At 37.2% G+C, this 257,947-nt stretch overlaps 30 protein-coding genes across 58 annotated transcripts; 12 read left to right on the top strand and 18 right to left on the bottom strand.

The window, feature by feature from the left end:
* Positions 1-13,361: 13,361 nt before the first annotated feature.
* On the bottom strand, positions 13,362-18,248 carry LOC141898520 (fizzy-related protein homolog). The gene is made up of 13 exons (XM_074784451.1): positions 18,140-18,248; positions 17,077-17,170; positions 16,613-16,720; positions 16,385-16,519; positions 16,243-16,302; positions 16,055-16,156; positions 15,800-15,955; positions 15,648-15,713; positions 15,449-15,551; positions 14,438-14,856; positions 13,944-14,048; positions 13,761-13,853; positions 13,362-13,502 (listed from the first exon to the last, which is right to left on the bottom strand). Exons 2-13 carry the CDS (start codon positions 17,137-17,139, stop codon positions 13,461-13,463), a joined length of 1,452 nt encoding a protein of 483 aa, XP_074640552.1. The 5' UTR covers positions 17,140-17,170; positions 18,140-18,248; the 3' UTR covers positions 13,362-13,460.
* A 192-nt stretch (positions 18,249-18,440) lies between these two features.
* Positions 18,441-19,995, top strand: LOC141898519 (cilia- and flagella-associated protein 144-like). The gene is made up of 4 exons (XM_074784450.1): positions 18,441-18,596; positions 19,308-19,367; positions 19,483-19,586; positions 19,667-19,995. The coding sequence occupies exons 1-4, from the start codon at positions 18,470-18,472 to the stop codon at positions 19,778-19,780; spliced, it is 405 nt and encodes a 134-aa protein (XP_074640551.1). The 5' UTR covers positions 18,441-18,469; the 3' UTR covers positions 19,781-19,995.
* Positions 19,996-22,077: 2,082 nt separating this feature from the next.
* On the bottom strand, positions 22,078-26,272 carry LOC141900133 (sulfotransferase 1C4-like). 3 transcript variants are annotated; one of them, XM_074786893.1, is made up of 3 exons: positions 26,137-26,272; positions 24,469-24,691; positions 22,078-22,978 (listed from the first exon to the last, which is right to left on the bottom strand). In XM_074786893.1, the coding sequence occupies exons 2-3, from the start codon at positions 24,689-24,691 to the stop codon at positions 22,224-22,226; spliced, it is 978 nt and encodes a 325-aa protein (XP_074642994.1). In that variant the 5' UTR covers positions 26,137-26,272; the 3' UTR covers positions 22,078-22,223. The 3 variants fall into 3 exon arrangements, with proteins under 3 accessions (XP_074642994.1, XP_074642992.1, XP_074642993.1); XM_074786891.1 differs by lacking the exon at positions 26,137-26,272 and adding an exon at positions 25,907-26,069; XM_074786892.1 differs by lacking the exon at positions 26,137-26,272 and adding an exon at positions 25,750-25,799.
* A 19,537-nt stretch (positions 26,273-45,809) lies between these two features.
* Positions 45,810-47,159, top strand: LOC141899154 (G-protein coupled receptor 83-like). Its single transcript, XM_074785310.1, has one exon. It carries the CDS (start codon positions 45,810-45,812, stop codon positions 47,157-47,159), a length of 1,350 nt encoding a protein of 449 aa, XP_074641411.1.
* A 2,562-nt stretch (positions 47,160-49,721) lies between these two features.
* LOC141899153 (uncharacterized) lies at positions 49,722-53,599 on the bottom strand. The gene is made up of 9 exons (XM_074785309.1): positions 53,419-53,599; positions 52,177-53,239; positions 51,847-52,033; positions 51,656-51,761; positions 51,413-51,514; positions 51,222-51,320; positions 51,008-51,099; positions 50,055-50,167; positions 49,722-49,935 (listed from the first exon to the last, which is right to left on the bottom strand). The coding sequence occupies exons 1-9, from the start codon at positions 53,597-53,599 to the stop codon at positions 49,932-49,934; spliced, it is 1,947 nt and encodes a 648-aa protein (XP_074641410.1). The 3' UTR covers positions 49,722-49,931.
* Positions 53,600-55,485: 1,886 nt separating this feature from the next.
* Positions 55,486-58,831, bottom strand: LOC141899152 (uncharacterized). The gene is made up of 9 exons (XM_074785308.1): positions 58,657-58,831; positions 57,393-58,455; positions 57,136-57,322; positions 56,951-57,056; positions 56,735-56,872; positions 56,298-56,396; positions 56,128-56,219; positions 55,846-55,963; positions 55,486-55,607 (listed from the first exon to the last, which is right to left on the bottom strand). The coding sequence occupies exons 1-9, from the start codon at positions 58,829-58,831 to the stop codon at positions 55,486-55,488; spliced, it is 2,100 nt and encodes a 699-aa protein (XP_074641409.1).
* Positions 58,832-62,467: 3,636 nt separating this feature from the next.
* On the bottom strand, positions 62,468-63,825 carry LOC141899149 (neuropeptide F receptor-like). The gene has a single exon (XM_074785305.1). It carries the CDS (start codon positions 63,823-63,825, stop codon positions 62,566-62,568), a length of 1,260 nt encoding a protein of 419 aa, XP_074641406.1. The 3' UTR covers positions 62,468-62,565.
* A 21,648-nt stretch (positions 63,826-85,473) lies between these two features.
* Positions 85,474-90,323, bottom strand: LOC141899657 (coiled-coil domain-containing protein 149-like). 2 transcript variants are annotated; one of them, XM_074786086.1, is made up of 11 exons: positions 90,188-90,323; positions 89,906-90,064; positions 89,635-89,706; positions 89,446-89,550; positions 89,222-89,344; positions 88,412-88,584; positions 87,926-88,083; positions 87,718-87,856; positions 87,560-87,636; positions 87,235-87,480; positions 85,474-86,935 (listed from the first exon to the last, which is right to left on the bottom strand). In XM_074786086.1, the coding sequence occupies exons 1-11, from the start codon at positions 90,233-90,235 to the stop codon at positions 86,493-86,495; spliced, it is 1,743 nt and encodes a 580-aa protein (XP_074642187.1). In that variant the 5' UTR covers positions 90,236-90,323; the 3' UTR covers positions 85,474-86,492. The 2 variants fall into 2 exon arrangements, with proteins under 2 accessions (XP_074642187.1, XP_074642186.1); XM_074786085.1 differs by having other exon boundaries at positions 87,718-88,083.
* Positions 90,324-90,674: 351 nt separating this feature from the next.
* Positions 90,675-92,788, top strand: LOC141900067 (uncharacterized). The gene is made up of 3 exons (XM_074786780.1): positions 90,675-90,787; positions 91,184-91,576; positions 91,658-92,788. Exons 2-3 carry the CDS (start codon positions 91,189-91,191, stop codon positions 91,672-91,674), a joined length of 405 nt encoding a protein of 134 aa, XP_074642881.1. The 5' UTR covers positions 90,675-90,787; positions 91,184-91,188; the 3' UTR covers positions 91,675-92,788.
* Positions 92,173-93,724, bottom strand: LOC141900066 (ATP synthase F(1) complex subunit delta, mitochondrial-like). Its single transcript, XM_074786779.1, has 4 exons — positions 93,566-93,724; positions 93,303-93,456; positions 92,699-92,787; positions 92,173-92,312 (listed from the first exon to the last, which is right to left on the bottom strand). Exons 1-4 carry the CDS (start codon positions 93,695-93,697, stop codon positions 92,184-92,186), a joined length of 504 nt encoding a protein of 167 aa, XP_074642880.1. The 5' UTR covers positions 93,698-93,724; the 3' UTR covers positions 92,173-92,183.
* Positions 93,725-93,801: 77 nt separating this feature from the next.
* Positions 93,802-94,918, top strand: LOC141900065 (cholesin-like). Its single transcript, XM_074786778.1, has 4 exons — positions 93,802-93,870; positions 94,105-94,540; positions 94,613-94,742; positions 94,817-94,918. The coding sequence occupies exons 2-4, from the start codon at positions 94,118-94,120 to the stop codon at positions 94,876-94,878; spliced, it is 615 nt and encodes a 204-aa protein (XP_074642879.1). The 5' UTR covers positions 93,802-93,870; positions 94,105-94,117; the 3' UTR covers positions 94,879-94,918.
* A 732-nt stretch (positions 94,919-95,650) lies between these two features.
* LOC141898453 (poly [ADP-ribose] polymerase tankyrase-1-like) lies at positions 95,651-102,180 on the bottom strand. The gene is made up of 26 exons (XM_074784341.1): positions 101,999-102,180; positions 101,619-101,843; positions 101,443-101,538; positions 101,252-101,364; positions 100,895-100,989; positions 100,744-100,810; positions 100,469-100,655; positions 100,267-100,388; positions 100,089-100,180; positions 99,936-100,014; positions 99,672-99,843; positions 99,354-99,433; positions 99,116-99,267; positions 98,971-99,037; positions 98,785-98,883; positions 98,440-98,659; positions 98,168-98,277; positions 97,925-98,047; positions 97,644-97,843; positions 97,227-97,564; positions 97,037-97,140; positions 96,892-96,960; positions 96,624-96,807; positions 96,438-96,546; positions 96,199-96,355; positions 95,651-96,031 (listed from the first exon to the last, which is right to left on the bottom strand). The coding sequence occupies exons 1-26, from the start codon at positions 102,177-102,179 to the stop codon at positions 95,960-95,962; spliced, it is 3,513 nt and encodes a 1,170-aa protein (XP_074640442.1). The 5' UTR covers position 102,180; the 3' UTR covers positions 95,651-95,959.
* A 338-nt stretch (positions 102,181-102,518) lies between these two features.
* On the top strand, positions 102,519-104,804 carry LOC141898454 (DNA replication complex GINS protein SLD5-like). The gene is made up of 7 exons (XM_074784342.1): positions 102,519-102,682; positions 103,171-103,317; positions 103,423-103,476; positions 103,575-103,672; positions 103,869-103,957; positions 104,305-104,395; positions 104,708-104,804. The coding sequence occupies exons 1-7, from the start codon at positions 102,596-102,598 to the stop codon at positions 104,802-104,804; spliced, it is 663 nt and encodes a 220-aa protein (XP_074640443.1). The 5' UTR covers positions 102,519-102,595.
* Positions 104,805-105,150: 346 nt separating this feature from the next.
* On the top strand, positions 105,151-108,142 carry LOC141900464 (protein phosphatase 1 regulatory subunit 3B-like). Its single transcript, XM_074787384.1, has 3 exons — positions 105,151-105,451; positions 105,644-107,029; positions 107,118-108,142. Exon 2 carries the CDS (start codon positions 105,680-105,682, stop codon positions 106,709-106,711), a length of 1,032 nt encoding a protein of 343 aa, XP_074643485.1. The 5' UTR covers positions 105,151-105,451; positions 105,644-105,679; the 3' UTR covers positions 106,712-107,029; positions 107,118-108,142.
* Positions 108,143-109,046: 904 nt separating this feature from the next.
* Positions 109,047-117,166, top strand: LOC141899658 (uncharacterized). Its single transcript, XM_074786087.1, has 14 exons — positions 109,047-109,264; positions 109,792-109,905; positions 110,472-110,968; positions 111,335-111,467; positions 111,548-111,630; positions 111,712-114,336; positions 114,411-114,642; positions 114,730-114,944; positions 115,041-115,319; positions 115,398-115,514; positions 115,597-115,713; positions 115,791-115,936; positions 116,053-116,166; positions 116,250-117,166. The coding sequence occupies exons 1-14, from the start codon at positions 109,090-109,092 to the stop codon at positions 116,410-116,412; spliced, it is 5,010 nt and encodes a 1,669-aa protein (XP_074642188.1). The 5' UTR covers positions 109,047-109,089; the 3' UTR covers positions 116,413-117,166.
* Positions 117,167-117,441: 275 nt separating this feature from the next.
* LOC141900155 (dual specificity protein phosphatase 23-like) lies at positions 117,442-118,926 on the bottom strand. Of its 2 annotated transcripts, none has more exons than XM_074786924.1 (4): positions 118,910-118,926; positions 118,519-118,688; positions 118,332-118,435; positions 117,442-118,202 (listed from the first exon to the last, which is right to left on the bottom strand). In XM_074786924.1, the coding sequence occupies exons 2-4, from the start codon at positions 118,682-118,684 to the stop codon at positions 117,924-117,926; spliced, it is 549 nt and encodes a 182-aa protein (XP_074643025.1). In that variant the 5' UTR covers positions 118,685-118,688; positions 118,910-118,926; the 3' UTR covers positions 117,442-117,923. The 2 variants fall into 2 exon arrangements, with proteins under 2 accessions (XP_074643025.1, XP_074643024.1); XM_074786923.1 differs by lacking the exon at positions 118,910-118,926 and adding an exon at positions 118,827-118,905.
* A 1,658-nt stretch (positions 118,927-120,584) lies between these two features.
* Positions 120,585-122,247, bottom strand: LOC141900725 (A disintegrin and metalloproteinase with thrombospondin motifs 9-like). Its single transcript, XM_074787744.1, has 5 exons — positions 122,115-122,247; positions 121,923-122,025; positions 121,302-121,534; positions 121,066-121,221; positions 120,585-120,790 (listed from the first exon to the last, which is right to left on the bottom strand). Exons 1-5 carry the CDS (start codon positions 122,193-122,195, stop codon positions 120,656-120,658), a joined length of 708 nt encoding a protein of 235 aa, XP_074643845.1. The 5' UTR covers positions 122,196-122,247; the 3' UTR covers positions 120,585-120,655.
* A 1,739-nt stretch (positions 122,248-123,986) lies between these two features.
* On the bottom strand, positions 123,987-128,577 carry LOC141899304 (leucine-zipper-like transcriptional regulator 1). Its single transcript, XM_074785525.1, has 18 exons — positions 128,306-128,577; positions 128,153-128,215; positions 128,024-128,080; positions 127,858-127,937; positions 127,670-127,778; positions 127,449-127,587; positions 127,006-127,145; positions 126,782-126,928; positions 126,435-126,600; positions 126,262-126,354; positions 126,090-126,176; positions 125,845-126,016; positions 125,587-125,768; positions 125,342-125,504; positions 125,082-125,263; positions 124,553-124,756; positions 124,353-124,433; positions 123,987-124,272 (listed from the first exon to the last, which is right to left on the bottom strand). The coding sequence occupies exons 1-18, from the start codon at positions 128,446-128,448 to the stop codon at positions 124,132-124,134; spliced, it is 2,349 nt and encodes a 782-aa protein (XP_074641626.1). The 5' UTR covers positions 128,449-128,577; the 3' UTR covers positions 123,987-124,131.
* Positions 128,578-131,549: 2,972 nt separating this feature from the next.
* Positions 131,550-132,792, top strand: LOC141900549 (uncharacterized). Its single transcript, XM_074787502.1, has 5 exons — positions 131,550-131,663; positions 131,796-131,882; positions 131,966-132,179; positions 132,257-132,354; positions 132,431-132,792. The coding sequence occupies exons 1-5, from the start codon at positions 131,555-131,557 to the stop codon at positions 132,685-132,687; spliced, it is 765 nt and encodes a 254-aa protein (XP_074643603.1). The 5' UTR covers positions 131,550-131,554; the 3' UTR covers positions 132,688-132,792.
* A 941-nt stretch (positions 132,793-133,733) lies between these two features.
* Positions 133,734-138,607, bottom strand: LOC141899738 (ornithine decarboxylase-like). Its single transcript, XM_074786218.1, has 12 exons — positions 138,422-138,607; positions 137,877-138,007; positions 137,507-137,678; positions 136,916-137,012; positions 136,760-136,836; positions 136,413-136,585; positions 135,946-136,080; positions 135,701-135,866; positions 135,458-135,614; positions 134,883-135,022; positions 134,582-134,793; positions 133,734-134,327 (listed from the first exon to the last, which is right to left on the bottom strand). Exons 3-12 carry the CDS (start codon positions 137,609-137,611, stop codon positions 134,153-134,155), a joined length of 1,437 nt encoding a protein of 478 aa, XP_074642319.1. The 5' UTR covers positions 137,612-137,678; positions 137,877-138,007; positions 138,422-138,607; the 3' UTR covers positions 133,734-134,152.
* A 272-nt stretch (positions 138,608-138,879) lies between these two features.
* On the bottom strand, positions 138,880-142,034 carry LOC141899747 (chloride channel CLIC-like protein 1). Its single transcript, XM_074786244.1, has 8 exons — positions 141,914-142,034; positions 141,589-141,769; positions 141,324-141,512; positions 140,810-141,043; positions 140,596-140,736; positions 140,180-140,368; positions 139,533-139,808; positions 138,880-139,453 (listed from the first exon to the last, which is right to left on the bottom strand). The coding sequence occupies exons 2-8, from the start codon at positions 141,760-141,762 to the stop codon at positions 139,103-139,105; spliced, it is 1,554 nt and encodes a 517-aa protein (XP_074642345.1). The 5' UTR covers positions 141,763-141,769; positions 141,914-142,034; the 3' UTR covers positions 138,880-139,102.
* A 199-nt stretch (positions 142,035-142,233) lies between these two features.
* Positions 142,234-146,371, top strand: LOC141899557 (protein KRI1 homolog). The gene is made up of 18 exons (XM_074785931.1): positions 142,234-142,389; positions 142,505-142,587; positions 142,688-142,793; positions 142,873-142,969; positions 143,047-143,124; positions 143,209-143,287; positions 143,380-143,460; positions 143,730-143,833; positions 143,915-144,038; positions 144,111-144,206; positions 144,297-144,467; positions 144,557-144,644; positions 144,958-145,055; positions 145,135-145,246; positions 145,332-145,462; positions 145,542-145,606; positions 145,685-145,780; positions 145,857-146,371. Exons 1-18 carry the CDS (start codon positions 142,275-142,277, stop codon positions 146,344-146,346), a joined length of 2,214 nt encoding a protein of 737 aa, XP_074642032.1. The 5' UTR covers positions 142,234-142,274; the 3' UTR covers positions 146,347-146,371.
* A 4,366-nt stretch (positions 146,372-150,737) lies between these two features.
* LOC141899452 (polypyrimidine tract-binding protein 1-like) lies at positions 150,738-217,685 on the bottom strand. 24 transcript variants are annotated; one of them, XM_074785773.1, is made up of 24 exons: positions 217,609-217,685; positions 214,877-214,930; positions 212,983-213,006; positions 212,258-212,282; positions 210,330-210,415; positions 209,831-209,903; positions 167,576-167,677; positions 165,329-165,475; positions 164,611-164,784; positions 162,872-162,997; positions 162,715-162,766; positions 162,566-162,624; positions 161,906-162,074; positions 161,209-161,238; positions 159,528-159,620; positions 158,239-158,313; positions 157,454-157,507; positions 157,055-157,176; positions 156,181-156,214; positions 155,545-155,637; positions 155,356-155,453; positions 155,076-155,272; positions 154,501-154,597; positions 150,738-154,407 (listed from the first exon to the last, which is right to left on the bottom strand). In XM_074785773.1, the coding sequence occupies exons 4-24, from the start codon at positions 212,261-212,263 to the stop codon at positions 154,339-154,341; spliced, it is 1,956 nt and encodes a 651-aa protein (XP_074641874.1). In that variant the 5' UTR covers positions 212,264-212,282; positions 212,983-213,006; positions 214,877-214,930; positions 217,609-217,685; the 3' UTR covers positions 150,738-154,338. The 24 variants fall into 24 exon arrangements, 23 of the variants coding, with proteins under 23 accessions (XP_074641874.1, XP_074641866.1, XP_074641869.1 ...); XM_074785765.1 differs by lacking the exon at positions 212,983-213,006 and having other exon boundaries at positions 217,609-217,680; XM_074785768.1 differs by lacking the exon at positions 212,983-213,006 and having other exon boundaries at positions 154,501-154,564; positions 217,609-217,680.
* Positions 217,686-218,301: 616 nt separating this feature from the next.
* LOC141899364 (uncharacterized) lies at positions 218,302-221,768 on the top strand. Its single transcript, XM_074785619.1, has 3 exons — positions 218,302-218,602; positions 220,032-220,161; positions 220,242-221,768. The coding sequence occupies exons 1-3, from the start codon at positions 218,442-218,444 to the stop codon at positions 221,379-221,381; spliced, it is 1,431 nt and encodes a 476-aa protein (XP_074641720.1). The 5' UTR covers positions 218,302-218,441; the 3' UTR covers positions 221,382-221,768.
* A 9-nt stretch (positions 221,769-221,777) lies between these two features.
* Positions 221,778-222,807, bottom strand: LOC141899148 (uncharacterized). Its single transcript, XM_074785304.1, has one exon. The coding sequence runs from the start codon at positions 222,711-222,713 to the stop codon at positions 221,913-221,915; it is 801 nt and encodes a 266-aa protein (XP_074641405.1). The 5' UTR covers positions 222,714-222,807; the 3' UTR covers positions 221,778-221,912.
* Positions 222,808-224,123: 1,316 nt separating this feature from the next.
* On the bottom strand, positions 224,124-229,044 carry LOC141898647 (E3 ubiquitin-protein ligase UHRF1-like). The gene is made up of 14 exons (XM_074784668.1): positions 228,797-229,044; positions 228,141-228,359; positions 227,736-228,058; positions 227,391-227,606; positions 227,142-227,272; positions 226,875-227,061; positions 226,672-226,795; positions 226,455-226,562; positions 226,161-226,372; positions 225,905-226,067; positions 225,585-225,810; positions 225,339-225,496; positions 225,166-225,264; positions 224,124-225,072 (listed from the first exon to the last, which is right to left on the bottom strand). Exons 1-14 carry the CDS (start codon positions 228,947-228,949, stop codon positions 224,926-224,928), a joined length of 2,466 nt encoding a protein of 821 aa, XP_074640769.1. The 5' UTR covers positions 228,950-229,044; the 3' UTR covers positions 224,124-224,925.
* Positions 229,045-229,199: 155 nt separating this feature from the next.
* LOC141898648 (delta(24)-sterol reductase-like) lies at positions 229,200-232,498 on the top strand. The gene is made up of 8 exons (XM_074784669.1): positions 229,200-229,444; positions 229,584-229,845; positions 229,935-230,053; positions 230,337-230,603; positions 230,807-230,947; positions 231,284-231,481; positions 231,801-231,982; positions 232,086-232,498. The coding sequence occupies exons 1-8, from the start codon at positions 229,250-229,252 to the stop codon at positions 232,237-232,239; spliced, it is 1,518 nt and encodes a 505-aa protein (XP_074640770.1). The 5' UTR covers positions 229,200-229,249; the 3' UTR covers positions 232,240-232,498.
* A 9,331-nt stretch (positions 232,499-241,829) lies between these two features.
* Positions 241,830-245,498, top strand: LOC141900352 (E3 ubiquitin-protein ligase RNF103-like). The gene is made up of 4 exons (XM_074787210.1): positions 241,830-241,960; positions 242,174-242,451; positions 242,708-242,963; positions 243,405-245,498. The coding sequence occupies exons 2-4, from the start codon at positions 242,226-242,228 to the stop codon at positions 244,993-244,995; spliced, it is 2,073 nt and encodes a 690-aa protein (XP_074643311.1). The 5' UTR covers positions 241,830-241,960; positions 242,174-242,225; the 3' UTR covers positions 244,996-245,498.
* Positions 245,499-245,745: 247 nt separating this feature from the next.
* LOC141898716 (uncharacterized) lies at positions 245,746-248,092 on the bottom strand. 2 transcript variants are annotated; one of them, XM_074784775.1, is made up of 3 exons: positions 248,034-248,092; positions 247,647-247,731; positions 245,746-247,560 (listed from the first exon to the last, which is right to left on the bottom strand). In XM_074784775.1, exons 1-3 carry the CDS (start codon positions 248,052-248,054, stop codon positions 246,869-246,871), a joined length of 798 nt encoding a protein of 265 aa, XP_074640876.1. In that variant the 5' UTR covers positions 248,055-248,092; the 3' UTR covers positions 245,746-246,868. The 2 variants fall into 2 exon arrangements, with proteins under 2 accessions (XP_074640876.1, XP_074640877.1); XM_074784776.1 differs by having other exon boundaries at positions 245,746-247,549.
* A 1,232-nt stretch (positions 248,093-249,324) lies between these two features.
* LOC141898717 (uncharacterized) lies at positions 249,325-253,058 on the bottom strand. The gene is made up of 6 exons (XM_074784778.1): positions 253,043-253,058; positions 251,852-251,968; positions 251,473-251,605; positions 250,160-250,321; positions 249,863-249,988; positions 249,325-249,773 (listed from the first exon to the last, which is right to left on the bottom strand). Exons 2-6 carry the CDS (start codon positions 251,966-251,968, stop codon positions 249,484-249,486), a joined length of 828 nt encoding a protein of 275 aa, XP_074640879.1. The 5' UTR covers positions 253,043-253,058; the 3' UTR covers positions 249,325-249,483.
* Between the last annotated feature and the right edge of the window lie 4,889 nt (positions 253,059-257,947).

Below are 257,947 nucleotides of genomic sequence, written 5' to 3'. Positions count from 1 at the left end.
CACCAAATTGTTGTCGGTCCTGATGGAGAAACAGAAGTTGTCAAAAAGAAGAAACAACATAAAAAGAAGGGCAGCGCGTGCTCACCATGTTGCATTCCGTCTAGTTCGAAAAAGGTAATTGTTGTGGGACCAGATGGAAAATCACAGGTCGTTAAAGATAGGACACACGGTGGTTCATGTAGCCTATGTTGTACTTGTTGCACACACTCTGATTCTGATGAAGAGCACCAAATTGTTGTCGGACCTGATGGGGAGACAAAAGTTGTTAAAAAGGAAAAAAAGAAGAATAAGCGCGGCCTGTGTTCATCATGTTGTAAATCACCTCGTTCCAAAAAGGTTATTGTTGTGGGACCAGATGGAAAATCACAGGTCGTTAATGAAAACAAACACGGCAGTCCATGCAGCCCATGTTGTGCACATTCGGACTCGGATGATGATGAACATCACATTGTTGTTGGTCCTGATGGACAAACAAAAGTGGTCAGAAAAGAGGCAAAACAGAATGATAAGGGTTCCTCGTGTTGCAAGTCATCTAGTTCTAAAAGAGTTATCGTAATTGGACCAGATGGAAAATCACAGGTCATGAAACAACAGAAACATGGTGGTACATGTAGCCCATGCTGTCCTTGTTCGGCACATGCAGATTCTGATGATGAACATATAGTTATCGGTCCTGATGGTCAAACACAAGCTGTCAAAAAAGAAAGAAAATATAAGACAAATGGGTCTTGCAGCCCTTGTTCACCGTGTGCCGAAGACAACTCTGAAGTTATAGTCATTGGTCCTGATGGAAAAACACAGGTCATCAAACAGGAAAACCATTGCGGGTCGTCCCGATGTTGTCTATGTTGCGGTTCGGTCTCGTCCGATGATGACGTTACAGTAGCTGTTGGGGCAGATGGCAAGGCAATGACGTCAACCAAAAGAAAAAAAAAGAAACCATGCAGTCCATGCTGCATGAAAGGTAAACTCAAAAAGCGAGCAAGCATTGGTGGATTTACCTTTCAACAAGAAGTAAAAATAGATAGTGGAGATGAAGATGAAAAAATTGAGAAGGGTCAAATGTCTGTCGTTGCTGCTCTTCCAGATTATCGAAGCGATTTCGACGAGAAAAAGAAACCCAAGAAACATAAGAACAAAAAGAAACCAGACAAAATTGAGCTTAATACTTGGTCACCAGACGTCTCTGATAATGATCGAAAGGGTAGGATAGATATGAATATTCCATCTATTGAAATGCAAGGGAATATATCCGACGATGACAAGATTCCCGAGGTTAAAGTAGAAAAGGAGATAAAGATTAAGCATCATAAACCAAAAGCACCTACACTCGATGTTGAAGCCGATATCGGGCTTCCGTCGAGTGGTGATGAAAAGAAACATAAAAAAGGTTTTAACCTTAGAGTCCCATCACCACGGCTCAAGATGCGAAGCAAAAAATCTGGAAGCGAGGATGAAAATAGTGAAGATGAACCAGACAAGAAGAAGAAGAAGAAGAAGCCATCAAAAGAGAATGGTAGTTCCGGTAATAGTAGTGATGACGAAGATAAGCTAAAAACAAAACGCAAAGGTCGAATTCATTTTCCTAGTCCAAAATTAGGCAAGAAAAAGAAGCAACATGAAATAGATGCAGATGTACCAGATGTCGGCTTCAAAGTTGACGTCTCTGATGATAGAAAGTCAAGCAGTGAAAGTGATGGTGAAAAGCAGCCTAAACAGTCTAAGGTGAAAGGTGGTTTCCGCTTCCCTAGTCCAAATCTTGGTCGAAAGAAAAAGCCAAAGGCAAATGTTGATGTTGAAACTAAAACACCGGAAATAACTGTTGACAAAGAAGACAGTAGTGATAGCAGTGACGAAAAGCATAAGGCTAAACTTTCTGGTGGAATATGCATACCAAGTCCTAGGATTACGAAGAAGGCCGAATCATCTAATGAAAGTAGTGATGGCAAAAAGAAGAAAAAGAATAAATTGAATATTTCTGTACCTAGTCCAAGTATTGGGAAGAAAAAAGATTATGATATGACACCGGATTTAAGTATAGAAAAGAGTCCTCCCGAAATACATGTGAAGCATCCCGAATCTTCTTCGAGTGAAAGTGGTGATAAACGTAAGGATAAACCAAAAACCAAGAAAATAAGGGTCCCAAGTCCGAGAATAAAGAAGAAAGACAATTACACGCTCAATGTAGAACCAAATATTGAAGTCAAAGTTGATTCTGATGATGATACAAAACGAAAGAAAAAGCAGCCTAAGGCACATCTAGGTATCTTGACACCTAAGATGCATCATGTTTCACCAAAAATTAAAAGTAAAGAGAAACACTCTAGTGACGAAGACGACGATGATCATAAAAAGAAACACAAGGGGAAGTTCAATGTTGGAAAAGGAGGAATACATTTACCAAAAAAGAAAAGTAAATCGAAAAAATCAAAAAGTGATGAATCAGAAAGCGATCACGATAAGAAACAGAAGCGACTTGACGTTACACCTCCAGAGTGGCATGCAATTACAACTTCGGATGTAGATGTTGTTGTACCAGATATAGAAGTTCAGGCTCATGCACAGCCAGAGCTATTTACCGCGGGAACAAAAATTGAACCTAAGAAAAAGATGAAACATCACAAGAAAAAGAAGCATCTTACTACTGATGAAGATATCAAAATTAAACCTACTGCCGACTTGCCTGAGATAAAAGTAGAGTCTGATAAACATTCAACCACGTCTTCATCGAGCGAGGAAGACATCAAGAAAGACGATGATAGGAAGAAGAAGGTAAGAAGACCTGAGCTTAGTACACGCGTCACTCCGAAGAAAGCACAGGACGGAATAAAACCGTACAAGGTACATAACACATTGCACTATTCTAATAATATGTACCTTGGGATCAAAGATATCTTAACCAGCTCGTAACAGATTTAACTATGTTACTTCTATATATCTAACAAAACTATTCTAATTTTAAAAGAAAACTTGAAGCAAATGAAATGAAACTGAAGCTCGTAACCTCCTATCTCATATTTAACCACTGTACATCTAACAAAATGAGTCTGATTTTATTTCTCATAAACAATCGCTGTAACGATTTGATTCATATTCTTATAGATGAGTGTTGATACAGGTGGATTGAAGATGACAGGTTTTCGAGCAAAAGGGGACCAGAGCCCTGACAATTCACAGTTAAACGCCGGATTTCAAGGTTCATTGCGAAGAGGTTCTAGTTCATCCGATTCTAGTTCTTCAGATAGTAGCAGTGGTAGACACGGGTCCCATTTACTACGTGTACCGTCCACTGGTCAGTACGATGCTGGATTGGTATCTGATGAAGATGCTATAACTCATTTATAATTTACGATGATGTAATAGACGTTTTACAACTTTATATAAATATTTATTTTATAACTTATTATTTGATCGGTTCAAAATATTAACATAGATTATTAGACTCAGATCGAAACATAATTGTACAAAGCAAACTGAGTTGAATTAGATATTAGTTAGATTTTTCAAATGTACTCGTGTTGCAAAGACAACTTCAATTATTCTAAAATTGCCTAACGATCCGATTATTGGCCGGTTATTGCTCTAAAAAAAATCTTCAACTTCGTGGTATGTATCAACATTTTTGAGTGAAATTCTGATAAAATATCAAAACAGGGTGAATTGTTTATATGCCATTTAGTATTAGAAATAAATAATGCTGAATATTTATCGATATTCAAACTGATACGCAGTATGACTACTTCATATCTTATATGATAATTATATGAATACGCGTATCACAATATAGAGTATTTTATGATAATATATATTTACGAATCATATACCTTTTTAACCCTTCTACTCAACACGATATAATAGTAGACGAAATGTCTTCCAGTTCTTAAGAATGAATATGTGAAGAGAATATGTCGTAGTAAAACTTCAGAATATAAAAATATCAGTAGAAAAGCAGTACATAACTAAATTGGAAAAAACACAAAAATCGTTGCTATTCTAGTCTTCATTTATGAAAATAGATTTAGATTCTCTCTCTGTCTCTAGTCTGGTTTTACACATCTTAGTATTGACGTTGTCCCCGGTTATACATTGGATTCTTAGTCGATAAAACAAAAACAGTCATTGTCCAATTTAAACGTTGTCTCTTTTTCTTCGTAGGTATTTATTTGTGCATTCTTTCTCGCGCTTTCATAATAAATGTATCGATATTAAATAAAGAAATTAGTTTTAGTTGATTTGTTGTTTTATCACGTGAGGGATTAAACTGTAGAACTAAACAAGTTTGTGAAAAGTGAATGTAAAAGGAAAGTGGATGCATTGACTTAGAAGATTTCTATTTCCTTTTATTCATTCGATTACTTTAAATATACAGAAACCATCGTCCTATTTCAGGGGCACCGAGCGACATGAATCGGTTGTATTGAACGTTAGGTTGAGCGCTGCTGTGTGATAAAAAGTGAACGCGATTGTCCTATTGTATTCGCTGTCGTCGTGTTTAATGGTTCGGAAAATCCTGTAAAAATGTCGCCATAAAAAGACTCATATTCTCAATGAAATGTTCATAAAGAGATTGTTGGTCATTAAATTATACTAATTTTACTAGTGCATATAGCAACCGTAGGAACTATCAAATATCCACGGATTAGAGGCATCATACGTGTGAAGCAGAGCAGATAAATTAGTCGTCGTTGGCCAGCTATTTCCCACACCTTAAACAGTTGCATGGCCGTTAATTTTCTCACTAATCCCCGCCAAACAGATAAAAAACTGTCAATGAATAGCTGCGACCATCGTGTGTCAAAGCTATAAAATAATTCTTAAGTGTCGGGAACAAGCGCGATGATAGCGATGTTGAATGCGGTGACCCGGAAAGTCCGAATCATCTCAATATAATGAGACAATGAAACATCATCACTCTGTCCGGCTGAAAGAAACAACGGCGCAACAATTCCATATTGACAATTTTCATCTTTCCCTGAAAAATACTCAACTAATCTTCATGGATATCAATTCTTTTTTGTGATATTTTATTCATGATTTTTAAAGAAATGTACAACAAAACTGATTCACATAATGGGCATATTTCACATGCATTCTGTAGTCCTTCTACTCTCAAATGGAAAAGTTTACAAATTTTTAACACAGTTATTAGCACCGGCGTTTTAACACTTTGTTCCGCATTCGTCAATCAAATTTACACATTTTGGCACAATTTACAATTTCTCGTGTTTTCAACGTATTGGAAGTCGGCGAGATATCAACTAATTTCTACGGTTATATACGAACTATATTTCAAATATGTATTCACCGTTGACTGTCCTCTGCACTGATTTTATGATGTGATATTTTATCTCTGCTCCACTGTTTTGGGCAGCACATCACCAACGAGAAGAAAACGCCACGATTTTATCTCACAGTCTCCAAATATACTTGTTCTATCTCGCAATCTATGACCAATAAAACGTGATGATCTACGCTTGAAATGATCGCTTTCAAAACAACACAATTTCTAGATCGTTTTTCCATCGAGGTAATGTCACGGACTTGACTCATCCCCGCTGCTATCGGGATAATAGTTTGATACAGGTGAATCAACTATTGATCCGCGACCAGTTTCATCTGGCGATCCCGTGTCATCGTTCATGTGTATTATACTCCTTGACGATGTATCGTTTTCGCCGTCATTTTTCTGATAGTCGATAACTTTGCTCAGAAGCCTGATATACCGAATAGTCAATCTAAGAATTTCGTTTTTGCTGAGTTTTTTATCGGGTGGGTGAGTGGGCACGAGTTTACGTAGCTCGGCGAATGCCCCATTCACATTCTGTTGTCTCCATCTTTCTCGGCTATTTGTGAACATCCTGCGGGCAACTTTTCTCACTGGAACAAACTCATCAACGACGTTTGCTGGACCAGGCGTTATTAATCGTGGCTCCGAGAATAGGCGAGTATCCACACCAGCCCTATATGGAAGATAAAAAGGCGGCCTATCATCAGTTGGGTATATATAAAGTTGTTGGCAATGAGTCTGCATTAGAAGGTTTTTCTCATCGTTGCCGTTACGATCAGATTCGGTTAGTTCATGATCACTTTCCTCCTCAGAAGAGAAATTATCATATTCTGACTTACTAACCTCCATGTTAAGCCTAGAAATAAAAAATTATGATTTCGGTAAAATGGTTATCTAGGCTATGCTACTACTGTTACACTGTTTACTAACACGGACAGTTTTTAGTTGAGGTTGGAATTTACTTTTTGAATATTTCAAACAACATCCACCGTTAAGGGAATATTTTTAGCATTGAGTCATTTGTACTCTGTAAATATTTTGAACATTTGATACATCTATACAGTTGAAAGGGGTTACATAAAATAAATAAAGTAATTAGAGTATTTATGATAATGGCAAATAAACGTAAACATGTTGGGCATTTCTATCGGACTGAATATTGAAGTTTAAAAGCAGCATTTAGATAACGTGCGGTTTTACGAAAAAAAAATCACTATACGAGTAAGAAAGAGTTTCAATAGATTCCCAAATATTCCTGTAAAATGCGTTTAGGTTTGATTTCAAAAATGCAAAATTTCAAAAAATGTAATATTTACGTATGAAATAAAGTAAAGGTAGACCCGTACAAATCTGTATATTTCATTGTATTGCTTATTAGAACTATGTTGAAATAATTCGTATAAATACGTACTACACAGGTTTAGCTTTTTTTTGTTCAGAAGTATTAGTTGATAAACAAAAAACATAACAAACAAGCGTAACCTTTATTTGTGCTGTCGTTGTTTAATAAATACGTGCTTAGAGAAATGAGTAAAAATGATGAAATCGTGTTTCAAATGAGTATGAATTAAATTACCTTTGAATTATGACGTATCCCAATTAGAAACTGCGTAAAATAAAAACGTGTCGATTCGTTGCTGATATCGAGTATAAGTCGAGAATCCGACGACGTTTCCTTTTCGATGTTATGGTTGTTTCCGACCAGAAGAGATTTCGAAACAGGATTGAATACCGTCGACACATTTCCGTCTTCATATTGCAACCGAGAGTCATTTTATTTTCCAGCTCCTCCCCTCTACTGCGTCACATTTCCGGTGCACTGTGTCACGTGACTGATTGATGGTTATTATCATAAAACTTTCAGGATTTGTCGTATATCATCGGCTCAAAGGTTTTACTTTATTGCGGGATGATCGTCTTTTGTCGATGATTGGGTACTTAGTGTTAAAGAGTGGTCAAAAGATATAATTATTCCTGCCATAATCTTTTCCCTTTATTCAGCAAGCAATCTTAACGTGCGAAAACATAATTTCTTAATACGTTTTCACTACGAGAAAATATGAAATACTGTCCGTAGAAAAAAGCTTCATATAAACCACTTTTACACTATTTCAAACTCCGTGGATGAATGGAAACCTTCGAGCGCATACAGTAGAATTAAACGCGTTGAATAGGAAGAGCTATTATGTAGAATTACACGTGCATAACATGAAACGGCACCCACCCACGTCACCAATAGATACATATCAGAATTGTGGCAGTATGGATGACCAAAATTTCAGGGTTTATGTTTCGCTTGATTACATCTTCATAACTCCACATTAATAGAAATAATCTTGCGTTATTGCCTGAGAGCCTTTCTTTTGGAAAATGCAGCCGTTTGCTTCTGAACGACACCGGGTCTGAGCGTTCATTTGGAAGAGACAGTGTTATGAATAGACTAAATGAATTAGCGAAGATTGTCACTTCGTAACGACTGGCTGAACGAAGTTAATATGAACTGTTTAGAATAGTAATGAAGCAAGAAGCATCAGTTGTAAATACAGGCGTTTATTGTCATTTCAGTATAACGTATCACATGAATGATATGAATTTGATTTGAATTTAATTTCTCTTTTGACCTCTTCACAGAAATATTCAAACCGTTAAAATTCATTTAAACGGTAATTATGATTAGTTCAGATTTCTGAAATATCTATTCGACATAAATTTTTCAGCTCGTTAAGCTACAGGAAAAAAAATTCTAAAAAGCCAACATTTTGATTAATAGCTTCGATGGATTTTTTAAAAGACATTTGCTGAATTAAGCCACCATAAACCAACTTGTTATTCGAATTGAAGTATGTATCATATTGTTTAAGCCACACGTGGTTGTTATTATATGGTACAAACATAAGCGCGTGGCTCTATTATGAAACACTTGACCAAATCTGATTTAATTAGGAAACCCAAGTCTTCGTAAATACTTATAATCAAATATCCCGGAAATCGGAAATTGTAGAGACAATATCAAACAGGAAAATTGCACTTGTAAACTGGGACATTGCCTGGAAATGGTTATTTTGATGATGATGATGTTGGGACTATACGTACTGGACAAATTTAGGGTTGGGATCAACGGGCTGTAGCCTATCTTTTCTGAAAGATCATCGGACGACTATTTCTGAAATATGAACAGTTTGTTTAAACACGGGTAAACCTCCGATGAAAAGTTCAGTTTTATAAAAATCGCCGAAATCATGTCATACGATATCAACGTTTTGTTAACTACAATTAAATCGTTACAAAGTATCAAGAAATCATCAACGGAAGGTAATTTGATCGGCCTATGAAAGCGTCCTTGATGTTGACTCGTGTACTGACACTTTGAACTAGAAAATACCACGAAACTGGATATTAAAGCAAAAAATCAAGTGGTACTTGTATTATTCATTCTTATCTGTTGCATCAGTTCATAAATGTGATGAAACTGACGTTGTTTTTGTTCAGTTATTCTATTCGTTCGAGTGGCGCGTGTTCGACTCTATAATTTAACATCGTTTCTGCCGGCTGCCCCTTCAGAATGAGAGGAGTCACTTTATATCAGAGTTCATAACTTCACTATGAAAACAGTCGCCATAAAAATGCCAGTGTTCGCGCGACGCTTTTGTTCCCTTTCTCCAGTTCTTTTTCTATAAATGGATGTCGGTCGCGCGTTGCAAGAAATATGCCAATTAGAATTAAATGACTACAAAAACAGCGCGTATTGAATTTCATTTAGTCACGCTGAATTAATATTTTAATTTTCTGAAAAATAAGGTGCCGAATAAACCATTAATTTCCGCTCAATGATTGCAATATGCTTCTGGATATGATAATATAGCACTTATCATACAAATGAACTAATAATCATCATCGTTCAATTAATAAAGAGTAGTTTGTTTTATAGGTTGCGTTTGTATAATTCAATCAAATATATCGTGTTTTATTTTAGGTATAGAATACGCTACATGTTTTCTGTAATATTGTCTTCGTGGGATGTTCAAATGTCTCAGCGATTGAAAACCACTCATTTCCTGCAGGATTAATACCCGAGACAGACGTGGAGACGATACATCTGATAGTATCTACCTTTAGAAAAAGATACTTTCTTTCCAAATGAAGCACGCGCAAAGGAAATCTGACGTGGAGATTATATTTTAATAACTTCGCCATAAAAATTCAACACCTAGTAGTGTGATGGGCGTACGTTCGGGGACAATGGGGCCTTTTCTGTGGACGTGAGTGCCAATAAATTTGAAGAGTTTGGCGTCCTCGTCTGAAAACATCAGATTAACAAGTAAAATCATTGAAAGGATTGTTTATAAAATTTCTATTCATTGCAATAAATGCGGACTACTGTTTGGCCAGGAAAATGACAGATCGCAAGACAAGATAGCGCGCGCTACTGATGCTCGAAAATAAATTAATGCGATGTTTACATGAAGATAATTCGCTAACGGACATGAATTTGACAGTGGTAAGATTTATTAGACGTTAAACCAAGGAATCTGGAAACAATTTGGCCACTGGACGCAAACATTTGAATATTCAAAAAATAGCGTTGTCTCTTTTTCTTCTCTTGTGAGAAAATCGACGTAGCTCTGAAAATGCCACGCGCTGCCGTTTCTGCTCAAATGGTCAGATATAAGTAAGTTAATCAATTTACATTTTTTTTCAAATCGACCCATGCACGCAGTGTTTGCTGAAAGACGCCTTTTGTCACGAAGCATCGGATAAAAAGGCCACATCTTCGGTAGAAGGACTCACCGCTACTCGAGACTCGTTGTCATCAGACAATGGATTAAGACAGCAATGAAGAGCCCGCGTCAGTCAGGGTTACGGCAATTCTTTCGGGTCAATAGATTCATTTTTGAGCTTATGCCGATTAAGAATCGAGAAAAATTGGTTTGAGGTTTGCCTTTTGTGAGGTGAAATATAAGTCACTTGAAGAATAAAAAGGAGACAGAGAATAGCAGGCGCAAACCCTCAATATAACTACTGATAAACGAGCGAGATATTTCAAAGCACGTTTCACTGTGTTTTCTGAATCTAGATCAAATAGATTTAGTACTTTCTTACTTTAATTCATTCTTCTGTCGCACGAAGGCAATAATATCAAAATCTAACTTTGAGATTTGAGAAATCTCCAGATTGCATTAAAATGATTACATAAATTTTGTGCTGGTAATAGAGTTTACAATAAAAATTCTATTAGAGCAATTGGCACCTCGTTAAAGCTATCTATTGTCGAATGACGCAGTGCTCGAGAATTGAGTATGTGGCAAATTGTGTTATCTCTGTTTGCCAGCCTCATCTCATCTGAATTCAGTAAACTTATCTTCGCTATGCACGCCACCACTGGGTCCATCATTCCTTTCCGCTACGTTGCTCTTCCGACAGCCGGATTTTTGTTGTGTATACGTACTTTCTGTTTTATTGTCGACATTGATGGTCACGAAGGTGCGGTATGATTTAGTCATGTAAAAAAGGTGACATTTTTTAATCGATTCGAAATTTATAATTGATTATCTATTTTTGGATGAGATGTATAGAACTATAGAATTGTGTGTTTGAAATCGATTTGACTATGTATAATAATCTCACAGGGATCTAGACAAATGAAGTGGTCTGATCAAGGACGAATAATTGTCCTCGTCATTTTTCAAATGAATTTCATGATGAAAGAACTATCGAGGACTAATGGACAATAAACCAGCATGAAAACCACTTTGTTCAATTACGCGAATGAATTTTCGTCTTGGAAACAGTTCTTTATACGAAAAGCAACCGCCTGGTACGCCGTTCCCTGCCAGTCGAATTAATGACACGATTTCAATAGGTAACCGGACAAAAAAATAGCAAATGAATTAAACATTCATGCGAAAAGATGAAAAAATATTGGTAAAAGATGGCAGTCATTGGCCTTAGCCGCTGGGCAGGCAGTCACACGAGGCAAACCCACAATTAAGGCCCAGACTGATGCGTGCCTCCGCTTCATCGCTTTATTGTCATTAAATACTAATTTAGGCTATCACAATGTGTAACCGAATATTGCCGACTCCCGACTCAGGTGCGAGTTTCTTTTGTTGTTCCGACGAGTAAATCGTAAAAAATTAGTTCAAAGAATTAATGGGCATCCAATATTACTGTAGATTTTTTTGTCATCCAATAGAATATTGTCCTAAATGTATCGTTGATATTCCAAGAATGAAACACAAATGAAATGCTGTACTCGGGCCAGAGGTGATTATATAATGGGGATTTTCAGCGATCAATTGATTGTTCAATTTACTGGAGTTTATCACCAATTCGCAGGATATGTCTGCAATAGGCAGATTATTGAGTTTACGACCGACTAGCAAATTCTCTCATTTCCGTCGCTGGACCTTCGAGATAAGACTCGCAACATTCGACTCGTCACCAAATAGATCACAGACGACGATAGACATCAATAGACCGACTGCTGATTGGATCACGTTAACACGCAGCAAAGTTCCTTCCACTCAATTTCTCCGAGCGGTGGCCCATACGTTGGTTCCCAGGGGCACTTTTAGAAAGCTATAATTGAAGCGCAGCCACTCGAGAAAACACATTCTTAATTTAATCCAATGACACATAGGGTTATGATAACGTATTGAGTGAAAGATTGCCCGTAATGAATACCCAAACAATACAAGTAGAGGTTTATCCTTTTTTTCTGAAATTGTTGATGTGTAGCAAGCGGTCATTTTGTTAGAACAAGGCACACCTTCTAGTAATAAAATTCATTTAATGAAAGTTTAATTGGTATGTGAGCGAGAGTAGTAGCCTAGAGCGGTCTCGAAATTTAACTCTCCTGCAATTATGATTTAAATTGGCCACTTCCAATTTATTTCTAAGTTTGTCCGGTTGTTCTAAAAATATGATAGAAATTATCTTTATATTGTATTAAATTTCTTACCTATCCCAAATTTGAGGCATTGAAAAATGTATCTAGACTATTAATAGCAATTAAGCTGATTTTCATTGATGTCGAATTGTCGTGTTCGAATATGAAATAACAATAAGCATAAGCGCAACTTAAATCTTAAGCGTGCTTTTGTCGTTCATCAGTTTGGAGTAGACTGAAGGCTTGATCCTCGAAATTCTATCCGTATACGAATCTCCTCTCAATTCCGTACTTCGTTGAATCATCGCTCGAAAAGGAAGAAATTCTGAATTTTAAACACAATATTTTTTATTTACTCGTTTTTTTTATTTACAATCATGATACAATAGGAAAAATTAAGCCTTATTTTTCCAGACAAAATGAATAAATAAAAATTTGAAATACACGTTATAATAATAATAGATTACTGTACACGGAGTGTTACTACAATCTATTTACACTTATGAAAACTATCACAAGTGATGTATTTCAAGATACTCTTCTAAATAAAAACCATTTTCATACATTTGTACTTATATTACTATTTTATCATCTTTGCTGAGACTAGTTTACACACACAACATTAAAAGCAGCAGAAACTGAAACAAATATCAAATTATGAGTCTAATAATTAATACTCATTGCCTGCTCTTAGCTGAGAGTAATTACACTTGGAAACCCAATGATCTCCATATCAAAATCTTTAATCTTTTGATTAAAATTCTGAAGAATTAAAGGGTTAATTACATTTCATAATCAAATAACTGATTTATCTAACTCATAATTTTTCTTGAAGGCGAAGCAAACAACAAACTTGACATGACATGCATATAGATAGCATACTGAATGCCCAGAGATGCATCAACAATTTCATAAACTTGTGATATCATACGAAATGATAAATTTTAATTCCATAATTTAGTATAATTCTTAACAACAGATGCTAAAATTAATGAGAATGGCCCTGAAGATCATTCAGCAATTCGACTAGAGAAGGCCTCGAAATTAAAACATATCGTCATGTTATACGTATATAGAAACAGTCGTTACCAAAAACGTATCAAAACTCAACTCTGAATGTTGAAAATATAAATAAATAAAAAGACATAATAATAATAATTATTATATATCTATATATATATATATATTATAATATTATGAGGGTAATGAGTATATTCTGCTATTCTGCAGCTTTCTTCACATTCATTCAATCAATCATGCACCAACTTCTGTTTAACACAGCAATCATCGGATTCTAGTGAACAGATTCAATACAGACTTCGATTCCTGAAATGAGATATAAATACAATACACATCGATATAAATTCAATAGTTTCTCTCTATTTGGAATCTGATGAACGATCCAGCGATTAACGAGATCTATCTTACACCACTTTACTACTGTTTCTCTGACACGCGATAAAATTCAAATTTCATCTCAAAACTGCTAGAATAATAAACTTAAGATATCATCAATTGTGGGATCGTTCATTATTTTTCTAAACTGAGAAAACATAGGAAATTCAAACGGAATTCTGATTTTACCTTGGTAGATCTAGTTTTGCTGAAGACATTCCAAAACCGCAGTGTCTCATCACCAGCACCGGTAACGATTGCTTCGCCATCTGGTGACATTGCCTGTAAATAACCACACACACACATCGTTCACATCATATTCCCACAACGCACTAATACAAGTGATTCGATTTGAGATATATCGGTACTCACCAAATAAAGCACTCGATAGGAATGTCCAGTAAGTTTAGCTATTTGCACTAACGATGGATATTTCCACACTAGGATCTGATTCTGTGAATATCCGTGAGTACTAACCTGAAACAGTAAACAATAACTCATACAAAATGACCTTTAATTTTGCGAGTAAGTAACAACTCAATTTCGACCCCATTCATAAAAGTTGTACGCATCCATGAGCGACGGGGGGGGGGGGGGGGGTTGGGGGGAAATTGACCACTTCTGCCTACGTCAGGGTTCTTACGGACGGACCTGCCAGGGATCCTATAATTCCCTGACCCTTGACCAAAAATTCATCGGTTAAATCATAAGATATATAAGTGGGGGATGTTTCTTAGCCCTGATCTTCCTTGCAGGGATTGATAAACCTGAAATCCCTGACCCTGCTTTGTACACAATGGAAAGATATTAAAATTTTAAAATTTTGCATAAAAACCCCCAGAACTTATTTATGAAGATACACTTACCAATTCATTAGCATGTTTGGACCACGCTAGATTACATACTTGAGACCCGGTATCGACGCATTGTAGAGGTTGCCCCGTTAATGTATTCCAGAATCGAATACACCTATCAGCTGTACCTCCACCGCTAGCTAACAGTCCGTGTTGATGAGGAGACCACGCTATAGCTTTAACCGCCGCTAAATGTTCCGTGTAAGTTTGAACGGGACTCAAACTCGTCATGTTCCACACGAATAGTTTATTATCGTTTCCACCCGAAGCTAAATGCTGATGGTCCGGCGACCATTTTAATCCGCACACTTCCTGCCGATGTCCGGTGAGTTTACGTTCGGGAACTATAGATGGCGATCGTATATCTCTTTGTAATATCAACCGATCTCGGCTTCCCGACGATAAAATATCGGCATTCCACGCCAGTGCACCTACAAATAAATAAACACATACCCATGTTTTACTACAGGATAATCAATATCCAGGGTGCAGATTCATAGACCGGGTATCTCTAAGAAAGTTACCCCTAGAAGGAAATCCTCAGTGACAACCACTAAATTATTACCGGTAATGGTGATAAATGACAAATCTCAAAATGTTCCCTGGGATTATCTAGTCTCACATCTATGAAACTCAGTCCAGATATTTTATGTCAAAACAAATTGTTCATTTGACTTTATATCCTATCTCTGCTGGTTGTTCATTATGGAGTGGTGTGGGTGGTTGGAGCGTTCAATTCTAGGATGCCAGGCTGTAGACTCAAACCTTTTTCATATACTGTCCCGACGGACAAGACGCTTTAATATCCTCATTGCCTCTCTCCTCGACCCAGGACCGAAAGGGTACCTAACCTAGACTAATCAGGAGCTCTGGCATTACATCTCCCCAGGGATATATGACTGAATCAGTGATACCGGCAAGGGGTAATTAACAATACCGACAAGAATGAGTGCATTAAAACTGTATTTCATAGGATTCTTGTTCTTAATAAATATCGATTGATATCATTATCATTTAACTTACCAACTCGAGCAGAATGTCCTTCCAGAAGTGAAATACGTTTTGAGGCAGCAACGTCCCAGATCTGAACATCACCTTTGTGAGTTCCAACTGCGACTAAATTACCCTGAATTACAATAAAGAATACCGTGATAAAAAGATGAAGAACTTTGAAATCACGAAGTTTTGTCGCGAGAAAAACGATGTAAAACGGGAGACATACCCTTTCAGACCAGGATACAGATGTTACAGAATCTCCATCTACTGATAGATCACACAATCGCGTAACCTGAAATAAAACATCGAAATAGCAATAACTGGAACGCCTGACATAATCATTGGTGAACGGCATAAAAACTAGGGATAAATGCCTACCTGACTAGTACAAGCACTCCATAAATAAACACACGTTCCTAAACCAACACTGAGCACATTCGTGGACGACCAATCAACAAGATTCAAATAGAAATCATCTTGTAACTCGGGAGCATCTAGCACTTTAAATGGAATCTTTGAGATTTTTCGGACAGCCTGGATGAGAATAAACGCATTAATCAAATAAACGTAAAGAAAACATTTCAAAAAATCATTTTCAGCAGTTGTTCAAAAATCAATCTAACTATTATTTACCTTACGCGGCGAACGGAGAAGTTTTTGACTTTTACTTCCAACTGGAGACAATGAATATGGCGAGGAATCTGCGGCATCCGGACTTCGTCTTGGCACACGATACTGAAAAATAGTATTAAAACATTTAACATGTGTCCGCGTTATACATCTCATTGTTTAAAACATAAAAACCACAATTATTTACTTACGGTGAACATATTTTTACTTTCTTTTGGCACGAGTATTCTTCTATCATCGGGCTGTTGATCCTTTACAAACAGAAACAATAAAATTCAAAATACCGCAGCAAATAGACATCATTTCAATATGTCATAGGTCATTGACAAATACCTTTAGATCTTCAATCCCAGCTCCAAGTAATTCATTCTTTAACAAACAATTATAAGCTAAACCATCTTTGTTTGAATCCGTATTGATATCCTTAGCTTTTCGTGTCATTGTTGGTGACAGCGAATTTACATTATCCTGCAGTTAAATAACACAAACGAATTCTAACTTATCTAATCAGTTATAAAAAAATCATTTATCCGTACAACATAATTAGAATGAGGTACAAACCTGTGGCATATTGAAATGTATTTTCCAGTTTGCACCGGCTCGACTTGGAATGAATCTGTCGCCATATTTGTCTTTACCGGGTGATGAAGCAGGACTAACTTGCATGGGCTGTAACAATAATTCAGATATTAACCAATGTTATCAATTTCAAATTGTCTTAACTGCGATTTTTATTGATCTAAAACCAAAATCTCGTCATTGTCCCCGACAAAGGGCTTTTGAGGGACAACAACCTCAGTCCCTACTCAGTACTGTATGCAGCTATCTTCAATGGCAATTACCTATCGATCAATTGCTATAATCAGATAGCTCCAAAATTGATTTGAAATGTTTTTGAGAAGAACCAAACAAACTTCAGCATTGACAATGTGACACTGAAGAATGAATGCAGCCGCTCTAGAATCACAGCATTGAAGCTGTATGAATGTCTTCTATCAATAGATAGACTATCCAATAATACTTACGGAACTGAAGGGCGATTGACCGTTCTGTTGTCTGAGAAGTCGTCGTTCATATTCTGGATCCATTTTCAGTTTCGATATTTTGAAAGTTTTAAACCTGGAAAAAATAAAAATTAACATTAAACAATTGTAGGATGAACAGTAGGCTAGCACTTAGTCACATGCACTCTCCTAAGAAAGGTTATAACTGATACACTAACTACCGACCTCTCTCTAAGCTGCAGATCAACTGATTTACAATGCGCAGTGCTGCTATATTTATATCCTTCTTACTAATGATCCAAATCTTTTACTAATCTAGTCCTATTAGATTCAATTCAGTTTAAACTGATTAGGACAGGTTAAGCTGATCGTAGTCAGCGTTGCCTGACATACTGAAAGGAGAGTAGGTGGCTTATTATCCTACAGACAGGTTAGTTACAAGATCCTGTAATCAGGGCAAGCGTGAACGGGGTTCGTGTCTGGGTACCCGATTACAATATCATCGATCAACTGTAACTCCTGCCACCGAGTTCATCAAAAATTTCACTGCCTGTCGACAGATTTCACTCACAGCAGTTGAACGATATCGTTTTAGCTTTGCCTTTGTCTGGCTGAAAATAACACACATTTTGTGCGAACAATTACTACATCTAGGAATTCAGTGAACGGAATAGAAGAAATAAGTCAGAAAGGTAAGTCTGCACTGAAATCTTAATTCAAGAAAACAACTCAAAGCAACAACAAAGAAGAAGATAGCAAATCTCGAGACCCCCCAACCGCCAAGCCAGGGTCTCTCCTCTGACTTGTAATCTCTCTGTTGGGCAAGATGTTTTTAGTGAACCAAATATTCAATTAGTTATAAACTGAAATAGGGTAGCAAATCCCCAATCTCAAGAAGCGTAAGCATCAGGGTCCCAACGAACCAACCAGCCCAAAACATCATCCCAACAAAAAACAAACCAACTGCTGACTGACACTCATCGGATCGGAGTCCGTCCGTCCGTCGAACAAACACAAAAAAGCCCCTTATATTTTACTCCACCTGCAACGAGTCTAAATAAATCAGATATCAAAATAAACTTACTTATTAGTTCCAAATGCACGAGATATTTTGAGCCGCAAACGATATCGCCAAGCAGCTTTATAAAGTGATTTACGCGAACACAAACAACAACAGAAACTGAACGAGACAATAGTTTAAATCCAAGATGGCGTCACAGGGAATCCTGGGAATTGTTTAACGTATTTTCTTACTTATTATTTCAAACATTTAGCTTTTCATTGGAATGTCTGAAATGAAATATTTCATTTTTGGTAGATAATATGAATGCTGAACATTAATTATAGGCTGACGATTGAATTATTTTGTTTAATTTTAGGTATCGGCCCTAGCAACAAGGAAACAATAAACAACATGGCGGCCAAGGAGAAAGATCCGCTGAATTTTGTTCATCAAAATGCTATTCTTTGTGAAACGATTGATAAAGAGACTAAACATCAGAAGATCTACACAAACTACAGTATCAATCCTTTCGGAAAAAGTAAGTAATATAGAATTATGATGTTTCTTTCGTGTAGTATGACTTATCTTATTCCAAACGCGAAGGCTGGGTTACTGAAACTGTCCGTCCGTGTGTATTTTTTTAGTCTTACGGCAAAGTGAGACACCGAAACGGATAAAAATAGGCTGAAAAGCCTTCTAAAGATCCGTCAAATGATGATGATGATGCTGTGAGTGACCCACATGGCATGGACACATGTCACAAGTTAGCCTTGATAGAGGGCAGAGCCCAGGCTCGTACCAAAAAGGGATGTATCGCCGGCTAAATGAAACCCCGCTAATTAATATAATCAGCCAGTCTGAGTTGTGTGTAGCCTAGTAGGATTTAGGATGTAAAAATGATTTTATGTTAATCCTGTTTCTAAAGATAACGACACAGGATTAACATATCGTTTTTACAGGAGCTACCTCTGAGCCTGAGGGACGAGACCCTCTGACTTTGTGACCAAAATGTTCCAAACCCAATTTTTAGTTAGGCTAATCCTTTTTTGCTTTGTATCCAGCTTCGCAAAAAGGATTAATTCTTAGATCGATTGAGGCCTTAAAACTAAATCAATAAAGAAATGAAATGGACTCTTAAATTACACTTCTTCGTGAAATTGATCCCGGAGATTATCGAGTTGGCAGGCCCTGGCAGAATATAACACGCCATCATTGCACACACTTATAAATTTAAATTTGATATTTTCAGTGCACACCATAACTGGCAAACCAAATTCAAAGCATGATTCAGAAGAAGGAGAAGAAGATGGTAAGCATTCAATTAATTGTTATTTCATGAAATTCAACATTCAAGGTTATGGCTATTCCCCGATAGCACACGAACATGCTCTGTCATCCACTTCCTTGCTCCGCTGTATTTGTAGATCACTTTTTAAAAGTCATTCGAAGAGCGCGTCAAGAACCTGTTAAGAAGTTTACGATGCCCCAGACTGAAGCTCAGGTTTGTGGTTGGATCTCAACTCCTCTGGTGAGTTTCATTCGTTAATTCATCAATTTTCTCAATCATTGTTAGATCCTCGTAGTGAAATTTAATGTCTCTTTTTTCAGCTGCCAGTCGACAGATCCGATCGGCGTTTATATTTTCATAGACATAATACACAAATAACCAAGTTTATGAGCGAAGCTTGGAAATACAAGGAACAAACCGAAAACTTGAACTAGTTTCGGATATTCTTTTCTATCTGTGATATATGATATGGAGAAGTTTTATTTTGCTCAGTGAATCGGTCCAAATAGGCGAGAGTGGATCACAACATGTTTTTACATTCACCGAGTTCGTTTCCTATCTGTCCATTTCAATTATTGATTCACTTTTAATTTTCATGTATATTATGTGTATAACTGTCGCGTGTAGTGTCGATTGAATAAATTATTACAATGCAGAATGTCTTACTGTCGTTATTTTGTGTCTCACCCATGCGATGCCTAAATCCAACACACGTCGAAGATTCTAGAAAAAAGTCTGAATAGAATATTCATCACCCTCTTACCATTGACCGGAACATTTCGAACTCGAATAACATCCTCGTCCGCTTTCAACTGGTCATAAATCTGCTGAACTTCAGAAATACCTTTTGCATGTACATAAATCTTTATTAGCTAAATAAAAGTAGGGAATGTAAAACATTTTTATAAAATATCAAATATAGTATAGAACGTTCATGCTTATTCCATACCCTGAGATGTTTCTTAATAGGGCATGTAATGTGCCGTTAATCGGCAGATGCACAGGTGCAGTGATGACAGACCAGCACACACAACATCACACACACCGCGCGCAAAGTATTAACATTCAACAGATTAGATTGACCCAGTTTTGTGGGACATGTATATATATATTTATATGTTATATTAAAGATACGTTATATAAAATATGAGGTCTTTAAATCAAAATGTAGCTTATTCTTTATGAAAAATCGAAATTAATTTTCCATAGCTGATAATCATAAGGATCGGCTGCCGTCAATTCTAAAACGTGATCTAAACTTTCCAGATGTGTAACGCACTGCTCGCCTATCCTTTCTTGCCAGCGCTGTTAAATTTGGAATGATATATTTCTTTCAGAGACGCGACCTTTTTTGTCTTACAGTACGAGGTAGTGTGAGCCTCATCCCCTAGAAAATTAAATTAGCAAAATATATACATAGAACTAACTGGTACTTGAAATACAATATATCTTTCGAACGTTAAGAATTTTGTCAACAGTTATGAGGATTTAGGGGTGGTCTCGGGGTCCACACCCTTACTTTCCCTTTTCATCAAGACAGAGATCGGTAAAACTTATACGTTTGACATTCATCCTCTCAGAAATTGTTGCCAGGATGTTTCTTCGAAAATATCTGAGGACGGGACCACGCTGTCAACGCATTGGCAGTCTTTGACTTGGCTGCTTTATCGGAGAAATGCCTCCTTTGTTCTTCCAGGATCCCAGTCTTCCAAATTACCTAGATCCGCCCCTGGTCAGTTGAAGATATACGCTTCTTCATTTACCATTATTAAAAGGGCCAAACTTACGCAGATTTGTGCATAATTCCAAACGAACCTGTTAATTTACATAAAGGACAGACGTATTTTCTCAAGATAGGACACGTGCAATTGCCATTCCAATCCTTCAAATTATGTGACTTCCACACAGACTCTAATTCACCATTATTACGGCAAAATCGGCAACCCGTGAAATTTCCCTTAAACTGAAATGAGGGAGAAAATAACTGTCATTTCACTCTCGGCAATTTAATAGTCGGCCTTCATTGGCTATATCTTATGTACCTTCTTTTTCTGGACTGCAATTACATCTGGTACTTTTAAGGGGCACGTTTTCTTTGCGTGACCTTTTATGGTTGGTGGTGGCGACGCCGAATCAGAACAACGTGTATGAATCTCTTCCTCCCCTTCGCTCCATAAAGTTTTATATTTCTTTGATTTTGAAGGCAGTGAAGTCGAAAGTGGATCCAATATTTGCCAGCCACTTCGTTGACATTCATGTGCTCGCATTCGCCTTTTTACAAGTAGCCAATCCATCCGATCAAGATCCGATGTTATTCCATTTTTGTGAAAATCATCCCAATTTGGAGTCGGTAATTCCATCGTTAGCGACCGATAAGATCTGCTCTGATACTGGATCTTGTATCTCCATGCGCTGCGCGTTTTCCATCAAGGGGCGGAGCTAAAGACGGGACCTGTCGACAGACATGCGAAACATGCCAGACCTCAGAGGTCATTTGTATGTATTTTGGAGATGGGAGCGTTTCTCCGATCACAGCCGACAAGACGAGTATCGATAAAAGGTTACGCAATCATGAAATTCCACGGTCAAGATTTTGAAATTCGATTCGATTGCTGTAAGTCTCAGATATGAAGAAAAAAGTAATGTCTCAATATGGAATATATATGCAGGGTCCCGAAAAAACTGAACAGTCGAGTACATAAGTATATATAGTATATATTGTATATTGGGTATACATAAGCACATTAGTTTCACATACATTCTTAAAGCCGCGAAATCAAATGGTATAAATTAACTCTTAATACAATACACGATGCAGATACATACATTTAAGTAACCACGAAACCTAAAAAGTAAGATATTCATTTTGATAAAGCATTAGTTGTTCGTGGAATCGTACTCAAAAGTGAGCCCTGTCCCGGCTAATTTCTTATTAATGATCATATCCATCAGTTCATTCTGCGCTACTGTAAAATGATTCTTCCAATCTCCGACTTGGCCTTTTCTCATAAATGGTACAATGCTTGTATCTATATCTTCGGGTATACTGGTGTAGTTCGTCATCGGATTCTTGCTCATTTTCTTGAATGTAGTGAAATTTCTGATTGTTTCTACTGTATCGTCAGATAGATCATACCCAAGAAATTTTCCGATATGCCGAATCTGCCCGGCATGGTCTTTCAGGATATCTTCATATTTCAACAGGAGAATATTCGGATTATCGCGCATCGCCCACCAGCCAACGTAGTGATCTAAAATGTTCCCATAACACAATTTGTCCATCAAGAACAACTCGAAAAAGTCGCTCCAGGTTCCTGGGAACTGACCGAATGAAGCGCACGAACAGTAGAAATAGTAATAAGACACCAGAGCATCCTTCGGATTTCTCATTACATAAATGGCCTTCGTATGCTTGCCATCTATAATGGACTTCTGAGGACACAGATGCCACGGTAAATGGGTTTTAAGATGTCTAGGAGGCGTGAGCTGTTCCAGTAGAAGGATACCATCACTTTCTGGTGGAAAACAGTTTTCCAGATAGGGTACTCTGACGTAGTTGTAACTCTTGCTCGCTGCTTCAGTATCGGCATTGTTTCGAATCAACCACGTGATCTCTTGCGTCAATGTGGTACCTACAAAATAAAAGAAATACGTCAGGGGCTGTCCATAAAAGACGTCCACACAAAATTGCTAACATTTTGACCCACCTCCCCCACGTCCACATTGGAAAGGTGTAATTTAAGACATCGGATATCAAGTCATGCGAAATAATGTTTTTTTTTTCATTCACTTGATCTGTTATTCCATGCATTATCTTGAAATGTGAATTATTTCAGGAATTAAGCAGGAAGAAGAAGCATGTCCACACACCCAAACTACCCCAAACTTCACAAACCCCTCCACTAGACCTTGGACACCTTTTGGGGACAGCCATAACCGCGCAGAACTGTTCATTCAGGTAGTAACGACTATAAGACATTTTCCACTGGTTGCGCCTCAACATATCAATATCACAGGACTAAGTTGATAGATTGCCTGTAATCATGATTACAACCGGTATATATTGTAATATATCAATATATCTCACTTTTAGAACTGAGCGACTATCTGTGTCATTATGATTACTTGACAATCTCGTGACTACTCGTGACCAATAACGATGATTAAGCGCTTTAACTGCGCGAGGCCTATTTTATGTATACCATGGACATGTAATAGGAAGTTTTAGTGAACTAATCTGATATCGGGGTTTTTATAAAACACGTCCGATGGTGGAAATAATCGCTTCACCGACTCGTGTAGTTAAATCGCATGATGCTTCTCATACAAAATAACCTTTAAAAACGTTTGGATGTATGGGATTCTTTACAGGCTGAAAATTGCCAAGATGTGAAGGTGTATTCGATACGGTAACATGTGGAATTGGATGCGACGTGATTCTCATTCTATTTGCACTGGTTTGTCAATACGATGTTCCCCGTAGGCTTCCAGAAGACTTGTCACACTGACAGCTATCTGTAATTGCCTTGATATGCGGCGTATCGAGAAGAATATCGAAGAGATGCGCGAGAATCGAGGAGATACACGAGGAGCATCATCACCATCTAACAATACATATATGCATATGGCAAATTATGACTCTTTAATCTCAGATCTTGTCACGAATTGAAATTCCATTTCACACAGACCCACCAGGATCGAATAGTGAAAGTACGATCGGAACCAAAACAAGGATCGAATCCCGATCCCAAAACCCCATCCCGACTCAGTGACGTACATTGTATAAATCCACTACAGATTTGTTAGTCTACGTTTGATTTACGTAAATTGTCTTTTCCAGGGCCGCTATTCTTACATCACCCTTTAATCCGCGATGATGGATGGAATTCGTGAGCGTGCGTACAGGGATCAATGTTTTTTAGTTGGGCACGGTTAAGTGATAGCGCTGATGGGGGATTACCAACGCAATCAACTGAGGATAACGCCAACATCTACACATACAGCAACCACTATTATCATAATGGAGAAAAAAAAATAAAACTGGCATTTTCTGAAAAATTGACTATGATAAATCAAAATGTCATTTAACCGAACATTCTTTGAAAAACTCGGGAAAAATTACCTGTTTTTGGATACGAAGCAACGATTACATCATCTTCTCTAAGATGAAGGTTTCTGATTTTCTCGATGTGTTCCACCTTAGTGAAATATGCTAATGGCACACCCTCATAAGTGTAAGCTCCTGGAAGCTCATAGGAAGATACATCAACGCTTTTGTTACGTTTCAGTGGGTCGGGAAGGTCGCATTTCGGACAACTTTTAGCGATTGGAACTTCACTCGCCATCTAAAAACACGAAACACATATATGAAACCGGTGAAATAATATTCTTAACTGACTGTCGTGATGATGATGGTGCTCTGACCGCTATCGATTGCGGGAAACTAGCTCTTCAAACTGCTTTAATTCATTCGATTGTTTATGTATCACAGTCTCTTTATTAATGTTTCGCTTACAATTTACATAAAATATGCTACATATCTGCACACATCTGTTACGTACTACTACCTGCACTGTGGTCTTTTGATACCTTGGGCCGAAGGTTATACCAAAATCAGATGTAAGGCTAAACAAAAATGATACCTTGTTTCTCCGCAGCGGCCGGGTCATTTTTGTCAAATATGATAAAATTTATAAACAGTTCATTTCTATACCGGCCGGGTCTGTTATGGTAAAATTGATCACGATTTAAAAAAAAGTTATGTATAGGGTAGATAGGCGGCCGGCCGGGTCAACATTTAAGCTCACCAGAGCGGGGAAACAAGGTATCAATTTTTTTTAGCCTAATTTGATATAATTTATTCAGAAATCAGTTGCACCGAAACACCGTATTGTTCTTATTCTTGGGATAATGAATACCATATAATAGATTACTGATAAATTAATTTGACCTATATTGGTGATGTGGAATTATAATAACGACACAATTCACGTAGAACTGAAAACTTAATTTGATTACATTAGTTAACATGCGAGATCTTCCTCACGATTAGACGAAGTCATATGAGTGCGCATTCTCAGTGAATCCTATGAGCGGGGATTATCCGAACGATTGAAGAGAAACAAAGAAAAATGTATTTCCTTAACCTCAAACCATGCATCTACGATTGGTTCGTTTGTCTAAATTCGTCTTATTCGACAAAATATTCCAACATCGAAAATCGAACACAAAAAACCACAACCACAGAACGAAAGTGCTCTTCTTAAAAGAAATCTATCAACCCTTTTCTCACAAATTCATAGAAATTTTCTTTATATTCGAAGAAAGATTCTTTGTAATATAATCATCATATTTATTCTTCAGAACCGTCCAGGTTGCAATAAATCTTATGAGGATTACTTACCACTGAGCTTACCGCGCCGGTATCGTGTACAAATTTGAGTTACTCTATTACATTTATACGACTGGTTTTTACACTTTTATTGATTTATCTATAATATTATCAATCGCTTATAGATTTCAAGTTCATCTTTATTTACACTAACATATCTACTATTTACCTTGTTACAAATTCGATATATGAAATCCACAAGTGATCAGTCTACTTGCTGTACATCTACCAAGACAGTTTCTGAACAATTGAATGTCACAGCGGTACGGCCTTCGAAGAGCAAATTACTGTTAGCACAGCGCACTGAGAGTAACGATTCCCTTCCGTTATAAACAAGGTTCGGATTAACCCATTCAATTGCCGTTTGGATAACGACGACTACAGCAGCTGTTAACTTACCAATAATTCTCAATGCGGTAGACGAAATAGTAGCCACCAAGAATCCTCGAAATTTGGGCTAGTACAATAATGAATGTCCCGGTGTTATTGGAAAGTTGGATCCTATGTTATACACGCACTAACACTCGTTGTTGATACCGCGCTATAGTCAGCTGCGAAGTACCCTACAATAACTCAATACAACATATGCTGGCAGTTATGTTTTATTTTAGTATAAGAGTACGCAATACTGAACCAAGAACTTGAAATGGATTTTGGACAAGATCCTAAGTCAGTTTTCCCTCATAATAAACAACATTGTTATTATTATCATTAAGGTTAAGATTTTTATTAGAAAACTGTCGAATCGGTCTATGATGGTAGGCAGATGGCCACACACTAAACGCGAGGCACGTGTTCACATCTCGCGGAGCCCGAATTTCATTTCTATTCATAGTAGAATATAAACGCAATTCTGTTCCAATTGTTCACTCCAAAAACATTTACAGCTTGGTGAATATTGTTCCTACTGTTTGACCGCAGTTCTCAGGTTAGCTATGAAAAAGGGAGAAAGGCTAAGCGGAAAAGTATTTTTTCGCGAAGTGGACGTTGCTGCCATCAGGGGAGTATTCGCCATCTATAGGAATAGATAGGCATTATTCAAAATCTGAAACGGTAGTTAGTATCAGTATTTACGTTATCCGCAGTAACATAATCACGATCTATCCTGTATTTCATGAACTTAGGTCTCTTGAGATGTTCATCCAATCATTTCCGGACATAGTTTCCATTCTGTTTACCATTACACGCGGAATAAATGAGAAGGTAATAGTTTTCATTCCTCCCAGGACTTTATATATACATATCATATCGATCCGACCATCGCGGCTTTATTTCTTTTTTGGAAAGATATCCGAGATCGAGAAGAATTCGTAGACTTAGAGTAATTCATTGAATAGTTGGAAAGTGTGATGTGTAGATATACTATATAAATTTCGGTCAGATAATACGAAGGCATTGATCATAAAATAATTTAAAAAATGAAGACCGTTATTAAAGTCAATTTTGTAAGAAAATTGCGGACCACAAACCGATCGTTTTTAACCGATAGCCGAGCTGTTGCCGATCTTCAAATCTTGAACTAACGCTCTGCTTGAACAGAAAGATACATTTAAAATACGCCGCAAAGCGGTATGCCTTCCCCAGTAACCCTGAATATACCACCTGACTCGTACCTCCGTCTTATATAGGAGATGATTGAATGACTTATTGGACTTCCAGAATCAAGGCGTATTACTCCGCGTAGTGAGCCGAACAACTACCGACGAAAACAACTTGCGTCGATGAACTACGATCGCAACCACTAAAACACCGGGTCTCACTCAATTTCTCTTCTCTGATGATGGATATACACCACCAGTTGTTAAAAGTTCTCATATCGTAAGTCATTTTTAGGTTACACTTATTAATTTTTCTTCAATTTTGTACTTTCTTCCGTATCTTCGTCAACTATTGAAAAAGTTGCGATTTTCACGAATGTTTATTTCATAATCGCGGGAAAGACTGATTCCTCGATCCTAACGCATAAATCACGCGGACGTCCATTTGTTGTTGATGACAATCATTCCTTGTCGTTTATCCGACGATAAAATTGTTGAGGTGGATAATTCGCTATCCGCAGTGCAGTCGTTATCAATAGACGTGGGGTTTTTTCGATTAATTTCACGGTTCTCTCGATTCGTATCGGCATATACTTGATATACCAATGACTGATGTTTGCGCTTAATTTGCGCTGATTCAGAAGAATAATCAGTTCAATAGTTTTCTGACGTCTTTTGGTCATTCCTTGTCAGCACACATTTACAAGTCGAAGATATATATATATATAACCATATATACTGTGCATTAAGAAAGAAGGCCCCGTCTCCTCATACGCACATTTGGCCAACTGCATATTCAAGTTGGGTTTTTTTCTGATCCTTATGGTGGCTGATAAGGGCCATAGCGTAAAATTCCTGGTATGTAAATGAGGGCGCCAGAACGCCAGAACGCCAAAACGAAAAAAAACGTCCAATTTTCTCTAAAAGTTCGTTTTGGCGCGCCAAAACAACGAATATTCCGTTTTGGCGCCCCCGCCAAAACGAACTTTCATTTTGGCGCCCCCGCCAAAACGAACTTTCGTTTTGGCGCCCCCGCCAAAACAACGAAAAACGTCCAATTTTCTCTAAAAGTTCGTTTTGGCGCGCCAAAACAACGAATATTCCGTTTTGGCGCCCCCGCCAAAACGAACTTTCATTTTGGCGCCCCCGCCAAAACGAACTTTCGTTTTGGCGCCCCCGCCAAAACAACGAAAAACGTCCAATTTTCTCTAAAAGTTCGTTTTGGCGCGCCAAAACAAAGAAAATTCCGTTTTGGCGCCCCCGCCAAAACGAACTTTCATTTTGGCGCCCCCGCCAAAACGAACTTTCGTTTTGGCGCCCCCGCCAAAACAACGAAAAACGTCCAATTTTCTCTAAAAGTTCGTTTTGGCGCGCCAAAACAAAGAAAATTCCGTTTTGGCGCCCCCGCCAAAACGAACTTTCATTTTGGCGCCCCCGCCAAAACGAACTTTCGTTTTGGCGCCCCCGCCAAAACAACGAAAAACGTCCAATTTTCTCTAAAAGTTCGTTTTGGCGCGCCAAAACAAAGAAAAATCCGTTTTGGCGCCCCCGCCAAAACGAACTTTCATTTTGGCGCCCCCGCCAAAACGAACTTTCGTTTTGGCGCCCCCGCCAAAACAACGAAAAACGTCGAAATTTCTCTGAAAGTTCGTTTTGGCGCGCCAAAACAAAGAAAAGTTCGTTTTGGCGCGGTTATTTCCGTTTTGGCGCCCCCGCCAAAACAAGCATTCAACCACAGTAAAATTATTTTTCAAATTGGCGCGTTGATCTTGTGTGTAATTTGCATAAATTTGCATAAATGAAAATATTTTACGTATATATAGAATTATTTTACGTGGTTTAAAGTTCGTATTGGCGGGGGCGCCAAAACGAAAGTTCGTTTTGGCGGGGGCGCCAAAACGGGATATTCGTTGTTTTGGCGCGCCAAAACGAACTTTCAGAGAAAATTGGACGTTTTTCGTTGTTTTGGCGGGGGCGCCAAAACGAAAGTTCGTTTTGGCGGGGGCGCCAAAATGAAAGTTCGTTTTGGCGGGGGCGCCAAAACGGAATATTCGTTGTTTTGGCGCGCCAAAACGAACTTTTAGAGAAATTTCGACGTTTTTCGTTGTTTTGGCGGGGGCGCCAAAACGAAAGTTCGTTTTGGCGGGGGCGCCAAAATGAAAGTTCGTTTTGGCGGGGGCGCCAAAACGGAATATTCGTTGTTTTGGCGCGCCAAAACGAACTTTTAGAGAAATTTCGACGTTTTTCGTTGTTTTGGCGGGGGCGCCAAAACGAAAGTTCGTTTTGGCGGGGGCGCCAAAATGAAAGTTCGTTTTGGCGGGGGCGCCAAAACGGAATTTTCTTTGTTTTGGCGCGCCAAAACGAACTTTTAGAGAAAATTGGACGTTTTTCGTTGTTTTGGCGGGGGCGCCAAAACGAAAGTTCGTTTTGGCGGGGGCGCCAAAATGAAAGTTCGTTTTGGCGGGGGCGCCAAAACGGAATTTTCTTTGTTTTGGCGCGCCAAAACGAACTTTTAGAGAAAATTGGACGGTTTTTTTCGTTTTGGCGTTCTGGCGTTCTGGCGCCCTCATTTACATACCAGGAATTTTACGCTATGGCCCTTATCAGCCACCATAGATCCTCGATGGAGACTGATAACCAACTTGGTCTTTCTTTCGTAGACAAGTCCATTAGCTATATTTGATCCGTGCCAATATCGACAGTCCACATTACCACCAAAGTCACGGGGGAATGCACAGTTTCAAATGGATCAATGACTTTTTTATCAAAAAGAAACTAATCTCATGGCCATCGTTAATTATCCAAATTGAATGGAAAGTTGTTGCGGGGGATGGGCCGTATGGGGGTAGTTTTTATATTTTCATGATGCCAGTCTCTCTTAGAGGAGGGGTGTTAGTGTAGGTTATAAGGTTATAAAAGTTAAGTACGCCAAATCAAGAAATGGACTGAGAATCAAACGAGGACTCCGTTGTCTAAAAAAGTTTCTTTCACAGAAAACATCGGAACTCGTAACGCACTTGTCGCTCGTATATGTATTTCCCGATTAGCACGGACAGTGGCTACTTGAATAAAGGCCGGTAACGTTTTTCGAAAAACTGTAAGGTCCTATTTTTGCTAGCCCACTGTTAAGACGTGACGTTTTAGCGTCACTGTATCATGCTGTATCGGGGGGAATTAAGTGACGCACAAATCACTGAAAATGTTTTGCTGAACGAATTGAGCGCTGATCAGAGTAAATACGGCACTGTCAGAGGAAACACGTAGTGGCTAAAATTGTTTCCTGTTTGTCCACGACCTCCGTCATGAGTTAGAGCTATGTCGCCTAAACGTTTCATATTTATTTTTTGATTATGCGATGTAACACAGGTTGTACAGCGCGAACTATGATTAATGTTACTTCTTTATGTCTTGGTGACACTCTTCTTTCGGCACCAGCAATGTTCTTATGCTGACACACACGTAAACTGCCTGTATTTCATTCATCAATCTTCGTGCTAATTGATAGAATGATAGATATGTTTTCGATATATCTATATATACATGTATATCAGAATGTCTGGCAGAATGATAGTTATTGGTGAGAGTATCTGAGAAATTATCAACAGTGTCTGGTTTTTTTTTCTTCTGCGTCTGGAAGAGGTATTTTCTTGCCCGGCTTTTGATGAAATTCTGAGAATGAAAACTCAATGCTCGTCTTACGTAAAACATAAATTGTATCGCACCGAACCTAATAACTTTTGAAACTTTTTGTTCATAATCGAGATCGCAGAAAGAGCGCAGAGAGAGAGAGAGAGAGAGCGCGTGCAAAGAGAGCGCGGAAAGGTACTCGCTATAATACACGCCAGTTTGAAATATATGAACAGAGTTAGTGGTTAAAATCTGCCGTGGTTAGACTTCGTGTTTTAAAATAAAACACATTTGTAAAACCTGTTGCTCATGGAGTCTATTTCAGTCAGTAATCTTCATACGTGAATTGTTGCGTAGCATTTTCTTCCCCGTCGTGGGTGAAGGTAATTTTAACTTGTTTTTTTCGGTCCAGGGCGATACCTCGGCACCTGAATACGCCTCTTCACTTTTCACTTCTCAATTCTAAAATACCTTACCCGAGTTATTAATTCAGATATGTATAACACTCGTCATGCAGTGACCGAAATCAGAATTTTGCGCCACGAATCGCCTCCGCATTAGGTTCATGTGTAACAACTAGTTCAAGGCTTGTGAATAATTTTTCGATATTCTCCGACGATATGTACAGTTGATATGACCAAACACAGCAAAGCCACCAACATTTCAACTAATAAATCATAAAAACATCGACTCGACCAAACCAAATAGTGATGATAAATCTGTGATCTTTCGACGCCAGTGATTGGACTCATTTGAAATTCATGAGTACGTACTAAATCACAGAGCAGTCGATGCATTACATTTCCCCGACACGAAAACGCATTTCCAAGCGAATATATACAAAATAATACTTAATGCTGCCCCTTTTTGTCCAAATACATTAATTGAATTCCATTAGTTCTAGTAATGCGCTACGTAATGATATAATTTGTGTTGGTCGAGTCAGTTGACCGTGTCTCTATATTTCCGAAGAACAACTGAAGTGATAAATTGATATTGAGATCCACTTTATACATCCGATACATCTAATACGGGAGTCGATTTCTGTGCTTGTGGAGTAAGATCTATCAAATTACTGGGCTACGTTGTTTTTATTCAATATCCGGGTTCTTCATGTCGCCCGAACGATTCGATTAGTTATTCATGCGACGTATCTCTGAATCACGTGACTGTTTACTTGTATTAAGTATGATACAATTGTGATGTTGATTTAATCAAGGCCCTTGCATTCCCTCGTCTCTTGCAAGATTTTGAAACAAGAGTACATAACTATTGTACGTATGCTCGAGAGGAAATCCTGGCCTTCAAATTGAGATTCTTGAAATCTCGTTCGTGCCACAGTTTATCTTCCAACCGCCACGACACTCGACGCAGTTTTGTAACGGTTAAAAGCGATAGATTAAATCAATCTAGAAGACCGAATTCCTATGAGTCTTTAACTAATTCTTTCTATCTCGAACCCGTGGGAAAAATGCTTTCAACGGATTAGATCCTATTTCTTCAAATGATCACAACGGAGAATATTAAACTTCATTAACTCTCTCGGCAGTTCTATTAATAATCATTTTTATAGCTTAGATAAAATAGAGACGACATAATGCTTTGGATTTGCGTTACAAAATTCAGTAGATAAGCGTCAAAATCTGCCTGACATCCAAATTGATTCAGAAATGGTTTAGTGCCGATATAATGTTTTTTCTTGTTTTTTTTACCGACTGATTGTTGTTATAGTCAGTCAAAATCAATTCGCTTTTCCATTTTCTGCTCTGATCTTCTAATTTCCGGATTCGTTTATAGATGACATGTTTTTGTTTTTATGTTCTTTGCTTCATCCGGACAAGATGGGCACCGCAATTGGATTTTTACCGCATTCTCTAAGCCATAATAAACTGCGCCTGCTGAACGTCCGTGTTTTGTTGCTGTTTCGCTTCATTTTTCAATGCCTGTGAGTGTGAAAAATAAGAGACATTAATATAATGATTCTTTTCGCAGAACAGCGAAAACTAAATGGACGTCTGAGTTTCACAACGAAATTACTCGAATACCCTCTCATGAGATATCGTTACACAAATTAGTGAAATTTGTCACGCAGGGATTTAAATAGTAGTGATTGAGGTATTTTCGCAAAAAGCGAGACGTCGGGAATATTTGTCTAGTGCACATAGGCCATGCATTATTTTGTTTAGTTGCGCCAGTTGCAATTCCCTTGATATGAAACAATAAGATACACAGATTTATTGAGCGCTGGGTGATAAATTACTAGACGTTTTTCACAAAAATAACATTTATATGTTCTTTGAGTAGCGTCTGAAGATTTATCCTCTTTCTCATACGCTGAGAGATCATCCTATTTGACAGTAGCCTCGTGTGGTTCCTTAATTGGAAGCGTGTTTATGGCGCTTTACGAAATCCATAGCGATGGTTTGTAGGATAGTTGAATTTCAGTGATGTCTTATCCTGCCATTGAGTAATGTAGATCTATTTCAAAGTTTCAATTAATTATTAATTCCCTCGCGATTTCGCGGAGAGCGTGTTAAAGTCATGATACTTAATCACGAGTCGTTACATCGATCCACTGGATAGGGTCTAGAAACGAATCTACAACATCCACATTGTATATTTTTCATTAGAGAATCAACTAGTAGCCAAATGTTTAGAAAATGGAATAAATAAACGATGATAAAAAATCAAACGGGGATGATATTTCGTGTGAGAGATATATTAAGAGAAGAGTGACGAGACACCTGACCAGGTCACCTCACCTTAGGATATAAGCTTCGTAATATTAGTGATGGGTTTGTGAATGGCCAGGCATGAACCGATACTCGAGAGAGAGAGAGTGAGTCAAGAACATCGTGCAGGTTCTATATATTAGCTAATTTGTCAGGATTCTTCAGATAGTTCGGGTAAACACACGTTCGTATAAATGATAGATTCTTACAGTTTCCTAGCGGCGATGATGTACATGCATATATACTGCAATTTGTGATATGGCCACCAGTAGGTAACGCACGAACCCAGGTGTTGTAGGTAAATATCAAACATCATTAACTAGCGGTCATGTTCGTGGCATTCTTCTGATGTGTATGTAATTATATTGGCTAACCTGTCAACTATATGAGTTAGAAACAACCTGTTGCGGTTAATTCTCCTCAAGAGCAAGCCGACCTTCTCTTTATAGGCTTATGGGGAGTAATTGATATTAAATTGATTGAGAAGTTCTTCTATGGTCTCTTTCCAATTGGTGATCGAACCCGCTAATAATGCCCTGCGTGGCGCTCAGCAGGTTGTTGGAAAAAGAGAAAAAAGAGAGATTTAAATTGATAGTTTGTACGTACGTTTGTATGCATTGACTACCGGGGAAAATATCGATGGAAATTCATATAATCTGAATGAAAGTACAAAACAATGATGACTGAAGTCTAATCCTCATATAAACAACCTTTGTACGCGAGGAGAAAATGAGCCATATTAAATTCTGATCCGCGAGATCATTTTCTTCTCTCCTTTATCTGTCAAAATTTGATGCCTAACGCTCTAGGCTAAGATTATCATCAGTAGACCAATGGTAGTCAACCCACGTTCATATCTGGACGCATATAAGTATATTGGAATGTCTTAAACTAATAAACCCATTGCGAAAAGCCTTAGGTTAAATCTGTCTATATCTGACAATACTTGTGAAGATCGAAATAAAGGCATCGATTATTTGAATCAAATCCATCTTATGAGATGAGATAATGGTCCAATCCGAGATCATCTCAGTTCATATGTGGCATGATCGGCCAGATCACACAGATCAACAACAGAACTGGTGACTTGAAATTCACACATTTACAAGTATTTATTCATTTTTTTCGTACTATTCAAACCTCCTTCAAATTTCCTTTCAATAGTTTACAGGAAATTACGTATTGAGCTTTCAGCTGAGAAATGACGCCTGGTAATTCTATTTTTCACCGCGCGAGTTTATTATATTGTCTGAGAGATTTAACTCTTCTACCTCTGAGTAAGACTGAGTAAATTCAGGCTACCGATCGATGGAACTGTGCACAGATAACGCGATCGTCGATCACCTACTAGAACATTTTTCCTCGGTTTGATGTCGAATGTAATTATCCAGAGATTTGCAAGCGCTCGATTCAACCGTGAAATATTTTCAATTTGCTAATTGTTTCACCGAATATTACATTATTTCTATCCATATGCCTCGCGAAAAACATAAACGTCGATAATATTGATATAAGGCCGTCGATAATTCGAGGTATATCAGATATTTTATTTGTTAATGAGGAAATAAAAATAACTGATTCGCTATGATGAATTCCTGTGCCGCGTATTGTATAAGATTGAGGAGAGACGGACCTCATTGCTGTTTACTACTGGAGACACGTCATGATTGTTCATTCGAGATGATCTACATTTTATCTTATATTCCTCATCTGCCGAAAATAGCGTAAATCATGTATAAACAGAAATAATTGCAAACAAGAAGAGACCTTAAAAGAAGTGCTTAAAAATCGTACGTCACTGATTTTCGTAGAATTAAAGCGATCTTTGTAAGTCATCATCTACTTCAACGCGGTGCTCTAATTGGCACATAATGTTAGGTTTCCGTTCTAACAGAATTCTGCAGATAACAAGCATCGCAAAATAACGCATAAAATGGCGGCGTTTTTCACGTATAATGATACTGTTTACTGAATTTGTTTTCAGAGTGATATTAAATTTCTCGCTGACGCGTTATATTTGCACTCGAGTAATTAGTTACCATGAGATGTTGTTGGTGCCCGAAAGTGATTCCCTATTTTCATTTTCGGATCATTAGGATTTCGACGGTTATTTTTACTAGTACAAAAACGTTCAGAAAATTACATCTATTTGTCGTGGGGGATCTGATTCCATTAACGTCATTTAAATAGTTGTAGGTTTTGGCGGCGCAGCAAGATGTTTTCAAGCAGAGCATTGAAATAGTTTTTCTTACTGCGCTATTAGATAATGAGTTTAGATAGCCTTTAGATGAACTCAGATTGTGGGTCCTTATTTGTGGCATTAGCTTTGAAGTCAACAAAAACAGGTGCCAGTGACAAAGCGACAACGAATCTACATCTGAAAATTAACTCGCGACAATCTTTTTCCATTGACTCAAATGTTTGACTGTGATACAACCTTTACGATTCATTTTCCTATGGGCCCCACTGGTAAATGCCCAAAGCACATACCCAAGCGTAGGATGAACATATCAAAGAACCAATTCGACCTATAGTTTTCGACTACAGGATAAGACCATCTGAATTCCAGACTTTTTAAAGGGCAAAGGGTTTGAACAGGGGCGAAGTTCTACTCGTTAGACGGTTTCTAACGTGGCGTTAACTGAGATGTGCGTAACACAGCAGTTGAAATGTCGAAGGAGGCAGCTATCATAACGAAGCAAGTAGGTACTGATAATACGAGATAATTGTTATCACGGTTGTCGTTAGTTTTAAATGTTATTCTGATAGTTTACTTGTACGATTGGGTATACACGAGCAAACTGAAGAATCGTGTTGGCAGATATCCACGCTGGCTGAACCAGACCTGTCTTGAATCGTTGTAGTTTTCGAATCGCCAACACGTAACTTGTAACAAACGATTTCCGCGTTAGGAGTCTTGAGAGTCTAACTTAGTTTAATTGGTATATCAAGTACTCACTGATGCCTGCTTATTGAAATGGGTTAACAGTTCGAAGATGCTGAATATCCTCGTTACGTCGATTTAGGTAAATGCCATTTCAATTCTTAAACTACAGAAAAGTTTATTTAGCTGCGATCTCAAAGATAAAGCAACTGATTGGTCTCTGTTGTCACGTAAAACTCATCATTTATACGCACAGCGAATTCCCCGGCAACTGGTTCTAAAATCCACTGCCAGATGTGACGTGTTGCACTTTGAGCATTTCATCTAGAACTCTGAAACTAACACAACTTATACTTGACATGGCGATCCATACAGCGATGAGGATGACAGCTCATTTTGACTAATAGTAAGTACCAATCGATGTGGATCTATTCGTATATCAAGCTTAGTTTAACATTATGTTATACTATGTAAAACGTAGTTCTCAGAATTGCAAACATTTTGAATTCTAATGAATTCCATCACCGGGATGAATTAAGATGCGAAATCAGCTTGGGTAGAAAGTTATACAGTTTGCACAATAATATATACACGTATGTGAATTTGTCAATTCGTACCTATTCTTTTTTTGGACAAATGGTGACAAATTCTTAAAAATCTGAAAACGAAAAATTGAATTATTACTATATTGACAAATATTCTAGGAGCTCAGGGTGTGTCAGTTGTTACTGTCCTCCCAATTAACGCAGTGGGATATTTTGTAGCTCGGGTCTTGTTCGGCTTCTTAGTTGAGGGGATGATACAATTCAAAATCACCGTGGTTGCAAACTGTTCCAACAGACTCCCCGAGTCTTTCGTCCATTATTCCGATATCTAACATCTCTTCGGAACCTAACATTTGTGCACCTGTCTTTTTCCCGGTTCTGATTGCGGTAGAATAATTCTTTCACCCGCTGCCGATCCTACTTCGTTATTCCTTGTCGTAAATTGTCCGCTGAATAAGTTGTTGGGTGATTAGGTGAGCCTTATTTTATCGGAGAGAGAAACAACTGATTTGAAGTTTCGGGGTCACGCAATTTTTCACGGTGGCAAGACAAACATCAACACTCAATTCGTCATTCTTTACCGAGTAGGAAACAATTCCTAAATCAGTTTCATCAATCGAGTGCGGCTCGATGTAAATATGGAATACGTCTGTATGCTTGGGGACAAAAAGAAGTAATCATTCGATCGTTTTATTTCAGAACATCACAGTTTCTGACAATGAATGGCTTTATTTCCACATTCGATAGATTCGCTTTGATCCCACTGGATCTGTTGAATATCGCTTTTCTATTTAGTCATCTTTCTAGAAACGGCCTATGAAAGATAAATGGCAAAAGCGTATTGACATGACGCGATATTGAAGCCGGTACGAATCACTGTGAATCAACTAACATTCATCGCAACGTCGTGATCTTCTTAAAAATGAAATATCATTCATCTTCGAGGAGATGAGCCCCTAAATGATGAGGATACTGATTAATTGTGCCTTAGCAAAACAGATTTGACACATAATTTTATTAGTTCTGAGATGTCAGGAAAAAGAACTTTTGTCTTTCTGTTGATAACCTAAAAAATGTGTGACGTGGGCCGTAACTAATACTACGATGATATTGGTGTATTCTGAGCAACTACCAGAAGAGATTTTATGCTGATCTTCTCTAAGGGTAATTGACATTTTAAAGACAGACTGAGGTTTTGACTGCACGGTGTCCAATAGGTTTACGGGTAGCAGGTGTTGAAATGATATTGATCCGAAATGACACTTTCAGCGAGGTTCTCACTTCTGATCTACACCTCAAAGCAATGATCGTGCTTTAAAAAGTAATATCTTCCAATATATCATCGCACGATACATACAATATTGTATTTCGAAATGTCAAATCGATGAATGACGACGTTAAAACTTTTAAATGAAAATCACAAAAAATTTAATTGGAGATCTTTATCGTGCGTAGATCGTTAACTAATTAAAGACTACTTACATTTCACGGCAATGAATTGAATATGATGATTAGTAATTTAACCAATTATGTACATTTCGAAACTTTACTACACAAATTCTAGTGAAAATGATCCGATGACGTAACTTCGCTATTTCCTATCACTAATAATCACTTTGTTTTAAAGGTTTTCCTGGTGTGAGACTGTTGAGATGGATCAAGTGGTATTTTTTTCTGAAATTCCACGCATATTTTGATTGGAAAGATGAGATCTTGTGTACAAACATCGAGCTTTTATTCGCATCATAAATGCGTTCCGGTCGAGCGCAATATTAACAGCACTCCCAAATTAAATATTTAGATATTTTATATAATCACCAGGATTTCGAACTGAATGAACTTTCTCGAACAGTTCTCAACCTGCAGCTGCAGCTGCAGATTACCAGTAAAACAGAGCTGTATCTTCTCTGTGCGGATTAGAAGTCTATCTTCATACTTCTTTTCATTCATCTTTTACTTCATGCACAGCCGTAATAAGCTCAAAACCTCGACCAACTTCTGTCGGGTTTTTCTTTCACATCTCTGTGATAAACCAGAGCGTTTTAGGGATGTATCAAGAACAAGAAATCTCTTATTCATCATCTTTAGTAGTTTATAGTTTGTTAGTTAGTGCTGGTGGCCTCGGGTAGCCATTTACTAGAACTCTCACTGAATTTATGTAATAACTGTTCCTTTATATTTACGACGTAGACGACGAAGAAAAATACCTCGCGGGATAGCGTTGGTGCTCATATTCCAACAAGGTAGTCACGGAAATAATTTAAGCTAAATTAATTATCCGCAGTTACACATAAGATATATTGCCTTCAGTTATGATCTAAAAGCTTGGTTCATTGAATGAAAACATGGATCGCTGGCTGCAATCTAATTATTGTGGTGCCTTTCTTAAAATACCGGATAACATGTACCAAATTTTAATCGTTTGAATACTTAAATACTCAGAATTGATATTGTCATATTTTCTCTTTTGCAAGCAGAAAACAAGTAGATCTAGAATGAATTTTTTCTTATAACATTTTTATAATAATTTTTAGCGATGGGAAATGTATCAAATGGTGTTCATACGATCTACGTTACCATCGGCAGGATTAACCGTAATGACCAAAAAGCCCGTTGGCCACCTCTTAGTCAGAGAACCTCTTACTGTCTTATTCTACTATCTATTTCCCCTCAGGAAAACTCCGGTTGCGTAAGTTGCGTTTGCCGTTAATTGGGAAGCACTTTTCGGTAACCTAGACCACGGACTCTAAAACGCGTTAGTGTCCTCGCTTAGACTACCAAGAAAATGAAAAATGTCCTTGGTGGTTGGTGTAATGCAAATTTTATCAGAACGGGCTTCCATGGGAGGTCAGATCGGTTGAAAGAGTCGAATCTCATAAATGAATGCCATTTAATTCCTTAGCACAAAAAGCTGATGCGAATTTCGTGACTGATAGTCTATAATCACATTGGGGTCTATTTATACTCACACAGTTTCAGAGGATGTTAACTAATCATGGTTTCGGCATCGTGTGAAACAAGTCGCATTAAACAAGTCTAACGGGACATGTACACCACCTTATCTACTGTATGTCTAATTGGAAATTGAACCCTGTATACATACCGGGTACACATTAGCGCTGTCCTGAAGACAGATTTCAATTTGTCCGGATATTTTGACCATGTTATCCTTATTGATCAAAGTGCAAGATCCCATCAAGATGGTTTCGCGTTGTATATATCGCGATCAGTGTTTGGTATTAATTGTAACCAGTTATACGTGAAACATTTAGGCAATTAAACCGGACCCTTGAAGCTATACTGGTTATGTTCCAGACCGCATAAACACGGAACAAGCTAAATGTAATTCATCAACTGTATTCATTCACTTGCGCAAGTACAGCCGCAGCTAATCTAATGTTCCACCGAACGTTATTTATTAATCACTATCTGATCACCTTCATATCTTCCGTTCATTAGGATTCGATAGGAACATATTTAGATAACGGAACTCAACTATCATCACGTCCTTTACCCGCTGAATAAAACTACGCGTGATTCATTATAGGTTATCAGATAAACTCTGATACTTAAGGCTCATTTCATATGGTTAAATTGTTACAATTTGCCCCTTGTTATTTGACGGATGATACGCATCGGTCCCACCAGTCGTTCTTTGGAGACATTTTAAATGAGAAATGATGTTTAATTTAGGTAATCTCGATGGGCCTCCAGTGGAAATGATCGTGGTTATCAGCATAAACAACATTAATACCAAGTTAAGAGCCTGAGAGCTTTTGCCATTTGTTCTGACCATTTCACGATGGCCTAACTTGTACGAGGAGAGGATAAAGTCTTCGACGACGAGAAAATTGCCCGAGGTCGAAGCGACAGAAAACACGCTTAGATACGACGTGTAGGGATGTGTAGGAATGTATCGTCTTCTGTCAAATCAGAACCTGATATGAGACAATCTTCTTTAAGTTGACAGAATAGACTGGTAATTAGTATTGCCATCAACAGGTGTTTGCGAGGTATTAACAAGTCCTTTGAATTTAAAAATGGGTACTCGGAAAGAAACACGAGATGTGCCAGGCAACACAAAACCGTCATCGCAAAATATTTTTTTGTTCCGGCGCTGTTGTTCCATTTTCTTGTCGTAAGATATCATAAGACGACTATAGCCATTCGATATGGAACATACTTTTTGATATATGAGATGTAATAATAACCTAATAGAAACATATTCACTAATTAGACTGCCACTTTTGACGCCGTAAAAACCGGTACAAAAATGTTATTATGTATTCCTAGCTATGCGTTATTCAAGGGGTAGATGTACGAGTCAATGTGCTCTACGTCACCAATGTTATTGTCTCAAAACGACAATTAAAATTGTGTTTTTGGCGTTTATTTTTTGATAGATTAAATTTCATGAATCTTATTTTCTATCTAATGAATATCAATAGCAATTGTAGTACATGAGTGGGTGTGCCCTACGTCATCAGTTTTGGGGCTAGACCGGTTGAATTGTCGATATTACTTACCATCAAAATGTGAGCAGTAAGGCCAGTTTACAGTGTACTGACTGTATTGTCGTTGGGTTATCCATTGTCGCAAAATACCGCGTAATGTATATGTCGTTTTTCAAAGCGTCGATTAACCTGTAAATTAGTTTTTCTTCTTATACCTACTACTACTTTAGAAGATCCCCGATCCCCCAATACCCCGTATATACCAGACTGTCCACTCTTCAAGATTTTGTCTCACGGTATTTAGTCGAATCTTTCAGATATCGATGATTTGATTTATCAGAAATTCGTCCAAGGCATCATCAATATTTCATCAATTTTCATACATCTTATATTTGGTTTATTGATGCAACTCTCAAAGATCGAATGAGATGAAACTAGTTACAGAAAAAAATAGGATCACTTAAATTCAAGTTAATCATTTAGACAATAATATGACTTGAATACAGGCGTATTTAGGCCGAAAAGCAGAAAACGATGAAATGACGATTAAAGGTTTTCTTTTGCTTGCACAGAATTGCATGAAACGATGAAACGTCATAGTAGCGATGACGTAATCGATGGTTACTGAAACTAATTACGGAAAACATTGCGGATATTGAATGCTTGACTGAATGTTAATTAAAGAACCCTTTAAGTCAGATCCTTCAAACATAATGTTTTCTGTATGTTTGTATTTTGAAGACATAGTCTGATTTAACCGGATCGAACTGATGAAATCTTCATGTAGATCTGCCAAATCCGTTAGTGCAGTGAGCGAGTTTTCGGAATAGCGCTTTACAAAATACTTGTATTATTATTATCATTAAATAGATTAGACTGAATCACTCCGCGAATCGACACACGTGAACATTGACACGCATATCCAGCGTTTATCAATACGTCACATCAAAATACGACTTACTCACGCCAATGAAAATCCTTTTTTCGAATCGATCTAGAATGGAATATATACTCCCAATATATACTGGTGGCTGATTCAGGCCACAAAATATCAAATTTATTGGAAAAGAATTTGTGAAAAAGTTGTTTTCAGCATGTGCTGTATCAACTAATAATTGTGGTAGTGCCTGAAAATAACTAACAGTGGTTTTCAGGACCTAAATGTTATTTTCAGCGGGTGCTTGAAACATACGGTGAAAAGAGATTTTTTTTCATTTTAATCAGTTTGTGGCCCAGATCAGCCGCTATATTCACACCAGTATCGCTGCCTTATTTTGTTTCCTGCACGCTAACATTTGATTGCTTTATTGCTCTACATGTTCAATGCATCACCTCATATCCCAAGCCTTGCCGACGACAATTTAAAGATAGCAAAAGCGTCATCTCGGCACAATTGCTTTTCTATTTTTCTGACGTCAATGTTGAGCAAAGCTTATTTCTTTTTTACGTGCAAAAGGTGCTTATCTTATTCGTGTTTCATGTTCAACCGAACAAGATGGATGAATCGAGCAAGTCGCCAAAAACAAGCGGAGACAAAGACTGATCGTCTTAAATGACAATGATTGAAAACCAAATGAGTCGCGACAAATTTCCAATTCAAACATTGCCGCTATGCCTTTCCACTCCCTTTAACAAATCGAAACTATCACATCCACTATTTGGATATTTGTTTATCAAATATCGATCTGACTTACCATGGACTCTAAAACGTTTTAGAGTCCATGGACTTATAAAGAATACGTCGCCTATTTCCTGCTGCGAAAATTTCCACCTTTGTTCATAATCTACGTTTGATCAGAATCAAACGACGGATTAGAACGTAAGCTTTTAAACTGATTAATCGTTGTTTGATTCAAAAGATTAATGTATTTTAATCCCCTTTGTGTTACAGGTAAAACAATGATTGACGTAAACTCCGTGTGGAATGCTTGATATACTGTATCCCACCTCCCTGATCAAACTATGTTCCCAGTAACAATACTAATTCGCACATATTCTATTTACTATACTCGAGCAGTTTCTATCAGTCAATCAGACTAAGATAAACGGCGAAACTCTGCGAGCCACCGCACTATATCATTTTATTGTGGAAACCTGCTTTATCGTGGATATTCTTAGCGCACTCTTTTCTTTGCCGTGTGTGCAGTTCGGTTGTAGCTTATTATATCAATACACGCTCGAGATGTAGCCACGTTGTTTCGGGCACGTATGCAAATAAAGAAGGGGTATATTTAATGACCGATCTCTTTTCGTCAAGTTCTTCAGACTCCGCGTAGAAAGTATCAACTTTCATTTGACAAGTTGTGGAGTCGGTAGCTGGTAGTAGCTTTCGCATCAGTAGACGCCGTGACGTGTTACTCATTTTACTAAAAAAAAACAATGATTTATTTTGTCTCGGAATAATTCATTATGAATATAAAGCCAGGTTTCAGGGGTTGTCTATTATCTGACGCGAATATTGATCAACAATTGTGAATCGAATATTTGTTTGTTTGTGTTCGGATTAAGCTGTTACAGGGATTTAGATATTTGCCCCGTTACAGTGCGGAATATGTTGAGAATCCGGGACCAAAGAAGACAAGGTAAAAGGCAAACATTAACTATGCTTATATTCTATATTTTTGTCTCCGCTGTAACTGTTGAATTTTATCTGTCTTTTTTACAATGACGCTTTATTATGACTTGAAACTTGCCTTACATGAACGATTGATTCGCATACTTTGAGAAAACGTGTATCTCACATGTTTATGTTGTACATTTTGCTAAAGAGAATTTACAGATTCGCCTTTCGTCAACATAGATTTATAGTTTCATCTTGATAGATTCATTTCTTTTCTCTCATATTAAACCCTCGGTTAGATGTCTAGTGTTCATCACGTCATCTCTGAAAATCCACAGACGAATGCCTTGCTTCATTAAAGCTCATTAGAATCGACGGGGCGGTAAGATCTACCAGCAGAATCGACGGGGTGGTAAGATCTACCAGTAATGGCAATTTTCTGGTGGATCGGGAAAAGAAGGTGCCGTAAATCATGCAACAAAAGATCGAATTCCGATTAGTTCGGATTGCGCCTTAATTCGCTTTCGTGAAAGTGAATTCATCAAAACGAGATGTTGATATGATATACCAACTCACGTATACGTAGATGTTATACTTTCTAAATGGCCGCGGTATTTTGCGAGTACTGGTCTAAACATACACCAAATGGCCAATAACTCTGGCATTTAAGTGCCGCAGCGATTTGTCTAAATTGCGGAATGTTATCTTCGAAATGTATTTTCCAATGATCTATAACCGACATTAATCCTGGGAGAGTCAGCTTGCGGACATGGCGCGAACCTTTCCACCGTTTAATGTATCCGGACAAAAGAAATGAATATGGAGATAATACGAACACTACTGAGGCACAGAAATAAATCGGCAATATTTCATCTCATAGCGTTTGAAACCAAATGAATAGGAACCAGCGAAGGCGTCCTTGGGACATAATACATTTTTTTAAATAGAAAAAAAAACATTGTCTCCAGAAAGCCATCGGAGAAACCCGACAGTTTTTGACATTCTTGATTTGTGTTGCATTTTTACAGCCGTTGAATAATAGTGACAACATTATTCAGTGAATCATTTTATCATGAATGATTTTCTTTTATTCGTTGAATGAAGCTCATCGAATTAATGATTTCATCGAAAAACAACCATGAATATTCACGTTTTACTTTGTCGGATTGATAGCAAACTGAATGTAACTGTTTGAAATATCAGCACTAATGAATATGGTGCCAACAAAAAGCATGTACGTAGCTGTGATCAGATATAATCACTAATGAAGCGTTCATTATATCATTCATATACTGAGTGATTTCTAGCGCGTTTTCCGATGTCAAAGCAAAACCACTTCAATTTATTTATGTATTTTAGGCAAAAGGTCATTATTACCGGAAAGACATTGATTCCATAAATCTTGCATATCCAATAAGGAGGAGTCACTTAATTGTTAACAAAGATAGCACGGGTAGCGATATAACGGACTTTTATGTGGAAATGTCGACGCCGAGAATTGGTCGATTTCACTTCAATGAAAAACTGTAATATCAATTCAGTCAATTTTCCGCCTAGAATGTGATAAATCTGCAACGGTTAACGCATCGTCAGAAAATTGTCACCTTCGAAAATATTTCTTTCACACAGGACGAATCCAGCTGAAATATCCGTTTATGTCGTTTCAGATCAATATACCGAATGGAACAGATAACGGCGTGACGTCACAACATTCCAATTCCGCGGCGAAAAGATGGATCTATCTCTTTTGAATTTCACGCTGAATCGTGTCAACGGTTCGATTGGTACTTTTAGAAATGGAAACTTATCAGAGTTCCTCAGCGGCGTAATGCAACGCATGTCGAAACAAAATAATCCGGAAAATTCGGCTTTGGCGATTGTGTTTAGCCTGATTGTTCTTGTGTCCATATTCGGTAATTCACTTGTAATATACGTGATCGTGCGGAATAGACAAATGCACACTGTCACTAATATGTTCATTACTAATTTAGCGTGTTCCGATTTATTGATAACACTCCTTAATATTCCATTCAACATTGCGCGGTACATCCTCGATGATTGGCCATTCGGCGATGGCATGTGTCACGTGATGAATTTTGTCCAATCATTGAGCGTGTACGTGTCGACTTTTACGTTGACCAGTATCGCTATCGATCGATACCAAGTGATCATTTATCCGTTGAGACCAAAAATATCCATCCGATGGGCGATCACAATCACTATAATTATGTGGTTGCTCGCCGGTGCTATGGCTTTGCCCCATGGTATTTGGCACGGTCAGGTCCAAGCCGGTGTTTGGCTCGTTGGAAAGCAAAAGCGTTGCACGAGAACATTTCCGAACGCCGAATTCGAAAGATATATTTTCCTGGGAACATTCCTCACACAGTTTTGTATCCCTCTTGCTGTTATAACCCTGGCGTACGGACGAATTGCGCAGAAACTGTGGATGCGAGTGACGTTAGGCCACGTTACGCAAGATCAACAGATCATACATTTAAGGACGAAGAAAAAGACGATTAAAATGTTGATGGTTGTTGTGGCGGTATTTGCGATGTGTTGGGCACCGCTACATATTTACTATTTGCTGGTCAGGTTTCCACCAACGACTGATTTCCGACACGGACCGAAAGCTCTGTTTTCCTGTTATTGGATCGCGATGACGAGCGTCTGTTTCAACCCGTTCATCTACTGCTGGATGAACGAAACGTTTCGCGGAGAAGTGATGAAATGTTTACGATGTATGACGAAAAAGAAGAAACGTCGCGTACACCCGGGCCACGAGGCGTTACGCTCCGATCGCAGTGGCCGACGACATCGCTGGAGCACTACTAGATCTACATCGTCCCTAAGACGCATGTGTAATGGTGACAGGTTGCACATGCATCAAGTGAATTTACCGATGTTAAATTCACATCGCAGCAACAACAATGCAAATAAACAGCCGAGTCCACCACCAGATCCAACGAGGAGGTCTGAGGATAACGGGACTCCAGATACGATGCAAACAAATCCGGACAAAGATGACGATAAGTTAGAATCTTTATCTTATCCGGATATTCATCAACACAGTTGTCAAATCTAGATTCACCGAACACAGGAATGACAGCAGCTTTTTGAAAAATAGATTTCATCCGCGAGCCATCGGATCGAAGAGAAATGTGAACATGAGCAGGTTAGATAGATTCACCATCGACTCCCGTAGATTATACTTATAAGTAATTGGTAATATCGTCCGACATTTTGAGTTGACGAGTTCAAAATGAAGAGCAATTGAAAACCTAATAACGATTGAAATGAATGTTAAACGTTAATTGTAATATAAACTCTGAAAAAAATGGTGGAAAGGAAAGCGCACCGTGACGTCAGCATTGCCTCGAACAGTTTCGTTTCGTCAGATGTTTTCCTGCGGTTTATAATTAAAGTGATTTTCAAGCTCCTAATTATTTCATAGCGGGTATTTTGTTCCATCGTTCAGCATGGACGACGAGGGAAGGAGGGCACTGATTAAAGATTGATGATCATCGCCCCTATCGTCGTTCCTCATAAAATCAATATAAAACCTTCTCCATCCACCGAGATATTTTTTTTTTGAACGGTTGGCAGTCTTTCCGATGATGACGTGCAAATCAATTCCCCGTGGCAAAATCCATCACAATATTGAAACTGAGTAGAATTAACTCTTGATGGATATTAAAATTGATTTTTCTCCCCAGATCGCATACATAAAAATGACAGCGCTTGAAATTTTCGTGAAAACACATTCCTAGAAAATCCCTTTCGTTGCAAATATTCGCGAGTCCTGTGTAATGAGAGGCTAGCATATTATATATATCATATCCTTGAATTACTATAACAATATAGATATATTTGTATCGTCCACTATGTAAGGCCGCTTGCTAATTTGATTTATTTTAAATCAATATTAGTTTGATATTGTTATTTTTTAATTAGATGGCGAGGAAGAGAGAGAGGGAGAGAGCGCGCTATCCTGTCCTGTGTATCCACAATATTGTCCGTAGCCGGATCGCCTCCTTAACATTAAAATGAACTAGTCCTTCGTTGAAGTAGAGACAAACTCATCAGGAAGGTCGTAAATCAACCATGAATTGGATCACTCGATTCCACTATATTCAAGGCTGAATAAATGACACATAGAACCCTTAATGACCTTATTTAACACATTAAGGAGATTTCGGTATAATTATCGATGTAAAAAAGCATCCTAAAATTGGAGCCGTAGTGTGTGACTATATTTTAATGGGAAGTTCAAGTCGAGGTCAGATAATTTGCCCCTGGTCTCCTCTCCCCTAATTCACATTCATGAGTTTTCAGCAATAGTGCGCGTCTCACTGCGCGCTCTGTCATTATTCATGCAGCTTCAGAGATTCCCACAGCGATTTTTATCGTGGTGCCTTTATAGTTCGGAAAAACAAACGTAAATCTCAAATTCAAATGATGTAGAATATGTCATAGTATCTTCGGGTTAAACGATTGCATGTAAACTTTATATTGTACACAATGATCCTTGAAATCACTTTTCGGTGTATGACGCAATCGACAACATTACTCCGATTTTACGAGAATTAATGCGGGCTTTAACTTGACTTCCTTGTATTTACTTTATGTCCGTTTATCAAAAAATAACAAATAACACAAACAAATACAAACAAAGTAAGTAGATGAAATAGGAAATGAGAAGGGAGGAATTAGAAATGAGAGCGAAACAAATAAGGCTACAAAATTACTACTTACAGCACTCGTGAGATATACCTTTATCTAACCAAGGAGGGGCAGTGGAAGCCACGAACATAGAAATACTGCAAACCATGTAAACTTGTAATCTTAAGCGTGGACCGGAAGATAACAGATATCATCTGGTAGAAAGACTAACTAAATATCAACAACAATAGCTAGGAACTGGAATGACAGTACAGAATATGAGGCGCTGAGAAAGCTATAATAACACATTTTCGTAATACACAAGCAGACGACCTTGACATTTTCTCCAAAATGTATCAACTTTTCATTTCGTCTTAGTTAACGACCATCCAGGTTATGTTTTATATAATTAAGCATTACTAGTTCTCTCGTTATACTGAGGTTAATCAGTGCTATGAGTTGAAGTTCTGTTCATATACTACATGACTGTCTAATGTATTTTCATTGTGCGAGTGAATTTATGTTGTTTTATTATTTTTACACGGAACTCGGAGAAAGATTTATGCTATAAAGGAAATAACGTGTAGGGAGCACTCAAGTAGATCGAGTGTACTATTCTTGTTAAATATTTGTAACGTGTGTGATATCAGAAATTATCCTCTGTATATATCAAATTCACTGTAGTTTATTTACCTTAAAGTGTTTACAATTGACAATAAAAAGCTATTCAAAGTTATTGTTTTGAATTATATTTTATTCTATTGTTTAAATCTTTGGAATGCAAGTTTCTAACTATAAAGGAGATTGATCATCATATATCAACAGACAATAATTTTCAGAAAATGTGCATGAACTTTATTATGGTGAAATAATCAACCTGATATTGGAAACATCGCTTACGAAGAAGGTAACCACATAAAGAAAACTAATGAAAGCGATAGTAACATCAATGACAAAAAAGGTTTACAATATTTCTGGTGACGTCGAAATCATTAATATTCTGAAACCCTAAGAGTCTGAGCCGAGTGTGGATTTATCATCACCAGTTATGTGCAAAACCTTACACTAGTTTATTTCTAAATATTTGGATTTTAACCCATAACAATTTTGGTGTCCGACTTTTTTATCGTCGTTAACATCTTTTCGCGCACGATCAGCCCATTCAGCATCTTTTTAAGGACTCGCTACAGTATGACTAACTGAAAATTAAATTGTAAAACATGTATTTGAGTTAAAATGATACCGATATTTATCACGTTGTGGGTCTTGGCAGCACTTAGAATGTTCTTCAATCATATATTATGAACTGAATATTTACATTTGACGATCCTCAGTACCGAGTGGAACTGGTTTAGAAACCCATACCATTCCGGCCATATCTTCTAACCAGTAAGTTTTACTAACAGCTCCCATTGCATCAGATATATCTTTCTAAAAACAAATCCATCTTTATCTGAATATTTTGTAATTTTTTCTGCAAATCAAATCGTCAATTTCATTGCTTTTGAAACATTTTCTTCTCAAGTTTGATTAATCAACGAGTGAAGCATTAAAGTCGTGTGCTGAACTGTATGAAGTATCAGGGGACCCGTGCGGTTTGTATCATGCTCCCTCTGCAGGGACTCGAACCTGATGGCATCGCTACACTCAGCCACGGCACGAACCCCTGCATCAGTAGACCGGGTGCGCAGGTACATGCGCAGCTTTCCGAACGAAAACTGGCGGCACCAATCAGAATGCTCGTTGTATAATCGTTGAGGCAAATTTCAAGGAAGAACTATAAATGGGAAAACCCGGGCTAAAATAAAACTGGATTTCTGATTGGCTAAAAATCCCATCATCTGAACTGCGCATGTATCTGCGCACACGGTTGATTATGGCAGGGTTTCGTGCCGTGGCAATCTCGATGCCATCAGGTTCGAATCCCTGCCGGGGGAGGATGGGTTTGTATTTGCTTACTGCGTAACTAAGGAGATGTAAATAAGACTACGGCGAGTGTTACGGTCTATGGATGATGAAATTTGCGTGCACACGAGCGGCGGTGGTTACTTCATTTACAAATCACTTAAATTATTCACCATGAAACTTACCGGCGGAAAACGAAGAAATTGACTTGTATAAAAAAAATCATTGAAGTTGGACACAACACGGACAAAATAAACAGAATGACGTGATCAATGCTCCTCCGTATATTGTGACTAAAAGCTTGTAAAGATTTTTTATATCATTTTTTGCTATCCGATTTGATTAGTGGTTCGAACAATTACTTACTGCTGAAATCATATCCGTGCGTTGTGTAAGTTTGAAAGAACCATGAAGCGACAACGACTCGTAGCAGCTTTGACTCACGTGTATTCGACAAGCTGGAATAAAAAAAATTAAAGCGCTGCTGAAATGTCCCTTTCTAGATTATCTAATATCTAATGACGGAGACTCGTCAACTATAAGGAGAAAACAACTCCGGTATAGATTATGTTTGACGTACGCATTCCGAGTGCTTCCATTTTTGAGGCGATTGTCACTGTTTCTCCAAACAAACAGTATCGAGGCATTTTCTTACCAACTACTCCAGTCACCACAGGCCCTAATAATATAATGTAATGAGTCATCTTAGTATTGCGAATCCATTACACCAGATCTAATTACGGTACGTATGGAGAAAATGCACGTTATTACCTGTATGGCAACCGATTCTCAGACGGAAAATCTTCCCCGGTAAATGAGGTATTTCTAGAACGTTGATGTGATCGAGAAGTACTAATGCCAAGGAACCAATTTCTTTAGAATGCTCGTGAGATTTAGTTCGATTTGGAAGTCCTATATATATATATATATAGAGAGAGAGAGAGAGAGAGTGAGAGAAATAATGCGTAGACTTATTAATAACCCACAGCAAAACTACAAAATCGGACGACTTACCCGAGACAACCATATACGCATCACCAATCGTTTCTACTTTATAAACGTTGTATTTAGCTATATGTTCGTCAAAGCAGGTGTAAAGATTATTCAGCATATTGACAACCTAAAAATGCGTAAGAAGATGAGTAAAGAAACAAAATAGAAATGAAATAATAATGTGACAATATATAAGACGGGGTTATTCATACCTGTATCGGTGAACTTTTAGAAGATATTTTTGTAAAACCTTCGATATCTGAGAAAAATATAGTGACTTCATTAAAGGTTTCAGGATCTACGATCTCACTCCGTTTCAACTGTTCAGCTACTTGTTGGGGCAACATCTGATAAAGCAAAGTATCAGTGCGTTTCTTTTCAGTGCGAAGTCCTTTTGTCCTGTATCATAATAATCAGAATATTGTTATGATATACTATCAAAAAAAAACAAACTATAAAAACAGTTATCGTAACCCTGCAATTAAATGAAACATATATTTTCTTAATTGTCTATATTAAAAGAGTAGGAATAGAGATTATACCTTGTGGCCAGACTCAATGAATATTTTTGAATTGCGGTTGTCAACGTATAAACTGCATTGAGAATTATCGGGCACATACTGATAACCAATGCAAATATCGTCGCTATGATTGCCATCTTTATCGTGTCTTCTCGCAGTTCCGCGTCCAGTAAACTCAAAATGATGTTACCAAGTTGCATTTGTGTTTCTTGAAGATGTTGCAGATACAAAGACATTAGCTTATGCCAGTATTTCCCACGCTCTATAGAGCCTGGTTCCGATGCGTTATTGCTACGCACTTCTGCTCTCATTTTCTGGATGATTTGGTTGAAAGTTTCATTATTTTCGATAACGTGTTCGAACAACTGATCGACGAGCGGTGAAAAATATCTCGCTGAACCAAACGTTACATTGGCTTGATCTTGATTTTCAAGGAAATTCAAATAGTCGTCGATACGATCGAAGTATCCCTGAGAGAAAAAAATTGTGCCCAGTCCACGCTCCATTCCGAAGTTGTCCTTCGATTGAATTATCTCAAAGTAAGCGACGACGTGTTGCCATAGTTTTCCGGCTGGGACCTCGGTGACAGATTTGATAAGCCATTCGAGAAAGACGTTGACAATTTCCGAATAGAACGACAATTCGTCTGTCAGTGTTGTATTCGAAGTGTCCAAACTATACCTATGAAGATTAATATAATTCTGAAACATGTCACCCGTTTCAAATTCTCTTTTCCGATTTATCAAAACCTCGTCCGCGGGCCAATATGATAGATTAACAACGGCCGAATCTGTAACAGAATACTGTTTCATCAATAGAGCCTTAGATTCGGCCCCTCCGTCCTGTCCTATAACGCTAACGTATAACGCGCTCAAATCTCTTTCCCTTTGAACCTGATCCAATACAGTTCCGACTTCTGTACTGAAATAAACCACTTCTCGTAAACTGGATAGTTGATTATGAGTTTCAATCATATCGGAGAAAACATTCGCCGTTAACGCTAGTAGAATGGCTAACGGAACCATAGCTATCATAAACATTTTTGTTAGTTGATATCTTTTGCCTGTCTTGGTTAGGGGATTTCCTATTCAAAATTTAAAAAAAAGATAATTGGTGAGAATGAGTTCAGTGTTTTTGGCCTGGTAATTTCACGACATGCAAAGGAAATACATCAACGCAAAGTATTATTCTGAGATTTCAATTTACGAAGCGAAATGAATTTTCGTCAAATTCTATACAGAGCTATTCATGATTAGAATTTACCTTCGCATGATATGAGCAGTCTGTTTGAATTCGACGGTGAAACCTGGTATAGTTCAACTACGGCTGCGTCCAACTCAGACGGTGATAATGAATCAACCGAAGACATAACATAGTGCTTCGATTCGTTTAGCCCCTTTTGTCCCGGGGCGATCTTAACGTTTTTATTTATCAACCAAGACATCGTGGTACTTCGAAGCTTGAGCACGATCTAAAATTATTGAGATGAAATCAGCGTACGAAACTCAAATCAGCTTGTAATTATTTCGTTAACTTATTAATCGATCATGTTGAAATAATTCGTATCTATTTCATCGGTATTTTGGTAGTAATAATTACAATCGAGTAAGCATGTATGATATCTTTATAATTCTATCTTGTTTTATGCTTAAAACTATTACGATGATAAACTGATTTCTCTTCTAGGTTACAACGTGCAATATTTAAGTGGTAGCTTACCCTATTACGCAAAGAGTATCACCAAATTGTTGAAATATCTGTTAGTTTAAAATATTGCAGTCTTCCCGATAGAAAATCCATGTTTGATGTTCACCGAATGATTTTGATATAACATGGCTTTGTTTCGGAAACCGTAACCAAGACAATGTAACACGATATTCTCTGTGAGACTAATTAAATATCCTGTAATGACACCATTTAGTCGCCCTAGGAGGTCCACTAATACCCTTCACCTGAACTAAACTGAAAATGAATCTAAGAATTTTGTAATCTAATCATTAGACCAGGCAACTAGAATGTTACACACAATCAATAAGCTCTGTCAAAAATGCTCTAGTTGAAAGGAATTTTGGATTTGATTTCAAATTTTAGATTTGAACATTGACTACCATAGTATATTCGTATAGTATATTTCATAGTACAATTTTTACTTCTTATCCACCCTAACTATTCAAGGCTAGCTACATCTCACTCCAGTATCGTTTTGATTGTTCATGTTTAATCAGATAATCATGTTTACTTTGCTTTTAGTAGGAAATGATTTGAAATAGTCGTTTCATCCGACAGTCGTTTCATCCACCAAACATCCATCCTACGCTAATCGCTACTATAACGGATGAAGACGAAGTCCAGAAAGTTTTCCTGTAAGCTCCAAATTTTGAAACCTTTTGGTCTTCATCCGTTATTAGTGTGGGATTTTCTATATATCGTTACAACGCGGAATAGAATTTCTCCAATGGTCATCCACATCTCATTATGAAGCACTAGTTTTACGAAGCGAAAATTATGATTAGTGACTTATAATAACTTTCTCATTTTTAATGACTTCGTGTCATTTGATCATAATCACCTCTTCCCTGGTAATAAGAACGAATTGGCCAAATGGTGGATGGTACGCAGGCACGGTTACTTGTCGCTGTGTTCCAAATTCCATCTTACCAGTTACCTGTCGCATCAAAGGTTAACCATTTTTAGCATCAAAAGTGGAGAGCGGGCTCATCTTTTTGGTGGATTGTTCCCATTCTGTGTGATCTTTTCAATTACGAAATTAACTTGATTTTATAGATGAAATTGTCCTCCGAGCAATCCTTGATTCAACTACAATTCCCCGAAAAAATTAACCGATGACGTAAAGAACACTCCATTTAATAACATAAATCGGGTTTTTTATTTTTTGAAATGTGTACAATATCTAAAAGCACGATGCAACACTTTGATCCTTGACAATAGTGCCAAGTGGTTATGATATTTTCTGGCCATATTACATTTTTTACAGGTATCAATACACCAAGAGTGTCAGGTACGTGCGTTTACGTTCAACAAACAAAGTATAGTATATAATGTAACATATGAATCAAATTATATCTCAATATGTCGTGAAACAATCCTCTTGTGTTCGAGCATAAAACGAGCCCAATTATAGGCTTGGATAAATAACATACAAACCAATCAATCACAAAAAAATCAAAGAATAGACATCGGATTTAATAATTCGCATTAATTCATAGATAAATGAAAGAAACATCAGATCATCCAGTATCTGTATGGGTGAAGGATAGTCTATACTGCGAGCAAGTTGTTTTTGTAGATTGATTGGTTTGGTGTTTGACGTCATTCGATAGCACTGACAGAACTTCCCGTGCACGACAAAGGCCTCGATGTCGTAGATATCGTGTCTTTAGCATATCCCAGTAAGGATGCGTATTTGGTGCCAGGGCCTCCGATACTTCCATCTAAATCGAAAGAAATGAATAAACAAAGATGAATAAGCTATGGTGGTTGATTCGGGACATGTCATTATTATTCTCATCCCCCACGAAAACGTGCAAAAATAAATATTACCGCGCAAAAACAAACTTTTTAAAGTTTGCTTTTGGTTGAAAAAAAATATTGACACGTCCCGAATCAGCCACCGTGATAAGCTATACCTATTGAAAACATAATATCCGACACCGAGATTAAGAAATTTACTTTCAAAGTCCTCATCGTCGCTGTAAGAAGGTACATGTTTGCGTGCCATTCCCTGTCTATCCATCAACCAGTACGTCACTTGTTCACCTCTCCACGCATCTTCCAATACCGGGTCACCCTTAAAACAAACAATATGTAAATCTGTGAATATCTTAGCATAAAATCACTCAATGCGCAGCTACTACGCATAAGAAGCGAAAGGTGTTACGCTAACTTAATAACTACGTATTCGTCTTGTTTTTCAAAAAACTCTTTAATTTAATCATTAATCATCAAGATTACCTTCACTACGTTTTCTTCACGTTTGACCATCACGAATCCTCCAACAGCATTGAGCGCCAGGTAACTACTTTCACTTAGATGGACCTGACACGCTGCAACAAAATAAAAGCGTAGAATTATATCTATTACCTGGAGTCAGAGTGGATTTTGAGGTTTCACATCGAACTTACGTTTTCCGAGCGCTTCCATTTTTGAGGCAATACTGACAGTTTCACCAAACAGACAATATCTGGGCATCTTTTTACCAACCACTCCCGTGATAACTGGTCCTGCAATATCATACAGTTATCAGTTCAATACGTAACGAAACGACAGTGTGACACCAAAAACATTTTTAACCAATCCTCCGTCATAATGCTTTCAAAAAGATTTTTCTTGTATATCGTTCTTATAATTTGCAAACGTTTACTTTTCTTCTGCAGTCCTTCCACAATTTCTTCCGAAAATAATCGAATACTAGTAAAAACTTTAATCCTATTTTCCCCTGTTCTCTTGCATTAAATGACTATAAAACCATTTTTTATTTTTTCCGCTTCGCCCTTCCATTTTTTATTCAAAAGACCCATACTCCAAGTAATTAAGAATAGGTTCAACAAAGAACATCTACCCATATGACAGCCGATTCTTAAACGGAAGATCGTCCCCGGTAAATGCGGTATTTCGAGCAGGTTGATATGATCTAAAAGATCAAGCGCCATAGTAGCAATTTCCGTTGAATGTTGCTGGCCATTTCTGTTCGGTAAACCTGAAATCAGAAGAGCAATACAGTCAATGAAGGATGAATAGCGACTTAATTCAAATGCCACAAGATCAACGGTTTTACCTGAAACAACCATGTATGCGTCACCAATTGTTTCTACCTTATAAACATCATATAAAGCGATTCTTCGATCAAAACACGTGTATAAACTGTTGAGCATATTAACCACCTGTAAACATGTAGATTATCATCACTAACGATTCAATGTAAGCAATCTATAACCATTTATATTTCTTTGTGTTTAGCACCTGAATTGGAGAACATCGCGCGGAGATTTCTGTAAAGCCGACAATATCAGAAAAGAAGATCGTTACTTCCGAATAGATTTCGGCGTCGACGATTTCATTCCGTTTCAACTGATCCGCCACTTGTTTCGGTAACATCTGATAAAGAAGTGTATCTGTGCGCCTTTTTTCTCGATTCAAAGCTTTGGTCCTTAAAAGACGTTGTTCAGAAATGAATTAACTGATCAAATATATAAACGAAGATATAATCTGTTACTTACCTGGCCGCCAATGTTAGAGAATAACTCTGAATGGCGCTAGTCAGTGCGTACACTGCATTTAGAATGATGGGACACATGATAATCACAAGGGCGAAAATCGACGCTATAATGGCCATCTTGATTTCATCTTCTTGCAGTTCTGCATCTAGTAAACTCAGAATACTATTACCAAGCTGCATTTGGGTCTCTTGCAGATGTTGCAAGTACAAAGACATAAGCTCGTGCCAAAACTTCCCTCTTTCGATGGATCCGACCTCCGACGCGTTATTGCTTCGCACTTCTGCTCTCATTGTTTGAATCAATAAGTTGAAAGTTGCATTGTTTGCGATGACATGCTCGTAGAATTTATCAACGAGTGGCGAGAAATAACGAGCTGATCCGAAAGTTGTATTTGCTTGATCTTGATTTTCTAAGAAGCTGAGATAGTCCTCTAAACGATCAAAGTAGCCTTGTGTGAAAAAGATAGTACCCAGCCCACGCTCCATTCCGAAGTTGTCCTTTGACTGGAGAATCTCAAAGTAAGCGACGACGTGTTGCCATAGTTTTCCGGCTGGGACCTCGGTGACAGATTTGATAAGCCATTCGAGAAAGACGTTGACAATTTCCGAATAAAACGACAATTCGTCTGTCAGTGTTGAATTTGATGAATCTAAACTATATCTATGCAAGTTGATATAGTTTTGAAACATTTCCCTTGTTTGAAATTCAGATTTTCGTTTAATCAGGACAGCGTCCGCGGGCCAGTATGATAAATTAACTACAGCTATATCGGTAGTTGGATACTGTTTCATCAATAGAGCCTTAGATTCAGCCCCTCCCTCTTGTCCTATAACGCTAACGTATAAGGCGCTCATATCACGCTCTCTTTGAACCTGATTGAGCACGTGTCCAACCTCCGTACTGAAATATACAACATTTCGTAGCCCTTGAATCTGATTGTGATTCAGAATCATTTCGGCAAATACATTAGCTGTCAGACCCAGCAATATAGCAAGTGGAACCATAGCAATCATTATCATTTTCATTAGCTGGATCCTTTTTCCTTTACTTGTCAGGGGATTACCTACAAAGTCAACACGAATTAATTCAGATTAAGAACCAAGTTTTTCTCCAGCCAAAGCATTCTAGAACATCTTGGCCCATACAACTTAATGTCTGTGCCTGACGGTACGGTTCAAGCGTTTTGAATTATCTTTTACTCACATGTAAAATTAGGTTATGTGACTTACAAGATTCAATGAGTATTAACGCAAAAAGAACATACCTTCGCAAATGTTAACAAATCTGCCGGTGTCATGGGATACATTGAGCATGTCTAATATAGTTGCATCAAGTTGTGATGGAGTCATAGAACTGGCCGATGATAGTATACTTGCACCACTGCCGTTAGAGCTAGGGCAAACTTGGTTTGCCTTTCGGCTCCGTATCAGCCACGACATGATTAAAGATCCTATACAGAATAGTTTTGATATTGATAAACGAATTTGTAAGATGATCGGATTGCTGCGAGGTTTGATATAGGGAGAAGTGTTTAATGACAAATATCTACTGTAACCCAGCTCTTAAGTGGCATATTCTACTACGACATCGTAATAAACGATATTCTCATTGAAACAAATTACAGCGAAAAATAATTGAAGGTTTGTTAAACCATACATAAACGTTAGAATATTCAGTTGAACCTCAGACACATACTACTTTACGGAAAATATCATCCCTTTATCAATTTGATATACTTACTTACCGTTCTAGGTATTGCTAAGACCAACGTTCCATAGCTTTTAGAAATAGCCGAATGATGTCCCTAGAGCACGCCACAAGTTTACAGAGACGAGATATCAAATTTCAAGAAAGTATTAATTTCATTTCCTCAGGGCTGATGAGCCACGGTAATTAATTTCCGGCAGAATCAACATAAGCCGATCAGATCGTAGACTGACTGTGTTCTATAGAATAATTAGTACTCCTTTATTTTTCCTTTATTTTCTTTAGACATATATTGTTCAAAAGGACACAGATAAATCTTAAGTCCATGTTAAGTCTCGTTGAATATCACAGGCCTAACGAAGTAACAAAATGCTTTGTGCAAACTTATCTAGGTTCCGTGGTGTTTAAGAAGTGAAATCTTACGATAAGGACATCATATATATATCTTAAGCACTACATGGCCAACATCTAATAATGTAGTATACAGTAATTTTGGTTCTTCGGCAAAAGACTTTTAGTTATACGTAATTCTCCATCGTCCAATTATTGACCGAGTCTACTCAGGTGACATCTATCTGATTCAATAGTTCCACTCCCTAACCCCGCACACTCGAGCTCTCGCATTAAACCTCGAAGAAATATTTACATTAACGCAAGATCTATTAGCTTCAAAAGAAGCGTTTTTAATTCGATTCTAAATCATTTGGGAAATCGCATTTAAAAACGTTGATCTTAAGCTTAAAATGATGAATTGAATGCGTGGAATGTGCACACATTTGATACCAATTTATCATGTTAAATCAAATATGAACGTGGGGAATTTTTAAAGTAAAGCCGGAAATCCTCTTATGTTCATAGTGTAACTGGTATACTATCGATTAATCATTGACGATGACGAAGGATAAGTCAATACTTCAGTACAAGAGGTTCTTCTGGCTGATTTATTAAGGATTAGTATCCGATATTTTTTCAAAGAACTCTTCGTTATAAGAACTCCACCTTTTCCAGTTAATCTCCGTGATCAAATTTGGAACACGCAAACACAAATCGCTCGTGATTGTCAAAGGCTAATGATAGCTTTACGTTGTAACTAGTTTTCAGTTGAAATTCACAGGTCGAAAAGATTTATTTTGTTCTTTTAGTTCTGGTTCCTAAGCCGCGATCTATCACACAGGCGTTTTTCACTCGTGCCAGATTAGGCACGTACCAACCGTTCACACCTGGTGTATTTGGCTCAATTTGAACCGGGCCAAATCCTCTTCGTGAGATCGCGGCTTTAGATTACCACTTTTACCAAGTGCGATAGAAATGACCACTCTGGCCATAAGTGGAAATTACATATTAAGTAGAAGCCATAAGTAGAAGTTACATATTCAAAGACCGAATTTTTAAGATAATCTTGAGATTGCTAAATGTCTTCGGAAATACGCGTACCCGGAAGCGCTAAAAGGTAGTAGTTAAGCCGTTCATATTTCCGCACCTAGGAGCTTAATAGGAGAAAGTGCGAGCAGATTATGATAAAACGCACTCAGGTACATGAATAACGCTGCTCATCGAATAGAAAAAGTGCTTGTTTGGTTGGTACGTGTATGCTTTCCTCTTCTATAAATCTCCTAGAAGTAATTCTCTTTTTTTTCATCCTCGAAGAGGCTTCCCTGCCTGCCTCCCTCCCTCCCTGCCTCTATCAACGTCATGAAGTATTTCCAGTCACTGGAACGGCACTACCGATTCATATAATACTCTCTCATTAGAATGGGCTTGCACGAGGCAGCCCATCATGTTACCTGTCCACTGTATTGCCATTTGCAGCATCACTTACGAAAGATTCGTGACATATGCTACGAAGTGAGTGGTTAGTACGCGGCTGTCCATTGTCCGTGTATACGCGTATAGCAATGGACGATTTTTAAGATTTAATGAGAAATTGGGAAGACGATGTGGCCATATCGAAAGCAATATTTCATTGCTGATGGCATCGCATCGTTCATTTTTCCAAACTTGGAACATCGCGTGCCCATACTGGGAATTCACTGCTGTCAAGGCTCATCAACTAAATTAATGATACATATTAATGCCAAATCGATGAAATTTATTCTTCAAGAAACTTTAACAATATTCGTTCATCCATCATCATAACAATAAATCAAGTACATTATTCATCCATATAGCATTTGATGTATTAATAGTCAATCTAAGTCTATATCAGTCCTATCACGTACGAATTCTTGATATATAACAATTGTTCATAATGATGACAAACCCCTATTCGCCAAACCCAGACACAAGTCACATACGTATTTAGGCCGACCGCACATATTCAGCACTCAAGATCTCGACGAGACACCGGTATGTTTGAATTAAGGTTTCTAATCGGATCAGGTATAACACTAAAAATTTTGTTTCAAATATTCATGATGAACGAGTCTGTAACTGGGGAATGACCCATTGAAGCCAAGTTCAAACAAGCCGATGCATATGTATATAGGTTAGATTACACTGAATCCCACTTAAATTAATGAAGTAGATCTAAACAAGCCATGCGTGATGAGGAAATTTAATGAATATTCCAGGTCGAGATCAAACGAATTTACGAATAATCCATAAATCTTTTTTCCTGTTTGAAGCTACGTATTCGTCAGTTACACAGCATTATAGGGAGCGAGCATGACTTGAAGGACCAGCGGGAGTTGGGCTATAAATTGGCTAATTCTATGATAAATACGTTAGATACTCGGTACTCTCAATCTTCGATAAATTTTGAATAGCTTCGAATCTGTCCAGCTGCGATTAACAACTCACAGCGCGTTGATCAAGATGATAATTCAATTTCAAGGTTCATCTAAAGGTTAAGCCGGAGTTCTATTGATTTTTGATATCTGCAATCGTTCGATCAGTATGAATAATTCTATCATTTTCACCTTCTATGAACTTATGTTTACTCTTGGCTCCTGCGCATTCTACATAAATTGATATTTACACATCTTCGATGCAATCGAAACCTATAAACAAATCACTTTCTTATGAATATGTTTTGTTTCTTCGCTTTTGCTCTTACAAAGACTAACCTCACGTATTGGCACGTAAAAATAGACATTTGCCAAAGAGAGACTATTATCTATTTCTTTAAAGATTTGAAATAAAAATTCATATTAAACGATTACAGATTTCTAAAAACGATTTCAAAATCCATTCGTTTCCAACTGTGCCTAACTGATAGAGACTTGAAGTAGATTCGATTCTACAGTTTATTTACGTAACGCAAAATTTCATCGCAAAAATGAAATGCTTTGGAATTTCTCGAATCGTATCGTTTGCTATTTTGAAGCTTGGTACTGAAAGAGAAATTGTAACTATCGAATATCCCGCATGTAGTCAGACAAAACATCATCATGCTGTTAACTTTTCCATCGGAATACGCTTACGAATCACGTGTAAGAATGATGTTAATTTTCAGTTCTCCGGGGCGTTATTCAGGCTGACAGATTTCTGATTGAGTTTCGAGGGGAGCTGGTTTATCTAGTACAACGACCAAAGATGCACCGTTGGTGTTTGCCGAAGTATAAGCTACATCAGTCATACGAGGTCCCGGGTTGTTACACGTACGTTGTGGTTCCTGTTGTCGATTTTCTCGACGATCGGGCGAATCGCGCGATTTAAGCATCCTTTGAAGCCTCCGGCAACATGAACAACATAATACGCTGACAAATTCCTTCCTGAAGTTTTCATTCAACCATCCGTAAACGACAGGGTTTGTACACGCCGAGCTTAAAACGAGAAGATGGCAGATAGCGAACATAAGTTTAGAATCCAAGTAGCGATAAGTATCGGGCTTGTATTCCAATAAGATGTTCAATATGTTAATTGGCAGCCAGCTCAATACAAACACGAGTGCTATCGTTAAAAGAAGAATATTCGTTCTTCTTTTGCGTCTTGCTTCGCGTTCTTTTTTTCGAATGGCATTCGGTGACGTCAACGATCCGGACATCTGCGAACTAACCATTCTGTATTTGAGTTTATTGCAAATTTTTGCATGCGCGATCGAAACTATGAGGATCGGGACGATGTATTGAACGATCATTGAAGCGATCGAATACGATCCTTTTGCGTACGATAAGTCTAGATTCTCGATACAAACATCGTAGAGCTTTATTTGACCAGTGTTTGGTGGAAATGGTACTACTTGGCTGAATATCAGTAATGGGCTGGCCATCAGGAGGGAAATCCACCATATGCAAATTAACGCAACCGCGGCGCCGACTTTCTTCATGTTATCCTTAGTCGGGTAAACGATTACTTGGAAGCGATCTAAGGCAATGGCTGTGATGCTAATCGTCGAAACGAAAACATTTGTCCCCTGCGCCATGGACACAAACTTGCACATAAATACACCTAGTGCCCATTCTTTGAAAAGCAGTTTTACCAAATTAAAAGGCTGTGTAAACAAACAAAGTGTCAGATCAGATATTGCAAGATTTATGATGAATATATTTCTCGGTGTCCGCATATGAGGATTTCTGGCCACCACAAAACACACTAATCCATTACCGGAGGCTCCAAATACTATCAAAAGAGTATAAGCAAGAATTAGCAATATTTCTGTGGTTCTATCAAACCAGTGTCGGTGCTGGTCCATTTCTAGAAATATTCCTATCGCTGTTTCATCGCTGAAGTTAAACCTTAATCCTCCGGAACTATTTTGTTTTAAAAGATCAGCAAGTGACGTCATATTCTCTGCGTCAAGGTCGCACGACGTATCAATCTATTCAATTAGGTGGTTGTATATACCTGTATTCCCGGACGCACAAAGGCTCAATTACTTTCCGGAACAAACGCCAACAACCTGCAGCCATATATTGGATAAAACGTCACTATCCACTGCATCTGTAAATAAAAAAGCAAAACAAAAATTGAGACATGCTATCCATCTGAGCTATTGTATTTACAGTCCATGCCCTGATTTCCATGTCGTTATATTACTAATTATACCATCAGTCCATGATGATACATATCATTCTCAGAATACAGAGGAATTGGACACAAGTGAATTAATGAGTAACTATATTTCGACAGGTTTACAGCATAACAAGGGCAACTATCTGGCCTCGTAGGTCATTAATGATCACTCGATTAGTTATCTTGCCACCATTAGCGACTTGTGGATCATCATCGTTAATCATCTCAAAGTGTGGAATACGTCTTTTCTAAACGCGTGTCGGTGTCCATAGATAGCCGACATCTTTTCGTCTTCGTGCGATAAAATCGGAACCGTTTTCACGATCTGTAACCCTCGCCGTCCCAATGGCTATTAATCATCTCAGGTTTCTATCGCGAGCAATCTAGCATTACTATTTTCCTCGACATTAAACACAAACTGGAAGATCTAAGAACATGAGTCTTTTTACCCCTCAGGTAGCGGTTATCGCGATTACCATCTTTCAGGAATTAGCACCGAAACCAATGCCATAATAATCCACGCAATAAATTCCACCGTTCACACCACATCAACTTTTATTTGAGAAAAAAGACGCAAAAATGCTGTATCATTCAATAGACTCATTTGATTTTGTTCAAATAGTGATCAAGCTGGGCATGATATAAAAATGATTGCTGCGTTGATTTGTGTGCGGAGAAACCGATATGTAAATAGATGAAAAAGAATCGAGTATAGTGTAGATATGACTAATTGTGAAATGGAGCAAAGTCCAGACCTCAGGGAGCACTAAACATGGTGATACGTATTCTAACAGTGGCAGCGACGCGAATAAAACCTACAGGTGACAATAAGCTAAATACGCGAATAAATCATACTAAACAAGACAACATTCGACTCAATTGAGTGTACTGAACCATGCGATGATAAACTACACAAATTTTATTTTCCGTCTCATATTTCTTCATCCTTCACATAGCACCGCAGACTCTAGATGGGCTTTTGTCAGCAAGATTGAATTTATGCTTAGAGCAATTCATAATTCTATTGCGGTTGAATTGTACAGGCGATGTCACAACCTGTAACAGAGTGTGACACTTAATATTGTCCACACCCTGCAACAGAGTGTTACATAATCTGATAATTTACGCGACAAACCATCTAATAATCCATCCATCAGTTGAAGACATCTCTATTCCTTGAAGGTTATATTTTTCTCGCGTTCACCAGGCTCTTCAATTGTAAATGGGGCAAAGTTCTTCGCCCGTGCACGAGGAGCACGACCTTCACCCTGCAATGCTGTCTCTATGGCAACTTTGCCGAAGTTCGAACTTCCACGCCATTCTCTTTTGGAACCCGCGGAGTACCCTTCTCATTAATCAGAGTTACATGTTTTTTCGCATGAATTTTCCTAAGATGCACTATTCCCAGTGCAAAAGGAGCATTTTTAAAGTTAATGAGAATGTAACGTAATTCTTCCTTTATTCCAATGTATTCATTAGCATTTCACACATGCGTTGCATTAAGCCGATTGATATCTTCTTTGATGTCAGCAATAAAGACGAGAGATTTTCAGGACTGGAGCAGGCAGACTTCAAACTGAACATCCTAAAACGTGATGCCCTATTGATGAATCCTCTCATAGAACTTCCTCGGGATGTAATAAATGTAGTAAAGCAAAAACAACGAAACACGTCTAGAATGTGTCTGCCCACATTCTTCCACAATTTCTGGTAGCGTATTTTTATTCATATTACAATCCATGAGTTGTAATTTACGTAAAACAAAGACCATGGAATCTCATGTTTATTGTCAGGTTTCACGGAACACGATGGTTTCGACAATGTTGCTATGCATTTTCTAGGAATTTCCTATGAAAAGGCAAAAAGAAACAAACAATTGTATTTACACGAAATGTCACTTCATTTACATTGCTGATAGGGAACATGGTAGATATATACATATACACACAGTAGAACATTGATGTTACCTTTGACAACGGACGAAATATTAGAAGGCGTTGCTGCTGTGTTTAGCTTGAGTGATATTCAGTGTTTTCTATTACAAAAGAGGACAATCCTGAAGCTGTGTTGTAATGGTGGTTTATGCAAGACGAAGCGAGGTGAGAGAATTGGAATTATCATTAGATAGAGGAGTTTTCATTTATGTACATATCAAGGACAGCGAGGCAGCGCTTTTAGAATGATAATAAAATCTGATACCTCAACCATCCATTTACATAAAGAATACTGACTTGCGTTTGAGTCAATATTGACAAAGATACTTTACAGCTTCTTCAAATATTTCGAAATTAAGTCACGTATCTCTACGATTAAATCACTTTCGTTTGCATTTCATTTGCTTAAGAATTCCCAGAGGATTCGATTGTTAATATGATGATATGTGCCCCGCTTCGCATTTAACATCAAATCAATGTCTTAATTATGGATTGATTCTTTAGAGAAAACTGAAAAATTTTAATTTCCATTTTCTATATCAGCGATTCGAGTTTTTTTCCAAACAACTTCCTCCAGTCGGTGTTACGCCATATTTCACATGTGAATCGATTGGGCTGAAGATTACGAGAAATAAATCAAAGGCATGATTATACACAACGATGTTGTTTGTGGCTGTGATGTAAACCTGTATTCCTACGTTTCCAGGAATCAGGTTTCCGCCGATGGCCGTTACCGTTTTAATCGGGGCAGAGATTGATCGAGTATTATTTTCCGTAATAACAATTTATTGATCAAAGAAATCACTTTTTACTAGTTAACGGTATTTCGTGCGTCTTTCTTCCTTTTTAATCGGCATTTGCATCTAGCTCGGGATCAATATTCATGAAATTGTTCACTTTTTCATTCAAAGTTAATGTATATAAGTAATTGAAAAGTAATACACCTGAAATATAGACGATACGCACGATAAACACATCAATTACTTGAATCGACTTGTGACGACCCAGCTATTGACATCTTTAATTATGTGTTAAACACCGCGGTGCTATATTTCTTAGAATGAAGTATAGATAGCAAGTGAAATTTCAAGAAAGAAAATGTCGATTAATTTCAATTTCAAATATTATTGGATGTACTACAAAAGCAACAGTTGCAAATTATTTGGAAATGTTTTAGAAATATTGCCGTCACGGCAAGTCACTCCTGACGTTTCACACTTAATGACGTTTCTTCGTTAATTACATCGACAACGAACGCGATTTCGTCACGCAGAATACGAAGGAAATTCGTTTGATTGCGCCAGCGCACTGTGTTCGTGACTATAACATCACAACAACATCGAATTCGACGTATCTTTACATACTTAAACAATGCTTTTTTACACAAATTGAGAAGTATATGTATTTAGATACACAATTCTGGAGCGAAATGTACAAAATGGACGATTCTATAGGAGATGCACGGACATTACTCATACGTCATATTGAACGTTGAAATGGCTGTCGACCTTGGCTTCTTACTTCAGTGAGCAGCTTGTAAATGACATCCAATATGTGTTGACATTCGTACGGCCTGACTTTCAAAAGATGTAAATTTCTAATTCTTACAACTTGACAGAAGACACAAATATAGCGAGTTTGTAATAATTACTAATCCCGACAGATGATGTTCGGTTACTGCCAGTAAATCATTTACTAATACGATTTACGTTGTCTGTCTGCGAAAAATGAGACAACCTTGACCTGATCTGCTGACAACATGTTTTTTCTTACTGTCCAAATAATTGGATTACTATCATATAAAACGTCGTAGAACCTCGTTTTATAGAACATTCCAACTGCTTAATTGACTTACCCAGGCTATAACTTTATTCCCTTGTCCTTAATGAAATTCTGTAAAGAGTTCCCTACAGGCCGGCGTCCGATCAACGTACGGTATTGCGTGCATATCTTTAATCTTTGAAGAACAAGGATCCTTTCAAATTCTATCGCATCATTGGCGTTTGTCGAAGAATATTCGTTCTCTTCATCTCGCTGTTATTGATCATTTATCCATTACGATGTTACTTATAGTGCCACAGTAGCCGCCGCAGTCTGGAGCGACACACAGTAACCACGTGATTCTATCGCTACGCAACTTTCCATCGCAGACCTTTTAACTTCATTATTAAAAATCCACGGCGGAAATTTAGGAGCCTGTTGAAAAAAGTAATTATTTTCAACACTCGCATACGCCGATGTAAATTGCTAGTTTTATGCGATGCAAGAAAATTAGAATTGTTCCCAAATTAAATTTCCAACCACGATTAGATATCCAGTGAATTGCAAACAGCAGTCTATTTTTCCACAATTCACTTGCTTTATATCGTCGTCTAGGTAAAAGTAGCGAACTTCATTAGATTAAAAGTGCTGTTTCCATTTGACGAAGATTGATTAATCCGATGGTGAATGGGTTACCTATATATGACCACGAGTTTAAACAAAACGTATCCAGAGTTTGGCCATAAATCACACTGGAATCAATTGAATCGCGAGGATTAGATCGAGAGATGCGATCGTCTGTACGAACCGCTAGTCACGCGTTAAACGCGTTATTCTTTTCCTCGTAACTAGAAATTCGTACACACCACGGTAAACTCAAGTTTCAGAAAGCTCGGCATCGTTGAGCTATATCAGTGCTCACCCCTATTTTCTTATTTTTGAATGTCTTTTTTTCTTCATGCAGGTTAGGTTCTTGCGGACCGGCTAGTGGCTTTGATATTGATAGCTAGGAAAATTCGTAATAAAAGTAAATGACGTCCCGCTGCTGCGTAATACAGATCCCGATGCATCCAAGATGTCAGTATTTTCACGATTTTTCCCACTCATGACATATGGGCAATGTCCAGCAACTAATATTGATGAACTTTGTGTGTTTGTATCCCCCAGGGCCACTGGAAATACGAGTCGGTTAAGTCGACGACCACGTCCCTCATAAGCGAAACTGTAAAGTAAATACCCTGACGAGTGAGGGATGTTGTTGTATAAGCCTCAGCGCTGCTGTAAGAGTCGCCTGGTTTATGCGAACATTGTTCATGCATATGAAATCCAGTAGCTGACGTTTGATCGTTTGATCAAATATAAATTTCTGCGGAAAGAAATGTGACTACGCGTTAGAGACACGTTGACGACACGTAAAGAAACTCGGCCTGATATTTCTTGTCTCGTGTTGAAGTCATCAAATCGAGTTTCACCGAACGTGCAACTTCAAGCGACGTATTTTTATTGAATCAATCTATCATTGTATTTGGACACGGAACGAGCGAAAACATGCAAAACATACCCCGCCGTTTTTTCACCGGAATCCCGGTCGTCACTTATAGACGTTCTGCAAACTGTACCTAGTAAATTTACCTGCGTATTACGGGAAACTGATTAAACATTGCAAAATGAATTACGTAACGTATGATTCAAATTGGAAATTAACTATTTCTATTTACAGAGTCACAACGTCGTAACGATTCTGTTACACTAGACTGTATTGATTACAACGAAATAAGATTTTTAAATCCTGATAATAAAACCGAAACATCTCAACGCGGCGTTATCTGCAATTCCACTAATCGTGAGTTGTAAATCACTGGTGACTAGTGACATAACCTTGTAAAAATATTCCAATGCGTTATGATATTAAGCGTCCAGATTTCCCATGTGTGTCGTCTTACAATACTGAACGACGGTCCAGCTTCCATTTTGTCCACATCTCACAAGCGCATAAGCTTCGTAATGGTCCGTAGATATAAATGACCTCTAATATAGCCAATAATTAGTTTGGTGCCACCATCACTCTTTGGACGCTTTTTCGCATGCTTGCAGATTCAAGCAGTATCTTATCTCATTTATAACTCGTCTATTTTGTCACATCATTGTTGTACCGGTTGATCGTCTTCACATTGTTTAAGCAAACTTTATCAAAGTACGTACTGAGTTCAACAAGTACAATTCGTTATTAGCTATTCCGTAAACATCATTTCAATGTGTTGTTCTTCAAAATTCCCAGCATACAATAAATATAGCGTGTTTACTCTCACTGAAATTCCCTCATTCGGCTATGAAGAAATACTGCCGTGGCACGCAAAACAGCATGTATCTGGACACTAAATGATGTTATTCGATTAATACAATGTACTGGTTATAGTTGATAGTAAAGCTGTTTACTCGGTGTTGTAACATTAATTTATCTATCAAATCCGCATAAAACCTGGCTAAATAGTGGTGTAGTACATGATATAATGGCTACTATCTCATTTCGATCATTGGTTCAGTTCTCCGCTGACTATATCGTAGATTAAAGCTGCTGTGTGCTGTCGTTTCCTTTTTTACATCACAATTACCGGTATCCACGACCAAAAGAACTGCGTGCACACGGTTATAGGCTATGGAAAAAGCATAGAGATTTTTGCTAAAAGTTTCTTGGTTTGATCTTATGTTCATAGATTCGACAAACGATTTTGGCGCTAGTCCAGTATACGACATTATAGTGCGCGTTTAGAGTTACACTGCGTTATTCGGTCAGTGTTCACAGCAGTTGACCGTTGACAGTCGACACCTAAAGTTAACTATGAGAACAGGTGGCCACCTGTCAACCCGTCAACCAGAACTGAAGTATGACAGTTTTTCCACCCCTTTAACTGCTATTTGTGTTCATAAGATAAAATTATCATTATCATTATTATAAGTTTCATTGTCTCTCATAAATCCATTGCGTATTATGAAGTTGCGGATGATTTGGATGATATTGGCATTTCGAAACACAAAAAAGGCACACATGTATATATAACATTCAAATATAATATTCCTTATATTCAAATTGGTCGAAGGGTGGATTTTTTTTATGTTGATGTGACAAATCTTTGGTCCTAAATAACCTTAGGAAGGTTTTTAGCATAGTTTAAAATGTGAATGATTGTGGCTAAGGTTAGGTTTTTAGAGATAGAGGTTAGGGGAACCAATTTGAATATTAATTTCTCTGTTAAGGAACATGAATATATCATTTGATATTAAAAACATGTGACGCTGCTGTATGTGTCTCCACTGATGTGTATGTCTCCACATCAACCAACCTGAGTTTCCTGCTAGTATATAATGAAATGATATGAAATATTATATTAATTGATTTTTTGGAATAATTAATTAGGTGAAAGATGTCCTCGAAACAGAAGACAAGACGATTGGTATACGAGTCCACACGGAACCTAAGTGGCGTGAGGGGCCTATCGTCAACCGTCCGGTACAGTTTTCACCTTACTGAGGGTGTCTACCTGTCAACCGTCTTGTGGAGTCGTCACCCTAGTATGTAAGATGCCGCGTGTCATCAGCTGTAGAATATGGATCCCCAATCAACCATCTATTTTCATGGAACTTCTTTTAGTTCCATATTATCTACGCGTTTATGTTTCAGCTTGCGCATTAATTCCCCGATTTACTCCAAAAGTATCTCTACACGTTGCACTATAATGTCGTATATCGGACTTGGGCCACGATTTTGAATATTATCTGGAAGATTATTTTAAGACATCGAGACTTCAGCGAATCATTGAAAGCTTGTACAAAGAACTCAAAATCGGATTATCACACCTTTAATATGCTACTGCTATTTCATTAGACCTGGATGGAAAATGTTAGATATCCTATGACAATGTAAGTCGAGATGCCCGATTAGAATTCTATACGGTTTATTTACTCCTCTAGTGACGAAATGACATTGTAAAAACTATACCCATATCGCATTGTCTGCTTAATTTTTTGCAACATGACTCTTTCCATTTGATATTCACGAGGGGAACAGTAGATGAGATTCTGCGTTTGGAATTACTGGACCACGCAACTTCCACATTTCACCTCCTACTGCAAACAATACGAATCAGCAATCTCTCAAATTACGTGCTATACATTTCTTTTACCATTCCGATATTTTTCTAAGCATCTTGATGTCGTATCACCATAAAGCAACTTGCTGCGATCATCTTATCTTAAACCTTCTTCTTTCTTTCGTTTTTTCTGTTTTGTTGTTTTTCGGATAGAATTTCGAAAAATCATCAGTAACCGAAATGTGGTGGCGTTTAGAACCTATTTTGCGTCTCAAAACAATTTAAAGCCCGGTAAGAATCGAGCGAATTTTTCTATGTCAAATTAGATCTGCACGATTTAACTGGCAACAGATTGAAAGTTTCTCCTCCGAAAAGAATTTTAGATATTTTAGAATGTCTCATTGGCCCTATAAATCCCTCGGGCACGGCGATCACCTGGCAGTACGATTCTACCGAATATTTAAATTCGTCGGTAGATTTCACTGATCAATCGTAAACCGAATCCGCAGCAATAACGTGCCAATAACGCATTCGGTTTATCCGTTTACAACGCGGTATTTAAAAATCAACGGCTCCATAAAATCGTCGGTTGGGAAGAGTTTTGTCATCCCCTGGCTGCGACTGGAGGATATTTATTTCATCTGCGAGATAATCTATGTTTGGCAGAATATCTCAGCGTGCATTTTACGATTTCCGGTGTTATTGAGCAAAACACTCGGTTTATGTTCGCATTGACGATCATCTAAGACAGTAAAGATCGTCTGGACTAAGCGTCACATCCACCGTTCTAACTATTTAAGGTACTTTTTATCGAGTAATTTCAGGATATGCCAATGCGTCAATGCAAGACGGTAACAGCCCGTTTGATTCCCATTTATCAACGCCATGCAGTGATTTAGGAAGTGACGTCGGCGTGAATGTGAACTCATTTGACCTTGAACTCGGCCATTGTCGGAACTGTATTCCGGTGATGATATGCCCAGTCTAAACTGATAAGCCTTGAATAACATGAACCATCTTGAATAAATAAGAACGACACCGAGAAAAATCACACTAAGTTCTCAGAAAATCTGATACATGCATATTATGACAACACATATTGTTAAAGCGTCCACACCGTCGGGAATATGATATATGACAATGGTCTCTAGAGATATTCCAAAACGTCTTGTATTTCAGCGTTCTTTTTTTCATTTTAATTCTTGCTAAATCGTTTTTAATCTTTTGAATTTGTATGTAATGGATTTCAATCTTATCTAATCCCTACGTGTATTCAGGCTACTCTTCCATTCTACTAAGTTCATCGCCATCTTATTTCGAAAACAGAACAGATCTATCAGAAAAAAATGATCGAGGTAAACCCGATATCTGACTGCGTGATTCCAAACTACACAAAATTTAATTAAATTTCCCATTCGATTGTCGGCGGCGAAAATATCTACCGCGAATCTAATTTCGATTCATTCGAAAGATATTTTCAATGAAATATTGATAGCATTTTATGTCGCCAGTTCAGTCTGGATACTAAAATAACGAAGAATAGAGCGGGTTGTTTTTTCCTGAACACGATGTATAATCGAATGCCACTAGAATTCTAATAATTAGTGTGACGGGCGAACGGTGCGGACGTTCTGTAACGTGATATTTCATCTGAATTGAATTCAGTGTCGAGAAGAGACGTCATTTTCAAAAATAGATATCCACATCTCTTATGTTAATGAAAATAAGCTATGAAAAAAATGGAAATTTAGCGGGACATGATACGTAGCTACTTCGGCTCTAAAATGTACGGAAGCGATAAAGGGCCTCGAGATGTCGCGTTGCAACTCGACAAGTCGCCATATTTATGTCGACATATCGCGATATATCGCGTCAAGTCGACATGAATATGTCGACATATCGTGACGTTTTGACGACATATTTCGTTTTCTCGACCACTTTCTTCGCGACAAGTCAAAATATTCATGACGACTTGAAACTCAGTCGTCATATCACTGGTGTCCTCATCTTACATTTAGACGTGTCTTCAAATGACGGCTTGATCCGTGGAAAATGGGCGAAAAAGAGATATTTGTCGTAAAAACTTCACGATATGTCGACATATTCATGTCGACTTGACGCGATATATCGCGATATGTCGACATAAATATGGCGACTTGTCGAGTTGGAACGCGACATCTCGAGGCCCCTTATCGCTTCCGTAAAAATGTATTCATTTGAAAATTAAAAGATGCGTCTGATTCATACTTTATAGTTTATATACATTGATACTCTGTGGTAATACTGTATGGTCATTCTATGATGGGGATTTTATTTTATTTTTTTTTGGCTCAAACGATAGAAATTGTAGTAGGCTGCTGATAGGATCCATTCATCTCATTCTAGGGGAAATGGATTTATTTACTTAACTTCCGCATCACGAAAAACAAGTGAGAGCATTACAAACAATAATCAATGGCCCATTCACCTCGTTCCGTAAACACAACTTATAAATCACACAAACCATCCTCAACCTTCGATTTACAATATTTTGCCGATTGGGAATGATGTTTAATAAAGACGACATTTGAGCATTTTATCAAAACGATGTAATCGCGAGGCGAGGCTGTGTTCGGTGATTTTCTGTATTCCGCGCGCAAACATCTTCCTACTCATCGGACTGACGAATTTCCTCGCTATCAACATTCAATATCATTTGTTGGAAATGATGAGGCGGGGAATCACTGCCCTTCCAAGCAAAGATGATTGAATTGATAAAATACGTCAAAGTCTGTCGATTGGAAACCATTTACCGCGGAACTGACTTCGCACGAAATCAGTAATACGTGCGTTATCGAAGGGGAAATAGGAATCTGATAGGACTGTGTACGATATATCGATGTCTAGTAACTAATAATTGTTTTGTTTCGTGTGTGTCTTCAGCAAATATCTGTACGGCTACCAGTACGACATGTATCGAGAAATCGAAGATTTTGTTGCTGCGACATATTCAGTAAATCAGTCACTAATAAATAGTCAGGGACTGGAGCAGGTGCGCTATTATACTGTATCATAATAATGTAATATCAAACACTATGCTTGTATTTGTAACTAATAAACATAATTAATTGAGGGCAGAGTCGATGTTCTAAGTTCAGTCAGAAGCATTTTGATGACTGTACACGCGTTGTGAAAGCGTCAAATTCAGAAGACTACCCACTGTTATACCAGTTTATCAAATCTCCAGGGGATATCAAACTATTCCGACTAAGACGTACTCATTCAAACCCGTTCTTAATTCATCCGTAGTAATGTTTACAGATATTGATCAATGTAGTCAGATGATGTTTGATCGACTGCCCAGTCCAACATTTCGTGTACATTGCAAAAACACAGCGACAGAATGGACATCAAAAGAAACAATTCATTTTGAATACCTATCACGGCAGAATTTTTACAAATTGTATGGTCGCTTGATGAATTTATAGATATACTGCCTGCATGAGTAATTTAGAAGTTTCGTGTTTGACTGTCATATTCTGCTGTAAAATTATTAATAATTCATCCGAATAGCACATGGCGTTAAAACAATCTCGGAAAATTACATATCTCATTCACGGGAGAAACCACTTTGGGACTATTTCAGAACGCCGCAAACTGCATTATTTAACATCGTTTGAACGTAGGACTAAACGATTCAGGTATTAGTCAATTCAATTCCTCTTGAGGCCCGGTCTTTTTTCTGACAATTTCTGCCGGCTGTGATACTCATAAGTATATATTATGTATACGGTACTGTTTTCAGAACTTCAGACGGAAAAATAAATCTAGCCTAAATGAACTTTATTCTACGTCCTTTGTGAGATCCAGCGGAAACCTTTAGTCAGCACGTGTCGATTGTATCGCTGATCGATAGATATCACGCGCCCCTGTTGTTAACGTGAATCTATGAACCCGAGCTAATGCCGCGGGATACGCGATTAGATTCAATCAAAAATTTTCTTATAAAAATTTTCTACGTCGATAAACAATCTTTCGTAATCTTCGAAAAACAAATGAAAAATCATTTCAGGTTGCATTTTCGTGAGAAAGTGATTTTCGGTGACGCAAAAGCATTTCCAATGGCTTCGCGTGGCTAATAGAATTCTTTAGTTGGAAAGAGGCTCATTTCGAGAGGTTTCCAACCTAATGACACAATGCAAAGTGAATGATATTCCTTTTGATCGTATTTCCAACGTAGAAACCGATCAATCAATGAATAGATATGTGGATGCGCAATAACACCTACAGTCGGAGTCCTCCTTGTCTTATGTTGTATAACAACCAACACGTCTACAAGACGTATAAGAATATCTCCTCGAGGGATGGACGTGTTCGTTCCATGAACTAACCGATAAGACGATTTGCATGGAAAATATCTCGAGAAAAATCATCGACAGGTAGGTACGTGCGATATGATGGAAATAAGGAGAATACGTGGCAGCCTGCAGAATGACTGATAAAAGACTGTTGATTTACAACTCAGCAGTTAATGACAGCGTGTGGACTTGAATCGTACCCGAAAATAATGTCTTCATCATAAACTAATACATGTACCAATGAATGATATCAAGGGAAAAACCACGGAATATTGTCTGTCGGCTCGAGGGGCGCTCCTTCTTACTCGGTTATAATGCGCTTATAGCAGGTTAAGAGTTGTTAAAAATCCTACTGCATCCGTTTACGCTTAATTCACATCTGTAATACCCATCAAGTACGATCCTTTACACGAAGGTGCGGAGTACTGAATTTCTAAATCATATATCAATCAATTTCTGTTCCTGTTCGTATGTTTGAGAATCTGCCTGCCTAGAAACTGTATTTACATACGTGTTCATAAATAGCGATTTAAATCCATTTTCTGCGGGGGAATTTTGTTCATTCGACTATTCACAAATTAATTCGCAATGACAAGCGTTGCCGCAACGACCCTGTGTTTCATTACCGATATCAAATAATTGGAGTCCGTGACATCGAGCTCCCCTGTTTCAAATGTAGATTTATAGTATTTTGCCTATTGTGGTAATTCTTTATATAGAACGAAAAGCAATTTGATATATATTGCCCAATTGAAAGCTCACGTAGAAGAACGTTCATTTTTGATGAATGATTACTCTTTCATCAGTACTGCGGTTGGGTAAACAATTTCAACTAAGCTGGAACTGAAAGCTCAGTGTATTAGTCGAAGCGTAAAATTCGTGATAGTTACATGCGATGAATAAAAGCCGAATGAAGGAAACGACTAGTGGCGCATCTACCATTTCAGCCACCAAGTCGCCGAGCAAACATGACAGGATGATTAAAGGTCAATCGGTCAGCCGTCACATTCTAACGAGAATCGTAGCCACAAGCTATCGAATGTCACTTGTATCGTTCTTGACAATCATATTCCAAATCCTATGCCGAACAGTATTCACTAATTGGTTTCTAAATTATCCATAACCCAAAGCGACAGGTTGGGCACAGGTTGAAAAAAGTCATCTCGCGCTACAGAGCTCACAGCCAATAGCATTTTAGCCTATTACAAGTTCATCTGAATCGTACATTTGAAAAACATTCGGATGATTTCACTTCATTCATAAGAAAAATAAAAACATGATTTGAAGGAGGTTTACAGCTAGTGCCCTGACTACTGACTACCCTCTATTTCCCTCTGATAAAAATAATAGAACAATTAGTTGTTATCTGTGACATGGAAACCTTTGCAGTGTGTGACATTTCGAAGACAACTTAGGTTTTCTGTATTTTGATCCTTCGACAATATGAATAACATGAAAAACTAATCATCCGTTTATACGTGAGACTGGTGCGGAAAATGTTACCCCTTTCTAAAAAGGCCAATTCTCCGAACGGATTTTGCGTCATATTGTGACGAATGTGACCGAAAAATGTCATCGAATATGCAAAATGAAATTCCATTCAATATCGTTATCTGAACCTTTTTGTTTTAGAGATATGTTTTTGTGGCTTCTTATTCATAATTCTCGAACGTTGTAACGATAGCAGTTTAACCTTCTCCATAATTAGCGCTACATGCATGTTTAATGTGTTTCCATGTTATTATAGATGGATCTTACGTAATTGTTTATAAGCCGAGTTACCAATTATCGACCATATGGCACAGATTTAGATCTGTAACAAGAACAATTATGATGAGACTTAGAAATGAAATATCATTTTAAGTTTTATCACGGAGAATATGGTCCATTTACCAAACACGGGTCATCGTACGTATGGTGAAGGTGCCGCGTGTATTTCATGATTTCATCCCCTTTCCGGAGAGGTTGTAATTCAAGTGTTACTTCTTTCAATTGAATTACTACTGGCTCAAATAAAGAGTTCATCGAGTTGCTTTTGTATTTAATCTCGCTCTCTAGTAGATCTCCCTGGATTAACGATAGATGCGCGTGAATTCCAATCAAAATTCTGTAAGTAATCAAGCCTGTGTAATCTTGTCCGATATCTGGATTAAACAGCTGGTGGAATTCCGTTAGAGTATTAAGTTTTATACAGAGATAAAACGAAGGATTCAGTGAAGTTTACTCTATAAACAGAATTTATACACATATTCAGAATCGATGGAACATCGACAAAACGAAAATAAGACAGCGTTAAATTGGATTTGAAACAAGAAACCAACGCAACAAGGATAACTTTTTTAGGAATAGAATAAGACTGATATTAACTCAAAACTATCCCATAATATGAGAAATATGAGAAATAAAGAAAAACGTTTATCGTATTGCAGACGTTATTTTAGTTGTGTTTATGCAACGTGATCTGATGGTGTGGTGTGATCTGATCTCCTCGTAATAGTCTATTTACAAAAACATGTTTAAATATTGAATCAGACAGATACTCGACTACTAAATTCAAACTCATCTTCGTCACGCAAAAGATACATTACATCTAAATAAGATATAAAGAACCACTTGTGCCCTGCCATAAAGTTGCGGCGCGAGATGAGGAAAATATCTCGTTTGGGCTCATTTCTGTAGTTAACCTCAGTTAGTACACAGTTCTATTTAATTATTCATTCAATGGAGGATGTCATACATTATGAGATACCAAAAATATATAGTATTTTTGATTTTACCAGAAGGCGTAAAGATTGGTAGAATCATTAACCGAAAAAACCTGTGACTGTACCTGCGTAAATATGATTACAGTAAACCGATTTACGTTATCGGTCTATCAACGCACAAACCTTGATTTATTGCTTCAAAATCTATCGCAATTACAAGTACATAAAATTACGAGGTCTGACGCAAGAAATACTCGGGTATTGTGTCATTGTTTCACAGTACTGCATAAACACACAACTCACACCATCGGATAGATTTTATCTAATAAGAAAATTGAAGTAATATCCATTTATACAGATTGGTATCATATGTTCTCGACTGCGGTAAAAAAACCGGATACGTAAATGGAATGAAGTAACGATGTACATATCATATTACTATTATGATAGGCAATGCACCGTCATGAAATCCATAATCATATTTACATCCTCAAAATGTATCTATAATTTTTTCATGATTGACTTTACTGTCCTAATGATTGGAAACTGAACTCAAAAAGATTAACGAAGACTTAAACATCGGCTTGCGGTGAATTACTTACCGTCATAGATGTAAATCCGATTTTTCATTTTCTTACGTTTACAAGAGCGAGAATGTCTGCTGCTGGGAATCTGTTGATTTTGATCTCGATTATGAGACGCTGGTGTTGCGTACGTACCTACGGGCGGAAGGCGGCTCTGATACGCGAATAAGAATTAGCTTCGCAGAGACTCCTACGTATAGTTTATCAAGCACGAGTCTCTCATCCAATTCCATTTGGTACACCTGAAACTCATCACAGTCCCATATACCATTATTGTTAGAAATTACTTATGCCTGATTGATACATAAGAAGTGTAGTTTTAAGCTTACGTACATACATCCAAAACCGAATGATAATTATGTGTTTTCTCATGAAAACTAGAACCATCAAAATTTCATAACAAGAATCATCTAACAGTTCGTCAGATGAAATGCGGCGGTTGGCAGATAATAGAGACACTTGTAAAAAAAAGTTGTAACCTAGAAAATCATCTGTCAATGATCTGCTTCTGAATGCTTGAACCGCTTCATGGGAAATTAAAGTTAAGAAATACTAGTTGTACCTATTTTCATCGTAAAGCTTTTTGTAGTATTTAACGTTACATCTTTTTTTCTGATGGTTTTTAACTTTGATGTGCGCTCAAAGAGGAAGTTCTAAATCCCTGAGACAGAACATGCTAAAAAATTGATGGCGCGTTGATCCAAAAAGAATTAAAGCTGACCTGTCGAGAATGAGGTCTTGGATGCCATTACCACAGTAATCCTTACCTTTCAAAAGGAATGGAATTCTAACGTTTTTGTGCGGTTTTACATCACACAAGAAACAGGGGATAAAGAATAGGGCGCGTGGTTCTTCTAGCATTGATAAAAAGCAAACGAACCATCGCCAAGGTTCATGAGTGTAAAATGATAGTCGAAAAGAAAAATCTCATTTTGTCAATCACATTTCTTTCTTATTAACCTGAAAAACGTATCCAGCTACGTGTGTCACGACCATCACGCATCGTGACTCGTGGCGATTTTTCCCTTCCGCTGGAAAAATCACCTCCTATCATCAAATCGTGTTGATAATACGCCACCGTGTAAGAAATCGGATAATACGTATCCAATTTAGAACACTGTACCATAGTAAGCCTTCGAGCAACAGGTTTTAATTGACCAGACAGATATGAAGAAAATGACGATATTGGCGCCAATGATTAATACATTTTCAACTCTATCTTAATCAGATTTTGTGGTCAGTCTTTCGTTTAAGGTGCATTAATCTTATCAAATTCTAAGCAAAGTTCATTATAAAGGACCAGTTGTTTCGTGGGAATGTGTCCTATTTGTCCTTTCTACCTGCCGTACTTTGTTCTTGATTAATTCCCATCAAATTTGAACTTTGGAATAAAACTTTGTGGCTTAAGAAAAATAAACAGTTCACAATTATCAGCAATCTGGTCAATGTTTAATTTATAAAACCGCAGTAACACTGGCGACTAATGACATCCCATTGACTATTTATTCTATAAAGTGTACGTATGTCCAGTAATACTAGCAATACGGAAATCGTTAGTCCAATGCGGATTGATGGGGATATTGGGATATGTCACCAAATGTATCCAGGAATTAATGCGATGTGATGGTCGATTTATCTGTAAACTGGCCTCGGTAAACGCATTCGTTTCACTTCAGACGTCTTAAAGGCTAATGCGACATTTCATTTCCTAAGTACGTCATTCGTCAGTTATCCACAGTCGTCAGACAGATTTGTTTCCATTTTCTTACTTATCGCCATGACAGGTTCATGAATTCGTTTAATTCACACACTTTTCAACAAAAACAAGTCGCTCTGACCTATCGCTAGGTTACATGCAACGAAAAGCAACGGTTTTCTTTAAGAGTCAAGGGAATTGCAAAAAAATGTAAGAAAAATTAAGAAAATGAAAATCAACGTGCTCATCTTGGTTAATGTTGTAATTCTACCAAATATTATTGCTTTGTCGGACATAATGAACAAGGCAAAGGTAGGTGTAATCAACTTATACACAACTTACAGGCTCTAACGGAGTTTTAGCCTAATTGAGCGTAGGCCGGGTCAGGCCGGGCCTTATTTGAATATTCAAACTACTTCTCGGACTTCCTCAATTAAAGGCTATGATAATTTGGACGACATTCTTCTGATTGCATATCGGTACTAATTATCCATGCAGGATTACATCAAATCGAACACAGGTGAAATTGAGGCGTCCCTGTCAACCACGGCGGAAGATCCTAATTTGGTTATTCAACATCTTTCAAAGCAGGACTTTGCTGAGGCGATATTGCGAGTTGCATGGTTTCTCGGTAATCACAAGTACAATGGAGTGGATCAACGATATCACGAAATTGACAAATACTTTCTCACGAAGGAAGAAGCCCAGAAAAATGGCGTTGATATAAAACCTCCCCCGCAACCTTCAGCGAAATATGGGGTACGTAGGTAGGGCTGCTAATAGTAGAGGTGCAGTTAGCAATCTAAACGTTCACGCGTTACACATCCCTTCAGGTGTTAGTGATTTGAAAAGATAATCCGGGATGATTAAAATGTGATTATAGAAAATTTATTGCTTCGAGTAATAACATCAAATCCACACCACACATTTTCTCATCGCAATGTCAACCCCAAGCAATGACATTCGAAATTGCAGAACCTTCAAAAGTGCATTGGCTTCCAGCACTGTGTAATACGGGGTAGGTCCCGGTAAACTGGGTAGAAATATAACAAATTATCCAAAAAAATACGTACATAGCCATCACAACAACACGTAATGGAAATTTCTTGCAAAAACCACATACACATATATACATATATATGATATAGATCCATTATTACGATCTAAATCATTTCTGTGCGATAATGTAACGGTCACATTCCATATGAAGAAACAATTCTTATAAATCAGAAAATGATACCCGTCGTTTTATTGCCAGTTTCTACAAAATATATGCCGCGTTATAGTGGAGAGCAAGCGATGACGTGTTTGAACTGGGGTATGACCGTTACCGTGGTGAAATACTAGAATAATACTCATTCTCAAGATCCATTGATTTTATAGAAAATCGCAATCAGCACAAGAACAATCTGAAATCTTACGAAGAAAATATTATTCGATATAACTGAAAATATTCGATTGAACAGAGTTCATTAATGCCGAGTCCATGTGTTTCTCACGTGTCATAGAAGAACAAAAATGTTGTTAATTGTATTCCCATCTCGTTTTTAATTAGTATTCTAGCGATGATTTCCCCCCGATAAAAGCCACGAGTGAGTTTATGCGGTAAATTCTCAATTCCCCGAAGGGATGCTACGATCATAGTGTAATTAAATTCCTATTCTGAGATGTGTCTGATTGGTATGATTACTGTATTTCTGCAAATCGCGATGCAACTTTCTGTGTACCAGAAAGAGATAGGCCTGACGCAAAAAAATTTAGTGATTCTCAATCATGAAGTAGTCTTTCCTCACCAGGTGGATCTAGGAAAATTGGTAGGCCGGGGTCCAAGGCCAATCGGAATCCCTCCATTTAGGGTTAGCCAGATATTTTTGAAGAAACCCACCCTAAAAGATGTAATTTCCGAGACGACCAGCGTCAAATTTGCAGGTTTTTACAATTTCTAAATTGACAAAAAGGGCAGCCTTGATGGGATGGAGGTCCTGACCTCCGAGACCACCCCTAAATCCACTCCTGTTCGCTGGTTTCATTACGGAATGGAATATCTATGCTTTTAATGACTTAAAGTAAATAATTTCCAGGAATTTGCAAACCACTTTCCATCGCCATCCCTGAAAGTTATGGAATCGAAGGTGAAAAGAGCGTGTGAGAAAGGTCTGTACTCGTGCGTATTGGAAATCGAAAAGAAGGCGAAAAACGCTCCGACATTCAAAAAGTACTACAAATCGACAGGAACGCCAAATTTGGCTTACATATATAATCCACGGGCGCTAGTTTCAGCTAAAGGCAAGCTCAGGACCAACTTCTATAATCCGTTCAATTCGTTTATAGAACGATTTCATTTCCGGGTGAGTGAAAATTCCTACGATCATCCCCGTAATGCGACACTATCAACACTGCAGCCAACATTCTATATACTTTGACAGTTTCGTGATGTTCTCTGACATCTCCATTAAGATCTAATTCCATTATCCTTGACGACTTTTTCCCCATGAACTTTAATCGACTTGAGAAAAAAATTGAGGTAATTAGAACGCGCAGAAACTGCGTGAAAATGTCTGTTTCTTGCTCCACCGGTATTAAGACAAACGACTTAAAATGACTATCGTACGTCAACTCCCCATGAACCCAATAATTAGAAGAGAAATAAAGTACGCTTATAAATTGAATCCGATTTACGACATGCAACAACAACCTGTTGAAATTGATCGCTTCTCACGACGCAAGAAAATGGAAATTAGAAATATCTCAGCGATAAGACACCGGCATACTCGAAAATGTGTCGATGAATATTTCTGAATATTGTTGACAAGAAAATTTGTTAGCAGCTTAAATTCACAGCGGCCATATTTACGCCTCAATCATCTTCGGCTGTAGACATTTATCACACCGGGGATCTTACCCCTCCCCTCCCGTCACCCTGGATCACATCACCAGTTACCCGTAATGCGAATTCAACACGTTTCCCAATTCCTATGTGGTAGCGACGAGTATCATCCATCTATAATGTCGGCAAATACACTCGACGTGACATTTGATAAATAAAATAGTACATTATTCTGACAAGTTTATTATGATGGGAATATCATATTGTGTTTGTTTTTAGGCAACTGCGTCGTATTATATGTGTTGGTACACGTTAGCCAGACATAAAGAACTGAAACATTTTGCAGACGGTTGTAAGACTTGTGGAAGGCGATTCCGACATCTCGACAAATGGCTTCATTTTGATAAATTCAAACAGCCTTATATGGCTGCTTACCATGTCTTTTGTCCAGGTTTGAAATAGAAATAGAAATCAAAATGACGTTAGTCGTCAGAAATCTGCAGAACTGTGCCGTTTTGATCGAATTCTACCGAAACAAATATTTGTGAGAATTTCGTATTTGGGGAACAAAAAAAATGACTGATATAATCTGCGCTTTCTCATGGAATGCTCTCAGAATAAAAGTTTTGTATCCATTTTCAGATCCGTGTTTCGGCAAGAAATTTGAGCGGAAAGCGGCAGTAACACTCAACTCTTTAGAGGATAGAGAACGTCTACCAGACGAATATAAAGCAACCTGTTTTTCCGATAACCACTGCGAGAATCCGTGCCATGGAATTGGATCTGCATCATCGTGTGAAGTGAAATTCCAAGAAAATACTAGTTTTGATGATTTAGTGAAGAATAGAATGAACTATACATGCGATTGTGAAGCGGACAATGCTGGTTTCAAATGGGACATGCGTTATGAGTTATGTATTGGTACGTCCTTTCTGGGCATTCCTCAAGAAAATATTATAAACATGTATTGACTATCTGGTAATTGATATCTGTTACAGATATTGACGAATGCGCCGAAAACCTGAATAACTGCACGAAAGGTTATGAGTTTTGCAGGAATTCAGTAGGAGGTCATTATTGCGCGTGCGTTGTCGGGTATACTCGCAATGCCACCACTGGCAAGTGTGGAAGTGATTTATCAGCAGCTCTTTGGAATGATAAACTGGACCCAACGGACGAGAGCCAAGAAGGTCCGATATCATACACGTAACCAGTCACTGATACGGTGGATGCCATTCCTTCATGCTGTTTTACTCTTTCCAGAGAGGGCCGTGCAAGAAAACGTAATGAACAGAGTTCTACGAATGACCAGTAGCCAGGGAACGAGAATCCTTTATTCGTCATATTTCACTGCGTTATCAACTTTAGTTGGAACGAGTTACGGCGTAAAATGAAATCAAAAGACGTCTTTTGTGGACCAGAATTAATCAAACGAGAGTGCATTTATGTTGCTTTTTTTAGAAAATAGTATTTTATTTACCATGTCACTGAACAAATACGATGTGTTTGGTTTGGAAATTTACTCGTAATATGTCACATTATCGTACATAATCTAGAGCGATTAAACCTTTGTAATAACGGAATTAACAATCGACACAAACATGTATAATAACCTCAGATCACGCGTCTAAATAACTTACACTATCTATTATAGGTCTATATAGACCTACTAAACTAGGCTATATTATCAATCAGTAATAACATGGTCTGAACGATGAAGTCTCCCAAATAACAAAACCTTTCTAATAATTCATAAATAAACAATATTCGCACAATTATATATTTATGTTACGTAATAATAACGTTAAATGGAACGATGAATAAATATTCAATCGTTATCAACTGTGATGTCTCTGACTAGAAATGCATTCAAATGATAAAAGTTCAAACTTGTTCGTAACAGCTCTCACACTGACAATAGTCCAGTCGGTAACACATGACTCCCAAGACTCCTGGGTGACAGGATTCAATGATATGGAAATATCAACACATCACTGCGGTAGCATATCATATAACAATAACAAACATGCATACATACACATACATAAACATACATAAACATACATATACATACATATACATACAAATCCCTAATTCATTTAAGATCGATCAACTCAGTTTGCCGATTTAGTTCGTCAAGATATGACTGAGTGAACCAGCTCAGTGCTTACATCAATTCGATATGGTATCATCCACCACGTAAGACCAGTCACGGGTGGGAGCAGCCATTTTCATTTCAACCGTTTCTATCAGGGCCTTTTCAATTGCGCTCTTCCAGGAGACGGAATATTCTTCTCTATAGAAGATTTCTGCCGGTAGAATTGACAAATACTTCCAAACGCGATTGTCGTAAGAGAAGAACAGATAATTGCTCTTCTGTAAGACCACAATTGAAAAGGACCGTAGATTGATAGACGGAATGAATGTTCCATTATTCCATACAAAAAAATATGTCAACAATGTTTGTTGCGTTACATAATACTTTGACTAGATACAGCACTGACTACCCTATACCATCTCCGGTAATTCTGCTGATTCATCTAAAGACGATTCTTTAGAGTTTAATCCACTAGTTTGTTTCATCGAACCCGACGCGGCTCGAGATTCCGATAGTTGTAAACGCGCCATTAAACTGGGCACATTACTGTCTTTACACTGACGTTGAGGAGAAGACGTTTCATTGTTCGATGTTAGTTTCGACGTAGCCTTACCGAGCAGTGACTGCAGTTGTTCATCCCCGCTGTCATAATTTTCCTCGTCATCCTCATCATTATCAGTTATAAGTTCCTCATTCTTCTGAGGAATAACCTCCTCGTCGTGTGAGCGCGGATGATTGTCGTGTGGATTCGTCGTATCGTCTTTAGACGAATTATAATCTCGTTCACAGATTATCGGTAGTTTATCATTACATGGATTGATCAGAGGTGACAGAACGGAGTCCAAATCTGCATCTAAAATAAACGGAATAAATAGTTCTTCAATGAAATCGTTTAGAAATTTTTCACGTGACAATCACACGACTGCCAACCCCTGGAAAGTGCAGTAACGAGTTGATTTTTCTTCCAGGAAAATTTCATTGAAATATGAAAGAAAATTTTCAAATTAATCAGTACTCAATATAAGCGAGATGATCAGTAACATATTTCACATTTCTGTACAGATTAAACAAATCAGTATTTATCAGGACAATGAAAATAGTGACAAAATACTGAAAGTTGGCAGATCTACATTCAAAACAAGTTTCTCTTACCTTGAACATCTTGACATGTTTCCTCTTTCGTCGGTAATAGATCTAAATCTTCCAGGCAGATGCCAGCGTTATGGTTTTTTGTAAGTCTGTGTTCAGGCGTTGATTCAGAGCTGCTCAACTCTAAATCACTACCGATTTCCGTACTAACATCTGAACGTTCACCGGTGATCACTAAAGCAGCGTTTGGTATCAATGTCTTAATTTCATCGCATTCTAATCTCATTTTCTCCAGACTCGGCGCTCTGCCTGCAAATCAGAGAATAATTCAGTTACTCATAATCTCTTCCCAAATAGAAATTTCAGATAATTCATGATCGTAATTTACCCGGAATATTCCAAAGTCCTGAAACTTCTAAAGTTTTTAACTTTTTCTCTAATTCAGCCACGCGAGTTCCCAAAATTCTGAAAATATTGCAACGATATGAGTGTTGGTCAAGAAGTATCATTAGTACCGGTATACAGTAAATATCAATTTACACTTACTTGTTAGTTTTCCGTTGGTGAGACAATGCCAATGTTTTATCGTTGAGAGATTCTAATAAAGCTCGCGCCAGACCTTGTAAATCAGACAACGCTTGAGCAGTAACCTGAACACTAGTAGTACTATCCAACAGCTGCTGTACTAGAAACCATATATACACCATAAATATCCAATAACATTGTGAAATATAATAGCCAGTATAACACTCACCTTGTTTCTGTGATATTACAACTCCCCCACTTCGGTTCTGACCAATTTTCATACCGCTACGATTTTTCTTTTTCTCCAAAATACTTTTATACTTCGTCACGGTGGCCATTGCCATTGATTTCTCCTCTTCCATTTGATTGAGTCTTTCTTTAAGGTATCTGGAAGAAAGCACATATCAAATCTCAAATGAAAGACTTCCTATTTTCCAGGGACCAGTTTCATAGATTGGGTATCTAAGTTACCCCTACGAGTATATCCATCAACCTGGGTGACATCTATCATAGTAAAAACCATGGTAATAACTGACAAATTCCAAATCTATTCCCTGTTTTGTCTCAAAAAATCAATGAAACGCCCTGTTATTAGTTTATGGCCAAAACTCTAAATATACTGTCATATTTAATCAAGAACTTTCCGTCTTTCACTGAAATTATCGTGTGATTTCTAACGAACTCAGTCGTGATTATCTGTGTTTGTTTAACATACCTATTTTCCATTGACATAGCATCGATATCTACGATACGTTTTTCGTCTCCTTTCAACACATAGTTCAGTTCTATATTCAACCGATCGTATTTATTCTTGTACGTATCACGTTCTGTCACTAGTTCCTCTTTTTCGTCGAGAACTTGCTGTAAATCGCGTTCCAATTGTAGAAACTAGAAATTAGAAATGAAGCATTTTTTATGATAAGCCACAAATATAAAAGCTTGTAATGAAAAACTATTATACTACAAAATAAATGATAAATAGGCAGTGTCCATATTTACACTTCTAACTCCAATGATATCCAATAGGCTAACTATTGTGGCATAAATTTGGTGGAGCCCAACTTGACGTTAAACCCTTACAGTTAAATCCTTCACAGTCTTTTTATGCCCGCATAAGCCACTGTGAAATGAAAAATAATGTGATGTGATCCAATTCCCACAGTACAGAGGTTATCTCTTGAATAATTCAGATAGATAAACCAACTCAGGAGTCCTAGCAGACAATAATCAAATACATCTCAAAAACTTACTAGTATGTGACAATAATAATAATAATGATAATGATGAGGCTTATACAGTGCTAAATCCATCCAGAGTTGGTATCATTACCCCCAGCCTATCTCTATGTATCATACATCTCTACCGAGGGAGAACATCTGAACAACTCTAATCGACGCTTAGGAATCATCTATCAGGCCTGGTATCTATTTACTACTGGGTAGAGAGAGGCGATGAGGATAAATATCTCCCCAGGGGACAGCGCTAACCAATAACCCGCACTGATTTTAGAACAAGCAGATTTTACCTTTTCCTGTTTAGCCTCTAATTGTTTCACCAGATCTTCTCTCTCATAAGCAGGAAAATGTCGAGTATTCATTCCTTCATCTGTTGTACCGACTCTCTGTCGAGCTATTTGCTCACGTAATAGCTGTAAATACAAACATGTGGTGTTGCAATTACTCTTAGAGATGTTTTAGAATCAACAGCTTCCATTACTAGACTAATGACCATTTGTTTAATTGAACTAACCTTGATATCACCCTGGGCATCGTTTAATTTCTGTTTCAAATCATCCACTTCAAATTGAAGGCATTTATTTGCGTCTTTACATTGATACAACCTCAACGATAGATTCTACAAACAGAACAGGTCAATTCTTAACGTCAACAAATTTTCATTCCATCGAATGTAAAAATGAAGCATTTAGTTTTCATTTACCTCATTCTTTCCACCATAGCGATCGACTTCATTAGATTCTGGTTCCGAGTAATTATTGCCTCCTCCAGGACTCTTTATTATGTAAATACCAAAACATTCAACTCATTAATCAATACAATAAAGAGGATATCGAAAAACTGTTTAGTGATATTTCTACTGTGTCCAACATGTCATAGGGCCAGGTCAGTTTGATAGTGGATGGATAAAACCAGTATCAATGATAAAAACTCCATTAGGATATTTTTTTGGGGATATAGGACAGTACACCTACCTTTCCTGTAACTTGTCTTTTCAGATCTTGATATCGCTCACGTAGTTGTTCTGCCATCAATTTGAACTGATCCCGTTCACTGCGACATTGGTCCAGTTCTCCGCTAAGTATCAGCAAAGCTTCACATTTGCTGTCTAACTTCCTCTGGCAAATTGAAAGCTACATAAAGAAATAACACAACTATTTTCAATCAAATCCGTCCATTGCGGTACATAGTGCAATCGGACAAAACATGATCTCGTTTTCACACCAATTAACCCACAATTTCACTTTATTACTAACCTCAGTTTTAAGGCCTTCATTTTCCCTTTGAATTGGAAAAAGATTCATAACTCTGTGCACGATAATTAGTTAGTAACGGCGACAAAACATGACAAATGACATGTATAAACGTCAACAGAACTTGTCAAACTGTTGCTATTAGTTTCTCTCCACCAGAGGATCATCACTTCACTGCTTTAGGCTCGAATCCTGCCGATAAACTGCACAGCTGCGGCGATGATTCGTCTTAGTGCGAAAACCTCATTTAAATAGCCTTTCCATATTTCAATGAGTGACCAGAACCTTTTTCAGATAATGGAAAATTATCGATGATCTATTATTTCATTTTTATGCGTGATCGAAAAGTGTGCACTTTAAGGCAGTTTTTTTCACCCCATAATATTTTCACGAGTCTCGAGTCGAATTACCGAATTCCGGCCTGACTAGCTATCAAGAGGCATATAAATATTAGGTCAACTCTTTGGCAAAATGTTTTATGACCGAATGATTACAATTATCATTATCGGGTCAGTATATAATAAATCGTATCATATCATTTCGATCCAGTACGGGTTAGAGAAGTAGAAAAGTGCACAAGCTACGAGAAGTGCCAAACTGAAGGTGAGTCTAGATTTTCGAAAAAAATTCAAATTTTTGTAATAAGATTTTCCTTTTCTAATGCAGTTATAAAGCATTTGTTCGATCGAAATTTAATTAACTGGGCAATTTGTGTTATGTATCAGTGATTTTAAACCCTTCGTCGGTTTTTCAACAAAATTTATTTCATAAAAATGCTAGTTTCGGTGAATACCGGTATATGCAAACGGGGCCTTAGATATATCCTTGAATATATACTGGTTACTCCAGTTTTCCAACTGTCTGTAGAATCTGAATCAGAAAAAAATATACGCGTCAGCTTGGGCGTGGGGGGCGTCATTAGGTAATATTTTACGCTTTGTAGGCGTTTATCGCATCAAAAAATTATCAAACAGTGTGATATTGAAATTGTTCTTTCAGGAAAAATGTTGAAATTTGTTGTATTCTCTGCGCTGATTGTGAGCATCACATGTCGGGTAGTTCCTGCTGTACCGCGACCAATAGGCGGTCACAACAATGAACTGACTGGAACGCCGAAAGGAATCTGCCACGGTCCCGAAGACAGCGGTAAACACTTCAAACACGACTGTAATTATTGCACTTGTTCCAATGCGCCGGGACTAGCTGCCTGTACTAGAATAGGATGTCCACCGATATACGGAACACCGAAAGAAGTGTGTAACGGTGAAAAAGATATCGGACTCGTATTCAAGAACGATTGCAACTCGTGTTTCTGTAGCGCCCATCCAGGAGTCGCCGGTTGTACACTAATGGCATGTCCGCAATTTGAAAGACAAAACGAAATTGTTGAAAGTAAGTAAAAAGACCGATGAATATCTAATCCGATAACATTCGAGTTCGTCCAGTCGTTTCAAAATTGTTTTGTATTTTCAGTTCCTGCTAAAATGTGAAATAATCAAAGTCACAGGCCAATTTACTCCATCAACCGAAATAATGGCAGAGATTGAAAACTATGGCTGAAAAACGGCATCGTATTACAGTACTGTGTATATATTAACTGTTATGATATGTTCTTATAAAAAAAATTCATTATTCTAAAATATGTTTGAATAAAGTAAATTCAAAGTTCTGCAACCATCTGTTACGTAGTGATCATCGGTTATAGCTTACCTTAGTTTCATCAGCAAATACACTTTGGAAAAAAATTGCCACTGGAAGACCCGAGATGAAAGAAAAAAAATCCCATCTCACAGAGGACAAGATATTTTAGATATCATTTGAAAACCTATTTTTATTAACAAGTAAACTGCCTGGTATTATTCTGCAGTGTTATTTGTACAAACTACCATTTTTCAAGACATATCATTGGAATATTCAAATCAGGCCGGGAAAACCTTCATTTTAATTCTATAAATAATTCGTAATTTTCACACAACACGCGCTAAGAGTTTAGTTAGTATTAATGAGTGTCCATGGCTTTCAATAGAGAATCGTAACATTCAATGGCTATTTCGGCTTCTGCCTTGGCTACGTCGGTTGATGCAGATGTGAGATCCTGCGATGCCTTCGTCATACCATCGCGAATCATCTATAAAATAAGAAATAAAACATCTAACACTCATACACAAAAATAGTACGGATAATGATGAAAGGAGCAGATCTAGCGAAATTGGAAGACAGAAGAAGAAAAGATATTTTTTCCGATAAAGCACATTTTGTCAGGCCATAAGCGGGGTTCCACCCTCAGTGTTAGATATTTTGAAGGAATAAATCTGAAAATATGCAATTTCCACGAGGACGAGTCAAATTTTCAGGTTTTAGCAATATTTTGTCTTGATGAATGGCAACCTGAATGGGAAGACAGGGGAACTGCCCATCAATTCTGGTCATTTTGAGACCTAAATCAAGTAACAAAACTGAACATTCAAATTTGAAAAATATGTATTAATAGCCAGGAACAATAGTAGTTTTTACCTGGGCATCGAGTTGATCAACTGGAACAGCTTCTTCGGCCAATACCTGTACTGATGAATCATCATTGATTGTAACAGAACCACTGCTTACTGTATGAATAAATAACATCAAAAATAAATCAACACTTCACTTTATTAAATCTACAGATTTTCTGGTCAAATTCGGATATACAGCACGGTAGCGCCATCTAACACTTTCAGCATATCCTAACTCATAAATGAGCCGTATTAATGCAGTTTAACCCTCTCAACAATCAATATTTAATCGCCATTCTTCCCATTTTGATCACTTAAGACTACAGTAGTGTTCAGGATTTTTAATGAATTGCTAACAAATGAACTGTAACAAGGACAGTTTTTATCAGCATGCTTTAAAAAAGTGCCCACTTATTTCACTGGGGCCAGATGCAACATGTTTTTGACCCCAGTATCCTAGGTACTGTAAAAAAATATATATCTCAAAGAATTTTGATACAGTACCTAGGATACCGGTGTCAGGCCCCTGTGACTATTTGTATCAGAACTAAGGGCTACAGATTAATACTCAAAGAAATATGCATACACTGCTGCTGCTGCCTCTGAAAAATTAAATGCCTTGTGCATACCAAAATATTTATTTTGTGAACCATCTTCCTCATAAACGGTAACCACTCCTGGTTTAAGAACGGCTAATGATGGTACATGCTCGGGTAGAATACCAAAACTACCACTCATCGAGGGAACGTCGACTTGTTTCACGGCCGCCTTGTTGTACAATACCTAAATCAAGAAAAAGGGCAATAAAATCATTTTAATTGAATTAAACTTTGACTGAGAAATTCTCCCAATAAAATTCTATTTTTCGACAATAATTCCGTTGAATACGAACCTCGCTGGGACTGGCGAATGTGAAAGCCATGTCGGCATAATTTCTAGTTCGTTGTTGGGCTACAAAAAGCCGTGATGAAAGCTTAAAAGCGGTTCCTAAACGGGATGCAGCGGGCCGTAACATAGTCGCCATTTTGATCTTGCTGGTGATAGAGGTGAAGGTCAAAGTGATTGCGGCAAGCGAGGAATTATGAAATATTACAGCCACAACACAACAACTTTGCTTTATTTCCCATCTCAATACAATTCAATACACACGTGTTCGACCGTACATTTGTTGAAATTATTTGTTTCACATCTTGAATTGTAAGTCTCTTGATTAATTTATTGTTGTTTAATCGATTTAATGAGCTTATTGTTAGAAATATAATGAGATTGCTGTGACGCTGTAGTGTTTCACTGACAGACACTGACTCTCAGTAGTAGTATATGGGTAACTTAATATTTTTGTCTGATATAACATTAACAATATTACTCTGTCTGATTTACGCTGATTTAAGACAAAGAAAATTTTTCACATTTTTTGCTTTTTTCACATAGGTTGTTATTAAAAATGGTGCATTCTAATGTCAAAACCCCTGCCAAAAAATTGAAACAGAATGAGACCGAGTGCCCTGACAGTTCTAAAAAGAAAAAGATAAAAACCAAAAAAGTAAAAAAGATTGAGGAACCTACAGAGGTTGTTACAGAAATAGAATCAGTTGACACAGAACAAGAGTCTCCTAAGAAGCTTGAAAAAAAGAAGAGTAAGAAACGATCACACGAAGAGACTAAAGATCCTGAACAAAACGACACAGAACCAGGTTCCACTGAAACCCCTGCAAAAAAATCTAAAAAGGCGAAACGGAAGGAAAAAGCAACTCAAGCTGAATTCAGTTTAGATTATCTAAAGCTGTGGAAATCAGATCGTAAAAATTGGCATTTCAAAAAAACACGACAAGTCTGGTTATTAAGAAATCTCTATGACAGTGATAAGGTTTGTTTTTGTATGATTATAAAGATTTTATTGTTTGTTAGAATGAATAAAAAAGATAACGACTCATTTCAGATATCAGATAAGCATTTCCAATCATTGTTAGAGTATATGGTCGATATGAAAGGTAAAGCTAGAGAAAGTACAATAGAACAAGCGGAGAAAATGATAGAAACTGATCCACCCAGTGATTCTGAGGCCGAGGGTAAGCGCTCAACATCTACTTTATGACTATTAACCAAGAACGTTTAACATAAACTTCACTTTTTGCTCTTTCAGGTAGCGACAAATTGAAAGAAAAGAGTGACCGTGCCAAACAAATCTTACAAATGCTTTCGTAATCATGTTCACTGTAATAAATAAAATGAAATGTTTATCAGTCTTAGTTCTTGTGAGGTCATTCGGTATAAAATAGCCCATGCAGTGTTGAAGTCAGTCTTGGGATGTTGACAACTTATCCACCCGTCGCCCTCGATCTCGCAAACATAATGGAAATTATCTGATACAAATTAACTCGGGGTAGTTTCAGTTCAGTGCTGTTCTTTTTTAGATTTTTTTCAGAAACCAGCCCGCAAATCGGTAAATAGTTTGTCCACTAAGACCACTCTAGGACTCTGGCAAGCGAATATCATATTAGTTCACGTTTCCTTCGCTTTCATTATACAAAGGGGCAGCACTAGACGGTCGAGATCTGACCACTATTTCTCTGTACCCAGCTGAATCTGGGCAATTCGAATACCTCATTCAATGAAATTGTTCTCTAAATAACTAAGCATTGGAAGCTACTTGTAAAAGAAATATGTCCCAATATTTTTCATATATTTCTTTTTTATTTTGGTTAAAAAGATAAGAATTTAATCATGTGTACAGGGTCAGTTGGTCTAGTTGGTAATTTGCTATGGTTTGCAATGGGCGGATACGGATATAATGTCTGTCATGGGCACGACTCAACAAAAAGAAAGTGCTACTTTTTCCTCAACAAAAGTGCTTATTTTTGCTTAATCCTTCTTTCTACAAACCATGTATGCTAAATGAATAAGATTGATTCAACAGATTTAACAAATAAGCCAAACATTTATTTTCAACAGGTTGATTACAAGTGATAATGTTCTACTACATATAATAATAATAATAATAATATATTAAAACTAAAGATTCAATTTTACATGAAAGGTACTATTCATTTGTTCAGTTACAAAAATTATTGTCGGCATGATTTGTACAATTTGTATTTTTGATGACTAGATATTAGCAATAGATATAACTATCCAAGAGTTACAAACAAAATCCATCCAGGAACAAAAGAATCTAATGGTCGATTTCCACGTAAAAAAGTATGAAATTCATGTACAGAAATGATAATGATATTATATCCGACAAGTCTTGTATCAAACGATTAAAATGTTTTCGTCAGTATTCTAATCAATCCGGTTTTTTCATATCGGTAACTTCACCTTTAACCAATTGATAGGTTATCAAGTATTCCGGATATCCCTGAAATAGAAATAAAACAATTGGCAATGCTTTGCTTTATTTACAAAAACCAACTTAACAGTTATCATTGTATTCTGGATGAAGAGTCATAACTGATAGCTTTATGTGTGTTACCTAGTGCATATCGGACAAATTTCATAGTAAACATGATATGACACAACACTAACCTGTTCTCCTCTATAAATAACATACTCGGCATAGTTCAGGCCACCTACGCTAGGTCGACCAATAACTGAATGATGTCCGGGAGGAGCATGCGCCATTTTCATTGCACTAAATTGTAGAAATGATTTTCCAAGGGTCACTCGACACAGTAAAAGCTGCCTGAAAAACGAACAATACAAATACCTTTCATAGTTGAATGAACCAAACATATCGTGTAAAACGATTAAGAATGAGTTCTTACTTATGACATATATAGCAAGATCTATCTTTATGAACAGGGCAACCAGTTCCACCTCCAATACCGTAAACATATTGATTACTTTTACTTGAGTTCTCGGCAAAATAGATTCCTAATAATTCAAACAGCACAGTTCAATAATAATTCAAATCGAATATAAACAGGGTATTTAAGAAGTACAATTCTTACCGGCTCCAAACATTCCACCGATATAAGCATGCCGTTCATCAAACCCTTTATGTACAATTGCATTTATAAATGGTGAGCCATGGAATAAAAGGCGTTCATTATCATGTCCATGGTTCTCTTCGCTGACTTCTTTTCGTCTGTGGCAATAACGCTCCCACAATCTCTTATTTCGCACCTTTTGGATCTACGGAAATTTAAATTAGCATCGACATGATACTGAAAATTCATGTCACGCATTAAAAACATTCAAATCAGCCAAATTATCTACCTTAATCACATTGTATCTACTGAAGTATCCTCCAATATTGTCCTTGTGCTCTCTGATTGTACTCTGCATCTAAAACGACAAGTAAAATGGTCAGTATTTCTCACATCATACTATAAAGGTTTATCACGCATATCCGACGACCGACCTGATCTTCTACAGTGATGAACTCTGCATCATCGCGAGGAAGATCAATCAATAGAGTTCCGTGTCCCGATTGAGCTCCGAATAAATTTCCACCCAGAACTGGATCTGTAATATATTCAAATAATCATGAAAAGTAAACGCGTGTGAATGAAAACGTTCTTCATAAAATAGACAAAAGAAATTAATCGTACCATTACTGTGTTTAGCTATTAGTTTTTCCATTCCTTTCAGTATTTTATGCCGATGCCCATACGCGTGAATACCGATATCCTTCAGTTCTTCGTGACCCATTTCGATTAAAATGTCCATCGATATTTGTTCTTTTTCAAAAATATCTTTTAAATGATCGAGTCCTATTTGATTGAGGAAGGTTCCGATACTCATAACACCGTTCGATGATGTGGAGTTCGTTTCACTTTCAGATTCGGAATTATTATCCATACATCCGTCTCCGGGTTGAGGAGTTATACCCACGCCTCCGACAGCACCCGATGGAGGTTCCATTGGTCCGATACTCGATAAAATATTTCTGAAAACATCAGCCAAATCAGTAAATTTTCAGTTTGATAATTCAATAGAAGCAAGGTTTCAATAGAAACCACACTTACATATTCGATGAAGTCGATCCAGCCGGTAAATTTGACATATTGAATTGAGACAAGGGTAACGGAATAGGAAGAGTTTGCGAGGTATCAGAAGACAACGGCATAGCGTCCTGTAATAACGCGCGTACATCATCAGCTTGCGCTAAATCTAATGGGGTTTGTCCTTCTTGATTCTTCATCGTCGGATCAGCTCCATGAGCCAGCTGAAAAAAATTCAAAATTTCAAATGTGAAAGCTTTTTTTTCTTCTTAGGAATATATTCCAACAGAAGAGCAACAGTTTACCAATAAGGCGCAGAGTTGAGTTCTTCCTTTTTGGGCGGCTTCATGCAGAGGAGTGAAGCCCCATCGGTCAACAGCGTTGACACATGTATCATATTTGATAAGTAGAGCAGCGATATCGACATGCTAAAATGAAGCAAAAGAAGAACTTTAAGATGCATATCGTTAGATAGGTAGTAGTAAGTATAAGAGAGGGATTAAGCAAATATCTACTATATCAGAATAGAAAGTATTGAACTAACGTACCCCATAAGAGGAAGCGTTATGAAGTGGTATGAGTCCACCTTTATCTTGGGCATTTACATCGGCGCCGTTTTCAAGTAGAAATTCTGACACTTCGACGTTGTTGTATCCAGCTTTTAAAGAGAAAATAAACAAGTGAAAATATCAGTTCACACTCTAATTCCTCCGCGTCCAGACCAGATTACAGAGACTGGTTGCCCACATGAGCCAACTTAACAACTTGCGGGTTAAACCGTCTTTTGAACAATCAGTTGCAGGGATGTAGTGTGGCCTACCAGCAAGATGTAGAGGAGTAGAATTTCTGCCTTGTGAATCTCGACAGTTTATATTTTCGGGTGTCGCTAATTTTTGAACGCGAGCTAAATTTCCTTTCTTCGCAGCCTCCAAAAGAGCGGCGTCTCCGCGTAACAGATCCTGTACATCGGTATCGCCTTCTTTGACCAAATCGAGAGGAGTGTTACCATCACGGTTCTTCTTATGAGGGTCAGCACCGTGCTGAAACATAACCATTATTGGAGAGTTACCAGTTGTATCGTTTCATACATGAAACCAAAATTTCCAAACTTTAAAGCAACTCATATCAGCTCAAAGTCTGCAGATATTGCGAATGAAAAACTAACCTTGAGAAGTAATTTACATATTTCAAATTTTCCTTTAGCCGCAGCCTCGTGCAGTGGGGTAAATTTCCATAAATCAGCAACGTTTACGCAAGCTCCGTGCTGAAAGTACGAGAGAAGACAATGAAGTCTTTAATCCCTTCCAGTAATTGTACAATATTGACTAATGATATTAAGGTAGATTCTTACCTTCACTAAGAGTTCGGCTACATGGCTATGACCATATGAACATGCATTGTGTAGTGGAACCAATCCGCTGTTAATAGAATAACGATACATCACTAGTTTATAGACCTTTGTGATATCGAAGCAACTGCATAAAATGTGTATTTACCCCTTATCTTTAGCATGAACATCAGCTGCATGTTGTAACAAATATTCTACAACTGCCACCCTATTATAACCAGCAGCAAAGTGTAGAGGAGTTGAATGACGACCATCTAAATCACGACAGTTTACAGCATGCGGGTGCACGGATACTAACTTCTGTAAAACGTAATGTTTAAATAAAGGGTTACTGGTATGCAAAGATTGTCTTATATCCGATTCATATTGAATATCTTCAATCTTACCTTGACCACCTCTAAGTCACCAGCTTTAGCCGCTTCTAATAGTTGTAAGTCGATATCTGTACCGCCTGTTGGAGGATCCTCTGTTAAAAAAATATCAAATATCCTCAATAATTCTGAATAATGAATAATCGGTGAAGACAGAGATCTCGAAAGACCAATAAATTTTTCTCCATGTTAATTTCGGGGCTCTCAAGAGCAATGAAGGTTCTTCATTACATGATCTGGAGTAGGATTATTCTAAACATTTTGCCTGGGGCTCTCCATAATCTAGGCCAAATGGAAATGGGAGTCTTCTGTAGTATAATGAGGTTCACTTACCCCGTAGTAATTTCTGTACGTTATCAGTAGCTAATTGAGCTGCTGTGTAACCTTGCAATGAGACAATACTGCGATCTGCACCATACGACAACAGCAGGCGACAAGCTTGAACATTACCTTGTTGAGCACATCGATGCAGTGCTGTCTGACCCTGACCATCCAACGCATTCACCTGAAAACAGTGTCACAAATGACTGTGATAACTCAATGTGATAACAATACTGGGTATACATCAGCAGTAAAATGAGATTGGGAATTAAGAACCTTTGCGCCGTGTTTAAGGAGAACATCCATCACATCCAAATGACCTTTTTCTGCCGCAACATGAAGTGGATTTAGAAAGCTGAAATTGTAAACACATGCATTTATTGTATCTCATACCGATAGCTACTGATTAATGATTACGGCATGACTTACTCTTTATTCTTATCATTCATATTTCCACCTTTTCTAATCAGGCCTTCGGTTACTTGTTTCCTTTTAGGATAAGGAGATGCAACTGCACAATGCTGAAAAAGTTTTTTTTTTGAGGTGATAGTCAAATGAGAATCTATCACCCTTAGATGTGATAACAGAGAAAGAGACCCTCACTTACCAGGGCTGTATCACCATTTAATGGATGCTGAAATCCAACCATTTCTGAAGATAGATACTTTTTAACTCGAGCTAAATCTGCCTGACGAGCGCCTTCTAATAGACAATGTCCTTTATATTCATCTGAAAATTCAAGAACATTTTTAAGTAACAATTGCTTCTCCGTATTCTAGTCAGCATAACCCAAGAAAAAGCCAACTTACATTGTATTTTTTCTGCTAGTTCTCGGCTCGGTGCGACGTCAAATATGGTTTTAGAATGACAATTAGACAATGTAGGATCAGCACCATGGGCAAGCAGTAATGAACAAACTTCTACTCTTGATTTCGATGTAGCCTCGTGTAGCGGAGTGAACTGCCACAAGTCCATAGCATTCACGCTGGCGCCATGCTAAAAACATTCAACATCTCGATTTCACAATAGTTCAGTTTTAACTAATCAGAAAAGCATTTGCTTACAATACAAAGAACGAACGAACCTGTAGAAGTAACTCGGTGACTTCAAAATGACCATAAGAACAGGCATTGTGGAGAGGGACTAATCCACTGAAATAAATAGCAACACGTAGGAGTAGTTAACATCCTGAGACAATTAATAGTAGAACTCATAGCAGTTTTAATGAAACCGACCCTTTATCTTTAGCATGAACATCAGCTCCATGTTGAAGTAACAGTTGAACGATACGAGTTCTATTATAACCAGCTGCAAGATGTAACGGTGTAGACTGAAATATAAATATATTTCTCATATGAACGATATATCTTATCAGATCCCGACTGTATTCGCCCATATGGAAAATTCTAAACGTCTAAACATTATCTCATGATGAGTATAGATAAGATCGCCCATTTTTTATATTTCGACAATATTCACTGGTTATATTATGGGAAAATTCGAAGTGTGTGTTCAAAAGATGAAGTATCCCAAAAATTCGATCACGGACAAAAATAAATAGACTTCACCACATAATTCAATTAAACATTTACCTTTCTGCCATCATTAGCGTGACAGTTGACATTAAGAGGTGTTATCAATGACACCATTTTCTCTTCATTTCCACTACGAGCAGATTCTAGAAGTTCATCTTTTTTATATTCTCCTACAAAATTAAACATTGATTGAAATAAAGATTACACCGCAAAGGACTCATTCTTATAGTTACACGAAATCATTTTACCGGTTAGAACAGCTTTAGCGGATGTATCAGCCAGATCTACAGCTGTCTTTCCATCTGTATTACGAATATTAGGATCGGCATTATGTTGTAATAAAACTATACAAAAGAAATGATTAAATGATAGAATGGATAAAAACATTATATCGGGAGCCATTAGCAAATGAACGAGAACCCACCGATGCAAACATCAATTTTTCCCTTGATAGCTGCTTCGTGTAAAGGCGTATAGTTCCAATTATCTCTGGAATTAGCGTCAGCTCCGTGTTTCAGCAGTAATTGTACAACTTCTGCATGTCCGAATGAACAAGCGTTATGAAGTGGAATCAAACCTCCATCATCTCTGGCGTGTACATTAGCACCGCACTGAAGTAAATGCTCAACTACATCTTTTCTACCAAAACCTGTGTGGGAAGAGCAAAAGAATGTGAATGGGAAACTTGCGGACCAAATAAGCGTTAAATCACCATCAGAAGAAATTAATAGAAACAGAAAGGGTGTAAAATGTTGATTGTAGATTTGTTGGATGGAGATGGATTTGTTGATTTAGGACTTTTACCAGCAGCAAAATGAAGAGGGGATGATTTGCGGCCCGCCGTATCCTTTGCATTCACGTTCTGAGTGTTCACGAGCTTTTTAACTTTATTCAGATCTCCATTTCGACAAGCCTCAAACAGTTCTCTGCCCGGATCAGTAGAAGATGGAATGTCATTAACTAAACATCTCCGAGCGGACGCCATGTTTACATTCTCACTCTCCTCTCCGCTCTCGCCCAGACGTGCTGTACGCCTACGCCACACGGATACGAATGAAATTAATCCAACTTTCACTACAATTTACAATACGAAAAAGTTTTCTAGTATTATTTTCTATACGTTTACGAATAAATAATTCTGATTTGATAATGTTGTAAATTATGGACAGTATCGGGATTCGAATCTGCAATAAGGGTTAGGGTTAGTGGCCGAGATTCGAACTCTCTAATATCTGATTAAGTCTACTCTTCTCAAGTGGTTTGGTTCGAATCCCAAAATTATGCCAAAAATTAATACACCTGCAGTTAAACAATTTTATGTAGCGGTAAATACAACAATTACCGATCCCTCGGACCAAAATTATTTGCAAAAACTACGCTGCTAAGTCCACTAATTCACTGATGGATGAGCTGGACGGTAATCCACATACCCAGGATGAAGAGGCAGAAACGATGACAGCTTCGGAAGTTCTCGTAAAGTTGGAAGAAGTATGGACACATTTTCAAATTCAGTCCGGATCATCGAAAATCAATTGACATTCGACTTCCTCCATCCATTATAGATCCAGTTCCTTTTCCCTGCTGCTTCTCGGGTTTCCTTCGTTCATTCAAGTTCCTTCTCCAGTCCAAGCTTTATCCGCATCATCAATTAAAATCTGATTGTTTCGATATGATCGTTCTTCCCTTATTTTTTTTTTACCTATTTTTTGTTGATAAATTATAATCTTTTTGCAAATTCGAATAAGTGATATTTTGATTTAGCCTATAGTTGCTCCTTTTGCAAGGCCCAGGTTTTATAACTTTTTTAACCCAGGCTGGGATCCTGTTTCACAAAAAGAAATTTGGGCCAGAAAATGAATTCAAAACTCCACAAAGTTGAATTTATACAAGGACATTGGTTTTGCTTTTAGTACTTTTGTTATTGTCGTAAATTCTGTCTGCAGTTGCATTATTGCTGGTGATTCATTTATTTTTAGGCATGGATGAATGAGAAGTTTTCCCCGGAACTGCTTGAAATAAAATCTGATCTTGTTGATTGTATGTTAGAACAAGTAAAAGAGATGGAAGAAAATATACAACGTGCAAAGAAAAATGATTTTAGAGTTTTTATTCATAAAATGGAGGTATGTATATTCAGAGATTATGGTCGACTCTAGTGCAGAAATGCACAGCCTCGTACTGAAATATAAAGCAATGAAAGTATATTTTGCTTGAACATTTAATTTAAGATTGATCGAATAAGATATGTAATAAGCAGTTATCTGAGGACACGATTAAAAAAGGTAGCTATCTCCAACAGCTCAGATATGTTCCAATATATCTTAAAACTTATGAGAATGAATTGATATTTGGATACATATGTTTATTTTATATTCCATAGATAGAACAATATACCTCTTATATATTGGATAAAGAAGCTGAAAGAAGTGAAAGTGATATTCCACATTTATCGCCTGAAGAGTACGCATTTGCTAAAGAGTGAGTTTACAAAATTAATGCAATCAAACGATTAATTGTGTGATTATTGATAGTTTATTGCATAGCGATTTGCTGAAGTAGTTTTACTATAATTATATCATATTCTTTTATGTACAGCATATTCACTGATTTGTCATAACTATGTTATCCATATGTATTATTGTTTTGTATACTTTAGTTTGATTTGTTTTCATAGGTATTTAGAAAACATAGAAAGCCATTTCAAGGTATTAGGTTTGCGACATATGCCCCCTAACCTTCAAACTATAGATTCTAAACAGACTGGTGAGTGTGGCAATTACTTTGCATTGTGTCGAACTAAATATTTGAAATCAGATATATTTGAAAATGTTTACAGGTTTCTTGCATAATATTAGATGATATGTCAAGAAAGGATTTTAAGAAGTGCAAAATCAATAAACTGACATAATCACAGTACATGTACTCAAAAACAGGGTGACCACTTACCGGGATATCAGAGAATTTTCTTTTCCTTTTTAAAAAGTCATGAAATTTTGTACGAAAGCTAAAAATCAGGGAAATTTGTTGTGATTGCTGGGAAAATTGCAAGTTAGATAAAAGTAGCCACCCTGAAATAAATGATGATTTCTATTTGTATAATCTATTTGTAGCGATCAAGCCAAATCTAAATAGTTATGTATTCCTGAAGGTATTAGAAGATACTGAAGGTGTAATTGTTGAAGAAGAAACTGCTGATACTGGGTAAATTGATTTAATCATGAATGCTTAATTTGTTTTTGAGGTACATTATAAATATCCACTTGCATTTAAGTTTTTCATCTAAACAAAAGTTTACTCAGAGGTAACGGCTATCTTGAGTTGTGACCTTGGCCTGTTATTCATGCCTTCACTGACCTTGAAGTGGTGAATCTACATTTAGATTCGCCTCTTTCAGTAGTGACCGGTTTAGAGTTATTTTTAACAAAACCGACACGCACCAGGAACTATGAAAAATTTCCATGATCCCGCAATAAATAGAAAATTAAAGAGATTGTTTTTTATATGCCATTTCAGGGAAGAAGTGATGAATCTTGTGAAAGGTGACCAGCACGTTATCAGATATCGTCCAGTTGCTTCGTTAGTTCAATCTGGTGCTATTTGTCTCATTTAATAATTGTAGAATAAAAATTGTTTATACTCAAAAATCAGATAGCCTTTTTTCTGGAATTAAAATGTGATCTACAAGTCTCGGAAAGTTGGTTCCTTTTTCGTAATCAAGATCTTAGAATTATGTAGGTTTCTGATTAACCTTTCAAGTTGAATCATTGATTCACAGACACGGAGGTTATTTCATCGGGAATATCGTGTAGTGATTCAATACAATCAGCTGTTCATTCGGCTAACCCGCTTTATCGATTGGTTTGTAATTGTAGCGCAGCGCTGTGATTGGCTGAATTCGTATATTCACGTGAAGGAAATGACGTAATTTTAACCTTGGGTTTTCCTTCGTCCCGGACGCGGCTGAAACATCGAAACGTCGAGAGCTGAAGTCCAACTCGGTACTTCAAAATGTGCATGCTCTACCTGTGATAAAGGTCGTAGTAGTGGGTTAATGTGGCAGTAGAGTCGGCGTAATCTAATATCACGAATTTACTATTGAACGAGCATTTTTTGGTGCATGAACGATCATTCATTTAGCACCACATCATCACACGAACACTGACTGACAGCTCCACAGGCAACACCATCTCCAGGCCGCTGAGATCACGATCGCCACGAAACAGTACACTAGACCACATCATCCGCAGCGACGATAAGGTGAGCGATCAGATATCATTTTTCTTATGCTTAAGTCAAGATTTGATACTTGTAATAAAGTTAAAGCCGTCCTTTTATGTGATTACTCAATGATTGCTCAACACACATGCAGTCGTCATGGATGGTTGATTTTAAACAAGGGAATTTCGTCATCCACCCGGCTAATATATAGATTTATTGTAATATTTTCAGTTGTTGAAGTTCCCGTAGTAGCTGCTTGATGAATAGATGAAAATGCTTCAAGTGGAATCATTTCCTATCATCGGTGGCGTAAACAACAACAAAAGCAGTTTTTATCGTTATTCGAATAACGAAAAAGCAGGAAAGCACGCAACAAAAATGCCAGTCGATTTCGCGGCGTACTTGATGTCGTCCAGCCCGCCTCTCGGTTTCAGCGGGTTTAACATCACCGATCATTTTTGCGATGTCGGGCGAAACAGCTTCGAGTATTCGTCGTTCTGTGAAACGGTGTCCGAGTCGGCCCTTCGACCGATCATCGCGAAGGCAAATAACGAATGGAACTCGTACATTTATGACGACGACGAAAACGAGGAGAAAGTCGAAAGTATCAGCAAAAAAACCGGCTTGCCGAAGAAAACCGTTTCGTTCGCTGATTGCAAAGGATTTTCGTTGACAAAGGTTCGATACATGACGGAACAATCGGATACTCCGCCTAAACTAGAGAACTGTCCACACATGGCGTTAATCATTCAACGCGCTGAAGATCAGTCATTCGTACCTCCAGCGATTGTTCTCGATTTCCCGCAGCCGGCGTCTGATTATCTTTCGTTTCGACAGAAACTCGACACTAATTGCGTTTGTCTGGAGAATGTGATCGCTAAGGAGTACAATCTAGCCGGTACTGTTAAAGTGAAGAATATCGCTTTCGAGAAAAGCGTTTTCGTTCGATGGACCTGCGATGGGTGGCAAAGTTTTGCCGATATTCAAACTGATTTCCTGACGACCGGCGATTCTAGTCCGACCGTTTACGACACGTTCGGTTTCGAACTGATCGTACCCGAAAATCTAACGTCCGACGACGCGGTGGAATTCGCTGTCTGTTACGAGTGTAACGGGAATCAGTACTGGGATAACAGAGGTGGAACTAATTATCGCGTTTCGATCAAGAAACAAGAAGAAAAGAAAGCGGCGACGATTCCGCAGTATACGTCATCGTTTAAACCCAATTATGACGGTATAAGTACATGGACTGAATACGCATGTTGGACTCACATGGACAGTGGAGTCCCGTACTACTGACAGAGAACCGATTTCTCATTCGATAGATTACTGATATCACCATAGTCTTTCACCCAAGATTCATTTATATGTACAAAGCTCATTAGACATCATTGAAACTGAGATAAATATCTTCTGTGTATTGTTATGACTGGTAAACCTCAGCAGAGTTAGTGTATTTTAGTACTAGCATATCTACACTCTACATACCACCGACCGGACATGTAAAATATGATACGAGTGGACAATGAGTCCAAAAACCGATTGATCTCTATCCCACTTCAAACTCGCACGTTTATTATTGACCGGATGTATAGACGCACTAAAGAAGTATTTTTGGTATGAATTCGTTTTCATCATTTCGCAGGAATAATTCAGTTTCATGAAGTGAATTCTAAGACCTAATTCTCGTCTATTTGTTTTTCAGTATGAAAAAAGTTTGTATGTCCGAGTTGATGCCGATGGTGTACAGGATGGAGTGTTGGATACTGATAAAACTGAAAATGATTGACGTACATTGACATTGATGATGAAATTTTTTGTGACATTATTTATTCAGCACGTGTTTTTAATGTGGATCATCTTAACTCGCTGTACATGAATCTTGCCCATGTATAAATTTCTTCTATAAGATGGAAATGTGTATAGAATATTCTCATGTTGTATATAAGGATACCTCATTGATTATACATGTGAAACCACTTTATTTTGAATCTATGGACAATGTTGTTTTAAACTTTGTATTCATGGTTTCGGGAGGGTTGATCGATAAAATAATTCAAATTTCTTCTCAAATTTGTATTTGTTAAAATAAAACCTTAGTATTAAACGTTATAGTTAATATAAAATGTAATTGCTATTTAATTTTACTGTTTGAGTAGATGTAGGTGCTTTGATGTATTATTGTGAATGATGAGTTTGCACTTTGTGTCCTATTCGGTAATTAATTCAACAAAAATGATAATAGTTTGGCGCTGAAAAAGTCACCAGTTTCGAAAAAAATGTGCATAGGTTTGTGATACAAAATTGATGTGTATTGAACATAAGGGGATATAAGTGTATGATACCTTGTGTTGTATAGGAATTTACTCAGTGTGTATGTTGTATAAACAATCTAATTGTGTAAGATAATCTAATTCATTGGGTTACAAACTCTTGTGATATCTCTGTAATTAAACATTTCTCAAATTTGTGGAAAAAAAATAATATCCTAGTGCCAAGTTACTTAGCCTTTATGATAATATGAGACAGTTTCACTGACCGTAAGATTCCTTCAAAAGTAGATTTCTAATGATTAAGTTTTGGGTCAGGATATGATTAAATTTTTACAAATTTCATTTTATATAATGCAAAAGCTATTAAAATTGTTTTTCTACCAGTTATTGCATTGGTGTGTTGCCTATCTGTTAGATGCTGTAAGTATCCTATGAAAATATATTTCAGTTGTCCGAAGAGTGAGATTTCTTTGTTTTCGTTCTTGTTTTTGACCAAAATACTCTATTTAAAAAGGAACCCGGATGAAATGTCAGACAGGAAATAAACAAGTCTTATTTTTAAATGCAAGTGGCGTTAGGCCTAGATAAGCTAGAATGGCATGACAGATGTAGTTCAATAGTGATGAATAGCTACGATAGCCTGGTGTGACCTTGAAACTTTTAATATCGGTAGGTGACAAAGACATTATAGACGACAAAAAAATTAAGGATTCGTTTATTATATTATTGGCCTAGTAGCGGTCAAATGACTCGTTTAACTAGTTAACAAAATTAGTATACGTGATGGGGTTCGAACATAGCTACGAGAACAAACCATGCTGTATTGAATTTAATCGCAAGCAGTTTCTGATGACGTTTCACTCAGTGCTGTCAGAAATTTTATGAAAAAGCAATATTTTTCGCGTTTTAACGCGAAATTATTAATAACTGCGGTAAATGAAATCAATTATACTTATCTATCAGGTATGAATATTTAAATTGCAGAAAATCAAAAGGGTTTAGTTTCTTACCTCTCAAAGTGAAAAGGATTTTTTAAGTAATAGAGCTGCTGGGTCAGCCCGATCTGTGGGCTGGTGCCGGTCCGGTGGAGATTGCCGTCCCCCGATTACTTCATGTATTACCCCTTATGCCCATCCATCCTAGTTACAAACAGTATCAATCTAACTAATGTATTTGACAATGAGCCTTAAAGTAAAATTGTCCACATAGAGGTTCAGAGACAGTGCTGAATGAATTGCCACCACACACCACAGAGATGGACCCTCAGTCTTACGTCTACTCAGTCATGAATTTTTATCATGCGAACTGGTATTCAGACTACAACAATGATTGTTTTTCTCTCTCATATAGAATCTCATCCAGCAAGTTCAAGGGATACTAATATAATAACAGAGATGCTGTTCAATGGAGTCATATCAAATAACCTTGGAGCAGGTGAATTTTGAAGAGTATGACTTGTCAACTTATAACAGCACTGAACTAGATTCATTCAGTAACGTTGTATCATACGATTCGGAATTAATATCAGAAAATATCAACGACAGCATTCCTACTTCACCTGAGTTATCATTCACTGTCGGTTAGTATCTGTTACCAAATTGACATTATCTTTCTAAACGCTTTTTGCCTGCTGGTCATTCTGATTGGTAGCTGATGCTGTAATGCGTAATACTGAGGTGCAGGAAAGCATAAAAAGGAATTAGTTAGAATTTGGGATTCTAACCAGTACTTGCAACATTCTACCACTAATCCCATAGGGACTTTTGACACAAAAGGATTTTGACCCCAGTATCCTAGGTACTATATATAAAAAGTCTTTTTATATATAGTACCTAGGATACTGGGGTCAAAATCCTTTTGTGTCAAGTCCCTGTGACTAAACCATTTAGATACTGAAACTTGTAAGTTTTAACTACTTTAGGACTCAACTTGACCATTAAATCTGACCCTTTCCTTATCAAATCTAAACCTTAAAATTTCTCTCGGACCCTTTTTCTAATTCTCATTGTATAAATGAATCTTTTAATGATAGGTATTGGTGAAATAGCATTTACTAGAATAATGACATATTGGCAAAACATCCACTGTTTCAATGTTTCATTGTAGGCACTAATAACGTGAAGAAGAAATACATTCAGGGAAAGGCTGTGTCACCAGTGAAAACAATAATAAACAACAGTTGTGAGTTAACCTCAGAGGATTGTGAGGGTCAAGTGACAGGTATAAGACTGGAATGTTGTAGCTAGAGTAGATAGACCATTAACATACAGAAATACATGCTTATTAACAATGTAATTAGTTTTTTTTTCTTACCCTTTTTGAGAACCTCTCCGATAGGAGCATTACACAGGACTAAAAGAGGTTTATCTGTTTGACGAATGATTGGGTTCTATTTTGGTGATAGTTATGTTTGGGTTCACAGGGCCGTACCTAGCGGGGCAGGAGCAGTGACCCCTCCTAAAATTTAGGAAAAGTACCAATTTTGCAAATTTTTGCAAATATTATTCTTATGTCCAATAGAACTGCCCTCCTTCAGGTTTCTCTACCCCCCAAAATTCAAATGCTAGGTACAGCCCTAGTTCACTGTCTTTGGTTTCTTTTTATGTTTCCTTTAAATCTATCCGGATGAATCATAATATTAGACATTGCATGTTGGATGCAGAGTTTGACTAAATTCACATTGAGCATGATTGATAATGTAATACGGTAGTTATGAATTTGCATTTCTTGTTATCATTTCTTTCATACTAAGTTTGATTTAGAATCATCTATCTTCAATATTTCAGAATCGAACCTCGACAAAGCATCAGAACAAAACGAGGAGGATAATCTAGAAGAATATTGTCGCGTTCACTCCTCGAATCGAAGACTTCAAAAAACTAGTGAGAGTGAATTCGTATCGGATAGAGCTGATAGTTTAGATCAATACCGAGAACAATACGATATAACACCGCCGTTGTATCGAGGGCAACCGGTTTCATCTAGTTTATTCATCGACGCTGATCTAAGCGAAGAACTTTCTCATCAGGTCATCGAAGACGATTTGCTATTAAACGAACGCAATCTATCGCCAGGGTTGAACAATAGCAGTTTAAGATTTCAGTCGACAGTTTTCATCGAGAATTGCGACACGGGTTGTTTTATATCCGAGGAAGAAGAAGAAGAAGAAGATCGTCATTCGGAGCACGCAGAATCCAAACAAACAGCACATCGTTCTGATACTTGGATTGAGTTTCAGAAAACTGGAGGAGTTTTGGATATTAATATAGTAGAGACTATACTAGTAAGTGCTCATAGCTGCGTTCACACTTCGTCATTAGGAACACTCTAAAATTAAGCCTATTCCAATTTAGAATGAACTAAGTTATTTACTAAGCATTCACTCTATCAAAAAGTTTGTTCTAAATTGGTCCGTTCTAGGTTAGGGCAAAATTGCTAAAACAACTAGTGCTAGGGTAATTCTATAGGCTATGAAAATTATTTCATGTTATGAATGAATGAATGAATGAATGAATGAATGAATGAATGAATGAATGAATGAATGAATGAATGAATGAATGAATGAATGAATGAATGAATGAATGAATGAATGAATGAATGAATGAATGAATGAATGAATAACTCATGGATGTGCATTTAATCAATTTAGGCAAAGCTGAAAATGTCATCACCAGAAACTAATAAAACTACTGTCGGTATCGATGAAATCGAAGATGAACAAGCAACTTTTACTGCTTTTACATCAACAACAGAAGCTTTAGCTCTGCAAAAATCTGTTATAGGTTTGTTTCAATTCTGCTCATGAGTTTGATGACCGGAAGCTTGAATTTTCTTAAATCTTTTAATCGTACTTTCTTTCTAGGTCATCATGATTTGACCCCGGCAAGTGCGGATGAGATCGCTAGTTATCTGGCTCAAGCTGAATTATTGTTGAAGCAGAAAAAGGTAGATACCCAGCACAATATTAATTTGCTAATGACCTGACAAAGAATGAATTGTTGAATCGTCTATTATTTTATTCTACAGAATTCAGAAGCAATTAACGATTACTCATTACCTCAAACATCAGCTGAACACGCTTCAGCTTCGCCTATCTTATCTATGCATACACAAGAGAGCAGCAACCTTATTAGAATCAAACCTGGTGAAATGGAAGTGACAATTGACAAAGATCCGACTACTAAGAAATCCTATACTGCACCAAGTGATGAACTGAAACAAAGACTTAAAGCGAAAGCTAAAGCAAATAGTAAATCAAAAAATAAGAAATCGTTAGTTAAGAATAACCAAGGTAGTTCTCATCCTGATTTGAAACAAGATTCTGCTTCACCAAAACAAAATAGTGCATTTAGTCAACCAGAGCCGTTTGAAGGCTCATCATTCGATTCACCTAGAAATGAAGTTAAAATCCGTAAGTTTGATACTCCAACTGTCAGAGACACTGGTTTTGAACCAATTAAATCGCTGACTCCTGAAGACGCTGTCAATCCTGCAACTGATTTAGAAATAAAAGATTCAGGGATAGATATTGAGAAAATTGAAGAAACAAGTTTCACTGATATACCGGTTAATTGTTCAACGCCTTTAAAATCTGATAATAGTGGAAATGCAAACCAAAGTTTTGGATTTGTACCAAGTAGCAGTCATTCTTTTAGTAACATGGATACATTACCTAGTTTTAAACAGATAACTATGAGTTCACGTATGAATGAAGATACTGAGAAGTTGTTAAGAGAAAATGCAAACCTAAAGGGACAGATAGAAATGTTTCAACTTGAAGCTCGTAATGCCGTCCGCGAAAGAAGTGAACTTCAAACACATCTGGCAGCACTTCGTTCGCAGCTGAAATCTCAATCTCAGGTCTCGAGTGGAAGTTTAAAAGATCAGGAAGCTTTGTTAACAGAAATGAAGGTGTTGAAATCGAGGCACGACGAGTTGGACAGAACTGTTAAATTATCGCAAAATGCTTTGTACGAAAAATCGCATGAAACAACCAAATTGATGACCGACTTAGAGGCGTCAAAGTCTGCCAACTCTAAACTTCAGGATAAACTCGTGGAAATGCAACGACACATCGATCAAAAAGAAGGATCTTTTCAAAGTCTAAAACTAAAAATGACGGAAATTCAGCAAGATTTGAATGTTGTACATCAAGAAAAAAGGCAGTGTATAAATGAAATGCGTACGGTTCAAAATGATATGGCAGCATTATCAAAAACTAAAGAATGGTATCAACAACAACTTATGACTGCTCAAGAACTTAGAAACGAACTACAGAAAGAACTCAGTAATGTACAAACTGTTACTATGCAGCAAAACGGCTTTATAGAAAAACTGAAGTCAGATAATTCTGTGATGAAAAACCAACTCGCAGAAACTCAACAAAGAGCGTTACATGAAAAAGAATTACTGGTACGTCACTTGGAAACAATCGAAACGGACATGCTGGAACGCGAAGCCTCATTCCGTCAGATTCAAAATGAAAGTTCGAGCACGGAAGAAAATTTGAATCAGAAAATTTTGTTCGTGGAAGACGAGAAATTGCGACTCGCGAGTTTGATATCTACGACGTCAGACTTGGAAGAAAAACTACGAAAAACTACCGAGGAATTACAAGAGAAACAGGGACTAGTTGAATCATTGCAGAGAGAACACGCGGAAATGCTCAAGTCACTGACTTTATCGCAAGAAAAACTTTTTCAAAAGGAAAATGACTTTGAAATACTTGAGGCTAGATTTGTTGATGTTGAAGCTAGACTGGTAGATTTTCAGGATAATTTTACCGGCAGTGGTAGTGACATCCTTAAACTAACCGAAGAAAAGATTGCCCTTGAAGTAGCATTAGCGTCGGTTAATGAAGAGAAAAGAGCTATTGACTACGCGCTTGAGATGTTAAAAGAAGATATGAAAAAAGTTGAAGTTTCATTCAAGCAAATGAGGCAAGATCTGGACTCAAAGAATTTGCATTTAGAGAAAGTTGAATCAGAGAAATTTAGTGTTGAGAAATCACTGGCAGAAGCCCGAGCTCAGATTGAAAAGCAGAAAACTGCATTTGAGGAGTTTAATAACAGTGTCTCAGATAGATTTGTTAAAGTAAACGAATTGAACGAAGGAAAAGCTAATTTAGAAACTGAAGTCATCAATTTGAGAAATGAAATAAGTCAACTACATGAAACATTACAGGAGGTATCGCAAGAAAAGCTGAATGTTTTGGAAAAACTGAATTCAGCGGAAAGAAAAGTGATTGAATATGAGTCACATCAGAATTCTAATGTGGAGGAAAAAGTTGCATTACAAGCTCGCATCCAGGGTTTAGAAGGGGATGGACTCGAACGCGATAAAATCAAGCAAGAAAATGATGATTTGAAAGTTTACATCACTGAAATGAAAAATCAACTTGGTAATGAAATCACTCGGTATCAGCAAGAAATCGAGAAACTTATGCAAGATTTACAGACGTCTCGTCACGAATTAGAAACTAGAAAATCCGAATACAGCGATGATTTAACATCGTATTCAAATAAACTGTCGCAAGTCGAAAATGACAGAAAGACCATTCTCAGTGAAATGACAGAATTACAGAGAAAGATAGCGGAAGGAGAAATAACTACTGGTGCTAAACAACAGGAGCATCTGACAGAACAGCTCGAGGTTGGTTACAATTACACAGACTGAAATAGTCAATAGTTACCCCTAGATATCACGTGTTTTCTGTGTATTTTCAGTTGCTGACAAACAAAGTTGAAGCGTTGGAACATAAGAAAACTGTGTTAGAAACAGAAATCGATATCCAACGAGATTCGGCTCGCAATGAAATACAAGGTTATAAAGATCGAATATCAGAACTAGAACATCATCAGTGGGACTTGCAGCAGTTACTAGAGCTACAAAAACAATCTCAAGATGAAAGTCGATTGCTGGCTTTAGATTTAGAAAGAGAAAAAGGTCGCCTTGCAGGTAAAATAAGAATAAATGATAATGACTATTTTCCCCAAAAAATGTTGTAGTAATGATAGATCAGTTTAATGGCGTATATATTTTCAGGAGTTCTACAAAGCCATGGAACATTGAAACAACATACCAGTGAATTAGAGGGTGCGCTCGCTGAGAAAGAGTCGTCCATTGTGGAAATATCAGCTATGACTCAACATCAGTTAAACGAAATGAGTAAAATAGCCAACGAACATAAGTCAACAATTCAGGCTCTCGAGTCTGCGCTGAATCAAGAGAGAGAAGAAATAGAAAGACTAAAAAAACAGGTAAAAGATGTTTATCTATTGCTCTCGCCCCTTTTTAATTCATTTTACTTCAAATTCCTAAATACCTTAAGTTTTAAATGCCTTTGCATTTTGCAGTTGGCATCGGAAAGGTTGAATAGCAGCAAACTACAGTCACATGAATTAGAAGTCAAATCAGACGTCAAACTGCTGCAAAAAGACACCGAACATCTAACGAGTGAATGTAATAAACTGAAAAATCAGCTGGAAATAAGTTTATCAGCCGAACAAAGTTACAGAGCTGAGTTAGAAGCCTTGAAAACTGCTTCACGCTTGTCGCAATTAGAAGTTGAGAGTCTACAAAGACAACTTCAACAGTGTTCGGAGAAGGATCCAGTTGTAGACGCCCAAATTAAGGTACTTAGATTTGTTATAATCGATTGATTTCAGTTTTGTATCGAGTTTTCATTTGTAGGTTTCTCATTCGTATTACAGCAACTGCTTTGGCAAATTGATCAGAAGAATCTAGGTGTGGAAGGTTTGAAAAATCAACTACAGCTCGCTGAACAAAGACAACAGGCCGAATTAGAAAATATACAGAAAATATTGCAGGTAAATAAGAGAAACAACAGTAAAACCGGTTATAGAACTTACATTGTTTCTCTGTTTTCAATTTGTGTCTTGTTTGTTTCAGACGACTAAAGAAGATTCCGATAAACTGAGAAATGAACTCAACCAAACTCGAAGGGAGAAATTTGCTCATCAATCGAAATTATCCGAACTTAAGGGTGCTGTGAAAGCCAGTTTAAAGGTATCTATTGAACGATGATATGAGATGATACATTTTTCATGTTATTCTCAATATAAATCAAGGTTTGTCAATTATAGAACAAAAATTCTGAGGACTCGGCCACAATGGGTATGAACGGTCAGCTGAAGTCTGATGATGATTCGTCAGATGAAATGTATCAATCAGCATTGTCAATTATAGAGAAAATACTGCACACTGAGTCAACCCCTTCCTTCAATAGCAAGTGAGTAACTAGTGAGATCTCATTTGAATCAATTAGATGTACTCCACAGTACTTGTGCGCTGATTTTATGATATTATACAATGATTCGTCAAGAATTGGATTGAAATATGTTTCAGGCCACTGACGGCAGTTCAAGATTGCTTACAAAGCCTCCAGTCAGAGATGAGTAACCTTCAAAGACAGATCGATGACCACACAATGGCAGTTATCAATTCAAATCAATCATGGAAGTAAGTCTGCACTTCTCAATTTTACAATGCTCTCAAGCTGTTACCTTCAGTTTGTTACGAGGTATTGAATTAAATTTTCGCAGGAAAGTTGAAACGCAGATGCAAGAATTAAAAGAAATTTGCAACTCAGACGATGCAGCAAGTACGACGGGAAGCAGTGCAGAGGAAACAGTCGAGCGTCTATTAGCCGAGGAAATTCAAACCAAGAAACAGAAAATAGCACTCGCGAATATGGTCACTATTTAACGATTGAATATTCTGCACCATCTGTTCGATATGATTCACATATAGGATAACAGGATATAACACTTCACTAGTCTAGACCTGTGTGTCTTACTAAACTACCTATTGCCTAACTGTTTGAGACATTCCAAGGATTGCTACTTATGTGTATCGGGTTAATTTCGGTTGACAGCTGGTGTTTATATTGGACGGTAATATAAATGATATCAAGGGTTTGGTTTAATATGTATGTCATGGCATAGACATTAGGTGCAGGGCTTGATGCGTTAAAATATTATACGAATATAAACAGGTGACATGTGTTCGTGTTAACCAGGGTCGGATTCAGGTCCCTGGAGGTGTAGGTGAAAGGGCGCTTTCTTCCAGCAAAAGAAAAACGCTTGCCTAATTGTATTTCTTAAGAGGTATTTTACCTCACTGACATCAGAATAAGACATTTGATATGCACTCTTAACTTATGCATGTGTCAATTAAAGGTCGATAATCTGTGAACGGAAAAAACAATTATGAAACCATCAGTCATTTATTAGTAGTTCAATGTTTGGTAGCATTTTGTTCAAGTTATGTTTGTATATTTTATTTATTTCGTGTTAAATGGTTTAATGACTAGAAAACGGCTTTAAAGTTATGTAATAGATTATTTATACTGCAAGCTGTGTTTTACCAAGATATCAATCATGTGCGCCATGCATGAGTGTTCTGTATTTGTAAGTATGAATGAAAATCATTTTATATTAAGCTTCGGATTCTGTAAATTAAGGGAAATAAATATTTATTTTATGAGTTAATCCTATGTGTCATGTGTCTTGAAAATGAAATTCGATCAGTTTTGAAATGACATTCCCTCTGATGATTGGAAAGATACCAGCTCAAGCATCCTCAATAGGATTCCACTTGGAGATGCAACCCTAGCTGAAATCAGATTTCTAGGAGCAGTAGGTTCGAGTTACAGAAGAAACACCGCAGAAATAAATGGAAATCAGTTCATAGCTTCCAGGTCAAAATTTATTTCAAAAATATAAATTTGAAGCTTTCCATGCAGTTGAGCAAAATAATTAGAAAGTTAAGACCAATAAACCTCGTGGAGAAAATGAGGTAATTTATCATATATGAACGTGTGTAAAACGTATACATATAAACTTTTTGTATAGCACCTTAAAAATACAGAAATAACAAACATACTACAAACTATAGTGTCAGAAAGCCCTATTTAGTCTGGTCCCAGCTAATAAACAGTTGAGATTCAATAGTTTAGGATGAGAAATAATAATGAGAAAATCGATCAATCGCTTAAATGAAGAGCGAAGAAATCATGAGATCTTTTTCGCTAAAAAGGATTTCTAAAAACCAGACTGAGCTTGTCATGGTAAAGCGAAACTAATCCGCAAGTAAAACATAGTTTTCAACTGCTTTGGTACCGATACATTAAATATAGCCTAGCTTTATGTTATGTACATAAATCTATATCACATGGAATTTCATATGACACAATATGAAACAATATGAACCTTACGTCAAGACTGACAATTTCCTGAAGCCAAATGACCTTCATGCAACGAGAGGTCAAAACTATAACTATCTGATTCTACATTCTGTGAATTTGAACATGTTTTTATATGATCATAATAAGTATGAACTAATTTCTCTTGATCTTTAGTTTCTATTGATCCAGGGCGTAGACTACGAGTTTTAGTGATGGCTTCTTCAGCTGGTAATCCATACTCTTTAATCAGATAGCTAGCAATCATCGTCCCAGTTCTACCACGACCAGCAGCACAGTGAACGGCAACAGCCTACAAAACATAATATTTCTGATTTGGACCAACTGAATAATCTGATGAATCTACTTCTAACCGGATGGATTCAGATGTATATGTTTCTTTTTTTAACATGAAGTCTAATTAGTAGTATGCGTAGCTTACTTCGTTTTCCTTTTTTGCATAGTCTAGTAATTTGACAAATTCATCTACTTGTGGCAGCGTTGGGGCTGTGAAATCTTTTATTGGTATATGTGTCCAATTTATATCTGTGTTTTTAGAAATAAAACCAGGCACCAATTTATTGGTTCAAATTAGCAATTAAAACAAACTGATATGCCGATAAACTTACCAGGGAATCCATCAACTTTAGGAATTCGTTCAGCAGTAAGAGATACGAGATGCTTGATATTATTATCTTTTAGATATTCGATGTGTTCTGGTTGAGATGGAAAGGCCAATGCTGCCAATAAGCCCTCGATCACCCAGGAGAAATATGGAGGAAATTTTCCCATCATTAATCTGAAAATGAATTTAGTAATAGTATGGTACAAAAAACAGTTAATTTTGATCATCACACTCTAGCAAGAAGGCCACTCTTCTTATCACAAACCGTAATGTATTTGTATTTGTAAGCTTACATATGGCCAATATACTCACCAACTAGGTGAGAACAGGGTTTCGGCTGTCATGCAGAAAATTGTTATTTGCAATCAATAGTTATATATTCTCTTTAAACTTACCATAACTATGAATTTATTGAATTGAATTGAATTGGTTAAACTGCAGCAGTGCAGCATGTCCCGTGAGAGGACCTGGGGATGGGACATCCCTGTCCCGTCACAGGTCTCGATGAAAACTTTGCATTTTGTAGACGAAATATCGAAGGTAAATGAACTCGATTGTTTACTATATACACTGAAAATATTGTTAAGAACATGTTAATAATCTAAATTTATTCGTAATTTGATTATTTCAGATCAATGATATCATCAAATCAAAACATTAAATGTAATGAAGATCGGATCAAGAGAACTGAGACAAGAAACAGCTAACGTTAGCTATCGATCGAAAATAAAGTGATTGAATGTATCTTTTGGTGCAAATGGTTATTCACTAAGTTTGTTAAGCGTTCACTGCAAAAAAGTCAAATCGAAGAAGGCAACTTTAGCAAAGTGAGAGGACCCGGATTCACGGTACTGTGTCCCGTGAGGTCGGGCCACCCGTGTCCCGTGTGAGCTAGGACCTCTAGTTTTGATACGTCCCGTGAGACTGAGGTCGGACTCGATTTTAAATAGGCCTACTGTCCCGTGAGAGTCACCCGGTTTCAACTGTCCCGTTGACTCTGTGAAAATAGTCATGCACTTGAGGGAGACTTAATAGTCATACCGATACCATATTACGAAATATTCCAAGCTCTGTAGAGCCAAATTAAAAAAAAAGTTGTAAATGGTAAAGATGATCATGTCTGAGCAAAGGTGGCAAAACTCTAGTTATCTTGTAAAATAAAGTTGATGAAAATTAAATCAATGACTGTTTAGTTAATCATAAGCTTTCCAGTTTGACTTTGTGTTTTTATCTCTGGTTTTAATGTTTTTATATTGGAGACTTTTTTTGAGATACAGGTCATGTTTTTGTAAATGACTGATGCACTTCCTCAAGGACATAAATACCTGTCATTAAGGTATAATTATTGTTGTGGGGATAAAACGACATGTTCATGTCAATCGTTCATAAAACACTGATTTATTAAGGCCCTAATCGAATATAGTTCAGCTTTGTCTTGATAATTGAGTTGTCACTTGAAAAGTTGACATCATGGATAACAATTATATACGCGAAGCAAAAGTTAAGATATCAGATCTAGTTAATCTAGGTTTAATATTAAAAATATCGTCGTTGCACTGACTAGTTTGACATCAGGAGCGAGAACGGGGTGTAAGATTTGTTATAACGGGTCGCAACTATAGATACTGCACCAAAGCCGACGCCATGCGAGCACTGTGGGTGGCTGCGATAGGTGTATCGGGGTATGGGTTCCTCACCTAGAAAATTGACACGCAAACCACTTAATCGATATTAAACAATGTTCAAAGCGAAGTGAACCATTTCTGGAACCAGTTACAATTCAAAGACAGTCATTCGTCCCGTGCTAGCATCTGGCTCGGGTTTTTGGTCGGGCCAACCAGGCACGGGCCCATTTCAAACCTGTGTGAACATTTTCCCGGGCCAATAACGCCCGTGTGATCGTGGCTATGGACTCATGCTTGTAGCAAGAACGCGTTCTAGTTACAAACAGAGCATGTTTTAGCTTTGGTTTTCTATCTAAACCCTCCGTTTTTGACATATTGAAAATGAACAAGAATTCATCTTTCAGTGTTTCTGATTAGAATGATTTATTCGGACATTTTTGCCATTACATTGATTTGAACAATATACATGATATATGTTTTATACATGTATAGAACATCAATTTTGTTGGCTTCCCTTTATATACTCAGAGTAATGTTTCCAATCGGTTGGCAATATCCGCAGTCACCTCCGCATTGTCCTTCTGCTGTGAGCCCATCACCCGCAACTGAGGCCACACTCTTTGGGAAATATCCAGCTGCCTCCCATTTGGTCTGCAAAACGAAAGTATTTCGAACATATATATACGGTACTCAAAAAATTATTTAGTCACTTTACCGGGATACGACACCGTCGCTAATTTCGCAATGAGTGCACCCGAGTCGATAAGACCAAAAGTCTGATTATAAGGCGCATGCAGCAGAAAAACGCGATGAACTTGTATTTACCCATTTTCGTTAGTTTTTAACTTTTTACTTAAAGCTCTGGCCGGCGCCATCTTGGGTATCCTGGAATCTTCGAATTTATAAAATCTTGGGTTGAAACTTACGTTCTTAGTATCGAAAGTGAAACCAGTCCCAGTCAAATCTAATCTGAATCCTCCAGATGTGGCGCTGCTTCCGGGACAGCCACCGCCCTGACCATATGGAACTGCTACTTTGTCAGATGTAGCAAATGTATAATCGTTTCCTATTACATTCAAATTCTTTTAAACAAAAAATGAAGAAATGTTAGGAATAATTGAAAGATGCTGCAGAATTCAGCTGAGATCCCCTGCATACGAACCCTTGGGTCTAAACGGATCTTTTGCCAGTCTGTTCGACCACACTGAGGCCAGTTCTTATCACATCTGTTGTCACCGTAGTTGCTCGCTAGTAGGGTGACGTATTCTTTACATTTATCGCAGTAGATGTCAACTGGTGTATCGTTCGGTCCTAGATACAGTGTGTAAGTACCCGGAGTGGCCGCTTCATGGGCTCCGGCTTCGATACATGTTTTAGGAAGAGAGCAACACCATGCTAAAACAAGGAAGTTTGATTCTCTTATTAAAAGAAAAAAATATATTTGCAAATTACCGCAAAGTATAAGAACTAGCAGAAGTACGGAAGCGTCTGGGGACTGTATCTAGGATACGATCACTAAAATGTTTTTTGTTAGATCTAAAAAAATATGAAATTTTCATCTCTCGTACATGTAACCCGGCATAAATTATTTTACATTAAATGAAAAGGTTTTCTGAATATTCGGGGCATCAGAATAAAATATTCAACATTCAAGAAAAATCTTTTCCGGTTCAATTTCGAGATTATAACATAATTAATTCCGAAAGTATTTTCTTATCTATCCCGAAGGCGCTTCCGTAGAACACGAAATTAATTAGTTTTGAATTTAAATACTTGATTTTACCTCCGCTAGTAGCGAAAACCAGGAGCGTCACAAATATTAGATTCATTTTCATTAAATTGCAATGAAATGAGCAACGGGATGAATGGGTCAAAAACAAGGCGGCCTGCGAATCAAGTAACACGAAAAATAATTTACATCATTCACACACAGCAATGAATTACTTAGAAGTCATCCCGAAAATGCATTACCTACCTTAATCACGTTAACTACGTTCTTCAGTTCCCGCAGGAATGTGTGAATTCTACTAGCAGTCTTAGATTTTATACATTCCATACAGGGTTCTTGAAAATAACACCATATGCGAGGCGTGCATCACCAGATGTGATTTTCGGTTTGTGGAGTGTCTCTCGAAAAGGGAAAATGTTTTAAAAAACAGCTCGTGATGTCCATTTAATACCTAATTGGCATAATTTCAGCGCCTGTCTTTTTTTGTAGAACCCTTCTATCAGAAATTAAGTATCCTAGAATATTCATTGACTACCGAATTGTGAATATTGATGGAAATATTGCTTTAATTTATCAACTCAAAAAACATGATTGATTTATGGATAACAATTATACACGTGAGGCAAAATTGAAGATTTAAGTTTGATATTAAACACATCGTCTTTGCACTGACCAGTTCGACATCAGGAGAGGGAACGGGGTGTAAGATTTGTTATAACGGGTCGCAACTATAGATACTGCACCAAAGCCGACGCCATGCGAGCACCGTGGGTGGAATAGGCGTATCGGGGGTCTGGGTTCCTCACCTAGAAAATTGCCGCGATCACACAGAGACGATGTGGCCCGGCTCAAATTGGCATGGATCAGGCCCTTGATCCGTGCCTAATTAGAGAGCGCGTTCACACGAAAACCACTTACCTGATACTTAACGTTTTTTGGTCGGGCCAACCAGACACGGGCCCATTTGACAACTGTGTGAACAATTTCCCGGGCCAATAACGCCCGTGTGGTCGTGGCTATGGACTCATGCTTGAAGCAAGAACGCGTTTATTCTGGTTACAAACAGAGCATGTTTTAGCTTTGGTTTTCCATTTAGACCCTCCGTTTTTGACATATTGAAAATGACTAAGAATTCATCTTTCAGTGTTTATGATTAGAATAATTTATTCAGACATATTTTTGCCATTACATTAATTTGAACAACATTACATACATATGTTTGATATCGAACAATGTCGTTGGCTTGCTTCCCTTTATGTTTAAGTTAAATACTCAGAGTTATGTTTCCGATCGGTTGGCAATATCCGCAGTCACCTCCGCATTGTCCTTCAGCTGTGAATCCATCATCATCAACTGAAGCGATACTCTTTCGATATACCCCGAGTGCCTCCCATTTGGTCTGCAAAACGAAAGTATTAATAGACCGAACTCAAAAATGATCTGATTCACTAACGCAGGTTTTCGACTGCTACACCCCGTCAAACCATCGCGGAGTGACTCGGATTACATACTAAGAGCGCCTAATGTTCCCCTGACCCAATAATTCATTCGACGTTTCAATTATTCATATCTTAAAAAGTCATCTTATAATATTATATTTTAACAACTGTTAGGGATTATATCATCATCCATGTTGCGTATACCGTTCATCACGAAGTGGTTCCAGACTAGTATTTTAGACTAGTTACCGGCCTCTATAATGGGACAGGCAACTAGTCTAGCTATTATTTTAGTGCAAAGAAATTCCGCTATTGTGATTCATAGGGGCAGCACTGAACGGCTGATGCCTCGCTATTTTACTGCGGCATGCGAGGGATAGAGATTAAATTTTCTTTAGTTCGTTTTAAATAGATCATTATAAACACGAGTGCAAAAGCCTTATTTAAGGGAAATCTGATTTTCAAGTGGTTTTCCAGCCCTTTTTGATAGAAATAATATATTTTTCGTTGCAGACTTACAGTCGGACACTCTGCCACCAAGCTCACATAGGATAATATACACGAATATTGAAATCAATTAACACTTCAATTCGCTATATATTGATTTATTTACATTATTTGAGTTTACAATTAAAGAAACAAAGTAACAAATGAATTGTTTTTTCATAAAGTAATTGAGTGTCCCAGAGAGAAATATACATATAGACAAGGAATGACACTTAAGATACAAACATAAATTATACAAATTATATTGCACGTCTATCAGAAAATAGAATACCGGGTATAATTTCCATTAAAATGGAGCATCGCATGATAGACATTCATTAGCTACTGTCCATCAGATTAAGAGAAACAGAAGAAATATCCTGACATAAGCGAGATTCACTCATCTCCTCAGCAATAGCCATCAATACATCCAACAATAAATCTCGATTTAATCTTTTGATCTGGGGTAATCTTGCAATCTGAAAATAGTATAATAAAATGATTTTTCCATTTATGATAGAGAATGTGATTTTTGTAAAATCAATTAAATAGGAATTACCTTTGGAAAGTGATGGACGATAATGTTGAGAGCATGTTTCTTCATATCTAAAGCTTGGATCTTATCTGCTGCTTCTAAAATCTATAATAATACAAAAAATATCGAATGTTAACTTCGAGTAGAACATGAAGACTTCCATGTTCAAATCTCAGTCAAATATCATCAACATCTTATCCTAGATAAAAAATTGGAAAACTCACATGAATGACATTATCAGTCGATACATTCATCTCCAGATTGTGTTTACAGTAGGCCTGCAGTCTGTTGTTCGTAAAAGCGTAGAAATAAGGTGCTGGGAACAAATACAGCGAATCTTCCGGAGGCATCGTAATATCGCCGTAATAAATATAGCGCAATAAACTATCAAATGCTTGCTGACTGGGAACCATTTCACCAATTGCAATCTATAAAAACAACCACAAAATCATTAGTTCATACAGCACATAGAGATGAATGCAGGGTCAGACAGTATCAGAAGAAGAATTGAGGGCACTCTCCATTATCCTAGCTAAGAATAAAACATGTGAAGCCAAAACGAAGGCTTTAAGATGACAGGACCATTTTAGAGCATTAGAGGGCTCCTCTGGAAGCTATCAAGAGTCAATAAGAATGAACCACTATTTCAAAGGCAAAATTCTCTAGATGGTATTGGGTAAACGGTTCATACATGTACCCTTGGAAACACATCTGGAATTCACTTAAAGAAATTCATCTGATTTGGCCAAATACCTTGCAGACGATGTTATCCTCAGGCATGAAAGAACGGAACATAGCTTCAAAATAACTACTACGAGCCGCTAACACTGCTTTATGGGCCATTATCGGCGTATTATCTAACATTAAAGTTATATCACAGAACTCCTGTCCAACTCCTTTCAGAAATGCTTCCATATCTTTCTCTAACGAATTACCTGAAAAATATATGAATATATTCAGAACATTGTAATACAAGAATGATACTTGTTGCATTGAATAAGCAGTGAACGTACATGAAATGTAATCAGTATGGGGTTCCGGTAATGGTCTCACTGTGAGCAGTTGTTTTCGTCGGATTATTTCTACCATTAACGGCTGATCAAGAGTCTCGAAATCCTTACTCATCACAATCTGACTATAATTACTCTCTTTCACAATAAACCTCAAGCAATAATCCTACAAAATACGAATATATCCATCTAATTTTTTACGAAAATGTCATAAACTAAGATCAGACAGTTCACGCAAGATTTCAAACCTTTAAATATTCCAGTTGCAGTTGAGCAGCGTTCTGTAACGCTACTAAAACATTTTTATGTCCGATACAAGCCTGAAGATACTGAATACAGAGCTGTTCTAATCGAGACATTTGGAATTGTAACGACAATCTATAAACGTCCATCATTAGTAAAATTACTTCATTGCTGTACGGCTCTTGACCTGTTGAAACAGAGAAAATCATTCAATAAATACTGTAAATCAATAGGTCTTACACTGAACTGAAATGCAAAAATACCTTTCTGACAAGGATTTATTCGATCTGTATATATATAAGACAGCACCATTTCGAAAGCTTTTGGACAAGCGTCAGGAAGATAAACTTCTAGATTAGAGTTTTGAAGAGTTACACGAGCATTATTATCACCTTGTCTTTCGTCTTCAAATTTCTGTTCTAATATGTACGCCAGCTGAATGATATGAAATAAACTTTACCTTAAAATGAAAGGTTAGCAAAACATCACAACGCCCAGTAATAATTACCTGTTCTTTAGCTTGTCTTATTTTACATCTCAACCAAGTAGATCTAGCAGCAACTAATGCAGTATGAGCAGGTACTTGCACACGATTCTGAAATACAAACATAAATACAAGTAAATATTACGCGATGGCTGTATTAACATAATTTCAGTTGATTGGTAACAGTAGTACATACCGGGCCAACGATAAAAGCTATGTCACAGAACAGTCGACTTTCCAAAAGTCTTCCATAATCATCGTGTAGAGTACATTTAGGATAACTAGAAAACTGTAATGAAAAGGACACATTATGTCAAACTCATTAAAATAAACTGGCTTTAGAAATACTCAATGTAGAAAATACTAAACCTGAAATCGAAACATTTCTCCACTGCGAACTATATTATCAACAGTGCCACCAAATATAAACATAGCATCACCAACAACAGCAGCAGCGTGGAATAATCTACCATTAGCGATCTGACTATCATTAGACGCCTCAATTACAGACCACGTTTGAGAATCCAAATCATAACTGAATATCAACAAGAAAATTATTAGTTAAAATTCCATAACATCAAACTAGACATCATCATCGCGACCCAGTTGCTTAAAAGTTGGTTAGAGTTAACCTGTGGATGGTTGACAATTAAAACTTCAGTGTTACTATAGTATTTATCTTTTTAAGCAACTGGCTCTAAACCGTTTGAACGTACCAGTGTAGATCATTTGGTAAAGTTTGCCCTGTAGCACCACCGAATACATAAAGATGTCTGTCATGTGATACCATAGTGTGACCGTATCTTTTTTCTGGTGGTAAAGGAGCCCCTCGTAATATGTGTTCAGTTGAGATTCTAGTCCACCTGAAATTAAACAATTCAATTCATCAATGACAAGTATATTCGATATGCAGCTGATAACTGTTGAGAGAGAAACTTACACTTTTTCATTGAAGCTGAATTGGAAGAGATCATTGGTGATTTTCGCGCCACTTTGCCCTGAAAACACGAACATACTATCCCTCGCTACGCACAGAGCGAAATTACATGACGACGGTGGAATATCTCCTCTTTGATTTACCTGAAAATTTCATTGATTACTTATTATTTTGAGAATGATCTCTGGTGATTCAAAACAGGATATGTCAACAGTCAACCCCTGTGACAAACACCAACACCCACCTAACGCAAGGGCAAGAAAAAATCATAGGTATCTCAGCGCCATACCTAGCATTCGAATGGGGGGGCAGAGGAACTCGAAACAGGGGGGGGCAACTGGCGCCGCTGTATAGCCCAGTACGTACATTGTCTTGGAACAAATTAACCCTCAGTATAACGGCAGAATTCTAAATCACTGCAGTATATCAAGGTTGACTTTATATACCTCTTCCCAATGCCTCGAGCCTCCGATCAATGAAATAGTCCATAGATCATTGAGTCTAGCATTTCCATCATAGCCAGCAAATATCCAGAGTTTCCCATCATAAACAGCAGCACCATGAGCTGAACGAGCAACTGGCATCCTACAATTTTAAAGCCTCATTTTTCAGGATCAATAAATATTCTTGCTCTTTGCCTTTTATTACAGCGCAGCACTTTACTCACCTCCCTTCAAATTTCCATTCGACCCACTGACCAGTAGCGAATTTATATTCATACAAATCATTTTTATTCGTTAGATTTGAATTTGAGTGAATGTCACCGGTATAACCACCTGTAATACGATATTCAACTGATGTATGAAGTATTTTCATCGAATCAATCATTACTCAAAAAATCAATCACATTCGTACCAAAAACAAACATGCTTCCTTCATGTACAACTGCGGAATGGTGATATCTAGGAGCTGGCGGGGGTCCAGTAGTAAATGCTCTAACAATATAACGAATAGATGTAATAAAGAAGTAGTACCGCAGTTAAAGTACAGTAGCGCACCAGTATTTAATCTTTTTACTCACCGACCCCACGATTTATCTTTGACATCAAATCGTAATAAATCATTCAACATTTGTTTACTGAAAGTAAAAATCAGATTTTAAAAGAAATGCCGCATATAGTCATTCAATCTAAGCCTTTTAATACTTTACCCATTGTCGCCTCCGAAAACATAAATAGCTTCTTTATAAGCTACAACTGTGTGTTTACTTCGTCTGAAATTAATCAAATGCCGTCAATCATTATTAAACAGACAATAAAATACTTATCAAATACCATCCATGAGATAATCAAAGTACATTCACCTGGCACCAACAAATTCATCACATTCTGGCATTCGTTTCCATCGATGGACAGTTTCAAATGGTCCAAAATCCAAAGTAAGACATTCAGCACTCTCCGGCCAATTATGATCAATGTCTAAGCCCGGTGGCCTCGCGATAGCCATCCTCGTTATCTCTCCTTATACGATGAACGTCTTGGAAAACACCATAGGGGGATACACAGGACTAATTGGTAGTTAAATCAGCTATAATTACGATGAAGTTGTTACTTTTCTAATCAGACTGCTAGCGCCATTCATCGTGTGGAGCCGTAACTAATTCTAAGGTACACCTGAACTCTGTAATGACGTCATGAAAGTTTTGATCACGTAGTTGATGATGCAACAGTGGCTCTCGTCACCAGGCAATATCTACTGTAGCGCGAACAGTGCTTATGGTGCAACACTGATAAGACGTCCGCGGATGGGGTTCGAATCCGCAGTTTTCCTTTGGTTGCCCAGCTAAATGTAATAACAACCAACTGCATGCCACTCAACTAAATAAAATTTAGAAGATGAGGAAAATCTCCGGCCCCTTACCTCCGACCCGCGAGCAGTTTTTTTAAATAAATGTTTATGATTCGGCTTCAATAAAACGTACCCGGGTGGGACCGGAAGTGGCGCCAATTTCCAAATGCTCGGCATTTAATTCGGGTGGATTACTTCTCTTCATCCCAAATAAAATCAGTATGACATCTGTATCTATCGACTACGTTGTATCATTTTCATCAGAGGTAAACATCTAATCAATTACAATAAATGTCACATAATCTTAAGACTGCAACACAGGGACTTGTCACGACTGATAATGGATGAGACCAATGTCGGGGGTACCAGGCAGTAGGCAGTATCCCTGCAACTGTATAATAAAATAATTAATATTAATTTATATTATACAGGGATAGTGGACCTGGTCATTGATATTGGTTTTATTCATTCACTATCAATTGTGACAAGTCCCTGTGGACTGCAATGCCCGACTAAAATCAACATTAACAAACCATGAACAACAGAACGAACATCTCAATTCTCATCATTGATAATGTCAATGATTGATAGTCAACTCAATTAATTGTGTAATACTGCTGTAATACGTTAGGCATATCGATTTTTTTCAGGACCCTAAATTGAAAGCAGAAAATCTCCTTACATCAGTAATTGACAAGAGAAAACCGTGGTTGTGTTCCGCAAGTGAAAAATCACTGGGATCCCATGAAATAATCCTTCAGTTACAGCGAGTCTGTAAAATTTGTTACTTGGATATAGGTTTGTAGATTGGGCTAATTTTTGTTATCTGGTCTAGATTTCATGAAAGATTTATATTTAAGATGTTTCAGTTTTAAATGTTGTAGTCAGTGACAGTGAAAATATTCATTTTTCATGTAAGACATATGAAAACTGTCAACTGCCAACTGTCCCTGAAAATGCCTCACTGTCCCTGGAGGGTGTTTTTTTGATGCTATTGAAATTCTGTCTCTGCTTAAACAATTTCTACTGTCCCTCTAAAAATTGTTTTTAATTGTTCATTTTGTCACCCTGAAAATTTACTTTTTGTCCCTGATGTGGTAATTGATAGGTTCGACGGTCTGAATAAGCGTCAATTCTTATATACCCCGGTAATTCTTTTCACAGGAAACCACGGTTGTGCTTTCATAGAGGTTTCAGTTGGCAGATCCTCGTGGCCTCAGAATAGACCTTATGTTTGTCTATTGCCGGCAAATACATTCATGACGCTGATGGATTCAAAATCATGGAAGAATACGAACAGCATTCGAATGTTTAATGAAAGTCAGTTGATCGTACTTAAGCTTTTTGACATAATATCAATTTATGTTTTAGTGTTTTCATGTATTCATCAATTATAGGTGATTTTGATGCCGATAGTAAAGGTCAACAATGGGATCGTTTGAAAATAGTTTGTAAACAACCATTTACTAAAGATAAACAGTTTGGTTTATCAATGATTGCTGTGAAAACACTACGTCTTACAGAACAGGAGGTAATCTCTATAAACAGCATTCTAAACAAAAAATAAACACTTTAAGCAGACTTCTGATTTTAAATGCTTCTTTTTCAGAAAAAGTCTCTCACGCCCGAGGCTGCTAAACAAAAATTTCCCCTGTCGTCGACATTATCAAACTCAAAAAATGATATCTTAAAGTTCAAAAATAAATTGTAAGTAAAGTTTGAAACTGTCGAAAGTAAGGCTAAAAAAAATTGATACCTTGTTTCTCCACTCTGCTGAGCTTAAATGTTGACCCGGCCGGCCGCCTATCTACCCTATACATTACTTTTTTTTAAATCGTGATCAATTTTACCACAACAGACCCGGCCGCTATAGAAATGAACTGTTTGCAAATTTTATCAAATTTTACAAAAATGACCGCAAAACATGCCATGAATCTAGCTAGTTCAGTTTCTGTATTCAGGTTGAACAAGAAAAATGAATTTTCTGAGCAAAATGCACCGGAACCAAATGAAAGAACTGCATCGGAATCGGAAGTACGTGGGCTATACATGAAATGCTCTCTTAATCATTAATATAGAATTGCAATCATTGTTGGATTAATGAATTTTGAAATTATTCATTACAGTTTGAGGATAGAATTACAAACTTCTTTAAGAAATTGGATCCTTCTATGCTAGATCTGAATACGATAACAATGGCCGACCTGAGACACAAACTGGAAAAACAAATAAAACGAAAGTTGACAAAAGAAGAAAAGAAATATTTCTTCGCTGCGGGGCAAGGATTTCTTGAAAATTCATTTGATGATAATGGTGAATTCATATCAAAACCGAAAGGTTAGTTAAGTAGAATGCTTATAAATTCAAATTATCTTCAGATTTGAATGTAATTACTTAAAATGATATTTCAGAATCTTCAGAGAAAGGTGAACCATTGAATTCAGTTACTGAGGATTTACCAGGTATTCTCAGTAAAAGAGACAAACAACCTAAACCGCTAGGTCGATCTTTTCTCGGAACGAAACCGGCTAGAAAGCAAAGTGAAGACTATGTTACGCCAAAATCGGATAAAAACAGTGAAAACATTTCGAACTCGAAGAAATCTATATCTCCAAATCTATCGGAAAAATCTAAAAATATCGTTGAACAATTACGGAAATTTTCTATGACGTCTCCAGGTGCTAATGCAGTGAATAAGACAAGCGGTATTGTGATAAAACAATCACCACAAACTTTTCATTCGTTGAAGAAACCTTCAATCACAATGAACAAATCGCCACAGAGTTCTTATTCGTGTAAGAATACTGCTATCGATGGAAAATTGGTTTATTCTGCAATCAAAACTCAGGTTCTAACTCCAAACAGGAATAATGGTAGGATTGAATTCTTTTTTGTTAAACATAAATTCTATGAATTATTCATAGAATTCAATTTAACCCATTTATTATCGACAGCTTGTAAAAACATCAGTGAGTGATGAATGTTCTAGTTTTATTTATTTTAAGTAAAAGTAGTTCAACGAAAGCAATCGGTGTGCAGTTTATCAGATCAGGCCGTGTCACGACAAACCGATAATGTATGGCTTAGAACAAGTATGTGCCAAAAATAATGAATATTCTATTATCTACTGATGACATCCGATTCATGGCATGATATTATTACCTGGTACTTTCAGGTGCATCTGCACAAAAACGAAAAAACAATCAAGTCAGTCCTAGTCCTCCAACCCCATATAATCATCATTCAGCACCAACTACTCCGGATAATACTCCGACCACATCACAGAATACAAGCGCAACCAAGAAACGAAGAACCTTGCCAAAAACTCTCACGACTCCAGGTTCGGCGCGTGGATCTAACTCGAAATCGCAGTTCCTCGAGTCTCTCAAGTGAGGATATCATGATTACGAGTATCGCTGGTGCATTGCCTTTTTGTCTCATTAGAGATAACTATGTTTGTTTATAGTTCTTCACCTTCGACGCAGAAAACATCGCCTAATGAAAATAACAAATCATCAAACCAAAAAACTCCACCAAATATGTCAAGATGTCCGATATGCAATGGTAGGATATATTAAATATTCAGTCATCAAATCCTGGATATGGATTTATTTATTACTAGTCGTGTATATATTTTAAGGAATGTTTCCTCTGTATGCGGTCGAGGTTCATGCCGCAAGTTGCAATGTTCGTCGCAATGAAATCAAGAATACGCCTTCACAAAATACAGCTGGTGCTCATCCTGCCGGCGGATTCATACGACCGTTCGAAGCGCAACGAAGGCCACGAACATTGAACTCGTCTGTAGATTTAGTGCCGTGTCCGTTATGTGGGAGACAATTTTCCGCATTAGAAATTGAATCACACGCAGATGAATGTGCACAATTCTGTTATTAAAACCATATTGTTCACATTCATTTATTTTGTATGATGTTGTATAAAAAAATGTATGTATTTTGGATATTACAGTCAATGCTGAATATGTTGAGCCCTAAAACATGTGGTGCAAGTTATTAAATGACAATCTAAGCGTTTATATTTTATGTATTGCATATTATCTACTTGGAGACTGCTAATTATTTTAAGCCATTAAAATCGATCATGATTTTCAAGTTATATTTATTTTTTCTACGTTTTCGATGGTTAGGATCACTTGCTACCATCATCTATCGTGATTGAGGAATAAGGTTTCAGGGTTTTGTACATAGCCAGCCATTCCAATTCGAAAATTGATGAATTCCCACCTTTTTTCCCAATGACTATGACCAACAATGACTATTTATTACTCGTATAACAACCATCTAGTTGTTCTGGTTAGATTTTCTCCTACTCTCGAGGTTGTCACTCTTGTCGGATACATTTATAAGTGTAAGGAATTGGAGCGAAACTGCCAGTACAGAGGAGCTAGGGACAAGAAAATATGCGCATTTTAATGATAGTTCATTTCTGGCATGATATCATCCGAAGTTGAAGATTCTCTATATTCAGAATTTCAGTGATGAGTTAGTTTTTCAGGGCCTGGTTTTATAGACATATTATCTTTAACCCAGGGGTTAACTCAATTGAAAATGAATTGAGTTAGCCCATGAGTTTAAGTTAATACCAGTCTAGGGCTCAAAGCTCTCCTACTTGAAAATCGATGGCTTACTCGCCGACTAGTTTCCCTGAAGACTATGGACATTTACGCTCATAATGAATTCCCATGATTTGGAGACGATCAAACTATTGTAGGTTCGATTTGTAAGCGAAGGAACTGGAGAGGAGGGGATCAGAATATATTATTGAAATTATCAAAATTTTCCTATTTTAGATGAAATTCTAGATTTCTAATACCAGTAGGAAACTGATAAATTGTAAGATCCAAGGTCGTATAGCAAGATTCCACTTGTACGGCAGACAACTTTCCCTCGGTAAAAACACAAGATGAGAACATATTATTTCACTACTTCAATTGGCCTTTATTGATCTTATATACTACGATTTCAAAGCAAATTTGATTAGAATATATGAATTACAATCATAAATTAATACATATCGTGTCGAGACACTGGCTGCTCACGAATTTCCCAATAAAGCTTAAACAAAACAACAGTGCTCAAGCAGAAATGACGAACTAAAAACTATAACATCTTTGCCGGAATGGACATACAATGTGACTTGATGAAATTGGTAATTAAAATACCCACACCACAATTCATGATATACGTGAGGATTCCAATATCTTTCTTAGTGAGTGATTCGATAAAGATATGTTTTTCGACAACCACCGGATGATTTAATGTGCTGTTAATGCAACGCGTACAAATTAGACAAAACTTATATTATGATCAGATATATCTGTGTAACTAAGCAAGATAGATTTTCAAAACTCAATAGTTGTCAATGGTAACATGACTTGATCCAGGTTGTTGCGCAAACTTTGCTCTTTTTCATCGAGAATACAATTCAGCAAACCTTCGGCGATAATTTGGTCGACATCGGTTACTTTCATCACGTTGTCGCAGCGCTGTGTTTTGCATTTCGATTTCATCAGCTCCCTATAATAACAAATTCAGAGATATTGAGGCGATATTCAAGTATTCAATAACTGGAATATTGTCATTTTTGTCCGAAATGATTCAGAATATATACTGATAAACTTTCGACCACGACACTTGAATTCTTGGAAATCACGACACACAACCACTTCATCTTATCATGTTAATAACGAAGTGTCAAAGTGCGTTTCACTCATCAGGTGGAATTGAAGTCATATGAATGAAGTTTCAATAAACGATAAGGCAATGCTTACTTGTATTTCTCGTCAATGACATAGAATCCCGATGGTTTGGGCATGCCGTTGAATGTGCTGCCACCTGCCATCGTATAGGCTCCCATGTTTTCGAAGAATACCCAGTCACCGACGTCCAATTCGGGCAGAAGAACGTAATTGGTTATGCAATCCAAACCATCGCATGTTGGTCCCCAAATACTACTGGCATAATGCTGTTCAGCTGAACGATCCTGAAATAGACGTCAAAGGAAAACGTATTTAGACTAGTCGTTGAAATGTGTCGCGCAATGATTCAAAGTTCTTTAAAGGACGGACTTACGTTATAAAGAACTGGCGGACATTCTGGCACGTGGTCGTACAGAAGACAATTGAAGGAACCATAAACACCGTCATTGATGTAATACATGAATGCCGGTGCTTTACGATTCTTCCCCGGAGCAGGAGTGTTGTGAATACCATCTACACATAAACAAAATCGTCCATTAAATGAGATAGATTTTTTCAAATGGTGGATTTGTTGGGTGATGATGCAGATGTCAATCAGCACCCACCCAATCGGACGTTTAACAGGCTTTTGCCATCCGTACACAAAAAATAATTCTCAAGCTGATAGCCGAGACTCAAATCCAAAAGTGGTCTCAAATCTTAAGACAGGTATTAAGGTTTAGATTGGCTATAGAACTGAAATGGTTTTGGGTCTCCTGGGCACTGCCCTATCGGTGGTCTCCTCCTGCCCGGATGAACCGACAGCATTTTTATTTAAAAATCAATTAATCTTTTCATCAGACCCACAAACAATGCAAGAATCGAATCATCCAGACTACACCGATCACTGACAAGAGGCAGATTGACACCTGGATAAAAACTATGTCCATAATGAATTAATAAACCTACCATCCAATTCCTCAGAGGAAACGGTGCGCCTGGCAATCACGTTAGTAACCAACGTGAAAGCGGTAGTCACGAAATAGCGGCCTGGTTCAGCAATTACACTAACTCCACAATCAGCCGGGAAATTCTTCTCCAACGATCCATTGATAGACTCGCTAAACTGTTCATTATATACAAACAATAATCAGCACAATCTAAACTAATATACATCGTGTAATTTCAAGATTTCATCGCAGGAATCAATACCTGTTCGAAGCTAATTGGTCCTCCATCTTGTCCCGGAAATCCACCGCCGATGTCGAGCAAGTAAGGTTTGAAACCGAGCAATTCGGCACGATCGAACACGTTGCGAGCGAGAGTTATCGCCGTCGGATACGCTTCGATTTCATGACAACCGCTTCCGACATGAAAACTATAAACAAATGAAACATACATCAACGCAATTCATCGCTAAAACAACAATCTAGTATTTCAAACGCAGTATCTATTACCTCACTCCGATCACGTTCAACTCCAATTCCTTCGCTTTCTCCAAGAGACGAGTCGTATCTTTGACGTGGCAGCCAAATTTAATTCCCAAGTCGACTTGAGCCTTGAAATTACCGGGCAAAATACGGAGTACCAACCTGATAAAATTGACATAAGATTATCATATCACATCCGGGTCTATCAATGAGATTGAATAGAATCAGGTGCTCAAGTCAACCATTAAATAATACCAAAAATTCATAAAGACTATATGAATTTTTGATAATACCACATAGTAACTAGTTTTAATTGTATCTAATGAAGTTTAACCACCACTTTATTCATCCACTGGTTAACCAAAACTGCAGGAACTGGCCCCACAGTTTAAGAGGTGCAGTTTACACCAGGATCCTGATGGCAGATCAGATTCCTGGAGATACTAATAATGCCCTCAATAGCAATCAACTGTTTGAACGTGTTAAACACTTACTTAGCATTGGGGTAAACTCTTTTGACTTTGTGCAACTCTTCCATGTTATCGAAGGTCATCATCTCGACCCCGTTGTCTCGAGCGTAAACAATATGCGACGACTGTTTACAAGGGTTCGCCAGGATGATTCGTTTCGGGGACACGCCCAAACTCAAAACAGTTTTCATCTCAACCTGGACGAGAAAAAAATAACAAATATTCCTCCGACTTCATCCAAATAGAAATTACCCAATTATTCCTTTAATGAGAGACTGGCGTCAAACCAGATTACCCAACAATACACTCAGTTTTAGTGGTTATAGCTCAATAGTGTTAGTAAATAAGCTCATTCAGCCTACGTTACTTACTTTGCTTGCGCAATCAAAGTTTGCGCCGAGACCGGCCATAGTCTGTAGAACGATGGGATCAGGATTACACTTCACAGCTACAACAAACAATACATCGATGAAACTCAAAAATCAGAATCAAAACCGATATTTGTCATCTTGGGAAAGCCTACATACCGTAAAATGGTTGAACAGTCGGTAAATTGGCGTTCCATCTACTCCACCTGTCGATGATTTCAGTCAAATCACAACCGAAAAACGCATTTTCACTCTCCTACAAATATAATACACTACGATGATTTTTCAAGATTCATCAAGGTTCCTACAATTCCTGGTATCCAGAATTCAAGGACTTTTCAAGGAATTTTCAAGGAGTAATTTTCAAAATTCAAGGAGGTTTTCGCGGTCATATACAAAATCCATGTTTTTCTCAAATTTTGATCAGTTGTTGTGTTTAAATCTCAAAGTGAAACAACTTTCACTCACAAGTCACACAATGAAGAATAATAGAATACACTGTCTTCTGAAAAGGACCTTTTGAAAATTTTTAATAGGACTTTCCCAGAATTTAAGGAGTTTCAAGGAGTTTATGGATATTTCTGAAAATTAAAGGATTTTCAAGGACCTTGAAAAATATATTCCAAAATCAAGGAGTTTTCAAGGATTCAAGGAGTTGTAGGGACCCTGTTCATACAACTTTAGCGAGTAGTTTTTAGGCAGGGAAAATTGCGATAAGAAAGGCTGCTTCACCGACGGTCTGCGACTTACATCATTTTTCATGGTATTTGTCTTCTGGTCGCAGATATCTCTCATCGTTTGATTGGCTGGAAGAACTTCCACGTTACCATTCTCAACAACATTGATTAATTTCATGATGGATGAATGTATTTTGTACAACAATTGAATACTGTATAAGCAATATTAGGAAATCCGGAGCAGTCTGAAAAAACCATTGGAACGTATGTCACTGTAGGTGAATTCAAGCGATATCAAACTACGTTTAGTAGATTCCACGGCCTGATTTGAACAAACTGATTTTCAGTAGTGAATAAACAGGTACAACATCTGTCACACTCTTATAATTTGAATTTTCAATGCTTTTAATACCATTGCAAAGCAATACGACTAGGTTACTTACATGGCCAGTTGAAATGTTTGTTGTTTCAGTAAATATCAGCTGGGATCCCACGGGGGTTCTGCGTTGAAATCAAGCGCTTGCTTGTGTAGGCAACTACCTTCTGGGCTTGATTTGTATTGAGACGCAGGAACCTTCAAAATTAGAAACAATATTTCAGCAACTTGCGATGAAATAGATATAGGCCTAGCCGACCGATATTTCATTCTTGAAATGTACAGCAGGATTTTGTAAATCCAGCGCTTTGGAAGCAATTTTTGATTGCCGCGGCCACTTGTCAATTTTTGACAGGTTCTGCTTAGCTTAAAATTCTGCCGAGGCGAATTTACTACAATTCCGTCAGAAAAGTTTAGAAAAACAGTAAATTATTAATATTGCTGCAGCTTTCACCGCTGTAGTCACTGCAGTTCGAACGCCAATATTTTCGATCCAAGAAACAAAATGAAAGAATATAAGAACTAATTTAGTTTAACGTATGGTAAATAAAATCTAATTGATCGAGCTTAGAGAGAACCGCCGAATCATGATTTAAGAATTAGTTTACTCACCTGATCCCAACTGCAGAACTGTGTGTTCTTATTCGGCGGAATGCTGAAGGGTTAAAAGGGAAACTTTAAAACAAAAAGAGCCCAGGGTTGTAACTTGCAACCCTCAGGCTGTGTGGTAGTTTCAATAGTGGACTGAGTTCGATCTTTTTCGTTCCTAGGAACGATTACAAAATGGTCGACGAGCCGTCACGCGGCGGAGTGATATCATACATTATCAGCTCATTAGTCAATAAGCATTTTTATCAACTTGACATTAATAAAAAGGGTGCCCGACTTGATTAAAAATGTCGTAGACAGAGCGTGTATTGTTCCTGTTTATCAAGAGTCTAAGGGTCAATTAATCGTTTTTATACGGAACTATTTCGCACACTGTTTGTCTGTCCATGTACACTATGCTAACTACCGCAATAAACAAATATACCAATAAATACACCGACCTCAGACTAATTTCGATATATGTTGCAATGATTTGTACATCATATTCAATTGTTTTCATATACAAAATATTTTCATTCCGTGAAATAAACGAACGAATTATATTCATCTAATGTCTTCATATATATTTTCATCGAACAAAAAACCATAGAAGTGTAAACCGTTCAGTTTACAATTCTATGAAAAAACATACACATCATATACACTTTATTTTCAGAAATTTCATATACATAATGACTACTTCAATCAGTTCGTTAAAGAATCACCAGCACCAATTACATCGATACATTCCTCATTACTATCTTCATCACAAATAGTGTCCCGTTTATTATCAGCATCGTCTGCATTTTCTACGAGACCGGAGGACGGCTTGTCGATAGCACAATAGTTTGGTTCATTCAAACTGCTTTTATCAACTGAGTACAATTGCTGCTGTTTTTTAACAGTATCTAGTGAATGTTTCAGTTCGGCTACAACTTTAACTAATGGTCCAATATCCTCCACACCTGGCCTACTTTCAATAGCTGCTGGTTGAGTTGGGGCTGGTGCTGGCAGCTTATTCTGTGAAGACATGCTATGCTGCACTGATTCAATAATCTGCAAGAAAAAATTCCAAATAATGAATTTAAGCAGTAAAGAATTAAATATTTCAGTCCTTGACGGAACAAGTTATTACCTCAGTTTTCATGCTTTCAATTGCTTTCACGAATTCTTTCGATGATGTCTGTTCTTGTTTTGTCGGTTCAATCGCCCCCATAAAGAACGGCAGGCGTATACGATAACCGAACGTCAGTATTAACAGAAAGAACAGACACACTAATGTACATCCGATCACTACAGGATACATAACCGGAGGAACGTGTAACAGAATACTGCGGAAAAATTTACTGATCGATTCCCCGATATGCGTCACAGGTTCCAGAATGAATTTCGTTATACTGACAGCAACTGCCTTAAAAAAACAAAAACATCAGAATAAAATGTCAACTACTTATCAAGTAACAGGTTTTTTGAATAAGAATTTTTTTGTAAAGTAAGTCATTATTACACTGGAACTTCATTATAAACAACTCGAATTATCACATTTCATTGTATCAAAGCATACTCCTCTTAATTTGAATCATTTGAGACCATTTTTGTTCGAGTGAGGCCACAATTTGATTAAGACAATGGAATTTAATTCTCTGTTGCAATGGTTTTAAGATTTGTATTCGAGTTAAATGATAATTTGGCTTGAAAGCATTTGAGGAGTCCTATATCACAATGAGCAACAGTCCAAGGTATCATTAATTTCCTAAATGGATGTATATAACTATTAATTACCTGCGGTGGTGAAACTTCCCAAAATGGGTCGACCTGAAGCTTCTCATGATATTCCGCACAAGTTCCTTTCTTCACCGTGATAAAACTATCGAAGTATCCGAGAATAGATTTCTGCCAGGACATATCACTAGGACGACATTCCTCCGGTATCCCCTTTATCACTTCTGACTGTCTCTTCGCAACAGCCACCTGGAAATCAAAATCATACGCGGATTTCAGATTTATTTGATGTTAATTGCTATGAGCTTTATTCAGGTTCGGATCCACGATGCCTCACTCAAAACTAATTTTAAATGCACTTCCTGAAGAATTACAGGAAAATTTGAAAACAACCCTCAATTCGCCCCTGATATTACAAATGGTGTGTTGCGGTACCAGTTTAGACTATCTCTTCTTAGAATTTTTGATGCGTTTACCTTATAGAGATGAAACCAATTCCATGGTATGCTAATTATGAAACACACCATGACAATGTGTCCAAAAAGCCTTCTCCAAGACACTTGAACTCTTGTTCCGATACAGATAGTTGTAATTACCAAAATCATTATCATCATTATCTGAAAATAACAACATTTGCTCCAGATTTCCTTTCAGTCTTATGAAAGCGGTGATGATTATTTCTGTACTTACTTCCTTAGCTAATTTATATTGGATACCGAAAAAAATATCTTCAAAAGTCCATCTACTAACGAAAACTTCTTCGAGTGGCTTTGATCGACGAATCATCTGACCCAATACTGAATTCACATCTTGGATGCTAACCGACTCCTTATTGACAAAACTTTGCAGAATGTTGAAATCACTTTTTGAAAGTGTAACAATCAGTTCGTAAGACATTTCCTCTTGTGAATTTTCAGAATCAAGCTACGAGGCAGAATGAGAGAGACATTTCATCAACGTGGGCAAAGTTTGCACTTTTCCAAAACATTTTCCTGATAGATACAGTGATTCATCGGGTATTACAAATATAAAATTATGTCCCAAGTAAGACAATTTAATTATTTCAATACTGGACATAACTAACTATCGGTTATTATGAACTTATTTTCTGGTCCGTAAAGTTCATTGTAACGAGGTTTCACTGTAATTACTTGCTTTCACATAAAACTCTTCTTCTAGCGCTTATCAAAATGATTATAATCACCTTTTTTGTAAAATGAGTCAGTAATGATCTGATATGCTGTTTATAAAATGGACGGTCAGATACAACAGCAGGACAAACTTTCTCAACTTTTTCAGTCGCGCTGATTTGTTCCGATGGAAGTTTTGCCGAATCTTTCCTATATTTCTTATTCATGTCTTCTGAGTTCGTCTCATCAATCTTCACAAATTCCTTACAATACAAAATTCATAAGCAATCAATATCACAGAAGTTTAATTCTGGAATCGTGCAGAAAACTGATACAAACCTTATCATTGATTTTTTTCAGCCCATTCGGTTCATAATTAAACATATCATTTGGATCGACAAAATCATCTTTTTTCACTCTTTTTATATCGTCTAAAGTCGGTATCCTTTCAGCGGTAACTAAAACCATCATCAACCAGCAGGTTAAAACAAAGCTTATCGAAGGTAACATCATTTCAGGGCTGAAAAAAGAATATCAGAAACGATTAAAAACTGACCTCTTTCGGTAATTATTGTGTCTATCTCTTTCATTCGAAATAAACATGATTCTAGAATCTTTTCATTGCTTCAAACTTTTCGAAGTCATCTTGAAATATCAAACCAACCTATATTCAACAGCTTTTACTTCAACAACTTGTCGTTAAACATGGTAATTAACATTTCTATTAATTGTTGGCTTTATAATGAATTTTGGACTTCCCCGCCATGTTGCATGGCTTGTCACACACCAGTGGCCACATTGTGTAAACAAAATTTTCTGCTCATCTCGAATTAGTTGAAACATTATAACCGATTCAAAAATTAGAAAATTTTATTTACGTTATATCGTGTGCCTGATTGATGATAAAAGTTAATCAAAGTACCGGATTTCTGACGGAATCCCCGATAACAATTAACGCAACATCAATTATTGGGAAATCCCTTATCAGCATGGCACTTTACTAGCATCATATATTTATCGATAAAATGACCGATCTGGGCTTAGATAATTCCTCGGATGAAAGTGATTCTGGTTTTCATGTAAATAAAAATTATGCTGAGCGTTACAATAAGTGGCGACGAGGAGAAGAACTGCAGAAATGTAAGTCTTAAAACGGACTGTAGCCCGGAGTGTAGGGCCTACCTGTTTTTTGGGGTTGTAATAATTACCGAACTACAACGTTTAAAACTTCGATGATGTCAACTTACATTTTTAGTCAAAGATAAATATGGAGAAGAAGCCCTTGATGATGGAGAAATTTCATCCTCTTCTTCAGAAAGTGAAGATGATGATGCTGAGGTATAAATTGTTTACGTTTACATTTACAGCCGGACAAATAGTCGATGTATGTCCAGACCTATACATGTACACTAATATATTTAATCATTTTGATTGATAGGCGCTGACTCCTGACATTGAAAAGGCTTGGATGAAAGCCTATGCAGCTGTAAAAACTAAAGATCCAAAGATATATTCGAAAGAAGTGACTTTTTTCAATGAAAAATGTAAGTTTGGCCGAAGTTTTCTCTTATAGTTTTTTCCAGCAATTAAGGATTTTTCTTGTACATATATTTTGTATCACAGTCAACTCAGAGAATGACGTCAAAGGCAAGAAATCTAATAAACAGAAACCGATGTACCTTAAAGATTACGAAAGAAAAGTAATACTCGAGCGTGGAGGGTGAGTAACAATATGCTAATCAATTTGAGACTGCTAACAACTGTTCCGGTACTTGTATCTTTGTTTTTTTTTTTTAGGGTTATAGATGAAGATGCTGAAGTTCGCAATAATCAACAATTTGGTTATTACGAAGAACAAGAACATTTAAAGAAAAAGTAGGTGTATCAAATTCATTGGTTTTGAGTTGAATCAATGTACCCAGTATTTGAATAAAGCTCGTGCTAATTGGCTAATTTCAGTTTGAAAGCGGTTGTTGATAGTGATTCTGATTCCGACGATGAACTGTTTGTCAAAAAAGAAAAATCCAAGGTTGAACAGGTACATAATTTAAACAATTCTTCAGTTTGATAGGGATAGTTGTAAATAGATATTTTACATTCAGTTCACTATTTTTTTTTGCTTATTACCAGGATGAAGAAGATGCTGATTATGAAGAGTGGTCTAAAACTCATATCATTGAAGACAGTGAAAATAAAGCAGGAATTGATCTGGTAATTAACACATGAGCGGCACGAACCTCTTTTAGATTGGGAGGCATGACCTGAAATTTGACCAATCTATTTTTAGCCTTAGTCCTCATGGAACCTCTTATATTACGTTTTAGGCAATTATATGTATCATATTGGCATTATGTATTCATAATTTCAGTAGGAATCAAAAGGATTATGAAAAACTGACACCGCCCCTGTGTACTTCAACTTCTGTCTCTGCTTCTTTTGAAAGTATCGGTATATTATGATTTATAAATCTTCATCTATAGGGAAATTTAAAAGATTATTGGAGCAATCCAAATTTAGGCGATGGTGAAAAATTTCTTCGTGATTACATAATGAATAAAAGATATTTAGATGAAGGGGATGAAAGGTAATTCTGAAACTAAAGATCTTTTCAGAGTGTTGAGCATTTGGAACAATATATTTACGGTATTTCATTTGACGGTTTAAGGATTCCAACTTATGATGAAATAGTGGCTGATGAAGATATATCTGGAGATGAAGAGGCGCTTGAGAAACAAGAAGATTTCGAACGCAAATTCAATTTCAGATTTGAAGAGCCAGATCCTGAATTTGTAAGTTTATTTATAATACTGCAGATTTTGTATTTTTGTGATTCAAATTATCAAATATTGTTCGTGTTTTAGATTAAAAGTTATCCGAGGACGATTGATGATTCGCTTCGAAGAAAAGATGATCGACGTGTAAAGAAAAGACAAGAGGTCAAAGATAGGAAGGAAAAGGTATCTAAATCACTGACTGAATATTCTCTCTCTCTCTCAGTATTTCTTTACCTGCGTGAATTCAAATGTTGCTTTTTCGCTTGTTTCCAGGAAAAACTAAAGAAACGAGAAGAATTAAAACAATTGAAAAACATGAAGAGAAAGGAAATAACTGATAAACTGGAGGCGTTGAAAGAAATAACTGGAAATGCTGATGTCGGGTTTAATATGGATGATCTCGAGGGTGATTTCGATCCTGAAGCATACGACAAGAAAATGCAGGTAAGTTATGAACTGTTTAGTGGTTAAACTACCGTTCTATGATGTGACAGTGTGTGTTATCACTGCATAGTGTTTAAATCTGTTTATAGGAAGTGTTTAATGAAGGTTATTATGAAGAAGGTGCAGATGATGAGAAACCAGTGTTTACTGATTATGATAATGATGATGAATATACCGGTATGTGCGTGGAATTCAGAATCTGTAACGACATACAGTTGACCCTGTTTACTCTGTAGTCGATAACTTAGGACTATCATCGGCCCCAGGACATTCAATTACAAATTCCTCTATTCCACTTCATCGTGATAACATCAACTCAACCTTACTCAGATTGTCCAAGAATTTGCGTACCTCTGAGAGAATATCATATCATATCATATCATTATTTACCATCAAAGAAGGCCACAGAATTTATTGGTCCCACAAAATCCAGCAGAATATCTGTATATTGTTATATGATATAAAATGTTTTGTTTCGATGTGAATTCAGAGAATTGGGATGAATGGACTGGAGAAACAAATGATGTAGGAGGATACGAAGACGAAAATTATGAAGAAACAGCGCATGCAGATGATCCAAACTTTATTGTTAGTATTCTATACATTCATTCAATCCTAATGAATCATTGATGTATATTGAATTCATATGATTTGGTGTTGTTTACAGATGGATTGCGATTATGATCCAGAACAAGATGTTGCTCGTGGGGGCAAGAAAAAACGGAAACGATCAAAATTTGCGCAAGCTTTAGCCAAACAAAAGCCTCAGTTTAATCCAGGTGAATGTAAATGCGTGAACTACAAGTTAAAAAGTTTCACATGTTAAGCACATCGTTTTCATGAATATATTGCATGATTTTCTAGAGGAGAAAAACTTTGAAGAATATTTCGACGAATATTATAAACTCGAGTATGAAGATATGATTGGTGATATTCCATGTCGTTTCAAGTACAGACAAGTTGTACCGAATGACTTTGGTCTAACAACTGAAGAGGTGAGAACTTTGCTAAATTCTTTACATGCAGCAACCATTATTTGACTACAGTTGAATGATTTTGTTGTGCTGTTTAAAGGTATTAAAGTGCAAAGATAAAGAATTGAATTCCTGGGTTTCTGTAAAGAAGGCTAGTCAGTATAGGTAAGTTGATATCACCTGAGGCCGATGCACAATCGTATAGAATGTATTTATTTCGCAATAAGTGTGTTTCTTTTACAGAACTGAGCAAGAAGAGATGTTTGATAAAAGAACCTACTCGAAGAAGGGTAGAAATCAACAAAAGAAGTTAAACATTCTGACAACTTTGAAAGATGAGTAAGTAGTAAATCATATGGACCTAATCAGCTCTACTTTCAGAAATGGATGCTTTAATCGATTTGATTTATTGCAGATTGGAAGGAAAGACAAAACCATTGGTTAATCTACCCTCGACTTCAGAAGCTCACAGTAATCATACAGTTGGAAGTCCTAGTAAGAAGCAAAAGAAGAGAAAATCTATTGAGATTGAGGACCAGGCGCCTATTGCTAGCACGAGTAAACAGGATTTAAACGTTGTTGAAGACTCTTCAAAAAAGCGAAAGAAATTACAGGAGGACAAAAATGTTACTGAATCGGAATTATCATCATCAGGGCAAACAGCTGAACTGAAGAAGAAAAAGAATAAAGCTAAAAAGTCAGAGAAAGCCTCGATCGCAAATGAACATTCTTTGGATAAATCAAACATTAAAAAGGGAAAGAAACATAAGAAAAAGGAATCTAAAATGCCTTTGTTATCAGATGAGAGACTTAAAGCGTACGGAATTAATCCTAAGAAATTTAAATATATGGAAATAAAGCAACACGATGAATTGCTTAAGAGTAAAAATAAGAAAGCAACCTGATGAATGGTGTATTATTTTGTAAATACTGTGTATAGAATAAAACTTTTTAAATATACATGTGAACATGTTGTAGAGTTGTATTTTAACCTGGTCTCAAATCTGTAAACATGAAAGACAGAAAGTACCAGTAATAGAAGGACAAGGAACTTTCCTAAATTTACATGATGATGTACCGTTTAATACAGTATCAAAATTAAAGAAAAAATCAGTTTTTTCCAATTATGAGTGGTAAGGCCATCCCAAAATAATGGTCTGTTTGCCGTAACCCGACCGACCTGACTTCAAAGGTACCGAGTGAGAACATTTTTTTGGATTCATTGAAATAAATTTAATTTTTGATAAAAATGGCTGACCGACCGACCCACTACCCAGGGGCGGATACAGGATTTTATAAAGAGGGGTGGCTGTTTTAGTTTTAGTAATGTACGAGCGGGGGATGGGCCCCCGCTCGTAAAAATGAAAAAAACATTTGGGCGGCCAGAAAAATAAGATAACACTCGTTCTGGGCCATTCTCAAACCCACAATGGAACAACGTTCAGGAACAACGGCTAGGTACTAGACTACTCGGGGTGCATGAACTGTCCGTGACTAATAAACTAATTTCATTAGTAAATGTTTACGCGGTTTCTATGATAGGAAGACCTGTGTTGGTGTGAATCTGAACTGGAAGTGCTATCGGTCGGTATAATTTATAAATTATTCTAGAATTTAAGGAAAAAAAAACAGGCGGATGCCTATAAATTCGGAAGTAGCTGTTGGGAATCAAGTAATTTATTTCATGGCCTTATTAAAGTTCCTCCACTATATTGTTCAGCTGACTACTGGCGCGTATTCAACCCGGCGGTTGAACCTCATAATGTAAATCCATTCAACAATAGAGACACAATTGCGGGTTTTCAGAGTTGTTGATATCATTCTGACACGCGCTATTGAATACGTCACCGGCTGACCACGGTGTACACAAGCATAGACCAATCACCTCAGCTTACTCACACTGTGAACATGCTACCGTGGATTCTCCTCCTGGCGATTTTCGCTGCGCTCCCGCTCCTGCTCCTGTTCCTGCTTCCTGAGGAACGACGTCTTTATGTTTTATATGTTACTGTTTGTCTCTGTGCTGTCCTGTACTGTTCCGTGTTAATTAATCCGTTCTATTTTTCAGCAATTAACCCGTTTTGTTTTTCAGGGCCGATTTCTCTGTCGAATTTCAACGTTTGCTGGAACAAAACTAATGTCCGAAAGCGTCAGCTCTCCTTCGCCGCCGTGTCGAGGATAACAGACAAAGAGTCGGTCAGGAAATTCTGCCCTCTACACGCCCTCAATGTTTTGTTTCGATGTTTTGTTTGATGCTGAATAGAGGATGTACAGGGGTGTCCCGGGTTCAAACCCAGTAATTACTGATACTGATTCAGAGTGGTTCTGATGCTGAATAGAGGATGTACAGGGGTATCCCGGGTTCAAACCTATTAATTGCTGTGATTCAGAGTGGTCCTGATGGATAAAGGATGAACAGGGCTGTCCCGCGTTCAAACCCAGTAATTGCTGATACTGATTCAGAGTGGTCCTGATGCTGAATAGAGAATGTACAGGGGTGTCCCAGGTTCAAACTCAGTAATTACTGATACTGATTCAGAGTGGTCCTGATGCTGAATGGAGGATGTACAGGGGTGTCCCAGGTTCAAACCCAGTAATTACTGATACTGATTCAAAGTGGTCCTGATGCTGAATAGAGGATGTACAGGGATGTCCCGGGTTCAAACCCATCAATTACTGTGATTCAGAGTGGTCGTGATGGATAAAGAATGAACAGGGGTGTCCCAGGTTCGAACACAGTAATTACTGATACTGGTTCAGAGTGGTACTGATGCTGAATAGAGGATGTACAGGGCGTCCTGGGTTCAAACCCAGTAATTACTGATACTGATTCAGAGTTGTCCAGATGTTGAATAAAGGATGTACAGGGGTGTCCAGACCGTACAGTGCTGCCGCTATGCTCATCGTTAGCGGGATTTTCATACACTAACTAAAGTCAACTCTGGCAATCGACGTGCTGTCCAGTTATACTCCGTGACCTTAGCTTGCCAGAGTTGACTAACGTTAGTGTATAAAAATCCCGCTAACGATGAGCGTAGAGACAGCACCGTACGGTAAAATGTTGATACCTTAACAAAAGTAATTACTGATAACTGGACACCCCTGTACATCCTCTATATATTCAGCATCAGGACCACTCTGAATCAGCATCAGTAATTACTGGGTTCGAACCTGGGACACCCCTGTACATCCTCCATTCAGCATCAGGACCACTCTGAATCAGTATCAGTAATTACTGGGTTTGAACCTGGGACACCCCTGTACATTCTCTATTCAGCATCAGGACCACTCTGAATCAGTATCAGCAATTACTGGGTTTGAACGAGTGGCCCTGATGCTTAATGGAGGATGTACCGGGGTGCCCCGGGTTCGAACCCAGTAATTACTGATGCTTATTCAGAGTGGTCCTGATGCTGAATATATAGAGGATGTACAGGGGTGTCCTGATGGCGAATCCTTTCTAGTTTGACACCGTAACGTGGTACATGTATATCGTTCTCATATTCGAAAAGCATGAATTGGTCAGTGGTGGTCAGTGATGGTCAATTTATGAATTCTCAATATTTATGGCGAATCCTTTCTAGTTTGACACCATAACGCGGTATATAGTTTTCAAATTCAAGGAGTTTGAATTTGTCAGTGGTGGTCAGTGATGGTCAGTTTATGAATTTGCAATGATTTTTCAGTAGTTTGAAAACAAACATGACTTGAAAAATTTCCGAAATTCGAAGTCAAGTGGTCAGACTCGGGGATATCTCAATTGGTCAGTTTCTGACCATCATGGTGTCACCATTGTGGTCTATAGCTCAAATGAAACATGTGGAACCGACGAATGGGCCCAAAAACGTAAGTCACTTCCTGAGTTATGTGATCCAAAAATGCACTAACTGGAAAAGGCAGTCTCTCAATTGGACGAAACCAAATCGGACAGGACAATTAAAATTTGGGAAGGCCACAGGCAGTGGTCTTTCTACGAAGCCCACGCGGTGAGCGTATTATTATGAAATCTTTTTTTTAAACCACCATGTACCACGAAGTAATAAGCATCGTTGTAAGCACTTGAAACAGCCATTAACCACTTGAAACTGTCAGATCAAACATCATACCGCATCCCCGCAAAGAGGGGTAGTTCAGCGAACCGGGGTTTTCATTGGCCTCTCTAGACTACCCCGCCAGTACGGGTAGCCGAGCAAACCGGAAAACTCATAATGGAAAATCTCCAAAAGTCACCAAGGTTATGTTATCAGCTTCCGTAATGTTGATGCTGTCGACGATCACGGTTGAGTCCATGCCCAAGAACGTATGGGTGTTACTAAAACTGGTCTTCGTTTTAGTAGTGCATAGTTTTAGTCTCGCAGAGTGCATAGGTCTTCGGTCTTTCGTTTTAGTAGTGCATAATTTTAGTAACACCCAGTGAATCTTGGAAATTGTTCAATTTACAAAAATAAATAACCAAAAACCGTCTCAACCAACAGGATTTGAAACTCGGTCAATTTTTTATCCCGAATGAGTTTAAATAGCTTGCATTCTAACGGAAGTTTCTTAATCTATTTCAATCTGTTTATGAGTCTCTGAGTAAATCGGAGCAGCGACCGCATTTCTCCTACACTGAGACATCACGGAGATTCCCCATTGGTTTCAGTCAAGCACGATGTTGGTTAATAGATAGATAGAAAGAATCTCCAGTTGGACAGTTTCAGTAGTGGTTCGCATAATTTATCCGAGTCCGGACACAGTGATAAGATTCTGGTAAGGGATTATCGAGTTAATTCCCATTTTTCCCGCTTTCGTTGTTTTTAGGGGTGGCGCTTGGCAGTTGGGATCTGATACTTGCTGATCCACTGTGGCATGTGAGTAAAGATACGCGTCATTCAACACTTTCTTGTTCCAAACTGTAAATAATCTTTCGAGTGTTTGTAATTATGAAGTAAGATTTATATCGATGTAGTTCCATAATTGATATATTTTCAATCCGCACAACGAGGACTCTTAGACTTCCACGATTCCTCCATCTTCACCCGTCAAGGGATTCGAACCCACTACGCTAAAGCTGTTCGCCGAACTGGTGGAAGCGAGTTCGGGAGTGATACCGGACCCCTGGCAAGCGAGGATGCGATTCCTCTGTCTTTTTTGATATCGGCACGAAGCAAAAACAAAGCACTCATCGAAATCCTCTCCAGTTCTATATCTCACATACGTAGACTCAAAGTACAATGAAAGTGAAGTTATTGAGAAAAGAAAACAGAAAAGACAGATGCAAGAAAAGTGTATTTTTCAGCATTATTTAATTGCCTAAATAGAGAAGAAGAATTGACAATAGAAATAAGAAAGATATAATTCGTGCACAGAATAGAAGAGAACGGACTACATATTTTCTACTTAAACAGATTCCAGAAAATAGTTGTGTTTTGTCTCTTCTGATAGTCGTTGTGGTTATTGATTATCATATGTTTATATATAATATGTATATATGCTTGAATATAGTATTAACATGGACCAAAACCAAAATAATCATAATTACAAAATGAAACTTTTTAAGTAATATTTTCTATATCTTATTGTACAATATTATTGACACATCATTACAAATCCACTCATGAAAGTTTTGGGAAAATCATATATCATCGATCAGCAAAACTATTCCCAATATTATGAAATTAGGATGATGAAATAGCTACGATTGTAAAGTAGCTCGGTGCATTTTACGATTTACGGAGGCACAATCAGTGGAAACTGAAAAACAGTCATCTTTACACAAAGTGTGCGTCATCGAAATAAGCAGTAGTTTACGAAGAAAGTTGAAAGAAACAACTAGAAATGCCCAGGAATTTCTACAGTTTTTGCCTATCAACAGGATTATCAGTTCATCAGCATTTTGTTAAAGACAGTTTAGCGAAGCAGTAGAAATTAAGATCAAGTTAAGAGAATTTCAAGATGATACACTAGTGATAACGGCTTGATGAACACACCACTAAATGTCTTACTTCTGCCAACGACACACGTGTGATTTCAATATATTAAATTATTTTATTGGTATCGAGATACAAATAAATTAATATCATATAAACGCTTATCTATATGTGTATATATAATATCTATATTGATATACAATACAATTTTGTCCATAAAACCAACAAGATATAATAAACTGTATGGTTCCATTGAACAATATAACTAGGCACTTAACAAGCATTTTATCTTCACAATGGGTTTATAATATGGAACATTTTTTTTCAAATTGTTATATTTCATCAGTTTTCTGATCTTTCTCCACAGTGGAAAGGCTCTGACTATGCATAATTTTCCCTTAATCAATAATGAACATGATTGAATTAGAGACGACTTAAATTCATTCGCTTTACTCAACTGTGAAATGTAACTACACCCATTATCCTATATAAGGAGCACCATCAAAACTGCAGTTTGCTTTATTTACTGAATTTAGAGGTAGCGACCAGAATCAGTGTTATTTTTAAGTACTTTGTATGGTGAATTTCAATTCAAGGTTTATGTTGTTAAGGACTGCAGCAGCTATTCCCTAAAACACACATATACATACACAACCTTCGATTTTTATTAAAGCATTGAGGTTATTATTTACATATGTGTATTCCTCAATATCTGGTTGCGCATTGTAAAAATATGACTAGAAAAATAAATTTACTTGGTTAGCATGTTTCATATACCTCTCAATAAATTCACAACCATGAGGTTTGTTCTCCGCGCAATAACATAAAACTGATTGATGAGGGACAGAATCCGAAAAGTTAGAATTTGACAAAAAAGCTTTTTCGAAAGATACAGTTTAAGATGAATCAATGATTTGAAGAGTTCTGTGACACAACTATATAACCCCGAACTAAATGATAATGCTAACCACATTAAAATTATTTTCCCAGTTGAATGGACGTTTGTCTGAACACCGTTAGAATAATGATTTTGGTATGGTATTTGTAGGATGTTAGGGAAATATAAGACACAAGTTTACAACATACTTTCACTAATATGACAGAAACTGTAATCATAAGAGAACAACAAACTGGATAAAATACACTGAGTACACCTGGTATAACACTGACATATCACCTATAATCACAGTGTCAAAATTTTGCACAAAAAATCACAACTAGATGGTTCGATACACCGCACACTGCGAGTGTCATAAAAGTTTCCATCAAACCTCATTACAAAGACACATACAGCTGTTAGAAATGACCAAAATAAGCAGTTGTGTGAAATCAGAATATCGTCAAAATAAAATCAAAGGGTTTTGAGAAACTTAAACGGTTTCAGAGAGATTAACTTTTCATTCATAAACGATATCCTAGTTTTGTAATTACAAGATTTGTATAAAACAAACTTCTAAAAGTAAAAATAAATATGTTGTTCAACCGATGCAATGATTCAAGGAAAAATCCTCGCAAGGGTATATTACAACTCAAACTCTCTCTTTATCATGAGATTCAACAAGTTTTTCTAATAATACATTTTCAACCATTTAAAGTCAATAAAGTTTCACTGGCACAATATTATTATTATCATTATCAACGCTCGCGTTTCTTTATATCTAAAAATTGAATGGAATTCAAAACAAACTGTGTATAGGTTTACCGTCGGTAACCATCACAATGAAATCAGTAAAGACAACGGTTTTATATAAGATGACGAGAAAACTGCGAAGGCTTTTGGAATGCCGAACTTGCAAGGGACATATATAATAAAATACCATTGATTTCATCCTTATACAACTTCAAAATGCAAAAATATATATTCATACCATATATCGTAAACATTTTCTTGTACACTGAACACCCAAATGCAAAAATAAGAATTATAAAAAGATCTACTATTGGTGCAGTAGAACGGGATGTTTGTTCTTTATACCAGCTTTCCACCTACGACTGATTGACAAATCATCCATATCCATTCACAACTATCTATTGTACGTCTTTCACCAAACTTTGATGAATTTTCATGCACAATTTATGTCCAACAATCTCCGAGGGGGACAAATCGAAATGATCGAATGAAGGATGACCGAATCCTACATTTCGTGATGACAATTGACAGACTCTGAACAAGTGAATTTCTAAATTAAACATCGGGAACAATTATCACTGACCCACTTTAAGAATTAGTTGGACATGAACTGTCTTCTATTATGTGTATGCACTACATACCTATATATACATATAATAATTGAAACGATCAGCAGAAATATTTCGGGTCACCCCCGATGAAGCGGAGTTAAGCACCCGTTTTTTATCATAATCCTATTTGCAAAATATAACAAAAATATGGACGTCAATAATATATACTTAAATCTTTTCCTATATAACAATATACCACTTCTGTCGACTGCTTTAGTTCAACAAATAAAATGTTATTAATGATTTGAAATCAAATCGCTAGTGAAAACTACAAACTTTTATCTCGCTAGAGATAGCTGCAAGTTACACCAGTATATTTTGTTTTGTTCTCATAGAAATATTACACTGATTATTATATGCAAAATATAATAATATACAATTGCAGCTATTTATAATGGCTATCATTTATTTAACACGTTTTCATGAATAACAGTCCATTTCTGTAACAGTTCGTGTGCAGGACAGACCTATCCGTTTATAATCTATTTACAATCCCATTAACCGAATTTTTTTTTGTAAGTAGCAAGGCTAAAAATTCCAGAATTCCTCAATGTCAGAATGTGGAGATGTTTAATAGCGACCGTAAACTAATATCCTATTTCCTATATGCATAAAATGATTGTTTTCTGAGCGCAAATTTTGATTTCTTCTTCCTATTCTTCAGTACTGCATCAGATCTTACTCCTATGTATGACGCCACGTGGAAAGCTGGATCTGCTGTTTTTAAGCATTTAAAGGCCGATGGAACTAGATCGTAGACTTTGAGAATGAAACTCGCAGATGACTTGAATCACTCAGCTGGTAGTTATGCATTGCCTAAAACAATCAAATAACCAATGCGTAAGACAAGTTTGATTAACTAGTGAACCAGAGTGTTAACAGAGTTGTATACTAATATACTGGACTCACAATAAGGGCATGTGTTGCCTCTTCGATAGATCCCATCTGTATGAGCGCCATCTTGCGATCCTTTCTGGAATCAGATGACTCATCAGTCTTGGTCACCCTAGACACAGCAAGTTGGATAGAAGAGATGATAGAAGTATATATAAATCATGCATTGAGATGTGTACAAGTCTTCCAGCAACATGCTCACTTTTGCATAGTTATCGGCAAGATGGACACAATTCAAATGATAGCATCTCTAAAAATGTTTTTTTTGGGTAACTTTAAGACTTTTCTAGTTAATTTTTTTCCTCTATACACTGATGCAAAGACATTCATTTCATTTTAGAGATCAAGAGTTGGCAGAAGTTTGAGGCCTCATGAAGTCATTTTATTACGTGCAATTACTTCTCTGTCATAATATACTACGGCAGGCACAAAAAGAGGCATGGTTCGTTCCAGTAGATGATTCATGCATCAGATAGAGAAGAATATAGATATTTCATACTATTGCTTACTAATCGAATCAAATCTATTACATTTTACTGATACCATCTTGATATTGAACGATTATTCTAGAGTACTGTTACAAAACTTACGGGAAAAATTTGAAGGCAACCACACTTCCACCAGTTTGTTGAAATGCATCTTTAATTTGTTCTTCAGTGACGTTCAGTGGAATGTTGGACAAGTGCAATGTGGCTGAAGGAGGGAAAATGTTGTGGTGGTTCTTCGAGTTAGGTTTCTTGAACCGATGCAGAGGTGAATTCACAAAGTCTTTCGTTAGGCCAGCATCCTGAAAGCAATCGAGCGTAAATGTATCAAATCATCAACTACTTAACTTCAAACCAATTGATTCATGTCAGATAAAGCACTTACAGGTTGGCCTTCTTTGGGCATTTGGACGACAGGATGTTTGGATGGAGCTACTTTGATTTGTTTTCCCCACAATTTTAGTTTATCTGTATGGGTTAATGCTAAAACATAAAAACAAAACGATAGTCATCAGTTTGACAGCAATGGATGAACATTTTGAATACGACACTGAAGAAAGTGGAAACTATTTACCGGTCTGTGCCTGCAGAGCGTCTGCGAACTGGACTAGTGCGTTATCTTTTTTGTTGAATATTATCTTAACACGTTGTACATCCCCATATACGCCTGTTGATAAAACATGTCACGGAAAACGTTCGTTAAAAAGTGTCATACAGTTTTACGAATAATCATACAAATTAACGAGAGCCTAAGATAGTTCCGAATGTAATAGCTGTTAAATGTGTGCCTGTTATTACTGACGATATGACGTATGTTCGTATTAATATTCAATAGTTTTGAAAGAAAAGCCAATGACAAACCAAGAATCGTTTACTTGTGCAAAGAAATTTTATCTAACAACTAAGAACAAACACACAGCCAAGACTTTATGTATGTAAATTGTAATGTGCAGTTATAGTTTATTGTATTATTAAGCCATTTTTCAGATGTGTCTTTTTACTATGCATTAGTCGATGTCACATAACGTGCAAACATTGATCAGAATTCCTTTAAATATATTTTGACATCAAAGACAACTCGATACATGCTTTAGCACATTATGCTATTTCTTGAGAGCATATTTAAGAAGTGAATGTAGTTTACGATGACTAGCCTATTGAAAACTACCATAGATAAGAAAAATGAAATAAATAGTGCTGTATGACATACCAAAAAGGGTAAAGAGATCGTCAGGGGTGATCTTCTATAACAGTGTCATAGCAGAGAGAGCGTAGGAGCGCAGAAAAAGGTTCAGGTCAACGCCAGGCGAAGTGGACGGAAAAAAAAGAAAAAGGGAAAATCTTGTCAATTAATGATTAAATAAACATTAACGGCTTATAACAAATCTGATTGGTTAGAATAATGTACAACCATTGAGCCATAGGAAAATATGTGTCATGCAAAAGTAGACAGTTACATGCGCTTTTCCTATGTACGACACATCTATAAAGTTCTATTGTTGAAGGGACTCGGTCGATGGTCTTTTATGAACCGGTAAAGGCAGTTTACATCTGCCTATCTGAACATTGTTTCGATAGAGGGGGTACACATGGTTGTCCTGTCAAGCGGTATTTATAATAGTTATTTGTAGACAATCTCAGGAACAACCATCAGTAGCAGTAGAATAGTCTCATATGCAACATTACAGAGTTAGTTTAATCCTCTATAAAAAGAAGGCATTATTCAAAACAAGTGACACCTGATGAAAAATTGTTAAAGGACAGATATCTAGTGATGTAGATAAATGTAGAATGTCCCGAGTTTCTGTCCGAGTATGTACGAATATAGACATATTATCAATGAATTCATTCATAATCAATGGTTTTAAGAGAATGAATAATATATTTACTACACGTAATGAAGTCTAATAATTAATTTTTACACATATAAAACAATATAATATACATATTTATATAAATATATAAATGTATATACATATATATACATATCTATAAAGGCTAACATTTAGAAAATGATGATTTGCCTGATTACTGCTTTTGCTATTGACAACATATAAATCCGACGACGTAAATGAATATCGTACCTGCTCGTTCAAGTTGGAAACCAGCAGCACGGGACCTGTCTGTTGCTGACCGGGCATCGGCAAGCCAGCACCTAGAGCAGCAGCATGGTGGGGAAAACCAGGAATTCCAGCGAGTTGTGAGGCTGCAAACAAAATACATTGTCAAATTCATCAATTTTGATACGTTTATCGAAATTGCCATAAAAAACCTACGGTATGGATACTTAAGGCGTAAATTAATTTCAACCCTGAATGAACAGGGGTATAAGTGATTGAAACTTAAAATCAGACATGTACAACAGTATGCAGATTGACTAGTTCAAAAGTTTGATCAAGTTAAATGCTTTATCAAACATTTGAATGTCCACCTTCAGAATGAATGAAGTGCGAGATAAATACAATAGCGAAGTGAAAACGTACCGTGATGTTGTTGTTGTAATGCGTGGTGAGGATGTCCTAGGTTTGCATGAGTAGCTGCAAAGCAGGGAAAACATGCTTAGCATTAGTAAGCAACACACACACACACAGACATGTTACTTCCAAAAAAACAGGAAAGGGGAAATAACTGGACAAAACATTGGTTAAACATGTAATACATAGCAGCACATCACATACGTTATGGCAATAATGTTTTGGGGTTCTATGCTAATCATTCAGTATAACTTATGATGACTGATCAATTAATTAGTATTTTTTTTCATTAAATCTCAAACAAACTTCTTTTTTCCTGAGATTACTAGCACACTTGCTTTCACTATTTCTACTTCTAGACTAAAGGTATTATAAAGATACTACAAAACTATAGTTACTTCTAGTTAATGAAAATAAGCTTGAAAATTAAATGCGCAAATAGTCCAAATAATCTCGCTACCAGTAATTCTTCCACCAGGTTTATTGCTTTCTAGATGTTGGATTAAAACACAATGCCATAAAAGCGTTAAAGAGGGAATCGATCAGACATTCCATAAACCATGCAAACATTAGCACTAGCTGTTCAGTTCCAAATCAATCTCAACTTCCAACGAAATGGAACTTGTTCTCCAAATGTGAACTATTAGTCGAAGTGAAGCAAACATTTAGAAAAATTTCAAATGTAAAATATCTAGTTTAATAGTAACCATTAGATATTCTGGTTCGCGGAACAGAACAATAATTAGAAGCGAGTAAGCAAGACAATAAGAACTCTAAGAAAAGCACAGTCTTACAGCCGTTTGGTATTCCCGGGATGAGAGGCGCTGATCGGCCAGAACGATTTCCATTCATTAAACCAGTACCTCCTTCTGGACATAGACAGGGAGCAGAAAATTAATATCACAGTAAGAAATAGTCGAGAATATAGGCATGATGCTAGGAAAGATTCAATCCATTCGCAATTCACCGAAACCATGACAAAGATATTCATTCAATCTCAGTTGAAAGACATAATATATCTGAGGCTAGTGAAGTATCTGTCACTTGGAGAGAAATTGCTGACGGATTTTTTGACCACGAATTCCCACGCGAGGACGTGCTGCCCTCTCTAAATGTGGAAAAAATAGTTGAAGAATAGAACATCGAGAAAATAGTCAAATAATTACACAACGCAAGTCAAAGATACAGAATAAACATATATACATATATAATAATGAAACAAGACATAGAGCATAGCCCAGGTGTAATATAAAATACATAGAAAACAGTGAAATATGTGCACAGAAAATATGACGAAATAACTGTAGCTGAACTTTAGCCCCGGATTATATTGTGCCATGAAAAATATAATCACATCACTTAGAAGCAATGCAAAAAGGGTTTCTAGGTTCGTAATTATCCGTATTCTACTTGGGACACAATTACAGCTCGACAACAAAATTACTCGATAAATTGGAAGGGTTGGTGTAGTACAGTATGTATGCTGTCACGTTACCATTTAGTAATTTATATGTGAAACACTTGAAATGAAGGTTTAAATCGTTGAAAGTTAAAGTGTTTCTATGACGTATTACGATGAGGTATATGTTATTATCATCTTGGTTTTACTTAAGCAGTTCATGGTTTGAATATGATGATGGATAGATCATTCTTTAAGTGCACAAAAGATACCACAGAAAGTGAAGTGAAGCCATCAGATGATTGATAAAGAGAGTTGGATACATGTAATTCTATTAACTAATAGAAACCACCAAAACCAATTATTATTCAGTGATTTCAAATTTCATTTGATTTTGATTGTTATAATCTGTTATGGTGGTTCTACTAGTAATAGTATATATACATTTAACAACCATAATCATGCACGTCATCATCGCAACATATCTATCTGCCATGTTTTTATAATTCGGCAAACTTGAAACCACTTCATAACCAATTGTTCATTATCTAATTCATTTGGAAGCCAGAAAAATGTTTAGTCAAGTGTCAAGGCAATCGAAGATATGTTACGAATCGAGTTTTTGATATATATATATATATTTTCATAGATATAATATAAGTATGGTAAGAAGCCTTTGCATACCTCCGGCGGTGGCCGCAGCAGCGCCATAGGCGGTTAGTGGCGTGGCTCCAAAACCTGGCATGGTGAATGGGGACGCCAGCATACCCTGTGGACCTTATAAACATACCGTGCCAAGTATTAGTATATCATATAACATGCACGCTCCACAAAGTGAGTTAGATAAGCCGTAAAAATATATCTCGATCACAAAGTCATGTGTATTACAAAAATATGAGCGCAGCCAGAGCATTAAGCTTATAAATCATGTCACTACAGCGAATAGTGACGACCAACGGTCAGGTGAAGAGGATATGAGCAACGTCCAATAGACTAAAAGACGGAAATCAGGATAAAGAAAAAGTTGATAATCGTGAAAGCGACGTGATAGGTGAGACATGCGACGAACCAAAAACATGCAATGATTCGATGACAATTAGAAAAAGAGTTGGACGGAGATTGGATAGATTCAATGTATAATACAGCAGTTCCGGATAGAAAGAGTAGGTTTAAGAGACAGAAACACGAAGGTAATAAAACATTATTATCAGATAATGGAAGGAGAGAATAGATAGAAAGATAAAAGTGGAAATATATAAGATATTGATAGTAGACGCATATAGTATCCTCATAGACGACGACTCTGTGGCTAGTATTTACAATACAGTGACTTTGCTCATACTATATTTCTTTCATTATACTATTGTTATATTATTCATTACCGATGAAGATGATGATTACATATGTTTATAATACATTTTATACAATATATCTTTTAAAATGAATAAATCCGCGTCGAAAACAAACGGTGTTTGTTCGCGACGAACAACTGAAAAGAGCGCACGACAATGACGCGAGCGAACTAAAATGCCCGATCAAAGACTTTGATGAAACTACTGATAAGTTCCGAGGGAGTTATAACGGTAACGAGCTGAGGTAAAATATAGACTGGGGACAGCAAAGAAAACAAACGCAGATTTGGAGATTTGTTGACATAATAATGATAGATCGGGACATTTAAGTTGGTTGCTATAGTGACGCCAGGTATGCCATGATGGAGAGCTGAGTAGAGTTGTACAATTTGTGTAAATGACAATCAATCAGATAGTAGAGAGCACCCAGTGTGTTGGAAAATAAACATTCAACTACGAGTAATGATGAAATTTACTTCATGTTGTGTCAATCGTGGATTGACACGGAATCCATTTACAATAGTTTCGCTATCATCAATCCATCTCCAGAATGAGAAATGATGATCGAACTAATGGGTATTATTGATCGCGTACGTATATCACCTAGACTTTCATCCAATCACGGTGTCACCCCGAATTAAGGTAGCGAACGAAAGGGGTACAGTTCCCACTCTGTTCTCGTGAAAAGCATCTAGAAACATCGACAAAAATCGAATTTTAGTTTTCATCCATGAAATCGTTATTTTCTGGGTTTTTTTCGAAAAATTAGTACGTTCGATCTCAGCTGGACAATAATAGAGAGAAAAACTTTAAACTGTTAAACCACCGGGTGAAGGGGGATTCAGGGATATGTACAAAAAACCCAATTTTGAAAACACGCGATGATAAACTTATCTTCAAAACGTGCTCTGAAGTTTATCACACACAAAAATGGAATTGAAGAAATGGACAAAATGAATGAACAAAAACATTAACAATAAAACAGAGTGTCCCTTGTCGTCCGGGATACTTACTTATAAAACCCTCAGGATGCATCGCTAGTTCTGTAATTATAAAAGAACGCCAATGCTTGTTTGAATACTTGTATTTTCTATAAGTCCCGGCCCACCCATCAATTATTCGATACGCCTTCAAAGAAACGTTATGAAGGGTTCATGCCGAAACCCGTCATTAGTCGAAAACTAAAAACGCTGATCGAACGGTTTTTCTTCTACGGAGAATGGTGACCGCATGGAATTAATTGCATTAACAAACACCATCTGGTTAGTAGTGGTAGTATCCGAATAACATTACAGGACAATGATGCATTAGCAGTTAATATTACACAAATAGCTGTACAAACTCAATCAATTAGAAAGCAACTGAGGAGGCAAAAATACTGAACACCCAGGGCCTGCTATGATGGGAGGTTGTGAAGGGAAAGTTTTTTCCTAGTTGATATAAATGTAAAGCCGGGGAGAATAATTGTATTTCATGCAAACACGATTACGTAGATGCCTCCTAATGATATGTTCTTGTATCGAAAATGTTCCCGATCCTCAAAATTATCTCTTTGTCAATTAAATGGTTTGTGATAGGACTTGTGACTTGAGTGCATTTATACGACAATCTATCAGTCTCTCGAGAAACTGATATATTGTATGATAAGTGCTACATACCGAGTGTATATATATACGTATATGTTACTACATCATTTCATGAAATACTTACTTCCAAAAGCAGCAACACCTTGATCTAACGTAATGTCGCCAGCCGGTAGATTATTATTCGTGAAATCACGACTCTTCTCATTGTTGTATTTCACATTCAGTGCGTTAAGTTTCGAAAAGTCGATTTTTAATGTGCAGCAACCGTTGTAAATATTTTTACCGTTCAGATCCTGTATGAAAACATAATTTCGTTTCAGTTATATGAATTCGATGGAAATTCGACACTTTATTTCGTCTCGAGTTTGTTGACAGTTACTTTGTCGAACCAATTAATAGAACTTAAGGCAAAACGCGCGTCTGTACAGATCAATATAGTATAGTTACATCCGAAGTTCTATCAATGATTACTCTTATACAATTCACTCTTCGTCAATCTTTAAACCTCGCAAATTAAGAGCATGCTATGAAGCATTGAAGGAGAATATACTCCATTAAATGTAGCTCTTGTCATTGATTAACCCTATTGAAATTCAGTAAAGATTATATAGCAAATCCATCTGTGAAATCATCACTTAAAGAGCTGATACGGTGAGGCTTTTAAAATGGCCGCTATTTAAGAATTAATGGAACATTCGATGTTAACCCTTAAATTTGATACAATATGAGTCAAGATGTGCAGTACTCAAAAATGTTTGACTTTCACTCTGATAATGGTACTTACATCTTTTGCTAAACGCGCAGAAAGAGGGTTGGCCATTTGAATAAGAGCTTGGAATGTGTCTGAAAGTAAAGAATATTTAAAACTTATTACGACGCTTTTCATCGAACGTCGATAAAACGTTTTTTCCAATCACGAAATACGATACATACTGTTTTTGTTAAAGGTGATTATTTTCTGGACAGCACCGAATTTTCGAAATATCTGCAACATGACATACGCGAGGATTAAACAGAATAGAATGGAAAGAATTTATGAAGAATACCACAGCGCATGACTGGATGGATTAGAAAATATCTCATTGCATACCTCATACAGAACGTCAATTGTAACGTGGTACAATAAATGTTCAACTATCACACGAAGGACTGTTTTCTTATTTTCATCACTAACTACTTCATTGGCTGCCTGTAAAACTGTTTGTGTCATATTGTTCTGTAAAAAAGAAAACATATTCTACATTAGAAAAAAAGAACTTAAATTCTTCAATTCTTTTAAAAAGTTTACGCAGTTTGTAATGAAACCGCTACATTCAACGATACTAGATATGTAGTTGTTCTGGTCCCCATGAGGCTTACAATTAGCTGTTGATTTAGAAAGAATGTTGGTGGTAATGTAGTCACATGTCAGGAAGTAAACTCGGTGTTACGTTGCAATTATTCTGCAAACATTTCCGCATGACAAAGAGTGTCGAGCTTAATACGCATAGAAAAAACACGTAGATGGTGGATACAGTGCCCTGACAACAATCACTACTGTTTCCTCGACTAGTTTAAACACTGGTTCATTTGGAATATGCGAAAAAGTTTTAATTAAATCTTATGACACGAAAAGCACAGCGATTGTTCCGAGACATGGTTGACAAATACGTACAGCTGACACGGTGATCCGTACCCGACCTAACGGTTTATGATATAACTAATCAATATGTCAGATAAAACTATATTGAGGTAGGGAAGAGATTGAGGTAAGGATCCAAGACAATAGCAGATGAATATAAACATAAGCCAAACATACCGGTATAGGTAAAGTTTAACATTCCTCGGGCGACAGATACATGCTGGTTATTTCATATAGACGTGTAATAAGAAGTTTAGAATTGCGGCGGCATTTTACGGCCTGTCATTCGAAATTATTTAATGGCCAGCAGCACGAGATGAAAGTTGATACGCTTTGTGCGTTATTAAAAAACGGAATAAGATTATTATTGAGGTTAGACGCGGTAGAGAATGAAGTATCTTGATTTAATCATGTCACAAATCTAATTATACGTTAAAGTAATTTGTCATTTTCAATAATGATTACTATCAATGACATTTCATTTTACGATAACTGAATTATGGTATGTATTAAGATGATTTTTTATGCTCAAAAATACCAAGAGACCGAATTAAGGCTTTGGACTTCTTATATGTTTTCATTAATAAATGGTCAAAGTGTATATAAAGACAAGACAAAGAAGATCTATGGCTTCAGTTTGTCTTTCAGGTAGTATTTGATCCCATATCAAAGCTGAATAATAGAATCCGTTTCCACCGATGATCACAATAAAATCTTATAAACTTATCGACATCATTATAAAGTAGATAAAAACACTGGTAAACATTTCGTTCAAAGGTCTTTTTTATAAGTCATCAGAAAGATTAATAACAGCAGAGTATCAGTTACACCGAGAGAGAATTGTGAAGAATTCCACATATTGGGAGAGGTTTCAGGTTGTTATCTATCTTTCTAAATGACTGGATGTTAGCACGGGGGAATTACGCATTCACAGATTCAACACTTTAAAACGGCAATCAACTGATTGTAAAGAGTTCACCGAGGCGTGACTATCCTCGCTGTTCCAGATTGAGCAAACAGTGTTACACTCTATTGAGTACGATCAGAATTCAGTAAAACGCCGTCGAAAACGCCGAATCGAGAATGTTTTTTGTCGTGTACCACATCGCCGGTAACGTGTACATGCAACAGAAATGCAGACACTGCCACCTAGCGGGCACTTTAAGTAGTTAGTAGGGCGGAATAGCGTGCAAGAAGCAGAAACTTACGACACCGGCAGCAGAAGGATGCAAAGGTACCTGTGGTGAGGCACTATCTGTTTTTAATTCAATGTGATTAGAAAACTGGACATGGACGTTTTTCCCTCGTAATTGAGGTGTGTGCATTGTATAATAATCCCGCATAGCAGTAGCTTTCTGTACATCTTCCATTTCCACCAAAGCCTGAAAAACAGATCGAATTCGAAAGATACATCATTACACCATGAAGTTGAAGGCGCACATGGGTCATTTTCATACGCGCTCAACTTCCAGTAATATCCACTTCATAGACACTCACACTCGAGACGGGAAACTGAAACTACCCCAGGTACAAATCATGATAAATCTCTTGAAACCCCCCCTCCCTTTTACAAGCTTTAATGACCTTCAGTACTGAGATGACTACATTTACCATTCATATGATAGATTATCATCGCCATTCATCAAAATTGAAAATCTCATTATAGCCGACTGCTAATATCGCGGAAACCATAAATTTCTTCACACGTGCAAATTTAATGTCATCGAATTATATTTTCCGGATGTTTCAGTTCTAAGTGAATAGTTGATAATATCTACGGAATCAGTAAAACGAGATTCACGAAATCCATTATCTAGCAGTTACTCGGTTATTGCTTACAGGAGACATCGGACATTGATTAATTCATTCATTTTTACATTAATCCGTATTAAGCTAAACGTTAATACGTATCGTCATAGAACGTACCTGGGCTTTCTTCGTAAGAAGGACGTAATTCGTAACCTTTCCGAACGGGACTCCGAGCATGACGATATCCGCTACTGTAGCATCCTGTGGTACATTTCGCACATGAAGCACTTTAGACGGACCCGCCTGGGACTGGTCTAACTTAACCTACAAAACACATACATAATATTCTTCATCATTTGGGGAACAAATTTTGTTACAGGAGAGAAAAGGTCAAATCTATCAAGATATTACAAATTTTGCATTATAGTTATGGGAGCGCCTAAAAGGATATGCTAGCTCACATTGCCATTACATTTAAGCCAAGTCAGTAGGGATCTACCATAAATGTAGCTGAATGCACTCAAGTTTGGCTAATTACTTTATAGGTTTTTAGCAAATTGCATTACAATGATGCACAAGCAATATCAGATGGTGCTAATTGCAGCAATTTAAACTTAGATCACAGCAATTCAGAATTCGCCAGGGAGCAATATAACAACCACAAAACTAAATTGCATCTATGTTAAAATTGTCCATGATCAACATCAGTCAGAAGCAACAACTTGTATTCATAGTTGTTTCGTTTCCAAAAACATTGTCATATACCTCTGAGAATAAGGTATAATATCAAAAATATGTAACAGGAGATGTAAAATAGATAGCTGAAGCTTACTTCGAACTAATATCTAAAAACTTTCATCTTCAGCTTTAGTAACTCTTTCTGAAACAACCTCTACCATGTGTCTATTTCGATTGACATCAGAGAACAGAGCGATTCATCGTGACACCGTTTCTGATTTCTGTAGTGTCACTGAATCATTAACTGTATCACCCATCATTAAACGCGACACTATTGTATCTTCATTACAGGAATGAATGATTGGATTTTTTAGCTTCAGGTGAATAATGAGATGCTAATGGCAGGCATTTAGTGGTTTCTCATCATTGTCGACAATGACTTGTGGCTTATTAATTGTCTTACTGATGAGATCGCATCAAAGTTAAATGATGATTTGTGACAGGTATAATTTCTCTTTGTCAGGCGTGCTCTCTAGACTAATGCCGAACGTAGAGGATATTAACTCTTCACCAATAGGATATTGTATCATTGGCAATGAAGTCATTTGGACACTTTTATGAATATTTTAGTAACACGAGTTGACAGTGCAAGGCAATAAACCGATAGGGCGAAGTGTTCTCATGAAGTAACGGCGTACCTTTCGTGTAAGTCGCTACTCATTACATGTTCAAACTCATTTCCCATATAAAGTGTATGTATTTGTAATAAATTTTGAAGTATCGTTTCAATATCAAAAATGTCTGCACGGGGATATATCTATGCAAGAAACTTCCCGAAATTTATATGACAACTCTACTTGCCACGAGGGATTCCTTTTTTGATTCGAGAAAAGACGATCATTTCAAGCTTCGATTAACTTATATAACTATACTTATTGTTACGCTACTAGCCGAAGTGCTCGTTTCAAATTCAGGATCAAACGATGTAAATTACGAACCATTCTATTTAATGAGGCCAATAGAAAAGGTTGTAATCGTTTTAATCTGAAGTTTTCATGCTCTGATGACAATGATCGGCTGAATGTTACTGATATCACGCATGCTTGGTCATAAAAACACATGTTTTGAAGAGTTGTTTTCATTTGTTTCGCGACTGCGAAATACTGAAATTCCTTAAGTGGTCGATAAAAACCCAACGCACGTCTCCAGTGGTAAACTGACTATCAACAACGCAAGCACATTGTATTTTCATTTCATTATTGAGATTGTCGCTTCCCACTTCACAGAGAATATTCATCAGTCTAACAATCAGTAACTAAACGCTGGTAGACAACTGAATTCCGAGTCTGAATTTAATATTCTAAAGAAAAGAATGTTTTACATATCCAGCCCATGCTCAGGCATACATTCTGCAGATACTGAGGAATACATGTACACGGTATAATCAACAAACTTGAGGCTTATAAACAATTAATATTTCATAAAAGTTTCCGTGCATTATTCATACGTTCAATACACAGTTACAGTTACTGGGCACACAACTGAAGATTAAAACCACGCTGGAAGCTGAAGCACAATCCATAGAATCAACATCAATACAATACATGACAAAATGACTCATTTTCAAGTAATCTGCTTTTTCTTGTGAATTCAACTTCCGATATGATTGTGACAATGAATACTGCAGAGAATTAAAAAAGAATCGACTCGAAGAAGTGATGATATCGTTAAGATAAAAATACTAACCTTTTTTGCATCATTAACATCAGCCATATTGGTTTGTGTAGGACTCATAATAGTGCCATTCGCAACCATGCCAGTTTGAGAAAGTAACTCTTCAGAACCACGCTACAAGACACAAAATAATAACGAATCATAAGATTACATCAACTAGTTATGAGTAATACTCGCGAAGAATTTCATATTTGCGGCGGCCTTCCCAGGAGAGAGAGAGGTGGCGGATCATTTAAATGTCATTGCGTGGAACATACACTAGTGTGTATACATGGTGTCAGTTTTGTGTCACATTTCTGAAAAAAAGTTCTGATGATCCCCGACTGACTCACAAATACCCGTATCACATTCAACGCCTCGCTTCACGAGTCGATCCAGGGGCCTCAAAGAGACTTCTGTCAGGCACAATTTTGCCGAAAGAATCAAAACAGGGCGATTTCTGTAATTCAGTCACAATTTTATCAGAAATTTTGGAAAGTGGTCTGCAGACCAGTGCAGTGCAGTGGTCTGGTCTGCTGGTAGAATTTCATTTTGCCCTGAAGAGACCCATCGGATGTTGGTCCTAGCATTAAATTATGAATATTTGTAATCACATTATGATCGTGTGACGTTGTTATATACAGATACTTGGCCTAGATAAATACTGCGTATAGGGCAGATGGTATTTCACATAAGCAGTGATAGTGACAATTATGAAATATCACCTGTCCTATCGATATACACATCTTCCAAACATCACATTTAACTACTCAGGTGATAACACACATTCCCGGCATTTTTCTATGTTGTTACATCTTGATTGAAACTGATGTCGCGTCTGAAGAAAGAATCGTCATGACGTAACATACGGATTATTATAATGTTCACATAATGCGTTTTATAAACATAAAATCGACCAAGTTAAAAGTTGGGCGAAACATCGCTAATCGACGTTCAGATAAAGCGCGCCGGCATCTATTGTACTTCCGATTTAATTCATCACGAATTACTGATATCTAAGAAAAAATTTCTGAAACATGATCTACTGCGCTGTTCAACTACCATTTTTGGGCTGTATTCTTGTTGATAGCTAATAATCCCTAGTGGTGCGGCAATCCCCGTCTATTCGACGACGACACGAGGAAATTTTACGTCACGAAACATTATCTTTCTCGAAGTTACAGTTTCTACGAACAGATAAAAAGGACAATTCACAAAGGAAGCCGGCTTTATCAGAAAAGTTGTCAGTAATCTTTCACCTTCAAGACACCGGGAGTTGTATTGCCATAAAAATAATCACCTAACGCTTTTCAGTAATGGGACCGGTTGCAAGCGGTTTCAGATTAAAGCGAACGTTGGACACCGAACTATTATCCGAACAACTGAGTAAAACTTCAGAAATATAAGATGTCGCCTGATACTAGTGATGAGATTCAAAACGATACCCGGTTCTCTCTCCAAGACTGATAATAATGACACATTTTGTTCGAAACCCGTGCGATGCTCTGATAGAAAATGCAACATCAACGCTGGCGAAATTAAATACAGCTGTCAGTTGTGCTATTTCACCTAATAATTTTGCCAGCAGCTGGCATATTCATATATTTTCTATGTTTGAATTCAGCAAATATTCATTCTACGCATTAGATGAACTCTATAACTGGAATATCACGATATTTGTTAATACCCACTGATCCTATACAGGCTATGAAATTGGATGAACAGCCGACCCCCAACCCTATCAATTCAAAGGACATGCATCACACTTGTTTGCCTTGCTTTGCAGAAGTTTTCGCAAATGAAACCATGATGAAACATAAGCCCCGCAATCACAAGGAGCCCGTTTGGCCTAAGTGGATCACACCCCCGTTTCAAATCTGAGTGCATTTACACGTAAATCACTCATTTCTAAACTGCTATCAAAACGATGCTATGCTTGTGCCAGTTAGTTCACTGACGATCCTTGCTGAAATTTGGTCTGGTCTAACGTTATTGGTTGTGCTAGATTCGGCCCGGGTCGAAAAAGCTTGTACGATCGCCGCCGCTATCTATGTAGAAACTCTGACTTTTGGCATCCAGAAAATAAGAACACATTCATCATAAAAACATATACATATTTTTACATATGAATATATAGACATAAATGATGTCGCTAATTGTATTTTATGACAATCCAGCTGCTCTGTATGGGACGATATAATCACAATAATCATTTCTGTACATCTGCTCAGCTTTGAGCCTTACTTCCACTTGGGAACGCTAAAAAATGTCATGATAATATAACGTTCGACATGAAAACAAGAATCTTCAATTCCGTGAGATGAAAACGCAACGCATTTATATAGAAGACAATTTTCTGGGAATAGAGCATAATAGAGCGTAACCATGAAGGGAGATGTTTTTGAGTCGTGGCACATGTTTGTCATGTGTTGCAGGCAGGACGCGGCATGTGGGTAACCAAAGTAATCCAATAACAGAAATTGAAAAGCTAAACGGCCACACATTGTAAATGACGTTGTGACAAGTGTTTGGTATTGATTTGAAATCCGGTGACAATCTGTCGCATATGAAAACTGACTACGCCCTCGAGCCAGAGGCGAAAAAAATAAAGCCGATTTTACGAATTAAAAAAAACTTAGAGCGACTTCAAAGAGAGGGTCGAATTAGTGATTACCGACTGTTTATGAAGATGAAATAGCCGTGATTAAACGCTTAGGAATTTATCTCCGAAGACCGTGTACAACAACAACGTGATTTGAAAATAATGCGTGATTTCGTAAAGTAATAATAACTTTTTCGAAAAACAAATTTGCCAAGCCTATCATATTAATGACTCAATAAACAGTAAAACTAGGTGATAGGAGCACAATAACCTACATGTATGAATTATAAATATACACGTTCATACATGCATATATATACTACATGTATATCTCAAATAGAAGTGAAACCAGTGAATGCTGCGTGTATATACGAATGGTTTTTACAAAGCATTCAGGATGTTATATTCAATATAAGATGGCCACAGGTGTGACACAACAGATATCATATCAGATCATATCTCATGTGTGACACAACAGATATCATATCAGATCATATCTCATCACGTATAATGCTTTAATCCGCAATCTATATACTAACATACAGCACGAAAAAAGCATTATGAAAACAAATTCAGAAGCGAGAAATGCTACGCAGGTTTAATATATGCCAAAATACTAATCAATGATCGAAGTTGAAATCGGAATCTGTTCTGAAGAGATTTTGACGACGTTGCTTACCTGACAAACTTGTAGAAGCATATAGAATAGTTACGGTGTAGAAATGTGACGAGACTGATAGCGATGACCGGATGACTACCGACGACCGACGTTTGAACAGGAGAGAAACAAGTGAGAACGTGAAGAGAGAATAGTAGATTGACACACACCGGGGCCGTCTATCACTCCCTGTACAACTCTGTCAGCTGTGCTTAATCGTTCAGACTAGGACAATAGGGGTGGTAGCTTCAAACTACAGGACTACTAACAGCTGCCGTTTTAATAATTAAGTCCATTACGCCACAGGGAGAAATGTTGTGTTTAATTATGGGATTTTGGTCCAGCGTATGAGCAAAAATCATATCATCACATGTACGACGCTATTCGGGATGATAGGGAAAAACTTCTAGAATGGGGATAAATAGGGGACATCGGATTGTATATCAATCTTTAAGTAACTTATATCAGTTTTCTTCACTTCTGTGGTCTCATTATTTACAACTTTCATTATCTCAGAAATTTTAAATCTACGTTCATTATCAACCTGTACGAAGGCGTACAACCAATTCAATATATCAAACCAGACTTAGTGTTATTTTTTCTAAATTCCATGTATTGATTAAACACTTGATCCAAAATCAACATGACCTCGAAACGACTTTCAATACGGGCTGAGCGAACGTGTCCTGTCATTGCGAATGAGATAAAATAACTCGGATGTTCGAAAATAGCTTTTGAATTTTCGAAAATACGACGGCTCAACAAGTTCTGGGAGCTGCATCCGAAGAACGAAAGACCATCTTACACCGGGACAGGTTAGAATATGATACGACTATGGACAGCGGTCTGATGGGTTTTATATTAAGATATTAATGCAATAGTCATATATTGGACGATTGTCGATGACTGTCAATTCTCATCAATTGCGATTACGTGGACAATATGTCTCGTTTATTAGCCCTGTCAATATTACCACCCGACCAATATGAGAAAATTACCAATTACGAAGTACACCGAGCATATGTCAATTCTCATCAGTTTAATTGTGTGATGGATTCGCAGTTCATGAGAGTAATATCAGCCTCTACCGAGCGAAGGTGACAAGTCACTACTGGACTGAGGAACCAGCAACCTGTATTGTCGACTCATTTCAAATTTACATGATATTTTATGATAACCTGGACAGATGCCATGGATGTCCAGGCACCTTGTGATCGATGATAATAAAATCGAATTAATGAATTAATTTCATCAGCCGGGAGATATTCTACCCAGTGCAATAATAAATGATTTTAGTTTTGTACTAAATGATACGTCATTCTATTATGATACATATTAAGACTTTAGAGGTAATATCATTTTGATATCCAGAGATTTTAATTCTTAATACCTCATAGCTGCAAGCAATTAGATCCCTCAGTTTAATAATGATAAAAACTAACATCGCCAAATTATGTTCCGAATATTCATCCCTTTTGCTTGTATGTATAAAGTTGTCATGGTGACACTTGGCCAGCGGTAGAATTGTCATCATTTCTGGAAAAACTAACTTCTCATAAGAAAAGATCGCAAAGAAATTTCCTCAGGGATGAAACGGGTTACAATAAAATCTCACACAAAAAGACCTGACAAATTAGCGGTAATTGCCAAAAGGTGAATGATATAAACACGCGAATCCTCGAGAGGAAATATATCAACTAAAACCGAGTGAAAAAGACCAACTACGCCGAGGCATTCATATCAAACTGGTTTATGTCCTGTATAAATGAAATTTCCAGATGGCCAGTACTCGTAATGAGAATAAATGGGAAGAGCGAGAGCAACTGAGGAAACAGAGGAAACAGAGCGTTTTATCACAACTCATAAAAATGCCATCCCCGTTCCTTTAACAACATTCTTACAGCATCTACAGCCAGCCATACGTGAAATAAGAGGCCGAATTCCACGATTTTTCTTTCAATTTATGACGATGCTGAAACGCTTTTTTTTCTTCATGTAATCCCGCGAGTCCTGGCCGAGCGGGTAGGGTTTCAATTTGTCCGTATCATTCACGTAGGCCTAACTAAACCGAATAGAGAAATGAAAAACAAATCATAGGAAACGTTGTCGTTTTTTTCCATTCTTGTTTGCGTCTAGAATGAGTCATCCGAAAAGGGAAACCTTGGAAAACCCGAGTCTATAAAACATCCATGGAAATTGAAAACAACGCTAGCCGAGAATATCTAATCTCTTTAGAAAGAGTATTTCTAAGAATGATACCCGGGAATGAAAGTATAATGTTTCATATCATAAGATGTAAATTGAGCGACTCGGCGTTCTTTTTTCGGTGACGACTTCAAAGCATACATGATAATTATTAATACAAGATATAACTTCATTTTCTGCTAGTCTCAAATAATCAAAGTCTGTGAGTTTGTTTCAGCAGCAATGTGAGAGAGCGCCTCTGCGTCGTCGTCGTAGTCGACACATTTGCCAACGGAAGTTACTCGTACTGTTTGAGGAAATGGTTCCATCTATTAACAAACAAACCAAGTTAGCTAAAAGCATACTAAACTAAAGACTAGACTCTGTCTACAACTTACTCGACGCTCTATTTTAAACAGGTCCACTATCAGATTCTATCTATACAGCCTTCAACAGATCGGATGAACTGATATCTCTAATTGTAGGATTTTTCCCCAAAAATGAAAGTAATTCAACACGAAAGATAGTAGTTTAATCGAGAATGAATTCTGATTTTGTGAGTATTTCGATAGTTTTGGGAGAATTTGAGCTTCTTAAAGAGTCGAGTAGATACAACTGTGTAATTAATGAGACATAGTCAGGTCTGCTTCATACCTCTAACATTTCGTTCGTCATCGACATCGCTTTCGCAGTTCGCTTTATTTCTCTCCTCGGCGAAATTATCAAGTCGAAGCTGAAGCTAAACGCATCCCGACAACATTTCAATTTGAATGGTAACGGGCGACAACTAAATGAAGGATGAGCCGCGAAATTGGTTCTAATACGACGAATACATCCGATATTACTCCGCAAAATGATTAATATATGTATCGTATTTCGTATGAAATTTTAATTGCTCAAACCGCGTCCCTGGATTCGAGATATTGTCCCCGGTTTCGTTCATATCGAAATTTCCCGAGAGATCGAAACCGACGTTTACGCGACAATCATAATTGATTCATAAACTGTCCACAAATGAACCGTTCATCCGTTGCATCGAAAATGAAATTCGGATTGCAGATCGCAGATCGCAGCAGCGGCAGAAAAATGCATTTCGAATACATTTTCCAGATGCAGTAAATTCAGTGACGTGCCACGAATCATCACTAAACCCCTATAGACCGATGGGTACAGGGAGTAATCTGATAAAGACCCATCTAGCGGCTTCATTACTGCTTTTAGCCGAATGTTTGCCAGAGTCCTTAATGGATGGAATCAATCCCTGAGTGAATTGCAGATTTGAACCCACGGGAATAAATCGTGCCACTAATATATGAATAAAGGGCTACGATTGCACCGATCTATCATATTAATCTCGCTAATCTATATACGCGATGGTTTTACCAGTCAAATGCATTAGTGACCACTGGCCATCAATTTAGTGGCCGTATCGAATTCAAAATATAGCTCAGAAAACTGACTGAGTTGGGACGTTCCGAACCATAGCAGCTCGGGGTAAGAGCTCTAAGTCGAATTCACAGACACACTATGTTATTTAGTCCGTTTTAAATTTGAACTTTAGAATGGAAAGACTGACTAAAGACCGACTAAAAAGACAGATCCAGGTCCGTTCCAAATTTCTGTACGTGTGAACAAAGTTAGTCATGCATCTGGCTGGACCGGTCAACTGGCTGGACTGGTTATCTGGCTGGACTGGTTATCGGACCGGTCAGTGATAACACCTGATTCAGAAATGTCTGCGAACAGCATTGATTTGGTCCATTCCAGCTACGGGGGGCCAAATTAGAATGGACTCACTATAGTGATAGCTTGAACGCGGCTAGAGCTGAGAAAGCCATTCAGAGTTGGGACATTCAGTACTGTATCTCAGGTGCATGATAAGGGTTCTAGTGATAGATGATACTCTGCGAGGAGCGACTATCGAATGTGTCGCAATAAGAGGATATGGCAGCTGAAATTCTGCTGTAAAACCTTTCAGAAAGTGTCATTAAAATCCTGACTAATCGATACAACACATTTTCACCTGTATCGCATGAAGACAATAGAAATAAGTGGTTCTACTTGAGAGTTATCGATTTTGAGCCATCGATGCATCATGATATAACGATGTAATAGGCGATGGAAGCATCTGATATATGAAAAAACGTGCGCTTATTATTATATTAAATGAACAAACCATTCATGCTACGAGGAGGAATAATTGTAGACTATTTTCATCACTAAGCTTTGAAAAAAAAAACCAGTTTATCATCCCATGGAATTATAATAGAGTTGGGTTATTAAAATGGTCTAGACAGGTTGTATTTTAATGAGAATCATTGGAAAGGATAAGTCAGATGAGTTAACGCTGCAGCGAGAGACGCCGCAATCTAATAAATACTTCCCTATTTACTTTGGACATTAGCCTACAGCTACGGTTGTCTCACAAAGGTGAACCCGTAGTGAAGATAATGGTGCCCTGCGGGTCTTCCCGTAGTAATACAGCGGTTACTGATACTGTTTGAATACAAAATAAAGTCACTTTCATCATCGGTCTGACTTACATGTTCACAGAGAACCAACTCCGATTGACTTCTGTAAATGCTCACTTCTTAAACGTAAATGAATGACATTTACGAAATTGACACAGAAAAAATATCTGATCTCAACGTTTTGCGTAGAAGTAGTTTTTTCCGTTATTTTTTATTACGGCCTACGCAGAAAAGAATGAAGCTGCGGTTGTCAGAAAAGAATGAATTTTCATCGCGCAAATATGATATAAATAATACACGGAAAACATACATTCTCACCCGAGATTCTGATACCATTGAAGACCCCCAGCAAGTCAACAGCTGTATACTTAGTGGCCGGGAGGTCCCTGTTAAACTAGGAGAATGCATAAAGACAAAAGGAGATGAGAATGTCATTCATGTATGAAACTTACCTTCATAAAGTATTGATTCCCTTGAAAAAACATGCATGCAGCTAAATACACCTGATTGAGTTATCAACGCTATGCCTGACTAATAACTAATGAAGTCGATGATAGTTTCAACTTCGGCTGTCGACGACTCGATTCAATACCGACCCATTGTTTCAAACGCCCGTCAGTCGCTCAGGTACATCGCGTTGCCATAACGACCCAAATATTGGTCAATAGCGTGCCGGTGAGGAAATTCATAAATGGACTGTTTAACTTTATTCCGGATGATAATTGGATGAAATGCTGGGGTTGTCAGTAAACCGGCCGCTAACGATCATGTTGACAATCGTCTAATGTTTAGACCCATAGATTTATAATGTACACAAAATCGGCGTTCTGTTGATTTTTCATGGTTTTGTTCGCCGTTTAATTTGTAATGCGGTACTGTGTAAATGAAACAGCGCTACTGGACTTTAGGTAATGGGGAACGTTTATTTGCCGAGGTAAATGTAGATTTTGCGAGCCATGTCAACACGGCCATCAATAGTTGCATTTAATTTAATGCGAAGCGTAGTTGAGAGAAAATTCACATGTATAGGAGACTTTTCAGATTAGACTGTAGTTCACTGTGCATGTATTGACACTCACACATTCACTTCACTATGTTTATTCACTTTTAAGTGGACAATTGGAACATATTGCCTTTAAAATCGGTTAATTTGCTATCGCTATATATTGATTAAGAGGTACACCCGATTAAGAGCCTCATGGAAAACCTTTCAGAAACCGGACTCGAACCAGGCAACATTTTGAAATACGAGATGTCCTCGGAAAAAATGCAATAGCATATTTCAAACCACAGAGGAAGCTAATGAGTAATCTAATTGATAAACATTGTTTTTAGAATTTGAGTTTTGATGACAAAATCAGCATTACAAATCTTGTTATTCTGTAATAGATTGAAGTGGATATGTTTTGTGATACCAGAGAGATGCTCCGTGATCACACTGACCTGACTCGTTTAAAAGGCCACAATTACACTACTTATCAGTTTCCTCCATCGTTAGAAATATGTTATTACATTTTTTCCCAAGACAGCCTGTATACACACCTTCAGAAAATATCTTCAAGCGAGAGCAGTGTCTTCAGTTTCACTGCCCGACTAGTGGCGTGATGGCTTATTGGCCTTTGATTACTGTTCACTAACGGTGTAATGTGTTTTCTATGTTTTAGCGCTTATCGCGACAAAAAGACGAAAAACGACATTTTGTAATAATGCATCGATCAACTAGATCAGCTGCTGGCTAACAATATCTTCAGATCATCGGAGGCTTTAACCGAGGCAACCCCCGCAACCACTCGAGTTAACGCTATTATCACGCACGAACCGACTACAGGTCATCTATAGTGTAAATCTGACCTTTTAAACTATGAAATAAAGCATCATCACGTCAATTTAAGGTGTCGCCACTGTCTGAATATGACAGGGATATGTATCAATTATCTATTATAATTATCGAGATGACAGGAACATTGCCCTGTGTCCAAGGTGACGCTAAAGCCGCAACTGGTCTATTTCACGAACGATTTATAATTCATGGATTCCGTTCTATATTCAGGCGTCACACATTTCCCTTAATTATTCAGATCAATTCGACGAGTTTCCTTCCCCTCATTTTTACTAATTCAACATAAAAAGTTTGACGATCTACAATGGATTGTCAATCTACGATTGATTGTCAATTTGTTAATGTGTTCATCCCTTGCATTATGCGTCCCATGACTACAAACACAAACTAATTGCTTTCTGTCGCATTATTGATGAAACACAAACTTGTGTCACGGACGAGTAAGAAAAAAATCCTCGCGCGCGCCCCTTTTTTGCGTTTGGATAGCGGCATTATACCGGTCAGTCCGACACACGGGATCCACGAGAATCAAGTGATATCTCGACATGATTATCGCGATATCTTCCATAACGGATTAACAATCGGCCGAAATGAAAATCAGGCACGAACAGAGACAACTGATGATAGGATTTTGTCGTGATTGATTGACTGAAGTCTGTTGCAGCAGTAGTTATCAGTTATCATCTGTTACCACTGTTAGACAATATGTGACACGTTATACTTCATTGCAAAGCTATATATATATATATATATATATATATATATATATATATATATATAAACATATATAAAATATGTTATAACTATATGAAATCATTAAGTATAAAGTTCATTCAATACCAAACACATGTTGGTCACTGCGGATACAGTAGCAATTTATTTTCTAATCAGGATATCAGGATATACATTCAGTTAGGGGAGGGTGGAATTAAGTTGCCTTGCACACTTGCATATCTTATACAAAGTATTGCTCCGAAACCAGCAATTTAACAAAATGATTATTTCATAAAATTCTACATCAAAATCCATATCAGTTCCTAAATAATTTCGAGGGATTTTCCCGATACAAATATGAAAGTGATTAACGACAGAAATTCTGCGACTATTTTTTAAAGCATTCACTGATGGGTTATCAACCTGCAACGCAAATGTTTGCCGCAATTTGTAAAATTTCATGCGTGGAGAGTTGAACAAACGTCAAAGCCAGAAAATTAATAATGGAGCGCAAATATGACAATGCATTTGGCGCCAGAAAACTAGGAGAACAAACCAACAACATAAGCATGAAATAAACTGAGTCAAAATCAACAGATAAACGTAACAGAAATTCACCATCACGGAATTCGCAGTGGCTCGCGCGCGACTTACGCAAATATATCGTGAAAACGTAAATTCTGTCACGTTTCTGTACGCAGGAGGTTCTCATCATTATCTCTAAGACGAAGCGACAAAATAATACTATTTCCTTCTTACGTGTCGGGTCTAAAAGTCAGTTCATTTTACGATAAAAAACCCGAGATCGCTAACGCACCTGCAACTCTCTATTCCCCTAACCTACGCGTCCTTTCATGATTATGAAATTAGAATCTCCGAGATACTTTTTAAGACCTCGTAAAACGAGACGTTTAAATGCCTTAGATATCCGGAAAAAACTCATCGAGAAATTGAATTAAAAACGTGAGAAAATATTTGACCAAAAGTTAACGAAATAAATGTGAAAAACAACACAGAACAAACTACGGTACGCAGTGCTGGACAGTTTAACAGTGAACGGACGACGCAGGGACGTCTCACCCACCTGTTGCTTCTTAGATCAGTGATGATAATTATCACTGGCAATAACTCAACTGGAGCACTAGCAGTTATTGTTGTCAGCAGCTGATTGGCCAGAAGATGCTGTGACAGTCAGTGCTGGGTATATAATCAATATGATGAGATAGAGATACTTCGTATCAGCCTATATAATCACGCCAGCTAAACATTGTGATGGTGCATGATGATGATGATGGCATAAATTTATTATTTGTCCCGTCAATAAAAAGTCATGTCTTGAGGCTCGACACAAGTGTCTGGATGAATTCAACATCGAAAAAATGTAATTCAGATTTGAATCTATCCATGTATTCAGTGATTTACTGAAATGATGAATATAGATAAGCGGACTTTGACTCTCCCTGACTATTTCCTGACATGGACATCGTTTTCCCCGACTTGATCTGCTTAGAATACGCGACCTAGCAATCTCGATAAATTTCCCTGACTTTTAGCTTTCTTTTATTACTATTCCCTGATTTCCAAGTAAATGGTCACCAACTCATCAGTCAAAACGAAAAACATCTCATTAAATTGTAATCAAACAATTCATTTGCAACAGTGAAAAGAGTATGATCTGCTACAGTGGAACTCGTAACGGGGGGCCTTCAGGGAAAATGTGTTCTTAACCGATAGTTTGTTACCTGTATTCAGTATGAGACTACCTAAATTGTCTTTTCAGGGCTTGTAAAAAATCAACAATGTTATCACTGAAATCCAACTAAGTACACTATTGGCCACAAGAAATCCTATGTATCTAAATGTATTCTTTGTCAAATCACATGAAACAGTTTCAACAGATGGTATTTATAGCTCGCCGCTATTAGTTATTACCCCTATATGACAATCTAACAAACAATTGACATAATTCAGCCGGTATTAGGACGACTAATACTGCTTAATAACAGATCAATTAACATCAAAAACATCCAATTTATATTAAGAATAGTACTGTGGAGGCATACTCTATGCTCTATCCATATACTCTCTCATATCATTAACTTAGCAAGGCTTAAATTCACTAATCCTGATCTCAGGATCTTATGTGAGAATAACACATAGCCTGATGTATAAATTTTCACCTTAACTACTGGAGGTGCGAGATCAACATAAGTGACTAAATGTGGAAATATTGGACTGCTGACCGCTGAATTAATAGAAGATGAAGTGCCTAAGATTGCTATTCTCGGTGGTCAAAAATAACTGCGTGAACTGGACAAAATAGCCCCTAAATCGCATGCATATTGCGGTAGGGGATGAATGTTTTAGCGTTAATCCGATAATTGATTACCATTTCTCCTGAATGTCCTTAATCACCTGTTTTTAAACTACAAACTATCGGTCGATATCTGATGGTATTACATACATATATATATATAGACATGTACAAGCTACAGCATTCCTACATTTTATTCGATATTAGTGCCGTTTTAGATGTTAGCCTTACAACTACAATCCTGATTTATTTATCATCACAACTAGGACCTAAGATACGACGACGTTTACCTTATTTGTATTCAGCGAGTTGTACATGAAAAACTCTTGCCGGAATGGAACCGTTAAATGATCAATTTCAAACGAGTCACATATTTCGAGGCATATTTCCGTACTGGGAACTACCGATCGTTTGTGTTAAAAAGAGCGAATTCTATACGACAAATTGAATCCTAATCGCATTAAATTCGCACAAAATGCTATGGTTGGTGCCGATTGTATTATAACGTGCAACAAACAATAATAGCATGCATTTGATAAAAAAAGCCGGTAACTATAGTGAATTCAATGTAACTAGCCCGCAGAACATTTCAATCACTCGAACGCAGAAAAATAAAGCGGATCTTTTGAGGCGAGTATTATATCAAAAACCATAACTAATATGAAACATAGGATGAAAGCGAAGGTGTGGAATTATTGAATTCGAAACATCTATACAGACCAGACTGATATTTCTAATTGAAGTAGTTTTCAACACAAATTAATGTAATTCTACGTAAAAGATAGCAGTTCAATTGAAAATGAAGTAGAAACTATTCTGATTCTAAGAGAATATTCATATTTTAGGAGTTGCAGAGCTCTAAAAACGAGTAGAGACTACTCTCATGTAGATGTCGTTATCAGAGGTGCATCTCGCAGGAACTTTGAGATCAACTCAGAAAAATACATATCAAAATTTATTTCAAAATGCCCTCGAACAGATCTATCGATAAGTACATGAAATACGCATAAACATAATCTAATCGGTTTCCATTATCGACAGAGAGAGAAAAAAATAAGCTGAAAACTTTTCTTACCTGTTGAAGACAAGGATCGTAAGGGTGAACGTATTGCATGTTTGAAAACGGTAGAACAGTAGAATAGTGAAAACTAAGAGTTACACGCGGAAACAGTGATCCGGATAGAGTGACTGACGACGACCGAACAAGTGTCTACTGATTTCCACGGTAACACAACAATGAACCGGAGCCGATATGACGCAGCTATTCTATTGTGTCAAGAGATTGGATTGAAATATTTGATATTAACGCGACAAATGATGGCGTTGTACTAGATGTATATATGGAGAATGCGCGTGCTATTAAGTCGTTGTAGCCCACTAATTTATTGAATGTATTTCAAGCCAGCTGTTGAAACAGTCAATACAACAAATGCCGATCTTATTGCTAGAAAACCATTGCCGACTATGGATTTTAGCGACGTGACAGCTCCGCTGGTCACAGCACGCGCGTATACGTTACAACATCAGCAAAAATATTAATCCTTTTAATAATTGTTAAGCAGCCAGCACCATTTGTTTATCTAACAATTTCCACCATTCCGAGGTTTCCGTTTTATATTAATCTCCATATTGACACTTGGAAAGTTTTTTTAAAGGTCCAATGTACCTATGTGAATGGATTTTATACGTATAAATGTCAACCTAATTAAAACTCAAACTTATCAACAGGCCCATAGAAAGGGGTAAGGGGTTTAGGGGGGTTGTCATCAATTTTTAACAATATTAAAGTGAGAATGTATCACTTAGTATAACAACATTAAACTTGTATACTAAATCTGTTCGTTTAATCGGACCTTTGTTATATCAACATAAATAGGGATATTCAGTTCCAACTAAATTGAAAAAGAACCCACCCGCATATTCCGCACGCTACGGGCCTGGTCCACATCAATTTTCATGGAAAACTCAGGTATCTACGCGGTGAATCTGGTGAATACGCAGAGCGGATTTGAGTATGATCAGTAAGAAATATCAGTAACTCTTTGGGGGGATGGTTGATGGTATAAATGGTCAGTGTACGCGGCTATGAATCATGATAATCCACAGCAGAATCTTCATGCCGTTCTACAGAGACATGTTTTAATCCAGAATCCCCCGCCGGGTACCTGGTTTATCAAAGTGGCATTAGCTGGTCATAAACTCCGGATATCACTCTCCCAATTGACTATAAAACCAGCTTTATTGGTAAACTTCCTAACCTCCAAGGGCCACAGGAAATATGTTAGCGTCTATACTATGGCGGACATAATGACACATGGAACCTAATAGATTATTTATACGATATTGTCCTAACCGAGGTATATGTTCAGATGATTTATGTACAGTAATTATTCCACCAAGGTAATATGATGGCTGATGTCATACATGTTCGGATCCAGTAATCAAATCATAAATGGAAAATTTCACATTCGATATACGAAATAACATCAGCTGCGGCGGTTTCAAATTCTGAACAGTTGCGACGATGACTTTCATCTGAAATTTGATCAATAGATGGCAACACAAACCACGAAACATATGTTTTATTTTCGCTCGACGAGAATCTCTTATTTCATATTTATATATAATTGAATTTTACTAAAAATGAATGGCTCTGCGCATCATCACCGCGTGGAATATAGACCGTGAAACATCCTGCCTGCATATCGATGATACGTGGATACTACTAAATATGGGTACACTGTTTGAGGTTTGGATATTTCGGTAATATTAGATGACAGCAGTGCGTAACCGAACCCGGTGTATTGATAAATCAGGGCCCGATGAAATCCATGATGTTCTCAGTTTTCGTGGATTTACTAGGTGTAATTTTTCATTACATATTTGCTACAGCTGTTGGAGCACTTTTCCCTCACTGTTTTATATAGAGTCTGATTTTACCATTGTTGTAAGTAGATGTAACAGATGCTTTACACAGTGCCGTCAAACAATGCTCGAGGACTAACAGCTGACCGACTGCGTGTACGGACCACCCCCCCTATACTATAACTATATCAGACATATGTCATTTGGTACGTCCAAAATGTTCAGATTAGATCCATCTCGCGAATTTTACTCGAAAACCTGTTTCGTCTGAACTTCAATAGTTTGTCCTTCAATTCAGATTAGTTGCTTTTCCAACTGATAAGTTTTGTCAAGAAATTGATGATCCAGAAGAATAAACAAATTGACATAGCAAGAAACAAGGGATAATGTGCTTGAATTGGCCAGTCTTAGTTTTTACTAAGAAATTAAGATTCCAACTCGATTAGCAAATTTACCGAGCTGTTTCACATTTTCCTCGCACGCATTTTTAACATTTGAAAGCTTAGCGGATGACTGCGCGGACAGGTACGACTTAATATTCTTCTCAAACGATTGTAATGTTTGAGCTAATGAAGTCAATCGCAGCGGGGATACATGCTTGTTACAACGGCGTTAAGTTTCTACGCGGATAAACACCAATACCCTGCGCATTTCTCGTGTCAGCGAGTTCACAAATCAATACTTCGCCACCATCCAATCAGACTAACTAGACGGAAAACAAAGCACCGATCAAAAACTCGAACATCATCCATCAGACGTTTTCTTTAAGGATGATGTCAAATCGATGAACATTGAAGCCTTACTGATATTATGATGTTCAGTTTATAGAGGCTATAAACGCTCGCGGTTTCACATCGGTCTTTCTAAGTTCCGATCTTTATGTTCCGGTAACGACCAGACATTCTAGTCGTTATATTTACGTAAAATGTCCGGACACACCGTTTGAAATCATCAATCTTAAGAATTGATACGGCTGTGATGAAAGTACCGGATACTGGCACCGGGATAAAGCGAGTCTTAGTTTGTGATGAAAGCGAGGATTTACATAACGATAGAAAAATTATTCCAAATCTGAATGTTGTTAAGCTGCCAGGCAAGTGGAAAATCACTGCATACAGTATCATAATAAAAACATATGGATTATGCATGATTCACAAACAATCATTAAGAAATGTTACGGAGCAAATCTGTCGCCGATGTTTCCCGTTCAAGAGATTCGTTCTGCCAACTTACCGACTACCGACGCACACAATAACAGAAATAACACTCACCTGAAAAGACAGAAAAATGAAAAGGATTTTAGATCGAAGAAATATAAATTGGACGAAATTCTATACCATACGCTACAATGGAATACCGAGAATTGCTTAAATCAGATCGAACGCAATCATCTGAAGTTTATAACCATTGATGAAACACTCGGTCTGAGCTATGACGATAAATCTCACACTAAGAATGAAACAATTGAGCCCAAAAAGTTTCCTCAAGTTATAGCTTATGCAATGTTTTAGACTCTATCTTAAGTCATCTTCGGTATAATATAGTGAAAACATTGAACGAACTATAGCTGATGAAACTTTTTGGAATCTTTTTTTTTTCATTCTTCGTCTGGGATTTCATATCATTCGAAATTCATAGTTGCCTTTCACTCTGCAGATTATAACATGACTGTCTCATCTAGTTAATCTATTTCTATACATCAGGATTAGCATAGACTGCTATCTGTAATCTCTGCCTCGAGTGACCAAAAATATAGACACCGCAGCGCAGTTTGCACAAAAGCTAAATATGATCAATTATCTAGCGTGTGACATGGTAATTTCTTTAAAGGTTTTCATCGGATGCCGGGATGAATGACTAACATAAAGACATTTTCACATCTCTAAAACGATGACGATCGTAAAATAGCATGATACATGCGACGACTACGACGAGAAAGAAAGTCTCCGGCCGCCGCGTCTAGCGTAGCTTCCCTTGTAACCATAGAAACTATCGACACGGCAACCAAACCCGATGACAGGTAGCATCTTGTCATGTGATTAGTCAGTACTTTTATCTCTCTTGATATAATATGAAGTTAGAATGACAACATCATTTTTCTCACTCAGCCGTACCACGTGCTCTACCGCGCGCGTCGTGCCACGCATTCCTCTCGATGAATGAACTAGAAAAATGATGCATTGCCAGGTGAAACCGAAGACGCGTTTTATTGTTACCAAGGTGACGCCAGACGGAAGCTAATGAGCAAAGCCCACTAAACACGAGGAAATTAAGAACCTCAACTTCAGGAAGTTTGAAGTAAAATCGTCAATGATGTAACCATAAATATCACTAATCAATAGATGGCGTACTGTATTTCATTCATATATGTAATACATAATCGTCTGGATGTCCAACTGGAAAATATACATCTTCTGTGAAGTGCCTAGGTCTCATTTTGGAAACCAAAGCATCTAGACATCCAAAAGTGTAGATCTCCTGGTATGTATCGGGGAAATCCAAATTTCTGGACATCCTACTGGAAACCTCAAAGCGTAGATCTTCTGGCAAGTGTCTGGGTCTCTTACTGGAAACCCAACAATCTGGACAGTCTACTGGAAACCTGTAAGTCGAGATCGTCTGGCAAGTGTCTGGATATCCTTATTGGAAACCTGAGCATTTTGACAATCTACTAGAAACCTGGTTCAAGGCAGAACCCATCTCGGTTTCAACTGATATATGAATATCTAACTGAGAATCACAGAACTGGGTTTGGTTGAATGACGATTTCTTAACCAATAGCTCGCAACTCTTCCGACAAACAAGCCACTCAGGTACTTGTGTACATACGCCATGAGGTATCCATGGTTACTGTAACCCAAGCAAACATGGCAGAGTGCAAACCATTTTATGGAAGTTACGATGACTTATGAATTTTTAAACCAGGAAGGCTTTTATTGAAGGATTGCGATTGATATTATAATCTCACACTGAAAGCAAGCCGTCAGTGATCAACACGGCTGAAGGCTGCAAAAGTCCGAGATCTATGCTTTATGTACAAGACAATAAATTTCGGGAAGTTTTTATTACATTTCATTCACTAATACAGTAATACAGTACGCAATATTGGTGAGTAACAATAAGACATTGAAAAGACCTTAAAGAAAAGTGTTTGGCCATTTTCACTTTCCATGATTGAACAACAGAAGTACGTGGAATGCTGAAATGTTCACCGGTGTATGAAGTAAAGGTGTTGTATGTCTTATTAACTAGAGGATTACTACAATCAATTCTATGGTCATGTTTCACTATTTACGTGAAATGTGTGTAAATAAACCACATACGTGCTTCTGGGCAATATTAGCGCGAAGCAGATATGTTTTGTCAATATACAGTGCAAAGTGCGGGTCACGGGAATGTAATAGTTTTTCCATTATAAAAATTTGAAAATTTGTTGAGAGAATCTCATCAGAGTGATTCTATGAATAATTTAATTCGATTTGAAAATTGGATTCTTAGAATTTTCTTTTAAAACTGTTCGTCCATAAATGGTAGTTATTCACGTTTGAGAACATACGTTATTCTACTACTTTCAGATTAAAACGACAGTGATAGCCGATGCTATATGATTGAATTGATGTGGTCTAATCATTTCTGCTTCGAGCCATCGATCTCTCGTTGGCACCCGCACCAGCATCCAATAACATTCAGCTGCGGGAAAGAACATCTTTTATAGTCTTGCAAGTGTAGAAACAATCAGGTCGGATAATGCGCGTCAATCAGCGAGCTGACTTCCTAATTTAGCCATCTCTGTAAGGGCTCGTGGTGATCTGGTCGGACTGTGAGTGAATATCAATCAGTAGCTGCCGCACAGAAAAACTGACCAGTCAGTTGTATACGTTTAATCTGTAGATCTTCATTATTGTCACCGACGACCAGTGATAAGTTTGATACCTCGAGATCCCGAACAATGCGCCATATCTTAACATTCAAATCCATCCGTCACAACCATGGTATATTCAGGCGAGGTGCCACAGACTCGGTCCCTCCTTCCTCATATAGCGTCGAGACTTTCTTTCAATCGTATCTTCTGATTAAGAAAAATTGTCGTACAGCTTAAAGAATACAAACTAGTATCTATAGCTCTCTTTATTGTAATCTATAACTGCGTTTATTCGCTTGTTATCTCTTTATTTATCTGGAAAGCAAAAACTTGTGTGTCTGGAAACTGAGGTACATTTGAATCATGTTCCATCCATTTTATATATATTCATCTCGTTGCACGTCGGCAAATTAGCCGCAAACTTTATTGAAACCGGCTGAATGTTCACATCCTGCTGGTACCGGTATCTTCGAACAAGTTCGAATTAGAAACAATCGAGGAAGAAAATCAGTGAATCAGCCACGTTTGATAATATCGATGTATGAAATCCTTAAGGTTCTTATATGTGATTATGACGAGACACGTGTTGTAACGATGATTAATGAACAATTGAACTAATCAAGTCAACCACACCCACATCCACACCCACATCCACACTGTATCCGGCACAAATATATCACAACTCAAGATAAATCTCATCGGATCCAACATTTTCCCAATATTATTACAAACCTATACACTATTATCCCAGGGGGTTGAGAAAGAAGCTGTTTATCAATAGTACAGTTACAAGTTTAACATGTTCTATGTTCGTTCGTTACTTGAGATTTATGTGGGGTAATATTTTTTATGGGAGAAGCTATTGCAGCCCACATGTTAGTATCAGAGGTAAATGTAACATCCAACCTCGTCTAGTAGAAGATATGATCTTACTATTGTAATTTGTATAGAATATAGTATAGCAGTTTGAATGGAAGATTCAAACCATTCACTGTCTCATAGGTCATTCAATAATGACCAGGGTGTGGTCATACATTAACGTCATTTCAGGTAGGCCTTCACTTCATATGCCTTAATAGGACATGCACAGGCTTAGCATTGAAGAGTGGGGAAGGGAAGTTATGATTTATAACATCTGATTCATCAATCTTAATATATCTTATTCGCAGACATAAAAAATCTAACACCTTTCAGACAAGTCTAAATAACTCAACGACGCACTTGAAATATTGAATCAAAAGTTGCTTGATAAGAATTGTGTAAATATATATCATTGTGTCAATAACAATACTGTCCAAATAAGAACAGGTAAATCTAGATTATCCAAATTAGCTTTGAATAGTCGTTAAGTGTGGTATGAATGGTATCAGGCATGCTTCAAGCATAAAACTAAGCCATGGGAAAGTAATTCTAAAGAAAGTTCCAATGTCAAGCCGTTTTCTTTTTTGTTAAGTACACCTAGTCAATTCTCAATATTTCTTCTACGCTTTCTCAAACTCTTCTAAAATGTTACATGTTATCAAACAGTTCAGTTTTTGAATCGACTTAAAGAACTCCAGTCGATAAAATACTTTGATGAAATTATAAGGTACTTAAGACGTACCGATCTTCAAAGGGAATTCAAATCACTTTAAATCGTAGATTCAATAGAGCCGGTTATCTCTCGGCACTCTCGTATCGATTCAATTGATAGCTCTTAATCCTCACGATTCAATCGTTAACACGCCGCATGAAAACAGAGGGTTAACCCGTGATACATTTCGAACGAGAGATAATCCATCATGAAAATCAGCGAAACGGACAGCTCTCACAAGAGAAATCATATTGAACATCTCAGTTGTTTTCTGCTCGCATTGATTATCGACTGAGGTGACAGCACGACAGCAGCAGCACTACTACCACAGCAGACGTGGTGAAGAGAGTGTGACCACAGACTCATCTTACTTATACCAGGCGCCAACAACCATTAAGTCAATCAAACGAGTATACTCTTACTAAAGGACAGCACTCGTGAGGTATTTGACGTATTGGTAGTCCATCTCCATTCAATATGCTGCTACCTTTGAGAGGATGCACCGAACGTAACCGATGCGACAGCTGGCAACAATATGACCATTGATATTAAAACACCGTATTGAAACTAGTTTCGCGTTTTTTTCGTATTCAAAAAGTTATCCAGTGTTGCCTCCCACTGATAACTGTTCTACAATTTCGAGAACAGTCAATAACCTACAAAAACAACTAAACTTTGCCAAGAAGGAGGTGGTGCGGATTACAGCTTTCTTCGGATTTCGTTTATCGCAATACTAGATATCAACACATATCTAACCGAGATATGGGTTCTAAACAATGAATTCCTCGGCCTACACTAATAAAATTTGTTTACAAATACTGTTTAAAACGGGTTATCAAAATTACTTCAACATAAACACCCAAATGAAATACATCTCATTGTGCAGTATTTTGAATTTGAAGTTTTTCAATCCTGCTTCTCTGTCTGTCAGATAACGAATGTATGCATGTGCAAATCACAGCAGAAAAAGGATAGCGAACCAGTCAGATGAGTGAGGTAGGATACCTTCCTGGTCAGGCTATCAACCCGGTTTTAATAGACATTTAACAGCACATAAAACTATCCATGTTTGTAACACGTGTTGGTTCCGCATTTAACGCTCTACATTTCTTTACCTGAGATACCTTTACAACACACAGGTATATATATATATATATATATACCTGTTAAAACAAGTTTATACGTCTATATATAGTTAATACATATTGAAAACAGATTAATACATCTAAACATTCATCAACTTTTTAACAGTTAATTAACGCCGAGATGAGGCCAGTTAAGCAACTATTCACTACTTCATTAATCAAAGAGACTGCATTACTTCATAACCAATCGTCGGCTGACACTGTACTTATATATCGAAATGATGCATATCTAATCGATAATCTATCACATCATAAAAATATATCATCCGTTGATCGATAAATACGTTAATGAATTGACTGATACGACTGCGATCTGTAATGAATACAGTTAAAACTACTATGTCAACATTCCTACAACAACTCGCACAGTGACAGCGAAGCTACGTTTCAACATAAATTCTCGCTAAATTTCAACGCAAAAAGTATCCAACAGAATAGCGATCTTTTACAAAAAAGTAATCGTATCAAATATCTTAGGCTTACCTTCATAACAAATCTCATGAGGGCAGTGGAATTTTATGCGTACATGACATCAATAACACCACAGAGCACATGTAATAGTAAATTCAGTGTATCGTCGATTGTGGCGCTACGTTAGAACCCTTCAGCTGCGCTATTCAAACGTACAGCTCGTGCAGTCTGAATAGCGGAATGCGGGTTTCAACGTCACAACGCTATTTATTGTACATGCGATATTTATTCCGCGTCTCTGGTGGAAATCGTCCCCATTAAACGCCCCGCTGAGAACGAATAATCAAAAATAAAGCTTCATTCGTACAAAGAAAAACGTATATAAAGAATGTTAACTTTCTCTGAGCCCTAAAGGTGTAAGTCTTTGTTCGAGATAATTGTGTTTTCAAGTGCAAAGTGTATTTCTCAAAGAATGTGTGGTAATCGTACGATTGAATCGATTCTTCTCTTTTGAAATGAAAGGAAAACAGAAAGATACTTGATTCAGCAATGAAATGAAATTTACTAGACAGACAGTTATAATGCTGATTATACCGGTATATAATTTCACGTCAGCTGTTTAAATCTGAAAATTAGAGCTTGTTATTCGAAACTTCTCGAATTTCGTAAAACCCGAGATCGAATTCAGGCGACAGGGTTCACTGAAAAGATCTGAAGTCAAACATTTCTCGACTTATGAGGTATCGAGGTATTGGTGGCAGTACCGGAACTTATACCAAGGATATGAAGATCTGAAATACGTACTATCATACAAATATCAGAAGATTTGCAACATTTCATCGTGCTAGCAACATTTTCTCACCAAAAATTAGGAATGAGTAGACAGGAAAAAGAAAGGAAATAAGGGTAACTTGACAGTGAGTCTGGTGAATTTCCTGCACCAGAGAATGAACATCGTCATCCTCTAATGAGGGATTTGGTAAAATTTAAAAAAAGATCATTTAGCTTAAGAGCCGTAGGTCATTTAAAGGTTTTCATACCAAAAATATTATTCACCATCCTTGCATTAATTGTTGCACACTCACTGTTCACCATGTGACCCACTACTGAACGCTATGATAATTGCATTTTGATTGCTACGGAACAAATTGGGCCACAGTATTCTATTGTTTTCTTTCATTTCCCAGCTAAAATTGGCGGTATTTATTTGCCAAGTAATTCCTGCAAATGATGTAGAAAAGCATTGATTTCCGTGGTTAATTCCGGCGTAATCATCAATCTTTGCCAGTCATTAAACTGCCCTTATTCACAACCTGCGGTAATTGTAATTATTTAAGCCGTCACAAGAGTTAGTTCGAACCCTGGCGCTTTCTGTAATAGAATAAGGGCGAAAACAAAAAGCAATTCCTTGAATAACGCTGGTTATAATACAACGGAAATTGACTCATTATCCGAGAAGAGATTTTGTAAACGTATCAGGAAATCATAGCATTTGAATATAAAGCGATATATGCCGTCCTAAAACATGTGACAATGCAGACAAATTCCAAGGGCGGCGAAATTAAATTTTTATTCCCGAACCCATCGTGGATACTGATTCTGTATCGAGAGCTTTCACTGATTTCAGTTTTAATTAAATCGCACAGAAAGTTACCGCAGCACATGTTTATCCTATGAATTATATTTTTTAGGGAAGCACATGTTGCGCATAACTCCACTGGACTGCAGCTAATCAATTCATTAATTGCTCAATACATTCAAACTATTAAAACTACAGAGTTGATAACACATGTTCAATATTGCAGTTTATTTCATATTCGAGTGTTGTTTCTAATCTATAACTTAATGTAGCTTTTATAATACACAGAGATGTGAGAGACAACTACCCCAAGACAGAAATCATCAAACTTTTCTCTTGGGGAGGGCTTTTGAAATGTATAAGCCAATAGGTAGCAATTTCTGGCACCATTTTCCATTTGAAAAAAAAAAATGACAAAAATATGTAGCAGAGCAGTTGCCAACTGAGCCGGGATTAAGTATGATAAAAAAAGGATTTCCATCAAAGAACAGAAAACTCACATCTCTGAAAGCCTGAGAAAAAAACGTCTAAACTATCATTTGAATTCATCTTTATTGAAACGCAAAAGGTTCAACGAATGCCTGATATTTCTCCTTTTCTTTATTTCATCGAAGGCAGATCTATTCATGATGTAGTAAGAAGTAACCCGCGCCGATTATTGGACATCGATAATTCAATAATCATGTCCATTCAACCACGAGCGGTGAAAGAAATTATTTCCTAGCGTATCACTTACATCTGCTGAATTATACCCAGTCGTACAGTTCAATACTACTGAATACGCGTGAAATCTTTTCTACATCTCCATCATAAATGTTTGTATTTTAGTGCCGCGTCGGGAAACATAAATGTCATCGTTTTCATTTTTTCAGACAATGTTCTAAGATAATTTCGGGACGCCTTAAAACAACGAAAATCATACATCAAACGCGTAAGGACGGCCCAGGGAGGTTTCTGCCACAGCGAAGGTAAAGTCGTAAAGACATATTCCGTAATGAACTTTGATATATGAAGCCAGAATACTGCGTCGACGGTCGGCTATATGAAGAGATTCTATTTAGATTGCTGGATCGATTCATTAAAATTTCATGGCCAGGAAATGAGAAATATTCTGCAATTTATTTCCGAGCAGATACCTGTCATTCAATTTATCTGATGTGTGTGCCTACGCTAGCTTCGATTCATATGAAAGTACAATAGTTTAAGTGCTTTCCCCATGACAATGTTGAATTATTGATTTGATAGGTCTATCGTCGATTGTTTTTCTAATCGACAGTGAGAACAGACAAATAGCAGTATTTGAAATATATACAACTATCAACAAAAGTCAACTCATTTTTGGTGGTATTTGCCAAGGATGTATTGGTAAGTTCACGAGATTATATGATTAGGGTTTGTTAGAATGCAGGATCCAGTTCAACAGTTGTGAGTTTAATTCGACTCAAGAGTTGAAATAGCGAAAATGAACTGATTTTAACTCAGAATTACATAACCCTAACTTACTAAGACTGGAACTGGCCCCCGGGAGGTAAAGCCTTAACTATCCACAGCGAACTCATCTCGAAACGCTATCTTATAATCTATCTTCGCTGTTTGTCCATAATGTTAAACGTTGATATGAATTTTTTACATCGGCGAAGATAACTGGCGCGGATTTTTATCGTCATATCTAACGACGCGGTTTAATCCGACAGGAAAGGTTTTCATCCCCCAGATAGTCACTAAGATCATGAACTAGCAGATGTAATCACACTTACACGTACTTCAAAGATTCAGACGTCTTCAGCAACATCATGTTTTATGTGAACGCAAAGTTCAAAAGGACGAGCCTAGGCTTAGTCGCGAGAGACATCAAATCAAGTCTCCGGGAAGTTCTATCAACAGTGTAAGATGCTAAAAGCCAAATGATGCTAGTTAAATTATACCGAACTTTAAGAAATTGAATTGATCCGATGACTGATATTCTTACAACACGGAGCAAAGAGAAAACCTCAGTTATAACACTACCGATATACCTTAATGGAATAACCCTCAGGGCTGGCGACCAAAGCCCCACATTATCTCAACTTTCCCAAAGGATATGCATATGTATACACAGCGACTACAGACGGATGGAGAGATGGATGTTTGGCTTAATAATGTTTAATTTAAAAAGACATATGCAAATCTAGCGAGTAAGATTTGATCAGTAGCATCAAAGAATGAATAACTAAGCAATAAACATTTGTGTGCTTCATGAATTAGCCGAGAGATAATGTAATTAATTTACTCTCTTCATGACTATAAATGACAATCGTAGCATGTAGCATAAAGAACAGACGCGGGAAAAGTATCAAGATACCATGAATCAGCGAGGTGGTAAAATCAAATGAAAAGCCGGAATGTCCGTTAAATAATAAGATACATAATAGTGATGTGGGAAAGAAACATGTGAAATTTGATAGAAACACCAGAGTGTTTATTCATAAGGCGCCAAAGCCAGAAAAACAGCCAATTCTCTTTTAGTAGAGGAAGTTTTTTCTAAAACCTGTAATGCTTTAAGTGCTAAGGAACAGATCTGATGTCACGCAACACATAAATGGATCATATTTCCTCCTGTTTTGCATGGTTTAGCTAGCGGATAAAATTGTTTATAAATGTTTAATGGAAACAGATCATGGATGGGTTTTAGGCTGATCTACCGAAGTGCTATCACGGGACTCATTTTTCATGCTTCCAAATGATAAATATCAATCATAAACGCGGCCATTAATACACCCATAATCCACCATTTACCTAATGCGTACACCATTAGCAAATTACAGGTAAAACATAACAAATTTATGTGAAAAATCATGACAACTGATTGATACAGTCCACACCGAGACCGCAGTCCAAATAAACCTTCAATTTACTATCAGTTCTGCAACATTAAACCACTGATTGATCACAATGCATAAGTCAAATAGAATATCACATTTAACAAGACTAAAAGCTAACCATCAAACTGAATCGTCCGCTATAGAATTCTGATTCATCATCAGAATAGAATGTATCTGACCTAATCAAACTAAAACTGAATCTCTGATTGAACTAAACCTACGAGGATAGCACCGAAGTGGTGAGAATGCCTCTCCCTATGGAAAAACAGCTAGATTAATTCAAGTAGCCTTGAGTGATGAAAGCAGACAGAATTCATTAATTTACGATAAATCAGCATTAGGGATAAAGTAGGATTTCAATGACTGACTCTTGGCAGGTAATCTGCCATTGAACTGATGCCTACAGTTTCGCTCAGTCGGCAATAGCTTTCCCCAGCATACGTGGGTATCGCTCGGAAACGATCGAGCCTGCAGATATTTACCAAAACCATCTCTGCCGAAAGTCTGAAAATTCCAGGTGTGTTTACGCAAAAACTTAACCTACCTTCATGAGAACCGGATGAAAACTCATCATCTGATTGGCCAAAAATTCGAAGGAATATCCGGGCTGTTCGTCGACTCGTGTTGCCAATACTCGGTGCAGCAGAAATAACGTAGCGTCGCGTTGAAATATATCCCGCTCTCCTCGAAGGGCTTTGACTCCCAACCGTGTCTCGTAGTTGACGCTGATGTTTGTAAAGCTAATGGAACGTTCTGTAGGAAACCACACCAGACGACGACGATGCCGACTCTACGCTGAGTGTGTCACTGCAGTATTTAGATTGCTCCACCGAACATTAAATCAATCTCCAACGTTTCAACAGTTTTTCCCTCTATACATCATTAAAACAACCGTCATTAATTATGAGAACGTATGCCGCGACAAAAGAACAAAACTGTCACCCATATATGATTCCGTTTAGTGCGATTCAGTGCTCTTCTAATTAGGCTCGTAATTTAAGCGATGATTGGAAAATCTCTCATTTTGCACAATGCCGGTAGCAATCGTGACGCATAATGAAACGTTTACTGCCTAGAAAAACATCATTTTTCATTAAAGTCCATCGAAAGAAAATTGTTTTCACTTCGTCGCCGAAGTCCCGATCGTACTAATGAGAGTGACCACTGGCAAGCGGGGACATAACGTCAGTATTCGTCTGATAAAGGATGCAAATACCGGTCGTCTTGTGGCTTCAATGAAACTACTTTCGCAGGCAGTAGACACCGACGAACCCTTCAGCGGTTTAGTAGCATATTCACCGAGTCGTGAGATCAAATAAAGCTGCAGGCAGTTGACAGAGCGCGCATATACGCTTTCATGATCTCGTCTCCGCTCTCGTAAGAATGATGTAAAGAAGATGCGTTTAACACCGTAACCGACGAGAACGACGAATCAACTTTTAAATCTATGGGTGTCAATTGCTTTCCAATAAAACACATCGTACTCCGTTAGAAATGTGATAAATAATCGATAAATACGACGTATTGATCATTTAGAAATTGTTCTTCGACAAACGACGCGAACAATATCTCCAGGCGTTTTACAACATTACTTCCTTCTTCTTTACGAATTCATCTTCATAACGCGCTAACGGCCGTTCCCAGCACCCGATCATCGACTGATCTCGCGAAAAGCTCGATTTATTGAGATTCGTTCGATAGATTTTAGACTTGAAACATTTTCACAGGAGAAATTCACACACTTCATCAGGCTGAATTCGAAACGAACGAAGTAATCAAATTAGGACTAGAGCGATTTAATGTCTCTGAAAATAATCGCACACAGGGTGGAGCTCGATCTTATCACTGATAATATAGTAAAAACATATTGAATACGCAAACGGCTCAGTGCATTTCAGATCGGATATTCATGATATATCTATGTTTTTATATTTGATATTCCGGGCACAGTTTCAGTTAGTCACTACGTTGTGGGCCATAGCTGCAATTTTGATATTCATGATTCTGGAAAAGATAGTGTCATGTCACAAAACATCTGCAGATTGTGTGTGTTATGCATTAAGTGATTATTGGATATATGATATGAGATCGTCAACCTGTCCTGAGATCTGGATCAAGCTGTGCATTCCATAGTCGATGTACTAATAATGCACAGTCACACGTACGAACAAATGAATATATGGTTTCACTAAACCTGATACTAAACTAGTGAACAGTCACCTCAGGCCTTTACCCATCTCACCAGTTCAACTATTCTTGCCAAACAAAAAATTGATAGGATTAAATTTTGTTCATGACTGATTGTCCTGCCAAGTCTGGCATCCAATTCCTGTTGGTTTTTTTTTTACTTCAGTATCTCTTCAATTGGCAGTGAAATCTACAAAGTTTTAAGATATTCCCGGGGAAGGACTCCCGAATATCCTGCAGAACGTTTTTCACCTATTTGCAAATGAGTTAAACATACCTATAATTGCAACCTCTGAGAGGCTGCAGACGCGACCGCACCTGCATTGGATATGACAATCACTATAAAAGCAAGCACATTAGGAATCATTAAGGTTTATTGTAAAGTCAGTTCATAATAAAGGTATTATTAATGTAGAAGATGCCAGCAACAATAACCACAATCTGTGGTTCATCAAGTACAGTCAGTGGGACAGAGAAATATTGGTCACCAGTAATAGATGCTCATTGCTGATATTAATGCTGCTCTTATATTAGCTAATGGTCACTACATCATGTATGCAGCGTAATAACAACATCGCTTTTATAATCCTCACTAATATCACACGGTCTATTATTGATAAAAATAGAAGGAATGAAGTACAGCTATAACCAGACATGGCTATCTTGGTATCGATCTTTGCAACGGTTTTCCCACAATTTGACATCTAAAATAGCAGTTCAATTGAAAACTAGAAATTTTGATTTTGAGCAATTTTGATATATCAAGGAGTAATTGAGAAGGAACTACTCTCAAATAAATGGTGGTCAGGTCTGGGTATATTCTAACTTTTTCAGCACAGTTGAAATGAGTTGACACTTACTGTCACGTATTCAATGCATCTTTATTCATGGCTCCTCAGAGGCTCATTCAAATGGTTAACAGTTCCCGGCGCCTGAAATAGTGTCGTTTTTGCTTTTCCTGATTTTAATGGATTTCAGACAGAAAACCTATATCGAAATTCAGGTGCATATTTGCACTAATTTCCAGCATGCGGTATATTTCTAATTTACGGCGCGCCGTGTAAACATGGCGTATACCACTCAAATATTCATTGAAACCATTCGAAAACGGATTTCATTAGGCAAACATAAGCTCGCCTGAGAATGATGAATGTGATTTAGCTTTAGCCGATATGTGATTTGAACATTGTCTAATATTCACCGAGAGGAAATGCTATGAACAGTTAGTCAGAATAGTTCACTGAGCAAACAGTTTTTCAATTGACACGAATCGGCAATAAATATGACAAACATAGCTGATAATTGAGACTCGTCCCATCACTTCAAAGAACCCCAGCGTTACACCGTTTAATGAAACTATAATATCAGTGCTGTGTATGTAAGTATGATTCAGTATACAAAGCATTAAATCAGTCGCTCGCAGGAGGCCAGGTATTTCAACAAAACTGCAAATAACTACCAAAAACTCATTTCCGATAAAACCCGATTCTGACGGAATATTTGAACAGTGATATAGAAAAAAAGTGCGATTAAAATTCAAGTGTTCGCGATATGTGATATACGCTGTTTAGTCACTACCAGATCAGAATACCAGATATCTCAAATTGTAGAAGTAAAATGAACTAGAAATTATTCCAATCTCGAGAGGAATTTCTTCGAGTAGTTGAGCTCTTTAAAAGGAGTAGAAACTACTCTAAATTAGTTGCCATGTAATGATTATTCGGGAATTGAAAGTCTTAGAAAATATCTAGAAACAACTTATCGCCAAAGTGAATAATTCTTTGTTTGCAAGCTTCACTGAGTCGGGATAAAACACCTGATGTCGGAAACAAGACAAAACGAATCGGTAATCGATAAACTTCTTTTCCAGCAACATGAAACAATTAAATGAGGTTCGCACTAACAACCATTCTTTTAGCCCTACATTTAACGATCGTTAGACCAAGTAATTATTGCCGTGCAAGAATGGATTTCGCATCAACCATACCGCTGCGTGCTGCGCTAAAACCGAACAGACCGTACGACTACGGAACGCGAGACAAAAAACCTATAAATATCACACAACGATGAGAGATCAATCGATAATCAGGAAGAAAAGACAACTCACTCACAACAATTACACAGTCAACAATCTGTTTATTCTCTCAGAAATTAACAAAACGTTAGAGTCAAGTTTTAGTAATTACTGATTCACACGGAACTGATATTTCTAATTGTAGGCATTTTCACCAAAAATGAGAAACTTATTTTGAGAATGATTTGATATTTTGGGAGTTTTTGAGCTTTTGAAACGAGTAGAAACTACTCTCAAATAGTAGCCGAAGTCAGGTCTGTATTACCTATTGTGTATACCTGCTCTGAGTGTTGAAATGTTAATTCTATGATGACTGGAAGCTAATCCAGTTAACACGCGATGTGACCATTACTATGATATAGAAGTCAAGCTATGAAGGCCATTTTCACGCGATTTCCTACTGAAATCTTACATTTCTCGTTACGCCGACAAATTGACAACAGAACTTTACGATTTGTCCAAACGCCATACCATAAATTCTTAAAAAGAACACGACTTCACTTTCACACAACACATGCGTTAACAATGAAAGGAAACAGACTAATATTTTATTCGTTTTAGTCCATGGTTGAAGAGTTAAAGCGTTTCTCTCCAAACCCTAGTCATGTCCTCAACCAGTAAATGGTCATTAGCTTGAAATTCAAGTCATGACTTTCAGTGTCGGCAAAATCTTACAAATTTAATTAATGTTTGCTATTCTAATTGAGCACGCTTGCAGGTTACAATTCCGATCACACACGTAACAATAATTCTAAACGATATCAGCCAATACTAACTGTATTTTCTCTTCTCAACGATGAGAATTCATGACAAATGTATAATAATTCTCAGCGGTACACTGAGGATCGCATCACAGTTTGTTTATTTGCATTCATACTGTAAATATCATATAACTAATAAAAAACCCACAGGTGTTTTTAGTCCAGAACTTGAAACGTTTTGATACACTGGCCATGAATTTATAAAGAGCTTTTGAAAATGAATAAATATCATTGGATATATAATGTCATCTCCCTTGTGCTTGGAGCATGTCCTCACCTACTGAACATGTGCTCTGCCTGTGGAGGCCACCGGTAACAGAATTATAGGCAGCAAGCAAAAATCATTTTTCTGTCGAAATTCACAGACTGGAGGCGAACCTCTGACCTGTAGTGTGACTGTCAAGTTCTCTACCAACTGAGCTACTGCACCAAATTCAAAGGCAGTGGCTGTGATATTATTGAACTATTGTTTCAGATGCCTGAAATACGTTTTAGGGGGTTTTATTCGAGGTGAAATAGTAGTTGCACCAGTTCAAGCAGATACCTATCAGCGGCGTGCAAAAAATCATGAGGATATAAACAGTAACCACTGAGATAAACCGGGCTGTTATCGCCATAAACAATATAGATCCTCAGCTGTATTTAATGGACAGAAATAAGAATTAAAATCTCTTTTACAAGTAAATCACCTCGATTGATTAAGTATAGACAGACCATATAGGTTCAAATAAAAATATACATTACACGAAAGAAAATGAAAGCAGTGTAATAAGAGAGTTAAGGACAATGTTTACAATTACGCAATAAACCTCGGGTGCGTCTAATAGGGATTTAAGGAGCAACGAAAATTCAATCAAGGCTCAAATAAATCCTGTTTATCTCGTGATTACGACGCGAGCATTCACTTTTCTTCCGGGACGCGAATATCAACAAATGCGTTTCCATGACGACTGAGATTATGACGGCAGGTTATATGAGAATCATTGCGTTTCGTGGGTAGCTGCGTCACGTTTTACCGCGTTATTCCTTCAATTCACAAACAAATACATATCAAATTCATCGGCAGACAAATCCTTGAATATCGTATTTATTCTATGGATATCAAATTCACCATACTGATGTACAGAGGAACCTCCTTATAAAGAACTTCAGGGGACCAGAAAATATGTTCGCTATATCCAGTATCAAATGATTAAAATGGTCCTTGGGGACGAAATTCTAGGTTTGTAATAACTGATGAATCGTTGTATCAGATGCCGTTATGACGAGACTCTACACAGCAAGAATTTCTATCATTTCTATAAATATAAATAGATAACTGATTCGACTATTTTAACAGCATCAACATTTAAACTAAAATTTAACAAGTTTCAAACGGAAAGATCTGAAAAAGAATCTGAAAAGTATCTAACACGGCGCTCAACACAACTAACTGAACAATCATAAGTTTGAATAGCTATCTTCACAAGGGGGATTCTTATCTGGTAGACTGATATCTATAAAATTTTTCATTGGAAAAAACTTTTTATTGGATTAGCGCATATACTGACATCTAGCGGTATAAATGTAAACTATTTGATATGTGGCGCGCACGCACAGGCACAGGCGGCGTTTCTTATAGGGTTTGATATCATAAATAAGCGCATATGGCAGCTTTCATTAAGTATTAAATAATTCACTTTTACATGTAACGCTAATGTCGTTAGATAGAGACCAGTCAGTAATTATTTCTAGTGTATGTCGACGAATATATGAAGAGACAGGCAACAGATGACCAGACAGTAATGGATAAAACTCCCTCGATAGTTAGTTCGCTGAATTATTCTAAATGATCCCTGCTGAAAATCTACCCGCTAGAATAAATTGACTTTATTGTCGGCGATAAGAAGTTTCATCAAATTTTCATTCCATTCAAATGCTTTCCGGAGCGGAAGGTTTAAATGGGAATAATCAGCAGGTCATTCCAGCGGAATAAGCAAGCGTTTCCGTCATGTAGATTTATAAAGTATTATCTTGATTGGCCGAAAAAAAAATCGAACCATTTCCTTATCAGGTATCAAGATTACCGAGTGAATTACCTCTACCTTTGAAAAGTGCTAACAGTAACAAGTCGAATGTTTTGTCAGGAGAATTTCAATAAAATATGAAAGAAAATGTTGAAATTAATTATTAACCAATGGCAAAATGATCAGTAACATGCCATTTCTGTAAAACTAACGTGTACATTTCTGTTAGAATTATCAAATTAGTATTTTTCAGGACAGGATAGTAACAGAACACTGAAAATCAGGTCTGCAGGATAAACCGTGATGTACATGTCGACAGTTTTTGCCAGATCGCTGCATCATAACATTAGGAGACAATAATTTTTTCAATTTCTACCAGTTCGTTCAATTAACATCTAAATCAAAATGAAAAAATCATTTATCCATCATCCATGAAAGCTTATAGAAACCTTTAAACTCCATCTTACGATTAATGAGTTTCAAGTCATTTACAAAAGTAGAATAGCATAAAACTGTATTTTCTAATAATGGATATAATTGAGACGAACACCCTTTATTACTGATCATTGAATTCATGATTAGGTTTCCTTTGTTTTGGACATGAACCTAATGATAGAAAGCAAACAAAATAATATTAGTACCAAATGGTCATTAAGTGAAATCAAATATTAGACCATACTAAGAACAGAGTTACTAATGTTCATGTCAATATGTACGAAATAAGATCCATTCAACGGAAAGAATGGAGAAAATAAACAAACTCTCTGGACAAACGGGTTCATAATGTGGTCAGATATCGTCCTGAGAATAATTGTAATATTTCAGTTCGGAAAACTATCTTATTCTTAAATAAAAAGAACATGCACCTAAATCTCTAGCGGTTGTTTGTGATCGGTATACACAGAGGAAGACATTGATCACTTCGGACTGAAGATATTGACAAGTCAGTCGTCGTAGATTTAAGCGGATCATATATTGATAAATAGATCCATGTAACCAGAAACTCGTCATCGTAATCAATAAGCTTTCACAAGTCACAATCTGTCATTGGAACATGTGTAATCAACCGAATTGCCAATAAATATTGTTCACACAGCATCTATTAAATCCCTCATTCATTTTTCTATGGATATCGCCTGAAACAGGAGATGCACTGAATAGAACTGGTTAACTCCTGGTGGTCAGTGACATTACAACCTGGACTCAGGTCTGCATACGATAAAACCTAGGAGCCACTCAGGTCGCTAGAACCATGGACGTATAAAACTAGTCTATACGTCCATGCTAGTACTGAGGATAGTCAACTGCAGCTCATGAATGCAATGCAAAATAAGTAGACACCCTGCAGCTCGTTCAAATCATCATCTTCAGAGTTCAACCAAGAAATAATTTTCATCCATGAAACTGATCTAAAACTAGACTTGTCTTCATAGAAAATCAGTATTCAAAATTAGCACACGCAGGATTCGAACCTATACTGACATGATCTGGTTGACTACGTCTCTATGCAACCAGTCGTAGCATGCCTGTTTTTGGTCGCTGGCGGTCGGTACATCCGCTCAGGTCGCCGCAACTGGCGTTCAAACCAAGTTGCCTCTGGTTCCGTCGCGACTTAAGCCCCGCTTTCATAGACGACCTCAGGCCTGTAGCAAGATATGAGGAAGTTGCCGACCACAAATTCAAGCAACTACTAATTAAAATGCCACTAAGACTGCAGATGAGGTCGACAATGCTATTAACTCCCACTTATTCCACTGGGAGCGATGATGATCAATGGATTTCAGGTAAAACAGCAATGCTACTGACAGAAGGAAGGCTGCAGCTTATAACGGAGACGACTGATAAGAGAAGCATGAAAAGGTCAGGACATTGCAGCATCAGTGAGATATACTTATACATCACTAGTTTCTACTGCGGGGAAGCAACATCAAAATTGACCAATTTTTTCATGACAGTGGTAACACAAAATACGATTACGTGAGTGGGGATTGATTACGAAAACTGCAACTTCTCAGAACAGAATCCAACGTACAGCCATTCTATACAAATATGTCGAGTGTGTTAATCAAGCTTGATTGATCTCACGTAATCCTGAAAAACGCTGACACGTTGCGAGACACACCCAAATAATCGGTGTAACTAGAGACATACGAACTAATGTTACTAATCACAAAATGTTTTTCACAATATTTCAAGAAGCCTCATGCGAACATCCTACAAATAGATTCAAAACTCATTTGAAACTATCATAAGGTTTCTTTATATTCTGAAACATTGAACCGAATTATATAGCCACGATCGCACAATAGCTTTTTCACATGCTTTACGTCCAGTGACTTACCTCACTTGCCACAGTACCATTTTGACAGTATTTTAGTGATGAGTGAGTGATTAACTAAGTGAACAATCAGGTATTGGCCAAATACGACGACTACTCGGGACGTTCTGAGCCAGTTTGACTTTGACTAAAATAATCATCTCCATGTGATGATCACTGCTCATATCCATCTGAAGTTTCAAATATTTTCGATTCTTCACAAAAAGCCTTCATCAACAGGAAGCCATAGATCAGGTCAAGATCTCATTAATATTCTGACAGGAAATGACATTTTATCAAAACTGACATAAACCATAGCATATAATAGATATGTGTGGAGATAGACGAAACGAGATTCTCACATGTACTGATAGAAGAGATTCTCACATGTACTGATAGAAACGTCTGCAACAAGACATAGCTTAATCATCCACATACATAACTAATAACTATCCTAACTGTCATTCAGTAAATTAGGTTCATTGAGCAGACATTTCTCATATTCTGAAGGCAAAGTGTCTAATTATTGGTCATCTTGTTCAGAGCCAGACCGAATTTCTATACTCAGATAATATGAACACACAAACCATCTAATTAAACGATATTTCAGTTTATGAATCCATTTGGCACCTTAATGATTTTGAATGGATTCAAGATTTGAGTGGTGATACCATAGAAAATTTCAAACTCAGAAAGAAAAACATATCCCTAAAGGTCTCTTATATAGTTACTGATTTGTTTCGATGTTTTTACTATATTCTAATAATCATCTTCATTCAGTATTCTTGAAGATGACTATTAGGATATGTAGCAAACTGTCAAAAATAAATCATCAACTATTGAAGACCTTTTCAGATTCAGTTACAACACAAGTAGAGCGTTTCGTTTTTTAGTAAAATATATTCTTTGAGTAGAAAACATATTCCGAAAGAATAGCAGCTTCCTTAATCAATCACTTCGTTTTTATGATAAAGCTTCACCATCAATCAGCATTCAATCAACCGAAAAAAATTGAAAAAACCAATGAGTGAAATTAACAATTGATCACTACCGGTATATCATAGCATCCAGGCCATTAATGCAGATATTTCAGCGCGCTTGTATTTTAATGATGTCCTCAGTTCGTCATTGCCTCGGGGCTAAAAATGATTGAAACTGATCTGATCGCAGTCGGATCAGGAACTGCTTGTTGACAGCGACGCGCAACACTCTTATCGGATATTTATTGAAACATTTTTCTAGGGATGCATAAAAGACCATAAAAACTGAATTCCGAAATGCGTGGGGTGAATTTTCTCAATGCGAGTGCGGATTCATATCCTTGTTACTACTGAGTAACGCGACTCATATGACAGAAAATGGAAGCTTATTAATAGAAAAAGCGCGGTTCTCATGGATATCTGGAGGATCGGATAGTGTGAACAACGATTGCAATTATGAAGACAGTCTCACAGTGATATAGTATCATTAACAGGCAATTCACAACTCTGTCAGATGATCGGTCATTACTAACGCTGCTGACCAGCGATAAACCATCTCCCCTACAATTCAGCAGACACTGATTTCAACCTGAAAACACTCTCCCGGATACTCTGTTTGATTTAGATCTTTGCCACATATGCACCGTATTTGCCTCATCTTCACAATTATGACAGGTTTATACACAGAAATATTTTTGCCTCCACGTGCAAGACTGCACACCGTCATATATCCGAAACTGCACACGTTCTAGTTTGGTGCTTCAATGAAAATTGATCGATCTTAGCAAAAAAAAAACGGGAGTTAGATATGTAAGCGCTAGCAGGGGATGTGGTTGTAGATGTACTTGACACACTTTTTCTGAAACCACTTGGACAGAAATTCACTGGATGCTCAAATCTACATCACTTCATACATCACATACGTATATAAAATCTCCCCCTTTTAAAAGTAGAAATCATTGAATAGGCCTACAACAATTTATGCCCGGAATCTCATTGTTCAAAGGTAAATTTTTCATGTACTAAACCATTATTGACCAAAGACCTCATCTCTCAAAGGTTAATTTTAATCTAGGTTTCAAATACAAGTTCGCGATGCCAAATATTTCATGTATATTCACACGATCTGTTTACACACCTTCCAATAAATTCTTCGAGAAAATACTTTTTCGTTTAAATTTCCGTCGATTGCACCAAGATCGCGATTTTATTTAAATAAAATAAACCAACAATTTATAGTTACCTAAAGGTGCCTCTGTAGGGAGTTTAATATTACCCGAATGTGTTATTAAAATATGGTAGAGTTAGACAAAATCAATAAGAACATCATCTGTATACCAGTTACATTTGTTTTACACGTGACTTATCAAATGCAACAGTTCATGTTATCGCTATGTTCTACGAAACGTTTAATATTGTAATGATTTCAAATGTTAATCATTTCGATCAGATGATCAGCATATTGACGACCTATTAACCAATAATGTTATTGCAGATGAATTCAAAAACGTCCATAAATGCATCCTTAATGAGAAAGAGAGAGAATGAAAATAAACTGAAGTTTATCAAAACAGTACTCGCGCAATTACTAAATAAGTAATAATTGATATCTTGAACATGAACATTAAACTTGCTCTCAGATATATATCTATATATCTATATATAACCACAGTGTTTATATTTTCTATGATATTCTTATGTTTTTTTCTATGAATTGAGTTGGCAAAATGAAGAAACCATTCACGATGTATGCATATGCAGATTTGTTCTACAGAAATCTATACAAGACTTACTACTTTATCAATACCTTATATAAAACATTTCTAAACCGAATTATCAAAATTCTCGATTGTAGTAAAAACTAAAACAATCAGACCAGTTATAATACAGCAATATTCATAAAACTAGACACTTTGCGCGAGTGATATTTTCAAAATTATTTGAATGAGATTAAACTGCATCAGATATAGTAGTGTAAATGTTTGTAATCTCTCTACTAGTAATGGAGTCTGCATACGAATGATACAATCAATATCGAAATGAATGCATGACAACGAAAATCAGCTGACATTAACACCGAATAAAACATTATCGCAAGGTTAATACTTAACAATAACACGATTCAAAATATCGCCATCCATATACGGATAACATACGAGTAATTAGGCTTACCTTAATGGGTAAATTAACGGTGTATATCCACGGAAGTGCAGCAGCGTCCATCCCACAGCCCATGTAGCCATACATTGTCCTCGTATAATGATTATTACTAGCAGTTTATTATACGTCTAGCTAGCAGTTAGGTAGAGTGTGAAAACGTTCCACCGATGTTTCAGGGGAAAGTGTTCTAAACAGCTCAACACAATAGGACATGCATGCGTCTAGCAGCAAAATTTGGCGAAGCTTCTCGCTTTGAGTGATCTGACCCAAATGGTTTGGGCTAAGTAGTATTTTGAGAGGGAGTTAAACAGGCAATGTAAATATAATGTTAAATGCTAGAAAAATGTCATAGCATTCTACAGATCTGCATTAATACAATAGGTGTGCTGAACCCTCGAGGAAAGCAAATTTGATCTAATCATGCAAAGGCCTCCTAAGTTATAATGCCGGCTAGTTGGCATATACACGACAACTATATTATTAACTTTATGTGGACTTGGTAAATAGTTTATAAAAGCACTCTGCGGAGTTTAACGATTGGTCCACCCAATATAAGCTCGCACTGGCGGCTGCCAGAAACCCGTTGTTCACCCATTATAATCATTATTATTACCATGGTGTCCCGACAATAATCTCACATTCAAACAAAGGCCTGATAAATTTTAAATTAAGCCTACGCGCGCGCTCACCAGCCCATCAATAAAACCATTGATAAACCTTACCAGCTACAACATCACGGCGCCAGGGAAAAAAACAGGACGAGAAACCAAAAATAGGAAAATGTGAATACACATAATTACAGTCGCTTAAATCGTCATAGCTGAAACCATCATTATGTCGACGAATTACACTTACAGTAAATTGAAGAGAAAATACAAATTGGACTTTAAAATAGGGACAACTTAAATTACGTGTGACTTTGACAGTATCATGACATTGGTGGCCGATTTTGCTACACAGGAAATTGACTAAATAGCCAAAAATGAGGTAAAATTGAGGCAGAAAATGACCCTTGATTTCCAATAAAAGCCATTGTGAGCACTCTATTTTTAGGTCTACAATATAATCACTGATACTGATGGGTTTTAAGTATATACAGAATCATAGAATCATGTCAAAGTACCGTTTGACACAGAAATTCGTCGCAACCCTCGGCAAAAAGTATCCGATGAGATGATTTATGGGCTCAAATGTTATCAGAATTGTTATTTCGTTTCATGGCTAGATGGAAAGGGGTTACAGGAGCTTTTTAATGATTTTAGATCTAATGATTGAGTCTTATTTCAATTGTAATATACAAAGTATACACGTTCATACAGTAATCGTAGCTATGGTCCACTTCAAAAAGCACCTGCTCTACGATATACACTACTTGTTTCATGTTTACCAAACTTCAAATTTCATAACGGGAAATGTTCGAGCCAGGAGTCCGTAATACGCTAAAGGTCCACTGATAGTGGGCTAATTTATTATTGATAGCTATATTAACAATTATGTTAATGAGTTCCTAAAGTTCCAGTCCTCCTGGACTGTTAAATTATTAATCGCATGATTTCTGATATAAAAGCTGATGAAAATAAATGATTGATGAATATAAAACGCAGGATTGACGGGGGAAACGTGGTCAATATTATTGAATGTAACAATAAACCGCAGCATCTGACTGCGAACTATCAGAGCGTTTCGAGCGTTTCGATAAACAGCTGTCAAATACAACACACTCTACACGACTCGCTCATTAAAACATGCTTTTAATTTTTCAAACAAATTTCGGAACGGCAGCAGAAAAAATCGGTTATCCCCGAAAACAACGATTTTCATTACCACATCAGATAAAAGGATAAAATGACACTTCGATAATTGTTTTAATCATCATTAAATTCGTAATGTAAAAAGCGACGAATTATTTAGATTAATATGGTCCATGAATAATATATACTCTGTCAGTAGAACTCATATAGTGAGGTGGCTCACTATCCGCATATATCGATAGTAGATTAGTTTATACAAATACCAGAAGATGGCGACACATCGTGGGGAAAGTCTCATCTTTATCAGCCTAAAAGCGTTAACACATTAACGTGAAAAGAGTCTGCAATCCCGAAGAGATCAGGCAATATGTGAATTATCTTCAAGTAGAATTACGAACCCCGGGGACACAATTGATTTCCATGGCTTTACGCAAAAGCATTGACACAGATTTCAGAAGATCTCTCGTAAAGCCTGCAGAATCGTGTTTGAAATCGGTAAATAGAGCAAAATCAATACGATAGATTTACAACCACAACTGCAGCGATCTTTCTAAATTAATTACCCCTGATGATAGAGCAGAGTCGAGACACACGATGAATTGAATTCTTCAGCTAGTCATTCGTTGAAACTTCATCATTCAAAGAGTTTCAAACCCGTAATGAAAAAAAAAATCAGAAAAGTCTTAAAACGTTGAATGATTCATTAAAATTCGAATTTTCAGTTTAAACTGAAAACTAAAAAACTGAAAAGTCAGTCTAAATAAATTTTTCGATGCCTCAAAACTTTTCAGTTATTTTATCGTGGGTTCATTGCTCTATTCTATAATTGCGACGGTGCCACTACCTCTTCATCATATCATTAAAGAACCATTAGTTCAAGCGCGATATTCAAATGTTTTCTTATAAATAGTGACCGCACAATATCAAACGTGTTCATTCTATGAAAAGCTGAACTCATGCATCGAAAATATACCTGATAATCGAATCTGTTAGATATATTACTATCATGTGTGAAGTAATTCTCATCTTCTTCATATTTCCATCTCCTATCAACATAAGATAGCTATTTCACATACTTTCGATTGTGGTAATTCTACACGCGTTCAAACATTGATCGATTTAAATTTTTCAATTGAGTTATAAAGTCAATATCAACTGACTCTTAGATCTTAGACATGCACAGTCGAAAAACAATTCATCAATTCTATTTATTCCACATGCCAGGCATGCTAAATTAAATACAATCAATATGGAGAAAATTCATCAGAAAATAAACAAGAAACTAAAGCAAACATGAACTATTAACGAAAAAAAATTCCATTAACTCAAAAACCAAACTGAACAAAAATGGAAATCAATAAGATAACCTCATAACGAAAATAAAAACATCATCACTTGTCAGAAGAAGAGGATGATTGCGGATATTGTAAAAGGTTCTCAGACAAATGATGATGCCTCGTGCAGTTCCAAACCTTTTACGATTATTATGTCCCGCGGCAGAAGAGGTATCAATGTTTTTATCCGGCTTGAAATTGGAAGTACAAACAAGTGAATATAGCTGAAAATATGACATTTGAAATCATAATTCCGAAACTTACAACCATCCTTGCATATAATTTCAGAGTCTTCCTGGCAGTTACAAATCGACCATTATCAAATCCTTTCCTTTCAGTTTAAAAAGCAAGCAATTTTGAAGGACTTCCGGGATATGGATACTAAATCCCACACAAACGACGACAAATAAAGTCCGAAATTTTTCCCTGAGCAAACAGTATATTCGCCTGAAGATGACTTTTATGATATGGTCAAAACGTATTAAGTATAAAAGTCTATTCTATTTACATCGGCCAATACTAAACATAGCGCTGTTTCTAGATAAATGATTGATTTCTTGAGGTATAGAAAGAGAAAAAGTCATTTCGGCATTGACGCATGGAAAACTTTCGCTTCTTGGAACGACTACTTAACACCACGATATTTCAGTACAGGAAAAAACTGTAGAATTCATGAATAAAGATGATACATTACTCAAAATCGTTAAGCATTCTGAGTTTCCAGTTGAACATACTCAATGAACTGGTTAAAAACTTGAGTACAATTCTTATAACGCGGAATTACATTTTCACTTTGATCTTAAGAAGATTTACGTGAGATTTCTGATTTAAAACCAGCGCGGTAAACATAGATCAACTAGAAATGACCGAGTTCGAGACATTGACTGTCATTAGGTAACAGAGGGAAAGACATAAAATAAAAGTAAAAACTAAAAATATTACACAAAATATAAAATCTTTTAGTAAAAGAAACAGACCAGAGTGATAAAACAGGTTTTTCGTCGTACTTTATGAATGTTTATTAGAAAAACTAAGTGATTTTTTTAACCAAATCTGTTCGTCTTCATCAAACAGAGATACTATCATCATAAGACACCTGGCGTACTCATTTGCTTTAAGCTAGTTCGTACCCGTACCAAGCAAGTGCCCTATCACTACAAACAAATTATGAATCTGATCATATCCATATTTATTAAACATTGTTTTTCTCTAAATCGCCAGGTTTCAAGATTCCCCTATTTCAAGAGCCAATTCCCCCATACAAAAACGACTTTAAATTCCTCACACTTTCGAAGTTATTTTCAATTACAAGTCTTAGAAGTAATCACGATTATTTCACTGCAGATTATGGAAGATGCATTGCTTTAATGTAGACCGTAGTTCATTGCGATGATATCATGTATAATTAGTCGAATGACGACTGATTTATTGTCAAGGAAAAACAATTTCCCAGCCACATTATACAACGATCGTTTACAACATATATATTATTCCGGCATAGCAGGGAAATCAGACATGTTTTACATCAAAACTATAGACGGTAGAAGAGAATAGTTTGGAGATGAAATTCTTTCACACATTCCAGTACTTCCCATAACCTCAGTCAAAACGAAACAAAAATCACTTGAAAAATCACTTTCAGGGTCTGTTTTATAGGTTTATAGGTGCTGTACAGCAGCGGGAATGTTTACTGAAAAATTCATTTCTACTTTTATATGCAAAACAGCATCATTAGTGCATGGGAATTGGGCTCGCTATTGTCTTGATTTAAAAATCAAATACTTGGAACATGCAATGAGTGGGCCAATACTTGAACAACAAAGCTAAGTGCGCCACTTTCTGCTTTACAATGAATTTTGTTACCATGTCGATATAATGCAGAAAATGAAAAAAAATACAAATCAGAATGCAAAAAATTAAACCTTGAATGCAGAGCCTGCTAATAGATATAATATAGACAATTAAGCCCTAAACCGGACAGTGAAATAGATCCTGAGACTGGAATCATATTGTCAAATTTTCGGAATATCAGGAGATATAAGAAAAAAGATATATATTATATTTACCTTCATTCCTGCACTGGAAAGCTCTCTGAAATTTAAAGAAAAATGGAAAAATTTAACAAAAATGTAAAAGTAACGATAAGGAAAAAGTGCATGATTTAATGAAGTTGTTTAACAAGAACAAAAGTGTCACTTACATCAAATGAAGAAAGATTTACGAAAGAGAACATGTATTAAGAACCTTCTTGATCAAGAGAACTCAGTGAAATAAATAGGATATTCTCACCGAAATCTATTCTATTCATTAATCAGGTGGGACGCCGATTGGAGAAAAGAAACACAACTCAAGAGCAGAACAGAAAGAAGTCAAGCATCAATTAATGTTCTTTAGTCCTATAGTTACGGGCGATTCACAATTTCTGGAAAATACGTTTCATCAAGAAAGATTTCGATACTTATTTATTTACAAAGTACGCCCAACACATTTTCTTAACTAATGAAAGATTGCCTTGAAACAACACGGTCTACGTTAAAAAAAACTTGTAGAAATACGGGAGTGAAAAATATGTAATTAATATAAACTCTTTATGTTTTTTTCATTTGTGCTAGGTATGGCCGGTGGAAGGAGATAAAACCTACAGCGAAGAATAAAGTTTATTGCGATGATAAAATACGGTAAAAAAGGTCTCATAAAGCGAGGATTTAAAGCAAAGTGAAAGAGAGAATCTGAATATTATCAAGCCGCGAGGTTTGAAATATATATTCATATAAACGATGACTATACTTACGACCAACAGCCGGATTAGGGGCCCCTGAAGTTTCAAAAAGCAAACTATGATTTTTAATCCGGTTCGGATGTAATGAATATTTCCAGATTTCCGATAACACAGGTAGATATATTTTTAATCAGAAAAAAGAAAAAAACGAAAATAAACTGACACCCATATATCTATTCTTTCCCAAGGTTTTTGCCGGCTTCGATTTCATTCATTGCGTCAAACAAAAATTACAATCTGTCAGTTGTGAAGAGTGTATGGCTCCAAACAAGACAGCAAAAAATAATCATCTCACGGTTATATTAAACAAACCACAACGAGATATAATCGTAACACGCTGCTGATTTTTAAATCAATTTGCTCACGCGATATAAAGGTAAAAGCACCCACTGATTAACCTTTACTTGTCACAATAACATGCCTCATCGTCTAGAAAATAACGCATGCAAAAAAAGCCTAATTATCTCCTAAAATAACGTTAATCCACAAACAAATCTCAGTGAAGATTAATAGTAACCAGCTGAACTCAGCTGCCTCAACTTTCACTCTCTACGTTACTGTAAATCAAGCGAATAAAACGCAACCAAAATTACAACAACTTTTTATCATCTAAATTTGGTAACAAGTTAGTCTGCTATATCAATAGAATGAAGGGTGTTTTAAACCTGTAACTAAATACGGTTCTTATCACTCCCATCGACACGGCATTTATTTATTTTAACGCCGACTTCCAACTGTGTAAAAATCACATTTTCTGCAAAACCATTGAAATTCTTTACCGAGAAAAACCTTCGACTGGGAATTAGATACGTACAATGTTACATACGTTTACTGATTGCTAACTGATTGGTAACTGTAATTGAGACCTTCAACTTTCAGAAAACTATTATCAGGTGGATTCAGGGAAATATCATCACTTACAGGATTAACCCAATAATCTGAATAACTTCAAACACATATAGGACCTAAAGCAAATCTTTCAATAATTTTAGGCAAAAGCATAAAAAATTTGAAAATCATACGGATATCTATCAAAATTTCACCGAGGAATTCAAATATTGAATGAATAAAATTATTCTTTGTTACAGGTATTTGATTTGAAATTCCCTACGATGTATCATTTCAGCTAAGATTGCATGATTTTAGAAATTCAGATTCATCGATCTTAAAACTTACCTTAACAGTCCTACGCACAGAGTTAAATAGTCGTGATTTTCATCCATCGTTGGAACAATTATAAAATCGTAGTCAAATAATTCCTAATTGAAGGAACTGATTTAAGCGATAAAAATTTAAGAATTCAGCTCACAACTTTGCTAAAGTTCATATCCAATTATTGATCTATCAATTTAAACTATCAATATCAAACTAATCAATTTGATATATCGATGAAATCATTCGCAGTAATCCCTTCCTGACGGACTTGTTTAAGTAGCCCACAGTTTGAAGATAATTTATGAAATCTTGCAATAGACAATTAAACGCGTGACTAGAAACTTTTTATAAACCGCAGTCAGAGGTGAAATGAACGATCCAATGCTCGAAAACACTAGAATTCCATTATAGTAGAACATTCACGATGCCACAAAACTTATTCCTACCAGTAAATATTGATAGGAAATTAATCTGACTACCTGACTGCTGGATATCCGATGACTTTCTGCTGTATAATTTCAAGTAAAGATAGTGAGATAGAAGCGTAGACAATGTGAAATGATTGAATGAACGGAAGATGATGTTCCTACCAACTGTTCTACAGTCATTTTATGCTTAGCAGTAAAAAAAGAAAAAAAGTAAGTTCTTGTCCGTCGTAATGAATCGAGCAATTGTCGGGCGTTAAAAAAAAAAAAACCACATACAACAAGTTATTTCTACGATCAATTTCATACCATATCAAGATACTTACTGATAGAACATTAACGGTTTTCTCAGTTTTTGAAATTCATCGCAATAACCATTTCTGTAATAAATGAAAAAATCAAGAAACTCATTTCATCGTTAACACCAGAAAATATTACAAATCATATATAATACATTTTACACGAAAAAGCATATTGACATTTTTAATTCATTGGTTTTTAGGGAACTAAGCACCTTCTCTTCTCAAATCCGTGTTTGTACAGCAAATGTTTTATTCATTAGTATGACTTCAATTTCCGACTGACAGGACTAATGTACATTGGACAATGCGGCGTCAAATTTCCTCTCATCACATCTCACATGCAACATTATTGGTCGAAGGAAGCAATTTGTTCTAAGCACTAGCTGCTATTTCATTTAGACAACTCAGACTATAACAAGATATTTGATGCATTCATGAAAATCTATCAGCTGACAAAAGCACTAGATATTTTACCCCAAGTGAGTAATTAAGTGTTGAGCTGTTTATGACAGGTCTCTATATGTCATTCCCCATTCATGATTAATTACTGAAAATTAGCTGCTTTGGAAAAGATTACTACAAAACAATGTCCATTATTCAATGCAGTTTAACACCTGCAATTGAACTATCATATATAACATGTGTCACGCTCAATCACATGTAAACACAAAAACTAATGTGCTAGTATCTATCACAAGTCAGGACTCATGTACACTTACAAACCATGGACTCTAATTATATATCATATTGTCTATGGTAAAACCACCTACGTGAAAATATGTTTCAGTCGGATTTTGATCTGATTCAGATATTATTTACTGTCCACCTGTACATAAATAATAATGTTTACAAATACATATATCTAGATTTGTTGTAACCCTGATAAATTTTGTTGGGTCTAAATAGTTGATTAAACTGTAAATACTGAGGACAAACTCTTTTTTCAAGATCAAATCTAAATGCAAGGGATATTCAGACACACAAATGGGTTCGTCCGATAATTGTTATCGATTTCGATTTTGTGATGGTCAATTGCAAGATCATGTTCATAAGAACCCTGATCATGAAATTGATTGAAAAAAAATGCTCTTTTAATGCAAATCACATACTATCAGGTGGCTGTCTATGGACCAATCATAAGTCTAGGGTGAATTCAATCATGCCAACCGTAGGTGTGGACTTAGCTTGATATCATGTGACCAATCTAAAGCAAGGGGACTATTTTGCCATGCCAACCCCACTGTTTCCCTAATATCATGTGACCACCTTTGCACCAATCTAGGTGTTCTTGTTGTATAGGGCATATCTTGGATTTCAGGGATCAGAGTTCATGTTTCCCTCCATTTTACAATATGGACAACCAGCATTGTAAGAAATTAGGCCAAAATCCTCATTAACATTCCGACTGAATCAATGTGTACGTATCTTGTATGATCGAAGTAAACTGCATCTACATTTCCATTCTCAAAACAAAAACTGACCAAACCTTCGTCGAAATCAAAATAAAAGTTACTAAGACCTTTTTTATTTCTCTTTATTTCACAGATAACAATTCTACAAAAGAATCTTCATGAATTTCGCCGGAAAATGCAGTGACTCCAATTCCTTTCATCTTTGTATCCAGGAAGTTAAAGAGTGCATTATAAGATATAGACTACAGTGTAATTAATGAAAAATGTTAGAACGAAGATAGATGATAAAAAAAACCTGTATCAGCAATAAAGCAGAAAATATGGGGCGTCACATGAAATAAAATGTCTTAAATAATTCATCAGATTCATGAGCTGTAAAACGAGTCCCTGAAGAGATTCATCAATTCAAGCTTGCTGCAGGGTTAACATTTTCTGGAGGATTCAGTTTTTCAACAGGCCTGGAGTATCTGTATAAAAACAAGGGGCCTATTCACCTAGAGATTTCAGACTATTTCAGGTATTAGGGAATGGGCCTTCACCACCTTGCCAATACAAAGACAGGCTAGGATGTATGAACAAGGCATGAGCAACCACTTAACACCAGCTATCCTTCTACGAGATGACCCGGGTAGTAACAGTACACCGCAGTAGGTCACCTCTCTGGTCAGTCTAGTGCTAACATACTAAGTGCTAAGGTTAGGAGCCATTTGTATTGTACCTAAGAACCCTAAGACTTAAACTGTTGGGCTGGTCGTATTAGATGCCTGTAAAGGGTGTCTCAAAAAATGTGTAACCCTAATAATAGCTGTAAAATTACTAATTCATTTCAGACTAAATTTTAGTGGCGTGCCATGGGAACCAAATTAAGGCATAAATCAAATAAATTACTGAACGACATTTTTTCCTTTGAATACCATATTTTGAAGAAATTGGAGTAAATTCAATGCAGCAATACATCAGAACCCATCAAAAATCGGCAACTGGCCACGGCAATCAAAAATTGCTTCCATTCCATATCCAGTTCCAACAACGCGCCTGGAATGGCTTAGGTAGGAGTTGAAACACAACCCTGAATATATATATATATAACTCCAGCTTTTCGTGGGAGCAATGTGAAATAGAAAGATGCAAGAGACAGTTACATAACAAGTGCGCGAGAATTGCAATGCAATAATGGCCAATACGGGAGTCGATGATGAGGATTTCAAGCAAGCGCGGGTGGTGGTGTTGACAATCGAAATAAGAAAGTAACTTTAGCGTGCTTTATGAATCATTACAACCACAGCTATGAAAAGTTAACGACAGTTTATTACACAGATTAGTATTAGATACTGAAAGACTCACCGATCCATAGCAAGAAAGAGGTGAAATATTGAAAAGAAACGTGCACACGCGACAGAAATATTTCGTGTATCAACAAAGATGGAGGTAGTATACTGAACCTGACCGATAGATGGCGAATATGTAGTCCCACTTTATAAGGGTTGACAATATACAATATTTGATTTACGTAAGTACAAATGTTTGGTGACACCGGCGGGCGCGACCGGACCGGTGAATTCGTTTTCCCTTCATTTCGTATGTCACACGTGGTCTAGATTTTATACAATTACGTTTAACGAGTTAAGCTTATACGAATTATGACTTACGCTTTACGAAATACAAATCACATTTTATGACTTACGTTTTACGAACTTACTACCCTTGGCTTGACGTCACTGTTCCAAAGGGCGCGTCCAGCGTACGACAGGGGACGAATTGAGTCGAATCATGACGAATGATGAATGAGAATGAATTTATTTTGCATTTCAAAATTAAATCATAGTAGAAAAATTGACAGGGTTTCGTGTGAATTGCTACAATACGGAGTGAGACCAAAGAAGCCAAAAAGTGACTTATTTATGATAATTGCAGTCTGGCGGGTCCAGGTCTGGAGTTTGATTGCGTCAGTGCATCGAAGCGATGCGAAAGAATCATTTTCATGACTGCTGCCTCGAGGACTAGCGTCAGCGGAAGCGCTAAGCGCAACTACAAAGTTTAAATCAGTGTAGGTGTGGCGCGGTATGGTTACGTGCTGTATGAGATAGATCGAGAGTATCACACAGCACGAATCAGTTATGGTTGATAAACGTTCTGGTTATTCGTAGGAGCCAAACTAAATTGTGAAAAGTTGGATTATGGCGAGGCCGATAATCAAGGGAAAAGTGAAAATAGGGAAAGCCAAGATCCATGATTATGTCTTACCAAAAGAGATTGTATATTTACTAGGTGGATTTGGAGGTGTTTTACTGTTAGCAGGCCTCATACTTGTTCTCGTTGGTCTCAATCATATGCCAGGGTAAGTTTCATAAGTAGTCATGTAATATATATTTCATAATGTAGGTGACTGGGAAATTGAGACAAATTAACACAGAAATGCTAATTGATTAAGAGATAATTATCCTATTATCATTTCTATGAACAAATTAAACAAGCTACTGGAATCAACTAACATTGAATAACCACTCAGTGAATTCTGATATATCTGAAACTCATAGTTCTCAAATAAAGTTCATTTGGTTCTTTTTATATGAAAGATCAGCTTTTAGATAACATTTTTGCTGAGATCGTGTAGGTTTTGCTTAGACTAAGTCAGACTAAAGGCATTCAGAAATATGAGAGTGTTGTGTAAGAGTTTTAGTGCTTTAGTCTACGCGCTCGAGCTGCTGTATTTGATGATATATCGAAGTTCAAGACGCTCTTTCCGCTGAGAGACCTGTTACGGCATGCGGAGGAATGTCGAATAATTTGATTATAAATTCAGGTTAATTTTATCGGGAGGTTTAACGCGTTATCATTATCTAACTTCGATACAGTTAAGAGCATCCAACCATGTCCGTTAAAAAAGCGTAATAAATCGAAAACACCTCCTAACAAGCCTATGAGCCTGTAGTAAAACTGTACGGATGAGACTGACACGATCTCCTGTATCCAAAAATTAGATATATGTTCATTCGCTTGTCTGGACATTTGTATGTATACATCATTCTTTGATAGTCGCTGCATCATATTTCTGTGTGAAATCTCCTGAATACTAAAATACTATTACAAAGCAATGAAAAAGTAAAAGTTAATGAAGTTTACCGAGATATTTCGTTTGAAGTTGGATTAATGTCATGTTAATTCCTAGCTACCTGTTGGTTCTAACCTGATGCGTACCTCTGTGATGAATAAACACTAGCTAAATTTAGCCGGCTGAAATTCTACACTTAAAGAACAAGTTTTCTGTTTATGCAATCGGTGTATATTTTAGAGCTCGAGGTATGCACAAAACACACATTGGATAGAAATCTGCTATACACCTCCTGATACACTTTAGCAGACGCGCTGTTTCTGTGTTACCAACGCTAAACCTACTAAAAATCTCTATTGAAAATAGAGAATAAAACATGGTAACGATATCCATAGATATATTAGGTGATATAACTCCACTATTTCAAACTTTTAGTAAGCGTGATCTGCAGCCAGAAAGGCTGACCACGCCGTCTCTGTGCTCATTCAGCTAGACCATGGGCTCACCAGTTAGATTTGGCGGTGTCATGTTTGAACATAATTGGCAATGGATTTACTTTTAACACCGTGGTTCGAGTTTAAATTGTGAGCCTATCTCCCTAATCGGTAGCTCAATATGCAAGATTCTTAGCACATAGCAAAACACGTATGAACCAAGCTAATGATATATTTCGAAAAGCTAGCATTTAAGTAACAATATCTTATTCATATTCTAGCACATTGAAACCATGGGGATTTGTACTTTTGGGACTAGGTTGGTGTTTCATACTTATGTCCATGATACTGTGCTGTCATGCTTTCTGCATAAAACCAACTCGCAGTAATCCTAACTATATCAACAGCCAGGTAAGTATCAGAACTATAATACAACATTGCGATATCCAGGGAAATACATTTTTATGGAATTTCATTGCGTAATATTTCAGGAACCTCGAGTTGTAGTCGTGAAGAAAGGAACTAAGAAAGCGCAGCTTCAAGTTGTTCCTACACAAGCTGCAGCTGGTGGGGGAAGTATTACCATCGTGCAACCAACTCATCACACACCTGCGATAGTCGTCGCTCAAACATCTGCTGGTACAACTCCTGAGTACGAAGATCGTTCATTGAAGCGTGATGTAAGTGGTGGTTCGTGGTCGTCACGACCAACCTCTGCTGTTGCCGAAAAAGACTTCGACTTTCAGTACTACAGCGCAAATCAGGTCGGTGAAAACTACGGTCAACAAGGGGGCGAACAGCGCCAGGTTATAGTCGTGCAACAAGCCCCGCAGAATGCCGCATCAGTTCAAGCACAAAATAGTGGTTTTGTTACTGTGCAACAAAACGAAACGAAGCGAGCGGGAGGTAAACAGTTTTATATCCCATCAAGCGCACAAGCGTCGTATGCACAGAGGGGGCAGAAAGGGGGATCTGGTTCACAGGCTTTTGCTAAAAGTAATGAGCAGCAGGTTTTTGTTGTACAACAAAGTCCAAGTTTACAGCAGCGCAGTTTTACCCCTATTGGACACGACCAACAGATTCTAGTTGTACAACAAAGTCCATCACTTCAACAACGCCAAATCATAGCGCATCAACAACCTATCCACCAACCTGTACCACAACATATTGAAAGTAGAAGCGAACAGTCGACGATTGTATATCAAGATCAACAGAATATTGCCTCTCCAGGGGCTGTATTGTATCGCCCACCCCCTAGTGGTGGGGTAAATGAACACCACGAAACTAAAACGGTGACTTCATCGACGTCGTACGGTAACGATATTGCGGGGAATATGGCTGGAACATCATCGGGGCATATAACCGCTCAAGACCAACCGATCCTCGTTCAAACCGTTAATTTCAATCCGCAACCGCAAAGGGCTACAATGGGAGAATCTAGTAGTATGGTACAGCAATCTGGTGTAGCTATGGGGTCGAATATACCGATACAACAAGCCGGCGGTGCTGGCGGCCAGTATCAAAATGAATATTCATACTCATATTCCTATCAACATGGAGATCAGCACGCGGCATCAGCAGCAAGCGGTAGTACAGAATATCCAAGAAGGGGAAGTCTTTATGATAACTAAACGGTTCAAGCAGTAACGAAGACTTTTCTAAACGATTTGATAATGGGGAGATCGACGATACTGCCATCAAACATGGCGTCTGTATGAATCGGACCAGGCCCAGTTCGATTAAAAAACTGAGTGCGATGACTGTTTGGCCGTCGGTGTGCGTACGGCTTATGCATGATAGATATCGTTACGTACCCGGTACGGGAAAATGAATAGGTACAAAGAAAGGAAAATTAATGTAACATTTCACTAGCCACGTTTATGACACGTTTTTTATTGTATTATATAGAACGTGTGAATAAAGCATAAACATAAAAGCTTCCAAATATTTTAATGTATGCTACGATGTTTGTTAATATGTTTTACATTATTCATATATAACGTATACCGATATATAATGTTGCGCATGTGTACCATTTTAGATTTCAAAATATTAAACACTTTAATCAAGTAAAACACTTTTGTTTGTTAAATCAACAACCAATACCAACACGATCTCAACATATATAAGGCGATGGTTCATCGGAAAGAAACGACCGTCAACTAGCACATTCTGGCTTGAGCTGATCGTGAACGGTGCTGCTGTTTAGCATGTCCTGTTCTGTAATAGTAATCCCCATTCGATTTTGGCTTATAGAGTCTGTTAACGATGTCATTAACTTTTCTCGTTCTTGGCAGACCACTCATTAATGGTAGCCGATCGTATGCTATCGTAATTTTTGTCGCTTCGGGAGCCTTTCGACACATATCTTTCCCGCCCTTTGAAGCGTTCGTTGTTTTTTGCATTCGCCAAACTATTTCCTCTAATTCGGCCTCCGGCACGACTTTATCGTCGCAAAAACACTCTTTCATGATATCCGAATTTCTCGAATCTTCACAAATGTAACAACAACCGACTTTCTTTTGATTGGTGGCAGTCGTCGGTCGCATTAATCGTTTCAAGCGCTTTTTCTCTTCAGCGTCTGAAATTGGTTTCGTGCGAACAAATTTCTGCAAATCAGTCTCCATTTCGTCCGTATCCTTATCTGCATTACCAATTTGACTACAAAACGTCGGAGTTCTTAGACGGCGAATAATACGATTTAGAGTTCTTTCATCGACGTAAACTTTGTTGTTTGGCGTCATTACCGCATCGTCCGGAGCCCTTGAACACACGCAGGCTGTATGCGGACGTTTCCGAAATTGTCCATCGCCTTTATACTCGACTAAGCCATACATAGACGCGTTTGTCGGTTTCAGCATTCTTTGATTGATCATTTCGATCTTTTCTGGGCTAGCTTTTTGGTATCCATACATCTTCACGGCTTTAGCCTTTGGTATTACTTTATAGTACATTCCGCTCATCTTGATATCTAAAGAAACAAGAACAAACTGAAATGTGAGATTTACAGTGGTTTCATCGGTGTGAAATCCGTAAGTGTTCCGCTCCAAGTATTGACAGACGATTCACGTATATGTATGTAAACAACACAGGCATGCATTTTTGTAGTAAATTGTATTCTATGAAAGAATTATTATCCATATTTCTAAAGGGTTAAAGAGGCCTCACGCGTCTTATAGAACAATAAAACCTCCATAAAGTAATACTGACGCGTTCAGACCAGTATTATTTAACAATATACCTATTTCATACCCTTATTTTAGAAAAAACAAGTTTTCATTTTCTAGAAATAATACGCGTTTATATTGAAACAGGTGTTTTCTCGGTGTCTTTTACATTTAAAGACCCGAGACTTTTTTAATTGACAGGTTAGGCAATAAGTGTATAACACGAGGTACTGTGTTTAATAGGCGGACGCGTTCGTTATATGTAATTTATAGTCTAATCCTGTAAATTGCGAAGCAATTTATTTTAAGGAACTGATTAAGAAGTAGAGTTATTCCAAGAGTAGCAGCTGATAGCTGATATGAATATCTCCATGGTGATTTGCACTTATGAGTTATAGCTGGCACCAGATAGCACATTTAATGCGCTTGTTAGTCGAGAGTGAAACGCTTAGGAGCAAAATAGAAAACATGAAAATAAACTTGTTTTCAAACTGAATTATGAAATAAAATAATATATGGTTCCTTTAGTTTTCTAGAATAACGTGTTTTGTGGTCCCACGTCTTTGATACATTTGATTACCGAGGCAAAACAAGGATCCAATGAATATTTGATCATTCATCAAGTAATCAAAATTTAAAAGAAATCGTGCATTTTTCTCTTTAAAATTAACAAATCCCGGTTTGTAACATGCAGACCTACCTGTATGATGTGCTGATTATCAAACTCTACAGCCGTATCATTCAACGTCGTATGTCACTGGTCTCATGGGGCAGTAATACAAATGACGATAGTAACGATCTACCGTGGAGTACGTCACTATAGACACAAGAACCACGGTATATAAATATATATTATATACAGTCAACTGGCAGTGCTTTAATCGTTACAGTGGCTAGTCATTGGGCTTTAAAGATTAAGGGAATGTTAATGCGTTTTACACATTTAGAATAGGCTTTTATTTCACAAGCCGGTTAATTTGACGATTGTGCTGCCGGTTGTCGGGGGCAATTCGAAGAATCAGTTAACATTAGTAGTGAAGAGGACCAACAGAACGGATTCACAATCCAGGGATCATGATCAGATAGACTAATTCCACAAGCACCACAACCATCTTCCTTTTCCGATTAACAAAATCGAAGATTAAGAACCAACATGAAACTCAAGAATATATGTATATATAACTAAAATCATTTATTGGAGGCTATTGTAATAAATACATGTAGTTACATATCGGCTTACAATGTGGATTTTTATGGTACCTCGAGACGGTTCTTCATAAGAACCAAACAAACTCTCATCTTACATACAAAAATACAGTACACATGTTGCTTATACATGTAATAATAAAACAATGACAAATTAATGCTTTTTTTCAAGAATATACAGTAATTAAAACTATATACAACACTCGTATGGCATAAATGCAGATACACAGATCCAATAGCAATACAGACAGTTTTAAATGCGTAACTGGTATATTAAAATCAGTGAGTAAGAGTATAAACCTTTATAGATACACTATATACAAAATACAAGATTTCACGAATAAATGCAATTGGTGGGAGCTTTCAGAAATCCATTTATATATATAATCATATTACATAAAATCAATTTATACATAAAATCAATTTGAACATCTATATACAATTACAAAAAAAAATCTGCTAGCTAGTATGCAACGATTCATGTACATCTTAACAGTACACAGAATTCCAGGGGCCAGTAGCTGAAAAGTTTATGTAGTCAACCAGTGAATAACCGTTGTTATTAAATTGTCACCGTGGCATGAATGCTGCACTTTTAAACCAACTTTTGAGCGACTGACCCATTCTATTTAGAAAGTAATAAGAAATAGCATAAAATAGTTCAATTAGACTTTGATCAAACGCATGTACTAGGTACATTATCTTTTTTCTTTTTACAAATATTTCCACAACAAACACAAAATATCAAATTAATATATTCTAATAGCTAACTTTAAAGCACCATTATCTCCAAATTCACAACTTATCTTCCATTTTCATAACCAGGATACATACTGTTCAGAATTTGTATAAGAGTTTTGTTCGTCGCCAGACTATAGTCTTTACCGAGTTCCGTACGACAGCATGGACAACTGAAAACTTCAGCTTTGAATGACCGCACCATACATTGCTACAAATTAAACGAGAAAAATCCACTTTAAAACTGTGACTAACAGAATCAGTTAAATAAGACTACTGTTCTTACTATTTCAGCTATACTAACCTTACAGATATTATGGTTACACTTAGTAGTGATTGGTTTGAAGACAATATCTTGACAACAAATACACGCAAATAACTCTTCCACGTAGGCATGGAATTTCTGAAATAGTAATAAACCCCAATAGCAAGAATTGAACGGTTTTGAATGTAATGATTGTAGAGAATGACCATTACCTGAGCACCTTCATTGACATGTTCCATAGCATCATCCCAGAGTTTCTTATTCTGTACATCTTCTTCAATCAATTTCTCAATTTCTTCAGGAACCTTAAATGCAGCTAGTTTAGCCTTCTTTGCAGGTGGTGTCTCGGGGGCTGTATCACTGTTTTCACCTGTAACAATCAAATACATCATTACACACACAATGAATCCTGTATATTAATACTCGAACCATATAGAGCAGAAATAACCAGTTCTTACCATCACTTTGTTTTTTCGACCTCTTTCCTTTTCCTTTACTCTCTTTTTCTTCTTTCTCTTTCTGGGCCTCTAAATAACCTTCAGGATACTGCATCTCAAGCCCCAATTGTTCGATCTTTTTCTTACCAGCTTTAGTCCACGGAGCAGGAATTGGATCATCTCTTCTCAATAAATAACGCCAAACTATAAACCCGGATTTACCTTTAGCCGGCCAGTATTTCACAACCTACAATTATTCCATTATTTCTATTTTATTCTTCGATCTAGACTTACTTTCAAATTACCAAACATCTCATTTCATAATCTAGCAATTTCTCTACCTTATAAATTCCGTCATAGCGATTACCGTCTTCAGGTGCAAATTTGGAATGTTTTCTGCCTTTACAATTGCGTACCACGCGTATAGGCTTTCCACCTTTCCAATCCTTCGATTCAGATCCATTCTTATTGTCGAGAGGGGCATTGCAAGTTTTCGCCAAAGCCCTACGTACAACAAATCGAAGAAGCATCTTTAAAAATATATTCTATTACCAATGTGTAAAATGGAACTGTCCGATGATTTTCAAAGACACTCACTTATTCATTCTGGTTAACAATTGATCACAAGATTGTTCAGCAGTTCGCTTATTACCGCTGAGATCTCGTCCTCCGCTGCCAGTGTAAGTAAATTCCTCTCCGTCATCGTGATCGTCTTCGTAACCACCACTCAATACGATCGAATACGCCCCATCTTCTTCCCGACCGTGGATACCAGCCACATGCGGACGGTGCACACCAGCTTCACTAACCTACATTGTACCACATACATGGTATATTCTATGAACTCAGCAACAGGAAACTAACAAATCATTTTGAGCGTGGAAATATTACCTGAACTCTATATTTCCAAAGCGTTCCTACTTCGATTCCAGGTATCGGACCGAAATGATTTGGAGGAACAATCGAACACATTTTTGTTCTTCCAACACACGCCATTCCCTGAAAACACATAACGCGATAAGCGCTATTATATTTTGTAGAAAAAAGATACACACAAAACGATAATGATGATTGATCATCAGTACATAACTACTATTCAACAACTTACCTTCCCCCAATCTCGACCGGTTTTGCTCGTCGCTGAAGCCATTTTAGCCTTCTTTTTACTCGCTTTCAATTTTTCTCCAGCTTTGACAACTTCATTTTCATCATTCTTACACAACGGACAATACCTAAAAAATTGCACGTCCACAAGTAAAACGAAGTGTTTCAAATGAAATCATCCGAATCATTATTGATACAACTACTTACCATTCATCTTCTTCAGGTATATCGGTTAATGGAGGATCAAGGCAGAATATATGGAATGCCTGATCACATTCATCGCACAGAATCTGTTTCTCTGGATCACTTTTTCCACCACACGTCGAACATGAACAGAATTTACATTTTCTACGAGGATTATCTTGACACTCGTCGCAGTTTGGTTTATTTTTACCTGCAATATTGAAAAATGAATTCACTTAGAAAAGGAAATATATGAATAAAAAAGAATGGTCTCCAAGATTTTAAACTAACGTTTTGTCGGCGTTTGTTGTACTCCGGATTCAACATCCTTCATATTCACGACATGGTCGCTCGAATCTTCTATTTTCATGACTTCATCGATGAAAACTATTTTACAATTTTCAAGCGGAGTGAGGTCAGGTCTGTACGAAGAAAGTTTCATAAAATCAGGGAAAATTGATTTACAAAGTTAACATCAATTTTGATTCTATGAAGTAAGTAATCTTTCATAAGTTTCGTTTGGAATATGAACCAATTTACCCTAAAAATATAGTTCCGAACAATTCCTTAACAGTTCTCGTATCTCGCTTGTTTGTTATGATGGCGTCATACCAATATCCTCTTTCTTCCGGTTCGTCATAATTGTAATTGATCATGACCTTTTCTCCAACTTCAGCGTTCTTAAATTTGATAGTTTCACGAGCGCGTGGTCGAATATCCTTCAATAGGACTTCAGTATTTTCATCTTCTTCATAACTGAAACAGCAACATAATTCATTCTTAAGTCTGATTGTCTCATGGATCATCTTTTGACGAATGTCCTTTGAAAAGAGTTAAAGAGAATTATCATGAACGAGAATGAATTTAGGTGATAGATTTACTCACCCTTCAAACACTATACTATATCTGAATCCATCGTCAATTGGTTTCTCTTTCAACGCACTTGTATCCATTTCACTTTCACTTTTCACCTTACTGTCTTTCTGGTTTTGATTTTCATCAGTCTTCATTGCATCATTTTCACTATTGTCCGAAGATGTTTTGGTTCCATTACTAGATTCAGAGTTGTCCTCTGAAGTAGTAGATTGTGATGTTGGTTCATTTGATTGCGAATCGACTGTTTTCGCCGTCATTGGTTCTAGTTTCACGATCTTGCCTTCGAACCAAGCTCCCATTGTCGGATCCCTAGCGTCAATTAAATCACCAATCTACAAATAAAAGGATAACTCGGTGTAACAATCTAAATATAGGTCAAATCGTAGAAAACTAGGACAAGATAAGAAAACACACCTTATAAGTTGCTCCTGTATCATCAACTAAACCATTATTTTGAGAATCAGAAGATGAAGACGCTGAAGGGGCAATATTCTCTTTATCTTCGACATCTTCATCTTTAGTAACTGTACTAGTAACGGTTGTAGTGATAGGTTGAAGTACAGATCGAACCATTATTTGTATAATACCATTCTGTGTCATATCATAATCATACAATGTATGTCCATCAACTAACTACAATGAAAATAACAGAGAAATTAAGCAGTTAAGCCTACATCCGGTTGGCCATGGACTCTGGGAGGTCAAAATGTGTTATTTTCACAGGTAGGTTGAAAATTGAAGCAACGCCAACACAGTGGCGTTGGAAGTGCAGCGACCGCGGCGGCGAAAGCCGCGGCAATAATTTACTGAATGACGTTTTTTTTTTTTGTACAAGCTTTTGAAGAAATTAAGTAAATTCGCCGCTGCAATATTAAGAACCTGTCCAAAATCAGCATTTGGCCGCGGCAATCAAAAATTGCTTCCAACGAACGCCCCTGCCCTGCAACAACCAAGTCGCAAGATTGAATGGGACTTCTTCCAACCAACCAAGGGTTTCTCATTTATGAAATAAGAAATTCGACATATAAAAATTTTACGATTGTGCAACAATAATCATAAATCATATTTACTTGTTTTCCGCGGTAAAACAGACGTTGACGTTCTGGTGGCGCATCGAATGGCTCGATCAATTTCTGCCTCAGATCATCGATCTTTGTAAGCTTTGACAGTCCATCAACTCGGATGGACTTCTTACCATCCATGCTACGAACTTGTATCCACATTTTTACAAAGTTTTAGTGATGGGCACGACGTATTTATTGATTAATTAAGATTTTATCCGGTGTAAACACGGTTTTTCAGAACCCGGAAATGAACGAACCGCGTGAGAAGCTTAGTTTGGCGGGAAAACTCTACTTCCGGCAATAAGCTGAGGTTCGATCAAAGGAGTGAAAGTCAGGTGAAGAGTCAAGGTTAGATAGGAGCTGAGGGCCGCGGTTAAGGCTATCATCATATGAAGGTCGAGGAGCGAGAGCTGTCAAATTAATGCAAATTAATCAGTTGAACATTGATCTCGCTCGGTGATGGCTTCCAGAACGCTATCGGAGAGAATATTTGAATATATTCTCGTGAATTACAGATGGGTTTTTGTTTGTATATTTCTGCTGCCCATTTCAGTCGTTTATGATGTATTCTTCTACTGTAGAAATTACTTGATTTTCAAATTCAACAGCGCTCCAAAACAACACGACAAAAAAGTCAAGAATGTGCAAAAACAGGTGAGATTTATCGTTTTTTAATCTTAGAGATTGTAATTGTAATGATAAGAATTTCACTTTGCCACAGCCATGACTGTAAGACTTAGCAATTCGGTTAGCAAAGCTCGAGAGTTGCTTTACGAAAATTTGAAAATTCCAGGTCAGACAGTGGGTGGACGATGGTTGCCCGAATCAGATGTGTACAGCGAGACCTGGTTGGATGACGGTCAGCTTCAGAGTTGGAAAATACAAGAAACACATGAGAAATATTGAAGTCAATCTGATTGATATTCTTAATGTCGATGCAGAGAGACAAGTCGTCAAAGTGGAACCTCTGGCGACCATGGGTCAAATTACTGCTACATTAAACCCCCTAGGATGGACATTACCAGTTCTACCGGAATTAGATGATCTCACTGTTGGTTAGTATATCTATGCATAGTCTATTTATAATAATGATATATTATTTGTATTAATAACCATTGTGAATATAATTACATTTTCTCTTCAGGTGGTCTAATAATGGGTGTGGGAATTGAGACCTCGTCGCACAAGTACGGATTATTTCAACATTGCTGCGTATCGTATGAATTAGTGATGGCTGATGGAAGTGTAGTTACATGCAGTAAAGTAATTAACATTACCGATATTGACAGTGTCAAACCAGCAATGAAAAAACCAGAAAAGTTAAAACTTAATTGAAAACTCTAAATTTTCAGTTTTCTACTAAAAACCACAATCGATCATTCTTTGATGAAATGGAGTTTTCAATCATTTTCGATGTTTTAGTTTTTCATGGTGGGTTTGACGTTTGTCTTCAGTCTTGTGAATTTCTCCCTCCTAATTTGAAATACCGGTATGGTTGTCCGAGCTATGATTTTGAATTTAATTTCATCATATTTCTTATTTACAGGATGAAAATCCCGATCTTTTCTATGCTGTTCCGTGGTCGTACGGAACTCTTGGGTTTTTAGTTTCCGCAGAAATCAAGATCATTCCCGCCAAAAGATTCGTGAAAGTAGAATATAAGCCGGCGTACTCATTAGAAGATGCAGTCAGTTTATTCACTAGTGAAACGGCTAAGAATGAAAATAATGATTTTGTCGAAGGATTGATGTTTTCTGAGAATAACGCTGTTATAATGACTGCAAATATGGTTGATACTGCCGAAGTGAATAAGGTATGAATGAAATCAATGATTATGAAATGTGAGTTCAATATTAAGTAGCATGACCTCTTTCTTGCCGGTATATCAAATTTTGATTATGAATCAGTCATGTCTTCATATATAGGGGCATGAACAAGCATGTGTTGAAGTTGGTCAACATGAATTGATAAGGGATATACAAATATATCTAATTTAGCTATGTTGCACTTTTTCAGATAAATCCTATCGGAGAATATTCAAAGCCTTGGTTTTTCAAGCATGTAGAACGTTTTCTGAAAGCAGGCCCATCTGTAGAATATATTCCACTCAGACATTATTATCACCGACATACTCGTAGTATTTTCTGGGAATTGCAGGTATATTTAGAAATTGAATTGATGACTGTACAGTCAAATTCGCTTAGGTGTTCATAGTTGGGACAATCATTATGTCTATGACTTACATTAGTAAATTGACTCGCAAATACAAATTGGGAATCAAAGATAAAGATAATTCATCCAATTGTTATGTACATGGGTTCAACTCTATTCAGATTTGAAGAGCTCAACAAAACTTGTTTGAAAGTCTAAATCATTTGATCATATTACTGTCATGATTTCTACACAGATGATATCAAATATAAATAAAGCAGGCTACTTATGTATTTTTGATGATAACTATTATGTGTGTTATGTGAATATTGTTGATTTTAGGATATCATTCCATTTGGTAATAATCCGATATTCCGTCATCTGTGCGGTTGGATGGTGCCACCAAAAATCTCTCTACTCAAACTGACTCAAGGAGAAACGGTCAAACGCATGTATGAAGAAAATCAAATGATACAAGATATGCTTGTGCCGATGAATGAGTTGGCTTCTGCTCTGAAATGTTTCCATCAAGAAGTGGAGGTAAATTCTTATACAAACATCTTTCTGTCTTATGTACATGTAGTTAGGCATTTGTAAAACGCGTGGTTCTTGAGGTCAGGGTATTCTGATCCTTTCTCGGAAATCAAAGGAATCTCAGGGAATTTGAATGTTTGATGTCTTGATTTTCTCGTCGGTGACAACTGGCGCAAGGGACCTCTTAAGAAGAAACAACCCCACAACCGAAAATATCTATATTCTGATCAGGGAATGTTTGGTCAACAATCAGGGGAAATATCAGGATTGTGGATTCCCTGATCTGTAAGAACCCTGAAGACTGCGTTGATCTTTTGTTTTTTAGCTGTATCCACTATGGCTATGTCCATTCACTCTACCAGCAAACCCCGGAATGGTTCATCCTAAAGGCGATCAACCAGAATTGTACGTAGATATTGGTGCCTACGGGACTGTACCGAAAAAGAAGAACTACAACGCCGTTGAAACTACGAGGAGAATTGAGAAATTTGTTCGCGACGTTAATGGGTAAGAAGCAATCGTCTTGGATATCTAAGTGTGACCATAGATTTGTATCGAATTTTCCTTCTTATGACTTATATCAGAATATTATCGTTTTGTTTGTGATTAGTTTTCAGATGTTGTATGCAGATTCTTATATGACGAGAGAAGAATTTCGTCAGATGTTTGATCATTCTCTGTATGATAAACAGCGTGAGAATCTGAATGCTAAGAAAGCATTCCCGGATATTTATGATAAAGTCAGCCGAGCCGCTCGAGATTAATTTATACGCATAATTTATTCTGTTTGATTTTACTGTGTTGATGTATTTATTTTAATTTTGTACCGATTCATACTTTCATTCCATATCTGTCTCATTGTACAAGATAATCAGGATTTTCTGCCCTATTTTTGTCATAAAATGATTAATTGTTGAATTCCTTTCTTCCTTAAAAATCATATCAGTTCGAAATATGAAATTAACTGATAGAACCATTGAATTCTAACTTGTAACTTAATTATCACGGTTGTATCAGTAGATAATAAAGTTTTTCATACAAGTATATGATTCAAATTTTCTGCTGGTGGTTTTGTGTGATTTGTTTCGTATCAAGCGCTTGATTGCCCATCTCTCTATTGGACTTCACCATCATCTTATCGTCTGTGTATGATTCAATTCGAGGAAATTTCTAATAAAAACATCTCTCACCAAAATGGTTTTAATTTAGACTGATTATTTTCGCATAATAAGTTTATGTCATTACGAACCAATTGAAATGGTATTTGCAAAATAGCTTACGCTGAAAGGTGATGGGTAAAGACGAGCTTCAATTGTTGATCAGGATAAAAGAGGAGCATCTCCGTGACTGCAGTAAAAAAGATCAAACGATTTGTTTTTTTCATTGAAATAATAATCTTTTTAAATTATCAACAATACGAAATCTTTCAAGAATAGTAAATTTGAACAAGAATTGCACATTGTCCTTTAACTCGTGATATTTAGGATAATTATCGTCTGAATAGTTAAACGAATTGAAGTCTCGTTTGTCCATCACTGTAGCTCGGTATTTTCTCTAAAATCAATTTTCTCTGCCTCAAATCTCTGCTGTAGCTATGATTTCCATCGCTACGAAATACAGTTGGTTTTACCTGAAATTAATTAATAGATGACGAGCATGTGTAAAGATTATTTACGAGAACAATTTTCAAGATTTACGTGTGACTGACCATAGAAGCCTTCCGTTCATAATCTGAATCTGAATCAATGTCCATAGGAGGTGAAATCATGTGCGGACCATAATCTGATAATTTAGCTGCAAATCAAGATCAATAAAGGCTTCAAATGTAGGCTTTGTTTAATCTTATTAAGTGATGTCTGACAAATGCATAACTTACAAGACTTGTGATGATCATGTGGTGGTAGTCGCTCCCTCGAATATTCAAACTTAAAACTTTGAAACGGTTGTCTTATTTGAGGAGTTACTGGCGCAATGCCTGGTACGTGCAGCATCTTCTGAGACATTTCTAAAATCGGAGACATTACATTAGTTAATGTGTATAGGAAGACTGAGCCAGTTTGTTAACTTAATTTGCAACCTCACCCGGATTGTCTTCGTTAGAACGCATAACTAAGGCAGATGATCTCATATTAAACGGATAGTTGACCTGATAGGGGTCTTCTCTACATTGTAAGTCCATCCGTGCTTTAATATTACTCGCGTAGCTTGTGTAATTCTGAGGCACCACATATCTGCTCATGTAATTTGAAGAATCATTCGGTGCTTGGTGTTTGAAATCTTCATTAAATCTACGCATATCTGACAAAATTCCCAGAGATAAATCATTAGCTTCACCACCAGTCTCCAGAAATTCTCGTTTCATTCGTTTATCAGTGTTCTCTGGTGGTAACGCTCTGTATTCATACTGGTTTTCAAATGTTTCGTGTCTTCGCGGTTGTAACTCATCATTTAAGGTGAATGATTGCGGATGGAAAGGTGATGCCGGTCGATAACTCTCAACTCTATCAGTCATGTTATATTCTGCAGGTTCAATTATCGAGTAAGCCGTATTTTCAACTGTAGAATAATCATTCAATTGAGGTATTTTATATCTCTTGGCAGATTCTTCAAATTTAGAGTTTTCTAAACTGACTCTTTCAAACTCATTCATCTCATACTGATAGTTATCGTAATGGGTTGACGTTGAGTTATTTTCATCAACTTGTTCCGTTTGTTCTGCTACATCTTTAACCTGATTCACTTGAGATTTTAGTAACTGAGTTTCGAATCTATTGTGCAACATCGCATGAAAAGTCTGGAAAATAAACAAATATTCAAGTATATAACTAGACAAATATAAGTGTCCTGTGAGATGAGTATCGTAGCTGCTTACCAGTAAGACTTTCTCTGGTAGCCAGGGGTGTTTACTAACCAACTGCACTGCTGTCATCTTGGTCAATTCTGCTAATGGTGTTGCGGACAACAGTACTTGAACACTGGTGAAGGAAAGCAATTAATCAATTGATCAACGATTCTTAGTCATATCAATATGCTCGGGGGATTTTGATCAATAGATATTACCTGAAATCATTCAGACACGGAAAACACAACAGGAACAGTTCGTGCTGTTAATTTAAGAAACATACAATATACAACTGGCACTGGCACTGTGAATTCAGTGATCTTTTTTTCAATCTATTACCATAGTTAATTCAGACTTCAGCCATGGTTTCGAAATCCAATTTTTCTTGTCCCACACTTTGCTATTTTTCAATGTCAGTTCAACAAGTTGTCCGATATGATGAACCAAGTTTTCACAGGATTTAGCGAAATATACCTGGAATTAAACAGTATTGGAAAAAAAACTGCTGTCTGTCAATGAATTACCTATACTCCGTAACACCCTCCTCTTACAATACCTGCACTCTGAATTGTTCATCTTCTAGATGTTCCAATGATCCATATAGCTTTGATAAGTTTTGATTGAAAGATCCAGGAAATATATATCTGTAATTAGAGCGCTTATGGAAGACAATTCATCTGTAGATAACAGTCGAATCAGTAACAACTAACCTCATACCTTTCACTAGTTGCCGCCATTGAAGAAGAATCTTTCGGGTGAAATATTAAATAACACGTACAAAACTGTAGACTTAGACCTATCATTTTTTCCACAAGCCTCGTTATATCATCATCCCCTGCTAAATTGAAACTCTGCTCAATAACTATACACGTTCTTTCATCCAAAATCAAATCAGCGAATTGATATTTTCTTCCAGCGAAGATCTTCTCGTAGTCGCGCTCAATGAGAGTCATGTTGTACCTATAGATCCAACGATGTTAAATGAATGAACGAACGAACTTCAAAACTGAAGAAGCAACATTCGGATAGTGATGATTACCTGGATTCAAGTAAATGCAGAAGCTCAGTGTTTGCGGTGAGTCGACTTGAGCACAAAAACTTATACGAATCATCCATATTCCTTTCATTATTAGTGGAATCTACCATAGAGAATAAGATTAAAACCCACCAAAAACCTTTCAAATCTGTATACGTGTAGTCAGTTTTAATTATCCATTCTCCACATCAGTTTGGCTATTCTACTACATGTACTGTTTGTTACTACATTTGATCTATGTTATTTTCTAACTCTCTTACACATTTCTTATGACTTATAGCATATATATTGTAAATACAACTGTGACTTGTAAGCTCCATTTGAGCTGGGCACCAATTTATATGTTATATGTTAATCTAATTATATGTGTATTTCACATAAATACATAAAATATAAAATAATACTACCAGACAATTTATCAAAATCTTACGCATTTATTTTCTTTTTTTTATAAACGATAGATTTCACAAATTACAAACCATTCTGGATCGCAGATGTCTCATCGGTGAATAAACCGTTAGTGAGCGTTTTTAATGAGAGGAAGCGAATATATTGTCTTTCACAGATTTCTTTCCATTGCGAATTTTCGTCGAACTCATATTCGATGACCAGAGCGAAATGAGACCAGGGAAAATCAGCCGATATTTGACTCCCACGTAATATTATACAGTTACTACTGTCGATCCTAGGAATAACACACATTTTAGGACATTTATCATCAGGTGTGGGGCAGGTTATTAAAATATTTTGATACCTACAATTTTAGTATCTGTTCGCCTTTTATATGAAGTGGCGTTTTGGCGGGTTTGATTCCTTCCAGTTTCTTGACACTATCCATGATTGCTTCATCTAGACTTGTTATATCACGTCTTACTATTATCATAATCTACAAGTAAGGGCATTTTGATACAATACGTAGGAGTACATCATGGGTTAGAAGAAATCCGTGTATTTGTTAGATATTCGTGTATTTTGTTACCTTCGGATCGAGATCTGAAGAAGAACGTTTCTTTCGGAACCAATCGCTGATATATTTGCACATGACTGCTAACTTGGGATGAAGCTCTTGTTTGGCAGTCATTTCATGCTGCACATGTAATAATCGTCTTTGAATAGGATCAAGAATTTCGCCAACAAGAGAACAATGCTTTCTCTATAAAATGAAATAGTTTGTATGAAATCTTAAATTTTGTAACGTTTCCGAATTGTGCGAGTTACGTACCTGGAATTCAGTTAGATGGTTGATAGCTGACTCGAGACAGCAATGAACTAAACTATTAGACGTATTTATCAAACCATGCAGACCGACAGCCGCTCTGTATGTTTTTATATAAGGCTCTAAAATATAACCGGGATTGTTTACATCCTAGAAATTCATCAACATATTTTATCATCAATGATTCGTACGATACCTTGTGAGGCAGCATCTTTCATCGTTTTCTCGTGTTGTTTGATGATGAATCGTGTTACATCTGCAGTGAGACCTTCAACTGCGTGAGATTCGGGCATTATTTGATCCTTTTGCAGCAGATTTAGAAACAATTTCGCCATATTCATCAGCATCGCATAGGCTGATTTTAATTCATCTGCAAAATGGGATTCAATCGCGATTCACCATAGAGGTCTATCAGAAGCGTAATTTTTCGTAAAGATGTTGAATCTACCTGTTAATGTCACATCTACGAGTTTATACTTATGTCGCCTTTTCTGTCGTTTACGCGGAGATTTTCCCGATTCTGGTGGATTGCGATTATCAGTGTGTTCAGGTTGTCCTATAAGAAATGAATTATGTTTTTCAGATAGGAAGGGTTACAAAGAATACTAGTTTTAAAGACTTCTTATTAATATATATATATATAAGCGTACGCTTTGCTGCGGTGTCTGTGGGAAGTGATTGATGATTTTGTTTCTTGTCGACGTTTCGTGGTACAGTTATAGATTCAGTTCTTCGATCTGTCTCGCGATGTCTATTGATCCAAACTTCAGCTGGGTTGATGCTATTATCACTTTTTAATGATTTGTATTTGACGACGACTCGACTGTCCTCAGAGACAGTCGGTTTACTATTCCCTCTCCAATCTTTCACGTTAGGATCAAAAGCTGCCTCATCACAATTCGTATCATTCGAAGAACAGGAACGCTTAATTTCATTTTCATTATTTTGCGTGTTTCTGTGTTCCATGGGTTGTGTTCCATCTTCAGTATAATTATCAGTAATATGACGCTCTGATTTCACTAACACAGGTGTTTCTGAAGTCATTGTCTGAGATTCAGGCCGAGAAAATCCGTTATGAATTTCATTCTTAAATCTGGTGCCTCCTATTTCTGTAAAAGATTCCAATGAACTTTTTGAAACTTTTTTTCCAGTTCGCATCAGGAGAAATAAATCTAGTGGATTGAAAAGTTTAGTTTTGGACTTGACTGTCTTGTCTTTAACGCGGTGAGTTTCTGATATGCAGTTCTCTGTAGATTTGATTTCAGCATTTCCATCTGTCGAACCCTTATTTGGTGGCAAGTAATTTATGTTTTTCTCAGTCTCGGGATGATGCTCATATGAGAAATCTGATTCAGCATCGCCGGGATTTTCTGCCGCCTTATGAAAAACTGCCTCAGAAATGTTCTGATCAATACTTTGTGTCGTTTCCCAATCTGGATCTTTTACTGGTAGTTCAAAACGACTCCTCCCATCAGATGTACTATGTAAATCTCCTGGAATAACATGGCTCTGCCCATCGGAAACCCTGCCCTTCTTATCAGACGTAGTATCTAGTTCTCCTAGATGAACATGGCTCTTCTCATCAGAAACCCTGCTCTTCTCATCGGACGTACTATCTACATCCCTTGGTTTAACATGGCTCTTCTCATCTGATACAGTAAGTAGATCTTGGCTGGTCTCATCAGAAATTTGTTCAGAACTTTCTTTACTAATTCTAGACGAATCATGAGGTTTATCGTTAAGTTCTGCAGAATCATTTTCCTTATTGACACACTTCATTATTTGAGCACTGGTATTCTCTTCAACTTTATCTAACATATCACACATGAACTGCTTCAGAATTTCAGCACTAATATTCTCTTCAACTTTATCTAATATATCACATATGAACTGCTTCAGCATTTCAGCTTCACATTTAACAGCTTTCTCCTTATCTAGAACAAGCAACTTCAGACAATCAGTCGAATTATTACTGAGTTCTTCAACTGATTCTGGGAGTTGTTTCATCTCAGTTTGATGATCTGCTAAATCTTCATTTAACTGTATTTCAATGTCAGGGATTGGTTGATGATTTGCAGTGGATGTGGATTTGTAGTGGAACTGTTGCTGACTAATGTCCTGTTCTTCTCTGTCAGTTCCCAGACTGATAGAACTTATTGTCGTTGAGTCATCAACTGTGAAGTCGCCCTTTAACTGTATGCTGTTGAGATCATCGATACATATTTGACCACAGTCTGAAGCAGATAGTAAACTCACTTTAATATCTTCATTTTCAATAGATTCCCCTTCATTTGACTGTATCTTACAGTCATTAAGATTGCTAGCTAGTATTTCACACTGAAGTTGTCTATCAGAAGAATCACTCTGGCCCATTCCATCACTAAACGAAGGACGATCTTTATCAAAACTTTCATTGCATTTTATATCCTCTCCATGTTTATCACCACTTGTGTCATCATTAGACTCACACGTTCTTCCTGGATCTAGTTTACTTTCCTCAATTTTCTCGGATTCCTTATTTGAATATTCTTCAAGATTATTCACATTTTGGTTTTCTTGTCCCATTTCGAGATATGTCTTATCGGCTTGTTCTACAAGTACACTTGAACAAGTATCATCTATCACTGGAAGGAAAGCTTTCCCGGAGGATTCAGTATGATTGCGTGCTGATGCGCACAATTTAGCAGGATCTTTGCACATGTCGAGTGGGACATTAGCCTTGCATCGAACTAAATTCACATTTTCATCAGAGGCTTCCATTTCAATATCTGGAGAATCACGTTTAGACTGGAGATCAGTCTTATTTGCGCACTCATTTTTTGATTTTAGCGACAACATTTCCTTGAGTTCTTTAACCGATATAGAAAAAGTTGAAAGCTCTACAAATAGAGAAGGTCATTGATGAAATACTCTGTCATTGCACACTTCTATATGTTGTGTATGTTTTGTATTATCCCTAGTGGTTTCACTCCTGATTACTCAATTTGTCTCTTGGCTCTCGGCCTGGATTATTTCATGATTTGGTTTTAACCTCAGTATTCCTGAAGATAACTATTAGGATAAAGTTGAAACGTTGAATACCCGGCACACTACGAGTTCAAAGGGATATGTCAGACTTTATTTTTCGTTCTTAGTGAGGGATATTGAAAAAAATAGGTGCCAGGTATCCATGAAAAGATGATCATATAGTAAAACCTTTTATCTTTACCGGGTAGCTTAAATGTCACTAGTTTCTCTTCTTCTAAATCTATGAACGATTTTAAAGCATCATCAGCTATAACGCTAGTTGACTGAACGGTTTCTTTATTTGGCTGGACGACGGTTTTTGCTACATCTACTCTATCATGGGAACATCTGAAGAAGAAATGCCTTTATTATAATAACATAGTGACATATTCTAGTCCACAAGTCGGGAGATACTTAGGCCTACTGCATTTGATCTTCAGATTCAGTAAGGTCGATGTAGTCAGCTGGTTCATCAATATTCAGACACTCAAAATCTTCTTCAACAAGATCAGGCAAATTTCCATCCTTCCATGTCACTTTTGTGACTTTCTTGATACGCTAGAAAGCGACACAGACACTTCAGTAAATGATACATCTACGTGTTGTGAAACAGGGGTTAGTACTGCTGCTGCTTACTTACAGAATCTGTTGTTTTTGAAGATGCATCGTCATGTTTAGAAGTTGCATGAGATGAATTTGTCATGCTGCAATTAAAGAATGATACATTTTTTTATTTCAATAAACAAAATGGGCCTATAGATCCACAAACAATTTTACTCGATCAAACACATCGGCCATGCCTTGATTGAAACAGTTTTCTTTTGTTGCCAGAAGTGCTAGATTTTGAAGTAATGTTATTCTTTTTCAAGGGAAGTGCCAATTTCTTCTGAGTTCCTGAACTTTTGACATCTTTAAATTTCACAAAACTATATGTTTTTTTCCCTCTGATCGGTGTACCTGAATAGAGAATACATAACATTAATATGTCTTGTCATTCTCATTAAAACCCTAGGCCAATAACCCTAGTAACTTACTAATGTACCGGGCTCCAGTATAATGGTTAGGTCCTGACACATCATTCTCAAAACTATAAGAAAAGTAATTTGAAAGGTATAATTCAAAATGGAGAAATTAAATCTATAGGCTAGGCTTATAAGTAATTAAACTGCACTCAAGGTCAAGGGAAATCTATGTTCGAATCATGCAATATAATTTCGTTTGCAGTTACCTGAAATTTCATATCCATATAATTACCGTACTGGTAATTACGGTCGTTTTTGTGACATTAGCATATGGATATCAAAAGGACAATTTGGAAATATTTTGAATACAATGAAACATATTTTCACCTTTCATCATAGCATATCTTTTTGTTAACTTTTTTGGATGAATTTTTCCTGTAAGTTTCTAGTCTAGTGATCAATTCGGCTTCAAGAATTGCTTCATTATCAACCAGAACATTTTCATATGGTTTGGCTGGCGAAAAAAAAACAAAATCTACAAAAATGCAGTGGTGTTATTTATTGAATTCGACTGAATAAGGATTTACAGAATTTTACCTTTTTTCCAAGGACATCGGTAAATATTGTCTTTTAATGGATCATTATTATCCTCTACAGTCGGTGTAGGAAGAAGCATTCGATTCAGTATATTGACTTTATGCTCTACAACCTTAAATGATTACGTCGTAATGGTAAGTTTTTATGTGTTTTTTCATCATCGACATCATCACGAGTCGGGGATCTTTGTTTAATTTGATCTGATAATTAATTGAGCTTACGGGTGTGAGATAATCCAGGATAGCTTTGTACTGAGGCATTTTTCTTTTTTGCTTTATCAAACGTTGGGTTGAATACCGGGTTATTTTTCAGTGAAATCCCCAGCGTGAATTAGGCCTAGGCCTTTCCTTGAATCACAGAATTTGCGAATAATGGAGTTGGAGGAACTGGCGCGCGAGTTGACTGGATGCGCCTCACTGCGCACACGCGAGCCGCGTACGTGGTCATCAGCAGAGCGTGACGGACGCACGGTGGCGCCAATGGCAATTATTTCATGATTTTTCTCATCCTAATTAATATTAATTTAATCGTCCCTCCCCTGTGAATCAGGATATTCTAAGTAGAACCTCAATGTTTTAGAGCTGTTTATGCGGTTATATCCATTATGGTCGTTTCATCTGAGATTATACTGTAAACTTACAATTGGTTATATCGGGATTCGAACCCAATTCATTGTGTACGTGTAGTCGGTAGAAGCCATTTTTGACGTTTCAACTGTCAAAATAGGGTCCAGGGATTAGTCAAATTTCTCTTCATATATCTGGTGACTGAATAGTTTTCTGGAGCATTCACCATTCAGTGTCTGATATGAGTGAATTATGTGAAGGTACGACTATGTAGTTATAGTTAGTAATTATCACGCTACAAAATATTCCAAAAAAATGATCGATTTTTAGGCGTAGGCATAGCCAGCCTAAAAAAACGCAGAATTTTTTGCTTCTACAAACTAATTGAAGAATCGAAAGAGAATTTCATTCATGCATTGTATTTGTAAAAAATATACATTCGATAAATACATTTTTGTCCGTTTATTTTACAGCTTTTTAGGGTCTTGTTGTTTGATCATTTGCTAAAACAGCAACACACACAAAATGTGGTGGAAACTATTGCTACTGTGCATTTACGCATTCGTGCTGTTCGTTCTGGCGCGAATGCTCGAAGCTTTCGCTTGGTACGAGTCGGGATATATCAGCAGTCGTTTCATTGACCCCTGGACCCTCAGCGTCCGTAAATTGAAACTTCTTCTAGATGAGAGAGGAGTGAGCTATCGCGGTGTTTTAGAAAGACGTGAACTGACAGAGTTGATTTCTGCATCAGGTAAAAACCTATTCATCTTTATTGTTTTCTGATTGTTCTACAGATCAATGGAAAGTCGGGGAAAGGCTTGAAGTGTCTTGTTCTTGCTGATGACGAGTAGCACAAGACACATCTTGAACAGAAACAACCCCCACTGAGGATCCAATCAGGGAATTTTTGGTTAAGGGTCAAGGGATTCTTTGATTGATAAGAACCCTGTGTTTTTTACTGCTGACAGGGTAAACAGGCTCATAGTGCGGTGTGTAATTGTTTTTAGGTGATGTAATGGAAGGTGAAGTTGAATCATCGATTCAGGAAGAGGAAGACTCCACGGCAGTCGTCAGTCGTAATTTCACCGGTGAAACGCACTTCTTCGAAGAGGTTGAAGATCGTAAAGACAGCGTGTGGATTATCCACGTGAAGGGCGAAAATCATCCTCCACTATTGAGTGACAGTGATTGGAATATTCTTATAAGAAAACTGAAAAAATTCGGAGTCAGGAGTGGAATGTTTGATTGTTCCAATGATTGGAGGTAATGCCTGAATTTCAAGTCATGAAGTTAGTTCCACAGTTCTGAATAAAATTTGACTGACTAATCTGAGGTCAAACTCTCATAACTGTGGAAAATTTATGCTTAAAACGGTTAAGTTTGAATTGTTGTCCTCATTGAAAACATGAACTAAACAATTAGAAATTAAACCGATAATTTGAGTTCGAATTTGCCATGAAACTACTGCTAATTCAGTAGAACCTGTTTAATTCGGGTCATTTGGGACGACTCAAATTTTATGAGAAATCCAGACCATATGATATTTATGATGTATAGGTGTATATAGATCATGTATAGATCTATCGGTGGACCGTAAATGATATCCGGATTAGATCGAAATCTGAATTTTACTGGTCCAAATGAAGCCGGTTTGTCTGTACATAGAGGGATATAACCTGAATTTACGGAATCTATTCTTTGTAGGTTGTGTTCACGGAAGAATTGGTACACGTCGCGTGTAATCTTAGCTCTTCCTCAGGGATTCAAAGCGAAGGACAACATAACGCTGAAGAATTATAAAGGCGCGACTAAAGTCAGTTCAATATTCGACTGGATCAATCGCAACGTCGCGTCTCGAATAAAAACTATCAACGACTACAACGAACTGAAAAAAGACTGGTTCGAATTCGAGAAAGTTCGCCGTAAATCGGAATTACGCGTTTTGTTCTTCACGTATATCGAACCGCCGCCGATGTTCCTGTCGTTTCTCAGCGTCGAGTTCACCGGTCGCGCCAAATTCGGAACGGTGAATATTCATTCGCGTGAAGGAAAGAGTATCCTGAAACGCCTCGTGCATAAACCTCCCACTTACATGGTCCTAACCGATAAAACGAATTATACGTACGCTTCTGAACGTGCCGATTACGCCTCTTACAACGCTATGGAACTTTATTTGAAGTGTTTATATCCTGAAACTAATGATGTCTTTATATTTAGTTTGATTCTTATAAACCTGTGTTGTATGTTGGAGTTTTTTGTCCGACAGGGCGGCCCTTTTACCAGAGCGTGGAAACTGATGTTATGTTTAGGCAAGTATAACTGCGTGCTATTATTATTTTGGTTACCGACGTTAGGTTTGTTACAGTTTCCACGCGCCGATCGGGTCATCGATAATCTCCTTCATTATTTCCGTTATATTTCCGGGTCGTCGATGTTTTCGTTGATTCGTACGGATATTCTTCATCCGCCGTTGAGTTTGCCGTCGTTCGCGTTGACGTTCGTCCTCTACGGAATCCTCGTCGGTATTATCGAGTATAAAAGGACGGGCGGGGTCGAAGAGGACCAAAATGTCGGTAGCGATTGGTGGAGCGGAGTGTGGGACGACTATACTAATTACTTATTCCAACCGATGGCGTCCCTGACTCGACCGATGAGTCCGCAAGATTTAGATTTGGAAGAAGGAATGGAATTGTTGATCGAAAGATTGGCTGTTCCGGATTTATGGTTGCACCCGATGATATCGACCGATTATATCAAAGATTTACCGGTCTGGTTGTACACGGGTCGACATGAACCGACGAGTTCCGACGATTTCACATCGGATACAGATGGAAACGAGAGCAGCGGCGATAGCACCGACCCGCAATATCCACCAGCAGCCGTCGGCGAACGAGGCGCCATTAATCTTGCCGGTCTGAGCGAAGCTTCGTGCGTTAAACTGGTGATGGACGGCAATTATAAATGTATGTGTCATTCGAAAGAAATCGAGAATAAATCGGCGACCAACGCGAAGAAAAACGGTACGCAGTCACCGGAATCGAAAGTCGAGGTAAAGAAAAATTCACCGACGTCGAATAGAAATGGTTCTCCACCCGGCATGATGTATAGCACTGAATGTGTTATCTGTCTCGAAGCGTATAAATATGGTATGGCATTATGTGGTTTACCTTGTGGTCATTCATTCCACGAGCAATGTATCTTAGAATGGTTGTCTCGAGATCATCATTGGTGTCCGCTGTGTCGATGGCCAACGTACAAACCTCATCCTTGTAAGATAAGATCTCATATCGATTGATTCATCATTGCAATATTATGTTAGGTACCAACCTGCAGCTTAGACCCACGCTTGGATGTTTGACAGTCGTGTTCATTTAGAACGTTCAAATTTAGAACGGTGTTCACACTAGCAAAAATGATTTGAACATTGCTAATACTTTTTCACCATTCACACTTTAAGATCTTCAAATTGAAAATGAACTTAATATGCCAGACACTATCTTATAAACACAAGATTTCAAGATGTGATCATCCAGACTTGACAACAATGCAGGAGCGTGTGGTTCCAGGCTGCAGATTGTTGATATCTCCTGCAATAACTCAATACTGAGTGAGTAATGTATTTATTTTCGGACAAATTTATCCAAGTTTTAATTGATGCCTAAAAATCTATTTTGTTAAATATTATGAATATCATTTCTGGCGCCAGATTTAGATGTAATTTCTGTTTGATGTTTTATAATTCTCTGAATTACATGAACACTGGATTCGGTGTTATCTTATATGTTTAAGCCCATGGAATAAGGAATATTTATCTTATATATTATAGTTATAATGAATATATAATTTTCGTTCAAAATAAATCTTGTTCAGCTTTCATTTCCTTTGGTAAAGAGCGTCCTTCAAGATGGGTCAAGAGCTTGTATTTGCAGCATTGGATATTTGTAATGTATCCTTTGATTCTTGACTTTACAAGAGTTTCACGTACCAATATTGAAAGCTGATGGAAACCAGAGCAAATAGATATGAATAGTGCAGATAAAATCTTTAATACTAAAAATGTAACATTATCACCAGTATATTATTGAAATCGATGGGAAAGTGACTACATAATGTACATTATAGAATAGAGAGGATGACATTTCGCAGATACAGTACATAACAGTACATTATTCTTCACTTACACAAGTGCCTATATATACAAATACATGTTTACAAATTATATAACAGTAACAGTACGGAGCACGTCTTTATGTTGAACACTTTACGGCAAAATATATATTTCTGAATAGATACATGTATTATCAACACCACTTAGAAGAATATAAGATAGTTGTTGAGACAAATTTAAAGATGGTTTTACGATTGAGACATTGTGTGATATTTGCTGCTTTGAGTTATTACTACACATGTACATATAGTGTCATTGCTTAGTGCTTCGTACTACTCAGAATTATTTCCATGCGCAAAATGATTAGCAGGTATCGATGAAAAAAGAGAGATCATTTTTCATTTAAAGCCTAACCCTTTATGAATATGACAATCCATAGACTGTAGCGCAGGATATGTGGAGACTAATACCATAAGATAATATATCTATGCTTTAAAACAGCAATTTTTATATAAATACAAGGTATGCAATGTGTATTTGTAATGCTGTCTAAAGGCACTACATAAAAATGAGAGTAGCAGTATCTGGCCAGTCTTAAGGGATGTACACATGGGGTGGGGTAAACAATTTACCACTTCCTTGGTGAAAAAAAAAAATTGGCAATATTTTGCATATGTCCCGCATTGAACCCTAGTGATAATGTAGCCGGGAAATTTGTTCAGTAAAGACACTAAGGCAGTAAATAAGATTAAAACCCACTATATACCAATTTGAAAGGTGAAATACGAAACTTACTATCATAATCAATAAAAAAACACATTTCATAAACATGCTTAATAAACCAATAATAGCCTCCTCATTTAGAAATTAGTTCAATTTACTTGTTCCCTGTAGGCCTATATGTACACTCATATATTTACATCTGACAATGGTCTCTCGAGAGAGAGTGCAAAATTCTGTGTCTTGATAGAAAGATTTCGTTTCTAATCTTTTAAATTTGTGTATAATGGGTTTTAATCATTTTATCTATTCTCTACACCTGGGTGTGGCTATCCTACAACTAGGGCAGTGATGTGGACGAATCATCGAAATCTTTAAAAGCATCGAAGTCAAATTTCGGCGTGTCTAAAGGAGGAAGATCGAGAGTTTCATCGTCTGCTATATGCATTCCACCGGGTATCGCGCTATACTCTTCTTCCGTTAAAGTCGAAGCCGTCATTGTTTCATATTTAGTCAGTTTCGCTTTCAGCAGTCTATTCTCGTTCTCCACATATTCGAACTTGGTAATGTACTTTTTAAGTAACTTGCACAGTTCCTCGTTGTGAATGCGAAGTTCTTCGATAATAACTTGGTCGCATTTCGGTTGTTTCATCGCGGCTGTAAACGATTCCTGAGTCGCGCGATTTAACAATGCATCGCTTTTAATTTGTTCGCTGCCTATCACGTGACCCTGATTGCTTATAAACTGTAAAAGTGAATCGGTTTCAGTCATCGTACGATAAATCAAATAATTATTTAATTCCGTATCGTCGGTATATTTCTTATCCTTCTCTTCCTGTTGAATCATTTCATTTTTCTTTTGTTGTCTTTTGTCATCTTTCAGTTTCTTAGCTTTAAGTTTTAAAGCTTGTTCTTGTTGTTTCTGTTTCAACAGGATTATCTCTTGTTGTTTCAAGTGGTTTTTGTGCTGTAGTGTTAATGATTCTAATACTGATTTCGTCGTTGTTGCGTCAATTGCTTGCTGCATAAACTCTGAAACAAAAATATACAACGCAAAAGAAGATCAAAGAATAAAATAACTCTCACTCAGTCTATCTATTCTATACTCAGCCACTCACCAGCAGCTTTTTCATGACAGGCTATTGCTTCAGTAAACTTTCCTGCGCATAGATATCTTTCCGCTTTTCTTTCTTCTTGATGAGCCTGAAATATCAATTTCTGTTCAACATTAACAGCCCTAATAATAACAGATTTGGAGGTCAGTCAATGAGTCACTGCCAGTCAATCATTTGATGGGACAAACAATGGATTACGCAATATTCCGTCATGTCAAGAAAGGAGGCCATATCACTTCTACTACTACATCAAAAAATAGACGACGATTGACAGTCAATTTCTTAAAATCTCAATCAAATTAAACTATTCATTCAAGTTAAAGTAAAAATTACTGAAATAAATATGATTTAGATTTATCGACGATGGATCTTAAATTATGAATTACGCACTAAATTTAATGGTTTGTCCATTTCTTCTTCATTTGTTTATACCGGAAGTAAAATCTGACAGCTGTTCTTCAGACTGCGCTGATATTATACAGATTGCGCAGATCGTCCGCAATTGAATTAGAGTCAACCGGAAGCTTGACGATAGACCTAATATATCTAAAATGAAGATTCGTGGCGAGAAACGCAGGTGTCTGTTTTCTCAGTAGACCTTGTGGTTGTGGACGCATCATGAATAATTTGCGCTCTTTGATGTTCATGTCAAGGCATTTTGTCAAATCAGGTGCGAGCACGGATAAGCAACGCACGATCGAGTTTCTTCGTCGACCGGTCGGTGGCGGGCCGCTCGCCGGGGAATATTAATACCTGGTACGGTTATTCACGTCTTCACTCAATCTTATCACCATGGAACATCAGTACTAAAATCACGACATAAGACCAGTTTAAGCCATGAGTTATGACTCAACGATCTAAAAGATCGATGCCAAGCGGGTAACCCGGGCTGTGTGCCTGGCAGTCGCCGAGTGTGGTAAGTCACTGGGTGCCACCTCCCGAGTCCTACACTCAGCACATATCCCTCATTTAAAGGTCATAGATAAAGGAAAGTACACGATCAACTTTTCACAAACAAGGAAACACGAGAATACTGCTATCTATATACATTTATTATTGCATATCTATACAACATGAATTTACTATCGATACATGTGATTTTAAAGGTTTTAACGAGTCACTAGTATTAAATGCTAAGTAGTCTTCGTGGTACGCTGGACCAGGGTTTCGGGTAAATCAAACTCATACATTATCATATCATCAGGCGTCGAAATCTAGACATACATTAAAGGCAATTTGTAATATGTACAAAATGAGTGGCAATAGGTAAAATGTAAGGTCATTTCTCATTTCTTCGAGTGAGAATTCCTTAGCTTTCCCCCAACAGTGTGCATTCATAGTAATGTAAATCTTTGGTTCCCAGTGCTGTATTTACCCAACATATTTTTCAGTTGACATGGAATATCATTTCCTAATCTGACTTTTGTAAAGTTTCCTTTTTAAAAATCCAAAAAATCAACAAACATCTTTTTTTCACAGTTTATAGGCCTATTTCACCCGGAAACTAAGTTGTTTTACAAGCAGTAACAATGATAAAATACTAATAATAGTAATAATAATAATTTATTTCCTGAATATATAATTACCAACACATAATCCACATTATACGGTATGGGACATATACATGGTATATACCTAAACAAGTCCACGTTGTATGAACTTTCAAAAATAAATAACTGCCTATCAAATATATACACTAGTCATCGTGACATCATTTTATGTTTTCAAATAGATTTCAAAACATAAAATGTATCTTTCGATGCTAAAATCTAGTTGTCGTTAGTCGTTTGGGTGGGGTTCGTTGTCTTGCGATCATGTACCAGAAAATATTGCCTAATATTTATTGTTTTATATCTAAATTATCAGTAGATGGTTTGGTGAATCTTTTCTCGTATAATTTATTGTAATAAGGCATATTTGATTCTATACAAGCTTCTAGATCAAAAGGAAGCGCTTCGTCCGTTTTCTTTTTCGTCGCGGGCGACCTGAAAGAAGTTGACTTCAGCGTTCCCTCAAACCACGGCAACCAATCCTGAAACAGCTTCATCTCTGGTGGTGTCTGATCCCAGTTTACCATAGCGTTGTCGTACGGTATACCGGTGCGTGCGCAATATTCACGTAGAATCGGTTCTGGAAAAAAAAAATACATTGAAAATCAATTCATCACAGATGATCGCTGAATGTAGTGTGGTATAAGCCCCGTGGTTTGCAGTGCTCACCTGGGTCGGTAACAAGATCATCCGCATCTATTACCATTGGTTCCTGGCCTAATTTATCTTTGACTAGATCGTACATTTGACACAGTTCTTCGAATCCAACTTCGCTTGGGTCAAAATATGTCCAACCTACGTAAATTAAATGTGTCGTTAATGAGAATGCAAAAGAAAGAAAAAGTATGAAGAATTTCTTTGTTAAAATTCCGGTGCCTTAAAACTCGTGCAATCTTTGAATCTTAAAATTTCAATTATTCAAAAAGTGTCGCATTCTCACAAAGAAGAATGAGGATTTTTTTTTACCAGTAAGAGTGGAATCTAATGACATTTTATAAAGAGATCTGATTGTTTTCCTCGGGTGGCGGATCAGGAATGTATGCGTGTAACCGGCGGGCACAAATTCAGTTGTATTGAGTCGAGAAGCCAAGTAATACGCCATATCTTTGACAAAAACCGCTTTACAGTCTGAAATTAGAATAGAAACATGTGTTCAATTGATTTCGATTGACATCCTGCGCTTACCTCCGGGCAAGTGAAGAGTTACAGTTGGGTTTATTCTCTAATTCTCTGCGATCACAAGTTACAAACAAGAATGAAAACGACAACGTTGAGGCAGTAGAGAGCATTTATTGAAATTCACAGATAAGTGAAGCTGAACATTAGCCAGAGGGATAGATTAATTCTAAAACTGGTTAAAAGTTTAACGCTTCTTACATGTATTATAGTGCAATACCATCTGTTGTCCACTACAATTAGTGAAATATTATCACAACGAGTATGTCGCCGAGTATTCCCGGTCGATTGGAAATCTTACCAGCAAGGTGTCTTCAGCCGATAATTCTTAATTACATCAGTACTAAACTAGACATTTGAAACTTTGATGGATATTTAACACACAGTATCATTTCCCACGTGGGATATCAGTATCAGGTTCCTATTTGCCACTAATGAACGGGGTTCGATTTTTGATTGATATAGTAATCCCTCCTTGTCAGCACATGTTGAGTTATTTGATTATTACTCTGGAATCTGTTTGATTAATTACTGAAAGGTGCTCCATAATCGAAATATTAACTAAATATATTTGAGCTCGCGCATATTTTTACGTCGTGTTGTAAAGAGAGTAATAAAATTGATGGACCCGAATAAGATTTATCTTGACAATAATGAAGCATTCATTGACAGTGTGTTTGATCAACGAGCTAGTGCCCGAGCTAACTATATCCTCGGAATCAAATTGAAGACAGAAAATTGTCGTCTAATAATTCTCGTCAATTTCATCGACTGCGAATAAGATAGCAATATATCAAACTAAATCTCTGACTGAGTACTGACTGAGTGAACACTTCGATCTCAATGAACTGTTCAGTATAGTAATGAATTACGAACTGACATCGTTTTAAGTGCGTCTTCTACTAATTCGCCATTTCCATTATTACACAGAGGCGATTTACATACTGCGAAGTGGGGCGAAGGTAGATGGAAGATGAATGGAGAATGAACAAGCTCGAGTCGGAGTAAATTGGTTTTTTGAAGTTATTTCCCAAGGAAAGCTATGCGATGACGTAACTTTTAAAAATGAAATGTCAAGTTGTCCTAATAAGCAAATAACCTACCAGATTCTGGTTGTTCGCATATATCTTTGATGTCTGCAAATGTAGAATTCGGTTCTATAGGTGAGTCTGGATATCGTTCGCTTAGTCTTTCGCTACCGAAATAGTACGCTTTAGCATAGGGTTCCAGGTGCACCTGATTAAAAAAAGATTAAAAAATGATCTCACATCATAACTGCCGTTTCGACAAAATGAAAAATATGTACGGGTTCCTTTCAGCACCATTTAGAAAGGTATTTTGCTTTAACCCACTCATGTTGCATACAATATTATTTTTCATAAAAAGGGCTTGTCTTGGTAGAATAACATTAGGTTCATCGTTGATGCATATATAAGAACCGTCTGATAATTAAACGTAGAAAGTTCATAATCTCTATTTTACCTTTACATCTTTGTTATTCATCATGGCACGGAAGAACGCCGTCGAGATGCTTCGTGGCACGGCCCATAATATCGCTCTGGGTGGTGATGATGCTTCCCCGTTAAAAGCCTGAGCCATCTAGAAAAATATATACAACCCATCTACATCTATTCGAAAACAAGGCGACAAAACGACAAACCAGTTACGTATTTGAGAATAAGATAAGGATTTTTCATAATTATACGCATGTATTGTTACGTTGAGTGTTCGGATAGGAATATATTATTTGCATCCGCATTTTAGCGAGATTACTTCCACAGTGGACACAAGTAACAACTCCATAGAAATCTCTGTACTGGTCACTAATTCATGCGCCTATGTCAACACTAACACTGAGTCACAGTCCATCAACTTAAATGCAATATCTTCACTCATGTGAAATATGATACCGAGGGTCCATTATGTACAATATAAAATTGTCAGTAAACAGGTCGGAAGCCTCCTTATATTGGCTATTTACGAGCTGTCTATTGCCTTATTATTCCATTTTGCCGGTTATAGCATCACCAACGATTGCAATTTAATACACAGTCAATATAATTAAGACGCCCTGTCGACGATCGACGACCTCTGCTAGAGATTTGCATACGAGCAACATTCGGTACATTAAATAAACATGATATTTACGCCCTTGGCCCATGTGCGTAAATAGGATTTCTCCATTATTTCGATTAATTGGGAGTAAACCTAAACTTAAAACTCGCACTTACGATATCGATATAAAACTAATTTTCTATGAAACACTTGCATAAGATGCATATTCCATTACAATCCGCAGTGGACCGTCAATCTAACATCATATTCATTTATAAAGTCTTGAGATTTGTCAAACACTTACTTTTTACTTCTGACGCACAGACAAATTTGTGATTTGTTACGCAAGTGAATTCTAAAATTATTTGACGGAAGCTACGTATGACTTAGATCATTTTCTAACCATTGGAATGTGACACAAAAGACTAGAAAATATGAATCGCGAGTTTATTTACGCAATACCTAAAACTAATTATGTGGAAATTACACATGTCTTGATGTATAATAAAAAATGTATGTACACTTTATTTATCAGATCAAGGAACACAATAAGGGTTAATATTATAAAGAATAAGCAATGCAGGCATTCGGATCATCGATTATGACGTGGATACTGACCGTTTTACTACCGAAAATGAGTTCAAACAACACACGAAGACGTGCTGGTAGGACCTGCGGCGAAATATTGACCGAGCTCCGTCAGGATGTGTTTGCAGATGTAAAGTTAATTTACCAGGAATGTCAGTTTTATTCAGTTCCGACCATACCGTGAATAGTTTATACGCCACTCAAATAATCAGACGACTCCTCGGAATGCGGAAGAGTTTCGGACAATTGGACGATCACTTTCAATCACCTTCTCGCAGAATTGCAGCCAATTCTGTTCTGATCACTTTTCGTCGCGCCTTCTTGCTGATTGCCGGTGACCGCTACTTCGATCCAGATGCATTAATCATCGGACAATATTATGCGCAAAGATGACCATTGTTCGTGGCTCAGCGAAAATCGTCGTCAAGTCTAAAGTAGTAAACCCCGGATGTTTTCTATCAATATTGATTGCTATACCCGTATAATAATCCAATCATAACATGGAAGTGGATATAATACTATTAGTTTTTTATCCGGCTATTCACGGGAATAGTTATCGGACATAAGTGTTCTGATTATGAGCACTGCGGTGCACTATGATATTACCTGGCGACAGTCACTGGACCAAAATATTGACGAAAACTCTACTCGTTTTCCGAACAAATGAAATGGCTTTTTCCGGCAAATAAAATGAAAAATCGATGACATATTCGGCCATCACCGGGTTTTCTTAGCGTCATGACCAATACTATGGTGGCTGATAAGGGCCATAGCGTAAAATTCCTGGTATGTAAATGAGGGCGCCAGAACGCCAGAACGCCAAAACGAAAAAAAACGTCCAATTTTCTCTAAAAGTTCGTTTTGGCGCGCCAAAACAAAGAAAATTCCGTTTTGGCGCCCCCGCCAAAACGAACTTTCATTTTGGCGCCCCCGCCAAAACGAACTTTCGTTTTGGCGCCCCCGCCAAAACAACGAAAAACGTCCAATTTTCTCTAAAAGTTCGTTTTGGCGCGCCAAAACAAAGAAAATTCCGTTTTGGCGCCCCCGCCAAAACGAACTTTCATTTTGGCGCCCCCGCCAAAACGAACTTTCGTTTTGGCGCCCCCGCCAAAACAACGAAAAACGTCCAATTTTCTCTAAAAGTTCGTTTTGGCGCGCCAAAACAAAGAAAATTCCGTTTTGGCGCCCCCGCCAAAACGAACTTTCATTTTGGCGCCCCCGCCAAAACGAACTTTCGTTTTGGCGCCCCCGCCAAAACAACGAAAAACGTCGAAATTTCTCTAAAAGTTCGTTTTGGCGCGCCAAAACAAAGAAAAGTTCGTTTTGGCGCGGTTATTTCCGTTTTGGCGCCCCCGCCAAAACAAGCATTCAACCACAGTAAAATTATTTTTCAAATTGGCGCGTTGATATTGTGTGTAATTTGCATAAATTTGCATAAATGAAAATATTTTACGTATATATAGAATTATTTTTCGTGGTTTAAAGTTCGTATTGGCGGGGGCGCCAAAACGAAAGTTCGTTTTGGCGGGGGCGCCAAAACGGAATATTCTCCGTTTTGGCGCGCCAAAACGAACTTTCAGAGAAAATTGGACGTTTTTCGTTGTTTTGGCGGGGGCGCCAAAACGAAAGTTCGTTTTGGCGGGGGCGCCAAAATGAAAGTTCGTTTTGGCGGGGGCGCCAAAACGGAATATTCTCCGTTTTGGCGCGCCAAAACGAACTTTCAGAGAAATTTTGACGTTTTTCGTTGTTTTGGCGGGGGCGCCAAAACGAAAGTTCGTTTTGGCGGGGGCGCCAAAATGAAAGTTCGTTTTGGCGGGGGCGCCAAAACGGAATATTCTCCGTTTTGGCGCGCCAAAACGAACTTTTAGAGAAATTTCGACGTTTTTCGTTGTTTTGGCGGGGGCGCCAAAACGAAAGTTCGTTTTGGCGGGGGCGCCAAAATGAAAGTTCGTTTTGGCGGGGGCGCCAAAACGGAATTTTCTTTGTTTTGGCGCGCCAAAACGAACTTTTAGAGAAAATTGGACGTTTTTCGTTGTTTTGGCGTTCTGGCGTTCTGGCGCCCTCATTTACATACCAGGAATTTTACGCTATGGCCCTTATCAGCCACCATACAATACCGTTAGTAGCGTGTCCAATCGACTAAAACGTGTTTTTTTAGACTTGCGCGTGACAGACTAAGCGAATTTTATCGGCGAATTTTGCAGTGTGCCGAGGAATACGATGCGAATTTTCTAGTCGGTGATTAGATTTTCGCACGAATCTGGGATGTTATCGCCGAATTTTTAATTGGCGATTACTAAATTCTCCCAGTGAATGTCATCTCCACCCATTAAATTGGGCGAAAGAAATATATACTGAATGAAGAGATCCTTTGAGAGTCCTTCGCGGTCTCCCAAATTTAATCGCAGGCGAATTATACGGCGAATTATTCACCGAAGAAATTCGCCTAAAACATGTCTGATATGTCTATTCACTATTTCTTACCTTCCCAGAGTTATTTTACGGAGTAAATATTTTCCGTGTCTTATTTTCTATCGATGTTGTAAAACAAACTATAGCCGCCAACATCTCACGTAAAAATGAACAGCAAAAATATATTTTTGTAATCATCTTCACGCGTTGTTTGTCGTCTCGCTTCAGGCAATAAGATACATCATGAATATACCAATTAACATACCAAACAGCGGCTCAACGTCAATACTAAATCACGGAAAATTGCTGATTCATTTACATTTGAAAAGCAGTCGCCTTATTTTACCGATATGCGTCTACCATGACATTAAAGAAATCAAATTATACGTGCACTGCCAGCAAAAGCTTTAGGCTGATTCAAATTCAAGTAATCATTTCAATAAAGTCTTTTCCTCGACGCACCGCAATTATCGATAATGCTATATTGTCTGCAACAAAATCATTTTAAGAGATTTACGCGCCGCACATTCGGCAAGAATTTATTGCGAAAATTGTTTTGTATTGTATTTATAAATGTATTTACATTTGAAAGTAACTCCAACATCCTTATTGTAAGAATCATGACACATCGCTAGCTACTATATAAACGTTTATTTTGGGGGCTCGGATGGAAATTACCCCCGAAGGACCCATCACGTACACGGTAATCATTGCCAGCGTCCGTCTGACATCGCCATTTGTAGCCAACGAAATGATAATATAAGCCTTATTCGATACACCACGTGAGTTCACGCTAATTATAGAGTAATCCGAACCAATATCGTAAATCTCCGAACTAATCCGACAAATCCCGAACTTAAACGAATACGAAAGCTTCGATTATTGCATTCTAGGCGAATGTGGAGGCTTAGGGAAGTACGACAATTAATTATCATGTCTGTTAAGTGAGAATCCTATTGATCCGAACGCAGAAAACCCCTTTAAACCGTGCGTTAAAGGTTTGGCTGGTGCAAAGATTTCCTATTGGAACTAACAGATGCGACCTTTTGATATTTACAGGAATTTTTATACAAAGGTTCCAATCGAGCGGTAGACAACCTGGTGCGTTTGCAGAAATTTATTGAACACGTACAGATGTTTTCATTCACAAAAATCGTCTAACTAAAAAAGTATTAACACAATCTACTTCGACTTGCGCTGTCTGACACGAACAAGACGAGTAGGACGTAAATGTGGTGGCTAATTGAGTAACCAGATGATCGCAGTAACGAAACAATTTAATGGCTCATTCGTCACTAATTAGAAAACGATCAGGATATCATAAAACAGTCATGATATAATGAGCTAATGATAGTCGAGCTGAATATCACGTGAACCAAACGACGACTCGACCATCGAAACTAGCTAATTGCCAAACATTGAGCAAACATCTCATTTATGTGCTACATGTATATCTGTTTTGTATTTGCTTAAGTACGTTCGATATTTCTGTTCTTGATGATGTAGAAAATATCAGCTAGAATCTTACTGTCATCAATAAAAAACAATAGGTGAAAATGTATACATGTTTATGTTAATATGGATGTATATAGAGGTTTTGTAGCAATCTGTTTTTATCTCGTGACCGACGCCAAATTGTGCGGTATTTCATATATCCTGGGATGAAAAGTTACCTCAATGACTTGAAAAAAATTAAGGGGTTAGTGCTAGGGTTAGGTTATATGCTATAATGTTGTTAATGTTTTACCTATCGAGGTAACTTTTCATTCGTTGATATCATCATCAAAGTCTCAAACACTGATCGTAAAATCAACTATAATGTCACGTACAAAGATCTCTAGAAACGGAAGAGAAAGTTCTATTTTTATTCAATCGTGATAAGAATCAGTAAGAAAAACGCTCGGCAGTATTGACAAGCTTAGAGGTGTCAGGTTCTTCTGTTTATAAGTGTTGATCGAGGAATTTCATCTACGTTTTCGTGTGCAACGGGTAAAGATTGACATGTTTTACCAGAAAATATGGCTGGCACTGACAGTACCAACAGAACATCAATACGAACAGCTATTGAATTATGACTACTGTTCAGATTTCACCATCCAACAACGACTATTTTACATATACGGAAACCGAGTGTGGAACTTGAAGATCGTGAACAGGATATCCGGTAAAGGGGACATGCGCATTATTGTGATTCAACCGGATGTTCGGCAGTCATCGATTTTGAAGCTCTAATAGTATGGGAATCGTCATATTTTATGCGGCTGCCTGTTTTTACTCATACACGTATGCGTTTTTCTGCATATGAATAAATAGATACAACTCACCTTTCACTATCAGGAAATCAATCTTTAGTAATATGAAGGCTCGTTTCAAACAGAATATATACCCCTTTAGACAGTTAATCTTCGCGTTCAGATCTGGGAAGCTACGTACTTTCAAAAAGATGCAAAAATCTTCGATACAAAATTAAAGAAGAAAAGTGACCCACGAGATTCTCAAGCTCAGTACCCACGAGAACCCAAG

The sequence above is a fragment of the Tubulanus polymorphus genome, chromosome 2 (assembly GCF_964204645.1).
Source record: "Tubulanus polymorphus chromosome 2, tnTubPoly1.2, whole genome shotgun sequence".
In the NCBI taxonomy this organism is placed as follows: Eukaryota; Metazoa; Nemertea; class Palaeonemertea; order Tubulaniformes; family Tubulanidae; genus Tubulanus; species Tubulanus polymorphus.
This window is presented reverse-complemented; position numbering and strand designations above follow the sequence as displayed.

Coding starts and splice junctions, on each gene's coding strand:
- LOC141899452 (XM_074785765.1), bottom strand. Junction 167,678..209,830: donor CTAACAGATTCGATTATCAG/GTATATTTTCGA, acceptor TGTGTCTTGTAG/CGTGGTTCTGAAGAGTTACT. Junction 162,998..164,610: donor ATCCTTCTGCTGCCGGTGTC/GTAAGTTTCTGC, acceptor TCTTTTTTACAG/AACAATATGACACAAACAGT.
- LOC141900549 (XM_074787502.1), top strand. CDS start 131,555: ATGAACAAATCGCCACAGAGTTCTTATTCGTGTAAGAATACTGCTATC. Junction 131,664..131,795: donor AACTCCAAACAGGAATAATG/GTAGGATTGAAT, acceptor ATTTATTTTAAG/TAAAAGTAGTTCAACGAAAG. Junction 132,355..132,430: donor AAGATGTCCGATATGCAATG/GTAGGATATATT, acceptor ATATATTTTAAG/GAATGTTTCCTCTGTATGCG.
- LOC141898716 (XM_074784775.1), bottom strand. CDS start 248,054: ATGGACAAACCATTAAATTTA. Junction 247,732..248,033: donor TGGACAAACCATTAAATTTA/GTGCGTAATTCA, acceptor TTGATATTTCAG/GCTCATCAAGAAGAAAGAAA. Junction 247,561..247,646: donor CTGTCATGAAAAAGCTGCTG/GTGAGTGGCTGA, acceptor TTTTTGTTTCAG/AGTTTATGCAGCAAGCAATT.
- LOC141900067 (XM_074786780.1), top strand. CDS start 91,189: ATGTTGAAATTTGTTGTATTCTCTGCGCTGATTGTGAGCATCACATGT.
- LOC141900065 (XM_074786778.1), top strand. CDS start 94,118: ATGGTGCATTCTAATGTCAAAACCCCTGCCAAAAAATTGAAACAGAAT. Junction 94,541..94,612: donor ATCTCTATGACAGTGATAAG/GTTTGTTTTTGT, acceptor GACTCATTTCAG/ATATCAGATAAGCATTTCCA. Junction 94,743..94,816: donor CAGTGATTCTGAGGCCGAGG/GTAAGCGCTCAA, acceptor TTGCTCTTTCAG/GTAGCGACAAATTGAAAGAA.
- LOC141899152 (XM_074785308.1), bottom strand. CDS start 58,831: ATGTCGTGGCTGATACGGAGCCGAAAGGCAAACCAAGTTTGCCCTAGC. Junction 57,323..57,392: donor TCTCTAACATTGGCGGCCAG/GTAAGTAACAGA, acceptor ACGTCTTTTAAG/GACCAAAGCTTTGAATCGAG. Junction 56,220..56,297: donor AATGGAAGCGCTCGGAAAAC/GTAAGTTCGATG, acceptor ATTTTGTTGCAG/CGTGTCAGGTCCATCTAAGT.
- LOC141898453 (XM_074784341.1), bottom strand. CDS start 102,179: ATGGCGTCCGCTCGGAGATGTTTAGTTAATGACATTCCATCTTCTACT. Junction 101,365..101,442: donor CGCTAAAGCTGTTCTAACCG/GTAAAATGATTT, acceptor TTAATTTTGTAG/GAGAATATAAAAAAGATGAA. Junction 97,565..97,643: donor GGATCGACTTCATCGAATAT/GTAAGTGTGGTT, acceptor TGATGTTTTCAG/AAATATTTTATCGAGTATCG.
- LOC141899738 (XM_074786218.1), bottom strand. CDS start 137,611: ATGAAATTAATCAATGTTGTTGAGAATGGTAACGTGGAAGTTCTTCCA. Junction 134,794..134,882: donor GTCCGCCAGTTCTTTATAAC/GTAAGTCCGTCC, acceptor CGTCTATTTCAG/GATCGTTCAGCTGAACAGCA. Junction 134,328..134,581: donor GTCATTGACGAGAAATACAA/GTAAGCATTGCC, acceptor TTGTTATTATAG/GGAGCTGATGAAATCGAAAT.
- LOC141899364 (XM_074785619.1), top strand. CDS start 218,442: ATGGCGAGGCCGATAATCAAGGGAAAAGTGAAAATAGGGAAAGCCAAG. Junction 218,603..220,031: donor GGTCTCAATCATATGCCAGG/GTAAGTTTCATA, acceptor TTCATATTCTAG/CACATTGAAACCATGGGGAT. Junction 220,162..220,241: donor CTAACTATATCAACAGCCAG/GTAAGTATCAGA, acceptor GTAATATTTCAG/GAACCTCGAGTTGTAGTCGT.
- LOC141899153 (XM_074785309.1), bottom strand. CDS start 53,599: ATGTCTTGGTTGATAAATAAAAACGTTAAGATCGCCCCGGGACAAAAG. Junction 51,762..51,846: donor CTAAAAGTTCACCGATACAG/GTATGAATAACC, acceptor ACGCATTTTTAG/GTTGTCAATATGCTGAATAA. Junction 51,515..51,655: donor TGCGTATATGGTTGTCTCGG/GTAAGTCGTCCG, acceptor AGCATTCTAAAG/AAATTGGTTCCTTGGCATTA.
- LOC141899154 (XM_074785310.1), top strand. CDS start 45,810: ATGGATCTATCTCTTTTGAATTTCACGCTGAATCGTGTCAACGGTTCG.
- LOC141898519 (XM_074784450.1), top strand. CDS start 18,470: ATGGCGGCCAAGGAGAAAGATCCGCTGAATTTTGTTCATCAAAATGCT. Junction 19,368..19,482: donor AGAAGAAGGAGAAGAAGATG/GTAAGCATTCAA, acceptor CTGTATTTGTAG/ATCACTTTTTAAAAGTCATT. Junction 19,587..19,666: donor GTTGGATCTCAACTCCTCTG/GTGAGTTTCATT, acceptor CTCTTTTTTCAG/CTGCCAGTCGACAGATCCGA.
- LOC141898648 (XM_074784669.1), top strand. CDS start 229,250: ATGGCTTCCAGAACGCTATCGGAGAGAATATTTGAATATATTCTCGTG. Junction 229,445..229,583: donor TCAAGAATGTGCAAAAACAG/GTGAGATTTATC, acceptor TGAAAATTCCAG/GTCAGACAGTGGGTGGACGA. Junction 231,482..231,800: donor GTTTCCATCAAGAAGTGGAG/GTAAATTCTTAT, acceptor TTTGTTTTTTAG/CTGTATCCACTATGGCTATG.
- LOC141900352 (XM_074787210.1), top strand. CDS start 242,226: ATGTGGTGGAAACTATTGCTACTGTGCATTTACGCATTCGTGCTGTTC. Junction 242,452..242,707: donor AGAGTTGATTTCTGCATCAG/GTAAAAACCTAT, acceptor AATTGTTTTTAG/GTGATGTAATGGAAGGTGAA. Junction 242,964..243,404: donor GATTGTTCCAATGATTGGAG/GTAATGCCTGAA, acceptor TATTCTTTGTAG/GTTGTGTTCACGGAAGAATT.
- LOC141898520 (XM_074784451.1), bottom strand. CDS start 17,139: ATGGATCCAGAATATGAACGACGACTTCTCAGACAACAGAACGGTCAA. Junction 15,956..16,054: donor TTCTCCGTTCGCCGCGTAAG/GTAAATAATAGT, acceptor ATTCTCATCCAG/GCTGTCCGAAAAATCTCAAA. Junction 15,552..15,647: donor CTGTATCCTGGTCTGAAAGG/GTATGTCTCCCG, acceptor ATTGTAATTCAG/GGTAATTTAGTCGCAGTTGG.
- LOC141898647 (XM_074784668.1), bottom strand. CDS start 228,949: ATGTGGATACAAGTTCGTAGCATGGATGGTAAGAAGTCCATCCGAGTT. Junction 228,059..228,140: donor ATACAGGAGCAACTTATAAG/GTGTGTTTTCTT, acceptor TTTTATTTGTAG/ATTGGTGATTTAATTGACGC. Junction 227,273..227,390: donor TTCGGAACTATATTTTTAGG/GTAAATTGGTTC, acceptor TTCTTCGTACAG/ACCTGACCTCACTCCGCTTG.
- LOC141899657 (XM_074786085.1), bottom strand. CDS start 90,235: ATGAATCTTTTTCCAATTCAAAGGGAAAATGAAGGCCTTAAAACTGAG. Junction 87,637..87,717: donor CACCAACGGAAAACTAACAA/GTAAGTGTAAAT, acceptor CAATATTTTCAG/AATTTTGGGAACTCGCGTGG. Junction 86,936..87,234: donor AACATGTCAAGATGTTCAAG/GTAAGAGAAACT, acceptor CGTTTATTTTAG/ATGCAGATTTGGACTCCGTT.
- LOC141900066 (XM_074786779.1), bottom strand. CDS start 93,697: ATGGCGACTATGTTACGGCCCGCTGCATCCCGTTTAGGAACCGCTTTT. Junction 92,788..93,302: donor TTCACAAAATAAATATTTTG/GTATGCACAAGG, acceptor TTATTCATACAG/TAAGCAGTGGTTCTGTTACA. Junction 92,313..92,698: donor TTGATCAACTCGATGCCCAG/GTAAAAACTACT, acceptor CTTATTTTATAG/ATGATTCGCGATGGTATGAC.
- LOC141899747 (XM_074786244.1), bottom strand. CDS start 141,762: ATGATGTTACCTTCGATAAGCTTTGTTTTAACCTGCTGGTTGATGATG. Junction 141,044..141,323: donor TGACTCATTTTACAAAAAAG/GTGATTATAATC, acceptor TCTGCCTCGTAG/CTTGATTCTGAAAATTCACA. Junction 140,369..140,595: donor ATTGGTTTCATCTCTATAAG/GTAAACGCATCA, acceptor TTTGATTTCCAG/GTGGCTGTTGCGAAGAGACA.
- LOC141899557 (XM_074785931.1), top strand. CDS start 142,275: ATGACCGATCTGGGCTTAGATAATTCCTCGGATGAAAGTGATTCTGGT. Junction 144,468..144,556: donor CATACGACAAGAAAATGCAG/GTAAGTTATGAA, acceptor ATCTGTTTATAG/GAAGTGTTTAATGAAGGTTA. Junction 145,781..145,856: donor CTGACAACTTTGAAAGATGA/GTAAGTAGTAAA, acceptor GATTTATTGCAG/ATTGGAAGGAAAGACAAAAC.
- LOC141899658 (XM_074786087.1), top strand. CDS start 109,090: ATGGAGTCATATCAAATAACCTTGGAGCAGGTGAATTTTGAAGAGTAT. Junction 114,945..115,040: donor TAGAAAGACTAAAAAAACAG/GTAAAAGATGTT, acceptor TGCATTTTGCAG/TTGGCATCGGAAAGGTTGAA. Junction 116,167..116,249: donor AATTCAAATCAATCATGGAA/GTAAGTCTGCAC, acceptor AAATTTTCGCAG/GAAAGTTGAAACGCAGATGC.
- LOC141899304 (XM_074785525.1), bottom strand. CDS start 128,448: ATGGCTATCGCGAGGCCACCGGGCTTAGACATTGATCATAATTGGCCG. Junction 125,505..125,586: donor TGCAACTGGAATATTTAAAG/GTTTGAAATCTT, acceptor CGTATTTTGTAG/GATTATTGCTTGAGGTTTAT. Junction 124,757..125,081: donor AGGATAACATCGTCTGCAAG/GTATTTGGCCAA, acceptor TTGTTTTTATAG/ATTGCAATTGGTGAAATGGT.
- LOC141899149 (XM_074785305.1), bottom strand. CDS start 63,825: ATGACGTCACTTGCTGATCTTTTAAAACAAAATAGTTCCGGAGGATTA.
- LOC141900133 (XM_074786893.1), bottom strand. CDS start 24,691: ATGGCGAGTGAAGTTCCAATCGCTAAAAGTTGTCCGAAATGCGACCTT. Junction 22,979..24,468: donor TGCTTCGTATCCAAAAACAG/GTAATTTTTCCC, acceptor TTTATTTTGTAG/GTACCACATTGACGCAAGAG.
- LOC141899148 (XM_074785304.1), bottom strand. CDS start 222,713: ATGAGCGGAATGTACTATAAAGTAATACCAAAGGCTAAAGCCGTGAAG.
- LOC141898717 (XM_074784778.1), bottom strand. CDS start 251,968: ATGGCTCAGGCTTTTAACGGGGAAGCATCATCACCACCCAGAGCGATA. Junction 251,606..251,851: donor TGAATAACAAAGATGTAAAG/GTAAAATAGAGA, acceptor TTTTTTAATCAG/GTGCACCTGGAACCCTATGC. Junction 249,774..249,862: donor TGATCTTGTTACCGACCCAG/GTGAGCACTGCA, acceptor TTTTTTTTCCAG/AACCGATTCTACGTGAATAT.
- LOC141900464 (XM_074787384.1), top strand. CDS start 105,680: ATGAAAATGCTTCAAGTGGAATCATTTCCTATCATCGGTGGCGTAAAC.
- LOC141898454 (XM_074784342.1), top strand. CDS start 102,596: ATGGATGAGCTGGACGGTAATCCACATACCCAGGATGAAGAGGCAGAA. Junction 103,318..103,422: donor TTTTTATTCATAAAATGGAG/GTATGTATATTC, acceptor ATTTAATTTAAG/ATTGATCGAATAAGATATGT. Junction 103,958..104,304: donor TATAGATTCTAAACAGACTG/GTGAGTGTGGCA, acceptor ATCTATTTGTAG/CGATCAAGCCAAATCTAAAT.
- LOC141900725 (XM_074787744.1), bottom strand. CDS start 122,195: ATGGAATGTATAAAATCTAAGACTGCTAGTAGAATTCACACATTCCTG. Junction 122,026..122,114: donor ACGTAGTTAACGTGATTAAG/GTAGGTAATGCA, acceptor CTTGATTCGCAG/GCCGCCTTGTTTTTGACCCA. Junction 121,535..121,922: donor GGTTTTCGCTACTAGCGGAG/GTAAAATCAAGT, acceptor TCCTTGTTTTAG/CATGGTGTTGCTCTCTTCCT.
- LOC141900155 (XM_074786924.1), bottom strand. CDS start 118,684: ATGATGGGAAAATTTCCTCCATATTTCTCCTGGGTGATCGAGGGCTTA. Junction 118,436..118,518: donor TAAAGTTGATGGATTCCCTG/GTAAGTTTATCG, acceptor CTAAAAACACAG/ATATAAATTGGACACATATA. Junction 118,203..118,331: donor ATGCAAAAAAGGAAAACGAA/GTAAGCTACGCA, acceptor TATGTTTTGTAG/GCTGTTGCCGTTCACTGTGC.